This window comes from Nicotiana tabacum, chromosome 5 (assembly GCF_000715075.1).
Source record: "Nicotiana tabacum cultivar K326 chromosome 5, ASM71507v2, whole genome shotgun sequence".
NCBI lineage: Eukaryota > Viridiplantae > Streptophyta > Magnoliopsida > Solanales > Solanaceae > Nicotiana > Nicotiana tabacum.
Window position 1 is genome coordinate 98,051,890 of NC_134084.1, and position 288,358 is coordinate 98,340,247.

Consider the following 288,358-nt stretch of genomic DNA (forward strand, 5'->3'; position numbering starts at 1 on the left):
TTTGTCATTAACCTCGATTTTCTTTTAACTTGATTCTATTCGTTTAGTGAGCTCCTCGAGCATTTTCATGATGGCTGGATCAGTTCTCGATCCATTATCGTTCAATTTTTCCTACACGGATTCGACCCTATGAGCAACTTCCTATGATGTATCGAGTTTGATTCTGCTTGGGACTCGATTCTGATTTTGGAGTTGCGCTATCGCGACCTGCTGAGTTTATAGCATGTCAAATATCATTTGAAGGCTAATTTCACATTCTTCACCATTTTGTGTTTTTCGATCGGCTGCTCGAGCATCTCTGCAGACACTATTTTTAGGGTCGGCGCCTAAATCTTCACGAATGGCGACATGAGAATTGACATCAACCGGATCCACGGCCTGTGGTGCGTCGGGATTGATTGGAGGTACTCCATTTCTAGGGGCGACTACATGCTCGTTTTCTCCATGAAGACCAAGGCCGGTGTCAGTGTGAGTGGGTACCGCTTGAGAGTTTGACATGTTGATTCCTGAAATCAAAATACTCACAAGAACAAGCGTAAAAGTAGAGTGTGTGATGAAGGTTAATATTAAGCAATCACTATTATCCTTAGCCCCATGGTGGGTGCCAAACTATTTACCCTAAAAATCGAGTAACAATTAAACTTGTAATGTGGTTTTAAGGATACATGATTTCACTTTATACCAATTGATTAATTTTGAGATAAGTGATGGAATTGACAAGAATATAAAACAAACCGATGTTTGGACAGTGGCCTCGAGCTGATGAACCTTCGAGAGTAGTAAAGTAAGAATAGTTAAAGAACAATAAATTGATGAACAATAGAGAAATATTATATTGATTTGATCTGTATGAATGTAAGGTGTTTACAAATTATGGGTACCACCTTCTTTATATACTAGAGGAATCCTAATTGTGATACAATTCTATTTACGGAAGTAAATCCCACGATTGATACAAATAACCGCCCTTGATTTGATCCATACCAAGATTTCCGCCATGATCTCTGATCGGTTATGGATATTTCACCTTTCCATTATTGCGTTCCGCTTGAAGCTGATTGATCAAGGCCAACCCTGCACTACTATTGAGTAGCGAGAGAGGGTCGAAGCAGCTTTTACCCGATTAAGGTCGGGATCGATTTCCACAAGGAGCTAGAAGTTGGAGTCTGGTGTCTGTCTAAAGTGGAGTTATGTATGTGTTCCAAATTGCACTTCTTAACATTTTTGGTTTTTTGATTTTCGTCTAATTTTATCAAACTACAATGCTAAATTAAACTAGAATAAGCTAAGAGTAAACTATTGCGAGTTGTTCAAATGGTTAAAAGGCACTACAATAGTGACTTTCACCTAGGTGGTCAATTGACGGATACTTGAGTCTAAGGCATGATTGACATATTTGGAGAGTATGATATAACCGTTGCACGATTTTACCCACTCTACACCTCTCGGTGGTTCGAGTGATTTTGCCCGAATTGACTTTTTCAAGACCAATTGGGTATGCAAATTTGCACAAGCAATCAAGGTTCAAGTCGGGTATTACTATCTCTAGGTTTAACCCTTTAATTGGGGCTATCAATCTCTTGAGTACGCCCCAATTCCTTGTTGGACCAATTTCAGAGACTTAGGCTCTCTTTCTCAAGAAGAGCCAAAGTCAACTAAACACAAACTAGTGTTTGCAACCACCAATTCAGCAATTAAACATGAAATTAGCCCAAATATCAAACACCCATAGTCAATCTAGCCCGAAAACACAAGACCCATCAATTACTCATACTAGGGTTGAGCCACAACCCTAACTTATGGGTCTAGCTACTCATAATTAGAGAAGAAAACAAAGAAATAGATGAAGAAAAACTCATATTAATTAATTGCTAAGATAAACTAGAAGATTCAATGTTGAAATGAAGCTAAAATTACTCAAAATAGCTAAAATATTCGAGGTCACGAGCGCAGCCCAGTACCAAAACTATCTGATAACCTATAAATGGGAAAAGAAGCTATTTATACTAAGTTGAAAATTTTGGACAAAAATACCCCTGCAGGACTAGTGCAGACCGCACAAAATAACGTGCGGCCGCACTAAGGCTCTTGACTTAAAATTCAGCTCTCTGAACTCGGGCAATGCGGACCGCACAGAATCGAGTGCGGCCGCGGTGGCTTCTACTACGGTCCGCATGAAATGGAGCGCGGACCGCATTGGCTTCAATCTCCAAACTGACACTTCTCTGATCCTTGGTTTTTGCGGACCGTACAAAATCGAGTGCGGCCGCACTGACTCCAATGCACACCGCATTAAATCTCATGCGGCTGCATTGCCTGTTGGCCTGGAAGTCCACCTCTCTGAACCTCATTTGTGGGGACCGCACAGAATGGTGTGCGACCGCATTGAGCCTGCTTTGCCTGAGCTTGTCTTGTCTTAGTACTTGTGCAAGTTTCACTCCTTTTTGAGCCGATTTTGACATCTTGTCATTTTGTTGATCAAACCTACAATCAAGCACAACTTGTGAGCCTTTTTGGGACTATTTTGTACAAATTTCTAATCAAAACATAAGCAAGAAGGAGTATAAAATATATCAAAATCCCTAGTTATCAACTCCCCCAAACTTAAGCTTTTGCTTGTCCTCAAGCAAACAAGATAAGACCCACCCCTTAAGGAAAATTCCAAGAAGATTCAGCTGTCCTAAAGTGCCCTCATCTAGCATCAATTGGGACTAGCAATTGCTTTCAATACAAATGAATCATTAGCAATATTTTACTCTTTGAAACACCATGGATTAAGTGAGACACAAGAGGATCAAGAGTTGACTCAACATATCAAAGAATTCTTTCTATTACTTTGGTCATTGTGGAACCCAAACTCACACATCCTCAACTTTCCCTAAGCAATAGTAGCACTCAAAATGAGGTTAATGGAAAATCACTCATCTCTCTCAAGGAAAAGTCACAAGTCCAACTCTATGTACTATATGGTTGCCCCTTATGTGAGTCACCACTAATGTAAGTTTCATTCAACTAAAGATCATATAGGGCTTTTGTGGAGACATAGTGAAGGCTTTTGGTTTAGGGTAGGTAATGTTTGGTCTAAGTAGGTTCCATTTCTCTTAAGCACTTCTTTTGTTTCATTTTGGCTCAAATTCATTTGACTTTTTGAGTCTTTTCACTTCTTTCTAAGGGGTTAGAGAGACAAATTGTCACTCTTTCTTGTACATTTCAAATATTTTCTCCTTTCTCAACTTTCCACACCTTTCATTCTTTGCTTTTCTTGAATCCCCCCCCTTTTCAATTCTACTTTGAGCATTCTTTTTGTCATTTTGCTTTTCTTTCTTTTTCATTGCTTTTACTTTTCTTTATTTTGTACGTTTTTACCACTTTGTTTCCATCCTCATCTCTCCCCCCAAACTTATACTTTTTCCATGTGCTAAAGAAAAGATCGGGTGCCAAGAGAAGGTATCTTTTAGAATGGGTAAAGGCTTGTATCATGGTTTTTTGAAGGAAAAATGTTTAAGGCTCAAAAGGGCTGACTAGAGATCTTATCATTGGTAGGTTATGAAAGTGTTCAAGCTATCATTTGGACCAAGGAGAGCCTATAATCATGTCTCAAGTCAAAATTCACTTGGGATTTCGCCTCAACAAACATTCAGGGCAAGTTCTAGATCAATGGCTCGGGACTTGGACTTGCAATGCAATTTCTCACCACACAAGCTATGGGATTGCTAAAGACACAGAGTCGAGGGCCCACAACGATCTTAGATAGGATTTGAACACACAATGGTCCCGAAAAATCACTTGATGATTATCGGTCAACACAAGAGTCTCAAGGTCACGACTTTCACCATCCTAAACACAACAATTTGTTTTTGACCATGAGATCAAAGGCAAATGTGCTACGCCCAAGTGAAACTTTGCTTGAGGTACCCTTACCACTAACTACTAAAAAACAAAAAGAAAAATGAACTCAAACCCTTAAGAAGGTTGTCACGCCATCCATCATTGGGAAGAGCCACCTGGTTCACACAAACTCCACCTTTGGAAAGAACCGCGACATTAAGAAAACCAAAGGCTTATTGCAAACGTTCAGAACAAGAAGCTACGAACATAAATTAGAAGTTAAGAAAGAAAAATTGCGGAAAGTAAAATGAATATATACAATAGGGGATTTAGTCGAATATACAATGGATGGGATGAATATGTACAATGTAACATAACTTTTTATACAGACCCAAAGTAAAATAAAAGTACAGAAATGTAACGAACTGTTAAAATTATAGACAAACCAAAGATGAAAAATAAAGAAAGCATAAAAACTATCAAATATATACAATAATCCAAATCCGTAAAAGTAGGGCCTACCCCCTCAAATGAAAGCTGACATTGTCCCCAATGCCAACTAAACCAAATAAGCACCAAAAAGAAAAGGGGAAAAGGATATAGAAACTCCCTATGGCCCGTCTGTCTGCATGGGCTCCTGAGTGGTCCCTGACTCCTCAATATGCTCGGGAACCTCAAACTGGTTCCCTATAACATGCTGCTCTGCTGATGGGAACTGGGCCTAGACCTGGACAGGCTCCTAAGGTGCATCCTATGGCTGACTGGATGAAGTCTCCGGTGGGTCTGCCAACTGGATGACTGCATCGTCTGCTCGGGGAATCATCCTCTTCCTCTTGGGAGGCCTCTGAGACTGCTCAGGCTGGGGATGAGCTGCTGGTATCGGGTCCTATAGCAATAAGTCCAAAGGCAGATGATCTGCCTTCATCCTGTCAACCTCATCCCTCAGCACCTTTACGGACTCCTTGGAAGCCTGCGTCTTCCTCAACTTCTTGTGCTCCTTAGCAAGCTCCTTGAGAGCCTTGCTGTGTGAATCAATAGCATCCGTGAGCACTTTTTATGTGTCAAGAATTTTCTTCTGATTGGCCAGAATCTCCTTGAGGGAATCATTGATAGACTGCGAGACCTGCGGAGGCGGAGGTGCCGAATGAGCTTCCATTGTAGTAATGAGGATAGACAACTTGGATAAAGCTGTCTGCATCCAGTTGTTGATGCTGAGAAGAGCCTGACTCAGTCGGTGTGCAGTTACTGATTAGGCTCGGGAAGAGGGTATCTCGAGATCTGCTAAAGTGGATGGACCATAAGGAATGTCTGTGGAGGTGGAGGCAGGCTGAGTAGGAGCCACTACCACAATTGGCTCTTCAGACTGGCCAGTTGGAGCAATAGCTGCTCCCTTGAAGTTCTTGCTCTTTGGGTTGTCATCACCCTGCATACTGTACCATGAGAACGGGGCCTTCGCTTTTACCTTTATTCAAATGGCCTCTTTTCAACTTTGAGGTCCCTGAAGTACATGGCCAAGAAGCTAGGGAAGGGGTAGTTTCTGTCACCCTCACTGACTACCTGCATAATTACCCGAGACATTACCTTTCGGACATTAATCGGGTACCCCGCCATGATCGATGCCACCAAAACTGCCCGATAAAGAGGGAGGGAGTTGTCATGAGTAGTGGGGTCCAATCTGTTGCACACAAATGTTTCCCACCCCTTGGCTTCGAAATTCAGACTTCTTCTCAAAATTTTCACTCCCGCATTTAGCCAATCGGGGGTGGTACCTGGGATTGCCAGATACTGTGCCAACCAGGGACGGACCTCCTCACCCAATTCCATCTTTTCCATATACAGTTCCTCATCCTCCTCATCAAAGACGAGGTAATCATTTATTGTTTTCCCATAAAAAAACACCTTCAAATTTCGCACCTTGGTCACTTTTGTGCCTTTTTTGATGTGGACAACATTGGTATAGAATTCCTTGACCAAGTGCTCGTTTGCATCCTCACAATTGTTCAAGAAATACTCCAAGCCAAAACTCTCCCTAAACTGCCTCCTCACATTGGGATTGTGAGGTAATAAGTCTCTATCAACAAAGCTCCTCTCCGGGATCAACTTCCTCACCGGCCACCATTCCCTAAATTTGTGATAAGCTACCTCGCTCACAAATTGGTCTTGCCACACCTCTAGGTTCCTAGTTCGTTCTACCCTGCCAACCTGGGGCTCACCCCCTTCTCCTACTACCTCTTCTCCTACTATACCCTTTCCGGATAATGAAGTTGTGGGAGAGGTGGAGTATTCATCCCCACTGCCTTCAACCGAGCCCTCAGACAACCCAGAAGATACATTTACTAACGCTTGGGCAGCGGGGGAAGTGGGAGGAGTGTCTCTTAGTCTGTTTCTCTCCGTCCAGTCAGAGATGTACTCTGGGATTGAGTCTGAAGATATCTCCCGGGAGGGCTCGTACTCACTCCCAGACATGTCAACGGCCCTATCAGTAGCTTTAATCATCTTCCTCATGTCTTTAATGTTTTGCCAGGCTTGAGCAGTCAATCTTACCATTTTTTGTTTCCCCCCCCCCGGGAGGATTCACCTCGACCAGCTTGTTTAGAACCCTTGCCTCTTTGTTTTACCATTGTCTACAAACATCATCCATTAGGCTAGTTAGTATCAGTAAAAACAATTAAGATCAGAGTTGCAAAAAAGAAAAAGTTGCAGGCAGTTGCAGAGGTGACACAGAACGGACCACACAAAATGGAGTGCGGTCGCAGCCCCTGAAGATCAGATTACAGACACTCATCAATGTGGTCCGCACAAAATGCCATTGCGAACCGCACTAAAGTACCGCGGACCGCACAGAATCGACCACGGTCTGCACTGAGTGCCCAGAAGCAACACTTACTTAGGGTTCAATATATTTTGATTTTAAGTCCAATTTCACATCTAATAAAGGTCCCTAAGTGTTTGCCTAGTGATTTTAACTACCTAATTCTACTTTAATCAAGAAGTTAACTACCCTAACCTAACAATCAAAGAAAATATGGGAAGAACAAAATAATAGATAAGAAAAACAAAAAGTAAAGGTGAATAACAAAATTAAAGCAATTAAAAAAGAAGACGAGTTACCAGATGTGAGATTTAGTGATGATTAATGATTCCTAGCAGCTAGTTACAAGCAAAAGTGATGAAGAACAGTGTTTTTAGGGGTTTTGAGAGTAAAGAGATCGAAAAGTGCAATAGGAGGGCCTAAGGCCCTATTTATAGAAAAGGACCTGGGGCCCAGCTTACCAACCCCAGTGCGGACCTGGGGCCCAGCTTACCATCAAATCATTTGAGATGAAGAAGTGCCACCACGTGGCTGTCATCATTTTTTCCCAAGTAGTGCTTGACCCTATGCCCATTCACTCTAAAAACTTCCCCATTTTTGTTCTTTAAATCAAGAGCACCAAATGGGGTCATGCACACCACTTCAAAAGGTCCACTCCATTTTGATTTAAGCTTTCCCGGAAACAAACGTAACCGAAAGTTGAACAAGAGAATCAAATCACCAACTTTGAACTCCTTGCTACGAGCATATTTATCATGAAGGTACTTCATCTTGTCCTTGTACAAGGACGAACTGGAGTAGGCATGGAATTGGAATTCATCAAGTTCATTAAGCTGCTCCACGCGAAGATTTACTGCAACATCCCATTCAAGATTTAGCTTCCTCAAAGCCCACATGGCCTTGCGCTCTAACTCGACCAGTAGATGGCAAGCTTTCTCAAACACCAATCGATACAGAGACATACCAATCAGAGTCTTGTAAGTAGTCTTATAAGCCCATAGAGCGTCATCTAACTTCTTTGACCAATCGGTCCTATTTTCATTGACCGTCTTTGACAATATGCTTTTGATTTCCCTGTTGGAGACTTCAACTTGACCATTTGCTTGAGGATGATAGGGAGTAGAAACTTTGTGATTGACACCATACTTTGAAAGCAAAGTATCAAAAGCTCTATTGCAAAAATGAGACCCCCCATCACTTATGATTGCACGAGGAGTACCAAACCTTGTAAAGATGCTCTTCTTGAGAAATGCAACAACACTCCGGGCCTCATTGTTGGGCAAAGCCACGGCTTCAACCCACTTTGAAACATAGTCCACCGCCACAAGAATGTATGTGTTCCCACACGAGCTAACAAACGGGGCCATAAAATCAATGCCCCACACATAAAAAATATCAACCTCAAGAATGGTATTGAGAGGCATCTCATCTTTCTTCGAAATTCCACCCGCTCTTTGACATTCATCACACCTCTTCACAAGTTCACTTGCATCTTTGTACAAATTTGGCCAATAAAACCCACAACTAAGAACTTTGGAAGCCGTCCTCGCCCTGCCATGATGGCCACCATAGGGAGAGGAATGACAAGCCTCCAAGATACTCAATGCTCTTCCTCTGGGACACACCTTCGGATCACACCATCCGTGCAAATCTTGAACAAGTATGGATCATACCAATAGAAATCCAAACTATCCCACTTGAGCTTCTTCCTTTGGTTAGAAGAGAGCTCACACGGGATTATACCAGTCACAAGGAAATTAGCAACATCAGCAAACCATGGCATATCATTCATCGACACCGAAAGGAGTTGTTCGTCAGAAAATGAATCATTGATCTCTAGGCCATCACGAGGCCTCCCCTCCTCCTCCAAGTGGGACAAGTGGTCCGCTACTTGATTCTCACTACCCTTTCAGTCCACAATCTCCAAATCAAACTCTTGAAGTAACAAGACCCATCTCATCAGTCTAGCTTTGGAATCCTTCTTCATCATCAAGTACCGGAGTGTGGCGTGGTCGGTATGAATAATAACCTTAGCACCCATAAGATAGGACTGGAATTTTTCCATTGCGAACACAATAGCCAAAAGTTCTTTGAGCGTCATTCATTATCTTGCTCACATAGTATACCAGATGAAACATTTTTTCACTCTTTGACCCAAAACCGCCCCAACCGCAACATCACTTACATCACACATGAGCTCAAAGGGCAAGCTCCAATTAGGTGCGGTAATGATAGGAGTGGTGGTCAACTTATGCTTGAGAAGTTCAAAGGCTTGCATACATTTTTCATCAAACACGAACTTAGCATCTTTTTCCAACAACTTGCACAAGGGATTCACCACCTTCCAAAAGTCTTTGATAAATCTCCGGTAGAACCCCGCATGCCCAAGAAAACTCCGGACTCCCTTGACAGATGAAGGGGGAGGGAGCCTTGAAATTATATCAATTTTTGCTTTGTCTACCTCAATACCATGCTTTGAACTTTTATGCCCAAGAACTATTCCCTCTTCCACCATAAAGTCACATTTTTCCCAATTGAGAACAAGATTGGTTTCTTCATAACGGGCCAAGACCCTATCAAGATTTTTCAAGCACTCATCAAATGAATCCCCCACAACACTAAAGTCGTCCATGAACTCCTCTAAAATGTCTTCCACCATATCAGTGAAAATGTCCATCATACACCGCTGAAATGTACCCGGTGCATTACACAATCCAAAAGGCATCCTAGAGAAAGCAAAGGTGTCATATGGACAAGTGAATGCAGTCTTCTCCTGATCTTCTGGAGCAATCAAGATTTGATTGTACCCAGAATATCCATCCAAGAAACAGTAGAAGGCACGCCCAACACGTCGGTCTAGCATCTGATCAAGAAAAGGCAAAGGAAATTGATCCTTGCGGGTCACTTTATTCAACTTGCGGTAATCCATACATACCCTCCAACCGGTGACAGTTCTGGTAGGAATCAACTCATTTTTTGAATTTGCAACCACGTTCATGCCACCCTTGTTCGGTACACATTGCACCAATGAAGTCCACGATCTATCAGAGATGGGGTACACAACCCCGACATCTAACCATTTGATCACCTCCTTTTTCATAACTTCTTGCATTGCCTCGTTCAACCTCATTTGATGCTCCACAGAGGGCTTTGCATCATCTTCCAGAATAATCTTTTGCATACAGAATGCGGGGCTTATCCCCTGAATATCAGCTAAAGTCCATCCAACTGCCTTTTTTCGCTTTTGAAGCACCGCCAATGTGGCATCAACCTGCATGTTAGTAAGACAAGAGGAAAGAATAACTGGCAAAGTAGAATTTGAGCCTAAGAACTCATACCTGAGGTGTGGAGGCAGTGATTTCAACTCCAACACCGGAGGCTCCTCAATTGAAGGTTTAGTTGGTGGAGTCTTTCTATTCTCGAGGTCAAAAGACAATTTCCTAGGCTCATAAGAGTAAGAGCTCATTCCACGTAAAGCGTTCACGCACTCCACTCGGCCCTCAGCATCATTGACATCAAGATTCAAAAATACAACCTCCAAAGGGTCCTCCACATTAATCATTACACTGGTGTCATCAATTATCACTGCTGTGACGAGGTCCACAAAAGAGCACAACTCGGTACTGTTGGGCTGCTTCATTGATTTGCAAACATGAAAGACCATTTTTTCGTCACCCACCTGGAAGGTGAGTTCCCCTGCTTTGACATCAACTAAGGCCTTCCCCGTAGCAAGGAAAGGTCTCCCCAAAATGATAGGAACTTCATAATCTACCTCATAATCCAAGATCACAAAGTCAGCTGGCAAGATAAATTTGTCCACCCGGACAAGCACGTCATCAATAATACCCAATGGTCTCTTTATCGTTCTATCTACCATTTGTAATCTCATAGAAGTCGGCCTCGGCTGCCCAATACCCAAAGTCTTGAAAACGGAATAGGGAATCAAATTGATACTAGCCCCCAAATCACATAGAGCTTTAGCAAAATCCGCACTCCCTATGGTGCAAGGAATGGTGAAAGCACCGGGATCTTCAAGCTTTGGGGCCATTGAATGCACTATTGCACTAACTTGGTGATTCATCTTTATAGTTTCACAATCCATAGACCACTTCTTTGTTACTAAGTCCTTCATGAATTTAGCATAGCCCGACATTTGTTCAAGAGCCTCCACTAAAGGCACATTGATGGATAACCTCTTCATCATGTCAATGAACTTTTTGAATTGATTCTCATTTTTCTGCTTTGCAAGCCTTTGAGGATAAGGTGGAGGTGGCCTTGGCAAAAGAGCCTTGGCTTTAGGCACAACCAGCTCCGGCATGTCTATTATGTGTTCCCTAGACAGGTTCACATCATTTTGGGTTTCCACCTCGACATCTTGAATATCAATCCTCACTTCTTCATTCACATTTTCATCAATCGCATTTTCAACCACCAAAGGAACTTCATCTTCTTGCAACTCAACATCATCATCCACAATTTGCTTTTGTTTGGAGGCATGCACATCACCGCCTCTCCCACTTCTTGTTATTACCGCCATAACATGATTGTTACCACCCTTCGGGTTCACTACCGTATCACTTGGTAGCGCACCCTTAGGGAGAGTATTTATAGACTGTGAGATTTGGCCTAACTGCACCTCCAAGTTTCTGATAGAGGTATTGTGGGAAGCCAACTGAGCATCCGAGTCCGCATTTTTCTTCATCATCTATTCGGACATCATTTCAATTCTACCCATATCATTGCTAGAAGAACTAGGACCTTGAGACGGAAATGGGGGTGGATTATTCGGTTGTTGGTACATTGGGGACATTTGAAAGCCTTGCCCCCGGTTTTCTTGGTTTCCATTGTTCCATCCACCTTGATTGTTATTACTACCCCAATTGTTGTTATTACCATTCCAATTTCCTTGGTTGTTTTGATTGTTGTTCTGATTGCCCCAGTTGTTATTTTGGTTGTTGTTCCCCCAATTATCATTGCCTTGTTGTTGATTGCCCCAATTGCATTGGGGTCTTCATTGTTGTTGGTTGGAAGAATTGCCTCTTTGGCCTTGATAATTATTCACATATTGCACCTCTTCACTTTGTTCATCATAACCATCATTTTGAAATCCACCACAATCATTGTCAAATTGCTCCTAATTCCCTTGGTTCTGTTTCCCTCTTTGTCTTCTATTGTTGACAGGCATGTTAACACCCTCCATGACATTCACTTGGCGAGGATTTTGAACTTGTTGCAACTGTGCCTTCGCTAGTTGGTTCATCGTGGTTGTCAACTCAGCTATAGCCTGCCCATGATCATGTAATTCCTTGTTTAAATGAAAAACCGTGGGGTCACCCTAGGGCACATTGGCTCTACTTTGCCAAGCGGAAAAAGTGTCAGCCATCTCATCAAGAATGTCACAAGTCTCATCATACGACAGCTTCATGAAGTTGCCCCCAGTAAGTTGGTTCACTATGCATTGGTTTGTTGTATTAATGCCCCGGTAGAACGTTTGTTGGATCATCGCCTCAGTCATATCATTGTTGGGGCATTCCTTCACCATTGTTCTATAACGCTCCCAAATCTCATGCAAAGGTTCCGTGGGCTCTTGCTTGAATGCCAAGATCTCATCTCTCAATGCAGCCATATGCCCCGGTGAGAAAATTTTTGCAATGAACTTATCCGCCAACTCATCCCAAGTAGTGATGGAATGGTTGGGAAGTAAGGTTGTATTCTGGGCCGGGCCCGAGCCTAAATGGGCTAAACGGGCCAGGCCAAATGGTCCCGAGCTTTGGCGGTCCCGGGCCATCGGTCCAAATGGGTGGAACCGGCCCACTGTGGGCCTAAGCCCACATGGTCCCGGGCTAAATGGATTGGGCCCACGAGCCTAAACGGGCTTTTTCCTTCCGCGTTATTTTTTTTTAATTTTTTTTATCTAAGGCAATTTCTTGTAAACTATATATATATATATATATAGTATGGTTTGCTTATATATAGCATATATATATATATATATATATATATATATATATATATATATATATATATATATATATATAAATTAAAATAAACAAATACCTTTAAGGCCAGGATGCAAGGCCCTGAGGATGGTGAACTGAATTTCGAAACTTTATTTACTTCAACTGATTTACAAAATGAAGAAGCTAAGAAGCTAAAAGTCTTTACAAGAGAGAGTTTATATGTATTAGATATATAATATATATACTATATCAAATTTAAACACAAAATAAATTGCAAAGAAATATTCAAGGGAATGTCTTATAATTTTTATTATTACGACATTAACAAAAATGGCATTATCTTTCTTAGTTTTCCTCCCCCCAATGAAATGAGCACAACAAGGTACTAACACCACCATTAAAAGGAAAAAATACTAAGGAAGATGTGACAAAATACAAGTTACATAGTAGTCTATGTATTATCTCTAACAAATATCATAAATCCTTCAAGGTCCGGAGGAATTTCCGTTGGTGGTGGTGGAAAAAAAGCTTGTTCATCACCGCTTTCGGGCGAAGCAGCATCCTGCGCAAGTTCCGCTAGAATTTCTTCATAAGCTTCGTCTATCTCCGGTTGTGATTCTGCAACTCCAAAATTTCTTCTTTCCGAACGGATCCAATCTCTGAAGAGTACTGATTTTTCCAAGCTCTCCCTTATTGACGCTCTATGATCACCAATTTGAAGTCTCACTTGACTGAAAGCGCTCTCTGATGCCACTGTTGAAGCTTGAACACTTAAAATATTTCGAGCCATCCTTGAAAGAACTGGATAGTATTTTTGTTTGTCCTTCCACCATTCCAAAACATCGAAGGAGCCGTCGGGATTCTCTAATTCAAGTCCCTGCGACAAATAAACTTGAAGCTCATTTAGTTGTGAACTATCACCAATATTATCCCTTGAGAACCCGTGAACTCCGTCCAAGAACTAAGTGCTTTTAGGCCTGCAGTTCTTTTAGATGATTGCGAACTAGACGAAGTAAGAGTTGAAACATTTGGTCTAGCATGATCTAAGGCAAGTTGATAAGCATTATAAATTGTTTGAGCATTTATTTTAATTGAGGCTTTTGCATCTCCAAGTGTAGCAAATTCCTCAGCTGAAAGTGATAAAGCGTTATAAATTTTTGAGTACCAAAAGTGAGGACCTCCTAATTTTATTGTAGGATTTAACACTGCAGCAACACCAAAAATAGGGGGGATAGGCAAAAAATATTTTTTAAACTTAGCTTTCATAGAATTAATAGCTTGTTGATAAATTACCCCACCCTCTAAAAATTGAGTAAATAAATCTGCAAGTGCTGCAATATAAACTAAACAGTTAGAAATAGTAGGATAATATTGCCCAGATAATTCATTTGTAGCAACATGAAATTGTTCTAAAAAGTCTACAAGCATTTTAACATTAGTCCAATCTTGATTTGTAAGGTGCTCATCATCATCATCATCATCACCTACACGAGCATTATACGTTGCACTTATTGGGTTTCTATATTCATATGCAACAACTAAACTTTCATACATGTAATTCCATCTAGTCGGACAAGGTTTAGGAACCTTTCTTTATCTAGATTTTTTAAAATAATCTCTAAGTCTACTTCTACGGTTTGAATAAATTAGCCAATTAAGAGCCATTTAAACTTTTCAATTTCTACATTTAAAACTTTCATACCATCACCGATGATTAAATGGTAAATATGACAAATACATCTAACATGAAAAACATTACTAAATGCAGGATTTAGTGTAGTTGTAAGCAAACCTATAGCATTAGTGTTACTAAAAGCATTATCCATTGAAGCCGATATTATTTTATCTCTAATGCAAAAATATCTATAAATATCTGCAACTATGTTAGCAATAAACTTACCTGTATGGCGTGAATTAATTATTCTATAAGCAATAATGCACTTTTGCATTATCCAATCCTCATCTATCCAATGACTTGTAACAGTTAGATAATCACAGTCATTACCACTTCTACCAATATCAGTAGTAATAGCAAGGCGACAATCTATATAAGTAAATAAATAGCGCAAATATTGTTCATATTCATGTTTATATTTATAAATATCGCTCTTTACGGTTGCGCGAGGCCATCCTTTATAAGTAGGATTAAAACTCTTCTAATATAATGCACAAAATGAGGGTTAGAAGGGAAACTATAGGGTAAGCACATAACAGTAACCATTTTTACCAACTCTTCATGATCTTTATTTGGATCATAATATAAAATGCCACCGGTAATAGTGTTAATTCCCGGTTAAACTAGATTTGACCCTGTACTAGGGTTAACCGTAGTATCTACACTTGTCCCCTCTTGCGCAACTTTCATTTGTAAATATCTAGCTTTATCTCTAGGTTGTTTCTTTATGTGTCTAGTCAAAGTACCCATATCGCTACAGTCTTCAATATATTTATGAGCCATCAAAGACCCACAAGTTTTACACCTAGCCTTATTTTGTTCTCTTAGTTGAGCAAAAAAGTGCCAAACAAGAGATGTTTCGGGCCATTTAGAAGGTTGTTTATTAAAAGTAGGGGTTACTACAGGAGGGTCAGGCGGGGCATCAGTTGATTTATTAATAGGACTAGTAGGTGTATCATCTAAATCCGGTTGCGTTTCATCTAAATCATCTTTTTCCTCATCCTTTTCAAAGATATTTTGATTAGGATAAAGAGCTGTAACGACCCAATCGGTCATTTTGAGCTCTAGCGCGCTGTTCAGCAGTTTGAGGCCATGGGCAGTTTTCTTTCAGGTATTACGACTTGTGCGCGCGGCTGGAATTGAACTTCGGGAAGTTCAGAGTTGATTTGGAAAGAGAATTCTCATTTCAGAAGCTTAAAGTTGAAAGAATTAACCAGGATTGGATTTTGAGTAAACGACTTCGGAATCAGGATCTGAAGGTTCCAGCAGGTTCGTATGATGATTTCGGACTTGGGCATATGCCCAGATCGGGTTTTGGATGACCTGGAAACGTTTTGGCGCATATTGTGGAAGTTAGCATTTTGGAAGAAATTTCATAAGTTTGGCTTGAAGTGCATTTCAGTGTTATCGATGTCCGTTTGAGATTCCGAGTCTGGGAGTAGCTCCGTATGGTGATTCTAGAGCTGGGAGAGCGATCGGAAGTGAATTCGAAGGTCCGTATGTCATTTTGGAGCCATTGAGCTAAAGATAGAAATTTGAAGGTTTTTGAGAAGTTTGACTGGAAGTGGACTTTTTGATATCGGGGTCGGAATCCGATTCCGGAAGTTGGAGTAGGTCCGTGATGTCGAATATGACTTGTGTGAAAAATTTAAAGTCAATTGGACGTGATTTGATAGGTTTAAACATCAAAAGTAGAAGTTTGAAATTCTAAAGTTCATAAAGCTTGGATTGGAGGTCGATTCGTGGTTTTAGCATTGTCTGATATGATTTGAGACCTCGAGCAAGTCCATAATGTATTTTGGGACTGGTTGGTATGATTGGTTGGGGTCTCGAGGGCCTCGGGTGGATTCTGGATGGTTAACGGATCGAAATTGGAAATTTTGAGAAGTCTGAAGGATTGCTGCTTCTGTCATAACCGCATCTGCGGTTCTCCCATCACAAAAGCGGCCTAGGGCGGCCCAGGCTAGGAACCGCAGATGCGGCTCCCAAGCCGCAGAAGCGGCTTCGCAGATGCGGTCCCAGCCCCTTTTCCCCTCTTTCGCAGATGCGGCCCCTTCTTCGCAGATGCAGGACCGCAGATGCGGTCCCTTGATCGCAGATACAGAAATCGTTGGGCAGTGAGGTGCATTTAATATGGGCTCAAAGTCATTTTTGCTCAATTTCACTCACATCTTGGGAGATTTTGGAGCTCTTGGAGAGGTGGTTCCATCATTCATCATGAGATAAGTAAGTTATGCTAGCTTTGAGTTAAATACAAGGTTTATATATGGATTTAGACATGGAAATTTGTAGAAAACTTGGGGTTGAGGGAAAATCTAGAAAATTGATATCTTGGAATTTGACCATGATTTTGGGTATGGAATTTAGAGAAAATTATATACTTGAGTTCGCGAGGATATAGGTAAACTTATTCTTCGAAAATTTTGGAAAATCCGGGCACGTGGGCCCAAGGGCATTTTCGTTAACTTTTCGATCGGGGTTAGGAATTGTTATAAATTGGATTGTAATGAATAATTGAGTATATATTAATGGATTGGTATCATTATTGGCTAGCTTTGGAGCTTTGTTCATCGGTTCGAGTCTTCGGAAGAACGTGGAATGCCGGTTATGGATCTTCGGAGCGAGGTGAGTCTCCTTTCTAACCTTGTAAGAGGGAATTGTCCCCATAGGTGAAATAATTGGTTATGTGCTCCTATTTGTGGGTCTATGTACGCACGAGGTGACAAGAATCCGTGCATAGCTACTATCATGCTATTGTCCGGGTAGTCTAGGACCCAAAAGCATGATGTACCTGGAAATATTTGTAATCCTATTGTCGGTTTGAATTGCTTAAATCACATCGAATTAGTAAGTGAATTTCTAAAAGGAATAAACTTCCTTTTCTTAAATTGTTAAAAGAGAATTGGCTTTTATTTGGATAAATGTTCCCCTATAAATTCTTAATTGACTGTTTGAGCATGTATTTCTATGTGTACCTGCGTCGCATGTAGGATTCACGAGTAGGGTATTGTTTATTTATGTTGACCGTGTCGCAGGTATGATGCACGACCGGGGTAATAGATGCACCTATGGTTCGCGCCGTTCGACCCTCGGCAATGCACATTTTACATTTCTGTTGTATCGGGCCGTACAACCTCGACAGGATGTGTGCATGCTTGTAGTGTTTGCCTTGAGACTTATTGATATTGATATTTGCTCTCCCTGACTTGAGATATTTGAAAACTAATGGATTTTGAATCCGAAGACTTTTAATATGAAAAGGAACTTTCACCTGTTCGTGACTTACTTGAAATTTCTGTCATTCTTAATAAATCCATGATTATTTGCATTAATAATATATCATTATTTGGACTATTAGTAAGTGTCGAAGTCGACCATCTCGTCTCTACTTCTTCGAGATTAGACGGGATACTCATTGGGTACACGTTATTTTCGTACTCATACTACACTTCTGTGCATTTTTGTTGCACAGGCACATGCGTCTCTAGTGGCCTACTGGGCATGATAGCATGGTTGACACGGAGACTTAGGTGAGTTGGACTTCTCGAGGTGACCCGCAGCTAACAGAGTCTCTTTCAGTTTTCTGTATTTATTTTTTGTCCAATATTGTATTCCGGATGGTTGTGGTATTACATTATTTGCTAAAAATTGCTCATGCACTTGTGACACCGGGTTTTGGGAGGATTTTTGGGTTATTCAATATTAGGTTTGTTAAAGACTTCATGGGTATTTTTGTAATTTTTATTATTCGCTATTTAATGTATAAAGAAAAGATTTTAAATAAATACTAAAATTGGAATTTAATTAAGTATTTTGGTTGGCTTGCCTGACAACGGTGTCAAGCGCCATCACGACTCTTAGTGGATTTTGGGTCGTGACAACATGGTATCAGAGCACTATGTTCCCTTAGGTCTCACGAGTCATGAGCGAGTCTAGTAGAGTCTCGTGGATCGGTACGGTGACGTCTGTGCTTATCTTCGGGAGGCTACAGGGATGTTAGGAGTACTTCCCTTCTTGATTTCCTCATCGTGCAATTTGATTCCTTTGAGGCTTATGCCTTTATTTCTTTCCTACTCCATCTTATGCGACGTAAAACGCTTGTTATAAATCAGGAGTTGAAGAATTTTAAAGGTACTTCAGATGTGGTGCGAGATGTTTCTCCTGGTATAGTTGATTGGACTATTATCGTCGCCTTGTGGAAGGGTATTCTATTGTTTCATCCCAGTAGCGGTAGTTCTGAGAGCTCTGAGGCTAGGCTCAAGTTGCCATGATACTTATGAACGATTGTACCGCAGTATTGATGTGATGGTAGGATGTCTGCCTATGTGTCGGAGTAGTGAATGACTTGAAGGGAGGTTTACTCAGTGCATGATCTAGAGGTTCGGTATTTTATTCCCGGCAGGGAAAGGCAATCGGGCAGAGAGTGTTCTGGTTTGGGTTGATGGGTAACAGGACTTGGCATTTTCGAGCGTAGTGGAATGTTCATCTGTGATGTAGTGTTGTCGTCCTCAATGGTATTTGTTAAGTTCGCCGGTGTTATGGTCTTCTACAATTCGCCTTGGGGTAGGACATTGTGAAATAATATTGGAGAAACTACAGTTAGATATCGTGGGGTAAGGTGGTTTAGGATTGAATAAGTGTTTCTAATATTGGTGGCTAGAGAAAGATGATCTCCGGAAAGGGTTAAAGATAGTAGCGATTTGTGGGTTCGAGTGCTACGAAAGTAGATTTTATTAAGGCAACAACTGAGCAACAAAGGATGAAGACGAACATGTGGGAGTGTCAGGCGGTGGTTAAAATTTCTAGAAGGCCAGGTATAAGAAGCAAAGATCGAGTAGTCAATTAAAGGGATGAGTTCCGCCAAAGTCGGAGAGTGGCAGATGTTGCATATGGGCTTGGTGGAGGATGACTATGCACCTTAAGGAGAGTTGGAACGATTTGGGAATTTTAGTGATTTGGTGATTGGGGTCTGCGGATTTAATTTTGAGCAGGGGCTATCATGCAGCAGGAAATTTAATATAATGGAAAGGAGCTACTGGAAAGGAAGAAGGATACAACATGACTTTGAAATAGAAGGATGTTGCCGCACATTTAATTGATGTCCACGAGGGGTGAATGGACTTGTGTAGCTAGAGAGTGAGCTCGGACTCAGGATGGGTTATTGATGTCGAAGTAATTGTACCCCGTGCAGCAGCGTTGGAATATGTCGGGAAGTGATTTCCACAGGTGGGTTATTCCCTGTGAGCAGGTTAGCGGTCGCGTGGTTGGCGAAGCTTCTGTGAAGAATTCTATTGGTTGTACCGCAAAGAGATCGGTCGCGCAAATGTGGTTGATGATTCAGAGTATAAAAAGGGGGATTTTTACAGAAAGATTCCGAGAATATTTACGGTTGGTTGCGCATGGTTATGTCAATAGGAGATAAGGAATCTTGGTGAATTTCAAAGTTGTGTAACAGTGGCTTCAAGCTAAGTGGGAGAGTCCCACTGCCTATTATTGGGTTGCATGGTTAACTACTTGCGAGGTTTCTACTTATTAGCATATTGATGGGCTATTTTAGCTACGAGAAAGGGACACAAGTGGTAATTTGAGCAAAGAAATTGTTAAAGGTGTGTTATGGTTGGCCTTACTGGCTAATGTTCAGGCTTTGGGAAGATTCTGGATTCATGCTTCGTGCAGAGGCGATTTACAAGGGAAGTGATCCGGTCGAGTGCTTCATTGAGATGGGTGTCCCCGTGCCAGCCGAGCCTGGGAGTTGATTATATTCGGGACCAAGCCAGAGTGGGTGACTCTCAACAATGGTCCTAGTGAATTCAAAATTTAAAGTGTGGTGCCTAATGATTTCGAGCCTACAAGTACAGTTAAGAATCAAGCTTTTGTAGAAGCTTATGAGAATAGGCCCAGAATGTTCTATGATGTTTTGACTTGCAGTACAACATTTGGGAAGAAAATGAGAAAGGACTTCAGATTCTTAGAAGGATTATCAGAATGGGCATACCAGTTGAGGATGCGAATATGCGCACAAGGGAGGTATGAAATGGTTCGTGGGATCTGAGACAGCATGGTCTCGTGATTCAGGGTCACTCGGGATGAGTGCGGATGGAGTGTACTATGTGCTGAATGGTGTTATTATTATTTCAAAGGCCATCAAGGGTAAAACTGGACGAAGATAGATTGGTTAGCCATAGTTGAATTGGCATATTGGTGGTAGTGATCAGTTCCTTTAGCATGATCAAGTTATGCAAGTGATTTGAAACGGTACGCGTGAGGCTTGTCGGCCGCCGTAATTGATGTTATTCAGAAGTATTCTACTGTTATGGCCTATCATGTGTAGGCGGATCCCGGAAAGGCTATGGTGCCTTAGTCCACTACTTAGAGATTTGCATATTCTACGGTTGAGAACTCACCTATGTGTTGCTATGGTTCTCCTGAAGTGAGTTAAATGAAAAGTTTTATATGATGATATGTTAGTCTATTAGTGGTTCCGGAGTTATGATGAAAAGCGTGTTCTATCGTATATTGGCATGTTGGGTGCAGTGAGTGGTATGAAATTTGAAGTGAGGATCAAGGTTGCATTCTGGTGTTGACGAGGATGTCACGAGCTCGGATGAGCAGGAAAGAGGTTTTGATGTTTAAAGTAAGTTGGTATTGTCTGCAGCATCACCTAGGATCCGTGTTTTGTGAAAAACGCTTCGCATCCTGGTTAAGGATCTCTTGATCGCTTTTCAACGTTAGTGCAGTTGGTGGTTTAGATGTACAGACTTGTTACCTGTTACGGAAAGTTATGGGAGCGTGCCCCACGGGAAGGTTGTATAAGTGTGGCATGTAGTCGCTTTATTGATTGAAGAATTAAACCAAGTATGAAGATTGTGGTGATATCGTTAATTTGAGAATTGATGCCTGGAGGGAACTCTACTTATTGGGTTGTGGACTGTGGAGGATTACTCCGGTTATGATGGTTGTTCTTGTGTGTTATGAGAAAAAGGGGAGTTATTATGGGCTTTTGAAAGGTTATTAGCCTAGTTCAGTGCGATTAGAATCAACTTGAGGTTTGTGGATGGATTTAAATGTGAATATGGGTCGTATATCAGGCCGAATGTGTTCATTTCAGCATACCGCTCCTTATGGAGGTGTATTCAGACATGGGGTGTTATTCTGTCGTCAGCTATTTCATGTAATGATGTATGGCGCCATGTGAGTCATGAGACGGCTTGGTGAATTGCTTATGTGCTAAGGTTCTGCGTAAAGATGATGTTATATGAGCAGAATGGCTCTCCAGATTCAAATCGTATATCGCACCTCAGATGTGCTTGAGTTTGTAGCTTATAACACTATATGTCTCCTCAGGGATGGTATCATGCACTTGACGTGCTGGTGACTGACATTCGATATTTTGTTTTAATGAGCAATCTGGCTCGGTGTGTAACTCTTTATGAATTTTATGGGTGGATCGGGTGGCATGCTACATGGTTATGTTATATGGATCGGGTTGCGCGTTGCAATAGTGTGATGCTGAGTACAGTTCCCCGTATCTATTTTTTTATGTGTTTGGTTTCCTATTTTTGGTGAGGAAAGCTCGTATTAGTTGTGTGCCTACATCGCATGTATGATTCACAAGCGGGGTGTTTGTTTAATTATGTTGGTCGCGTCGCATGTATGATTCGCGAGCGAGGCAATTGGATTTCCTTTTCAGAGTTCGTTTCCTTTATGTATCATGTTCGAATTGGTAGCCTATTGGCACATTGGGATAGCATATGAGACTTTTTGATCATGTCCGGGGTGTCTTATTGCCCGAGCAATTCATACTGGGTGAGACAGGATCCTTGAATTTGGGATCAGTGCAATCTGACTATATGAAGTGCATTAAGAAGCTAAGACCATTATTCGGTTCAGAATGAGGTGAGGGTTCTTGTCAGGAGTATAGACCCAATGATTTGTTGATTCGGCAGTTGGTTATGAATTTCTACATATCATTTCCGTCGTGGCGGTATTGTAAGAGCTAGAGCAAGACCTATGCAAGTCATGAGGTGCAATGGGAGCATCAGATTCGTGGAATTTCGAATAATGTGATCAAAGAGCATTATTGTGGTCCTGTGAGTAAAGTGGTGCAAGGTGTGAATTCAGCTAAGGTATGCAGTCATGTTTTGCTGCTGCGTGTAGTTATTGATACGACGAGTGTATGCTGGAACAGGCCTGGCAGAGAATTCCGGATGTTGGAATTGGGCTCTAAGGCTTATTTACTTAAGTGAAAAAGGATATCTTCAGATTGATCAAGCTAGAGTGTGCAGCTGAGTTGTGGTAGCATGGGTAGGTGCTCGAGGTGTTAAACAATGACTTTAGACTACTCCAGCGCAGTTCTTAGCACGTTTGAGGACGAACGTATGTTTAAGTGGGAGAGAATGTAACGACCCGACCGGTCATTTTGAGCTCTAGCGCGTCTCTCAGCAGTCTGAGGCTATGAGCAGTTTCCTTTCAGGTATTACAACTCGTGCACGTGGCCGGAATTGAACTTCGGGAAGTTCAGAGTTGATTTGGAAAGAGAATTCTCATTTCGGAAGCTTAAAGTTGAAAGAACTAACCAGGATTGGATCTTTGAGTAAACGACCTCAGAATCGAGATCTGAAGGTTCCAGCAGGTTCGTATGATGATTTCGGACTTGGACGTAAGCCCGGATCGGGTTTTGGATGACCCGGGAATGTTTTGGCGCCTATTGTGGAAGTTAGCATTTTGGAAGAAATTTCATAAGTTTGGCTTGAAGTGCATTTCAGTATTATCGATGTCCGTTTGGGATTCCAAGTCTGGGAGTAGCTCCGTATGGTGATTCTGGAGCTGGGAGCGCGATCGGAAGTGAATTCAAAGGTCCGTAGGTCATTTTGGAGCCATTGAGCTAAAGATAGAAATTTGAAGGTTTTTGAGAAGTTTGACCGGAAGTGGACTTTTTGATATCGGGGTCGGAATCGGATTCCGGAAGTTGGAGTAGGTCCGTGATGTAGAATATGACTTGTGTGCAAAATTTGAAGTCAATTGGACGTGATTTGATAGGTTTAAACATCGAAAGTAGAAGTTTGAAATTCTAAAGTTCATAAAGCTTGAATTGGAGGTCGATTCGTGGTTTTAGCGTTGTTTGATATGATTTGAGACCTCAAGCAAGTCCATAATGTATTTTGGGACTGGTTGGTATGATTGGTTGGGTCCCGGGGGCCTCGGGTGGATTCTGGGTGGTTAATGGATCGAAATTGGAAATTTTGAGAAGGCTGAAGGATTGCTGCTTCTGTCATAACCGCATCTGCGGTTCTTGGACCGCAGATGCGGTTCTCCCATCGCAGAAGCGGCCCAGGGCGGCCCAGGCCAGGAACCACAGAAGCGGCTCCGCAGATGCGGCCTGGAGACCGCAGATGCGATCCCAGCCCCTTTGCCCTTCTTTCGCAGATGCGGCCCCTTCTTCGCAGATGCGAAAATCTCTGGGCAGTGAGGTGCATTTAATACGGGCTCAAAGTCATTTTTGCTCAATTTCACTCACATCTTGGGCGATTTTGGAGCTCTTGGAGAGGTGGTTCCATCATTCATCATGAGATAAGTAAGTTATACTAGCTTTGAGTTAAATACAAGGTTTATATATGGATTTAGACATGGAAATTTGTAGAAAACTTGGGGTTGAGGGAAAACCTAGAAAATTGATATTCTTGGAATTTGACTACGATTTTGGGTATGGAATTTAGAGAAAATTATATATTTGAGTTCGTGAGGCTATGGGTAAACTTATTCTTCAAAAATTTTGGAAAATCCGGGCACGTGGGCCCGATGGCGTTTTCGTCAACTTTTCAATCAAGGTTAGGAATTGTTATAAATTGGATTGTAATGAATAATTGAGTATATATTAATGGATTGGTATCATTATTGGCTAGCTTTGGAGCTTTGTTCATCGGTTCGAGTCTTCGGAAGAACGTGGAATGCCGGTTATGGATCTTCGGAGAGAGGTGAGTCTCCTTTCTAACCTTGTAAGAGGGAATTGTCCCCATAGGTGAAATAATTGGTTATGTTCTCCTATTTTTGGGGGCTACGTACGCACGAGGTGACGAGAGTCCATGCGTAGCTACTATTATGCTATTGTCCGGGTAGTCTAGGACCCAAAAGCATGATGTACCTGAAAATATTTGTAATCCTATTGATGGTTTGAATTACTTAAATCACATCGAATTAGTAAGTGAATTTCTAAAAGGAATAAACTTCCTTTTCTTAAATTGTTAAAAGAGAATTGGCTTTTATTTGGATAAATGTTCCCCGATAAATTCTTAGTTGGCTGTTTGAGCATTGTATTTCTATGTGTACCTGCGTCGCATGTAGGATTCACGAGCAGGGTATTTGTTTATGTATGTTGACCGCGTCGTAGGTATGATGCACAAGCGGGATAATAGATGCATCTATGGTTCGCGCCGTTCGACCCTCGGTAGTGCACATTTTACATTTCTGTTGGATCGGGCCGTACGACGTCGGCAGAATTTGCGCATGCTTGTAGTGTTTGCCTTGAGACTTATTGATATTGATATTTGCTCTCCCTGACTTGAGATATTTGAAAACTAATGGATTTTGAATCTGGAGAATTTTAATATGAAAAGGAACTTTCACCTGTTCGTGACTTACTTGAAATTTCTGTCATTCTTAATAAAATCCATGATTATTCGCATTAATAATATATCATTATTTGGACTATTAGTAAGTGTCAAAGTCGACCATCTCGTCTCTACTTCTTCGAGATTAGACGGGATACTCATTGGGTACACGTTGTTTTCGTACTCATACTACACTTTTGTGCATTTTTGTTGCACATGCACATGCGTCTCTAGTGGCCTACTGGGCGTGACAGCATGGTTGACACGGAGATTTAGGTGAGCTGCATTTCTCGAGGCGACCCGCAACCAACAGAGTCTCTTTCAGTTTTCTGTATTTATTTTCTGTCCAATATTGTATTTCGAACGGTTGTGGTATTACATTATTTCCTAGAAATTGCTCATGCACTTGTGACACCGGGTTCTGGGAGGATTTTTGGGTTATTCAATATTAAGTTTGTTAAAGACTTCATGGTTATTTCTGTAAATTTCATTATTCGTTATGTAATGTATAAAGAAAAGATTTTAAACAAATACTAAAATTGGAATTTAATTAAGTAGTTTGGTTGGCTTGCCTGACAGCGGTGTCTGGTGCCATTACGACTCTTAGTGGATTTTGGGTCATGGCAAGAGCATTCATAACTTCTTCATTTAATTGTTGACCTGGTGCAACATCATGGAAAAATTGACTATCGGAAAATTGAAAATAAGGGTTATCACTATCAAGAATAACAGGTGGAGGAGGACGGGTAACAGGCCTGGGTCGGGGAGCCGGGGGAAGAGTAGTAGCTTGGCGACTAGATTCACCAATTTTAAATTTTCCTTACCCTCACCACCAAATATTTTTTTCAAAGAAAAGTCCATATTAACTATAATTATACTAACTAAAACCAACAAAACTATAATATTAAAACTTAAGAGTTGGAACGAGTTTACCAAATTGACGAACAACTTCTTGAAAATTGAATATCGTTGAAGACTTGAATACTTCAATTCACCAACTTCACAATTTTTCACGAAATTGCAATAATAAAGTAAGCAATTATAGAAGAAAATTAGAGAGAGATTGATGAATTTGTGAGTAAAAATGAAAGAATGAGGGGGTATTTATAGTTGAGAATAGAGAAAAAGTGTAATTAAAAAAAGATTAGGGTTAAAACAAAGTTTGGGGGCCAAATGGCTATTTTTGAAAGTGCCAAACGGCTAAAAATCAGGCCAACGACTACATTTTAAAATTCTGACTATTGGCCCTTTTTGAATTTTTTTTAAAAAAAAATAGCCGTTGGGCCTGTTTGGCCCAGTTGAACTGCCCAGGCCCGCTTGCCGGTCCCGGGCTCGCGGGCTTTTTGGTGAGGACCGACCCACGTGGGCTTTTTGGACCGCTAGAGACCGGCCTGTTTGAACTGGCCTGTTTGGCCCGCTTGCACGCGGTCCCGGGCTAGGCCCGGCCCACAATACACCCTTATTGGGAAGTCGCTCGAGCTAATCCAATGCCTTCCCTCTAAGTGAAAATGGGAAGAGTCTCAACCTAAGAGCATCATCAGCCACATAAGTTTGCTTGCTCCCCCAACATGTATCCACGAACCCCTTAAGATGTTTGTAAGCATTTTGATTTGCAGCGCCCGTGAAGTACCCACATTGCTATAGTAAGGTCAACATCACATTGCTTATTTGAAAATTGCCCGCCCAGATTCGGGGTGGGACAATAACACTTGCATAGCTTTGGTTCGGAAGCACTCTAGGAGCCACTCTTGGAGGTGGCGGAGGAGGACCTGGGATATTGTCATTAACATTAGCATTAGCCCGGCGGCCTCTACGTTGTCCTTGAGGTACAAGAGGCACCTTATCATTTCCGACATCATCTACCTCCTCCCCCGCAATCACATTTCCAAGAGGGTCATTGGCGTTGTTCGCTGCCATTTGGTACCTGAGTTGTGACACAAACAAAATTAGTAACAAAAAAGGAAAGAAGAACAATACACAAAACTATTTAGATAGATAGCCAAAACCGTTAGCTCCCCGGCAATGACGCCAAAAAGTGATCGAGGCCAACCCTACACTACTATTCAGTAGCGAGAGAGGGTCGAAGCAGCTTTTACCCGATTAAGGTTGGGATCGATTTCCACAGGGAGCTAGAAGTTGGAGTCGGGTGTCTGTCTAAAGTGGAGTTGTGTATGTGTTCCAAATTGCACTTCTTAACATTTTTGGGTTTTTGATTTACTTCTAATTTTATCAAACTACAATGCTAAATTAAACTAGAATAAACTAAAAGTAAACTATTGCGAGTTGTTCAAATGGTTAAAAGGCACTAGGGTAGTGACTTTCGCCTAGGTGGTCAATTGACAGATACTTGAGCCTAAGGCATGATTCACATATTTGGGGAGTATGATATAACCATTGCACAATTTTACTCACTCTACACCTCTCGGTGGTTCGAGTGATTTTGCCAGAATTGACTTTCTCAAGACCAATTGGGTATGCAAATTTGCACAAGCAATCAAGGTTCAAGTCGGGTATTATTATCTCTAGGTTTAACCCTTTAATTGGGGCTATCAATCTCTTGAGTACGCCCCAATTCCTTGTTGGACCAATTTCAGAGACTTAGGCTCTCTTTCTTAAGAAGAGCCAAAGTCAACTAAACACAAACTAGTATTTGCAACCACCAATTCAGCAATTAAACATAAAATTAGTCCAAATATCAAACACCCATAGTCAATCTAGCCTGAAAACACAAGACCCATCAATTACCCACACTAAGGTTGAGCCACAACCCTAGCTTATGGGTCTAGCTACTCATAATTAGAGAAGAAAATAAAGAAATAGATGAAGAAAAACTCATATTAATTAATTGCTAAGATAAACTAGAAGATTCAATGTTGAAATGAAGCTAAAGTTACTCAAAATAGCTAAAATATTCGAAGTCACGAGCGCAGCCCAGTACCAAAACTATCTGATAATCTAAAAATGGGAAAAGAAGCTATTTATACTAAGCTGAAAAATCTGGACAAAATACCCCTGCGGGGCTAGTGCAGACCGCACAAAATCACGTGCGGCCGCACTAAGTCTCTTGAGTTAAAATTCAGCTCTCTGAACTTGGGCAATGTGGACCACACAGAATCGAGTGCGGCCGCGGTGGCTTCTAGTGCGGTCCGCATGAAATGGAACGCGGATCGCATTGGCTTCAATCTCCAAACTGACACTTCTCTGATCCTTGGTTTTTGCGGACCACACTAAATCGAGTGCGACCGCAGTGACTCCAATGCGGACCGCATTAAATCTTATGCGGTCGCATTGCCTGTTGGCCTGGAAGTCCACCTCTCTGAACCTCACTTGTGCTGACCGCACAGAATGGTGTGCGGCCGCATTGAGCCTACTTTGCCTAAGCTTGTCTTGTCTTGGTACTTGTGCAAGTTTCACTCCTTTTTGAGCCGATCTTTGACATCTTGTCACTTTGTTGATCAAACCTGCAATCAAGTACAACTTGTGAGCTTTTTGAGACTATTTTATACAAATTTCTAATCAAAACATAAGCAAGAAGAAGTATAAAATGTATCAAAATCCCTAGTTATCACTGATCAATTCTGGTTTCGATCGTCGGGGACGTCGATCTCAATGGGTACCTCAATATCCAAACTCGGTAACTTGTCTTCGTGCTTAGGCCTGATCCATTACGAGGCTGACTCTCGATGCAGATCTCTGATCTCAAAATAATGGCAAAATCGGGCGAGCCCAATTTTACCCGTATACAGATATCATTGTGGGTATAGCCTGCTTGTTCTAGGTAGTGTCTCACCTTGAAAATCTGTTGTACCACCCATGATGCATTCTTAGGGTCAATATTCCAACCTATTCTCCCTTTATATAGTATGTGTTGACTCAAATGAACCAAAACTTTTCCTTTCTCCTACATATATTTCACAGTAATTTCCATATAGTTGCTTGGTTCCGACAATTAACATACAGCAAATTAAGGCCATCAGCTGCTTTAGGAGTACATATTTTATTCCATGCAATCAAGGACTACCTTGTGAATTCAGTAGTGCCTATCCATAGGAATCTTCTGCAGATTGTCTCTATAAACTGGACAAGCGTTTTTTGGAAGAATGAACACTTGAGCCCAGAAAGTTTGAATGGCATATAACACACTCTTGATCAATTGTGTTTTGCAATCATATGAGAGAAATTTAGTTGTCCACGAGGTTATTTTTCCCAGCATCTTTTCAATAAGAGGCTTACATTGCAGAATCAACAGTCTCTTGGTACTTAGGGGCACAACCTAAGTACCTTAAGGGTAGCTCTCCTCTTCCAAAAATTTAAAGTTGCCATAATCAGCCCCTCAGTATTATGACTCCAAAATAGATTGAGCTCTTGTTGGAGTTGGCTATTAGTCCTGATGCTTTAGAGAATATTTGGAACTTATCATGTAAAGCCTCAACATTTCTATTTTTCGTTGAAAGCACCAAACTGAAAAAAATGAGAAAAACTCATGTGAACTTATAATTCTCCATAACTAGGTATCTAAAAAATATGCTTTAATTAAGTTCCGTTTTTTTGGGTAACTAATTATGTTCCATTTAAACTAGAATCTTGTTTTTATATTTTCATTCACAAAATGACTTAAGACATCTTCTAGATTTACGCATATTTTTTTGCCCAATAGTAATACTCATTTCTTTTCCGTTTACCACATTTCACCAACAATTTTGATTCCCGGCTGAAAGACTTGACAGTAGGCCCGTGGGGGTTTAAAATTGTATACTCGACCCCCCGTGAAAATGGCGGAGCTAAGGCAGAGAACGGCAGAGATGGAAGCAACGATAGATTCAATTGGCGACGACCTACTCCACAACATCCTCTCTAAGCTTCCAGCCTTAGTCTGTGCAAACGCCGCGTGTGTTAGCCGCTCATGGAACCTCATTATCACTACTCTCCTTTCTTCCCCTAATCTCTACTCTGCATTTTTCTCAGCTCTACTCTATTTATAATTCGACACCTTTGTATTTCTTTACAAATTTCTTTGATATTATTTTAGTATGTTTAAGTTATTCAACTTTTAAACTTTTCCTTAATTAAGCTAAACTTTCATTTATTACCTCAATATTTTGCTTTCACCATCACTAAGATAATATTCCATTCATTCCAGTTTCATGCGACACTATATTCTTATTATTCCGTTTAAAGCATAAATGATACTTTTTTATATTTGAAGACATATTTAAGACCACAACTTAGCCTCAATCCCAAACAATTGGGTTCCGCTATATCAATCTTTACCGACCATATTTGAAAAGAAAGAGGGGTTGCAGTAGGTTTAGGTTGATTGCCAGTGTAAAACTAGCCAATTTCATAAAAAAGTGGTAGTCAAAGTCTTTAACAAAGTAGTAATAGTGCCAAACAAATTGGGACACCAGGAGTTCTTCTCTATTACCTCAAAATTTTAGTTTCTTGCATTTCTGTGAATTTAATGGTTTATAAATTGAATTCTGATGTAGGGTACTGTAAATAGGCTGTTGACAAGGTTTTAGCAAGACCTATTCGACCCCAGTTCGTCATTGCTTCTATTAGTCCTTCTTTTAGTTTGCATCAAGCTCGCCCACTTCTATGTGCTCTTCAATCTTATTATTAATGAAAAATCACAATTTCTTAAGTACAATTATGAGGTCTCTTTGTTCTATTTGCATTTTCAGATGTTGTACGTTGCTGTCCTCTGAAAAAGTTTTGTTCTTGATTTCATCATTCCACTCATAGTTTTCTACATTAGAAATAAGCTGTGTATGTATGGTGTGTTCTTATTTTGCAGATAACTTGAAAATTTGGCTCCAAAATTCCAACAATTACTCTAGTATCTCAAGGAATTTTTGGGCGCAATGCAGTTAGTGATGAATTTGAAGAGGTTAGTATAGATGCTAAGACGAAAAATAAGTTTTGCTTTAAATTTGTGTGCTTGAAGCAGCCTCTTTATCTCCACAAGGGTAAGGGTAAGGTTTGTGTACATATTACCCTCCCCAAACCCCACTATGTAGGATTATGTTGTTGTTTTAAATTTGTGTGCTTTTGTTTTTGAAAACTGAAGTAGATAATCTTCCAGGTCCAATGGGAATTTATTGAGGATGATGATGATACTCATGCTATCCTTGGGAATGAGAACCGGGGAGTTTTACTAACTGTTGGTTTCTTTCCAGGATTGAAAGTCAGTTTGATGCCATTGTTATCGAGAACTCAGGTAAAATTTTATTCTAATATTTAACCCTGACATATTTAGAAATAAGTTCGTGATATTGAGAGGATGCTGAACTTTTATTATGGAGGTTGATTTGTGAGATAATGGTTAACTTGATTCGTAATGGTTTTAATTAATACGCTGAGCACAAATCTCAGGGAACTCAAGCACAGGGGCGGATGCAGAGGGTCAGTAACGGGTTCAATTGAACCCATAACTTTTGACGCAGAGTAAAGATTTATGTGTAAAAAATTCCTTAAAATTGTAAAAATAATAGATATGAACTCATAACTTTAAAAATATAATAGGTTCAATGCTAAAAACTTTATAGTTGATCCCATAGAGTTTAAATCCTGGATCCGTCTCTGCTCAAGCACTCATGGTTGATGAATTGTAGTCAATATCAGGGAACACCCATCCTCTCTTTCTGGTTTCGCATCACCGACGGTTATTTTGTTATTTTCTGTAAGTCGAATGTCTCATTATCTTTCCACCTGAAAGAAAGACGCTTATATCTTTACTCATCAAAGTGATACTCTGTATCTGTAATTCAGCTTTTTTCTTCGGTTCATTTTTCTCGTAAGTCATTTACATGTTGGTGGTAGGACCAGGAAACTGACGTGAAACCGTTCTTCAAAAGTTGGGTGAGTTTTTCATCAACAAGCTTCTTGCTTTCCACTCGTGAGAAACTTTATTTTCTTACATTTAGGACCCGTTTGGCCATGAGTTTTGCCAAAATAAATTTGGAATTTATTTTCAAAACTCATGTTTGGCCATAAATCTTGTCCACATTTTGGCAAAATTTCAAGCTAGCGTTTGGCCATAGATCCCAAATTTACTTTGAAAAATCTGATTTGGGTGAAGTTTGGTTTGAAGATGAAAATGTGTTTGGACATACGTTTTCAAAACATATTTCCCAACTTTATTTTAGAAAAACATATATATAATTCCTAAGTTTGAGATTTTGGCCCAAAATCAGCAATTGGGGTGATTTTGGGATTTGTGGTTTGAGATTTTGGCCCAAAATCCCAAATTTATTTTGGCAAAACTCATGGCCAAACGGGTTCCAAATCTCAAACCCCAAATCCCAAAATCACCCAAATTGCTGACTTTGGGCCAAAATCTCAAAACTTGGGAATTATATACATGTTTTTCTAAAATAAAGTTAGGAAATATGTTTTGAAAACGTATGTCCAAATACATTTTCATCTTCAAACCAAACTTCACCCAAATCAGATTTTTCAAAATAAATTTGGGATCTATGGCCAAACGCTAGCTTAGTGTTCTCATAAATCATCAAATTCAAGGTTCTAAGGTCATCTCCAACCTTACCTCCATTCCCCATAATGGAGGCAATTTTTGGGGCAATTTAGCTCTAACCCTCCCCCATTTTTGTCCCCAAAATGGGGGATGAATAGTGTTCCCTCGAATATGGGGTACATTATTCATCTCCCCCATTACTGTTCATCACTTTTTTATTATTATTTTATTATTTATTTTTTTAATTTATCTCTTTATATATACCTAATTATGTTTATGTAATGTCTTTATAATATTAATTTTACATCTTAACTTAGGTGTATAATTTTGATAAATTAATTTTCGTGCATTTATTATTTTTATGTGAAATTGTAAGTTAATTTTATTATACGTTATAATTGTACAAATATATAATTATCTCAAAAAATGAATGGTATAAAAGTTGGAATTTGTTTAATGGAAATTAAAAAATGAAATTGAAATGAAAGATAATAATCTATACTATATTAAAAGCACGAAGGCCTTTAGCGAAATGTCGTTCGCCTTTTTTATCCTTTAAAATTAGAAATATTACTGGACAAAATAGTCATTTAATAATTTTTTCCTAATATTTAGGATATTAAAAGCAATTAAAATTGTGATTACTAAATTTTTCCTTATTTGAACTAGGTAAAAATTCCTAAATTTAGCACTTTAAAATCAAATAAGATTTTACTTTATGAGAATTCCCTTTTTTATTTGAAGTATGTTATAACAAACTATATTTACGGCTAATCATCCTATTAGGGTTTTGGAGTCAATTATCATATTAGTCAACAGAAACTTTGTCGATAGTATGGTTTTATTTTACTAAGCATTCTTAGACAGGAACTATGACATATTTGTGTTTATTAACTTGGATTTTAGTTATGCTTAATGATTTTATTATATTTTTAAGAGTCAATTTTCTTATCTTTTACTTTGTGGTGCATTCATAATTCATGGTTGATTATTGCTTCAATTTGAATAAAAGTCTTGTTTTGGATTTTTTTTTTCTTTACTTTGCCATACCAATATCTTGATATGTTTGTTTGCTTATTAGTATTTTTTACTTCTGTTTTTCATCTCTTTTTATATTCTTAACTTGGTATAGTCTAATTCTTGTGCTTTCTTTCTTCCAATTTTAGGTTACAGTATCATGTCTTAGAAGCTTTTGGACCTAAAACAATAAAGTATATACACAACAATGAGTAAAATTTTGTTTCTGTAATTTATTTATTTGAATTGTGCGAAATAGCTATAACTCTTTATTCTAATTCCTGCGCAAAGACGAAAAATTTAAATATTTAATTCAATCTACTATTTATCATGATTTAGTTATTTAAATTATTGATGTTATTATGAAAAGATTTTAAAAACAAGTATTATTAAGTAAAAATATATTATTATTTTTAGCTGGTTAAAATTTATTTATTTTCATTAGTCGGATAAGAGAAGACAGTTGCACTGTCGAATCTTCATAAACTGGTCCACGAAATAAAAGGAGAAAGATAGGAGTAAAGCTTAAGCGAGCACTGAAAGTCTTGAATTATTTTTCACGTGCTAAATAGCACTTGAAGAAGACCCGGTTTGGTGCCCCTCGTATTCATTCTTTCTCCTCTTTTATTCAACATACTTTTTTTCTGTAAGCATACGTTTTATATATATTATTTCTTTATGGCTTTAACCATTATTGGATATGTTATATAATATTCCCAAGAATTTTTCTCTATACTCTTTTACTAATTGCTGCCACACTAATTCTACCTTAAACAAATAATTTAATGTCATCGAACTAAAATTAAGGTAAAGATCAATAATAATAATTTAACTGAAATACCAGCTAGTCCCGCCGAAAGATATAGAAATCGATGAAAATATGTTTTAATATTTAATGCCATAAAAATTATGAAAATATTTTATTTTAAAGACTTAAAGTTGTGCTTCTAAACTGTCGAGCTCAAAAAAATTGAATTTGAATAATTACCTATTCTAAACATATATTTGCAAGTAAAAATATTGTTTTTATTTGTAAAAATAAAAAACGAGCAATAACAATCATAATACGAAGAATTGCATGAATCTATTCTTAAATGTCTTCCTGATGCAAATTTTTTTTTAAAAATTTTGTCTCTGAATTCCAACATGAATTTAATTTTGGTTACATATGTATGATAAACATGACATTATGATATAGAGAAAAATTATATTGAACGCCACAAATATAAAATGAAGTTTATAGCTGAAAATCACCATTCATCATTTTTATAAATTGATATTTTTTATTTTCTTATTTTATAACTCAAGCACATTATTATTTATGTGTTTCTTTAAAATTTTATACTTATTAGTATAGGATACACGCGCAACACACGAAGTATAATAGTATTAAATATAATAATATTATTGATGTTATATCCATATTTTAAGTGTTTAAGAACTTTCTAATCTCAAGTTTAAATAGTTTTTTCTTTTTATTTTTAATATATTTTTTTAATTTTTAATTATTTTTCTTATTTCTGCTATAATGTTATCTAATATGTAATATTATCACATTTCATGTAATTTTTCTACTATATTAAAAGCACGAGGCCACTATTGAAATGTCATTCACCTTTTTTACCCTTTAAAAGTTAATTTTACATTAGACAAAATAGTCATTTAATTATTTTCTAATATTTAGGACTTCAAATTCAACTAAAATTTTACTTAAGAATATCCTAATATTTTGGACTACAAATTCAATCAAAATTTACCTTATTAAATTTTTTTTCCTTATTTGACCAGTTTTTATAAATATCCTTTTAGAGTTTAGTACGTGGCCCCTATTTCTTTTTTTTTTAATTCTTAGCCTATGATGTATGTAATAGTATTTTTTCTCCAAATTAACAATAATTGATTACTTAAAAATATGAAGCATCCATCAGCAATGCATGTTCGCTTTTTTCTTGTTAACTTCTTAAGAGTTTTGATTTAATTTTAACTTTAAATTTCTAGAAGTCTGAACTAATATGGTGTTAATTTAGAAATAAATTATGCTACGGCCATACTATGTGAAATTATAACTACAGTTAATTTTTTAATCTTACGGTAAACTAATGTATTTGGAACTTTTCGAATAACTATAAATTTGTCATTTTCCTCCCTATAATTTTGAAAAATTGACCTCAACATTGTGAACTCTTGAATTTCAAAGTATTTATTAGCAAAGTACATTCAGAATGAGTTTAGAATAGTATTAACTTTTATTTGGCATTGGATGAACGTGCAAAGAAGGGAATTTAGACCTAATCAATAAGAATCCAGACAACTTTTTTACACATGAAGAGGTTTATTTGGCTTGTCTATAATTTTGATTAACTTTGAATGAACAATTATTTTTTTGTATAATGACATTATGAACGTAAAGTTTACAAAGAGATGCAAGATGAGATACAACAAGCGGAGAATGATATTTATAATTATAAATTCTATAAAACTAATTACACTAAATTCATTCAGAAAATGTTGAATTCAACCATATATTGTACGAATTTACTAATATATATTTTCATCATTAAACATATATTGAGTTTAGTTTAACCTCCATTGCTAATTTTTCAATAATTTATGTATATGTTTTATATTGATTAATGTAATGCACACGTGCAACGCATGTACACTAAAACTAGTATAATATAGAAGAGAGAGAAGAATATAAAAAAGTTTGGGGAAAAAAATAGGGAATGGTTGGAGTAAGTTGTCCCTAAAATGGGATAAAGGTTGGAGATGCCCAAAGACAAAAAAGGAGGCAGCGTTGTCTATTTCCTTGATTCCGTTAGATACATCACAAAAGTTCAAGTTATATTTCTGTCCATTTTTTCCTTTCCATAGATTATGCCTTTTGCCCAGAGACTATCATTGTGGGTGAACAAGGTTCACAGTTCTTATACCAAGGGGAAACCACGGTAAACCTTTCTAATAACGAAGAATACAGTTCTGCTGTTGTTGCTCTTTTCTTTCTCAGGGATAGAGGCAAGCCTCCTGGTATGGAAAAACCACAATGACGATGGAAATACTTTTTTCTTTTAGGGGATGAAGTTAATTATTTTATTATGTGAAAAAGGGTAGCCCCCACATACAAGGTGTATATGAAGGTAGACGATACTACAGAAAAAGACATGAATAGGCTTCAGGTGAGGGAGAGAAATGTGTGTAAAAAAATTGACTAATGCTGTTGTGGGCTGTTGGGTTGTGATGCAGGCAAAGTTTGTCGAGCAGACATCGTATATCCATTGAGTTGGGAAAATTGTCCACATGTTGGCTTCTGAAAAGTGAAAATTTTGTAGGACTTGACCTCAAGCTTGGCTTGGTGCGAAGATCTATGAAGTTCCCAATTCCAATGAATTTTGTTGTGGTAAAATATCAAATTACTCATTCAATTACAAAGAAAGGGATAGATTTGGCTCTTTTCAGATCAATTTAATTTCTCAACTAATGATTAACAAAAGAATGGAAAGCTGGCAATAATTTCAGTTATCCTTGTACACGAGCCTAAAGAATAGGTGTGGTAAGTATTAAAAGAAAGCGAAAGAAATAAAGGACTATCAGCTACACACAATGGGTATGACCTAGGCATAGCTATGCTACACTGATGGGTTTACACGACTGAGATAGTAACAAGGAGAGCTGGAAAAGGAACAAGTATGTTTAGCCATTTGATCCTAGCTCATCAAACTTCAATACCAAACACTTAGCAAACACATTGAACTTCTGACTTTGAGAAATTATGTAGGCCTGGACTTAAAACACATTGAGAGAGGGGTGAATGGACTAAGATAAGGCTGAATTGCAGGGAAATAGTAGCATCTTAATGCTATTTTAGGTGCTTAACAGAATGTGAGGAAGTGCAGAAACAGTGAGAAAAGAAAGAGAACAAGATAATTAAGGGAGAGAAAGAGGGGGAAGGAGAGGAAACTTGGGGAAAGAGGTCTAGTAATATCTTTGTCAAAGAAGTCTGCCTTAAACCCAAAGGAAGCATGCAGATGGTCAGAGTTAAAGAAAAAACAAGAAGGAAGTCGGATCTGTTTGACAACTTAGTGGCTGTTACTATAAATTTCATATTTGCCCCAGGGCGTTGATTCAGTGGCAATGGTAGTGTATCGTCGTATGTGTGCAGATGCAAGTCACGAGTTCGAATTCTGGTTGTTGAACTAAGTCTGGTAGTTAAGCGGAAAAGAATAATTTGCTACAATTTTTTTTTGATGCTCCAGGAAAAAATCGTCCTTGATTCCATCCCCTGTTTGCAATCATCTTTGAGTGCTTTGTTTCCTGTAAAATTTCCATCAATAATGGGTGAAAACCAATATAATTGCTGCCGATCTGGTAGGATGGATCTCTGTGCATGGTTCTAGTGATAGGCAGCTGCTCTGGATTTCTGTTTACCTTGTCCACTAATTGTTGGGGCATTCCTTTTAATTTTTCTGATGCCTTTAGAAACAGTAGGTCTTTTGCCAGCCTTTAGGCCCTTTAATTTTTCGCTGATCTAAACACAGTTTTGACCTGATATTTGTAAACCAGCTACCTTATATATTGTTGATCTCCTTGCCCTGTTGGAAATTAAGACCTTTCATGGTCCCATTTGTTTTACTGTAAAATTCTGTTTTGTGAAGTTCTGAATCATGTGCCTTCTGTTGATAAGATGCCATTAATTCTTGTGCCAGGTATTCTGGTGAAGTCGGAATTCTGTTGATTTCTGATGGCTTCCACTCAATGGACTCTACCCAAGCAGTCCACTCCACCCATAACAGAAAAATATACAGTTGGCTGGAGTGTTTTTTAACCATTCGCCTCCTCTTGGAGATGGTTCTGTTTAACTAAAAAATGAAATTTTAGTCAAAGCTAGAATTTAGAAGAACACAGGTTACTGATAATTAAAAGAGTGTATAAAAAGAAGTAATTTAGGTAGCAAGAGAGTAATCAAGAGAAAAACAAGTAAACCAAAGTTTATATCAATAGCACTTCATGTCCCCACGATTGATCAGATGTCTCCCTTTTATAGATATCTTGGAGACATATGTTTTGCCCAAATCATAATGAGGCTGTTATGAGTAATTAAAGACATTTAATGCTACGTTACATAATCATTATATTCAATATAAATTCTCTAATGTATTCCACATTTAATGCCATATCTGCACTCTTTTCTATTGTCAGATTCATTCATTTTGATTCTCGGACATAAATGACTTACATAGGTACGGGTGTTGGGTTATTTGTATTCCTGCCCGTGGCTCTTCCTCTGCCATTTGCTCGTATCTGTTGCAACTCGTGCCTCTTGGCTAGTTGTAATTCTTTGACCATTTTGACCAGTCTACGTGTTTCGACACGTATTCGACACGTCACCTTTATATTTAAATACAATTTTTCCCAATACAGATAGTCCCCCCACTTTCCATTTATTCATCAATTGAATATTTGGATTTCATAAAAAGAGAATTTTTGTCACCATTAATCTATGACAAAATTGACGCTTCAATTGTCGCTTCCATTTAATGCTCCGTACACGTGTTTTTTCCCATTGGTTCTGCAGTTTTGCAACCCTTTTCAAGGCTTTTTACGGCTCCACTATTCACGAAGTGCTAGTTATCATTATTATGGTCCTTCCATCACTGCACTTTTACCTTTGGCGGTGGCGTATTAATATAAATATAACTTCTTTCCTTGTCTTTTACCACATAAAGCTTATTAAACACTTAATTCCTCACATTATTCTTCTTCGCCATGTCTTCACCAAATCCTAACCCTAGGAGAGTTCCCATTGTTGATACCTTCCCTAATGCCCCCATTAGACATAGAAGGGGAGGTAGACTTCGTAGCTTAGGGTCTACTCGCGGTGGTAGTTCGTCTATACCTTCTCCTAGTTCTGGTCCTTCTTCCAGAACCAGAGGTTCCCTTTCTCACAGATCTTCTTCTAGGAATAAAGAACCTTCTGAACCATTATGTGAACCTTTAGTAGAAGAGATAGTCCCTACAGAATTATCTTTTTACCATGATAGGGAATCTCTTAGAAACCAAGTTTCCGCCTTAGATCGTGCTGATGCTTACCCCACTCAAATTACAGAAGTTTTGACTCCTGTAATTCGTAAAGACTGCCATTGGAGTAATGATTTTTCCATTATTATCCCTAATCCAAATTAGAGAATTACTTCTTACTTGACTGGATTCTCTTTTGTTTATACATACCCTTTCACTTTAGGGTTCAAACCAGCTATTGACCCAGTTATTCTTGAATTTTGCCGTTTCTTTAATGTCTGTTTGGGTCAAATTGGCCCAATCATATGGAGGGTTGTTGCCTGTTTGAGGTATTTAACCAATTTGGCTGACGTTTCTTTTACTTTCCCTCACCTGATTCATCTTTACTCCCCTAGTCTTTTCCGTAATGGCGTTTTTACCCTAGTGGCCAGGAGTAAGAGGGTTTTAGTGAGCCCTAAAGATGACAAAGACCGTGGTTGGTACGCCCGATTTGTTGCTGCCCCCATTGTTGGTTTAGTGGGTGAGAATAACGTTCCCTTCCCTGAGAAGTGGAATTTTACACGTAAGTCTTTTATCCATCTCGTACCTTTTTCCTTCAAGTTTATCAACTTCTCTAATTTTTGCTTTTTTTTTTAGCAACCATGGGAGCGGTGGAAAATATTCCCAATTTTCGTGGTTGGGTAGATAAATTGCTGAAGGTCGCACCAATAGATGGTAGATCTTGGAAAACACTTTCTAACCGTTACGGTTGGAAAGTAAAGACTCATGGTAAGAGCTTTTATTTCATCTTTCATGCATGTATATATTTTTCTTTATGGTTCTAACTTTCGTCCTTCTTTTTGTCAGGATTTGCTATTCGAGGAGTTACTGCTGAAGCAGTTGCGGCCTCTCGTGTCTCTTCGGGAACCCGTACTCATTCGGGAACCTGCATTTCTTTAGAAAGAGCCCGAGAAATAGTCTTGGGTTCTTCTTCTGCAAAAAGGAAAACTGTTGAAGAAGAAGACTCTGAAGAAGAGGAAGATGGGGGTTCCCTGGTGACGAGGCCACGAGCTAGGAGGCGCATCGTCTCTGATGACGAAGCTGAAGTTTCCTCTCGTCTTTCTGTTTCTCTTACCGAACCTGTTGAAACCCCAGTAATAATTCCCGACGATGATGTCACTCCCCATGATACTCATGAGTCTATTGATCAACTTTTCTTTAGTGGTTTTGGTAATGGAAGTTTAGGGCCTATTTTAGATGAAATACCCTTATCTTCTTTTTTAACTCCCGTGTCCGTGATTCCTTCCTTACCAACCCCAGCTGTTTCTGTTCCTTCTTCTACTATTTTCACTTCCTCTACCGCTCCTCCTTCGACAATTCCCTCTCCTATCGTTCACCATACGGAAGTGGGCTCTTCAAGTAAAAGTGTCGCTATAAGGAGGGTAACCATTGAAGTTCCTGCTGATAGCAGCCTTTTGAGGAAGTCAGGTCAGGCAGATGTATGGCTGGAACCTTTAATTGGTCCAATTGAAAAAGCAAAGTTGTAGAGCCATAGTTCCCTGACTCTAATGAATGATATCGTGCATTCCACTTTGAAGGTATTTTCCTTCTCTCCCTTCTTTACTTTGTAAAAGTTTTTTATCTTTGGGATTATTATATTCTTATTTCCCTTCCTTTTTTTAGGTCAATCTTATATGCACAGAAATGATGAACAGAATCCTTCTCTTGAAGAAGGTAGCACGTGATTCTCAGTTGGAGGCGATCAATTGGAAGGAACAATTTGAGAGTGCACAAATTGATATGGAAGATTTACAAGAAAGCAAGAGTACCTTAGAACAGCAGGTGCGGGCTTTAACTTCAGAGTTAGCGGTTGCAAAAGCTTCCTCAAGCCAAGCAGAAAAAGACAAAGAACGTCTTGAATCTTCCTTGTCAGAGCAACTATCTAAGGCCAGCGAAGAGAACAGAGAGTTGAAGGCTCTTTTGCGTCAAAAAGAAGTTTACGCTAGGGAGCTCGTGCAAAGCTTAACTCAAGCACAAGAGGACCTTCGAGTCTCGGCTGATAAGGTTTGTGCTTTAGAGAGATCCCATGCCTCTCTTCAAGCTTCTTACAACTCCGCCTTGGCTGAAAATGAAGAGCTAAAGAATGAGATTGCTGATTGGGAAAAGGATTATGAGATCCTTGAAGAAATATCTGTTGTTGAGGTAAGTTGGGCATTTTTGAATTCACGTCGAGATACCCTAATTGAAGCTAGCCAAGAAAACTTCAACCTGGAGTCGGAGTTAGCTAAGATCAATGAAACCATTGAAAAAGTTCAGCAAACTCAGGACTTCCCTTCTCCCGTGGTTGAAGATCCCATGAATGTTGAAGCTGATACGGGTATCTTAACTCTTTCAAGCTCAATCGAGCATGTTGTTACAAGTCAAGTTGAAACCGCATCTGTTGATGCACCTGCCCAAATTGAGCCCGCTGCTATTGATGTTCCTGCTTTAGTTCCACAAACCTCTCAGTGACCAGTTTTAATCATTTGAATGATTTTGTTCTTGCTTTTATTTTGGAAAATTGCAATCAAACCCTTGGCTTCATTTGAGGGTTGATTTTGGAAATGCAAGTCCCCAAGTCTTTTATAGGGCAATCTGTATAAACAATTTCATAGTTTTATGACTAAGTTCGAACTTAGTCTTAGATTTTTTATATATTAAGAAGTTTTTCATGTTATTATCTTAAACTTCTGTTTGCTTTATTCTTACTTTTATTTTTAAGGACTTACAGAATAATTTGCATTTTTGTTTTTCGAAAATGCTTCTGTTAACCTCATGACTAATTAATTTAAACATGAGTTTTATAAAAGAGGGCCCTTTTATACTTCAACACTTAATGAAGAAGACGTCTCAACTTCATAATGGTGTTGCCATACGATAAAAGAAATAGGAACACACATGTTTCTTTGAAATAACTTTGACTAGTTTTGAATAATACTTTACATGTATTTGAATTACATCTATAACTTTCTCGTAACTGTTTTTCTTGTAATAGATTTTTTCAAAAGAAGAATAATAGACACGGTTTTTTTTATAACCCATTTCAGTACATAGCCTTTACCCTAACTATAGTGAGGTTTTTTCTTTGGCCTTAGTACGTGGCTTCATCTCGTGACCTTGTGACTTTTACTCTGCACTTGACTCTTTTAGACTTGATTTTTCTTAATCTTCTTTGCCTTCTTTATACACATATCTGTGTATATTATGTAGTCCCCCAAGTGTTTGAGTGTTGAAGTACGAAGCCTTAAGCACTTGATAGATTCTCTTATTTGGTCCTTTTCCTGAAAAGGAAAAACATACGGGACTCGGAGGTGCGATTTTAGATGAAGACTGCTTAACTCGTATGAATTTCTATCAGAATAATTGTAACCCTAGGCCAGGAATTTTAGGTTATTCTGTGATCGTGACTCATCATTTAATATGGGTTAGCTTTTTGCCTATTATCTAAAATCGTTAGTAAAATTTTAACAATTCAAAAATTAAATTTGAAATAGTGATACCTGACCGTGAGTATTCCTTAAAAATAGTATCTCTTCAAATGAACAACATTCCAATGTGAAGGTATTATCTTGTCATCCATTGTCTCCAGCTCATATGTTCCCTTGCCTGCAATATCACGAACTCTATAGGGTCCTTCCCATGTTGGACTTAATTTACCCGCGTTATCTGCCTTTGTGGATTGAAAACCCTTTTTAAGCACGAAGTCCCCCACTTTGAAGAATCTGAGGTGTGCTTTTCGGTTGTAATATCGTTCTATGACTTGCTTTTGTGCTTGCCATTCTTATCAATGCAGCTTCTCTCCTCCCCTCGAGTAAATCTAGATTGACTCGCATCTCCTCGTCATTAGATTCTTGTGTCGCCTGTGTGAACCGCATACTTGGTTCCCCTATCTCTACTGGAATTAAAGCCTCAGCTCCATAAACCAATAAAAATGGTGTTTCTCCTGTACTTGTTTTTGTAGTTGTGCGATATGCCCATAAAACTCCAGGTAACACTTCAGGCCAGTTACCTTTTGATTCCTCTAATCGTTTCTTCAAATTATTGATAATAACTCTGTTCATTGATTCTGCTTGCCCACTACCCTCCGGATGATAAGGTGTTGACGTAATCCTTTTAATTTGCCAACTTTGAAAAAATTCCGTGATTTGAGCTCCCATAAATTGAGGGCCATTGTAAGCACGTGATTTTTGACCCTCCCCGAGGATTTTCACATTTTTTTAGCATAAATATGTAATTGGGTCTAATATAGCCATTTTAACTATTTTTACTTTATTTCGTTGCAAAAAGAAAAAATCACAAAAAATATATATATAAATTTTAGTTTATGTATTTCTCATAAACTTGAAAAAATACAAAAATTGCACTTTATTTTTGTACTTTATATAATTTCGAAAATAACCAAAAAATATAGTTCTATTAATGTTTTGTAGTCATTTTAATTTCTTAAAAATACAAAAATATTACTTTATATTTTATCCTTATTTAAAAACGAAAATTACAAAAAAAATAGTTTTATTAATGCTTTGTAGCTATTTTAAATCTTGAAAAATATATTAAAAAATATATAGTTTTGTTTAAATATTAGTCTTATTTTTTGTAGTTATTTTGCTTACATAGGATTAGTCGAACAACGTTGTGTTCTTAATCGGGTCCGGGCAAAAGAATAATATTCGGGTTCAAATTACCCGCTTTTAGGCCTAATTTCGGACCTAGCCCATAATAAACCGAGTCCATGACACATGGGGAACCCCACCACACGTGGGGGACACAAATCTCGAACCCCACCACGCGTGGGCTCATTTTTTGGGCAAACCCATTACAAAACACGGAGGACTTTTTTTTGAAAGGGGAGGACGCACAGATTTTTGAAAAAACTAGGGACTACTGTTGATCTTCTTCAAGAGAAGAAGAACAGGAAAACCCTAGCTCACGTCAAAACCCACGATCCTCTCACCAGTAAACACCACCACCAAACCATCCCGTCTCCTCTCAAACTCCGTCGCAACCCACTCCCTCCATCCCGTCCAGTTTCTCCGTCGACCACTGTTCATCTTCTCCAAAGGGAGAAGAACAAAACCCTAACGCTCCCTCCATTGAAACCAGTCCGGATTCCTCCATCGCCACCATCGTTCCACCTCCATCAACAACCCCAAAACCACCGTCAACCTCCAGCTCCCCCCCCTCGTCGTCACTGTCCAACCAACGACCAAACGACCACTCCGTCACCTTCCCGACTGTCCAAAACCAAAACCACCGTGAAACCTACCACTACTGTCGCGTCTCCAGTAGTGAACGAAACCACCTCCCTCCGTCGACCTCTGCCCAACACCACCACCCAAACACCAGCACCAAACAGACCACCAAACAGGCCCGTCGACAACCGCCCAACCCAGCTCCTTCCATCGCGTCGTCACTGCCCCCTCGCCGGAACTCGAGCAGCTGTTGCTGCGTTGTCAAGCTCTCCATCACGTCCGGCGACCATAACCCAAAACCAACCACTCTCTCACGTCCGAGCTCCAGCCATTAACCACTGCCCAAACGACCCTCCAGAACCTGTTTCCTCCTCATATCCGAACGACCCCTTCTGCTTATCTTCACGTACCTGCTGCGTCGAGAAAATCCAGCAGCAGCCGATATCTCGTGCGTTGATAGTTTTGGCCGAGCTCTCTGCTTCCATCGAGGTCGTCGTTGTTCAGTGAGGTCCGGTTTGAGTTCCGTCGGAGTCGTGTTTGTCGTTCTGAGGTTGTCGAGGTTTGTTTTCTAATCTTTGTTTGAGTTGCTATCGGTCACTGTAGTGTCCGAGCTTGAATAAATGTTATGTTGAAGATCTTGTTTAAATCTGTTGAGTTTTAGTTTTGTGCTTACGTTACTGCTATCTCAAATTGGCATGCTAGACGAAAGTTGTACAAAAGTCTTCATGTTCGTGACTAGCTCGCCGAATTGGTAGTCGGATTGATTTAATAAGTTCTATCATAATTTTCTTAGTCATTGTTCTGTTATTTACCATATGGGTTAGTTCTAAAGGTATGTTCATGTTTAATTATAATTCGTCAAGCTCGAGATACTCTTCATTAGCCGTGTATCCTACTAGCTTCCATTGTTTGATTAATAAATTAGGATTTTCTTTAGAGACGAACTTAATAGAGAAATGTAGTCACTGTAGGTTTATCCTTAAAAATAAAAATGAGACGAGCCTCTCCAAATAAAAATGCATAAGCTGCGGGGCCCTCTAAATGTATATATTAAATACTTAGATTCCGGGACGGGCCGTTTTAGCAAATTTCACGGCCCTACCCAAAATAATAATGCGCTAGTTGCTTTAGGCGCGCCTTTAATAATTTAATTTTCCTAAACTCGGGTGCACATTTATGTGACCCAAATCTAAATCTCAACGGAATCGAAATGTGTCTCTAATCACGGGTATATTGATTATGGCGTGGCCCGAGATGCATTTCCATGACGTTGTAAATTCCTTTTAATAATAAATGAGACGAGCCTCGACAAACAAAATGTAGAAGCTGCGGGGCCCTCTAAATGTATATATATTAAAAATACTTAGAATTCGGGACATGCCGTTTAGCAAATTTCACGGCCTTCCCCAAAATAACAATACGTTAGTTGCTTTAGGCGCGTCTTAATAATTTATTTTTCTTAATTCGGGTGCACATTTATGTGACCCAAATCCAAATCTCAACCGAGTCGAGATATGTCAATAACCACGGGTGCATTGATGTAACGTGGTTCGAGATATATTTTCACGACGTTGCAATTCTCGTAAAATAATAATAATAAAAGCGGTCAAGAGTTTAAACTTGCACATAGGTTTTAACATGTATAAAATCAGATAATCAAGCCAAATATAACAGTTGAGCGACCGTGCTAGAACCACGGAACTCGGGAATGCCTAACACCTTCTCCCGGGTTAACAGAATTCCTTATCCGGATTTCTGGCACGCAGACTGTAATATGGAGTCATTCTTTTCCTCGATTCGGGATTAAAATTGGTGACTTGGGACACCCTAAAATCTCCCAAGTGGCGACTCTGAAATAAATAAATAAATCCCGTTTCGATTGTCCTTTAATTGGAAAAAAACTCCCTTGCGCCCTCGCGGGTGCGTAAAAAGGAGGTGTGACAGCTCTGGCGACTCCGCTGGGGAATTTTTGACCGAGAACCACTAGTTCAGGGTTAAGAATTCGAGCTTAAAATAATTGTTATTATTTGGCGTTATTCATTATCTGATTTTTACTTGTTTGAGCCCAATGTGCTAAATGCTACTTTTACTGCTTTGATATTATTTGAACTGTACATATAAACTGTGCCGAAACCCCTCTCTTCTCTTTCTTGAGGAGTGCACGCTGGTCGTGGCTCCTTTCTGTTAGTGTCATATACCAAAATAGAACGAGGATTCGGAGGAGTTGCAAAATCGGATGGCCTTTTGGTTACCGGTACACAACTCCCATCCTCGGCTCGAGTCGTCCGCTCGGGTAAGCCAGGTCTAGAACAAATACTCAGGTTATGAACTTAGTATAACAAAGCCACATGCCGGATCCCTAGTAGGAACGTTTATTTGCATCATGTGCATTTGACTTAGGGGACTCAACACAGGGGTTGGGTCCGTCTAGGACAAGCAACCTGAAAATAATAGACCATCTTTGGCATCCTATGTGCTACATGTTGTATTTATGCAAGGGTGAATGGGTCATTTGGCGGACCAATGATATTTGCGGACAAATGACACTCCTTATCATGCTGATCACGTTAAATAAGAAAGTTGCACTATTTTTAATAAGCATGCTATTATGTTAATTAAGCACATGGGGAACATTGTGGAATTCAAGAAGCCTTGTATTCCACATGTCCCCCACGCTTCATTTTTTGGGAAAAGCACATGAGGAACATTTGTGGAATCCAAGAAGTCTTGAAATCCACTATGTCCCCCATGCTTCATTTTTGGGAAAAGCACATGGGGACCATTTGTGGAATCCAAGAAGTCTTGGAATCCCCCATGTCCCCCATGCCACATTTTTGAAAATAATAACAAAATAATAATAAATTAAAAAGAGCATTGGAAAATTCAAAAAGATTTTGTATGTTGTCATCATTTTTCACAAATTAGAAAATCGTGAAAAGATGAGAAAATGGCAGTGTAGAGATATAACTACTTATTTTTAGAAGGAAAAACCAATGTCCAAGTAGTATCGAAACTCTGCCGAAATTTTGAGAAAATGAAAAATGCCTTATTAGTTTGTTATATTAAAAGAAAAGGAAAAATAGAGGAAAAAAATCATCATTGTTCCGTCTTGTTTTTTTTTTTTAAAAAAAAATATAGAAAAGAAAATAGTTTGTTTTGCAAAAAATATAAATAAAAAGAGTCGGGTGTTGAACGTAATTTTATTATTTGTTCCAAAATAAATATATATATAATCCAAAAAAAAAAGTTCAAAAGAAAATTCAAAGATATTTTGATTCTTCTTTAAAAATTCAAAATTCAAAAATTATTTTTTTTTAGCATTTCTTTTATTAAAGGTAAAAATTCCAAAAAAAAAACATTTTCTTTTTCTTTAGAATAAGGAAACAAATGAAAAAAAAAGGAATGTTTTATGTTAATTTGTTTGTTTGTTATGAATGAAAAATAATAGTCTATTTGATTGTCGTGAAAAAATAACAAAAAATAAATAAATAGAAAATGGAAAAGGGTCTTCTCAAAAATAGTTTATTGGCCCGAACTACGCGGGTTTGATTCTCACCGGATGTGAGATACGTAGGCAACCCTCATCGGGTCCAACCCCCTTTTGCTAAAAAGCCAAAAACAAATAATAATAAAAAAAAAAACATGTCAAGATTTTTTCATAAATAAGTCGGGTGATGTCCAACTTCCCCTTTTACAAAAAAAAATGTCAAAATTTTAATTTTTGTCATAAATAAGTCGGGTGATGCTGTTTTGTCAAAAATAGCCGAATGTTCCCGAAAGGGACGCCGGAAGGCTGACTTTGCACAAACGGCCACTTTTGGGTCATGTTTAAGATTTGGTCCAGTTGACCCACACAGCCTTAAAAATCTTCGTCCCCGAGACGTTGAAAGGCCGTGTTTGCAATATTGAGTTTTCTATTTTTGAAAAATGATAAAAAGAGTCATAAATAAATCAGGTGATGTTGTTTGTCATAAATAGCCGAATGTTCCCGAAAGGGACGCCGGAAGGCTGACTTTGCATAAACAGCCACCTTTTGGGGTCATGTTTAGGAGTTTGGTCCAGTTGACCCGCACAGCCTTAAAAATCTTCGTCCCCGAGGCGCTGAAGGGCCATGTTTGCAACACCAGGTTTTATTATAATTTGAAAAGAAAAAATACCGTTTGAATTTTGTCATAATAAGCCGAGCCAGCTTCGGCCGCGTCTTAAACCGTTCTTGCCGAAATAGCCTTAGAGTATCTTTCAGTTGTCGAAAGGTTATTTTCGTAAAAGAACGGACAAGTTTGTAAAGTGTTATAAAATAACCCTCCCCGGCCTCAAAATTCATGTAAATTTGGAAGGGGCCACATTTGCAAAAATAACCATTTGGTTGCATTTGTCGAACAGAGAAAGGGAGCTAGCCTTTTGTTTTTGAGTTGATAAATCTTTAATTAGAATATGTGGTTTGTTTGATTTTTTTCAGTTTATTTTAATATGTAAATTGAAAAAATGATTAGTATTGTTTATCTTTTATTGATCCGAACTATGCAAGGTCTGATTTATGCGGGGTCATGATATGTAGGCAATCTCCATAAGATTCGACCGCCAGTAATAAAGAAAAAGAAAATACAAATAGAATAAAATACAGGGGTTCCCAAAGTACTTCAAAGGGGCAAATAAGCAAGCCGGGATGACGCATGTTGTTTGAAGCAAAGCATGTTAGAAACGGTTAACTGCCTAGGGGCATTGCATCCTCAATGTGTTGTTATCAAATCTGTTACACTCTAAACGCTAACAAGTTTGTTGTTTTCCGAATCTCAAACAGTTAGTTGTTAAAGAATTCTGGCAACACACCCTTACCAAACTAGATCCAAAGGACCGATAACAACAAGCATGACTACTTCAGAGAATAGTACCGAGGAAGAAAGGCCGATGAGCCAGTTGTTAAAGGAAGCGATGGGAAAGATAGAAAGGATGGGACTAGATATGAATGCAATGCAGCTAGCTCTAGCCAAAGCACAAAAGAGCCCTGAGCCATTGGGGCACATGCCGGAATACCCTCACTCCGGCCCTTCAACAAGCCTCCCAAATCCCCGTTACCATCAAGAAAGAAGCCCTCATGATTCCCAGGCTCCACCACCCCATCAACCTCTCCCCACACCCGATATTCCCACTTTTGTGGGACCCACATTATCCCCCTTGCATAGAACGACCAGTGAGCCATTGTTTCAGGCTCACGATACGCAATACTATCCCCCTGAGCCTACATTCCATGCCCCCGAACCACATGCTTACAATCCACACTTGGAGGTACCGACAGAGATCGAAAAACCGGTTAAAGCCCCTGAACAGGATGAGGTGTTGAGAAAGTTCAAAAGCCTGGAGCAGTCCTTCAGGAACCTGCACGGTTTGGGCAACCAGGTCAGCGTGGCCTACAAGGATCTATGCCCTTTCCCGGACGTCCAACTCCCGGTCGGGTTCAAGATGTCTAAATTTGATTTATATGAAGGGCACGGTGATCCCATGGCGCATTTGCGGGGATTCTGTAGCAAAATGAGAGGGGCAGGTGGCAAAGATGAGCTGCTGATAGCTTATTTCGGCCAAAGTCTGAGTGGATCGGCACTAGAATGGTATACCAGGCAGGATTCCAGCAGATGGTATACTTGGGATGATCTGGCGCAGGCTTTCGCAGGTCATTTTCAATACAATCTCGAGATAGTCCCTGACCGTCTCACATTGCTGAGGACTGGAAAGAAGCCTGGGGAAAGTTTTCGTGAGTTTGGGTTCCGCTGGAGAGAGCAAGCGGCCAGAGTTGATCCTCCCATGAGAGAGGGAGAAATGGTGGACTACTTCTTGCAAACATTGGATCCAACCTACTTTGGTCACTTGGTGACAACGGTTGGGAAATCCTTCAATGAAGTGGTAAAGATAGGGGTCATGATAGAGGAGGGCCTAAGGTCTAACAAGATCCTAAATTACTCAGCGCTCTAGGCAACGACCCAGGCTATTCAGAGCGGCATGGGAGGTGCGCGCGAGGTCGCATCAGTCGAAGCAGGTACTGGGTCCAAATTCAGAGGTCCTTCATCTCACTACCAGCCCAAACCCAGTCATCCAAATTATCCACGCACTCCATACAACCTTCCACAACCCTACTACCCACCATTAGAGCCACTTTTTTCAGCCTATCATGCCCAAGCCTGCCCCCGAGCTCCATATAATCCGCCTCAATATTATCCTCCAAACAAGGTCCGGTCGCAGGGTCAACCATCAGGTCACCCCCGCTGGCGAGAGCCAACACCACGTAATGCATTCTTGCCTTCACATCGTTTCCAAGCACCCAACGACCCTAGAAAACAGGGGCATGGGGGAAAACAAAGGCAAGGAAACAATTTCACGCCAATTGGGGAGTCCTACGCAAGTTTGTTTGAAAAGCTAAGGCTTTCAGGACTGATTGAGCCGCTCCTTGGCTATACTCCAGATCCATATGCAAAAGGGTTCAATCCTGCTGTACGATGCATGTACCACTCTAATGTCCAAGGACATAGCATTGAAGACTGTCGTTCTTTGAAAAAGGAAATCGAAAGAATGATTCAGGAAGGGGCAATTGTGATCGACGACAGTGACAGGGAGCAGGCGAATCATCTTGAGAACTTGTTGATTGATGTTGATAATACTGAAGTTGGGGATGGTCTTGGCAATGTTGATATAGAGCTCAATGGCTAAAATGTCATGCTTTGCAGTTGGAAGATACTCCATTTTGGGTCAACTGGAGATGCCGTGCTTGGATAGTTGGAAAGACACTCCATTTTGGGTCAACCGGAGAGGATCTTTGATGGTCTATTTTGTTGTCATTTCCGTTGTTCGGATTATTAGGACTGTAATTCGGATTTGTTTTGTGTCAATATCTTTCCGCTTATCTTTCCGTTTTGTCATAGCGGTTTGTTTAAGTTTTGTCCAAGTTGTTTAGGATTTTATTCCGGTTTGCTTTGTTTTTAAAACCATTTGTTCAGTCCAATGCAAAAAAATTCAGTCTTGGATTATTCCCAGTCATCTTTCTGTTTAGTCATTTTATCATTTTTATTCAACGCCGATTCTAGTGACATGACATGCGTGCACAGTTTGGGCCTAGCATTTAAAGTTAATCATAAAACCCCGAAAAGGTGATCAGACCATTTAAAGGAAATAAGAACGGTTTGAGATTATTTAGAGCCCGAGTCATGTGGAACTAGGAGCAAGTGAAACACAAAGAAAAACCGTTAAAAGCAAGATTCACCAAATTGGCATGAGGGCCGTTCAAGATAATGAGGGTGAGAGTGTCACCCAACGGTGCTTTTAGAAATGACAAAGAAAAAAATAAAACGTTTAACATAATTGTCAAGTCCAGCACCATCAGAAGAGACTACAAATTTAATTGTGTTGTTTGCACTTGGCATGTTTTGAAGACTGGAATGACGAAGGCATTTTGTTCTGCTACCTAAACACTTTATCCTTCGTTAACCCTTTGAGCCTATTTTGTTTTCTTTCATACCCCTCGTTCGGAATCAGTAACAACGACTAGAAGATACGAACATGGAAAAAAAAAAGAAAGAAAAGAAAAAAAAACGACGAAAAGAAAGGAGAGATGAAAAAAAGAAAATGATAACGAAAACAAAAGAAAGTCAAATGAAACAGAGGAATTGGGAACTACGTTTGACCTGATTCCTCAAAGAGGATACGTAGGCGCTTCACGGCTCGGTCATAGTTTTGAAAAATGAAAAAAAAATCAATTAAAATATCCCCAAGCAAGAAACTGGGGCAAAAGTTGCGTTTGTGGTAAATAAATCTAATTCCGAAGGTTGTACTAATAACCCAAAATTAATGTATTTTTTGAGCTTTTCATACCCTTTCTTTCTAGCCTATCCAAAACCTACATTACGGTCCAAAGAAAGACCTTCTGATCAGTTTTCAACAAAATGCCAAGTCAGACAAACGAGAGTCTTACCGGCAAACATAACATTCTGTTCCACAGCAGAAATGACTCTAATCTCCAGCAGAGAGAGTCATACTGGCAACACTCCAAATCCCCAGCCGGAAAGTGATGCAAATGAGAGAGTCTTATCGGTGAAAACATTCACAGGCACCATAAGGCGATGAAAGCTGAGAGAAGAACCAAAAAATGAGAGAGACTTGATAGTGAAAACCCTTCGGGCACTACAAGTCGAATAGGATTGAGAATCAGATGGGTAATTGCCAATTGAAGATCTTGGAAGCTGATTGACGGCGGAGGATAGGCCACATATGCATGTCATGACCATTAAAGTCGGTATCTGCATTTGATAGGTTTTTATTTATAGTTTCTTTTGTTAAAGAGTCATCTTTTTCCTTTGTCCTTTTATTCTGGTCCCTTTTATCTTTTTCTTTCATAGGAAAATCCCCAATTGAGTCTGTCTGGTCAGAACAAGTATGAAATGACTTCAAAATATGCCATCAGCTTTCCAAGATGAGATCTGACTAGTACATCCAAATGGTATAGTCAGCGAGGAACAAGCGCGAGGCCAGTGTCAATAAAGATATCCCCAGCAAAGGGAATTGACAAAAGGATTGACGAGCGTCAAGAGGGATATCCTTGCCAAAACCAAGGTTATAAACCTCAAGGCCAAGGCCCATAAACAGAGCAAGGAGAGTAGTGAGCATGATTTGGCGAAATCCATACTAGACTAAAAGATCGGGGAAATGCCAGTTTTCGAGCTATGCCACAAAAGAAGAGGGATATCCCCAGCAGAAAGGGATTATCCTCAGCAAATAATATCATCCCCAACAAGTTGAGGAGCGCGGAGCAATGAAGGAGAAAGGGAAAGTCATCCCAGTAGGAGTATCACAACCAACCACCATGTTTTAAACTAACAAAATTTTGTTTGATTTGAAGCAGGTAACGGAAAGGGCATTGATGCCAGAAATGCATGCCACAAGGGATATTATCAAATTGGGGCAGAAAATTTTCCTTCCATTTAGAAAATTTTCTGGAAGTCAGGTACCCCCGGCTGATAACATTTTACCCCCCAACAGGTAAGTAAATAATCCCCACCAAGTTTTCCAGGTAAGATATTTTCAAGTCTTAAGGATATGTCGGGTTCATCCGCCCTTGAATAGGATATGTCGGGTTCATCCGCCCTTGAATAGGATATGTCGGGTTTATCCGCCCTCGAATAGGATATGTCGGGTTCATCCGCCCTCGAATAGGATATGTCGGGTTCATCCGCCCTCGAATAGGATATGTCGGGTTCATCCGCCCTCGAATAGGATATGTCGGGTTCATCCGCCCTCGAATAGGATATGTCGGGTCCATCCGCCCTCGAATAGGATATGTCGGGTTCATCCGCCCTCGAATAGGATATGTCGGGTTCATCCGCCCTCGAATAGGATATGTCGGGTTCATCCGCCCTCGAATAGGATATGTCGGGTTCATCCGCCCTCGAATAGGATATGTCGGGTTCATCCTCCCTCGAATAGGATATGTCGGGTTCATCCGCCCTCGAATAGGATATGTCGGGTTCATCCGCCCTCGAATAGGATATGTCGGGTTCATCCGCCCTCGAATAGGATATGTCGGGTTCATCCGCCCTTGAATAGGATATGTCGGGTTCATCCGCCCTCAAATAGGATATGTCGGGTTCATCCTGGGTTCATCCGCCCTCAAACAGGATATGTCGGGTTCATCCGCCCTCAAACAGGATATGTTGGGATCATCCGCCCTCAAATAGGATCTTATTGTCAAAGTTACTGTTGAAGACAGGCGCCCACCTGAATAACGAGAGGAATACATTTCTGTCTTTTCATTTTTGTTCTGGGTCACCCACCAGTATAATGCGGGAATACATTTCTGTCTTTTCATTTCTGTTCTAGGTCACCCACCAGTATAATGCGGGCATATCATTTTTCATATCTTTACCACCAGGCGCCCACCTGAATAACGAGAGGAATACTTTTATGTCTTAGTTTAGACAGGTGCCAACCTGAATAACGAGAGGAATACTTTTGTCTGTGCATTTCATATTTTAGGCGCCCACCTGTATAACAAGGGAATACATTCCACGTCTTTATCCATAGGAGATGCATTTCCTCCTAAGTTTGTTTTAGTTTCATCCAAAGGAGATGCATTTCCTCCTAAGTTTGTTTTAGTTTCATCCATAGGAGATGCATTTCCTCCTAAGTTTGTTTTAGTTGCACTCATAGGAGATGCATTTCCTCCTAAGTTTGTTTTAGTTTCATTCATAGGAGATGCATTTCCACCTAAGTTTGTTTTAGTTTCATTCATAGGAGATGCATTTCCTCCTAAGTTTGTTTTAGTTTCATTCATAGGAGATGCATTTCCTCCTAAGTTTGTTTTAGTTTCATCCATAGGAGATGCATTTCCTCCTAAGTTGGTTTTAGTTGCACCCATAGGAGATGCATTTCCTCCTAAGTTGGTTTTAGTTTCACCCATAGGAGATGCATTTCCTCCTAAGTTGGTTTTAGTTTCACCCATAGGAGATGCATTTCCTCCTAAGTTTGTTTCAGTTCTACCGATAGGAGACGCACTTCCTAAGTTCAGTTCTACCCATAGGAGACGCACTTCCTAAGTTCAGTTTTTACCAAAGGAGACGCACTTCCTAAAAAGTTTCACCAATAGGAGACGCACTTCCTAAGTTAAGTTTTACCAATAGGAGACGCACTTCCTAGATCCATTGTACCAATAGGAGACGCACTTCCTAAGTTGAGTTTCACCGATAGGAGACGCACTTCCTAAGTTAAGTTTTACCAATAGGAGACGCACTTCCTAGATCCATTGTACCAATAGGAGACGCACTTCCTAAGGAGACGCACATCCTAAGTAGTTTCACCAGCAGGAGACGCACTTCCTAAGTTCAGTTTCACCAATAGGAGACGCACATCCTAAGTAGTTTCACCAGCAGGAGACACACTTCCTAAGTTCAGTTTCACCAATAGGAGACGCACTTCCTAAGGAGACGCACATCCTAAGTAGTTTCACCATAGGAGACGCACTTCCTAAGTTCAGTTTTACCATAGGAGACACACTTCCTAAGTTCAGTTTTACCATAGGAGACGCACTTCCTAAGTTCAGTTTTACCATAGGAGACGCACTTCCTAAGTTCAGTTCTACCAATAGGAGACGCACTTCCTAAGTTTATTGTACCCAATAGGAGACGCACTTCCTTAAAGTTTACTTTTACCCCATAGGAGACACACTTCCTAAATTAAGATTTCACGCATAGGAGACGCACTTCCTAAATTATTTTCATTCATAGGAGACGCACTTCCTAGTTCAAAATCATTGAGGTTTCACCCATAGGAGACGCACTTCCTGAGACTATTTTACCCCTAGGAGACGCACTTCCTAAGTTTAATTCCATGCACAGGAAACGCACTTCCTGAATTAAGTTTTCATTATTAGGAGACACACTTCCTAGTCTGGTTCGCTCAGGTTATACTTTTGCTTTAGGAGACGCACTCCCTAGTTTGGCTTTTTAGATTATATTTTATTTCAGGAGACGCACTTCCGGAATTGAGATTTCACTCCTAGGAGATGCACTTCCTAGTTTGATTCATTTTAAGTTCGACCATAGGAGACACAATTCCTAGTCCAGTTTTTGAAGTTTACCCGTAGGAGACGCACTTCCTAATCGAGATTTTATTCATAGGAGACGCACTTCCTAGTTCTAGTCACTGAAGTTTTCACCCTTAGGAGACGCACTTCCTAGTTTAGCTCATTCCGATTCAACCATAGAAGACACACTTTCTAGTTTGAGTCATTGAGGTTTTTATTTTAGCAGACACATTTGCTAGCAAGAGTTTTGGTTTTACTCATAGGAGATGCACATCCTAGCCTAGTCTTTAGTTTACTCTCATCATTGCATCAGTAGTGTAAGTGAGTTACAATTTTGCTAACGACTCACAAATCTTCCCAGTACAAACTGAGTTAGGAAATTTTGTTTGTTTTGTTTATTTTGGTTGTCAGGGACCCGCCTGTAGAACGGAGTTTGTGGTATGTCAAAGATCGAAGAAGTCAGGAGTCCGCCTGTAGAACGGAGAAACATTTTTCAAGATCAAGCAGTGACCCACTGGAAAGCAGAAGGTTACAACAGAAATGCCCAGCATTCAATCCAAGTTAGAAGCTCGCCTCAAGAATGCGAATCGACAGTCTGGGATGATCAACAGAAGCTGGTCACAAAAACAAAAACAAGAAAAAAAAAAGAGAAAAAAGGAAAAGAAAAAGAACCCAAATTACGGAAGTGGAGAACAGATGTGGTCTGCTCAAGAACTAGCGCCTACAACTAGCAAGTATCAAGGTTCAAATCCAAAGTCTGTATGAGGCACCATTCAAGACTCAAGACCAAGTTTCAGAAAACTTAAAGATAGGAATCCTTGTAACTATTAGCTGATAGGTTTAGTTAATCTTTTTCAGTTATCATTTTTGATGTAATGACAGGACCACGGACCGGAACCTCAACGGAACGGCACCTCGATCGGCTCTTCACCTCGGTACACTTTACCATCTCTCGCATTTTCCGAACTACACGTGGCCTGATTCCTGTATAACCAAGGATATGTAGGCAGCTCAGATACCAGGGCTCGGTCACATTCCCTCCCTTTCCTCAGTGTAGTCCCTCAAAATAATGGTCGGGTCAAAAACACGTCTAGTCGTTCTTTGTCGGAAAACTCTTCGTGTTTCCAGTCAAAGAGGGGCAGCTGTAAGCACGTGATTTTTGACCCTCCCCAAGGATTTTCACATTTTTTTAGCATAAATATGTAATTGGGTCTAATATAGCCATTTTAACTATTTTTACTTTATTTCGTTGCAAAAAGAAAAAAAATCACAAAAAATATATATATAAATTTTAGTTTATGTATTTCTCATAAACTTGAAAAAATACAAAAATTGCACTTTATTTTTGTACTTTATATAATTTCGAAAATAACCAAAAAATATAGTTTTATTAATGTTTTGTAGTCATTTTAATTTCTTAAAAATACAAAAATATTACTTTATATTTTATCCTTATTTAAAAACGAAAATTACAAAAAAAATAGTTTTATTAATGCTTTGTAGCTATTTTAAATCTTGAAAAATATATTAAAAAATATATAGTTTTGTTTAAATATTAGTCTTATTTTTTGTAGTTATTTTGCTTACATAGGATTAGTCGAACAACGTTGTGTTCTTAATCGGGTCCGGGCAAAAGAATAATATTCGGGTTCAAATTACCCGCTTTTAGGCCTAATTTCGGACCTAGCCCATAATAAACCGAGTCCATGACACATGGGGAACCCCACCACACGTGGGGGACACAAATCTCGAACCCCACCACGCGTGGGCTCATTTTTTTGGGCAAACCCATTACAAAACACGGAGGACTTTTTTTTGAAAGGGGAGGACGCACAGATTTTTGAAAAAACTAGGGACTACTGTTGATCTTCTTCAAGAGAAGAAGAACAGGAAAACCCTAGCTCACGTCAAAACCCACGATCCTCTCACCAGTAAACACCACCACCAAACCATCCCGTCTCCTCTCAAACTCCGTCGCAAGCCACTCCCTCCATCTCGTCCAGTTTCTCCGTCGACCACTGTTCATCTTCTCCAAAGGGAGAAGAACAAAACCCTAACGCTCCCTCCATTGAAACCATTCCAGATTCCTCCATCGCCACCATCGTTCCACCTCCATCAACAACCCCAAAACCACCGTCAACCTCCAGCTCCCCCCCTCGTCATCACTGTCCAACCAACGACCCAAACACCATGTCCGAAAACTACCCTCAACCCTAACCCAAAACCACCGTGAAACCTACCACTACTGTCGCGTCCCCAGCAGTGAACGAAACCACCTCCCTCCGTCGACCTCTGCCCAACACCACCACCCAAACACCAGCACCAAACAGACCACCAAACAGGCCCGTCGACAACCGCCCAACCCAGCTCCTTCCATCGCGTCGTCACTGCCCCCTCGCCGAAACTCGAGCAGCTGTTGCTGCATTGTCAAGCTCTCCATCACGTCCGGCGACCATAACCCAAAACCAACCACTCTCTCACGTCCGAGCTCCAGCCATTAACCACTGCCCAAACGACCCTCTAGAACCTGTTTCCTCCTCATATCCGAACGACCCTTTCTGCTTATCTTCACATACCTGCTGCGTCGAGAAAATCCAGCAGCAGCCGATATCTCGTGCGTTGATAGTTTTGGCCGAGCTCTCTGCTTCCATCGAGGTCGTCGTTGTTCAGTGAGGTCCGATTTGAGTTCCGTCGGAGTCGTGTTTGTCGTTCTGAGGTTGTCGAGGTTCGTTTTCTAATCTTTGTTTGAGTTGCTATCGGTCACTGTAGTGTCCGAGCTTGAATAAATGTTATGTTGAAGATCTTGTTTAAATCTGTTGAGTTTTAGTTTTGTGCTTACGTTACTGCTATCTTAAATTGGCATGCTAGACGAAAGTTGTACAAAAGTCTTCATGTTCGTGACTAGCTCGCCGAATTGGTAGTCGGATTGATTTAATAAGTTCTATCATAATTTTCTTAGTCATTGTTCTGTTATTTACCATATGGGTTAGTTCTAAAGGTAAGTTCATGTTTAATTATAATTCGTCAAGCTCGAGATACTCTTCATTAGCCGTGTATCCTACTAGCTTCCATTGTTTGATTAATAAATTAGGATTTTCTTTAGAGACGAACTTAATAGAGAAATGTAGTCACTGTAGGTTTATCCTTAAAAATAAAAATGAGACGAGCCTCTCCAAATAAAAATGCATAAGCTGCGGGGCCCTCTAAATGTATATATTAAATACTTAGATTCCGGGACGGGCCGTTTTAGCAAATTTCACGGCCCTACCCAAAATAATAATGCGCTAGTTGCTTTAGGCGCACCTTTAATAATTTAATTTTCCTAAACTCGGGTGCACATTTATGTGACCCAAATCTAAATCTCAACGGAATCGAAATGTGTCTCTAATCACGGGTATATTAATTATGGTGTGGCCCGAGATGCATTTCCATGACGTTGTAAATTCCTTTTAATAATAAATGAGACGAGCCTCGACAAACAAAATGTAGAAGCTGCGGGGCCCTCTAAATGTATATATATTAAAAATACTTAGAATTCGGGACATGCCGTTTAGCAAATTTCACGGCCTTCCCCAAAATAACAATACGTTAGTTGCTTTAGGCGCGTCTTAATAATTTATTTTTCTTAATTCGGGTGCACATTTATGTGACCCAAATCCAAATCTCAACCGAGTCGAGATATGTCAATAACCACGGGTGCATTGATGTAACGTGGTTCGAGATATATTTTCACGACGTTGCAATTCTCGTAAAATAATAATAATAAAAGCGGTCAAGAGTTTATACTTGCACATAGGTTTTAACATGTATAAAATCAGATAATCAAGCCAAATATAACAGTTGAGCGACCGTGCTAGAACCACGGAACTCGGGAATGCCTAACACCTTCTCCCGGGTTAACAGAATTCCTTATCCGGATTTCTGGCACGCAGACTGTAATATGGAGTCATTCTTTTCCTCGATTCGGGATTAAAATTGGTGACTTGGGACACCCTAAAATCTCCCAAGTGGCGACTCTGAAATAAATAAATAAATCCCGTTTCGATTGTCCTTTAATTGGAAAAAACTCCCTTGCGCCCTCGCGGGTGCGTAAAAAGGAGGTGTGACAGCCATTATCATACATGATCTCCTTTGGTACACCGAATCGGCATATGATATTCCAGGTTTGAAATTGCTTTATCAATTCCCGTACCTTTTCTAAGTATTGTTTCATCCTTGCTTCCCTAGCTGTATAAGTCCCCAACATTTGATTAACCACGAGTTGCGAATCACTTTTAATTATAATCTGATTTATGCCAAGCTCTCGTGCCAATTCTAGACCTGCAATCATAGCCTCACACTCCGCTTCATTATTAGTTATGGAGTGACATTTAATAGCTTGTCGAATGGTCTCACCCATAGGTGGTACCAAGACAATCCCTAAACCTGCACCTTTTACATTAGATGAGCCATCAGTGAATAAAGTTCAAGTTCCCAGGTTAGCCCCATTGAATACCTGTAATTCTTTTTCTGCTTCTAATTGCATCTTTTGGCTAAAATTGGCCACGAAATCAGCTAACACTTGTGATTTTATAGCAGTTCTAGGTTGGTATGTGATTTCGTATTCACTTAACTCTATTGCCCACTTAGCTAACCTACCTGATAGCTCATGCTTATGTAATATATTACGTAAAGGGTAGGTAGTTACTACGACGATAGGATGACACTGAAAGTAAGGTCTTAACTTTCTAGATGTCATGATTAATACAAGTGCAAGTTTTTCTAACTGAGGATACTATGTCTCCGCATCTAACAAAGATTTACTAACATAGTAGATAGGGGATTGTTTACCTTGTTTTTCTCGGACCAAAACAACGCTTACCGCAACTTCCAAAACAGCAAGGTAAATGAGTAGTCTTTCCCCAGCCTTTGGTTTTTCCAGCAAAGGTGGATTTGATAAATACGTTTTCAAATTCCTGAGCGCCTGTTGACATTCCTCATTCCATTCGAAATGATCCTGCTTCTTAAGGGCTGAGAAGAATTTAAAACACTTCTCTGATGATTTAGAAATGAATCTTCCCAAGGCTGCAATTCTCCCTGTTAATCTTTGAACTTCTTTCTTGTTTGAAAGTATATCAGGGATTTCCTCAATGGCCTTGATCTGTGCAGGATTTACTTCAATACCACGGTTAGAAACGAGAAAACCCAAAAACTTGCCTGATGCAACGCCAAACGCACATTTTTCGGGATTTAACTTCATATTGAATTTGCGCAAAATTGAAAATGTGTCAGATAAGTGTGATATGTGATCTTTTGAATACTGAGTTTTAACAAGCATATTATCTATATATACCTCCATAGTCTTTCCTAAATTCTCTTGAAACATTTTGATAACTAACCTCTAATACGTTGCACCTGCATTCTTTAGACCAAAGGGCATTACTTTATAACAGTAAGTTCCCCTGTCTGTTATGAATGAAGTTTTTTCTTCATCTCCCAGATCCATTTTAATCTGATTATAATCTGAATATGCATCTAAAAAAACTTAATAGTTCGTGACCTGCAGTTGCATCAATCAATTGATCTATGTGTGATAGTGGAAAAGAATCTTTAGGGTAGGCTTTATTAAGATCTGTGTAATCTACACAACCCGCCACTTACCGTTCTTCTTTGGAACTACAACAGTGTTAGCTAACCAATTAGGATATTTTACCTCACGAATGGAACCAAGTTTTAGCAATTTTTGGACTTCTTCCTGAATCACCTGATGCTTGAAAGTTCCTTGCTTTCTTTTCTTTTTCTTGACAGGAGGGTATGATGGATCTTCATTTAGTTTATGGGTCATCACCTCCGGGAGTATTCCTGTCATGTCATAGTGGGACCAAGAAAAGCAATCCACGTTAGTTTTCAAAAATTCAATTATCTTACCTCTCATACCTTGGCTAAGATTAGCTCCAACATAGACTTTTTTATCAGGCCATTGAGCAAATAACACGACAGGCTCTAATTCCTCTATTGTTGTTTTGATATTTTCATTCTCTTTTGGTTCTTGAATGGTATCAGGCCTTGAATCTACATCTGTTTGCCCTTGTTCAGTTGAGGTTTGTGTTGTGGTGACCTTAACTGCCTTCTGTGATTGTAATTTACCTTCATTTCTTGTGCTTGTATCTACAACAGAGTTGATAGCCCTGGCTGTATGTTGATCTCCACGAATTTGACAGATTCCCCATGGCGATGGAAATTTAATAACTTGATGCAAGGTTGAAGGAACAACATCCATTTCGTGGATCCATGGTCTCCCAAGAATCATGTTGTAAGCCATCTCCATATCTACCACCTGGAACTTTGTATCTTTCACGACTCCTTCAGCGAATGTGGTGAGTGTTACCTCTGGTTTCGTGAGGACACTAGAATTATCAAATCCAGATAGAGTATGCGCCTTTGGTATCACTTTATCTTCAGCTTGCATCTCACGTAATACTCTCAGTAAAATAATGTTCACAGAACTATCTGGATCAATCAAAACTCGTTTCACATTAGTATCATGTATAATTAAATATATTACCAATGCGTCGTTATGAGGGGTTAATACCCCATCTGCATTTGCGTCATTGAATGTAATGTTGTCTTCCTCTAAAACATGCCGCACCCGTTTCCCTTGGGTAATTGTTACTTTGAAATTTTGTTAGTTGCAGTATATGATATACCTTTGACGTCTTCACCCCCACTTATAACGTTGACAGTTCTTTTGGGAGAAGGTGGTTTTGGAGGCTCCTGCCTGTTCTTCATGTAAGCTTGCTTGCCTTTTTCACTGAACAACTCAGTAAGATACCCTTGTTTTAATAAATGATCAACTTCACTTTGTAAAAATCTTCAATCTGCTGTTTTATGTTCGTGGTCATTATGAAACTCGCACCAATGGTCAGGTTTGCGCCTGTTTGGGTTCGATCTCATTTCCTTTGGCCATCGAACCTTATCTCTTATGCTTCTCAAAACGGATACGAGCTTGGAGGTGCTGACGTTGAAGTTGTAACCACCGAATTTTGCTTTTAAATTTTTATCATCATCTCGTGACTCATAGTTATTTCGCTCATTCCTGAATCTTGATGAAGAACCTGATTCTCTGTTTCTTGATCTGTGATCGTACCTTTGATTATCCTATTTTGACCGTGAATCCTTTCCCGCAGGTCCCATGTAAGGCTCGTACCTATTTTTACTGGATCTTTTTTTGGTCTCCACACGTCTCGAACTTACCTTTTCTTCTTTTTGAAATTGTGGAACAGTATCTTTCTCAATCCTTAGCTTCGTGCTATACCTGTTATAAACATTATTCCACATTGTAGCTGGGAATTCTCGAAGGTTTTCTTTGAGCCTCCTCATAGCTTTCGAGCCTTTTCCATTCAAATTACTTGTGAAAGCTATAGCTACCCAGTTGTCAGGTACACGCGGCAATGTCATTCTTTCTCGTTAAAATCTGTCCACAAATTCTCTAAGCAGTTCTGAGTCCCCTTGCTTGATTTTGAAAATATCCTCCATTCTTTTCTCTACTTTTTGAGCTCCCGAGTGTGCTTTGATGAAAGAATCTGCAAGCTCAGCAAAAGAATTTATAGAATTTTTGGGTAAAAGAGAATACCATGTTAGCGATCCTTTGGTGAGCGTTTCACCAAATTTTTTGACTAATACTGATTCATTCTCCTGCTTAGTCAAATCATTGCCTTTTACACCCGTCGTGAATGCAGTCACGTGATCTCGTGGGTCTGTTATTCCATCATATTTTGGAATATCAGGCATTTTGAATTTTTTTGGAATTGGGAGTGGAGCAGCACTGGGCTTCCAGGGTTGTTGTGAATATCTATCTAAATCTATCCCTTTGATTATGGGCGGCACCCCGGGTATCTGCTCTATGCGCTCACTTTGCTCCTTGAGCTGTTTTTGCAAGGTTAGTACTAAGTTTTGTAAATTTGAATTAACTAAATTACCTGGTTCTCCATCCTTCGATTCACTGGGGGTTCACCGCTGCCTGAATTAACAAGCCCAGAACGAGGGTTCTCTAGAGTGTTGTTATTTGGATTAGGTATGGGGGGTGCAGAAGGTAACTGGCTAACCAAGGCCTGAACGGCTTTATTGACCTGTGCGGTAATAAGTTTTTGCAAAGCCTTATCCATAGCTTCAACATTTTCGAATTGAGCCTATCCATCAGTATGAGATCCCTCAGGAGTGCCTTCACGAGATCGCCGATGAGAGCCTTGTGGAGAAATAATCAGTGCGTTATTATCCTGAGGGTCTCTCTGAAGTTGTTGGTTTATTTGGTTTTCTTGGTTTCCTTGGTTTCCTTGAATGTTGTCATTGTTGTTCGACATAGTTGATGCAACAAGGAAAGTTAAGCGAAAAGAAAATAGATTATCAGATTCCCGGTAACGGAACCAATTTGTTTAACCAAAAAATAAAATTTTAGTCAAAGTTAGAATTTAGAAGAACATGGGTTACTGATAATCAAAAGAGTGTATAAAAGTAAGTAATTTAGGTAGCAAGAGAGTAATCAAGAGAAAAACAAGTAAACCAAAGTTTATATCAATAACATTTCATGTCCCCACAATTGATCAGATGTCTCCCTTTAATAGATATCTTGGAGACATACGTTTTGCCCAAATCATAATGAGGCTATTATGAGTAATTAAATACATTTAATGCTACGTTACATATTCATTATATTCAATACAAATTCTCTAACGTATTCCACATTTAATGCCGTATCTGCACTCTTTTCTATTGTTAGATTCATTCCTTTTGATTTTCGAACATAAATGACTTAGATAGGTACGGGTGCTGGGTTATTTATATTCCTGCTCGTGGCTCTTCCTCTGCCATTTGCTCGTATCTGTTGCAACTCGTGCCTCTTGGCTAGTTGTAATTCTTTGACCATTTTGACCAGTCTACGTGTTTCGACACGTATTCGACACATCACCTTTATTTTTAAATACAATTTTTCCCAATACAGGTCCTGCCTCTTTCTAATTTCTATCTTTATCTATCTGTATAAAACCTCCACAAACTTCCCCCGCCTTCCTAAATGGATTCGGTATTTGGACATGGAGTCGTAATCTGACCAGTCTAATCCCTATAGCCTCGGCGTCAAAATTTTTCATTATTTTGCAGTAGGCAACCTTCAGTTCAGCAGTAACTCCATGCCACAATAGGCCCACTCTCAAATTTTTTAATCCTCTCGTCTATTTTATGTATGGAAATGCAAAAGGAAATACATTCAATTCCTTACAGTCGTCAACTTTTGTGTGTGCCCACCTCTGCACCTCCCTTCTACTCAGAACTTCTAAGCTTAGATCTCTGTGTTAAATCTAATTTTAATGATGCAAATAATATATCTGTGCAGGAAATCAATTACAGAAGATCAAGGAATCAATGAGCTACTATAAGATTGCTGAAGTCAATCTGGATGCTTAAGGAAAGAAATCAATCAACAAAGATTACGAATCAGTTAGCAAAGATCATGGACAACTAGAATGGAAAGAATCAAGCAAGCCTAAACTTAAGGCATTAATCAAGGCTAGCACATTCAATCCGGAAGATTGAAGCAATCAAAAAGCATCGAAGATTTTGTAAGAAGATTAGCTGAGTGGCCAATTTCGGAGGGACCAACAATCAAGGAGTAAACCCTCATCATTAACAACTGTATAAGGAAAGCTGTCAATTTCCTCTCATCAAGGAAGAACAACGGCAAGCAATCTTATTCTCGGAAAGAATCAATCTCTTTCCAAGGATCAAATCTCTTGGGTTGTGAAGTCTCGTCAGCAAACGGTTTTCACCAAAGTATTTATACTCAGCATCAAGCCTTAGACAAACATACTTTGATTGAACCAAAAATCCTCCCTTTATTCTACTGCAAACAAACATTGCAGTTCTCTAAGATCTGTTGTGTAACAAGTCAGAGAAAAAAGGAGAGTACAACACTGGTGAGGTATTGTATCAAAAAAGACGAGTGTTATAGGAACTGAGCTATCACGCCATTTCCATTGTACTCGAAAAAACGCATTTACTAAAGAGAACTCCTTTGCAACCCATGGGGTCTGGACGAGGATTCACATTGAATCCGAACCAGTATAAAATTCCGTTGTCTTTAATTCCTGCACTTACTTTTTGTGTTTTATATTCTGCTATTATAACTGTTAGGTTATTGCATCTAGCAGTCAACTAATAGAGATTTTTGAAAATATACACTCCCCCCCCCCCTTGTACTTTCAATTGGTATCAGAGCAAGACGCACATTCTACTTTTGCTTAACAGTTTGTGAGAAAAGATCATGGCAAATCAAGTTATCATAGGAGTTCTCTTCCAGGAAGGAACTTCACAAGTTAGACCATCATACTTCAATAAACAACATTTTTCTCACTGGAAAATGCGTATGGAGATCTTTGTCAAGGCTTATGACATTAAAGTTTGGGGAGTCATCAAAAAGGGGAACTATCCCTTACCAGCTGCCACTCCACCACTTGCTGATCCTCAAAATATAGATTCATATAAAAAAGAGAAAATGAAAGTGGTACAAGTTAACAATAAAGCGAGAAATCTGATTCACAATGCTATAAGTAGTGAAGAATATGAGAAAAGCTCTAGTTGTGACACAACCAAAGAAATGTGGGACAAACTTGATGTTACATACGAAGGAACCAGCAAAGTAAAGAAAATACATATCAACATGTTGGTTCATGATTACGAACTCTTCTCAATGAAAGAAGGAGAATCTATTGAAGAGATGTTTGTCAGGTTCAGCAAAATAATTAGCGATCTAACGGCATTTGGCAAGCCATATACTAGTGGTGATCAAGTTAGAAAAATTCTCAGAAGCCAGCCAACTACTTGGCAGACCAAATTAGTCACACTTGAATCTCAGGATCTAAACAAATTATCATATGATGAACTACAAGGAGAACTCATAGCCTTTGAAAAGACGCATCTCAAGAAGACTAGTCAAGAAGAAAAAAAGAAAATAGTTGCATTCAAGACCTCAACTGAAATAGCTAAAAATGAAATTGATGATGATCCTGAAGCTCTACAAGAAGAGATTGCTATGCTATCAAGAAACATTGATGGCTTAATGAGAAGATTTAGAAATACAAATAAAGGAAGAATTCAGCCAAGACGATCCAGGAAATACAACGAACCGGACAAGAATGATGGAAAATGCTATGAGTGTGGAAGATTTGGACACAATCAAGTTGAGTGCCCAGAACTAAAAAGAAAAACTTCTAGAGGCTTTAACAAGAACAAATCTTTTGGAAGTTGGAGTGATAAGGATAGTTCAGACCACGCAGAGATAGCAAATCTTTGCTTCATGATGATTCTGGAAAACGAAATGAACAAATCCTCAGGATGCTGGACAGATGAGGACACTTTAGATGATGAAGGCAAAGATGAAAATGAAAACTGTTTCATGGCACGAGGTGAAACAAGTGAGGTAAGATCTTATAACTGTGAAAGATGCAATGAATTATAGGATATTCTTAATTTAACTTTGAAAGAGTCTCAAAAAATGATGAATGAGTTTAAGAGACTAAATAAAGAGGTTAAAGACTGTAAACTCAAACATGAAACGTGTGAAATTGAAAAAAAAGTACTTCAAGAAGAGTTTGAGGAATTGCAAATGCAACTTAATGGCATGCGTAAATCCACCAGTCACAGTTCTGTCAGGTCAAATCAAGTGACTTACAAATCAACTAGAAAAGGACCACCCAGAACAAAGTCCACTAGTACTAACACTAATGAAAGACCTAAAGGTGGGTCAGAAGTTACGTGTCACTACTGTAACAAAAGTTGGCACAAATATTCGTTTTGTCGCTTTCATAAAGCAAACGTTTCAAGATGGGTTTGGAAGCCAAAAAACAATTCTGAATCTAACAATATTAACCCTCCAGGACCCAAGCAAGCTTGAGTACCTAAAAGAAAGTAATCACTTTGTTTTGCAGGAACACCACAGAATATGCCGCAAAGAAAAATGGTATCTAGACAGTGCGTGTTTCAGTCACATGACAGGTGAGAAAAACCTGTTCAAAGAAGTTACAAAAATTGATGGAGGAAGCCTTAAGTTTGGGGATGACTCAAAAGGTAAAATAATTGGTACTGGAACAATTCCCTTCAATAATAACTGTGACATCACTGAAGTTTATCTCATCGATGGACTCAACTACAATCTCTCGAGCATAAGTCAACTATGCAACTCAGGATATGAGGTAAATTTTAAGAAAACAGGCTGTGCTATTGAAGATGAATCAGGTAAAACAGTCCTCCCTGGAAAAAGATATGGAAATGTTTATATCCTTGACAGTTTTGAAAAGATAGATGGTCATATTTGCTTAACTTCCATGTCTGATGATCCGTGGTTATGGCATAGGAAACTTGGTCATGCTAGCATGCATTTAATAGAAAAATGGTCCAAACATGAGTTAGTTGTTGGCCTACCCAAATTGAATTTTTCTAGAACTCATATCTGTGATGCATGTCAAATTGGTAAGCAGACCAGAAACTCTTTCAAAAATAAAGATATTGTATCTACTTCTAAACCCTTGCAATTGCTTCATATGGACTTATTTGAGCCTACTAGAACTGCTAGTATAAGAAGAAAAAGATATGCTTTTGTTATTGTTGATGATTATTCACGTTTTACTTGGGTAATTTTCTTATCTCATAAGGATGAGACATTAAGAAATTTTGAAGTTTTCTGCAAAAAGGTTGAAAGAGAAAAGGGATATCTGATCTCAACAATTCAGAGTGATCATAGAGGAGAATTTGAAAGTAGAGCATTTGAAGATTTCTGTAATGATCAGGGATACACTCATAATTTCTCTGCACCACGATCACCACAGCAGAATAGGGTTGTAGAAAAAAAGAACAGAACCCTCCAAGATATGGCAAGAACCATGTTACTAGATCATTCACTTCCAAATCATTTTTGGGCAGAAGGTGTAAGTACAACATGTCACATTCCCAACCGATGTCTCATAAGGCCCATTCTGAAGAAGACTCCCTATGAATTATGTAAAGGTAAATGTCCCAATATCAATTACTTTCAACTCTTCGGAAGTAAGTGTTTTATTCACAATAACGGTAAGAACACCCTTGGAAAATTCAATCCAAGAAGTGATGAAGGTATTTTTCTGGGCTACTCATTAAATAGTAAATCTTTTAGAGTCTATAATAAATGCACATTATATGTGGAAGAATCTGTACATGTTATATTCGATGAAAATAATCCCTTGGTCGAGAAAGGAATTACTACAGGTAATGAAGATCAAGCTCATGAAACTCAGGAGACAAGCAAATCTCAAGAGTCGACTGATATATCTACTGCGACAGAGTCAACTGGTGAAGACAGCAACAGTGTACCAGATCATCCAATCGAGTCGACTACTAATATAGTACGTCCAAATGAATGGAGAAGCGAGCCTGAATATACTCAAAAATTTATCATAGGAGATCCAAATGAAGGAATGAAAATAAGAGGAGCTCTCAAAAAGAAAGCAAATGTTGCATTAATCTCTTAGGTTGAACCAAAGAAGATAGAGGAAGCTATAAAAGATTCAAGTTGGGTTCAAGCAATGCAGGAAGAGTTAGATCAGTTTGATAAAAATCAGGTGTGGAATCTGATACCCAAACCTGAAAATGTTTCTGTAATCGCAACAAAGTGGGTCTTCAAAAACAAATTGAATGGGGATGGAAAGGTCGTAAGGAATAAAGCCAGACTAGTTGCTCAGGAACACTCACAACAGGAAGGAGTCGACTGTGACGAAACCTTCGCTCCAGTAGCTCGCTTGGAGCGAATTCTTATGGCATATGCATCGTTTAAAGGATTTAGGTTGTTTCAGATAGATGTCAAAAGTGCCTTTTTGAATGGATTTATTGAGGAAGAAGTATACGTGAAACAACCACCTGGGTTTGTAGATTCAAAGTTTCCCTACCATGTATACAAGCTCACTAAGGCACTATATGGACTAAAGCAAGCTCCACGTGCTTGGTATGATAGACTCAGTTCTTTTCTTGTTGATCAAGGCTTCACAAGAGGTAAAGTAGACACTACCTTGTTTATTAAAAGATCATAAGAAGGTAATCTCATTATTCAGATTTATGCTGGTGATATTATATTTGGTAGTGCTAACCCTCTTATGTGCAAGGAATTTTCAAATATTATGCAAAGCGAATTCGAAATGAGCATGATGGGAGAGTTAACATTCTTCCTTGGACTCCAAATTCAACAATATGAAGAAGAATCTTTATATGTCAGACCAAATACACAAAGGAACTGATTCAAAAATTTGGCATGAGCAATGCAAAATCCATTGGCACACCAATGAGTCCTTCAACAAATATAGACAAAGATGAACAGGGAATCACTGTTGATGAAACTAAATATCGTGGAATGATTAGATCATTACTGTATCTGACGGCAAGTCGACCGAATATTATGTTTAGTGTATGTAAATGTGCTAGGTTTCAGTCAGCTCCTAAGGAATCTCATCTGACTGCGGTGAAGAGAATCATTCGATATCTCATTGGGACTGTATTTCATGGACTATGGTATCCTCGCTCTAACTCTTTTAAACTAGAAGGTTTTTCAGATGTTGACGTTGTAGGTGATAAGGAAGATAGAAAAAGCACAAGTGGTACATGTCAATTACTTGGAAAGGCATTGATATCCTGGAATAGTAAAAAACAAGCATCGGTTGCATTATCTACCACTGAAGTTGAATACATTGCCATTGGACAACGCTGCACACAATTACTGTGGTTGTCCCATCAACTGGGTGACTATAAACTTTCTTTTAAATCTATACAAATTTTTTGTGATAATTCAAGTGTCATTTGTCTTTCAAAAAATCATGTGCATCATTCTAGAGCAAAGCATACAGATATCAAGCATCACTTTATTAGAGATCATGTTCTTAAGGGAGACATAGAAATATCTCTTATTGGAACTACTGATCAGTTAGTAGATATTTTTACTAAGCCATTATTAGAGGATAGATTTTGTGCTTTAAGAAAATTACTTGGCATTACTTGTTTAACTAATAACCTATAGGACCTATGTGTACTGCAATTACTTTTATAGGTGTAATGATTGTCCTTTACTCATGCATTAATTACGCCTCCATTTTTTCCTCTTTTTTTTCTTCTTTCATATCAGTTTGTCGTTCAAAGTTGGAAAGCCAATCATCACGTCCCTTCAACTGACGCCTTTTCCTTTTCTGTACTCAACCGTCAGAAGGTTCTTTTCTTAAGGCGAAGAACCCCTTTCAGTCACTTTCATCTCTATCATCTAGAAACCCCTTCTTCAAAGCTTCTATCAAACCACTTTTCTTCAATGGCCAAACAACCCAGGAATCCCTCTACTTCCACCAGAAAAGTTACCCGCTCCAAAGCAAAATCCTCTTTTTATGCCCCTAGAACAAGTAGACCTAGGGTCCGACCACTCTGAGAGTTTCGCTTCTTCACAGGTAGATTTATCTGATCACTCTCAAATCTTAGGAGAAAAAGCCCTAGGAAAACGACCCATGGAAGACCCCCTATTTCCTCTACCCCAAAGAAATCCAAGATTGATCTTTCTGGCTCTCTAGAATCTGACCTAAATTTCTGGGATTCTCTAAATAGGGTTTTCTTCATTGCTCTGAAGGACAAACCCATTGCTCATGGAAGGGTACTCGACCTTGACGACATAGAATCCCTAAATTGTAAGGTCAAAAACCTTTTTGTTCATCAAGGGTGGGTTAAGTTCCTCTCTATTCCTCCGCCTAATGTCTATGAACCCCTAGTAAAGATGTTTTATGCTAATCTCTGCTCTAGTAAACCTGACAGGTTGGAATCCTTAGTGTTAGGTAAGCGCATTGTTCTTGATTGTGCCCTGTTTGATTCGCTCTTTCAGTGTCGATGTTTTGGTTTTCCTATGCTTTTCAAAAACACCTGGCCCGATGATTTTGAAATTTCCTTTTACCAAGCTAAACAGTTATTGCTGAGTGTCCCTATGAATCCCTTCCCAACCAGTTAGGTCCCAGTGATGTTAGTTTCGAAACTCGAGTCCTGGCCCACATTATAGCAACTACTCTGCTTCCCCGTACTGGTTCCTTTTCAACCTTTTCTCAAAGAGACACTTTCTTAGTATACTGCCTTGTGACCAAACTCAAAGTCAAAGTTATCCTCCTGGGTCATTAATTTCATGATTGAAAGTGCTGAAGATCCCACCAGTCTACCTTATGGCATGGCCATCACTCACAATCTGGAAGCTCATGAAATTTTCCTGTCCAACTATCCCTTCATCACTTTTTCAAAGTTTTACAATTCTAGAGCCTTTGCAAGTATGGGATATATGAGTGTGAATGGCTCCTGGGTTAAGAAGCACGAAGGTGAAGTAAAGCATGCTCCTATAGAGCCCAAACCTAAACCCTCTGCCTCTCATCCCAACCCTGGTAATCCTGACCTTAGTGAAAAGCTTCGTGCCATTGACACTCAACTCTCTGAAATTAAAAATCTCCTCACGGCCACTCAGTCTACTATTGGTGACATTCATGCCATCTCCAAGGAATCAGGGTCTGATGTGTCAAAGATTAGAGTTGTTGTTCTCAGAGTTAGGGAGAATGTTGTCAAAGCTTTCATGGAGATTCATGACAGGTTGGATGGAGTGAGCATCTCAGCCAATGCTAGCTTTGAACAATTGAAGGAGGCTATCTGCAACACTCTTACTTATTTTCTGCATCGTTAATGTGGTTGCTGAAGACAATTTTTTTGCTGTGCTGTTTTTGGGTTGCTATCTCAGCCATTGAACAATTTCTGTTTTTCTCTTGCTTTAGGTGTTTTTTTAGACTATAACTCTACTATTTAATGCTATATATTCTGTTTAGTTCTTGGTTTGTTCCCTCTTTGTTGATGCCAAAAAGGGGGAGAAGAGTATATGTTGTATCTGTATAGGTATAATTGACCGTGTGGCAAAAGTAGCATCCTCCATGGTAGGAGTCAACTCCAACCATGGACTAGTCAACTGCATGAACTGAGGGAGAATGCCATGAACCTGTCAACTGCATATATTGAGGGGGAGTAAAACACAGGGAAGTCAATTAACATATATATTATTTTGTCATCATCAAAAAAGGGAAGATTGTTAGATCTAATTTTAATGTTGCAAATAATATATCTGTGCAGGAAATCAATTACAGAAGATCAAGGAATCAAGGAGCTAACAAGATTGCTGAAGTCAATCTGGATGCTTAAGGAAAGAAATCAATCAGCAAAGATTACGAATCAGTCAGCAAAGATCATGGACAGCTGGAATGGAAAGAATCAAGCAAGCCTAAACTTAAGGCATTAATCAAGGCCATCACATTCAATCCGGAAGATTGAAGCAGTCAAAAAGCATCGAAGATTCTGTAAGAAGATTAGTTGAACGGCCAATTTCGGAAGGACCAACAATCAAGGAGCAAACCCTCATCATTAACAACTGTAGAAGGAAAGCTGTCAATTTTCTCTCATCAAGGAAGAGCAACGACAAGCAATCTTATTCTTGGAAAGAATTAATCTCTTTCCAAGGATCAAATCACTTGGGTTGTCAAGTATCATCAGCAAACGGTCTTCACCAAAGTATTTATACTCAGCATCAAGCCTTAGACAAACATACTTTGAAACCAAAAATCCTCTCTTTATTCTACTGCAAACAAACATTGCAGTTCTCTAAGATCTGTTGTGTAACAAGTCAGAAAAAAGGAGAGTACAACACTGGTGAGACATTATATCAAACGAGACGAGTGTTATAGGAACTGAGCTATCACGTCATTTTCATTGTACTCGAAGAAATGCATTTACTAAAGAGAACTCCCTTGCAACCCAAAGAGACTGGACGAGGATTCACATTGAATCCGAACCAGTATAAAATTCCGGTGTTTTTAATTCCTGCACTTACTTTTTGTGTTTTATATTTTGCTATTATAACTGTTAGGTTATTCCATCTAATCGACTAATCGAAAAATCATTCAACTAATAGAGATTAAGTTTAAAAATATACAAATTCACCCATCTCTTGTACTTTCACTCTGGATGAGCCAACTAAGCATCAATTCAGGAAAAATGTTGTACTGTCTACTGTCTACTACCTACTCAGTCAAGTTGTTTTGATCTTCCTTAATGATCGTGACTTCCAACTCTTCTTGCGGCTATGACATCATCTTCACCACTTGAGCATGGGTTCAGATGGCAAAGTTCTTCGTATTCCCTTTACTGCAAGTCTTTCCAACTTGTTGCAACATTGTCCAACCCTGTGTCATTAACTATTTTAAGAATGATGCAGTCAACCTCTGCTTCTCGATGGGCTTCAGATACGGAGAAATCGTCCATCTTGAAATTTTGCATCTGGCAGTAATCATTAATCTGGACCATCTTTCTCAAACCTCTGGGATCTAAGCATTTCCTTTTTGTGCTAATCAAAGTAGTTTACAACACTATCTTATGCTCTGATCTTCCAGTAATAATATGCTTGCAAAGCTTTCTTGTATCCAATAATTTCATGTCAACCTACTGATATGCCTCCATAATTAATCATTCCATAATTCTTCAAGCTACGTATGTAAAACTAGAATCCAAATTGCAATAATAATGGAAGAAGCATACTTATTGGAAAAAGTAAAATATTAACAAGAAAGGAAACAATGTATCATGCGCACCAATCTCCGTCATCATAAAAAGGTCAAAAAGTAAGATTTCTTTAATTTGTTGTGTTTGTTGGTACTATTTAGTCATCAAATGAGTGGTGGTCAAGTTTAACTCACCTAAGTAGTTGAGCAAAGATTTTAGTAAATAATACGATCTAGTTACAGCTCGAGCAACATGTAATGCATTTACTGTAAATGTCTAGATATTTTTGGTATATGCTACTCAATTTGCTTTTTCAAATGGTCTTCTACCCTCTCTTCAGTTTGTAGCTACACTGGTCAATTGGAAAAACATCCTTACTATTTTGAAATTGTCCATATTGGAAAAGGTAATGTTGATGCTTGTTTTTTTTACAGTTATACCAATAACTATAATTGAAAGTCTGTAGAATTTTTTCCTACTTAACATTTGCTTGTTTTCTGGTGATTTACTCTATCAAATTTCTGGGATGCTCATTATGCTCGTTATATGCAAACATTATTTCAAATATTTGAGATAATATCTGTGGCCAATGCATATTTTGAAATTCAAAGTTGTCCAATTGATGCAATATATCTTTTTTTTCTTTTCAAAATTGTTTCGTTCAATAGCTTCAATTCATTGCATACCAAGAACATAATGCTCACTTTTCTTTCTGATTTAACTTCCACCAGTTTGAAGGTGATCTTTGTTGTTCTTCTCTCTACATTGGAGTTGCTAAAAGAAGAAAGTGCTCTATTGGGATGGAAAGAGCAAGTTGGATATATATTTGCAGGAATTCCATGAGGTTTTAAGGTAATTAATAGTGCTCAGGTTGATCCTTCTTTTGATGTGCAACTCATGGTATTGGAATCTTCTAGATTACGTTCATGGAGAAGGTTGTCTTAACTTTTTTTTAATACTCATGCATTATGGTCCTTGTACATTTAAACACACTTCTGGTGGTCTTACTGGAAAGGGTATTTATTAATTATATGTAAAATTATCTCAGCCTTGTGTTTAGTTCCGCTCTTAATTTTCATGGCCTTATTTGTTTAAAGCATGCATGCTGGTGGATGTATTGTTATCTAGAAGTTCCCCTGGATTGTGGATAGAAGCAGGGAGCCATCCTAGTTCTTGAGTTTACTTGTTTATATCCGTGGATAAGCTTGTCAATATTTAGTTGAAACCAAACACTGTTAAAGGCCTATTTATGATTTCTCTTCCCTTTTCACTTCTGTAATAATAACATAAGATTTTGCAGAGGGGATGAGGAGTATATATATGTTAATGGTGTTGGTATCAGAAGTGGCTCCTTCAAATTCTTTCTTGCGAAAGAATTCTAATATCGTACATGCTTCTTGCAACAATGCATCAAACAACTTAAGATGTTTGAAGCGAGATCTTGATTCTTGACTACCAAAATGATGGTCATACTAGTAGCAATAATGTAAATAGTTAGAAGAAATGATCAGTTCTTGGTTGTATTGTGTTCTCCTGGTGTGGTCGTGGCAAGATTTTTTATTAAACCTGACATTGATTGCTTACCATTCATGCAGAACTTCCCTGGAATTACTTTTGCCGGAACTTTTTCTTCTGGAGAAATTGCACGTGGAGATCTACGCTCATATACATAGTGCTCTATGCTGCCGTTTGCACGCGTATAGCAATGTCTACGTGGTTTTGTCATACACCCCTGCATTGTGATAGCATCATAGGTGCTAGTGTTATAATTTACAACTGTAGTGACGCTTTCTGGTGGTGGCTAAAGATCATGTTGCTGTTTCGAATATGCTTCTGTGTCACATCCTAAACTACCCCCTTGACTGGCACCCAGCACACATTACCCGCCAGACGAATCATACTTTCATGCCTTAGCCATTAATTTGCAGCATTTGATTAACTAAATAAGTATCCAAATAATCTAACAACAATTACGAACAAACATAAGGAGTGAGTTATACGTAAATATAACCCAGTAAAATCTTCGACCAACCACTCTGAATACCTCTGAAACAAGTGTTAGAAAATACCAACACACAAAGAGTATAGAAATAATATACACAGAAATCTTTCACCATATAATTACTCTATAAGATCCAAACAATTATTATTCAACAATACTATATATATCTCAACACAATCTTCACTAAGGACTTGTCATTAACAATAGTGCAGGAAATTACCCAAACACCCCAACGAGTCCACGACAGCAATACAATGCCCCAAATCTACCACGGTGACATAGACAATGTACCAAATCTATCACGACAGCATATATTACGGCGGCATATACAATGCCCCAAATATATAGCGGCGACATACACAATGCCCCAAATCTATCACGATGGCATACAAAATGCCGTAAATATATAGCGGCAGCATACACTATGCCCCAAATCTATCACGACGGCATACACAATGCCCCAAATCTATCACTGCAGCATGCACAATGCCCCAAATCTATCATGGCGGCATATACAATGCCCCAAATATATAGCGGTGGCATACACAATGCCCCAAATATATAGCGGTGGCATACACAATGCCCCAAATCTATCACGGCAACATACACAATACCCCAAATATATTACGACAGCAAAGAAATAATTTCTAACGCCGTAACGCTATAGCACGAGGTTACGCCACATCTCACTTCACCATAAATCACTTATTAAATAATTTCAGATTTTTACAAAATAATATATATTTACAGCTGGTCAATGACCAACGATTCTGCCAAGTGCACGATTGTCCCAACACATGGACCGGATAGAAAAAACATACTTTCAAAACGAGTTTTGGAAAAGCAGGCATCAAAACTTAAAGTCTCACTTACCTCGCTAACCACAAATTTTTCAACCTGGCAATGTCTAGAGCACCAACCAAACGACCTTCAATGGCCTCGATCTGAACTTATCACCAAAGTGTAGCTAAAGTGATTGCTTTTTGTTGCTTCTTGGACAACGATGTTTTGCTCCAAAATAAGTGTTAAAATTTAGGAATTTTTACATTCCTATGTCATATAGTAAACTATATTACCCTCCATGCTTAACTTTTAATATAATTACCTTCTATATACCTAATTACCATTTATGTACCATTTTAGGATCTTAATGATATTAATTAGTCTCTTAATTTTACTCAACCGTATATTCCCACTCCCCCAAGTTTCTCTCTCCAAATCTCACCACCTCACTCACGTATCAAACCACACCCACGATTTCCTCTTCAACCACCTACGATTTCCTCTTCTAAAACCAGCGAAAATCTGTAACCCCTCCACCATTGACAATCATTAAAAAGCTTTGAAGCTTTGAATTCAAATTTGGATTTTCGAAAGACATTGTTTGTTTGGATTGGATGTTGTTGCAAAGTATTGAGAATTCTCTCTACGTCTCTCTATCTCTCAATTCCAAATTTCAGTAATATAAGAGGAAAGGAAAGAGAGCAGCAATTCCACCATTGACAGTCATTAAAAAGCTTTGAAGCTTTGAATTCGAATTTGGGTTTTCAAAAATCATTATTTATTTAGATTGAGTGTTGTTGCAAATAATTGGGAATATGGTTTATAGATTATATCTCAATTTTGAGGGGTTTTGATGAAGATTAGATTTGGTTTTGACTGAATTTCAGATTGAAACTCGAAGATGAAGACATGACATACATTATATTGCAGAAATTGTAGAAAAATGTATTTTGTTATTTATTTATTTTTCTTTTATTCATTTAACTATTGTATGAAAGTTGAACAACATTGTATAAAAATTATATTTAAGTGGTATTATATTGTAGTTGTATATAACTTAGTAGAAATTATGTACGCAAATTGTAGATAATTTGTAGATAAGTTGTATAATATATAATTAGTTGTATGAAATTTGTTTTTACTATGTATAAATCAGATACAAAATATACAAAAGATATATTATATAAATTTTGTAGAAAATTTGTATGTAAGTTTTATGTTATTGTAGTTGTATTTAACTGGGTGGAAATAATGTGTGAAAGTTGTAGAAAATTGTAGATAAGTTGTATTCCTCTATAACGGGAGATGTTGGCATATCAAGTAACTTTAATGTTCCAGACGAACATGCACGAAAATAAAGATAAATTCTGTTATGAACAGTTTGTAGAAATTTTGTAGATAATTTGTAGAAACATTGAAATTCTGTATTTTCATATTAATATTTCAAATGCTATGTAATTTTATTGTAGAATAAATGTAAATTTTTTGTAGATATTGTAAAAATCCATACTGATATATATATATTTACTCTGACATGTAGTTTATTTGTAGATAAAATGTAGATAAAGTGTAGTACATTTATATACAACCAGAATTTGATATAAAATGTAACAGCGCAAACATGCAACTGTATTCTCATTGGTGATACTCAATTACATATTGAAATCGCGAACAGTTATACATAGCGGATATGATCCTAAGTTTTTGTTTTATCAACTTTCATACAATAGTTAAATGAATAAAAGAAAAATAAATAAACAACAGAATATAATTTTTCTACAATTTATCTATAATTTTTCTACAATTTCTGCAATATAATGTATGTCATGTCTTCTTCTTCTTCTTCTTCTTCTTCTTCTTCTTCTTCTTCTTCTTCTTCTTCGACGAGTTTCAATATGAAATTCAGCCAAAATCATGTCTAATCTTCACCAAAATCCCTCAAAATTGAGATATAAACTCCAAACCATTTTCACAATTATTTGCAGGAATACTCAATCCAAACAAATAATGATTTTTGAAAACCCAAATTCGAAATTCTCTAAATCTCCCATAGCTATCCCAATTCCCATTCAGTTATAACATAATTGGAATTTTGGAAATAATTGCGTTTGTTACATAAGAATTGTAGAAGATTTAATTGTTTTTGATTTGTGAAATCAGAAAAAATGATGAAACATAGTGTATAGCAAAAACAGAGTAGCTAAATTTTGAAACGAAACAGCCAATACTTTTTAATGCGTGATTTGCATTGTAAATTACGCATATGTATGTATAGTAATGGAGTCAGTTGAATCTATAAAACCGCCTTTGTGTAGAACGGAGCATTTCATGCTCTAGTCAGAAAGTATTTCTGAAACAAATGCCATCAAAAGAAATCGAAGTCCACCCTTAGGAAATTGATTTGATTACAACTACTGTTCATCCATTTTTAGAAGTTATGTAGTTTTTGGAGAACAGGAAAGAGATTATGAAAACTTCTCCTTCATTTGCTTTTTAATGTTGAAATTTTTTAGAAAGAGAATCTGTATCATGAGAGTCGCCAGATTACTCAGGTTTATGAGTTTTATGATGAATGCCTACGGAAGTAAGTCCTCTTAATATTTAATTCCCCAATATTAGCGCGCCTAAACAAGGAAACCTACAACTATAATGATTTTTTATTTAATAAATTGACTATATTTTATAGAAATACTATTAGCATAACTGATAATATGCAAACTATAAATATATTTGGTAATATAGTTTCCTATATGGTATAGGAACAAAAATTTCCTAAAACTTAATGTTAATGGAATCAACCCAATTGGCTTCTATTTCCGTTATTCACGTTGCCGTCAAGTTTATATCCCAAAGCTCCTTTTTGTTTTTAAATAAAACCTAACACCTGAGATTGACAATGTGGGGATAGGCCCACCGGTTTCTTCTCCTAAAAAAGGGAGAAATTCAAAAATAGTCAGATTTACAATTGGTCGTTTAAAAATAGCTCAGTTTCAAAAGTAATCGAAATATTGTCTTTTTTTATGTAAAGATAAATCTGAGCGAAAACACTGTTCAAAACCCGAAAAATACGCCAATATATTATGCTGGAGTTCCAGCATAAGTATACTTGAACTCCAGCATATTATATTGAAGTTCCAGGATAAGTATGCTGGAACTCCAGCATAATATACTGGAGTTTGGAGTACCGGTGCTCCAGTCTCCAGTATATTATACTGGAGTCAGCAAAGTATACCGGTCCAGCATAATATGCTGGAGTTCATACACAGGTGCACCAAACTCCAGTATATTATGCTGGACCGGTCTCTGTTGCAGCAAAATAGTGACTATTTTTCATTGACTTGGTAAACGCTGGCTATTTTTGAATGACCAGTCCGAAAACTGGCTATACCGTGCTATTTTTACGGATTTAATTATCAATTAAGCTAACTTATTTACCACCAATATATATATTATAAAATTTGGCCCACTAACAAATTTACTAGTACACTATCTTATATGTTATAATAATTTTTTTTACTAGCTTAATATTTGACCCAATAGCTAAAAATAATGTTAATTCTCTAATTTTACAATTAATAAGTATATAAAGATTATTTTAGGTTATTACATTCTGTTCCTCTGATATTGGACTAGAGGCAGAATTGATATAATAGCATTGTGGTACGTTTACTTCAGCAAGCCATTGGGGCATGTCCTTGTCAAATTTGATTGTTTTGGTGGAATCCTTTTGTTGTCAATGATATTCCTCTATATTAAAGGTTTCGTGGATTGTTCCAAATTTTTCTTAGAGATATAAATACAATATAAATACTGCGTCATTCTGTCTTGTGCAGGCAAAGAATTGGGCTTAAAAGAAAATACACCCCCCTTGATTTTCATCTGTTCTCTTTTCTCTTTGTTAACCAAACAAGAATGAAATTCTGCAAAACTTTCCACTTCATTTCATAGTTACCAAAACAATAAGAAGCTAAAGCAATAGATTTTTGACCAAAAGGAAATTACTACTGAAAACAGAAACTTGTATACATTTGTGATGGCTTGCTAATCATAGTAAGAATGAAGTTTGTGGTAAAGGCATAAATGCGAGTTATTGTATTCGAAATAGAAATAAAACAGTTCAAATGGAACAGAATAATATTGAAAGTTTCATGTGAACAATCTCACTTGGAACTAGCAAATTTAATTTCTTTTCTCTTTTCGGAAAATGACCAAAATTGTCCTTGTACTATCCGCTTGGGAACACTTTTTCCCTTCGGTAATAATTAGGTAGACTTTTTTGCCCCTGCCGCTACAAACTGGACACATATTTGCTCATGTGGTTGCGAAAGGTTTACTTTTCTCTCTTTTCATTGACCGAGCCATAAGTAAAAAATAAATACGAAAAAGGTTCAAATTACCCCTCAAATTTGTGATACATTTACTTTTGCGTGCCCTCGGTATAATAATTAAATTAAGGCAAAATACATAAAGCGTCCTTTTAAGTTGTCTTTAAAACCAGCGCCAAAACCGCCTCCAACTTCATCTTCTTCCTTCCAGACCAAAACCAGCGCCACCCCACCCCCACCCCCATTCATCTTTTTCCTTTCAATCCAAATCAACCCCTTTCGATCTCACACAATCGACCCCAACTTCCATCGCCTTTATCTACACAATGATTCATAGGAACCAAGATTATAGCTTGTAAAATGGACTCCATCGAACTCGTACTACCACCGACATTTTCAATTTCTTCTTCTTCTTTTTGCCATTTTTTTCTTACTCTTCTTCTTCTGGCCCCGTTTTTACAGATTCTGACATTTCTTTTTTAATCCAAATGTGAAATTTTTGTTGTCACAAATGCTTCTCAAAAGAAAAATAATTTGCTACTGTGTGTCTCTGCGTGTTTTACAATGTGTTCGGCTCACTTGTTTGTTTGAAGAAGAAAAAAAGATCTTTTGGCAAAAAATCTGATATTGAGAGGAGGAGGTGTGAAAATTGGAGGAGAAAGGTGTGAAAATGAGGTGGGGTCCATATTATTTTAGGAAAAGAAAAAGAAAAACCTAATTTTAGGTAGGCAACTCGCGTCCCAGAGAGTGTATTTCACGCGATGGAGGCTGACATGGTCGGGTGTTTAGTTGATCTTCTTTTGTGAATAAATAAAGTGTCTAGCCGGAAATGGCCTCAGTTGAGGTGTTCAATTGATTGTTGAGGACAACTTATAGGGACGCTTTATATATTTCGCCTTTATTTAATATTTTTCCTTTTCACTGAGAGATCCATTTTGAACATTAATTTGTGCATACTGATACCACAAAATAATACTTGGCAATTAATTAAACCTCCTCTTATTTATCACTCCTTTCTCCCTTTTTTCTTAAATTAATAAAAGCATTAACTTTAAAAAATAAACATCAGATAGATGTTCCCACAAAATCACTAGACACAACGAGTATCAAGCAAAAAATCCTTAAAATTTCATGAAAATTCTCAATTCAAAAATAAGAAAATTAAGAAAATGGAAAAATTGGGCACACGTCAAAACTAATTAAAACAAACATAACAACAACAGAAAGCTACTAGAGTAAGCAAAACAAGGAATAGAATGTTATATTTCTACCGCTAATAAATAAACTATTAACTAAAGTAAAAGTTATGTAGGAAAAAGATTCAAATGTGTGTTTATTTGAGGTTGAGTTAAACTTAAATGGGAGAGGGGAGGGGCATGATCAATAAAGGAAGTTTAATTAATTGTGAAGTATCATTTTGTGATTTTAATACGCACAAATTAAGGTCCAAAATGGGCCCCTTAGTGAAAAAGGGGAAATATGAATCAAAACTATTATACTGAGGCCAAAAATAAATATTTCACAAACTTGAAGGGTAATTTTTGACCTTTTTTATATTTATTTTTTATTTTTACTCTTTTAATGGCTCCATTAGTAAGACAGGCAAAAGTGAATCTTTTACAAATTACAAAAATAAATATATGCCGATTTTATAACGGCGGGGCCAAAAAATACCCAACTATTAACAAAGGGCAAAAGTATTCCTAAGCGGATAGTATATGGGCAGTTTTGGCTCTTTTCGGTTTCTCTTTTGGTCTACATATTCATAGGAGTATGATAACATTTTAGAGAAGTTGAATTTTATAAACCACTATAGTTTAGAGTCTAATAACTATAATTTACCTACCATTTGTAGTATCAACCATAACCAAGGCAAATTACAAAGGTGTATACAAATGATACAATTTATATCAATTGTATACATGGGTACATACAAAGAATACAACATGTATCGACTGTATTTGTTCGCGCAACAAATACAACTAAGGCGAAATATAGAAAAATAAAATATTCTTGTTGAGGTTTGAACTCAAAACCTTTGCAGAAGAGTGGTGAGTCAATACAAGCTGTGGTTGTAGAGTATTGTACATTAAGTTGTATTGTTTGTACAGTTAGTAAGTTAGTTATTACTGTAGGTAGTCAGTTAGTTTTATAAGTAGCTGTTTGTCAATATATACTCGTTGTATAGATACAGTTTTAGCTTAGAAGAAAAAAGATAATGGAGATATTCCTTTTCTCTCTCAAATTCCCTCTCTGAAACACCTCTCGTCTTCTTCCTGAAACATCCTCAATGCTGAAGCTTCCAGCTATGAATGCTATCATGGTATCAGAGCCGCATCGTGAATCTCCAGCCATTGAATATCTTCAATTCTCTTCAATTTTTGGCATTGAATCATCTCTCTAGCACTGAGTCCAAAACTAGGATTCTGAAATTTGAACTAATTTATTGTAAATCAGATCAATTGTACAACAGTTCTGAGCTTATCTACAATCTCCATGGCAATTGGCGAGGAAACAAGTATCACACTAGTTGGACTAACCACTAGAATTTCTGACGAGACAGCTTCTCCCCTTCGAGGCAAGGTCTTCCCTACAATTGATCATAACCATCATCTATACCTACAACTAACTGACACTCCAAGTAGCGCCTTAATCTCTCTTCAGTTAACTGGATCTGAGAACTATGCTATTTGGAGCATATCTATGAGAATTGGACTGTTAGGTAAAAGCAAACTAAGTTTTGTTGATGGTAGATTTCCTAAGTCTAGGTTTGAACCTGAGTTATATGATCAATGGGAGAAGGTAAACGATGTAGTTTTGTCTTGGATCATGAATGCTATAAGACCAGGAGTATTAAGCAGTATAGTGTATGCCTCAAATTCTCACAAGGTATGGGAGGATTTGAAAGAAAGGTTTGATAAAGTGAATGGTGCTAGGGTATAATACTTGCATAAAGAAATTACTCACTTACTCAAGGCACAATAACTGTTTCAGACTATCTTTCTAAAATCAAGGACCTTTGGGATGAGTTTGATGCTATAATGCCCTGTCCTAGTTGCCAATGTCTTGAGTCAAGGAAATATCTCGAGCACTTTGAGTATCAAAGGTTAATGCAGTTTTTAACCGGTTTGACTGAGTCATACAACCAAGCAAGGAGTCAGATCACAATGATGTATCCTACTCCATTTGTAAACAAGGCATACTCCATGATCATAGATCAAAAGAGCCAAATAAACTTGGCTAATTTCATATAAACCTCACAGGTCATTGAGGCAATAGAAAGCACTGCCTTGTTCAGTAATAAGGGGGAAACTATGATGGTTCTAACTTCAAACTTGGACCAAAAAGAAACATACATGTGTATGAGTACTATCATCTGAAAGGTCATACTAAGGAAAATTATTATAAACTAGTTGGATATCCACTAGACTTCAAGCCTAAAAAAGAGTAGGAGCAACTAGAACTGGTAACTCCTATGCAAATCAAGCTGGCTGGATGACACTTATTACAGGAGATGTAACGCGTGGAGCAAATGATCCTGAAACTTGGGCAACACTCACCTGTTAGGGGAGGTTTCACCTCTATGACGTTACTAGCAGGTCAGCAACAAGCTCCCTCAACCTTCTTCACACCAGAGCAGTATCAGCAGATCATTCAAATTCTCAGCAATGGATCAGATGAAGGACCCTCAACCAGGTCAACAACTGCAGGTACAGAAACAGATCATGTGTCTATCTATAGTGATAGAGAATGGATTGTGGATACAGGTGCTTCTAATCACATGACCTTTAGCTTACAAATATTGAGGGCATACAAATTAGTACCAAAATCAGACAGGAATAATGTGCATTTACCTACAGGAGGGGTAACATCAATTATACACACAGGATTGGATTCTGTTTTTAAGAGCCAATTCATATCTAATGTGTTGTATATACCTGAGTTTAAGTCCAATCTTCTCTTAGTATCCAAACTCATTAAAGAACTGAAATGCTTGGTATTGTTCTTTCCTGACTTTTGCATCTTCCAGGATCTCTTCAATAGACAAGTGAAGGGGATTGGTAGGGAGAAATATGGACTATATGTGTTACAGGAAAAGCAAGTGAAAGCCTCATGTCAGGACTCCAAACAACAAGTGAATAACACAGGTTCTACAAATAAGACTAACTACTCCTACATGTATGTTGTATCAGATTCTAGTAGCTTGTGGCATAAGAGGTTAGGGCATGCTCCATTATAAGTAATAAAGAAATATGAGTTGCTTAGACACTTGAAATCTGATTCTCAACAACATTGTATTGTATGTCCTCTTGTAAAACAAACAAGATTGCCTTTTCAGTTGAGTAATACTGTGTCTACTTCTGCTTTTGATTTACTACATTGTGATATTTGGGGTCCCTACATAGTCCCAACATATGATGGCAAAAAAAATTTTGTCACAATTTTGGATGACCACACTAGATTTACCTGGATTTTTCTTTTGCATTCGAAGTCTGATACTATAGTAGCGCTTAAGGAATTCTTTGCTAAAGTCAAAAATATGTTCAGTACTTCTGTTAAGATACTCAGAATAGATAATGGCAATGAGTTCTTTAGCACTGACTTCAAGGAATTCCTATCTTCTCTTGGAGTTGAACATCAAAGTACATGTGTTTATACTCCACAACATAATGGAATAGCAGAAAGGAAACACAGAACTATCCTTGAAATAGCCAGAGCATTAAGGTTCCAAGCAGGTATTCCTCTCAGATTTTGGGGTGAATGTGTCAACAATGTTTTCTATCTTCTGAATAGGCTACCATCAAGAGTCATCAACTTCAAATCTCCATTTGAGATGCTTTATTTGCATGCTCCTTCTCTAAGTCACCTGAGAGTATTTGGATGCCTGTGCTATGCAGTTGTCCCTAAATACATGGATAAGTTTACCTCTAGAGCCATCCCAGCAGTACTTGTGGGTTACTCTTCCGCCTAAAAGGGATACAGACTATATGATCTTCAGAACAAAACTCTCTTAGTAAGCAGAAATGTGGTGTTCAAAGAGGATGTTTTTCCCTTCAAACGTCTGAAGTCTGCAGGTACTCCTATATTTCCAGTTCTGGACTTGTTATCATCTGATGATTCTAGTACAGAGGTGTCTCCAACTCTCACACATCATTCCACTCCTATGAATGATCCAACTGAGGGGAAGGTTTCATCATCTCCTCAGATTCCTGAGCAAGCTCATGCAAAGATTCTCTCCTCATCTTCTCAGATTCCTGCACAATCTAATGCAGAAGTTCTCTCACAATCAGCTGCAAACATCAATTCTTTAATTGAACCATCCACTTCTATGGAGCTCAAAAGATCTGGCAGACCAAGTAGACCTCCATTATGGATGCAGGATTATGTTACCAAATCAGTGGGCAACTCCTGCACATATCCTATTTCCTCCTATGTTACCTACTCACATCTGAAACCACTTTATCAACACATGCTGGCTCTTCACTCAACAGTAACTGAGCCCAAGACCTTCAAAGAGGCTATGTTTGACCCTAAATGGGTACATGCAATAAAGCAGGAAGTTGCAGCACTTGAAGACAATAACACTTGGACTATTGTAGACTTTCCTCCTGGCAAGACTCGCATGGATGCAAATGGATTTTTAAAATCAAATACAAAGCTTCAGGAGAGGTTGAAAGATACAAATCCATACTAGTGGCCAAAGGGTACAGCCAGAGAGAGAGCCTTGATTACACTGAGATCTTTTCTCCTGTGGCTAAGATGGTGACTGTGAGGTCCATCATTGTACTGGCTGCTGCTAAACACTGGTTAATCTACCAAATGAATGTTCACAATGCATTCCTCAATGGTGATCTTCTTGAAGAAGTGTACATGCATATTACTGAAGGATTTTGTAGACAGAGGGAGACAAAGAAGGTCTGCAAATTACACAAATCATTGTATGGCCTTAAGTAGGCCCCAAGGTAATGGAACTTAAAACTCACTGAAACCCTTGTGAAGATGGGATTCAAGCAGAGTCATTTTGACTATTATTTGATCACTAAACAAACAAATGATGACATTGTGATTGTCCTAGTCTATGTAGATGATTTACTCATCACTGGCACCAATTCTAAGCAGCTAAATAAGACAAGAAGAGATCTGCAAACTAGCTTCAAAATGAAAGATCTTGGTGAATTGAAGTTCTTTCTGGAAATTGAGTTTGCCAGGTCTAAGGAAGGCATAGTGATGAATTAGAGAAAGTATGTCATGGAATTGATCTCTGAATTTGGTCTTGGCGGAGTAGGAACTCCACTTTAAATGAATCAGAAACTAACTACAATAGAGTATGACAACTGGATGAATGTCAATCCTGAGGATAAGATATTAAAAGATCCTAGTAGCTTTCAAAGTTTAGTTGGAAGACTTCTATATCTCACCATGACCACCAGACCTGACCTATCCTTTGCAATGCAAGTTCTTAGTCAATTCATGCACTGTCCAAAGGTGTCACATATGGAAGCTACCCTTAGAGTGGTGAGATACATCAAAGCTGAACCTGGACTTGGCCTACTTATGCCTGCTGATAGCCCAAATAAGCTTACTGTCTATTGTGACTCTGACTGGGGTGCCTGTCTACAGACAAGAAGGTCAGTTACTTGCTACATTGTCAAGTTTAGGAATGCACTTGTATCATGGAAGTCTAAGAAACAAGACACTATTTCAAAGAGCTATGCAGAAGCTGAGTTTAGAAGTACGAGCACATGTGCAACTAAAGTGACCTGGTTAATAGGGCTGTTTGAAGAGCTTGGTGTGAAGCTAAAGTTACCTATTGATCTTATGTGTGACAGCAAGGCAGCCATTCAGATTGTTGCAAACCCAATTTTTTATGAGAGGGCTAAACATATAGGCATAGACTGCCATTTTGTAAGGGAAAAAATCATGCAAGGGGTGATGAGAACTGAACATGTTTCTACCAAAGAGCAACTAGCTAATTTGTTAACCAAAAGCTTGGGTAAGGTGCAACATAACTATCTACTGGAGAAACTTGGGCTGAAGAACCTGTTCAAGCCATCAGCTTGACGGGGAGTGTAGAAGAGTGGTGAGTTAATAAAAGCTGTGGATGTAGAGTATTGTACATTAAGTTGTATTATTTGCACAGTTAGTGAGTTAGTTAGACGGTTATTACTATAGGTAGTCGGTTAGTTTTATAAGTAGGTGTTTGTCTATATATACTCATTGTACAGATACAGTTTTAGCTTAGAAGAAGAGGATAATAGAGATATTCATTTTCTCTCTCGAATTCCCTCTCTGAAAATCCTCTCGTCTTCTTCCCCAAACATCCTCACTGCTGAAGCTTCCAGCTCTGGATGCTATCAACCTTCACTAGCTAGGTGCGCTCTAAAGAACTGAGCTATGAGAGCTTGTTGCTCTCTTATTTCAGTTCAAAATAATTAATCTTTGATTTCATAGATTTGCTATAAAATTTAAATATAGCTACGAATGATAAATTTATTAAAAGTATAGCTACGAATGATAAATATAGTATAAATATTTGATGTGTCGCGTAATTTTCCGTTTAGGGAACGCACGGAGGGTTATGAGATTATTTTTGTTTTCCTTCATTCAGTTTAGGAAAGAAAATGAAAAGGTGGCCGTAATTGAGGGATACCAAATCTATATGATAATCTAAACATTCTTTTATAGAAAAAAGAATCCAAAAGTGGGAAAACCCCAAAAATCAAAAGTATAAAACGGCAAAGCCATATTAAGTTACTTTGCTACACATGGAAAATCCATTATTTCCTCTCCATATATATTTCCCTTCCAAATAAGGAAGTATTAATTCCTCTCCCTCATTAGACATTCCCCACCCCAACAATACAACCTAATTAACCATATATATATAAGAGATGAATTAGTTCACACTGGCAATCAACATTCATTGTATTTGTATTATTGTATAAGAAAACTGAGAGGCTTTATTGCTTTTCTTCCTTAGAAAGGAAAAGAGAGAAGAAAGGAGAGGAAAATGGGGAGAGGGAAAATAGAGATGAAAAAGATTGAAAACGTAAGTAGTAGGCAAATCACTTTTTTTCAAACGGCGGGCAGGGCTGTTCAAGAAAGCTGAGGATTTGTCTATTCTTTGTGATGCTCAAGTGGGTGTTTTTGTTTTCTCCAGCACTGACAAGCTTTATCAGTTTGCTAGTTCCAAGTCCAGGTATACATATCTAACAAACCTTCGTGTTCTAGACTTATTCTTTCTTTCTTTTTTTCCTTTCACTTTCTTCCTCTTTTTGTTGTTGGTTGGATCTTTTGTTATTCATCTTTTCGTGCATGGAAATGATTTGTTTTCTCGTTTTGGGGAAGGGTGAAAGAGGCTGGGAAAGGGAAAGGGGAAAATGGTGTGATGATATAAATTTTGATAACCGTGGTGTCAGGCTAGTTTGCGTATACCTCGATTAGTTCCATTGGAAATCTGGTACCTCCCATTAATATAGCTATCGTATTACATTGTCCACCAATGATTAGACAGATAAAAAATAATGACTAACTCAATGTTTTTATCTCGACTGGAATTAGAACCTGATATATAGACATAAAAGTAAATACCAGTTCTATTAGTGAAAGGCAGCGGGCAATCGACTTAACTGGAAAAAAAATCCTAAATGGCATTAAGGATGGCTTACTAGTCATCAAACTACTTTAATTTATACCCTGATAGGAAGTCACTTTTGTTAGGGAACACTTTACTTCTTTATGTGGGACTTTTCAGTGCGAATTTAAATTTAGTCAGACCTCAATATAGATACTGAACATAAAATGTGAAACCAAAAAAAAGAACAAATTCTATTTACATGTATTTTCATTATTATTGAGATTATATTCTATATTTATACACATTAGTATATACACTGCTGAGTCAGCATAACATTAGTTAGGTTCCAGCTGTCAGCTTAGTTAGTTTAGTTGTATTCTTTGTTGCTTATGTGTATAAAGAAGACAATACTCAGTAATAGATAATTCGAGTTTCTTTTTCCCAATCAGAGACTCCCCACTACTCATTTCTCTCTCTCTTCGAAATACACATTCTAGAATGTTCTGAACCCTCCATTGAAGGAGGAGTAGAGCTCACTCAAAGCTCATAATCTTGACATGGTACCAGAGCGAAGGTCTTCTTCATCGATCACGCTGTTGAATCTAATTTCTCTTCTTCTGTTTTCAATCACAGAGTAATCTAGGGTTTTTCTTTCACAAACAAACAATTTGGGGAAAAGTTCTGAATAGACATATCCACCAACAATTGTCAGTGAGTAAAGGTTTATGAGCTTAATTCCGGCTAGGCGAGCAGTAATCCAACTGATTCAATATTCTCATGGCGGTTCCGTACCAAACCGACGAAGCGACGACAACAGAGACCATGCAAACGGTAATTGATACAACTAGTCCACTCTAATCTGACATTCCGGGTTCTACCTTAGTACCTGTTCCTTTTGATGGAGTTGGCTATCGCTCCTAGAGAAGAGGAGTGTTAAGGTCCCTCTTAGTGAAAAATAAGCTAGGTTTTATGAATGGAGAGTGTGTGAGGCCTGATGTGACCTCTCCACAGTTTTGTCAGTGGGAGAGGTGTGATGACATGGTTACTTCATGGATTCTAAACTCTTTAGCGAAGGACATTGCAGACAGCGTTGAGTATGTAAATAATTCTGCTGAATTGCAGAAGGAATTGGAGGATCGACATGATCAGATGAATGGAGCTAAGTTGTATCAAATCTAGAAGGAGATTAACGATTTGAGTCAAGGAGTGCTTGACATCACATGTTATTATACAAAAATGAAGAAACTCTAGGAAGAGTTAAACATATTCAGTGCTAAAACTCACCGTAGCTCACCATAGTAGTGTGTGTACTTGTGGAGCAAAGGATAACATGCACAATGTAGAGCAGGATAGAAGACGCATACAGTTTCTAATGGGACTCAACGAGGTTTGCACATTTGTTTGGGGAAGCATTCTTATGATGAACCCATTGCCTTCTATGGCACATGCATTTGCTTTACTGATACAGGAGGAGAAGCAGAGAGAATTCAAGCCTAGAAATCAATTGAATTTTGATTCCTCTGCGTTGAATGTCAATGTAGGGGGAAGAACCTTTAAGACAAATTACTCACCTGGTGGGAATCAGACTTCAAACAACATGCCTAGACCATTTTGTGACCACTACAAATGACTAGGACATACCAAATACAGATGCTACAAGCTGCATGGATACCCTCAAGGCTTTGGCACACAGCAGTATAATCAGAATTCACAAGGGTATAACAATAGTAACAACAACATGAGGTCCAACAACGGGAAGAGCACTGTGGCAAATGCAGTTGCAAATGTGCTGGGAATGTCATTAGACATGTTGTCAACTAAAGTAGTTGAACTAGAACATCAGGGAGACAATCAGAACATGAGCCTTTTAAAGGAACAATATGGATAAATTCTCAATTTACTGCAGCATTTTCAAGTTGGAAGTGGAGGAGAAGGCACTTTAAGTGTTTCTGGTGGAGCTTCTGTGAATTTTGCAGGTATGATTGCTTGCACTTTTTCCATTGATTTTGATAATCCATCATGCAAATATTTCAATGCAAAAGCTGACTCATGGATATTAGATTCAGGAGCTTCACATCATATGACTTTCAATTAAACTCACCTACAAAATATTATAAATCTACCATATCCCTTGCTTGTTAAATTGCGAAATGGTTACAAAGTTAAAGTAACCCAAATAGGAGATGTACATCTAGCCCCCAAAATCATCTTACATAAAGTCCTGTTTATACCATCCTTCAAGTTTAATCTAGTCTCCATTAGTTCATTAGCAGTGCATCTCAAATGTGTTGCTTTATTTTCTGATACTTCCTGTCTACTGCAGGCCCCTTCACTGAAGAAACCTCTGGAGATTGGTAAGATGTATGATGGACTTTACTTTCTATGTTCTCAATGTCCCAAGAAAGGTAGTCTCATTTCTGTTTCAAAGTGTGCACTTCCTTGCTTGTCCAGTCATGCTATTGATATGAATGCAGGACATTGTCTATCCCATTCCCACCGCCCTACTGTAAATAATTTCATTTACAATAATAAAGACAGTGCTTCTACTCTGCTTTCTTCTACCTCTCTCAAAAACAGTGTGGATCTTCTGTGGCATTATAGACTTGGTCATGTACCATTCAATAAAATGAAAGGCATTCCTACTATACATGCATCTTTCTCTCCTAGATAACCATTTATTTGTTCCATTTGTCCCATGGCCAGACACTCTAGACTCATTTTCCCTCAAAAATAACCAGTACTACAAAAATCTTTGAACTTCTTCATGTTGACATGTGAGGACCCTATCATGTAGCAACACACAATAATTTCAAGTATTCATCACCTTAGTGGATTACTACAATAGGTCAACTTGGACACATCTTCTAAGCTATAAAAGCAATGCTCTTCAAATCATAAAAACTTTTGTAACTATGGTAGAGAACCAATTCAAAACCAATGTTCAGTGTGTAAGGACAGATAATGGCCTAGAATTCACTAGCAATGAAGCTTCTTCTTTCTTTCGATCAAAAGGTATAAATCACCATAAAACATGTTCTTATACACCCAAACAAAATGGGGTGATGGAAAGAAAACACATATACCTTCTTGAAGTTGCCAGGGCACTTCTTTTTCAGTCCAAATTACTACTAATATATTGGGGAGAGTGTGTCCTTACAACAACCTTTCTAATCAATAGGCTACCAACAGTTCATCTAAAGAATAAATGTCCTTTTGAATTCTTGTATGACAAGAAACTAACCTACTCCCACTTGAGAAGCTTTGGTTGTTTGTGTTATCCTATTGTGCCCAAACCCTTCAGGGAAAATTTTGAACCAAGGGCCACTCCACATGTATTTGTAGGTTATCCATTTGGGACAAAAGGTTACAAAGTACAAAGTCTAGCCAGTAAGAAAATCTTTGTCTCCAGAGATGTCTTATTTCATAAAGCCATTTTCACTTTTACTTCAGATGTACAAAATCTACCCTCATACTTTCCTACATCTTCTTCTACAGATCACCTACCTGATTACATTATTATTTCTCCTACAACTTCTACCACTGATCAAGGGGACACAAATCAGTTCACCCTTTCTTCCTCCAGCACCACAACTAATCTACCTGATATGTCACATATTTATCCTTCTAGTACATCTCCTTCCTCTGAATCACAAACTCACACCGATCACTTCCATCTTCCTACATTACCTTCAACCACTCAGCCTTATCCTTCTTCCATAGAACCTTTAGCCCAAAGAAGATCTGGTAGAGAATCAAGACTCCCATCTCACTTATATGATTATGTATGTAATCTACCCAATTTGAAATGTAATTCCATTTTTTCCCTCCATGCTTTGTTTTCACAAAATAACCATATTACTCCTGATGGCTCGCACTCTAATAGTCAGCATGTTGAAGAAATATTTGTCATAATAGAGAGCCAACTTCATATGAAGAGGCAGCCATGTATCCTGCTTGGCAGAGTGCCATGACTCAAGAGTTTGAGGCCTTATATGCCAATAATACTTGGGACTTAGTCCCTTTGCCAAACGGTAAACATACCATTAGTTGTAGGTGGGTGTACAAGGTAAAACACAAAGCAGATGGTATAGAAAGGTACAAAGCCCGACTAGTTGTGAAGGGGTACACACAACAAGCTAGAATAGATTACACTGAAACGTTTTCTCCTCTGGTCAAGATGACCATTGTCAGATCCTTAATTGCCATTGCAGCTAAGAAGAGATGGCAAATTTACCAATTAGATGTAAATAATATTTTTCTTCATGGAGATCTGCCTGAGGAAGTCTACATGAAAGCTCCACCAGGGCTTGAGCTGAAGTCCCCAAACTTGGTCTGCAAGCTGAACAAGTCCCTCTATGGGCTAAAACAAGCCAATAGACAGTGGTATGATAAATTGACTGAGGCTTTGTACACAAGCGGCTACACACATTCCATGCATGATTATTCCCTGTTCTTTAAGAAGCAAGGTTCTTCAACTGTTTTTGTAGCAGTTTATGTTGATGATGTTCTCCTCATAGGGACTGATTTAGAAGAAATTAGTTAGCTCAAAGCTTTCCTATATGATAGATTCAAAATAAAAGATTTGGGACAACTGCATTATTTTCTAGGACTAGAGGTCCTTTACAAGGAAGATGGTATTATTATCTCACAGAGAAAATTTGTTCTGGACCTTCTGAAAGAATATGATTGCTTGCACTCAACCAACCTGACCTCTCCTCTTGATCCTACTATGAAACTGAAGGCTAAAGAGGGCTCTCCTTTATTTGATCCTATTTTCTACAGAAGATTGGTTGGGAAGTTGAATTTTCTTATAAACACTAGATTGGATATACCCTATGAGGTCCAACATTTGAGTCAGTTTATGCAAGACCCTAAGGAACCTCATCTACATGCAGCTTATCACATGTTGAGGTACCTCAAGAAGGATCCTACATTGGGCCTGTACTTCAGCAATGCATCTAGTCTTTCCATCACGGCTTACTGTGATTCTGACTGGGCAGCTTACCCTGATTCAGGAGGTTTATGTCTGGTTACATTATCCTTCTAGGAGGTAGTCCTGTGAGCTGGTAGTCCAAGAAACAGGAAACTATTTCCTTGTCCTCAACAGAAGCAGATTACAGAGCACTTAGGAAGATGGTAGGCGAGCTAGTATGGCTATAGGTTGTTTGAAAAGCTCACTGTTCCTGTCTCCTTGACCATACATGTACATTGTGATAGCCAGTCTGCTATACACATTGCGAGGAATCATGTGTTCCATGAACGAACAAAACACATTGAAGTGGATTGCCATTTTGTGCGCACCAAGCTTCAGGAGGGCCTCATTTCCTTGCATCATATTGGCACTACAGAGCAACTGCAGATGTTCTCACTAAAGCACTTACTGGGGTAAAGCATTCCTCTGTTCTTGGCAAGCTGGCTGTGATTACCTCACCTCCAACTTGAGGGGTAGTATTGAGATTATATTCTATATTTATACATACTTGTATATACACTGCTGACTTAGCATAGCATTAGTTAAGTTCTAGTTGTCAGCTTAGTTAGTTTAATTGTATTTTTTGTTGCTTATGTGTGTAACGAGGACAATACTCAGTAATAGATAATTCTAGTTTGTTTTTCCCAATCAGAGACTCCTCACTGCTCATTTCTCTCGCTCTCTCTTCGAAATACATATTCTAGAATGTTCTGAATCCTCCATTGAAGGAGGAGTAGAACTCACTCAGAGCTCATAATCTTGACAATTATAACTCGATTGACTTGTCGCGATTGATATTGCTCACATGTCAGACATGCTTAGAGAGATAACCTACATAGTTGGTCATATGGTATGGGGCTAAGTTACCGGTCAATGGTCAATAGATTAAAATTTGCTAGTACATATGTGCTAGTAGTATATATTTTTCCGTTTCCAATTATTGGTTGTGTAACTTGATTTATTTAGATTTGTTGGAATTGTAAGATTAAAAAGAAAAAAAGATGTTGCATATTTTGGTAAAATTTTGAATGCGAGATACTTTCCTATTTATTTAAATTATTAAACATGGTACCATGGATTATTTTTTTAATTTGCTCTGTGATTCTTTTAAAGAAGTCTTTAAGTTTTTTGGGTAGTGTGTTAGTGAAAATAAATTCTTCGTATAGATCAGTTACGAAGAAAATAAAGAATAACGTGTAAAGTACATCCATTAGCAAAGGGACGTATTAGTACCGTAACCAATAGCCCCGAAACTATTTCTAAAAGAATAGCATCGGGTATGATCTAAGGATCACTCATAGTTACGAATATGGAAAGAATCAACTAATTCCAGATTATACGGGATTTGCCATCAATACGCCATCAGTTACGATTCAATTATGTAAAATACAATAAATGATAGTAACGAGCAGGAGTTGAACAAGACAATCAATTACTAATAGGATTACTATTTAAATCTATATTCCGTACTTTATATCACCATTTGAAAACCATTCACTTATTCTCAGAATATAGTATGAAGATCGCTTTGTGTTCTATTATCTTATCTGGCAATTAAATATTTTGCTTAAGCAGAAGAAGATCTACTCACATCAATAAGATTTCTTTTTCCTTTTATCTCTCTATTATTTATATTATTCATTTTCATTTTCATATTATTTATATTTGAAAAAGCGAGTCAAATCGGTTGTCAGTGCCATAAATACAAAATTAATTAGTTTGACCTTAAAAATTATTTTTGGTTAAACAGTTTGGTTTTGCTGCCGAGATTGTAACAGTCGTTCACTTTTTTCCTTATATTCTTCTTATTTCGATACAAACAAATTATGTCTGAAACTAATCAAAGCAGCCAACAGGAAAGTAGTCGTGAGGTGACACTAGGAAATACACTTGTGCAGTCTCCACATCAATCTCAAGACAATTCACCGGTAAGATTTGCTAATCGGAGAGGAGCAATCAGGCTTACAAGATGAGTTGAAAAACTACATTGCTCAACCAAACACTTACCTCAATCCACAGGCCACTCACTGCTCAATTACCGCTTTTTTTCTAGTTTTCATCTTCGAATCACTCGTATCTAGTCATAATTAACTTAATAACATTAATTATCGCTAAAGAAATCAATTTCAATACATAATTATAAGTTTTTCAGCATTTTTCCCAAAAAATCAAAAATCGACCCCGGGCCCGCTTAGTCAAAACTCGAGATTCGGACCAAAATCCATTCACCCATTCACTCCCGAGCCAAAATATGTAATTAGTTTCGGAATCCGACCCCAAATCGAGGTCTAAATTCCCAAATTTTGCAAAACCCCCAATTCTCCCAAAACCCCTGATTTTCTATCCTTAAGAACAAGATTTAGGACTAGAAATTCAATGGGTGATGATGGAAATTGAAGAAAACGAGTTAAAGACACAAACCTATGATTTGGTGTTGAATTTCCTCTTCAAAAATCGCCCAAGGTTGAGTTCTAGTGAAGAAGATATGAAATTTGTGAAGAAATCTCATTTTTGAAGTCTGTTTTAAAACACTAGATAGGTCTTCATCGCGTTCGCGAGAGACCTGTCGCGATCGCGAAGCTATGACCTTATTGGCCTACGCGTTCGCGAGCCAAGTGTCACGTTTGCGTAGAAGGTTACTGACCCCTCCCCCAGGTCCCATGTTCTTCGCATTCGCGATAAACTGGTCGCGTTCGCGAAGGGTAAAGCCCCCGCTGCTCCGCGTTCGCGACCAGTCCTTTGCGTTCGTGAAGAGGAAATTCCCCCTGCCCCCATTTTACCTTTCGCATTCGCGACGCTACCTACGCGAACGCGAAGAAGGGCATATCAGAACAGTTGCTGCAACACAATACTAGATTTTTCTAAGTCTAAAACATCCCGTAGCCTATCCGAAACTCACTCGAGCCCTCAGGGCTCCAAACCAAACATGCACACAAGTCTTAAAATATCATACAGACTTGCTCGCGCGATCAAATTACCAAAATAACACCCAGAACTACGAATTTAGCACCAAATTGCATCAAATTTTCAAGAAAGTTTTAAAACTTCTATTTTCTCAATCAAAGGTCCGAATCACGTCAAATCAGTCCCGTTTCTCACCAAATTTCACAGATAAGGTATAAATATCATAACAGACATGTACCGGGCTCCGAAATTAAAATACAGACCCGATACCAACAAGATTAAATATTAACCAAATTCTTAAAACCATTATAATTTCAGTCTTACAATTTTCATCAAAAATTCATTTCTCGGGCTAGGTACCTCGGAATTCGATTCCGGGCATACGCCCAGATTCTATGTTTTACTACGGACCCACCGGGACCGTCAAAATACAGGGTTCCGGGCCCGTTTACTCAAAACGTTGACCAAAGTCAACAAAAATCAACTTTTTAGGCCAAAAATTATTATTTCATCAATTTTCCCCATAAAAAGCTTTTCGGAAACACGTCCGGACTGCGCACGCAAATCAAGAAAAGGTAGGATGAGGTTTTAAAGGCTTCGGAACACAAAATCGAGTTCTAAAACATAAGATGAGCTTTTGGTTCATCACAATAATTCTCTTGCATCTGATTTACCACTAGCTCAGAAATACTTTTGATCTCGATTTTCTCTATACCCAGATCTTTGACGAGTTCCGTCAACTTCAGCTTCGTTGTCGGCTTCATTGTTAATAATATGATAACATTTGATATACTTCTAATTACTTCAAAGGTGCACTTAATACTATTCCCAAATTAGATCCATCGCTATATAGGGTCTAAGTCCCAAGATTAGCCCCGGAATTGATATGCGCTTCCTTTTTAGCCTCGACAAGTATGCCCGAGCTAAAATTAGTTATGAAATCCGATAATACTTGAGACTTTATAGCAGTATGTGGTTGATAAATGATATCATATGCACTAAGTTCAACTGCTCATTTAGCTAATCTTCCCGACAATTTATGTTTGCGCTAAATATTACGACATAGAAAGGTCGTAACGACAACGATTTGATGACATTGAAAATAAGATCTTAATTTTCTTGATGACATTATTAATGCCAAAGCCAATTTCTCCAAATGAGGGTACCTGATTTCAGTCTCTAATAACGCTTTACTAATATAGTAGGTTGGAGATTGCATACATTTATCCTCTTTAACTAGAACTACACTTACATAAACTTCTGATACATCTGGATATAATTTTTCCAAATATTGCTATCCTTCCCGTTAGTCTTTGTAATTTTTTCTTGTGAGTACATCCAAAATTCCTTCGATAGCTTTAGTTTGAGCTTGATTGACTTCAATGCCCCTATTAGAAACAACTAAAATCCAAACTCTACATGAAGAAACATCAAATGCATATTTCCCGGGCTTTAGTTTTATGTTGTATCTTCGAAGAATTGCGAAGGTTTCCCTTAAATGCTCGAGATGATCTTCTGCTTGGACTATCTTGACTAACATGTCGTCAATGTATACTTTCATTATTTTTCCTAAATATTATTTGAACATTTTGGTCACTTGAAACTCCAGCATTTTTCAGCCTAAATGGCATGACCTTGTAACAGTAAGTCCCCTTATCTAGTAAAAAGAAAAAATTTCCTCATTTTTCGAGTCATTTTAATTTGATTATACCAGAAATACGCATCTAAAAATTCAAGAGCTCATGTCCAGTAGTAGAATCGATTAACCGATCAATATGCGGTAAAGGAAAAGAATCTTTGGCACAATATTTATTCAAATATGTTTAGAACCACAACCGTATTGGCTAACCAATCAGGGTATTTAATAGATCCGATTTTCAAGAGTTCACTTACCTGTTCTTCTCTTACTTAATTTTGAAAAGACCTTTGTTTCCTCTCCTTTTGCTTAACGGGAGTGTGCAAAGGATTAACATTAAAGAAATTTAAGGCATGCTTTATTAAAATCTGTATAATATACACATACTCTCCACTTACCATTCTTCTTTGGAACCAATATCGTGTTGGCTAACCAATCAGGGTATTTAACTTCTCGAATAGATTCGATTTCCAAGAGTTTACTTACCTCTTCTTCTATCACTTAATTTTGAAAAGACCATTGTTTCCTCTTATTTTTCTTAACAGGAATGTGCAAAGAGTCCTCATTGAGCTTGTGAGTCATCATTTCCGATGGAATACCAATCATATCTGAGTGTGACCAAGCAAAATAATCAGAGTTAACTCGTAAGAACTTAATTAACTTAATTTTTTTCTGGGCTAAGATTTGATCTGATATTGAACTTTTCTTTTAGGCCAATTGACGAACATGATAACAACTTCTAACTCCTCCGATTTTATTTTTATCATATCATTTTTCTCAGGTTCTGTGATTACATCCAGTTTCCTGTATGTACTTGCATTAGCCTCTGTAACTGATTCTATGACTGCTGATGAGTTACTCACCTCTATAACTTGATGCTTTAATTGCTATTTATCATCTTCAGTTTTAGCTAACTCATTAACAATAGCTACCGAGTTTATCTCCCGAGCTGCACGTTGATCGCCCTTGATTTGTCTTATTCCCCACATTGAAGGAAACTTGATAACCTGGTGTAATATGATAGTACCGCATCCATTTCGTGAATACATGACCTGCCTAAAATTATATTATATGCCATATCAGCTACCACCACTTGGAATGTAGTATATTTTACAACTCCTGCAAAAGTTGATAACGTGATTTCCGCATTCTTTATCATGCTTGAGTTATTGAACCAGGATTAAAAAACGGAGCCTTTAGAATAATTTGATCTGCTACTTGCATGTCCTTGATTAATAGTAGTTGTATGATATTTATTGAACGTCCTATATCAATTAAAACTCTTTCCATATTTGTATCAGAAACATATAAAGTAATTATCAATGCATCATTGTGTAGTATAAGTAAACCATCAGTGTATTTGTCATCGAAAGTTACGCTCTCACTGGTTAAAGTTTACCGTGTGCATTTCTCACGTGTTATAGACACTTTAGCAAGTTTCTTTGCCGCTGTATATGTTGCTCCATTAATATCCTCAACCCCCCCTCCAATCCCCGGTTATGATATTTACTGTCCTTTTTGGTGATGGAGGCCTTAGGTGGTTCCTCAATTTTCCTGTTTTTCATGTAAACTTGCTTATCTTTCTCACTGAACAATTCAATAAGATAATCCTTCTTCAAAAGATAATCAACCTCTCGCAGTAAAAGTGTGCAATCTACTGTTCTATGCTCATGATCGTTGTGGAATTCGCACTAGAATTTCTAACTCCATTTACTAGGATCCGACCTTATTTTCTTAAGCCATCGTACCTTATCTCCCATATCTCTTAATACCGGTATTAGCCCTGATGTACTCACGTTAAAGTTATAATCTCTTAATTTTGATCTGGAATTGTAGCCATTGCATTTTGTCATGTCTTGCTCTTTTCCAGCCCGTAAAGAAAAACTTGTATCTCTTTGCTCGAACCTTTGATTGGACCGTATAGGTTCTGATTTTTGTGTGTGATCCCGTCATGAAGGACCAATATAAGGTTCGTATTTATTTTTCGAATTCCTTCATTCAGACTCAATCTACTAGGAATCGACTCCGTTGAGTCTCCGTGCCTGTTTCTAATTTTCAATTGACTGCACCACATCCTCTTTTATTCGGAGCTTTGTACTGTACTGGTTGTAGACATCATTCCACGTAGTTGGTGGAATTCACGAAGACTTTCTTTTAACCTTCTTGCTGCATCTAAGCTCTCTTCATTTAAATTCCTTGCAAAAGCTATTGTTGCCCAGTTATCAGGTACGGGCGGTAATAGTATCCTCTCCCGTTGGAAGCGATCCACGAATTCTAAGTAATTAGTGTTTCCCCGATGTATCTTAAATATATCTTCAATACGTTTTCACTTTTTGTGCTCCCAAATATGCTTTGATAAAGGCATCTGCAAATTTAGCAAATGAATCAATTTAATTTTCGGGTAGCTATCGGTCGGTCAAAAACTGACCGAAGTCGGTCTTTTAAATATTTTATTTTTTAATTTTTTTTACAAAATCGACCAACTTCAGTCCGTTTTTTTGGCGCAAAATTGCGGAAAACTATTTTAGCGTCACGCGAAATGTATTTTTTAAGAAACCAACCGAAATCGGTCGGTTTCATATAAATAAAATAAAATTAAAATTCAGTCGATTTTGGTCGGCTATTTCATTCAGTCATTTTTTTTTAAAAAACTATCGACTTTGGTCTGTTATTTTCGCCAAAAATGCAATTAAAGAGTACAAATAAAATAAAAGAAAGTCTTAAACCAAAATGTACTAATGGTCTAGTGGTAGAATAGTATCCTGCTGTATAGATTCCAGTTCGATTTTCAGATGGTGCATTTTTTAATTGCATAACTAAAAATACCGACCGAAGTCGGTCAGAAAATACCGACCGAAGTCGGTCATTTTTTTGGTAAATTTTTTCTTTTTGGGTCGTTCGTAAAATTTAATTGACTGACCGAATTAAATCGGTCGAAAACCAGTCGGGTTTTCTAGTTTTCCGATCGATTTCGGTCGATATTTCTGGACGGTTTTAGGCAGTTTTCTAGTAGTGTAGAAGAGGGTACCATGTTAACGCCCATTTGGTGAAGACTTCTCCGAACTTCTTCATCTGCATTGGTTCAATCTCCTTCTTGGTCAAATTATGCCCCTTGACTTCTGTGGTTGAATGCAATCACATGATCTCATGGACAGAAGTTTTATCATATTTGGGTATATCTGGCATTTTGAATTTTTTTTATATTGGTAGTGGCGGTGCACTAGTTTTTCATTTTTGCTATGAATATTTATCCCTATTCACGCCTTTAATTACTAGCAGAACACCACGAATTTGCTTTATATGCTCTTTCTGTTCCTTGAGTTATTTCTGCAAGGTGTACCAGATCCTCCTGCTCTAGAACTATTAGAAACTTCCCTACTTCTGAAATTCTCAAAAGATTGAATTGGGAATTTCTGTTGCCATATTAATTTGCGGTTGTGGAGCTGGATTTCTAGCCGTTACATTACCTATCAAGGCTCTCAATGCTTCACCAATTTGTCGAGCAATGAAATCCTTCAATTCGTCATTTAGACCTAGCTACTCCTTATTCTGATTAGTAGATTTACTGTGAATTTTTCCGATTGACATGGAGAATTCGTAGGTAAGTTTCTTGGCGTCACATCTCGACTGCTTTCCTGTTGACTGATTTGGTTAATTCCAGACATAATTTGTTATAGAGTATTAAAAGGAATATAAATGAAAAAGATAAATGATTGTTAGACCCTACTAGAAAATGGTAGATTTCTGACGGCCAAAACGATCGGAATTCGGTCGGAAATCATGTATTTCCGATTAATTTCCGACCGAATTTGGTCGGTCGGAAAAAAGTTGGTCGGAAAATAATTTCCGATTGAATCTGTCGGTGATTTTCGACTAAAGTGGTCGCAAATTTCGAAAAGGTCAGACTACCAAATAATTCACCTTTCCAACTAAAGTGGTCGGAATTTACCGACTGAATCGGTCATAATAATACAAGGAAAATTAATAATTTAAAATTAAATTTTATTTATTTTCCGGTAGAATCCGTCGAAAACTGTTGAATATTAATTTTTTTTAAAAAATTTCCGACCGAATCTGTCGGAAATTAATAATTAAAAATTAAATTTTATTTAATTTCTGACGGAATCCGTCGAAAATTTCTGAATATTAATTTTTTTTAAAAAAAATTCTGACCGAATCAGTCGGAAATCTGACAATTTATTGTTAAATCTGGGGAGCTTTCCGACCGTTTCAGTCGGAATTTTGTACAAAACTGGGTAGAATTCTACCCAATTTCGAGCTACCCCACCTGTCAAACTATCACGAACAAAAAAATACCAACCAACAATCTAAACCAACGATACATTAATACAATAATACGAACCAACAATACACTAACACTATCTAAATTAACAATACATTAACAAATTCTAAACCAACAATGCCAACCATTAACACAACTTAAATCAACAATACCAACATTTAAACCTAACTATTTTGGGCATAAAAACAACAAATAGCAGCCCATATTTAAGTTTGAAAGCAATACATAAAGTTGTAAATAAACTAATATTAATAAACCATAAATAATTATGAAAAACATAACTATTATGTAGATAAACTAATATTAATAAACCATAAATAATTATGAAGATAGAATTTTAAATATGTGTCTGGCGCACGCGTTTCCACCCAGTGTTCTTTTGTACCATCCTTTTTCTTTTTCTTATGCCAACATCTACGGTGGCAGTCGAACCATGTATTTTTACCTTCATGTTTCAAAGTAAATGCTTTAGTGTCTTCCATACAACAAGGGCAAGCTAACTTTCCAGCAGTCTGTCACGACCCGAATTTTCCACCCTCGGAAGTCATGATAGCGCCTACTAATGGGAGCTAGGCAAGCCAAACCTTAATTACTTGCTACACTTTCATTTTTTTTTTGCTTCCTTTTAACAAACACAAGTCGATAATATAATAAAAGCGGAATTTTAAATAAATAAGTGGAAGTCAACAACTATATATCTTAAGGCTACGTCTATTACAACTTTTAAAATCTCAAATACCCCAAAACCTGGTGTCACATACTGTCTAAGAGTTACTACATACAAGGTCTGAAAAAAATATAATACACTGTTTCTGAACAAAAGGAAATGAAACAGGAAATAGAGACAGAGGGAGACGCCAGGGCCTGCGGACGCCTACAAGTCTATCTTGGGTCTCCAGGTGGACTGAAGGAAGCACTCCAACTACTGTCCGAAAACTGCTCCTGGATCTGCACACAATGCAGAGTGTAGTATCAACATAACCGACCCCATGTGCTGGTAAGTGTCTAGCCTAACCTCGGCGAAGTAGTGACGAGGCTAGGACCAGACTACCAAATAAACCTGTGCAGTTCATATATATATATATACAGCAAAAAAGAAATACAGAAATAACCAGTCAGCGTGGGAGGGGGGAAACATGCTGTGGGGGAGATATTAGCTTCGAATATAAAGGCATCAAGTAAGGAAAGAAACAACATAACTAGAATATCAACAAGGAAGCAGAAATCAATAATTTGCACGGCATCACCCTTCGTGCTTTTACACTCAGCCTCACCAAAGAAGTTATATAATAAAAATGTGCACGACATCACCCTTCGTGCTTTTACTCTCGTCCTCACCAAAATAATCATATAATCAAAATGTGCACGGCATCACCCTTCGTGCTTTTACTCTCTTTCCTCACTATATAATCAATAGATTCAGCACGGAATGGTACGTCGTGCGGCATGGCATTACCCTTCGTGCTTTACACTCTTTTCTTCCAATAACAAACAATGCACGGCATCACCCTTCGTGCTTTAACACTCTTCCTCACCCAAACAACAATCACAAGAAAAGGGGCAAGGGAATAAACAAAATAGTAATAGAGATCCCGGCAAGGGAACAACAATTAAACAATTAAATCTCGGCAAGGGAACAACTAAACAATTAATCCCGGCAAGGGAACAATAAATAAATCCACAATAGCCCGGCAAGGATGACAACATAATGATCTCATCTCTTTCTCAATTTTTACTTCACAATTCACTTCATAACTCGAGCCAATGCTCTAGAGGTTCGATTATCACTTATACTTTCACAATTTATTTCACAACTCGAGCCAATGCTCCTCAATGTTCATAGGTCACAATTCTTTCCACAAACTTTATACAACGATTAGAAATCTTCACCAAGGCATGAATAATACAGCGAAATGATGAAAATCACAATATAAGACTCACGATCATGTTTGACACCAACGTATAGAAACTTGTCACCATGCCTATACGTCGTACTCGACAAGAAGCAAATAGCAAATATGATACAACTCCTAATCTCTCAAGCTAAGGTTAGACAAAACACTTACCTCGATGCCTCGAACACAACTCAAGTTTCAATTATAGCTTTACCCCTTGATTTAACTACCAATTCGCTCGTATCTAGCCACAAGTTACTTAATTACATCAATAAATGCTAAATGAATCAATTCTAATGCATGAAAATAGGTTTTATAAAGATTTTCCCAAAAAGTCAAAAATTGACCCCGGACCCACTTTGTCCAAACCCGAAATTCGGACCTAAACCCGATTACGCATTCCCCCACGAGCTCAAATATGTAATTTGTTTTGAAATCAGACCCCAAATCAAGGTCCAAATCCCCATTTTTTTGAAAAACCTAGGTCCTACCCAAAACACTCAATTTCCTCCATCAAAATAATTGATTTAAAGTTGAAATCATATTAAAAGATGCTAATGATTGTAGAAAACTAGTTAAAAATGACTTACAATTGATTTGGAGAAGAAATGTTGTTTGAAAAATCGCCTCTTATGTTTTTGGGGTTTTGAAAAATGAAAATAACTGGAAATCCCGTCTATTTATACCCCTCTCAGACCCTCTCCACGGACCGCATAAAAGGACTGCGGCCGCGGAGCTCCACCGTGGACCGCATAAAACGGAATGTGACCGTGGAGCTCCACCGCGGACTGCAAGAAAACGAGCGCGGCCGCGGAGGCTTGACCTTGCTCATCGCGAACCGCACAAACCCCACCGCGATCACGGAGTCCCCACCGCGGCCGCGAAGTTTCCACCGCGGACCGCGAGACTTGACTTCAAAGACCTGTAACTTCTCTGAATCTGCAACTTTTTCCTAAGTTCAAAACTTGCCGAAACACATCTGAAACACACTCAAGCCCTCGGGGCTCCTAACCAAACACACGTACTAACTCAACAACGTCATAAGAACTTATCCGTGCGATCAAATCGCCAAAATAACCTCAATAACAATGAATCAAACCTCAAAATCAAGAACTTTTTTCTCAGCTTCATCAAGTATCAAATTTAGCAATTTAGGTCCGAATTACGTCAAACGACGCCCGTTTTCAACCAAACTTTACAGAAATAACTTAAACCATATATAAGACCTATACCGGGCGCCGGAACCAAAATACGGGCCCGATACCATCTATTTCTAATCAAATTTCATTTCAAATTTCTTTAAAAAATTTCAGAAAATAATTTTCTTTAAAAAATTCATTTCTCGGGCTCGGGACCTCGGAATTCGATTCCGAGCATACGCCCAAGTCCCATATTTTCCTATGGACCCTCTGGGACCGTTAAATCACGGATCCGAGTCCGTTTTCCTAAAATGTTGACTGAAGTCAAATTTATTCATTTTACAGTCAAAATTTATCATTTTTCACAAAATTTCATATTTAAGCTTTTCGGCTACGCTCCTGGACTATGCACGCAAATTGAGGTGACTCTAAATGAGGTTTTCAAGGCCTCAGAACATGGAAGTTTCATTTTAAAACAAGTGATAAAGGTCATCACATTCTCCACCTCTAGAACAACCATTCGTCCTCGAACGGACAGAAGAAGGAAGTACCTGAGTCGGTGAAAAGATAGGCATAACGGCTCCGCATATCGGACTCAGACTCCCAGGTCGATGCCTCAGGAGGCTCACCTCTCCACTAAACACGAACAGAAGGAAAACCCTTCGATCTCAACTGACGAATCTACCGGTCTAGAATAGCTACCGGCTCCTCCTCATAAGACAAGTCCTTGTCCAACTGGACAGTACTGAAATCTAACACGTGAGATGGATCGCCGTGATATTTCTGAAGCAGGGACACATGAAACACTGGATGCACGACTGATAAGCTCGGCGGCAATGCAAGTCTATAAGTCACCTCTCCCACTCGATCAAGAATCTCAAATGGACCAATGAACCTAGAGCTAAGCTTGCCCTTCTTCCCGAATCTCATCACGCCCTTCATAGGCGACACTCGGAATAATACCCGCTCTCCAACCATAAAAGCCACATCTCGAACCTTGCGGTCGGCATAACTCTTTTTCCTGGACTGAGCTGTACGTAGTCTATCCTGAATAATCCTGACCTTGTCCAAGGCCTCCCGAACCAGATCCGTACCTAACAACCGAGCCTCTCCCGACTCAAACCATCCAACCGGAGACCGACATCGCCTACCATATAAAGCCTCATAAGGAGCCCTCTAGATACTCGACTGATAACTGTTGTTGTAGGCAAACTCTACTAAAGGCAAAAACTGATCCCACGAGCCTCCAAAGTCAATGACACAAGCTCGGAGCATATCCTCCAAAATATGAATAGTCCGCTCAGACTGCCCATCTGTCTAAGGATGAAATGTTGTACTCAACTCAACCTGGGTGCCCAACTCTCGCTGAACTGCTCTCCGGAAACACGAGGTAAACTGCGTACCTCGGTCTGAAATGATAGATATAGGCACACCATGAAGACGAACCACCTCTCGGATATAGATCTCAGCTAGCCTCTCGGATGAATAAGAGACCGCTACAGGAATGAAATGCGCTAACTTGGTCAGTCTATCAACAATGAGCCATACTGCGTCGAACTTCCTCCGAGTCTGCAGGAGTCCAACAACGAAATCTATAGTGATCCGCTCCCATTTCCACTCGGGAAGCTTAATCCTCTAAAATAAACCACCAGGCCTCTGATGCTCGTAATTAACCTGTTGACAATTCAAACACCGAGCTACATACGCAACGATATCCTTCTTCATTCTTCGCCACCAATAATGCTGCCGCAAATCCTGATACATCTTCGCGGCGCCCGGATGAATAGAGTACCGGGAGCTATGGGCCTCCTCTAAAATCAACTCTCGGAGCCCATCCATATTAGGCATACAAACTCGACCCTGCAATCTCAAAACTCCATCGTCATCTAAGGTAACCTGCTTGGCACCTCCGCGATGCACCGTGTCTCTAAGGACACACAAATGGGGATCATCATACTGCCGATCGCGGATACGTTCCAATAAGAAATAAAGAGCGACCGTGCAGGCCAATACACGACTAGGCTCAGAAATATCCAACCTCATAAACTGATTGGCCAAAGCCTGAACGTCCAAAGCAAGCAGTCTCTCACCGACCGGAATATAAGCAAGACTGCCTATACTGGCTGACTTCCTACTCAAGGCATCGGCCACCACATTGGCCTTTCCCGGGTGATATAAGATAGTGATATCATAATCCTTCAACAACTCCAACCACCTCCTCTGCCTCAAATTCAGCTCCTTTTGCTTGAACAAATACTGAAGACTCTTGTGATCCGTGAACACCTCACATGCCACACCATACAGATAATGCCTCCAAATTTTCAATGCGTGAACTATGGATGCCAACTCTAAATCATTAACTGGATAGTTCTTCTCATGAATCTTCAACTGCCGCCAAGCATAGGCAATGACCTTGCCATCCTGCATCAACACTGCACCAAGTCAAATACGAGAGGCATCACAATAAACTGTATAAGGCCCTGAACCTGTGGGCAAAAAAAATGGTGTCGTAGTCAGAGCTATCTTGAGCTTCTGAAAGCTCGCCTCACACCCGTCTGACCATCTGAACTGGGCACCCTTCTGGGTCAACCTGGTCATTGGGGCTACGATAGATGAGAATCCCTCTATGAACCGACGGTAGTAGCCTGCCAGTCCTAAGAAACTCCGAATCTCTGTAACTGATGTTTGTCTAGGCCAGTTCTTGATTGCCTCAATCTTCTTCGGATCAACCTGAATGCCCTCTGCTGCCATAATATGACCCAGGAATGCAACTGAACTCAACCAAAACTCACACTTCGAGAATTTAGCATATAACTGACTATCCCTCAAGGTCTGAAGAACCCCTCTAAGATGCTGCTCGTGCGCCTCCTGGCAGTGGGAATATATCAAAATATTATCAATGAAGACTATCACGAACAAGTCCAAATAAGGCCTGAACACTCGGTTCATCAAATCCATAAAAGCTGCTGGGGCATTGGTCAACCCAAATGACATGACTAAGAATTCATAATGCCCTTACCGAGTGCGGAAAGCTGTCTTAGGGACATAGGATGCCCTAATCCTCAACTGATCGTAGCCAGATCTCAAATCAATCTTCGAAAACACCTTGGCACCCTGAAGCTGATCAAACAAATCATCGATCCTTGGTAGTGGATACTTATTCTTGATTGTAACCTTGTTCAACTGCCGGTAATCAATACACATTCTCATCAATCCATCCTTCTTCTTAACGAACAACACCGGCGCACCCCAAGGCGAAACACTCGGCCTAATGAAACCCTTCTCAAGCAAGTCTTGCAACTGCTCCTTCAACTCTTTCAATTCAGGCGGGGACATACGATATGGCGGGATAGAAATGGGCTGAGTGCCTGGAGCCAAATCAATGCAAAAATCAATATCCCTATCGGGTGGCATACCCGGCAAGTCTGAAGGGAATACCTTAGGAAACTCACAAACAACGGGCACAGAATCAATAGAGGGAACCTCAGCACTAGAATCGCGAATATATGCCAAATAGGTCAAACACCCCTTCTCGACCATACGCTGGGCCTTCACATACGAGATAACACTGCGGGTAGAATGACCAGGAGTGCCTCTCCACTCTAAACAAGGAAAATTCGATAAGGCTAAGGTCACCGTCTTGGCATGATAGTCCAAGATAGCGTGGTAAGGTGATAACCAGTCCATCCCTAATATAACATCGAAATCAACCATGTCTAGAAGTAACAAATCCACACAAGTCTCAAGACCCCAATCACCACAATACAAGGACGATGGACTCGATCTACCACAATAAAATCACCCACCGGTGTAGACACATAAGCAGGAATACTTACTGAATCACTAGGCATGACCAAATACGGTGCAAAATAAGATGACACATATGAGTAGGTAGATCCTAGATTAAATAACACTAAAGCATCTCTATTACAAACTAGAATAGTACCTGTAATGACTGCATCTGAAGCCTCAGCCTCCGGCCTGGTTGGAAGGGCGTAACATTGGGGCTGGGCCCCACCACCCTAAACTACATCTCCTGGATGTCTGCAGCTGGCTAGCCTCCACCTCTGGCAGCCTGAGCTTCACCTCTAGTACCTCTACCTCCACCTTTAGCACCTCTACCCCTACTTCTAGCTGGTTGGGCAGGCTGTGGAACACCTGGTGCCTGTACCATAGCACGAGAACCCTAATGCTGAGAGCTACTCAGTGCTCGAGGGCAAAACCTGGCAATGTGACTCGGATCACTACACGTGTAACAAACCCTCGGCTACTGAGACTGTTGGCCCTGATGTCCTGAATGACCACCCCAAAAACTCTGAAGCGGAGGTGAACTGATAGGAGCAGGTAGTGCACTGTAGGACTGCTGATCGGAATACTGCATCTGAGGACTACAACCACCTGAAGTACCGTGAGAAACCTGGAGCGCTGACTGAAAGGGCCTAGGAGTATGGCCTCTACCATATGATTCTCGACATCCGGATGAGGTACCACTGAATCGGCCTGAATGACGGGGCCTCTTGTCTGTTCCATGACCGCCTCCCTATGACAGAACCATCTCAACTCTACGGGCCACACTGGCCGCCTCCTGAAAAGTAATCTCACTCCCAGCCTCTCTAGCCATCTGAAGATGAATCGGTTGAATAAGACCGTCAATAAACCTCCTCACCCTCTCTCTTTTAGTGGGGAGTATGATGAGATCATGGCGAGCTAAGTCAATGAACCTGGTCTCATACTGGGTAACAGTCATGAAACCCTGCTGGAGGCGCTCGAATTGCCTCCGATAGGCCTCTCATTGAGTAACAGGGAGAAACTTCTCCAGAAACAACACTGTAAACTGCTTCCAAGTCAAGGCTGGAGATCCGGCTGGTCTCGCTAAGCAATAATCCCTCCACCAAGTCTTGGCGGATCCAGACAAGCGAAATGTAGCAAAATCAACCCCATTGGTCTCAACAATACCCATGTTCCTGAGAACCTCGTGGTACCTGTCTAGATAATCCTGGGTATCCTCAGTAGATGCACCGCTAAAAGTAGAAGTGAAGAGCTTGGTGAACCTATCCAGTCTCCACAAAGCATCGGCGGACATAGCCGCTCTATCACCGGTATGAACTACCACACCCGGCTGTACTGCTCCAACTGGCTGAACCGCTGGAGTCTGAATTTGAGGAGCTACCTGCTCCGGAGTGCGAGTAGTAGGAGTCTGGGCCCCTCCTCCAACCTGAGAGACGTTGGTGCTACAGGAAGCAAGCCTGCCCGGGTGACACTCTCCATGAGGCCCACTAATCGGACCAGAGCATCCTGAAGAACTGGGGTAGCAATAAACCCTTCTGGGACCTGAGCTGGGCCCACTGGGACTGCTGGAGCCGGAACCTCCTCATCAAAATCAACCTGAGGCTCCGTCACTGGGGTTGCTGCTCGGGGCTGAGATCTACCCCTACCTCGGCCTCTAGCACGACCTCGCCCTCTGCCCCTCATGGGAACTGCTGCTGGGGGCTCGTGCTGCTGAGCGGAGGATGAGGAAGCGCGTGTTCTCTCCATCTGCGAAAGAACAGAGTAGAAGTTCAATTAGCATTGAGAAACAAAACTGCACGACAGGAAAGAATGAATGTGAAGTGTTTCCTAACTCTGTAGTCCCTGAGGGGTAAATACAGACGTCTTCGTACCGATCCCTCAGACTCTACTAAGCTTGTCTGTGAACTGTGAGACTTATGTAACCTAGAGCTCTGATACCAACTTGTCACGACCCGGATTTCCTACCCTCGGGAGTCGTGATGGCGCCTACTAATGGGAGATAGGCAAGCCAACCTTAACTAATTGCTACACTTTCATTTTTTTTGCTTTCTTTTAACAAACACAAGTCGATAATATGATAAAAGTGGAATTTTAAATAAATAAGCGGAAGTCAACAACTACATATCTTAAGGCTACGTCTATTACAACTTTTAAAACCTCAAATACCCCAAAACCTGGTGTCACAGAGTCACAGACTGTCTAAGAGTTACTACATACAAGGTCTAAAAAAAATACAATACACTGTTTCTGAACAAAAGGAAATGAAATAGGAAATAGAGATAGAGGGAGGCGCCAGGGCCTGCAGACGCCTGCAGGTCTACCTTGGGTCTCCGGGTGGACTGAAGGAAGCACTCCAACTACTGTCCGAAAATTGCTCCTGAATCTACACACAGTGTAGAGTGTAGTATCAGCACAACTGACCCCATGTGCTAGTAAGTGCCTAGCCTAACCTCGGCGAAGTAGTGACGAGGCTAGGACCAGACTACCGAATAAACCTGTGCAGTTAAATCATATACAATGGAAAATAAAAGCAAAGCTTTACAATTAAAGATATGAAGGGGGAATCATGCTGCGAGGGAGGGGGGAAACATGTTGTGGGGGAGATATTAGCTTCGAATAGAAAGGCATCAGGTAAGGAAAGAAACAACATAACTAGAATATCAACAAGGAAGCAGAAATCAACAATTTGCACGGCATCACCCTTCGTGCTTTTACTCTCAGCCTCACCAAAGCAGTTATATAATAAAAATGTGCACGACATCACCCTTCGTGCTTTTGCTCTCGTCCTCACCAAAACAATCATATAATCAAAATGTGCACGACATCGCCCTTCGTGCTTTTACTCTCTTTCCTCACTATATAATCAATAGATTCGGCACGAAATGGTACGTCGTGCGGCACGGCATCACCCTTCGTGCTTTACACTCTTTTCTTCCAATAACAAACAATGCACGGCATCACCCTTCGTGCTTTAACACTCTTCCTCACCCAAACAACAATCACAAGCAAAGGGGCACGGAATAAACAAAATAGTAATAGAGATCCCGGCAAGGGAACAATAACTAATCAATTAAATCCCGGCAAGGGAACAACAAATAAATCAACAATAGCCCGACAAGGATGACAACATAATGATCTCATCTCTTTCTCAATTTTTACTTCACAATTCACTTCACAACTCGAGCCAATACTCTAGAGGTTCGATTATCACTTATACTTTCACAATTTATTTCACAACTCGAGCCAATGCTCCTCAATGTTCATAGGTCACAATTCTTTCCACAAACTTTATACAACGATTAGAAATATTCATCAAGGCATGAATAATATAACGAAATCATGAAAATCACAATATAAGACTCACAGTCATGCTTGACACCAACGTATAGATACTCGTTACCATGCCTATACGTCGTACTCGACAAGAAGCAAATAGCAAATAGGACACAACTCCTAATCCCTCAAGCTAAGGTTAGACTAAACACTTACCCCGATGCCTCGAACACAACTCAAGTTTCAATTATAGCTTTACCCCTTGATTTAACTACCAATTCGCTCGTATCTAGCCACAAGTTACTTAATTACATCAATAAATGCTAAATGAATCAATTCTAATGCATGAAAATAGGTTTTATAAAGATTTTCCCAAAAAGTCAAAAATCGACCCCGGACCCGCTTTGTCCAAACCCGAAATTCGGACCTAAACCCGATTACGCATTCCCCCACGAGCTCAAATATGTAATTTGTTTTGAAATCAGACCCCAAATCAAGGTCCAAATCCCCACTTTTTTGAAAAACCTAGGTCCTACCCAAAACACCCAATTCCCCCATGAAAATAATTGATTTGAAGTTGAAATCATGTTAAAAGATGCTAATGATTGAAGAAAACTAGTTAAAAATGACTTACAATTGATTTAGAGAAGAAATGTTGTTTGAAAAATCGCCTCTTATGTTTTTGGGGTTTTGAAAAATGAAAATAACTGGAAATCCCGTCTATTTATACCCCTCTCAGACCCTCTCCGCAGACCGCATAAAAAGGACTACGGCCGCGGAGATCCACCGCGAACCGCATAAAACGGACTGCGACGGTGGAGCTCCACTGCGGACCATAAGAAATCGAGCGCGGCCACGGAGGCTTGGCCTTGCTCACCGCGGATCGCACAAACCCCACCGCGGTCGCGGACCGCACAAACCCCACCGCGGTCGCGGAGTCCCCACCGCGGCCGCGAAGTTTCCACCGCGGACCGCGAGACTTGACTCTAGAGACCTGTAACTTCTCTGAATCTGCAACTTTTTCCTAAGTTCAAAACTTGCCGAAACACATCTGAAACACACTCGAGCCCTCGGGACTCCTAACCAAACACATGTACTAACTCAACAATGTCATACGAACTTATTCGTGTGATCAAATTGCCAAAATAACCTCAATAACAATGAATCAAACCTCAAAATCAAGAACTTTTTTCTCAACTTCATCAAGTATAAAATTTAGCAATTTAGGTCGGAATTACGTCAAACGACGCCCGTTTTCAACCAAACTTTACAGAAATGACTTAAACCATATATAAGACCTGTACTGGGCGCCGGAACCATCTCTTTCTAATCAAATTTCATTTCAAATTTTCATAAAAATTTTCAAAAAACAATTTCCTTTAAAAAATTCATTTCTCGGGCTCGGGACTTCGGAATTCAATTCCGGGCATACGCCCAAGTCCCATATTTTCCTACGGACCCTCCGGGACCGTCAAATCACAGATCCGGGTCCGTTTACCCAAAATATTAACCGAAGTCAAATTTATTCATTTTACAGTCAAAACTTATCATTTTTCACTAAATTTCATATTTAAACTTTCCGGCTATGCGCCCAGACTGCGCATGCAAATCAAGATGACTCTAAATGAGGTTTTCATGGCTTCAGAACACGGAAGTTTCATTTTAAAACAAGTGATGACCTTTTGGGTCATCACACAGTCGACCACCCGGACAACATTCCATAAGTAGGAAAATCATTTATAGTCCACATCAAAGCAGCATGCAATCTGAAGTTTTGTTTGGTTGATATATCATATGTTTCCATACCTTGATGCCATAATAATTGTAACTCATCAATCAAATGCTGCAAGTATACATCAATCAAACTTTTCGGATTGCGTGAACCTGGAACAATACAAGTTAGGAACAAATATGGACTTGTCATGCACAACTCTGGCGGAAGATTATATGGAGTAACAAACACCGGCCAACATGAATATGGGGCAGCAGAGACAGCAAATGGAGTAAATCCATCTGTGCATAATCCCAACCTAATGTTTCTTGGTTCACTAGAAAACTCGGGGAACACCCTATCAAAATGCTTCCATGCTTCTCCATCTGACGGATGGCAGAGTATGCCAGGTGGCCTTCTATGTTCGTAGTACCATCTCATATGAGGAGCAAAGCTCATTGATGCATACAACCTCTTTAACCTAGGTATAAGAGGTAAGTAATACATCGCTTTAACTGGAACTTTCTTTTTTGTATTAGCATTTGTGACTTCCTTAAAACGAGGTTGATTACAAAATTTACAGTTCTCTAGAGATGCGTCATCCTTATAGAATAATATGCAACCTTTCTCACAACAATCAATTCTCTCTGATGAAAGACCCAACTTAAAAACCAATTTTTTAGCAGTGTAGAAATCTTTTGGTAAGTCAATGTTACTCGGATTAAGTTCATTCATAAGCCCAATAATAGAATCCATGCTCGCTTGGGAAATAGAACTATCCGATTTAATACTTAGCAATCTAACCGCAACAGACAACTTGGAATGCACCGAGCCTTCTGTCACACCTCCTTTTTCCGCCCCCGCGAGGGGTGCAAGGGAGTTTTTCAAAATTGCACACCAAGGAAAATCATTTTATTTTGCATTTTTTGGGAGTATTTCTCATATAGGGCAAAAATCACGTGCTTACACCTTCATACAATGGACAACTAGCTTCTAGTAACTGTTCATAGAAACGCTTGGCCTCATCATTTGGTTCGGATTGAACCCCAGGAAACGTCCCAAAAGCATTCCTCATCATTTCATTGTCTCGAGAATTTTCAACATTACGCTCTGAAATGGGACTACCCTCACCACCAAAAGAATTATGAAAGTTAGCATCATCTAAACTAGCATGATTCTCCCCGTGAGCAGTTCATATATAATAATTTTCTACAAACCCTTTCTTGTAGAGATGGACTTTAATTTCGTCTGATTTCAATAACTTAACACATTTACATTTCACACAAGGACACCTAATCCTTCCTCCAATAAGAAAATCATCAAGTGTGTAAGCCTTCGTAATAAATTCATCAACCCCTTCAATAAATTCATCCCTCAACCCCGCACGATTAGGATGATTCCTATTATACATCCATCTACGATGCACAAATTCCATCTACACAAATAGAAATCTATAAATGAGATATTTAAAATAATTTAATTTATTTAAACTAGTTATTTAATACTCGAAATCTCACATTAATCCCTATTCTAAATAATATAAGTCTTTAAATATATTAATTAAATTTAGATAGCTTCTTAAATGTTCATGTAATCCAAATTAATTAATGATTTCTCAACAAAAGAGATAGTCGTAGCTAACAATCTTGAAATTCAATCTGGAATTGTAATATAGGGGTACTATATTATTTTCAGTAACGAAAAAGTCACTTAGTTTTGTTAAGTATTAAGGAAAGACACTATTTTTATAATAAAATAATCAACTAATTAATATTATTTTTATAACAAAAAAGTCAACTAATTAATACCATTTTTATAACAAAAAAGTCAACTAATTAATGTTACTTAAGTATCACAAAAATATTTCTTTTATTTCCTCCTAGTGATTGTGATTAAATTACCATTGAAAAGTTAAAATATGACAAAAGTTTAGCATAGTGAGTATATCTTGAATATATTGGGATCTAATTGAGAGGAGAGAATATCTAACAATGGTCAAGTTTCATATAGCAAACCAATAAATGTATGATATTCATAAAATGTTTATTATTTTACCTACTCACATGATGATATATACGTTTATATTCGTATATATTCCTTAATCATGAATTTACACGAATAAACAATAGTCCTTATTTTTCATTTACCTAAATATATTTGATTAAACATATAGTTTAAAGAAGATAAATTTTTTTTGAAACTTGAGATATTAAAGATTCCATAGTTGGTATTTGCTTTGTCTTTAAATAAAATTTTGACATCATGTCAATTTAATCAAAGCTTGAAACCAGGAAAAGAAAAAAAAGAACCTTTTGATCAACAGAATGCTATTCTCCTCTCTCATCACCTCTCAACATGAACTTTCTTATCAATAGGATAGTAACTTAAATAATCGCAAAAATGAGTAGACAAGATGCTAAACATTCCACTAAAACGGAGCAATAGAGAATCAACTAGAGCATTCAAAACAGAATAAATAAAACTCTTAACTTTCACAAACGGATCAACAAAATACCTCACTCCTTTTGAAATAGAATGAAAATTAAATAGTATCACATATATAAATTGAAATAGAGAGAGTTGAATTAAGGTTATTCCATAATTGGGAAGAGTGAACGAATAGATTTTGTCTGTGTTTAAAAATTAGCAAAGAGATATATAGCTGAAGTTCCACGTGGTATACAATACCAGGGCAGGCAAGCTCTGAACCATAAGGTTTATACTTGAAATTCAATCTGGAATTGTAAGTTATTTAACCAAAAAAAAGAAGACTAGAAAGAGAAATACAAGCAAAACGTGAAAAATGAACTCTTAATTTTCTTATTAGTACTAATTAGACGGGAAAATAAAATTAGAGACACAAATCTGATGTGATTTAATAAAAATTTTAAACAGTCAAAGAGAACTTACCGGGCAGTGGAGACGGAGCTTCAGCGGGTTGGTGGCAGTGGAGACGGAATCTCGACGGAGCTTCAGCGGTGCCGCTGGTTGGTGGCAACGGTGGGTTTGGGTGGGGGAAGTTTGAGTGAGAGAGAGAAGAGAGAAGGAAGAAAAGAGGGAAAGGAAAAGAAAGATGTCCGCTGGTAGGGTTTTTAAAAAATATTTCCGACTGATTCTTTCGGTAATTTGGTCAAAGCAGTCAACCTCGTTTTACTAAAAATTTCCGACCGGATAGGTCGCTATTCTTTTTAAAAAAAAAATTTATTTCCGACCGAATTGGTCGCTAACAGTGGCGCAGAATTTTCCGCCAAAATTTACGACGGATATAGACGGAATATTAGTCGTAACTATTAGTAAAAATTGAAAAAATAAATTTTTATTTATTTTCTGACCGATTCCGTCGGAAATTTCTGACTACTTTTTTTCGTCGGAAATTTCAGTCGGAAATTAGCTGTTTTTAAGTAGTGAGACTCCGACAGCAAAACCAAACTGCTTAACCTAAAAATAGATTTGAAGGTTAAAGTAATTAATTTTGTATATTAGGGCACTAGAAACGGATTTACCTCACTTTTTCAAATCAGAATAATAAGAATATAAGCAGTTAAGAGAAATAGTAAAGAAATAATGCCAAAGGAAAAAAGAATTTTTATTGAATAATATAGATCCTCTTTTGTCGTGCTTGAATCTTGAATTGCTAGAAATAATATGTAAAGATTACAAGAATAGAAAATTATTTTTCAGATGATATACAATGTAGGGAATATGGTTTTTTATAGTAATCATTTTCGTAACCTACTAGCCCACTCTATATATGTCCCTTACAATCATTTATTACATTTATTGTATGTTACACAATTGATTCGTAACTAATGGCATAATTGTAACGAATCCCGTATAATCCGGGATTAGTTGATTCTCCCCTCACTCATAATTATGAGTGATTCTTCATATCCCACCCAGTGTCATTCTCTTATGATCAATTCCGACACTAATGGTTACGATACTAATATGTTTAGCTCCGAGCATATTTTACACGTCATTTTTCACTTCCTTTGTAATTTTGCTGACACTTATTACTATTTAATTGATCCACGTACTAATACAACAAATTTGTTAAAAGAGTAGAGATTAAAGCTATAACAGGATGAGTTGTACTAATGTGTTAGAAGTGTATTAATTTTAATGTCAGTTTGTGAAGAAAAGAGTGTGACTTATGGCAAAGACGTGAATCGATCAATCACATACGTCTCAACTTCATATTAAGTGAGACACATGAACTTTTAATATAATTTTGTCCATTTAATAAGTATCAATAATATTAATAAAAATTCTTGCAAGTGAAAGCTTTTCGTACTTACTATTAGATATTGCATTTTCACTTTGGTTTCATGTTACATTTTCCCCTCAAGTGAAATTGCACACCACCATATACACTCGGTGTAATAAGTTCTCGTTACCTATGTGCGAGCTTAAGGAATGATCTGACCATATTAGCAGACTTGCTTCAACGGCTTGAACCCATGAGCTTCTGGTCACACAGTGATAATATTTACCGTTGCACCAAAGGCAGAGCTCCCCTTCACCATTTATACATCTATATATGACATATACCTCAAGTCTAGTTTTCTTTCACACTATAATCCCTCTCTAACGTACATGACATTAAGACTGTAAACTAGAATCTCTCTAAATTAAGGAAAATGATACAGTAAAATTTACCCAAATATGTAAAATTTCCTTTGATTTTAATGTTATTTCCTTATGTTAACATGTTTGTGCATGCAGCATGAAAAAAATTGTGGATAGATACAACGACAAGGTTCCAGATTCTTCTGAGTTTGCTACAGTCGAAAATGTTGAGGAGGTATTATGGATAAGTTACAATTAATATTATTATTCAAGTATAATTGTCAGGATTTTTTGATGAAATTATTCAAGTATAATTGTCAGGATATTTTGATGAAATTGTTCAAGTATAATTGTCAGGATTTTTTTCGTTACCCTGACATATATATTTCCTTACAGCCTGATGAAAATACTTTGAAAGCTGAAGTTGCAAAGTTACGACACGTTACTGGGTAAGCTCTTTGATGTTTCTTCAAGATTATTGAGTGTATTAGGTTTTTATAAAGAGTTTAGCTTCTAGTCAATTATAACCACGAAAAATAATTTTGTACGCTAGTAGATTACTAGAAAATAATTATAGGTAAACCTATATAATAATATAAAAAAAGGTGCCCTGCACTAATTAAGTTGACGCCACTTTGTGCGAATTTCGAGAAGAGGCGAAACCACATTTTATGTACGCAACCATAACTTAAATTGCACAAGAAGCAGTTTTCCCGACTTGAACCTCTTTACCTCATAGTCACACGTCAACAACTTATATGGTTGTTCAGGCTTTTTTATAAGTGATAAGATTAAATAGCAACCTCGAAATATTACTATGATAAGCTAAAATATACTGATAATCATGAAAATTTCATACATTGTTAGTATATATAACTTAATAAATCTTTCATCAAATTAAAATTATTATCTTATTTTTGAATGTTTAATTTTGAAGGAGGATGATGGGGAAGGAACTTGAAGGCATGAACTTCGAAGAGTTGCAGAAGTTAGAGCATAAGCTAACTGAAGGCCTTTTAACTGTTAAGAATAAGAAGGTTAATCGATATGCATCATTAGTCAGTTATTATGTTTAATTATCGTTAATTACATCATCGATCGTTTAAAATAGAGAGGGGGGAAAAGAAAAGGTGGAGTGTTTAATTAAGCTTTTCGTCATGCATGTACTATATTTCAGGAACAAGTACTACTGGAGCTACTTGAGAAATCAAGGCTACAGGTAAACTTTTATTTAGGAAACCTTTTCTTCTTTTTTTTTCGAAATGATTTCTTATTTCCACATTTTCGTGACCACGATTCTTACATGTAACATTTTCTTTTAATTATATTCGACTGATATATCAGTACAACATAATGCATTTATAGCTACAAAACACAGCGTAGTAAATGATGAAAATTTTCGTGGCTAAACATTTTAGCTACAGTATTTTTTTTCCGTAGCATTCGTAGCAAAATGTAGTGTAGCTAAAAATTAGCTACAAACTTTACATGGTCCATGGCTAAGGATTAATACTTATTGCTACGAAATTTTTGTATTGTAGCTATATATATAGCAAATAATTTTATACTTTTGTCACGACAAATATATTTATAGCAAACGATTTTATACTCTTGCCACGACAAATAAATTTGTAGCTATCTTTATATGATAGCCACAAAGTGTTATAGCGTGGCAAAAGACTTGAATTTATTTGCCAGGAAATTTGGATATGTAACTACTTTCATATGGTAGTCCGTGGCAAAAATATTTTTATTTAGCTACAGACTAAAAGTTCCATGGCTACAAATCATACAAAAGTCGTGGTTATATTATTTTATTATATTTTAACTTTTTGACAAAAAACTTAATTTATTATAATGACAATTTCTCTCACAAATCCCTTGCTTCTTAGCTATTTGATTTTTTTGTAAAAATTTTCAATTATTCTGTGGATGCGCATAATATATTAAAACAAATAACATATTAAGCTTGAATAATAACTTATTCGGCACAAATTGGCATTTAAAATTTTTCAAAAAATAAATTCCAAAATACACATTTATACTAATCAATTAATAGCATCTGCAATAGATAAGCCTTCTACAATAACTAAAATTTGTAGAAAAGAACTAGCCAATGTGAGGCTTAATTGTAACAGAGATCAAAAATAATGTACAAAATTTCATATTAAATGAATATAAGTATTTGCTTGATGATCCATGTGGCCACCCTCATAGCACCCTTGATCTTCATGCATCCAAGAATATATGAAGCACTTTTCATAATCATTATACTGAAATAATGAAATAACATGATCTCGTGAGAAACTTATTTTGAATTATCAAAATATATATCGATTTAGATACATGTACAGTTAGTAATTAAAAAAATTCAATAAATTATGGAATAATAAAATACTTAGCCATGAATCAAGTGAAAAAATTCTAAACTTTTTTCTAACATAGAAGACAAAAGAAAATGCATTTAAATAAACATCATAAACTTAAGGAGATGAAAGAAAGAGGTAAAGCTTACAGTTTGGCATTAGAAGAGATTGAAATTTCTCAAAGACACATTTCTCTTGAGCACCCTATAAATCAAAAACAAATAATTGAAGCAAAAACCCAAGTTAATTAGGTGTAAGGAACAAAACCTATCAGATCTTCAACATTGCACTCACCACTTATAAAAAAATAAGGCACACTATCTATCAATTTGCTGGAATAACTCGTAAAATTGAACTTAAAAATCCAAACCCAAGTAAGTGTAAGGAGATTCAAAAATCCTAGTATAAAGAGACCCGAGCTTACTTGGGAAGAGACAAACCAAGTAAATGAGAAGCAGTGGAGATACATTCTTACTCCTCTTTGTCTTTCTCACAGATTTAAATTAACGCCCACTATTGTGGATGAAACAAATAAGAAAACGAAGAGAGAGAGTGGCTGCTAAGGAAGATGAAAAATTTAGGTTTTGGTTTGGTTGTTTTATGTTTAATTCGTCCCTTTTTTATATATATATATTTTGCTTGCTTTGTTTTACTTCTTCTTTTTTTTGGTTCAAGCTTTGTTTTACTTCTTAATACAAATACCATATATAAGGAAAAAATTAAAATACCATATATTCAAATAAAAGTAAGAAAATTACATATAAACAAAAGAATAAATATATTACATTAAATATAAAAAAATCAGCTATTCGCATGAAATAAAGATATTCTAAAATATATTTTCTTTATAGCTTTTCATCTTATATGATATTGTTAGTTTTGTTATATGTTCATGTTTCAATAATATTAGCTTCTTAATTTTTAGTGTTAAGTTGGGTTTATGATAATTATTAAATTATTAAAATAGTATTAGATTATTAAATCAATAACTTTTATACTTATCTAAATTGAATATAACTAGTAATTAGCACATAATTGTTTAAATCTAATAGTATATAATATATTTAAGTTTAACTATACGTATTTAAATTAGTTTTGAAACTTTAAAGTAATACTCTGTTCAATATGAATTATGATATTTACTATTTACCAAAAAATAAATTATTACTTAATAGTAGTTTATTTTGTTATACACTCTATGTCATTCATATTAAGTTCTTAACGTTTTTTACAAAAATAATCTTAATAATAGTGAAATGTGTAACTCTTTTTAATACAAATAATACTCAAAAATAAGAATAATAATAGTGAAAATATGTAGCTATTCTTAAATACAAATAATACTTACAAGAGAGACAAGATCTCTTTCATGTTTAAGAATGATATTAAAATTTTAATTTTAGACTCAGCGTATAATTTGGTTTATGATAATTATTAAGATAGTAAAAAACCATATCATATCGTATTTTATCATCTATAATAAATATATATAATTTGTTATACAATGTAATTGGTATAATATTAGTGTTGTTTAATTCTCAATAGCTAGTTATTTACACATTAGTTAGATATAATTCAATATTTTTAATAAAATTAGAACTTACAACTAATACTGATTTAACCAGAATAACAATATAATTAATTTTTGTATGGACTTAGATATCTTAGTGTAACTAGATATAAAAAATTATATAAAGTTAATACAAATAATAATGTTATTGATAAAGATCATGTCTTTTTATTGTCATCATATATTAGGGCAAAAATTAGCAACAAATTTTATTTTTCATTGCAAAACTTATTATTTAAATATAAATTTTTTAATTAGTGATGAAACCATAAATTTATTGTAAATCCGTGATTATGTAGCTACAAAATGTCATTTTCATTAAGATTATTATTATTTTCTCGTAGTGTTAAGTATGTTTCTTGTATATAATTGGAGCCTTTGGTCATTTCCCTCCCCCCAACAAAATTCTTCAATATATGAGCACTTATTTAAAAATGACTTCTTATATATATATATATATATATATATATATATATATATATATATATATGATTAATTGATTTAAAAATTATTATGGACCATATACATAAATATTTCTACAACAATTAAAGTCTTCAATATGAATAGATCTAGTGTTAGGTATTAGTCATAATTTTTAAATTCGTAGCTGAAATTTTATAGCTATAAATACCTTATGTTGTCATATATTGAAAATTATCAATTACGAACAACGTCAGATTAGATCTAGTGTTTATCCGTATAATTTTTAGTCTGCTCATAAAACATTAGACTATGGTCTAACGTTTGCAATAACTTGTAGATTTTTAGACTGTAATTTAATAGCTTCTTATAAAAAATTAAATTTGCTCAAAGAGAATTTTTGGACCGTGGACTAAAAAGTCTATCAGTTGCAAGAAAAATATATGAAAAATGATTTACTGAACAGCTAATACAAAAAGAGACGTGTAATATTTCTCATATTCCCAAAGACGAAATCTAAAAAACGATAATAAGAAAGAGAACATACTAGCATAAACTTATTAGCAGCGTCGTGCAAGTTTAAATCACATTGACAGCGGCAAAATTATTTACACTATTTAAATTCATAAATGAAAACATAAATAACCTTAAACAAACATGTACTCCTACATCGTTTGTAGGTTTCGAAGGTGTGATGACCCAAAAGGTCATCACTTATTTTTAAATTGAATTTTACGTTCTGAGGCCTTAAAACCCTCTTTTAGCATCACCTCGATTTATGTGCGCAGTCCGAATGCGTAGCCGGAAAGCTTATATGTGAAAATATGTGAAAATGATAAATTTTGACTATAAAATGAATTAATTTGACTTCGGTCAACGTTTTGGGTAAACGGACCCGTACCTGTAATTTGACGATCCCGGAGGGTCCGTAGGAAAATATGGAACTTGGGTGTATGCCCGGAATCGAATTCCGAGGTCCCAAACCCGAGAAATGAATTTTTAAAGAAAATTATTTTTTGAAATTGTTTAAAGGATTTGGAAATGAATTTTGATTAGAACATGTTGGTATCGGGCCCGTATTTTAGTTCCGACGCACGATACAGGTCTTATATGTGATTTAAGATAATTCTTTGAAGTTTGGTAAGAAACGGAATCCGTTTGACGTGATTCGGACCTTAAATGCAAAATTTGATGTTTTAAGAAGTTTTGAAATATTTCATTGATTTTGAGGTTTAATTCATTGTTTAAGGGGTTAATTTGGCGATTTGATCGCACAGATAAGTTCATATGATGTTTTTGAGTTAGTACGTATGTTTGGTTTGGAGCCCCCGAGGGCTCGGGTGTGTTTCGGAAGGTTTTTTTGAACTCATAAAAGTTACAGGTTTTTTTGTTGTTCAGTGCCCAGGGATTTTTCTCTTCGCATTCGCGTGGGCACACTCGCGAACGCGTAAGGCAAATCTCCAAGATGCCAAATTTCTTCTTCGCGAACGCGAAGCTAGTGACGCGAACGTGAGGTTAAGGGGGGATACCCTTCGCGAACGCGACCCAGCATACGCGAACACGGTGGCTTATGAGCTTGGGCAAGGGGGAGGGGTACTATACCCTACGTGAACGCGACCACCTGGACGCGAACGCGAAGGCTCTGGGAGCTGAAGCTCCGCGAACGCGAGCCGTTTAGCGCAAACGCGAAGGTCACTTAAGCTGGCTTCATCGCGAACGCGATGAAGGCCTGTCCATTGATTTTAAAACAGAACCAAAAATGGGATTTAGCCAAAATTTCATAACTTCTTCTCTTCAACTCCAAATTGGGCGATTTTTGAAAGGGGATTTCGCCACCAATTCATAGGTATGCAATCTTAGACTCATTTTCTTCAATTTCCATTAACACTCATTAGATATCTAGGCCTAAATCATGTGATTAAGGGTAGAAAATTAGGGATTCAGGTAGAGATGTGTGTTGTCATTATCGTACTGGTCTTGGTTATTATATTAGATTAAGTCTTCCGCTTGATTTCATTTATCGTTAATATCTAAATGTTGGATACCTGTTAATTCAGATTGTTAAAAATGGTTAAAAATGAAAGAGTTAGAAATTTTCTATGTTTAGTGGCTTGCCTAGCTTCTACGAGTAGGCGCCATCACGACTCCCGAGGGTGGGAAATCCGGGTCGTGACAAGTTGGTATCAAAGCTCTAGGTTACGTAGGTCTCACAATTCACGGACAAGCTTACCTTAGTCTGCGGGATCGGTACGGAGATGTCTGTATTTATCCCTAGAGGCTACAGAGTTAGGAAACATTCCATATTTATTCTTTCCTGTCGTGAGGATTTGTTTCTCAATGCTAATTGAAATTCTACTCTGTTCTTTCGCAGATGGGGGGAACACGCGCTTCCTCATCCACTGACCAGCAGCCCGAGCCCCCAGCAGCAGCTCCCACGAGGGGCAGAGGGCGAGGCTGAGGCCGTGCTAGAGGCCGAGGTAGGGGCAGAGCTCAGCCCAGGGCAACAGCACCCGCAGCGGAGCCTCAGGTTGACTTTGATGATGAAGTTCCGGCCCCAGCTGTTCCGATGGGCCCAACTCAGGTCCCAAAGGGGTTTATTGCTACCCCAGTACTTCAGGATGCTCTGGTCCGTCTAGTGGGCCTTATGGAGAGTGTCACCCGAGCAGGCTTGCTTCCTATGTAACCAACCGTCTCTCAGGCTGGAGGAGGAGCCCATACTCCTACTACTCGTGCCCTGGGGCAGGTAGCTCCCCAGTTTCAGACTCCAGCAATTCAGCCAGTTGGAGCAGTTCAGTCGGGTGTGGTAGCTTAGACCGGTGATGGAGCAGCTATATCTGTCGATGCCTTGTGGAGGTTGGATAGGTTCACCAAGCTCTTTACTACTACTTTCAGCGGTGCATCTACTGAGGATCCCTAGAATTATTTAGACAGTTGTCATGAGGTTCTCAGGAACGTGGGGATAGTGGAGACCAATGGGGTCGATTTTGCCACTTTTCGCTTGTCTGGATCCGTCAAGATTTGGTGGAGGGATTTCTGTTTGGCTAGACCAGCCGGATCTCCAGCTTTGACTTGGGAGCAGTTTACTCAGCTATTTCTGGAGAAGTTTCTCCCCATCACTCAGAGAGAGGCCTATCGAAGGCAGTTTGAGCGTCTCCAGCAGGGTTCCATGAATGTTACCCAGTATGAGACCAGATTCATCGACATAGCTCAACATGCTCTTATCATACTTCCCATCGAGAGAGAGGGTGAGGAGGTTCATTGATGGACTTATTCAGCCGATTCGTCTTCAGATGGCTAGGGAGACTAGGAGTGAGATTACTTTCCAGGAGGCGGCCAATATGGCCAGGAGAGTGGAGATAGTTTTGTCGCAGGGAGGTGGTCATGGGTCAGACAAGAGGCCCCGTCATTCAGGCAAATTCAGTGGTGCCTCGTTTGAAGGCAGGGATTTGTATGGTAGAGGCCATCCTCCTAGGCCCTTTCAGTCAGCACTTCAGGTTTCTCACGGTGCTTCAGGTGGCTGTGGTTCTCACATGCAGCATTCTGATCAGCAGCCCTACAGTGCACCACCAGCTCCTATCAGTGCACTGCCGCTCCAGAGTTTTCGGGGTGGTCATTCAGGTTGCCAGGGTCAGTCTCAGTTTCCTCAGCCGCAGCACTCAGGTGGATGTTTTATGTGTGGTGAGTATGGTCATATCAGGAGGGCTTATCCGAGATTGGTGGGTACTCAGTCGCAGTAGCAGGGTTCCCATACTATGGTTCAGGCACCAGGTGTTCCACAGACTGCCCAGCCAGCTAGAGGTGGGGGTAGAGGTGCTAGAGGTGGAGGTAGAGGTGCTAGAGGTGGAGCTCCGACTGCTAGAGGTGGAGGCCAGCCAGCTGCAGGCCATCCCAGAGAGGTAGTCCCGGGTGGTGGGGCCCAACCCCGATGTTATGCTCTTCCAGCCAGGCCTGAGACTGAGGCTTCCGATGCAGTTATCATAGGTATTGTTCTGGTTTGTGGCAGAGATGCTTCCCTTTTATTTGATCCAGGGTCTACGTACTCCTATGTGTCATCTTATTTTGCACCGTATCTTATCATGCCTAGTGATTCCTTGAGTGCCCCTGTATATGTGTCTACACTGGTGGGTGACTCTATTGTGGTAGATCGAGTCCATCGTTCTTGTATAGTTGTAATTGGAGGTCTTGAGACTCGTGTAGATTTGCTTATTTTGGACATGGTCGATTTTGATGTCATATTAGGGATGGACTGGTTATCATCTTACTACGTTATCTTGGACTGTCATGCCAAGACTGTGACCTTAGCATTACCGGGTTTACCTCATTTAGAGTAGAGAGGGACTCCTAGTCATTCTACCCGTAGTGTAATTTCTTATGTGAAGGCTCGGCGTATGGTCGAGAAGGGGTGTTTGGCCTATTTGGCATATGTTCGTGATTCTAGTGCTGAGATTCCTTCTATTGATTCTGTGCTCGCTGTTCGTGAGTTTCCCGAGGTTTTCCCTTTAGACCTTCCGGGTATGCCACCCGATAGGGATATTGACTTTTGCATTGATTTGGCTTTGGGCACTAAGCCTATTTCTATCCCGCCATATCGTATGACCCCGCTTGAGTTGAAAGAGTTGAAGGAGCAGTTGCAAGACTTGCTTGAGAAGAGTTTCACTAGGCCGAGTGTTTCGCCTTGGGGTGCTCCAGTGTGGTTTGTTAAGAAGAAGGACAGATCGATGAGAATATGTATTGATTACCGGCAGTTGAACAAGGTTACGATCAAGAATAAGTATCCATTGCCGAGGATTAATGATTTGTTTGATCAGCTTCAGGGTGCTAAGGTATTTTCGAAGATTGACTTGAGATCTGGCTACCATCAGTTGAGGATTAGTGCATCCGATGTCCCTAAGATAGCTTTTCACACTCGGTACGTGCACTATGAGTTCTTGGTGATTTTATTTGGGTTGACAAATGCCCCAACAACTTTTATGGATTTCATGAACCGAGTGTTCAGGCCTTACTTGGATTCATTCGTGATAGTCTTCATTGATGATATTTTGATATATTCCTGCAGCCGGGAGGAGAACGAGCAGCATCTTAGAGTGGTTCTACAAAACCTTGAAGAATAGTCTATTATATGCTAAGTTCTCAAAGTGTGAGTTCTGGTTGAGTTCAGTTGCATTCCTGGGTCATATTGTATCAGCAGAGGGTATTCAGGTTGATCTGAAGAAGATTGAGGCAGTCAAGAACTGGCCTAGACCAGCATCAGCTACAGAGATTCGGAGTTTCTTGGGATTGGCAGGCTACTATCATCGATTCGTGGATGGGTTCTCATTTATCGCAGCCCCGATGACCAGGTCGATCCAGAAGGGTGCCCAATTCAGATGGTCGGACGAGTGTGAGGCGAGCTTTTAGAAGCTCAAGACAGCTCTGACTACGACACCGGTGTTGGTTTTGCCCACAGGTTCAGGGCCTTATACAGTTTATTGTGATGTATCTCGTATTGGACTTGGGGCAGTGTTGATGCAGGATGGCAAAGTCATTGTCTATGCTTCGCGGTAGTTGAAGATTCATGAGAAGAACTACCCAGTTTATGATTTGGAGTTGACAGTCATTGTTCATGCATTGAAGATTTGGAGGCATTATCTGTATGGCGTGGCATGTGAGGTGTTCACGGATCACAAGAGTCTTCAGTACTTATTCAAGCAAAAGGAGTTGAATTTGAGGCAGAGGAGGTGGTTAGAGTTGTTGAAAGACTATGATATCACCATCTTATATCATCTGGGAAAGGCCAATGTGGTGGCCGATGCTTTGAGTAGGAAGTCAGCCAGTATGGGCAGCCTTGCTTATATTCCGGTCAGTGAGAGACCGCTTGCTTTGGATATTCAGACTTTGGCCAATCAGTTCGTGAGGTTGGATGTTTCTGAGCCCAGCCGTGTGTTAGCTTGCATAGTCGCTCGTTCTTCATTATTGGAGCGTATCCATGATCGGCAGTATGATGATCCCCATTTGTGTGTCCTTAGAGACACGGTGCAGCACGGAGGTGCCAAGCAGGTTACCTTAGGTGATGATGGAGTTTTGAGATTGCAGGGTCGAGTTTGTGTGCCTAATGTGGATGGACTCTGAGAGTTGATTTTAGAGGAGGCCCATAGTTCCCGGTACTTTATTCATCCCGACACCGCAAAGATGTATCAGAATTTGCGGAAACATTATTAGTAGCGGAGAATGAAGAAGGATATCGTTGCATATGTGACTCGGTGTTAGAATTATCAGTAGGTTAAGTACGAGCATCAGAGGCCCAGTGGTTCATTTCAGAGGATTGAGCTTCCTGAGTGGAAGTGGGAGCGGATCACTATGGATTTCGTTGTTGGACTCCTGCAGACTCGAAGGAAGTTCGATGCAGTATGGGTCATTGTTGATAGGCTGACCAAATCAGCACATTTCATTCATGTGGCAATCTCCTATTCTTCTGAGAGGTTAGTTAAGATATATATCCTGGAGATTGTTCGCCTTCATGGTGTGCCCGTGTCTATCATTTCGGACCGAGGTACATAGTTTACCTCATGCTTCTGGAGAGCAGTTAAATGAGAGTTGGGCCCGTGGATTGAGTTGAGCACAATGTTTCATCCTCAGATGGACGGGCAGTCCGAGCGGACCATTCAGATTTTGGAGGATATGCTCCGAGCTTGTGTCATTGACTTTGGAGGCTTGTGGGATCAGTTTTTGTCTTTAGCAGAGTTTGCCTACAACAACAGCTACCAGTCGAGTATCCAGATGGCTCCTTATGAGGCTTTATATGGTAGGCGATGTCGGTCTCCGGTTGGATGGTTTGAGCCGGGAGAGGCTCGGTTGTTGGGTACGGATCTGGTTTAGGATGCCTTGGACAAGGTTAGGATTATTTAGGATAGGCTTCGTATAGATCAGTCCAGGCAAAAGAGTTATGCCGACCGCAAGGTTCGAGATTTGGCTTTCATGGTCGGTGAGCGGGTATTGCTTTGAGTGTCGCCTATGAAGGGCGTGATGAGATTTGGGAAGAATGACAAGTTTAGCCCTAGGTTCATTGGCCCGTTTGAGATCCTTGATCGAGTGGGAGAGGTGGCTTATAGACTTGCATTGCCGCCGAGCTTATCAGCCGTACATCCAATATTTCATGTGTCCATGCTTCGGAAATATCACGGCGATCCATCCCACGTATTAGATTTCAGCACTGTCCAGTTGGACAAGGACTTGTCTTATGAGGAGGAGCCGGTAGCTATTCTAGACCGACAGGTTCGTCAGTTGAGATCGAAGAGCTTCCCTTCTGTTCGTGTTCAGTGGAGGGTTCAGCCTGCTGAGGCATTGACCTGGGAGTTTGTGTCCGATATGCGGAGCTGTTATCCCTATCTTTTCCCCGACTTAGGTACTTCCTTCTTCTGTCCGTTCGAGGACGAACGATTGTTTTAGAGGTGGAGAATGTGATAACCTCACTTGTTTTTAAATTAAATTCTGTATTCCGAGGCCTTAAATATCTCTTTTAGAATCATCTCGATTTACGTGCGTAGTCTGGGCGTGTAGCCGGGAAGCTTATATGTGAAAATCTGTGAAAAATAATAAATTTTGACTATTAAATAAATTAATTTGACTTCGGTCAACCTTTTGGGTAAACAGACCCAGACCCGGACCCGTGATTTGACAGTCCCGAAGGATCCATAGTAAAATATGGGACTTGGGCGTATGCTCGGAATTGAATTCCGAGGTCCCAAGGCCGAGAAATGAATTTTTAAAGAAAATTATTTTCTGAAATTTTTTAAAGGATTTGGAAATGAATTTTGATTAGAACATGTTGGTATCAGGCCTGTATTTTGGTTCCGACACCCGGTACAGGTCTTATATGTGATTTAAGATAATCCTGTGAAGTTTGGTAAGAAACGGAATCCGTTTGACGTGATTCGCACCTTAAATGCAAAATTTGATGTTTTAAGAAGTTTTGAAATACTTCATTGATTTTGAGGTTTAATTCGTTGTTAAGGGGTTAATTTGGCAATTTGATCGCGCGGATAAGTTCATATGATATTTTTGAGTTAGTACGTATGTTTAGTTTGGAGCCCCGGGGGCTCGGTGTGTTTCGGAAGGTTTTTTGGAACTCGTAAAAGTTGCAGGTTTTTTTCCTGTTCAGTGCTCGGGGATTTTTCTCTTCGTGTTCGCGTGGGCACACTCGCGAACGCGTAAGGAAAATCTCCCAATTGCCAAATTTCTTCTTCGTGAATGCGAAACTGGTGACGCGAATGTCAGGCTAAGGGGGGGATACCCTTCGCGAACGCGACCCAGCATACGCGAACGCGATGGCTTATGAGCCTAGGCAGGGGGAAGGTACTATACCCTACGCGAACGCGACCACCTAGACGTGAACGCGAAGGCTCTGAGAGCTGAAGCTCCGCGAACGCGAGCCATTTAGCGCGAACGCAAAGGTCACTTAAGCTGGCTTCATCGCGAATGCGATGAAGGCCTGTCCAATGATTTTAAAACAGAACCAAAAACGGGATTTATCCAAAATTTCATAACTTCTTCTCTTCAACTCCAAATTGGGCGATTTTTGAAAGGGGATTTCACCACCAATTCATAGGTATGTAATCTTAGACTCATTTTCTTCAATTTCCATTAACACCCATTTGATTTCTAGGCCTAAATAATGTGATTAAGGGTAGAAAATTAGGGATTCGGGTAGAGATGTGTGTTGTCATTATCGTACTGGTCTTGGTTATTATATTAGATTAAGTCTTCCGCTTGATTTCATTTATCGTTAATATCTAAATGTTGGATACCTGTTAATTCAGATTGTTAAAAAGGGTTTAAAATGAAAGAGTTAGAAATTTTCTATGTTTAGTGGCTTGCCTAGCTTCTACGAGTAGGCGCCATCACGACTCCCGAAGGTGGGAAATCCGGGTCGTGACAGAAGGACATGGCCCTTGATCGAAAGTTGTGGAGAGCGAGCATTAATAAGGTTGTAGGTTAGGAAGTAGGAGGCTAGCATGGTGATAGAATTTAAGGGTCCATCAAACTATATAAAGAACCAGGTTCTCTATTAGTTTCCACAGAACGTACGCACACTGCAGTAAGTAAGTGAACACAAAGGAATTTTACGTGGAAAATTCCCAGCTCAACGGGATTAAAAACCACGACCTACCCTTGTAGGATTTCAACTTCATTACTGAGCAACTTAGATTACAACCTATGTAACCTAGGAATTAACCTCTTAATCCCTCACTAACTTGTAATACTCTATTACAAGCCACTTTGTAATAACTCTTTTACAAAGACTTTATAACTCGACTAACTCTAGTCAAGACAGAAACACAAGGGTTTATGATTTACAAAGGATTTCCTACACAATGCTTCTAAGTAAGCTAAGTAGGAATTACAAGTAAGAGCTTTTACAAAGTTACAACTCAACTAAGGACATACAATAACTTGATATGGGGAACTGGTCCATAGCAGTGTTGTTCTTTGTTCTTGATGCACTTGAGAATCGTTTGCAGGATGATCAATCACTGTGAGAGTGTTTGAATGGATTCTCTAAGTGTTCGAGTCATTTGTTTTTACCTTACTTGATGTTAATTATACATTTGTGACATCACTTAGAATGATGTAAGCAAGTTAGGTAAAAGACATTCCTAATAAAGTTGACTGTTGTACTGTTTCTGTATTGTAGCGTGTGCAAGCAATAACTTTACAGCTGGGACAGTTGACTTGCGCAGTATCCTCGGGAACTGGTAGCTATCGGTTCTCTTTGTTGTTCCTTTGACTCTGAAGAGTTGAACCGTATCTCCAACTGGAGACTTATTGATCTTTAAGTTCTTGAGGATGTATATTAGGTTCCTTAACTGGTTCTTAACAGTAAGTTACTTAGATCATCAAAACATAACAGGGGATACACATATAACCTATCAATTTCCCCCCTTTTGATGATGACAAACTTATAATTCAAGTTCCCTCTAAGAACCAAAGTGACATGTATTCCCACTGAATCTGTTTCCCATCCTGTTCCCCCAAAATTATTTTCCCCCCTTTTGGCATCATAAAAAGATCAGCAACAGGTTTTTAGCAAAAAGAAGTCTAGCTTGAGTTAACTCATGCCACTTATTTGCACATAACATAAAGACAAGGCATATACAACAAAAAGGAAAAAGCTTCCATTAAACAATTTGGATTTTTAAAACAGGGAGCAGATTCAATGTTACTAACAAACATCATCAGAAACTAATAATAAGAAACCAACACTTAAGACTGGACACTGAGGGGACACTGTCTAGGGAGCACTGGAAGGAGAGAGCTTAGAGGCAGATGCAAGGGTTTGGAGGACGAGATCCATTCGAGCATTTGCCGACATTTGCTTATTGAGCAATTTCTCTTTCAGGTCCTCCACCTATTTCTTGAGCTCAGCATTCTCCTTGGTCAGACGGGCAACCTCTTCACTTTGAGAGATACTGGAACCGGGTGCCTCCTCAAGCTGACTTAACTGACTCTCAAGAATAGCATTCCTTGCTTTCAACTGCCTTATCTCAGTAGTGGCACTGTTCTGAGCGTTGATCAACTGAAAAATGGTAGAAGTGCTTCCAACTCCTCCATTCCTATCAATGCACTCACATTCTTCGAGAGTGGACTTGGAGAAGGTTTGCTTCTTGGTGCCTACTTTATCTTGTCCCAGAGTAACCTTGAAGTACTAAAAAACCTTGGTGAGAAGGAACCCATAAGGCAGCCCATGATTACCATCTTTAAAATCTGCAAATTTTTGCATGTGCTCTATCATGATCCCAGGCAAATTGATAGTAGTTAGTCGTCCAGTGCTTCCATGAGGAACATGTATGCACGAGAAGTAATGGATCTTCTCTCAGCATGCAGGAGCAAGACCTTGTTCAGCATCTCAAAAAGCAATTGGAACACTGGAAGGAGAGCCTTCTCCTGTACTCGTTCCCCCTACTGTACTGCTCTATTTTTCAGGATAGCGTTTCTGCAGTTTCGTTTCTAAAGTTTTGAGAACAAGTTCCCCGAACAGTAGACAACCCTTCAGCAAGCACACCCAGAATAGACCCCAACAAGGTAGATTCCATTACCATATCAACTCCATTGACTAGTGCGCTAATGTGATCATCCTCAACTTTGAAGAAGTCGGCATAGAAACATTGTACTTCCTCCTCATACACTTTTGGAGCATCACTTGTGAACAAATGTGTCCACAGTTGAAACTCACAAATTTCAACCAATTGTCGCATTCCATCCTCCTCCAAAATGTCAGGGGCAAATGTGCAGCCGCATAGCAATTTTTGATTCCTCAATTTCTCTTTCCCAACACTTTGGGAATCACCAATTTTGGCCTTCTTGGAGGAACCTGGTTCAACTTTTCTTTTAGCAATCTTGCAAACATTCTTTCCCTTTTCATCAAACTTCACAGACTTTCCACCCAATGCTTCCATAACCTTGGCACCAAGCTCTTCCACCAACTTATCACCAGATTCTTTCACTACATTTTCACTAGAGACAACACCGTCAACTTTGTTCAAATTTTCGGCATTCACAGAAGATCCCCTTTTAGGCTTGGGGAGACCATGCTTCTGTGATCGCTTTTTAGTTAAGGAACCATGTTCCTCTTATTCTTCACAACCTGTGGCAATTCTTAGAAAGTCCAAATGAATAAAAATAACAAGCACTGTGTTTTCACTCACAAACTTCCCATCTTTCATCAATTTTCTTCTCATTGATTTAACTTGGCTATTATTAAGAGCATACTCAAGAGGCTCCTTTATCTGCAACATTGTATTAGGTCGTTTAGTAGTTGGATCTTTAGTAACAATTGATCTATGCCTAGTTAGGCAGGCAATCTGCAAATTATCAGAATCCTATTCACTATCCCCTTTTTGTTCTTAAGACACAGATCTCATCTTAGGCACAACCACACAGAGAGGCTCATTATAGAAATGATGGGAGGGAGTAGGGTCAGTACTGACCTGGGGTTCTTGAGAGAACCCCTGAGTTGGATCCTCCGAAGAGGGATTTGGTCCTCCAGCAGGTTCCCTAGTAGTACTGTCTTGTGCTGATGGTTTAATAGGTATAAGCTCTCTACCTTCTACTGCTGTCTTGGACTATTCCCTCTGAGTGTCAGACCCATCCTCACCTCCTTAGATAATAACCCCTTCATTTTCTATAGATAACATGTTTTCTATTGCTTCTTTATCTTGTAAATCCATGGATAACACAGGAGTAAAAGGAGTGTTACCTGTGGACTCAAGATTAGGAACTATCTTTGTTGAGTCAGCATCCTTAGAATCAGTAGTTTGGTCAATATTTGAGCCTTTGTCCACAGGGAGATTGGAGATTTCTTGATTTTCCTCTTCTTCAACTGTACCCTTTTCACCTATCATTTCCAGAGAGGCAGGAGGAGAGCTCGTAGCCACAAATCTTTTAGGAGTCAAGATTTTGTGACTTCTATGAGAACAAGAACTCGATTGGGTAGGTGAGGAGACTGAGTGTGGGGGTGACTCTGTCCTAGGGTTTTGGCAAGTAGTGGTGTTAAGCGAGGAGTCTGACATCGGTGTTTTAACTGGTGAAGACTCAATGGGGTGTTGCTTGGAACACTCGAGGTTGCATGATTTTCTGCCATGATGAGAAAAAGAGAAGGGATTTGGTAGTTTGAAGAGAGAAGAAGAAGGAAAAGTTTGATGTTTGATGTGAATAGTTATGACAGTGATAGATGTATTTAAGAAGGATGAGGGACCGGTTAGAAAGGGCGGCAGTTTTGGGAGTCGGGTCGATTACCAATGGGTGAGACGTTTGGGTTCACAAGGCTCAAGGAAAAGAAACGGACACACTGATGATGTGGCACTTATTTTAACCGTTCAAAATTGTGCATGAGAGAACAGAGAAACTACTAACATGTGTCAGGAGAACCAGGTTTCCTGACTAATCTTCCATATGTAAGCTTTGCCCTTTTTCCCAACGTGCACTGTATCAACTGCTTATTTATTTGTAATAGTCATGTGTGTCTACCTGTAATGGTATAAAGATGAGTTAGACTTTGCCAGAAAATACTTTTTAGCTAATTTTACCTGGACATTTTTTTCATAGCCAATCATCGAGGGACCAGGTTCTTAGTTAGGTTTTATCAATTGCAGTGCCAGGCGATTTTTTTTATAATGTTCTCTGCTTAAGGCCTTGGTGAATATATCAGCAATCTAATCTTCTGTGCTACAAAATTTCATACAAATGAGCCATTTTTCAACATTGTCTCTGAGGAAGTGATGACGCACATCAACGTGTTTGGTTCTCTTATGTTGGACTGGATTTTTGGCCATATTGAGTGTACTTGTATTGTCACACAGGAGGGACACACAGTTAGAGAACACTCCAAAGTCTTCCAATTGCTGCTTGATCCATAGTAATTGAGCACATCAAGAAGCAACTGCTACATATTCCGCTTTTGCAGTTGAGAGTGCCACCGAGTTTTGCTTCCTTGTACCCCCTGAGATTAGACAAGAACCCAGAAAATGTGCCATTCCAGACGTGTTTTTCCTGTCCACCAGATATCCTGCATAATCAGTATCAACATACCCAACAAGATCAAAGTTGTCTCCTGAGGGATAGTAGAGAACCAGGTCCTGTGTTCCTTTGAGATATCTCAATATTTTCTTGGAAACCTTAAGATGAGATTCCTTTGGATTGGATTGAAATGTTGCACAGAGACCCACGATGAACACAATGTTTGGTCTGTTTGTAGTGAGATACATGAGTGACCCTATGATCCCTTTATACATGGTCTGATTTACAGGGGAACCAGGTTCATCCATGTCTAGACAAGTAGCTTTGGAAATATGAGTGTCAATAACTTTTGATGCTTCCAGGTCAAACCTTTCCAACAACTCCTTGATGTATTTCTGCTCATGACTTATCAATGTTCTCTTTTGAGATTGCTTTACTTGAAGTCCTAGGAAGAAATGTAAATCTTTCATCATACTCATCTCGAACTCACTACCCATGAGTTTTGCAAATTCTTCACAAAGAGCGTCAATTATGGCTCCAAAAATGATATCATCAACATATACTTGTACAATGAGCAGGTTCCTCCCCCGTTTCTTTAGAAAAAGGGTGTTGTCAATTTTCCCTATTATGAATCCATTTTCTAGAAGGAATTTTGACAACCTTTCATACCAAGACCAGGGAGCCTGCTTTAACCCATACAGTGCCTTGTCCAGTTTGAACACATGCTCAGGATGCTCGTGATTCTCAAATCCAGGTGGTTGCTTGACATAAACTTCTTCTTTTAGGAAGCCATTCAGAAATGCACTTTTGACATTCATTTGGAACAATGTGAATTCCATATGTGATGCAAAGGAAATAAGAATTTTGATAGCCTCCATTCGAGCGACTGGGTAAAAGTTTTATCATAGTCAATCCATTCTTCCTGATTGTAGCCTTGAACTACAAGCCTTGTCTTGTTTCTTGTTGTGTTTCCAAACTCATCAAGCTTGTTCCTGAATACCCACATGTTTCCTATAACAGTTCGATCTGCAGGTTGAGGAACCAGGTGCTATACTTTGTTCCTTTAAAATTGATTCAACTCCTCTTGCATGGCATTGATCCAGTCTGCATATTTAATGATTCTTTGATATTTTTGGGCTCTATTTGAGAAAGGAAGGCTGAGAAGGCAAATGTATTTTTTTCTTTTGACCTGGTTTGAATTCCTGAGTCGAGAGGAGTGATTATGTTATCAAGGGGGTGTAAACTTCTATGCTTCCAATTTGGTACCTGAATCTCATTGGTAGAAGACCCAGGTATGATTGACTGAGGTTCTTGGCCGCTTCTTGTTTCAGCAAATAGAGTACCTTGGACCGTATCAATAACTCTGTTTTCAGCTTCAGTTGTTGTGATCGTAGGACCAGGTTCCTCTCCAATGGATGGAGATGTATTTGTATCATCTTCACTGGATTCCTTGACATGACTCATCATGTCTGCCTTTCCATTTTCCATGTCAATAACTTCACTTGGAAAAGATAAAGGTTCTCCATCTTGGTCAACACGTCTGTCCTTCTCACAGGAGAGGTGAGATTCATCAAAGATCACCTGTATGCTCTCTTCAACATATTGAGTCCTTTTGTTGTATACTTTGTAAGTTTGCTTTGAGATGAGTATCCCAGAAAGATTCCTTCATCACTTTTGGCATCGAGTTTTCCAAGAGATTCCTATCCATTGTTGAGGACAAAGCATTTACACCGAAAAGTCCTCAGATGTGTCAGCTTGGGCTTCGTTCCCTTCAGTAGTTCATATGGAGTCTTGTTCAGAAGGGACCTGATCATGCGCTGTGTTGACAGCTTCTGCCCAGAAATACTTTGTAATCCCACTGTCAATCAACATTGTCCTTGCCATGTCTTCAAAAGTTATATTCTTTCTCTCCATAATATCATTTTATTGGGGTGTTCTTGGAGCTGAAAAATTGTGAGTAATACCATTTTCAGTACAGAACTCATCAAATTTGGCATTTTCGAACTCTGTCCTATGATCAGACCTGATGCAAGCTACATTAATACCCATCTTCACTTGAATCTTTCTGATGAAGGCAACAAACACTTCAAAAGTTTCATCCTTGGTTTTGAGAAACAAGGTCCAGGTGAATCTGGAGTGATCGTCAACTATAACGAAGATGTATTTCTTTCCTCCTCTACTTGGCACCCTTATATGTCCGCATAGATCCATGTGAAGAAGATCAAGTGGCCTTGAGGTACTGACTTCCTTTTTGGTCTTGAATGAGGATCTGACGTGCTTTTTTTTTACACATGCATCACACACGTTTTGATCCTTGAAGCTTAACATGGGCAGACCACGAACCAGGTCCTTCCTGACCAATTTGTTCAACAACGTGAAGCTTGCATGACCCAGCCTCGTGTGCCATAATTCAGCATCATCATCAACATCACTTAGACAACTGAGATCACCATTCTGCAGAGACTTAAAATCAGCAACATAGATATTTTTGTATCTTTTTGCCATTAGCACCACCTCACCAGTCACTAGGTTTATGACTGTACATATTTTTGACACAAATTCCACCTTGTTTCCCTTGTCACAGATCTGGGAAACACTTAACAAGTTGTACTTCAATCCGTTCACGTAGTACACATTTTTGATTGAGTGAGAGAGGGACTTCTTAATCCTTCTGACTCCCAGAACGTATCCTTTATTGCCATTTCCAAAGGATACACTCCCTCCTTGCAGGGCCTTAAATGAAAGGAAATTATTTGTACTTCAAGTCATATGCTTTGAGCAGCCGCTATCCATGTATCATTGTAGGCTGCTCCCTTTAACTGTTCCCTGTATAAGAAAATCAGGAGTTAGACTTAGGAACACAAACAAGTTTGGGTTCCTTGTAATGAGGAAAGTGAATGAGGGACCTTTTGGTCTAAGCAGACATCATGCGTTTTTTATATGAAGGACTAGGTTCTCTACCAGTAGTTACTATTTCAGCAAAAACTTTATTTTTCTGTTGTGACTGAAATCTGGCCTTACAATTTTCTTTAAATTACCCAATATTGTCACAATGAGTACATGACCAATTGTCAGGTATAGTATGTATTTGCTATGAGGGTTGTAGGGAGTCTTTTCCCTTTGAAACCCGATTTCTTGTCTGTTTCCCCCATTGTTGGTTACATGGCAGTGATAGAATCAGAGGACTAGGTCCACTTAAGTGATTTTTTAAGATCACTCTTCACTCTTCCTAGTTCTTCCTGAAGTTGTTTGTTTTTCTCAAGGTTAGCACACAGACTAAACTTCATTGAATTTAACTCACTTTCAAGCTTAATGTGTGCCTCACTTGCAACTTCTTTTTCCTTTTGAGAATTTTCAGGCCTACTCTCCATTTTAAGTTCCCCAATTGTTTCCTTTAGGTCCACTGCCACCACTAAGGTCTCTCTTATGCTCAATGTTAGCAACTCTCTCAGTCAAAACTTCATTTTCCTTTCTTACACACTCAATGGTCTCTTTTAGGTCTACCACAACAACCATTAGATCATCTCTTTCATCTATATTTGCAATTTTTTTATCTAAGGCATCCTTCTCTTTCTTTAGGTTCTCAATTGTTTCCTTTAAATCAACCACAACGACTACTAAGTCATCTCTAGACTGTTCTGCTTCTCTTAATTCCATAGTTAAGGAATCTTTATCATTTATAAGACTGTGATAAGTCTGTGATAAGCATCAATTAACACATTTTCCAAAGACATGAGTTCTTTAGGAGAACAAGATCTCAAATTTCTCTGAATATCCAGAAAATTACCTCATTATCATCGTTATCTTCATCATCATCAGACTGAGCTATCAAGGCAAAGATTGAGCCATACTCATTGCTTCACTTTCTACTGCAATCATTGAACTATCACCATGATCATTTTCTTCTCCAGATTCACTAGATGAGTCTCCCCATGCAGCAAGAGCTTGCTTCACAATATTGTCAGCGCGATATTTTTCCTCTTGAAGCATTTATCAGGAACCAGGTTCCTCTTGGCTTCTTTGGCAGAGTTATTTTTGTACTGATCTTGCTTTAGGAGAGGGCAATCCTTGATGAAGTTTCCTGGCTTGCCACATTTATGACAGAGGTTATAGTTTTTTGGCTAGCTAGAACTACCACTTTTTGGAATGCCTCCATTCCTGCGAACTATTTTCTGGAATCTTCTTGTCAAGTAAGCCATATCACCATCCTCATCACTTGAATCATTGTTGTCTGTCTTGAGGAATAGGTTCTTCTCCCTTTTGGGCTGTCTTCTTTCATTGTCCTTCTTCTTCTTCTTCTTCTTCTTCTTCTTCTTCTTCTTCTTCTTCTTCTTCTTCTTCTTCTTCTTCTTCTTCTTCTTCTTCTTCTTCTTCTTCTTCTTCTTCATTTTATATGTTTTCAAATTTCCAACGAGTTCATCTATGGTCAGCGCCTGCAAGTCCTTTGCCTCTGTGATAACGTTCACCTTGCTTTCCCAGGAGCTGTGCAGGACACTGAGAATTTTTCTGACAAGCTTGTTTCTTGGAATGATTTCCCCAAGAGAGTGGAGCTCATTTATATAAAGGTGAATTGGTATGCATATCTTGAATGGATTCATCGTCCTTCATTCTAAAGAGCTCGTATTCAATTGTAAGCATGTCAATATTTGACTGTTTGACCTGTGTTGTTCCTTCATGAGCTGTCTAAAGAGCATCCTAGATTTCTTTTGTTGATTGGCATGCCGATATCTTATTATATACCAATTCCACAAACAAGAACTTTATTTGCACGAAAATACTTTTCTATGGCTTTTTGATTAGCGCCATTGAATTCCTTCCAAGTCTTGGGAATGACTACAGCTAGGTCGCTAAGAGTCTTGGTAAGAATAGAGGGTCCATCATAGATGACATCCCATAGCTCAAAATCTTCAGCCATGATGAAGTCATGCATCCTAGTCTTCCACTATCCATAATATTGGCCGTTGAACCTTGGTGGTCTGTAAGTAGACTACCTTCTTCGAAGTTTGATGGAGCAGCCATGAGGATCCTTTCTAGGTGTTAACTTGATAGAAAGAACCTGCTCTGATACCAATTATGAATTTAAGGGTCCACCAAACTATATAGAGAACCAGGTTCTCTGTTAGTTTTAATAGAACGCACGCACACTGCAGTAAATAAGTGAACACAGAGGAATTTTATGTGGAAACTTTCCAGCTCAACGGGATTAAAAACCATGGCCTACCCTTGTAGGATTTCAACTTCACTACTGAGCAACTTTAGATTACAACCTATGTAACCTAGGAATTAACCTCTTAATCCCTCACTAAATTGTAACACTCTATTACAAGCCACTTTGTAATAACTCTATTACAAAGACTTTACAACTCGACTAACTCTAGCCAAGACGCAAACACAAGGGTTTATGATTTACAAAGGGTTTCCTACACAATGATTCTAAGTAGGAATTACAAGTAAGAGCTTTTACAAAGTTACAGCTCAACTAAGGACATACAATAACTTGATATGGGGAACTAGTCTGTAGCAGTGTTGTTCTTTGTTCTTGATGCACTTGAGAATCGTTTATAGGATGATCAATCACCATGAGAGTGCTTGAATGGATTCTCTAAGTGTTCGAGTCATTTGTTTTTACCTTACTTATGTTAATTATACATTTGTGACATCACTTAGAATGATGTAAGCAAGTTAGGTAAAAGGCATTCCCAATAAAGTTGACTGCTGCACGGTTTCTGTACTGTAGCATGTGCAGGCAGCAACTTTACAGCTGAGACAGTTGACTTTTGCAGTATCCTCGGTAACTGGTAGCAATCTGTTCCCTCTGTTATTCCTTTGACTCTGAAGTTGAACCGTGTCTCCAACTGGATACTTCTTGATCTGTAAGTTCTTGAGGATGTGTATCAGGTTTCTTATCTGGTTCTTAACAGTAAGTTTGTTAGATCATCAAAACATAACAGGGGATACACATATAACCTATCAAATGGGTTCAGTCTTAGGTTGTTAGTGGCTTCAATTGTGTCCATATTATTTCTTTAGGGTTGTAGGTTAGGTCGTAGGAGGCTAGTCCATTAATATAATGTCTTAGGATGCTAGTGGCTCTTGTTGTATTCATATTACTCCATTGTGTCTGTAGTACTGTGTCATGTTACTACTTATTGTTATTGCTTTTCTCTCTATTGTATATCTGGTTATTACGTCGTTGATGTTATCTTTATATCTTTCTTGCTTCCTCTGATATTACTGAGCCACTCTTCCGGTTTTCTTGAGCCGAGAGTCTATCGGAAACAGCCTCTTTACTCCTCCGGAGTAGAGGTAGGTTTGCGTTGAGACTACCCTCCCCAGACTCCACTTGTGGGATTTCACTGGGTTGTTGTTGTTGTTGTTGTTATTGTAGTACTCCTACAATTTAATTGTTTTAATTTCCTGATAATAAGTGATGATGGCCTGATATTTGGTCTTTCCTTTATTATGTTTAAGATTGAGGAACTTGGACGCAGTTCCTGCGATCACTATTCTGTAAATAATCAAGCAGCGAAGAAGATTTCTGGTGGAAGCTCGACCTTAGTTTGTGATAGCAAATCAGATGGGGAAGAAGATTCAGACACTTCATTGCGCTTAGGGTAATGTAAGCTTTAACTTTTTCTTGCTCCATTTTTTTATAAGTATAATCAAATATTATATTTTTCTTCTTATGCAGACTATCAGTTGCTACAAGCCAGAAGAGGAAAATACCTAAGACTGAATGCACTTCTAATGATTCTCAAAGTCCAATAATGTTCTTAGAGTAGTAATGATTTTTTTTTTATGACACAACTCTCTATCACAACTAAAACCCTCTTTTCTACATTATTAATATTGTTTCTTAATTACTAGTTAATTATATGTAGCTAAGCAACATCAAGTTAAATTTGTATTTCTTTTTCATAATACTAGTAACTATTTTTGTTAATTGTCAAGCTATGACTAAAGCTCCAACTTGTTGAAAAGGGTTGAAATTAACAGACCAATCAACCTTGGGAAGGATTATATTAATCTCTCGTTTCTTTTTTTATATTCCGTCCAAACATTTTTGTGGTTGTGCAATGGACACCCTTGATATATTTAGTTTGTTGGTGTTCTATTTTAATTAAAATAATAAGCTATGTCTAATAATCAGTGAATTCCCAGTTTCATTTCAAATACAAATGATAAAAGGGCAACCATTTTGTCAAACCAATCCACGTACAGTTATGTCACCTTAGATGATTTATTATACTAATTAGAATTATGTTCTAAGTGTCATCATGATTCTCCTATTAAATGATGTTATCATATATTAAAGACCTGCAAAAGGATATTATATCTATGGTCGTCCCTTCTTTTAAAATGCACATAATTTCTCTTTAATAAATTCTTTTAATTAAGTATCATCATGTGTTGTCTAATCCTGAATTTTGATTAATCACATAAGTGACGAAGAGTTCATATTATTGTGGATTAAATTTAATCATTATTGTTGTATTACGGCTGCACGTCTAATATATTTTACTGAACCCTTTGTTTATAATATTTGTTACGGTGGAGATAGCCTTTCCATTTTACCCTTTTTAATTTCCCTTATTTGACCATATAAGACTCCTGTCTCTAAAACATGTCGAGAAGACAAAAATTACTTTCTTGAGGAAAATATTTCCATCATCCCTTACATATTCTCATGTCGAAAATGTTATATTAAAATTTGTAAAAGCAATAAAGTTCTTAATTAAAACTTAGTATGTTGTGACACTTCATAAGAATAATTTAACTTGTCTGGGTACATTATTAAAGAAAAAAGTGTGACAATCAAGTATTATTAATTTTAGTACGTAATTTTATTTTAAATATGATGATGATCATGATTCATTGTGATTTGCCAAATGAAGAAATACTTATAATAATTGAACTAGCCCTGAGAATAAGATTGATATTATTATAATAATAGAACTAGCCCTCATAAGATTTAAAGGGACAAGGACTTCATGAATCTTGGCCCTATAATTTGGGAACCCACACAAACCAATCTCTAATGCCTTTTACTTTTTCAAGCAAATTTGATAATAATTTTCTCTATTATAATAATAGAACTAACCCTAAAAAGATTTAAAGTCCATGACGTTTTAGCTTGATGAATTAAATAAGGGGTGAATGGAGATGTTGAGTCAAAAGAAGATGACAAATGCTTGTGGAAAAAGAGATTAATGTCTACTAGTAAAGATAAGGATAGTCAATTGAATCCCGCCCCTTAAATTGGATTAGGCCACCAATCTTATTGGCCATGCCATCCAGACAAAGCCTATTTTGGAACCGTCCCTATGTTAAATTATAAAGTGAAGTGAAGATTTTGTTTACATAATTGACCTGTTAGTAATTTAATTATTTTTATCAACTACGTTCATTATCGAAAGGACTTCTCCTTTTACAAAAGGCTAAGGCCTTTAGGCGTCATTTGTTTGCATTTAATAGAAGTCTGAATCTTAATTATTCAAATTTCAGAAAATAAATGTATTTACTTTTAAAGTCTGAATCTTAATTATTCAGATATTAATCATTAAACGTGTTTGTTATTTTACTTCACAATCACTTAATGGCTCTGATTAGACCTGTATGATTAAGATCTATAACAGAGACTTAATTTCATTAAGCTACTAAAATCCATATTCATTATTAACTATTGTCACCGCCTACCATTATGCCACGACCACCACCACAATCATCCTCGATCATAGCCGTCATCATTATCGACTATCACCATCCCCACCATTCCCAGCACTATCATTCTCAACCACAACCAACACTCATCCACCTCAACTACCACATCTAACCACCTTATCACCATCAACAACTATAGTTGGCACCGCCCATTATTATAAACAACCACCACCCAGCACCACCTTCCTCAATTACAACTACTACCACCACCCACTATTATTAACCATCACCACCCACCACTAGCATCCTCAATCACAATTTCCACCACTACTAATCACCACTAGCTACTACCAAGAACCACCACCATCAACCAAAACTACCACCAATCACTGCCTCTAGTCGGAATTCACAAGCACTAGGGGTGTACAAAGGAAACCGACAAACCACACCAACCTGATAATCCGAGTCAAATCGAGAAAAAAAATCCGACTATGATTTGGTTTGATTTGGTTTGGTGTTGGAAAAAAAACCCGACCATAAGTGGTTTGGTTTGGTTTTAACTAAAGAAAGTCAAACCGAAACCAAACCAACCCGACATTACATATATAAAAATTTTAGATATATTTAATATATAAATATACTTATTGTGATGTAATTTATAAATATTTCTTAAACTTTTTCATAATTTTATCTTTTAAGGTATTATTTCAAGGTTGGACTTAGAACTTTTGAATGTTCCAATAAATTTTATAGTCATTAATATTAGTAACTTAAATAATGCTAACGAAATCCCAAACCAAAATCAAATCAATACTAATGCTAACAAAAGACATTCAATTCAATACTACGAACGACAATGTATTAAATATCTAATTTTTGTTTTGCAATAATTTAGATAAAAATGCATAATCTATTTTTATTTTTTCTTTAGCGTTTAGTCATGTAATTAACACTCCCTTATTAGTCTACTTACTTTAGCATGACTTAGTACTTTTAGATTATGTTTATTTTTATTATGGCTTTTTAATTAGCAATATTTATATTACATAATTTTATTGTCTTTATTGTTGAATATTTTAGGATAATGCCATGATACATCTCATATGTTGAATTATTTTCCTGGAAAATACCTTATATAGTTGTATTTTACTAGGATCAACAAAATATTTTAAGCACAAGTTATATATTTTGTGCTACGAAGATTTTACCGGAAAAAACCCCGAAAATTCCGAGAAAACCCGAGATTGAAAAACCCGAGTTTTATTGGTTTGGTTTGGTCTTTAGATCTAATAACCCGACATAATTGGTTTGGTTTGGTAATTACAAAATTCGAACCAACCCGACTTATGTACACCCCTAACAAGCACCAATGTTATCAATCACCACCAGCAACTACTGTATTTTTAAAAAAAATATTTTATTGATAGATTATTAGATTAATTAATATTTCGTTTGAATTTTATGTTTATTAATTTTCAAATAAAGATAAATTTAATACATTCAGATGTTAAAAATCAAACAATCTTAATCATTTAGTATTCAGATCTTAATACACATCTTAATATTTAGATGTATAATATTCAGATTCAAATGTCTTAATCTTAATGCACATCTTAATATTCAGATGTGTATTCAGATTCAGACGTCTTAATCTTGAAAAAAACAAATAAAGCCTTAGAAGGTTTCGTATGTAGGGGAAAATTCAGACTTAGCTCGATTTACAATTGATAATTAAAAATTAGCATAATTTAAAAATTAGTTGAAATTTAGTTATTTTTTTATAAAAAAATAAAATTTGAATAAAAATATTCTTAGTTAAAATCAGAAAAAGTTCCAACACAATATGCCAGAGTTCGAAATTTTTACATTTAATATTCCAACATAATGTATTGGAATTCATAATGTGTTGGGATTCTTATATAATACGTTGGAGTTTTATCCTCAGGATTTCCATAATCGAGCAAAGTATGCTTCATTTTTTTTTGTGTGTTTCAGCTAAGGGTATTTTTATCCATATTTTATCTCCACATTAAATACTGATTATTTTTCAATTACTTTATAAATACTAGCTATTTTCTATTACCAGTTCAAAAATTAGCCACCCACGATTTTTTGACCCGAATGTAGCATATAAGTAATAGGTTTAACTGATTCATTATTTTAGTCTTGGAGTATGCATATATATGTAAAAAGAAATTATTTTACTTTTAGAAATAAATTAAATTTTGAATTTATAATTATAAAGTGTAATGGATTCATTATAAAATTAAATTCATTAAATTTAAATTCTGAATTTACGTGTACTTTTTGGCATATATTTCAGACCAAATGGACCTCGACACAGTGGCCTCTCTCATGCATTCAAATTCTGCATGCTCCTCATGCATGTCACTTTGTATCTTTGCATTGTTTTTTTTCCATCAAAATAGCCACAATTTTAGTTATAATTAAGTTGTCAACTAAAGAGATATGATCTAGTAGTACTATCCATTGTTTGGGGATGAGAGGGACTGATCAGTAATCATCTACTACGCACCCATAGCTAGGGAGGATGGTAAAATAAAACTAATCCCTGAATTTAATTCGTATATACACTAAACGTACACTATAGTTGTATTCAAATTCCCCGTATATTATAGTAGTAATCAAATTTTCTTATGCAAAATAAGTGGCCTTTAATAAATGTTCGTCACAGATATAATAGGGTGGCAATTTAAAAATACGATGAAATCTCCTCAATTGCACCCTCCCCACAGTAATACTTTAATTTGTTGAGGAAAAACTATTTTCATTTTATTTGGTATAATGACTTATGAACAACTTATGAAGGATAAGAGCCGTAATTACATAGCAAAAGAAGTTATCGAAGGCAATGCGACGAACAGTTAATTTTAGGGATACCCTTTTGTTCACCTACAAAAAAAGGAATTAGTCCGGTAGCATGATGATATGAAATTGACTTTAAGTAAAATATAAATTTATAAAGCTGATTTCAATTTATTTGTGTGGTTATTGTTATTATTAAGAAAAAGACACGTGCCTACTAATGCTTGACGATCAACGATCAACAGTCAATTAAACTGAGGCAGCAGCGAATAGTTGAGGTCCACCAAAAGAATACTCATGCTCTATCTCATTATGCAATCCCAGCCGTCCATTCTTGGCTAAGATCAGTCTATCACAGTCACGCCGGCAAAGGAACAACGCTTTTCTTAAATTATAATCATCAAAACGGCTGCACGTGTAATCCTGATTATGCGTTGCTGGACCACTTAATCATCACCGCTCCTTAAAATTTACTTGTGATTCAAAAATTTGGATTTAACTTATATATACGGAGAATATAACAATTTCGAGTATTTTAGCTGGATTTGACAGATAATTTACCTCTATATTTTCAGGTTATTGATATTACTTTATCCGGTCCACTTTAATTGATTTTTTGGCTATAATTCATAATATTTTAACATTAATTGACAATAAAATTAACTATACAACAACAACAACAAACCCAATATATATATTCTCACAAGTAGGGTCCGGATAATTTGTTCATTAAAGAAATTAAATATTGTAGACCACAAATAAAATCAAAAAATCAATTAAAATGGATAAGAGGGAGTAGTTCTTATTACTCCTTCTGTTCTTATTTATGTTGCACTTTTTGCATTGAGATTCTAACTATGTGAATTTTTTTTTGGTAAGAGGGGAAGTCCGCAGCCGCTATGCAACCTCTGTTGTAGCCTTTGCCCTTCGGGTGAGCATTCTGTGGTGAGCACTAAGTGCATTGGGTAAATCTCTCCCTGTGTAATAGCCTGCACACCGCACAAGGGATGTAAACGGCACTAGGCAAGCCCTATGGGACATGCTCAGTCCAGAAGGCATTGAGGGGAGAATCGATCACAGATTATCCATATGGATGACCACCCACCAAACCAACTGAACAACCTCGAAGGGTAACTATGTGAATTTTGACCCATATTTTAGAATTTTTATTTTTATTTTAACGTAAAATAATTGCACCTAGTTTTTAAATATTTAAATTTTTAAAAATATTAAAATTGATCTAATCAAATTAACTCTCGAAAAGTAAAAATACAACCTAAATTGAGACATGGAAAAGTAATAATTACTGTATTATTTTTTTAATAACTTGACATTAATAAAGATTCAGCAGAGGCATGAATGCATGAAATGATCAGCATTATTTAAACAGCCAAACAACACAAACATTGACAGTTTCCCTTTATATATATTGCCCACCTCCAAACATTATCATCATCTTGTCGCCCTCTCATCTCCTTTATTCTTTGTACATACAGATTTCTCTTTTGTCTCTTTTTCTCCTTTACAATGAGACAATATGAATCTACCCTTCCAAGAACAAGCAGCTGCAATAGCTCAAACAAGTTGATCATTCCATCCAATTACCAAAAATCAAATTCTATTTTTAACGATCCCTTTGAGGATAATAATTTCTCATATTCACCTATTATTCACAAAAGCCGTGCAGGGGGAGTCAACTTTAATTTTCTCAAGTCTTTTCTAAGAATTATCTCATTCCCCTCAATACTTCCTACGTGCATGTGGCTTAATCTCTCGCCCAATCTCTCTGTTATACCGATCTCCCTCGGCCGGAAATTCACCGGAACTTTATTCGGTCATCGGAGAGGCCACGTCAGCTTCGCCATTCAAAATAATCCCACGTCAGAACCGATTCTTTTGATTGAATTTGCCATCTCTACGTCTGCTTTAGTCAAAGACATGTCATCGGGCCTTGTTCGAATCGCGCTGGAGTGCGAGAAAGCTCCACGTGGCAGCCGGCACGTGAGGCTCTTCCAAGAACCTAGGTGGACTATGTATTGCAACGGCAGGAAGTGTGGCTACGCGCTTTCACGCGCGTGTACGGACTCCGACTGGCACGTGTTGCGTACCGTGCAGAACGTGTCGGTCGGAGCCGGAGTGATTCCGGTGGTGGACGATGGCCGGAAGTGCAGTGAGTCGGAAGGTGAGTTGTTGTATATGAGAGCTAAGTTTGAACGAGTCGTAGGGAATCGTGACTCGGAAGCTTTTTATATGATGAATCTTGATGGGAATGGAGGACCTGAGCTTAGTATATTTCTTCTTAGGACATGAAAAAAGAGTGAAAAGGAAGAAAAGTGTAAAATCAAATCTATGGTTTGGTTTTACTTGTTTTGTATTTTGTGTCCTTATGCGTGCTTTTTTTAATGTTGAATTACATTGCTGACATTGATGTTTGACGAAAAGAAAATTTCCATTTTTCTACTTGCATCTCTTATATATTCATCTATAATGTCTTATACGCTTATATATATTTTAGTCTTGAAAGAAAAAGAGTTTGTCGTCGTTGATGTACTTAAACTCTACGCCGTGTATAAGAATAGTGCGAAATAAGGTGTATTAGTAATACATGGATTATAGTAATGCATGGGTTAGTAATGCAAGCATAAGTTATGCAAATATTATTTCTTAGTGTATTAAAATTATAATGCATTGCATAATTTTTAAGAAAAATAGTTGCTTACAAAAATGCCCTCCATATTCTCTAGATTTAAGGGATTTTAAGGACAATTTTGTCTTTAACCAGGCTAATGTATGCATTAAAGCCTTGGTATTACTAATGCCATAGTTTTCTATGCATTACTTATGCATAGGATAAGCCATGTATGATGTTATATACAAGTTAAAAAAATATACCAAATAATGTATTAGTAATGCATAGAGCTAATGCTTGCATTATTTTTTCTAATACCTCCTACCAAACTATTAGATTGTTCTTATTGCATCACAAATATTTTAGTGGACGTTTGGACGTAACAATTGTGAAATTTTGAAAAAAGTGAAAAATATTGTCAAGTTAAAAATGGTATTTGAAAATTGGAGTTGTGTTTGAACATGAATATAAATTGGTATTGAATTTTTGTGAGTGATTTTGAAGTGAAAATTGTAAAAAAAATAGTTTTTTGCGGTTTTTCAAATTCCGAAAAATTCTGAAATTCACTTCAAGTTGGATTTGAAATTTTCGTGGCCCAAACACTAATTCCAGAAAAAATGTAAAAAAGTTTTTGAAAAAAATAAAAAAAAATTATGGCCAAATGGGCCCTAATAATCCTTAGTTTTTAACAAGATTAATCTTCTAGGATCAATGGTGCTTCACTCTAGTAAACTTAAGGATTAAAAGTACTTAGCGATATATTTAAAGAACAAAATAGACCTAACACATAAAAAAGTAGTAATAATTTTGATTAAAAACTCAACGTACTTCGGGATGACTATGACATAGTTACTACTTACTGGTAAAGGGACATCAATATTGCTTATAAAAATACTTTATTTTTCATTTTCCCCTTTTACCGAACACTTGAGAAAATAAATAATACTACAACTTAAAAGTTCTTTTTTCTTTTTGGGTAAGAAATTTACCATGACTAAAGGCAACTTATTCTTTCATTTAACGGGACTGCTTAAGTGGTGATGAAATTGGCACATCGTTGCAACAATTAAAGAAATATTATTTACTGAAAACAATTTAATTACCATAGCTTTTTATTATGATGATTAAAGTACTTGGGTAATCATAAAAGGGTGGATATGATCTTTCGTTTTTGTTGTTTGACAAGACCAAAATGACCCAAAGCCGTAAAAAAGTATGCTTTGATATGCAGCTGGAAAATTGGACTAAAATTCCCACCACCTACAAGAAAGAAAAACATATGGTTGTAAACACATACACATACACCCACACGCACAAAAAAAAAAAAATAGGCACCTATTGGTAACTCAATATGTACACACATAATTAGACGTTCAACTATAGGAAAAGGAAAATTTTACAATAATGAAAGAGCAGATAGAATTTCCACAAGATAAACAAATTAAATATACTGGTGAATTTTAAATAGGAAATTTGATGATAAACAACTGGAAACATATTGGTCCACAAAGTCAGTTCGAAGAGAATATGAACTACCAGAGATATGGGTCTGTGTACTGTGTACGTGGGTATGAATTGTGAGTTCCGAATTTGATATTCTTTACGTCAATATCACACAAGAAGGGGGAGTGATTTATGTGATGTCCAATTTTTCGCATGCATTGATTATAGAAGGACCTGGTTCTTTTATGTATTCCAACTACGACTGTTGCGGAATAATAAGTACAGAAATTAAAGAACACAAAGATTTTTACGTGGAAAATACTTGGCTCAAAAGGTGAAAAAACCACAACCTACTTTCCAGTAGGATTTTTCCAAACTCTCCACTAAAATCACTGAGCCAAAAACTGCATTTACAAAAACTCTTTTGTAAACCTAGGACTGACTCTAATCCCGTTGTAGCACATAGCCTCTAACTGTTGCGACAACTTCAAGTTAGCTCTAACTTGAATGCTCTGAGTACCTATTACAATTGTCTCTAGATAAAGCTGAAAGGTATAATATGAAAACACTTACGACAATTGATCTAGAATAAAAGATAGACACTTGGAGCTGGTTCTTCTATCTGATTCACGTAGCTTCAGGTTTGCACACTTGAATCACACACAAACTGCTTGCAAAAAGTGTTGCTATTTTGCTCTCAATTCACGTTTATCTTCTGCGCTTTTGTGCAACATCTGTAAAAGAGAACAACACTGATATTTATAGAGTTAGTAAATAGAGATTGACTATAATTCTGATGCTACTCTTCCTTGGTGGAAGAGTTCTAGTTGATTTCAATAATTCTAACTCCTTCCCTATTTCGATAGTGTTCTCTTTGATTAAGTAGTCTTTCTCCCTATCAATTATGCAACTTTTTTTATCAGGAGATATTAAATACACCAAGTTAAGCTTATCTCCTTCACGTGCATCCCACATGCTCGAATCTGCCCATTTTTGTGCACTTGGGGGATTGACCTAGTACATGCCTGAGTTCCTTTGTCAGTCTTCAAAACCAACCTTCACTTGGGCCAACAAATTTTTCCTTTTTGATGATGACAAAATGCTGTATTTTTCCTAAACTTAGGCCCTGTTTGAACTCACCTCAACATCAACACAATGTTAGAGAATTTTTCCTTTTTTTCACTTATCATTAAGGACCAAGTTCATTAGGTTATAAACATCACTTGTTCAAAGCTAAACATCAATTGTTTAAAGCAAAACCTATTTTTTTTTCCCGTTTGGCATCATCGAAAAGTTGCATAAAAATGTGAGATAACCAGATTTTAAAACTTACTCATGGCCACTGGGGCTATCCCAAATGCAATCATGGATTAATCATCATCGATCAAGCTAAGAATTTCAACCATCAAAAAAATATAAACAAACAGTTAGAGCAAAAACCCGCAGATTTCATTGATAGTTAATATGATTCTTCCACAAAACATAAAAGGAAATAAAAATACCGAAAACATGAGCAAAAGAAACAAAAACTTCCGAATTGGGTCACTGGTTGATCTACACTAGGCTAGGAGGCTTAAGGCTGGGAAGAACTAGGTGCTTGGTTTTTTTTTTGACTTGGAGGAGTTTCAACATATCTTGAAGAATTCCGTCATTCCTCTCTTTTTCTCTTGCCAGCTCAGTTCTGAGAGCATTTCTCTCAGTCTCTACCTCAACCAACCTCTTCTTCAGCCTTTCAATCTCAACATCCTTAGCCCCACTTTCTTGCACCAAGGCTCTGACCTTGCTATTCACTGGCACCTTTTTGGATGAACCGGGTTCTATAAAAGTGGCATTGACTTCATAATCGCAAGCAAGCAAAGTATTAACTCCAAAATGATCCTTGCTTGTACTAACCTCCCACTTCTTTATAGGTACATTGAAATGTGCAAGCATAGTTGTGAGAATGAAGCCATAGGGAATGACATGAGTTTTGGTGTCAATGATAACCCTATCAAGAAGCTGGATTATAGCTTTCAGTCACTTTCTTCAGCAGGTCTGCGAGAGTTTCCTCTACAGATGAACCAGGTTCATCTCCCCAAACAATCATTGCACCTGCTATTTGGTTAAACTCATAGGAGTGGGTAAAGAATAAACCACTTTTGTACCCTTTCCCCCCATAGTACTCCTAGCACCCTTGCTCTTTTTTTCTTTTCCCTTTTCATTTTTACCATCAACTTCTCCAGATTCTGTAGTCTCAACACCTGCTATAGATCCTACCAGTATAAATCTATTTACGAAATTTGCAGCAACTTCAGAAATTGTCTCAGGGGTAACTTTAGAATCAGAAGATACCTGTTCAGTTTCGAAAGAACCACTTATTTCCCCCTCAGTAGCAGACGTAAAAGAATCTAGGTAGTTTAATACGGTTAGGAGTCTTGAATGGAACTGGTTCACTTATAACGAATAAATTCAAAAGAACTTTGGAATTTGGTAGAACTCTGCTCATAATCCAAATATTATTATTTCAAATTATGCAGAGTGTAAAAAACATACCGTGTTATCTTGATGAACCAGGTTCTTCACTGATAATTCTCTTGTGTAAGTCTAAATTTGCCAAAATAGAGAAAATATCATTAGAGATTAATGAGTCATTTTAACACATGGCACAACAGTATACTATTGAAAGTATGAGACTGAGCAAGATTTAATCTAATTGTACACAATTTACAGACTTTCTAACCAATTTTTTTTTCAATTTTCATTTGTTTTTCATCATTTTCTTTTCATTTTTTTGTTTAGCGTTGAACTGGTCCATCTTAATCATCCCTAATCCCAACATGTTCCTCTCAAAGTGATCTCTACTTAAGGCTTTTGTGAAGATGTCAGCAATCTACTTATCAGTAGCACAAAACTCTAAAATGATCAAGCCTTTCTCATAGTTGTCCCTCAAAAGATGGTGCCTAACATGTATGTGTTTAGTCCCCTTATGATGAACCAGGTTCTTTGTCATACTAATAACACTAGTGTTATCACAAAAAATAGGAATGCAACCAATATCGATTCCAAAATTTATTTATTGTTGTTTGATCCACAGTAATTGAGCACAACATGAAGTAGCAGCAACATGCTCAGCTTCAGTAGTAGATAAGGCCATTGAATTTTTCTTTTTAGTAGCCCATGACACAAGACATGAACCAAGAAGTGTCCCATACCTGAGGTGCTCTTCCGGTCTACAAGAAAACCTGCATAGTCAGCGTCAGCAAATCCCACTAGGTTAAAATTACTATTTTTTGGATATCAAAGGCAATTATCAGTGGTGCCTTTCAAGTATCTCAATATTCTCTTGATAGTGATCAAGTGTGATTCTTTTGGATTTGCCCGAAATCTTGCACAAAGGCCTACATTGAAAACAATGTCAGGTCTACTAGCAGTGAGATACAATAATGAGCCAATCATTTCCCTATACAACTTTTGATCGACAAATGAACCAGGTTCATTTATATCCAACTTCGTGGATGTTGCAATAGGAGTGTCAATTTCTTTGGATGTTCCTTCCTGGTTTTGTTACTGAGGAATAGGTTCATGGATAGGTTGACTCGAGGTTTGAGGATCAGTTCCTCTCTAGCCAGTTCCCCCTGTCATGTTGCCTTGGGTAGAAGGACATGTTCCATCACCTGTTCCTTCTTGTGATGCATCTTCAGGCTGGACCGTGGTTTCACCATTTGAATTACTTATCAGCCCAATATCTTCATTATCTTAATCCTGTTTCTCAGAAAGAATGTTAGTTTAAAAAATAAAATATACACCTTTTTTCTACACACATAGTTCTTTTATTGTATATCATATAAGCTTTACTATGTGAAGAATATCCCAAGAATACTCCCTCATCACTTCTGGGATCAAACTTTCTTACGGAATCTTTTTCATCATTGTAAACAAAGTACTTGCATCTAAATGCCGTAAGATGGGATATATTTAGCTTTCTCCCTTTAAGTGACTCATATGGATCTTCTTAACAAGAGGTCCAGTCATGCAACTATTTATGATGTAGCATGCAATATTCACAACTTCTGACGAGAAGCTATGAGGTAATTTACTAGCAAGTAGCATAGTCCTAGCCATTTACTCTAATGTCCTATTTTTCTTTCAACTACTCCATTTTGATGTGGAGTCCTAGGGGCAGAAAAATTATGATCTATGCCATGCACATCACAAAATTCAGCAAACTTAGCATTTTCAAATTCAGTTGCATGATCAGACCTAATTGATGCAAGTTGATTACCTAGTTGTTTCTAAGTTTTTCGAACAAAAGAAGTAAACATGTCAAATGCTTTATCTTTAGATATTAAAAATATTGTCCAAGTAAACCTAAAGTAATCATCAACAAGCACCATCACATATCTCTTACCTCTGATTCCTCATCAGATTCTCCAATGGCCATAAGTGTTTGTTCATCTCCATCTTTATCTTCTGAATCCTCATCTAAGCTATCTCCCCAAGCAGCAACTATAGCCTTTATTGATCCTTTGTTCTTCTTAGGATGAACCTGTTCCTTCTTCCTATTTCTTCGTTCAGCCATTTCCTTCTTCCATTAAATTTCCCATTAAGGATAGTTTTTGATCATGTGGTCAGTCTTACCACATTTGTAACAGCCCTCGTTGGTCTGTTTTTTAGGGACCCTTGGTTTGTTGTAAGTTGCACCTCTTGAAGAACCCTTTCCTCTCATTAGATACTTCTTGAAATCCCTCGTGATCATAGCCATTTCATCCTCCTCTAGATCTGCACCTTTAGCAATTCTGAGAGTCAGGCTTCTTTCTTTCTTGGGTGCATCCATCTTCATATTTTGCCTTCTAAGTTCATAGGCAATGAGATTTCCAATTAACTCGTCCAACTTGAGAGTGGCAATGTTCTTTAATTCCTGAATAACAGTGATTTTGCTTTCCCAAGTAACTGGCAAAACCCTGTCAGAATTTTCTCAACCTTGTCTTCTTCAAGGATAATCCTTCCAAGAGACTTAAGTTCATTTGTTAGTGTTGTGAATCTTGTATACATCTCTTGGATGTTTTCTCCTTCTTTCATGGTGAAATTCTCATATTGAGAGTACAATAGTGTTCCTCTTGATCTCTTCACTTGAGGAGTTCCTTCGTGAGCCACTTGCAAAGTGTCTCAAATTTCCTTAGAAGTAGTACAGCTTTGAATTTTGTTGTACTCGTCTGGACCAAGTCCACACACAAGCCATTTCTTGGCCTTAACATTCTTTTCCCACTTCTTCAAGTCCTCAGCATTGCAGTCAGCTCTAGTCTTTGGCACATCCACTCCTTCAACATTCTTCTTTATGGTAGCCAAGGGACCATCAGTAACAATGTCACATAGTTCATAATCCTATTCGATGATGTGATCTCTCATCCTGTTTTTCCACCAAGAGTAGTACTGGCCATTGAAGAGTGGAGGCCTAGTAGTGGATTGTCCTTCCCAATTTCCAGGTGGTGCACTCATCTTGATCTGTTCCTAAGGTGTTAGCCTTTTCAAGTATAACCTGTTCTGATACCAATTGATGTTTTATACGTCAATATCACACAAGAGGGGGTGGGATGATTTGTGTGATGTCCAATTTTTCGCGTGCAGTGATTATAGAAGGACCTGGTACTTCTATATGTTCCAACTACGACTGTTGCAGAATAATAAGTACAAAAATGAAAGAACACATAGTTTTTTACATGAAAAACACCTGCTCAAAAGGTGAAAAAATCACGACCTACTTTCCAGTAGGATTTTCCCAAACTCTCCACTAAAATCGCTGAGCCAAAAACTGTATTTACAAAAACTCTTTTGTAAACCTAGGACTGACTCTAATCCCGTTGTAGCACACAGCCTCTAACTGTTGCGAAAACTTCAAGTTAACTCTAACTTGAAAGCTCTAAGTATCTATTACAATTGCCTCTAGATAAAACTAAAAGGTACAATATGAAAACACCTACTACAATTGAACTAGAATAAAAGATAGACACTTGGAGCTGATTCTTCTATCTGGTTCACGTAGCTTCAGGTTTTCACACTTGAATCACACACGAACTGCTTGCAAAAAGCCTTGATATTTTGCTCTCAATTCATGTTTAACTTCTGCGTTTTTGTGCAACATCTGTAAAAGAGAACAACACTGATATTTATAGAGTTAGTAAATAGAGATTGACTAGAATTCTGATGCTACTCTTCCTTGGTAGAAGAGTTCTAGTTGATTTCAACTTCTAACTCTTTCCCTATCTTAGATAGTGTTCTTTTTGATTAAGGAGTCCTTCTCCTTATCAATTATGCAACCTTTTCGATCAGGAGATATTAAATATACTAAATTAAGGTTATCTCCTTCACGTGCATCCCACAAGCTCGAATTTGCCCGTTTTTGTGCACCTGAGGGATGGACTGGGATAGACCTAGTTCATGCCTGAGTTCCTTTGTTAGTCTTCAAAACTAATATTCACTTGGGCCAACAAATTTTTATTTTATTTTTCCGGTAACTTTTATGTTCCGGTGGGAAGCTGGAGAGATAAGATCTGGGTTTGGGTAACGATGGTTCTGAAGTGAAGATCAAATGGGTGAAGAATAAAAAGGTGGGGGAAGGTGAAGGTGGTGGTTACGGAATCGAGGTGGTGTTGAGAGTGAGAGGAAGAAGATTAGAAGGAAAATAAAAGAAAGGAAAAATAGTTTCCCGGAGATGGTTGTCGGTGTTCATGGTCTTCTCCGAGAAAGAAGAAAAGAAAAACAAAGAGAGTTATTTTATTTTTATTGTAATTGAAAATTACAAAAATAATTTTATTTTTCCTCTTTTTTTACTTCTCACTCTCTTAAAGAGAGTGGGACACACTCTCTATGCCACTTCAGCCGTTAGGAGGTTAATAATTCTACTATTAAATAGTTTAGGTGGGTGATAGAACCCTCGCAAAGTTAAGGTGTGTAGTTTAAATTTCGTCTTTGGTCCAAGGCGTACTTATGCATTTTCCTTATAATTTGGCTATGTGAACAAATTGCCCCAACCGTTTTACCATTACAAAATGAAAAAGAAGAAAATTTGTTGCTAGTAAATTGAGATTCGTATCTTCAATTTGGAATATGAATAAGGAGTGGAAAATTCAAGAATGTATTTATTCTGATGTTAAATTATCAACAAAAAAATGGTGGGAAAAACATAGTGAGAAAGAAGTGGAAATAGTGGTGGGTAGCAAGTCATATTAGATAGTGTGAGATAAAACCAAATGAAAAAGAAGACGTTTGTCCTCCTAACAATCATGCACTGCAAATGAAAGAATATATTTAAATCCCATAATATTCAACGTATATATGAACAAGATATACAAAAAGAGAATAAAAACAATAAAAAAGAGGGAAGATATTTGTAGATATTAACATTAATTAAAGCAAAAGAAATTAAAAGAGTAGTTTATAAGGATGAGATGCGTGGTGCCAACCGCCAACCGGAGATATTTTCAGATACTTATACAAATCATGATATGCCTTTCAATAAAAGTACATATAATTAAACAAAAAAGAGAAAAACTGTAACTTGGTTGGAAAAATATCTCCTATATGCATGGATTTATATATTTCCCAGCCTGTTACTTTTCAGTTGGTTATAATACAGCTACAACCTCTTCAATATATTCCCATATCCCCTCCCCCCCCCCCCCCCAAATTATTATATCAAAAAACTTGGTCAAAAGCAAAGGGATCCAAAATGAAAAATTTTCACATGCTCAAGGTGCACTTTTAGGCTGGCAAAAATCCCAAATGATTGAATGGATTAACCAAAAAAAAAAAAGAATAAAAGCTGTACGTGTTCTTATCTCAGTACATGAGTACAATCACACAACAAACAAAAAGACTGGTGGCAGAATAATAGAGTAGTTTTTATTGTGAGGGCTAGCTAAGAGGCAACTAATAGATAAAAGGGTAAAATATTTTAAAAGATGTCATCCAAAATGTATTAAAACTTTTGAAGAATAGAAACTAAAACCTTAAAAGCTTGTCGCTTAAAATCAGTTACTTAAGTCTGAATTAGAATTATAGCTTATGATTTCAACTGTACACTATAGTATCAACATGTAAAAATATAGCTTAATTAATTACTAATAAGGAAAAGATAAAGTTTATGATTAATTACTAATAAGAGATTGAAAATGAAGTAGATGATAAGTCATAAAATAGTAACACTACAACGGTGAAAGAGAAAAAATCACATGGAAAGGACAATCTTGGACCTTACTACACAACTTATCTATACGTGATCCGAAGAAGATCCGCATGCATATCATAATAAGCAAGCTATTTAGAGAAAAATAAAATAATGGTGGCATTTCCTACGTGTCAAAAAGTGCAAGGGTAATGATAAACAAATGGCTTCATTTTATTATTTGGATATATTGTCACGGAAGATATGGGTATCGTGTATATTTGAAAGAAAATTTTGTGTTAGAGTAGGAGTGGTACCTAATTTAGTTCCATAAGAGGCTATGCATTATTGAGATCTTTTAGCCCTATGATATATGTGTCACACCCCTTTTTTTACCCCAAAAAATATGTATGTATATTATGGACTATGAGTTAAAGAGTTTTTCCAATTAAAGTGACATTTTAAAGTAGGAATTATTTATTATTCAGAGTCGTCACTTGGAATTTGATTTTTAGGTGTTCCAAGTCACCTTTTATTTGAATTCATATTCAAAGGAAGATTTGACTCTTTTATTAGTGGTCTGTCAAATCAAAGTCCGGGTAAGAAATTCCGTTGACTGGGGAGAAGGTATAAGGCATTCCCCGAGTCCCTTGATTCTAGCACGGTGTAACGACCTAGCCGGTCGTTTGAATAATTAACGCTTCGATCCCCTATTAACTGCATTCCCCGTGTTTGTTTCTGCTATTTTGAGTTGCCGGGAGGATTTATTTGGAGTTTCAGAGAGTTTTGGGACACTTAGTCCCCAAATGAGAGTTTAAGTTGTAGAATTTGGGTCGTAGTCGAAGCAGTGTGAAAACGACCTCGGAATGTAATTCTGATGGTTTCGTTAGCTCCGTTGGGTGATTTCAGGCTTAGGGGCGTGTTCAGACTGTGTTTTGGAGGTCCGTAGCTAATTTAGGCTTGAAATGCCGAAAGTTGAATTTTTGAAGTTTTCGGTTCGATAGTGAGATTTTGATCTAAGGGTCGGAATGGGATTCCAGAAGATGGAGTAGCTCCGTAGTGTTGAATGTGACGTGTGTGCAAAATTTCAGGTTATTCGGATGAGGGTTGATTGACTTTTTGATCGAAAGCGTAAATTGAGAGTTTTTGGAGTTCTTAGGCTTGAATCCGTGGTTGATTCGATGTTTCGACGTTGTTTTAGGTGTTTTAAGGATTGGTATAAGTTTGGATGGTGGTACATGACTTGTTCGTGCTTTTGGTTGATGTCCCGGGGGGCCTCGGATGATTTCGGATGGTTAACGGGAAGTTTGGAGCTAGGAATTTGCAGCTGAAGCTGCGGAGTCTGCTTTCATAACCGCACCTACGGCTTGGGGATCGCAGGTGCGAACCCGCAGAAGCGAAAGGGAAGCCGCAGATGTGGCCAAGAGGAAGAAGGGCTGAACCACAGATGCGAGAGTTTGGCCGCACCTACGAGACCGCAAGTGCGGGAAGGATGCCGCAGAAGCGAAAAATTTGATTTAATGAAAAGTCGCAGGTGTGACTTGGTCTTCGCAAAAGGGACCATAGGTGCGGTCCCAGAGCCGCAGTGAGGTTTCACTAGTCAGAAAAGGGGCAGAATCGAGGGTTTAATTTCAAAACTTGGAAAATAGATTTGGGAGCTCGGGATTGCCGCTTTTGAGAGAGATTTTCACCTGGGTATTTTGGGTAAGTAATTCTTACTTGGTTTTGAATAATTTCTACGAATCTATGCTTAAATTCATCCTTTAAATTCGAATTTGGGGTGGAAAATTGGAGAAAAGTTGTTAGACCTAATATTTGAGTTTGGATCACGATTTTGATGTCGGATTGGAGTAATTTCTATATATATGAACTCGTGAGAGTATGAGAATTTTGAATTTGTAAATTTTACCCGATTCCGAGACATGGGTCTGAGGGGCATTTTGGTCATTTTACCTAATTTCGCGCATTAGCTTAGAATTTATTAGTGGAATCAATTACTTGAAATTATATTTACATTATGCAATTGAATTGAATAGATTTGGGCTATTTGGAGTCGAGTACTCGTGGCAAGAACGTGGTCTCGGGTTGATTTTGAGCCGGTTCGAGGTAAGTGGTTTGCCTAATTTTGTGTATGGGAAACTCCTCTTAGGATTTTGGTATTATTGATATTTGAAATGCCTTGTATGTGAAATGACGAGCGCATGCTTGTGCTAATGATTTAAAATTCGGTTTTCCTTAAGTAAATCTAATTGTGTTTCCTTTCCTGTTTATACTACTTGTAATTTAAGCATGTTGTTAGCTTAGGAAAGCATGTCTAATTGACTTAATTGCTTTACTTGCTCAAACTGCCTTATTTGGATTATGTGCAGCATGCTAGGCTAGAAACACTTGTTTTACTTTGGTATGGAATTTGAATTGAATTGCGTATTCTTCGTGTTGTTGTTGTGTGTTTACTTTGGGACTACGAGACGGTATCCCAGGAGATCCCCCCTGCATGTTTACTTTGGGACTACGGATCGGTATTCCGGGAGATCCCCCTGCACTTTTACATTGGAATTACGGGACTACACCCGGTAGATTCTCCCTGTACTGGATATTTACAGTTGGGACTACGGATCAGATTTCCGGTAGATCCCCGCGCATTATGAGTTGGACTACGGGACTGCACCCGGGAGATCTACTGGATATTTATATTTGGTGACTTCAGGGCGGTATCTTGAGAGATCCCTGGTTGTTACCTTTGTGTTGAGTTGTACTCCTTTCCGTGATTATTTTGTCTCTGTTATAGTTGTTGTTGTTCTTTCTATTCTATGTTATTTCTTACTGTTGCACTTAATTATATTGTCTTATTATATACTGTTATACCTTACATTTCATTTAATCTCAGTAGGGCCCTGACTTTCCTCGTCACTACCCGACCGAGGTTAGGCTTGACATTTACTGAGTACCGCTGTGGTGTACTCATGCCCTTTTTGCGCATGTTTTTCATATGCAGATCCAGGTACTTCCACTCAGTCCTATCATCCTTGAGGTGAGGCACTTTTGTAGAGACTTCGAGGTATATCTGCCGCGTCCGCAGACCGAGGAGTCCCTTTCTCTTTCTGTACTAGTATAGCCCTTATGTATTTTCTTTTTGATAGACATTTCTGGAGTTGGAGCTTTTTATGTATCTCTTAGCTTGTGATTCATGGGGTTCCGGATTTTGGGAGTGTTAGGTTGAGATTCTATACTGTTATATGCTAGGAGGCATCGTAAACACTGCCTCATTTTGTATCTCGGCTTTTAATTATTTTCTTTCCGCAAATTGTTCTTTTTCCGCATTTGTTAGGTTTACCTAGTCGTAGAGACTAGGTGTCGTCACGATGGTTCACGGAGGGCAAACTGGGGTCGTGACAAGTTGGTATCAGAGCTCTAGGTTCATAGGAGTCATGAATCACAAGTCGGTTTATTAGAGTCTCACAGATCGGTATGGAGACGTTTGTACTTATCTACGAGAGGCTATGTAACTGTTAGGAAATTCCACTTCATTTGACTTCCTTATCGTGCGAGATTTTGATATCACAATTCTAAACTTCTATTTTCTATTCTCTCACCGATGGTGAAGACATGTGCTACCAGAGATGATCAGTCACCCGTGCCTCCTACTAGAGCCGTTAGAGGCCGGGGTAGAGGTCGAGGATGCACATGCGGTGCAGCCAGAGCATCCACGCTAGCTTCCACCGAGGTGCCACCAGCAGTTCCAGCCAGAGTCCAGGCACCTGATACGCCTACTGCTACTACTACTCTAGCTCTCCAGGAAACTCTTGCGCAGTTCATAAGCATGTATACCACTCTGGCTCAGGCGAGGTTGCTTCCCCTTGTTGCAGCTACGTCTCAGGCCGGGGGAGGAGCACAGACTCCCGCCGCCTGCACTTCTGAGCAGCGAGTGCATGTTGATCAGGTTCCAGAGATTATTTATGTACAGCATGCAGTCCCAGATCAGCCCGAAGACAGGGCAGCGGTTTCCGAGGTGAGCAGCTGAGGCTTGAGAGGTTCAAGAAGTACAAGCCTCCTATATTTAGTGGCCTAGAATTAGATGATGCTCTGGGATTTCTAGGTGAGTGCCACCGTATTCTCCGTACCATGGGTATATTAGGGTCGAGCGGGGTTTCCTTCACTACCTTCCAACTTCGAGGAGCCGCCTATGAGTAGTGGTACACCTATGAGTTAGATAGTCCGGATGAGGTTGTTTCCCTGACTGGGACTCAGTTCTCGAATATGTTCCTGAGAGAGTATGTTCCACAAAGCCTCAGGGACGTATGGCACGCAGAGTTTGAGCATTTACGCCAGGGTACTATGACTGTCTAGGAATATGTTGTCCGTTACACTAGCTTGGCTAGACATGTCCTAGCCTTGATTTCTACTTTTCGCAATAGGGTTTGCCGGTTTATTAAGGGGTTTATTCCCAGCATCAGGTCTAGCATGGCTTATGAGTTAGAGATGGATATTTCTTATCAGCAGGTGGTGAGCATTGCTAGGAGGATTGAGGGTATGCATGCTAGGGATAAAGAGGAGAAGGAGGCCACGAGGTCTCGAGAGTCAGGCCATTATTCTAGTGCCTATGCCCCAGCTGCAGGCCGTCATGGTAGGGGTTATATGAGTCGCCCTATTCATTTAGCTCTTCTAGCAGCCAGTGGTATTCCAGCTCCTCCTAGGCCTCAAGAGCCTTATTTTGCACCTCTGGTATCTAGTGCGCCTCCTACGCGGGGTAGTTTTAGTGGTCAGTCCAGCAGACCTGGCCTGATCCAGTCACAGTCGCCATGTCCTCCTAGAGCTTGTTTTGAGTGTAGTGATACACGCCATATGGTAAGGGATTGCCCCAGACTTAGGAGGGGTACACCTTCACAGACTTCTCAGCCACAGTGTGCCCCGCAGAGTTCTCAGGCTATGGTTACAGCTCCAGTTGCTACCCCACCGGCTCAGCCAGCTAGAGGTAGAGGTCGGGGAGGTAGAGGTCACTCTAGAGGGGGAGGCCAGTCCAGATATTATGCCCTTCCTGCCCTTACCGAGTCTGTTTCCTCCAATTGTGTCATCACATGTATTGTCATGGTTTGTCATAGAGATGCATCTGTTTTATTTGATCCATGCTCCACCTATTCTTATGTGTCTTCTAATTTTCCTCCACATATCTCGGGATACTTTGAGTTTCCCTGTTTATGTTTCTACTCCTGTGGGAGATTCTCTTGTGTGGATCGCATTTATTGGTCGTGTGTGATTACTCTTAGTGGTTTTGAGACTAGAGCCGATTTGTTATTGCTCAGCATGGTAGATTTTGATGTTATCTTGGGCATGGACTGGTTGTCGCTCCATTATACTATTCTTGATTGTCATGCCAAAACCATGATGCTGGTTATGCCAGGTATACCACGAGTAGAGTGGAGGGGTACCTTAGATCATACTTACAGTAGAGTTATTTTTTTCCTTAAGTCTCAGCATATGGTTAAGAAGGGGTGTGATGCGTATCTAGCTTATGTGAGAGATGTCAGTATTGCTACCCCTACAATTGATTCAGTCCCAGTAGTACGGGGTTTTCCTGATGTGTTTCCAGCTGATCTTCCGGGCATGCCGTCCGATAAAGATATTTATTTTGGCATTGATCTGTTACCGGGCACTCATCCCATTTCTATTCCTTCGTATCGTATGGCCCCTCCTGAGTTGAAGGAGTTGAAGGATCAGTTACAGGAATTGCTTGATAAGGGTTTTATTCGGCCCAGTGTATCACCTTGGGGTGCTCCTACCTTGTTTGTGAAGAAAAATGATGGTTCTATGTGTATGTGTATTGATTATCGCTAGTTGAACAAAGTTACAGTGAAGAACCGTTACCCTTTGCCTCGTATTGATGATCTGTTTGACCAGTTTCAGGGCGCACGAGTGTTCTCTAAGATTGACTTGCGTTCAGGTTACCACCAGTTGAAAATTCAGGAGCCAGATATCCCGAACACTACTTTCAGGACTCGGTATGGTCATTATAAGTTCCTTGTTATGTCATTTGGGCTGACCAATGCCCCAGCAACCTTCATGCATTTGATGCACAATGTGTTCCATCCATATCTTGACTCATTCATCATTGTTTTTATTGATGATATTCTGGTGTATTCCCGGAGTCGGGAAGATCATGAGCAGCACCTGAGGACTGTGCTTCAGACTTTGAGGGAAAAGAAGCTATATGCAAAGTTCTCGTAATGTGAGTTTTGGTTGGATTTCGTGGCATTCTTAGCCATGTGGTATCGAGTGAGGGTATTCAGGTGGATTCAAAGAAAGTGGAAGCAGTGTAGAGTTGGCCCAGACCATCCTCAGCTACAAAGATCCGCAGTTTTCTTGGCTTGGCGGGTTACTACCGTCGTTTTGTTGAGGGGTTTTCATCGATTGCATCCCCTATGACCAGGCTGATCCAGAAAGGTGCTCCGTTTCAGTGGACGGAAGAGTGTGAGGAGAGCTTTAAAAAGCTCAAGATAGCTTTGATTACAGCCCCAGTTTTGATATTACCTATAGGTTCGGGGTCTTATAATGTCTATTGTGATGCCTCGAGGATTGGCCTTGGAGCGGTTTTGATGTAGGATGGTAGGATGATTGCCTAAGCATCCAGATAGTTGAAGGTACATGAGAAGAATTATCATATCCATGATCTCGAGTTAGCTGTTATTGTTCACGCCTTGAAGATTTGGCGTCATTATTTGTACGGTGTGCTTTGTGAGATTTATACTGATTACCGGAGTTTGCAGTATCTGTTCAAGCAGAAGGACCTTTATTTGCTCAGAGGAGGTGGTTAGAGCTGCTGAAGGACTATGATATCACTATCTTGTATCACCCAGGCAAGGCCAATGTGGTGGCAGATGCTTTAAGTCACTGGGCAGAGAGTTTGGGGAGTTTAGTTTATTTACCAGCATCGTAGAGGCCCATAGCTATGGATGTTGAGGCCTTAGCCATCCAGTTTGTGAGATTGGATATTTCAGAGCCCAGTCGGGTTCTAGCTTGCGTGGTCTCTCGGTCTTCCTTGTTTGATCATATCCGGGAGCGTCTGTTTGATGAGCTTCATTTGCTTGTCCTCAAGGACAAGGTTCAACACGGTGATTTCAGAGATGTGACTATTGGTGATGATGGGGTATTAAGGATGCAGGGTCGGATATGTGTACCCAATATTGATGGGCTTTGGGAGTTGATTTTAGAGGAGACCCACAGTTCGCAGTATTCTATTCATCCGGGTGTCGCAAAGATGTACCAGGATTTGAGGCAGCACTATAGGTGGAGACGGACGAAGAAAGATATAGTTGGGTTTGTAGCTCGGTGTCTCAATTGTCAGTAGGTGAAGTATGAGCACCAGAGACCGGGTGGGTTGCTTTAGCAGATAGAGATTTCGGAGTGGAAGTGGGAGCGGATCACCATGGGCTTCGTAGTTGGACTCCCACGGACTTTGAGGAAGTTCGATGCCATTTGGGTGATTGTGGATCAGCTAACCAAGTTCGCACATTTCGTTCCTGTGTGTACTACCTATTCTTCGGAGCATTTGACGGAGATTTATATCCGGGAGATTATTCGTTTGCATGATATTCCAGTTTCCATTATTTCAGATAGAGGTACTTAGTTCACATCACGGTTTTGGAGGGCCGTACAATATGAGTTGGGTATTCGGATAGAGTTGAGTACAACATTTTACCCTTAGACGGAGGGACAGTCCGAGTGCACTATTCAGATTCTTGAGGATATGCTCCGTGAGTGTATGATTGATTTTGGAGGGTCTTGGGATCAATTCTTTCCATTGGCGGAGTTTGCCTACAACAACAGCTATCAGTCCAGCATTCAGATGGCACCATATGAGGCTTTATATGGTAGGCGGTGTAGATCCCCAGTGGGTTTGTTTGAGCCGGGTGAGCCTAGATTATTAGGCACAGACTTGATTCAGGATGTCTTGAAGAATGTTAAGGTGATCAGGATAGACTCCGTACATCCCAGTCCAGAAAGAAGAGTTACGCGGACCGGAAGGTTCGTGATGTTTCCTATATTTGGAGAGCGGGTTCTGCTTCGGGTTTCGCCTATGAAGGGCGTTATGAGATTTAGGAAGAAAAGGAAGTTGAGTCCGAGGTTTATTGGTCCTTTTGAGGTATTGCGGCGTGTTGTGGAGGTTGCTTATGAGCTTGCCTTACCTCCCAGCTTGGCAGGGGTTTATCCGGTATTTCATGTTTCGATGCTCTGGAGGTATCACGGTGATCCGTCGCACGTGTTGGATTTCAGTTCAGTTTAGTTGGACAAGGATCTATCTTATGTTGCGGAGCCAGTGACAATATTGGACAGGCAGGTTCAAAAGCTGAGGTCAAAGAACATTGCATCAGTGAAGGTTCAGTGGCGGGGTCAGCCAGTCGAGGAGGCGACCTAGGAGACCGAGCAGGATATGCACAACTGTTACCCTCATCTTTTCACTACTTCAGGTATGTCTCTATGCTCGTTCGACGACGAACGAATGTTTAAGTGTAGGAGAATGTAACAACCCGGCCGGTCGTTTTAAGAATTAACGCCCCAATCCTCTATTAACTGCATTCCCCGTGTTTGTTTATGCTATTATGAGTTGTCGGGAGGATTTATTTGGAGTTTCGGAGAGTTTTGGGACACTTAGTCCCTAAATGAGAGTTTAAGTTGTAGAATTTAGGCCGTAGTCGGAGCAGTGTGAAGATGAGCTCAAAATGGAATTCTGATGTTTCCGTTAGCTCCGTTAGGTGATTTCGGACTTAGGGGCGTGTTCGGATTGTGTTTTGGAGGTCCGTAGCTAATTTAGGCTTGAATATTGAAATTTGAATTTTTGAAGTTTTCAGTTCGATAGTGAGATTTTGATCTAAGGGTCGGAATGGGATTCCGGAAGATGGAGTAGCTCCGTAGTGTTGAATGTGACGTGTGTGCAAAATTTCAGGTCATTCGGACGAGGGTTGATAGACTTTTTGATCGAAAGCATAAATTGAGAGTTTTTGGAGTTCTTAAGCTTGAATCCGTGGTTGATTCGATGTTTCGATGTTGTTTTAGATATTTTAAGGATTGGTATAAGTTTGGATGGTGGTATATGACTTGTTCGTGCTTTTGGTTGAGGTCCCGGGGGGCCTCAGGATGATTTCGGATGGTTAATAGGAAGTTTGGAGTTGGGAATTTGCAGCTGAAGCTACTGAGTCTGCTTTCATAACCGCACTTGCGGCTTGGGGACAGCAGGTGCGAGCCCGCAGAAGAGAAAGGGAAGCCGTAGATGCGGCCAAGAGGAAAAAGGGCTGGAACCGCAGATGCGGGAGTTTGGCTGCACCTGCGAGACCGCAGGTGCGGGAAGGATATCGCAGAAGCATAAAATTTGATTTAATGAAGAGTCGCAGGTGCGACTTGGTCTTCGCAGAAGCAGGACCGCAGGTGCGGTCCTAGAGTCGTAGATGAGGTTTCACTGGTTAGAAAAGGGGCAGAATCGAGGGTTTAGTTTCAAAACTTGGAAAATTGATTTGGGAGTTCGGGATTGGCGATTTTGAGAGAGATTTTCACCTGGGTGTTTTGGGTAAGTAATTCTTACTCGGTTTTGAATAATTTCCACGAATCTATGCTTAAATTCATCCTTTAAATCTGAATTTGGGGTGAAAAGTTGGAGAAAAGTTGGAAAAGTTCCTAAACCTAATATTTGAGTTTGGATCATGATTTTTATGTCGGATTGGAGTAATTTCTATATATATGAACTCGTGAGAGTATGAGAATTCTGAATTTGGAAATTTTACCCAATTCCGAGACATAGGTCCGAGGGGCATTTTGGTCATTTTACATAATTTCGCATATTAGCTTAGAATTTATTTGTGGAATCAGTTACTTGAAATTATATTTACATTAGGCAATTGAATTGAATAGATTTGGGCTATTTGGAGTCGGGTACTCGTGGCAAGAACGTGGTCTCAAGTTGATTTTGAGCTGGTTTGAGATAAATGGCTTGCCTAACCTTGTGTGGGGGAAACTCCCCTTAGGATTTTGGTATTATTGATATTTGAAATGCCTTGTACGTGAGGTGACGAGTGCGTACTTATGCTAATTGTTGAAAATCCGATTTTCCTTAAGTAACTATAATTGTGTTTCTTTTCCTATTTATACTACTTGTAATTTAAACCTGTTGTTAGCTTAGGGAAGCATGTCTAATTGCCTTAATTGTTTTACTTGCTCAAACTGCCTTATTTGGATTATGTGCAGCATGCTAGGCTAGAAACACTTGTTTTACTTTGGTATGGAATTTGAATTGAATTGTGTATTCTTCGTGTTGTTATTGTGTGTTTACTTTGGGATGATCCCCCCTGCATGTTTACTTTGGTACTAAGGATCGGTATTCCGGGAGATCACTCTGCACTTTTACATTGGAACTACGGGACTGCACCCGGTAGATTCTCCCTGTACTGGATATTTACATTTGGGACTATGGATCGGATTTCTGGTAGATCCCGCGCATTATGAGTTGGACTACAGGGCTGCACCCGAGAGATCCACTGAATATTTATATTTGGGGACTACATGACGGTATCCTGAGATCCCCGGTTGTTACCTATGTGTTGAGTTATCTCCTTTCCGTAATTATTTTATCTCTGTTATAGTTGTTGTTGTTCTTTCTATTCTATGTTATTTCTTACTGTTGCACTTAATTATACTGTCTTATTCTATATTATTATACCTTATATTTCATTTAATCTCAGTAGGGCTCTGACCTTTCTCTTCACTACCCGACCGAGGTTAGGCTTGGCACTTACTGAGTACCGCTGTGGTGTACTCATGCCCTTTTTGCGCATGTTTTTCATATGCAGATCCAGGTACTTCCACTCAGTCTTATCATCCTTGAGGATGATAACTTTTGTAGAGACTTCGAGGTATATCTTCCGCGTCCACAAACCGAGGAGTCTCTTTCTATCTTTCTGTACTATTATAGCCCTTCTGTATTTTCCTTTTGATAGACATTTCTGGAGTTAGAGCTTTTTATGTATCTCTTAGCTTGTGATTCATGGGGTTCCGAATTTTGGGAGTGTTAGGTTGAAATTCTTGTACTGTTATATGCCAGGCGACATCTTAAACACTGCCTCATTTCATATCTCGGCTTTTAATTATTTTCTTTCCACAAATTGTTCTTTTTCCCCATTTTTTAGGCTTACCTAGTCGTAGAGATTAGGTGCCGTCACGATAGTTCATGGAGGGAAAACAGGGGTCGTGACACACGGTCCCTTTATTGACTACAACTTGGCTTGGATTAATTTTGGATAAACTGTTATTTATTTTGTTTTCCATTTATCTATCTGCTTCATTATTAAAATATGGAATTATCTTTGAAACGAATCACGTGTGTGAATCCGTTTTGTTTATTATGCCAAAATCATGTCACACGTACGTGTACACGTTTAATAGCATTTTATTATATTAAGATTGTTTTGCCAAAGTTGCGCGAACACATTCTTCGGTTTTAATTTTGAAAAATCACAATTATTCCATGTGAACGTATACATAACCGCTATAAACTAATTAAAAGGGTGATGATAGGCTATAATTACATATTTTAATCGCTTATTACACTCTAATTTACTGCACTTTTATTGAGTTTGAGCTTTAATCGCTAGTATTTTGCACTAATTATGTGTTTTATGCCTTGTAGGAGTGATTCCGATCTATGTTGATGTTATGAAATGAATTCAAACTATTCTGGAGCTTTGAAGTCTGAGTAAAAGCCCAAGGATTAAGTTGGGATCATGTTCGGGGATCAACGAATAATAGTGCACTTTAAGAACGAAACGAAGAATCGAGCAGGCATACTGCGCGTTGTCCAATAAAATGTACATAACTTTTCGCTCAGAAATCCATTTGGGCTCCACAATATATCATTGGAAAGCTATTTAAAAGGGTTACAACTTTCTATGTTTTATATTTTTCCAAATTCCCACAGTTGTGGCGCGTCACGGCTGCCCTTTTTGCTGCTGGTCGAAATTACAAGGTCTCTGACAAATCCCACTACCACACCGCGTGGTGCGTCGCCCCATGTGGCGTGCTTGTGCAAATTTTATAGATCTAGAGTCCTATTTCACTCGGGAGAAGGTGTTTTCATCCGGGATCGGCCCTACTTGGTATAAATACATGTAAGAATGATTATTTTGATGAAGGCAACAAACTTTTGACAGACTTTTGACTAGGGAGAGCACAGAGCCGCCTTGGAGGCCGGGTTTCATCTTTTCTTTCACCAAACTTAGTAATTTTTATGTTTCTTTGTATGATTTATTGTTTGGCTACCATATCTATGTGGAGCTAAACTTCACATTCTAGGGTTGTGTCACGACCCAAGTTTGACCTCCGTGAACTGTCGTGATGGCACCTAGTCTCTACGACTAGGTAAGCCTAACAATTTGCGGAAAAAGAAAATGAAATATGAAACTAGCAAAACTGCAGATAAAACATAATAAAAAAGGTTTAAGATGCCTCTCGGCATATACAAATACACACTCTTAAAATTGAAACAACTCCCAAAACCCGGAATCTCATGAAATCACAAGCTGTAGAAAACTATATAGTGTTCTAACTCCAGAATGTCTAAGCAATAGTAAATACAGGAGGTCTAAAGCTAAAAGGGAGAATAGAGAGGGACTTCTACGTCTGCGGACGCGGCAGATGTACCTCAAAGTCACTGATATCGCCTGTCTCAATGATAGAATGGCTGAGCTGGAAGACCTGGATCTGCACACGAAAAACATGTGCAGGAAAGGGCATGAGTACACCAAAACGGTACTCAGTAAGTGCCAAGCCTAACCTCGGTTGAGTATTGACGAGGAAGGTCAGGGCCCTACTAGTTACATGTTACAAGGTAAAACAGAATGAAACGCGACAGTAAAATAGAATACTAACTTTCAATAAGGAAGGAAATCACAGGAAAACACAACTCAATACACAGAGATAACAATAGGGGGTCTTCTAGTATATCATCCCGTAGTCCCAAACATAAATGAGCAGAGGATCTCCCAGGATATCGTCCCATAGTCCAAATCATAAATATGCAAGGGGATCTCCCAGAATACCAATCCGTAGTCCCAAAGTAAATATCCAATACAGGGGAATCTCTCGGATGTCGTCCTGTAGTCCCCAATCTAAATGTGCAGGGGGATCTCCCAGAATACCTACATGCAGGGGGATCTCCCGGGATATCGTCCCGTAGTCCCAAAGTAAACACACAACAGCCTTAAGAAAGAAAATTACAGTTCTGTCCAACTTCATACCAAAAAAGCAGAGATTTCTATTCTAAACATGCTGCACAGAGTTCAAGTAGACAATTTAAATAGATAGAACAGTTAAGTCACTTAAGCATGCTTTCCTAAGCTAAACAGTATGCTTTAAAATACAAGTAGTGTTCAACAAAAAGGAAACACAGATATTTACTGAATGAAAATGGGGTTTTCCAACAATTAGCATGTGTACGCACTCGTCACCTCACGTACACGGCATTCATATAACAACAATACTAAATCCTAAGGGGAAGTCCCCCACACAAGGTTAGGCAAGCCACTTACCTCGAACCGACTCAAAATCAATTTGAAATCACGCTCTTGCCATGAGTATCCAACTCCGGGTGTCCCAAATCTAATCAAATTAATATCATAACATAAATACACTACAAACAACTAATTTAGCTAAAGAAATCGAAGTTAACGCAAGAAAATAGAAAAATGCCCAAAAATCCTCCCTAGGACCACGTCTTAGAATCGGGTAAATGTTACGGATTATGAACCCCCATTCACTCACGAGTCTAACCATACCAAAATTAGTCCAATCCGACACCAAAATCTTGATCAAAATTCCAAAATTAGGCCTAAGAACATTTCTTAACTTTTCCCCAAATTTTCACCCCAAATCCGAAATTAGAGGAAGAATTCATATTTAGATTAATGAGTTATGATAAAAAATGAGTTAGGAATCATTACTCAATTGATATATCTGAAAATTCCTCAAAATCTCTTCCAAATCCGAGCTCCCAAACTCTAGTTTTGATAAAAATGGCTAACCCTCGGTTTTTTAAACTTTATAATCTGCCTAGGTAAATCCTTCTTCGCGAACACGGAAGGCCCCTTGCGTTCGCGAAGCACAACTTGACTTGGCCTAGAATTCCTTCATCGTGAACGTGATGACCCTTTTGCGAACGAGATAACCACTCCCTCACTCCTACGTGAACGCATAGGTATAAGACCTCTCAGCTTCGCGAACGCGGGACCAACATCGCGAATGCAAAGCGTTAAACTTCCACCTGCTCCAGCTCCTCTTCGCGAACGCGAGACCCTACTCACGAACGCGAAGAAGGAAACCAGAGCTGGAGGCCTCTGCAATTTCTGCAATTTTCTTCTTAAGTCTAAAGGTCCGTTAACCACCCGAAATCAACCCGAGGCCCCCAGGACCTCAACCAAACATACCAACAAGTCCTAAAACACCATATGAACTTTGTCGAGCCCTCAAATCACATCAAACAACACTTAATACACAAATCCCCCTCCAATCCAAACTTAAAGAACTTGAAACTTCCAAATTCGACAACTGATGCCGAAACCAACCAAACCGAGTCCGATTGACCCCAAATTTTGGACACAAGTCATATTCAACAATATGGAGCTATTCCAACTTTCAGAACCAGATTTCGACCCCGATATCAAAATCTCACTATCGATCTGGAAACTTTAAAAATCCAACTTTCGGCATTTCAAGCCTAAATAAGCTATGGACCTCCAAAACACAATCCGAACACACCCCTAAGCCCGAAATAACTCAACGGAGCTAACGAAATCGACGAAATTCCATTCTGAGGTCGTCTTCCCACTGCTCTGACTACGGTCAAAATTCTAAAGGTTAAACTCTCATTTGGGGATTAAGTGTCTCAAAACACTCTGAAACTCAAAAACGAATCCTCCCGACAACTCAAAATAGTTGAAACAAACACGGGGAAAGCAGTTAATAAGGGATCGGGGCATTAATTCTTAAAACGATCGGCCGGATCGTTACATCCTCCCCCTCTTAAAATATTCGTTCGTCCTCGAACGAGTATAGAGACATACTTGAAGTGGTGAAAAGATGAGGGTAACAGCTGCGTATATCCTAATCGGTCTCCCAAGTCGCTTCCTCGACTGGCTGAACCCGCCATTGAATCTTCACTGATGCAATGTTCTTTGACCTCAGCTTTCGAACCTGCCAATCCAATATCGCCACTGACTCCTTAACATAAGAAAGGTCCTTATCCAACTGGACTGAACTAAAATCCAACATGTGCGATAGATCACCCTGATACTTCCGGAGTATCGAAACGTGAAATACCGGATGAACTCCTGCCAAGCTGGGAGGTAAGGCAAGCTCATAAGCAACTTCCCCAACACGTCGCAGTACTTCAAAAGGACCAATAAACCTCGGAATCAATTTCTCTTTCTTCCCAAATTTCATAACGCCCTTCATAGGCGAAACCCGAAGCAAGACCTACTCCCCAACCATATAGGAAGCATCACGAACCTTCTGGTCCGCGTAACTCTTCTGTTTGGACTAGGATGTGCGAAGTCTATCCTGAATCACTTTAACTTTCTCCAAGGCATCCTGAACCAAGTCTGTGCCCAATAATCTAGCCTCACCCAGCTCAAACCAACCCACTGGGGATCTACACCGCCCACCATACAAAGCCTCATACGGGGCCATCTGAATGCTAGACTGATAACTGTTGTTGTAGGCAAACTCCGCCAGTGGCAAGAACTGATCCCACAAACCTCCAAACTCCATCACACATGCACGGAGAATATCCTCAAGAATATGAATAGTGCACTCGGACTGCCTGTTCGTCTGGGGTGAAATGTGTGCTCAACTCCACCCGAGTACCTAACTCATGCTGTACGGCCCTCCAAAACCGTGATGTGAACTGTGTACCTCTATCTGAAATGATAGAAACTGGAATACCATGCAGACGAGCAATCTACTAGATACAAATCTCCGCCAACCGCTCCGAAGAATAAGTGGTACACATAGGAATGAAATGCACGGACTTGGTCAGTCGATCCACTATTACCCAAATGTCATTGAACTTCCTCGAAGTCCGTAGGAGTCCAACTACGAAGTCCATGGTGATACGCTCCTACTTCCACTCCGAAATCTTTATCTGCTGAAGCAAGCCACCCGGTCTCTAATGCTCATACTTTACCTGCTGACAATTGAGGCACCGAGCTTTAAACCCAATTATATCTTTCTTCATCCGCCTCCACCAATAGTGCTGCCTCAAATCCTGGTACATCTTCGCGACACCCGGATGGATGGAATACCGCGAACTGTGGGCCTCATCTAGAATCAGCTCCCGAAGCCCATCAACATTGGGCACACATATCCGACCCTATATCCTCAATACCCTGTCATCACCATGCAAAACCTTGTCCTTGAGGACAAGCAATTGAGGATCATCATATTGACGCTCTCTGATACGATCAAACAAGGAAGACCGAGAAATCACACAAGCTAGAACCCGACTGCGCTCCAAAATATCCAATCTCACAAACTGGCTGGCAAGGGCCTAAACATCCATCGCCATAGGCCTCTCTACTGCTAGTAGGTAAGCCAAACTCCCCAAACTTTCTGCCCGGCGGATCAAAGCATCGGCCACCATATTGCCCTTTCCTAGATGGTACAATATAGTGATATCATAGTCCTTCAGCAACTCTAACCACCTCCTCTAGTGCAAATTAAGATCCTTTTGCTTGAATATATGTTGTAGACTCTGGTGATCAGTGATCTTACAAGGAACACCGTACAAATAATGATGCCAGATCTTCAAGGTGTTAACAATAGCAGCTAACTCGAGATCATGGACAAGATAATTCTTCTCATGCACCTTCAATTGTTTGGATGCGTAGGAAATCACCCTACCATCCTGCATCAATACCGCTCAGAGGCCAATCCTCGAGGCATCACAATAGACTGTATAAGACCCCGAACCTATAGGCAATATCAAAACTGGGGCTGTAGTCAAAGCTGCCTTGAGCTTCTGGAAGCTCTCCTCACACTCTTCCGTCCACTGGAATGGAGCACCCTTCTGGGTCAACCTGGTCATAGATGCTGCAATAGATGAAAATACCTCAACAAAGCGACGAAAATAGCCCGCCAAACCAAGAAAGCTACGGATCTCTGTGGTTGAGGATGGTCTGGGCCAACTCTGCACCGCTTCCACTTTCTTCGGATCCACCTTGATCCCTTTACAAGATACCACAAGACCCAAGCATGCTACAGAATCCAACCAAAACTCACGTTTCGAGAATTTCGCATATACTTTCTTTTCTCTCAGAGTCTGAAGCACTGTCCTCAAGTGCTACTCATGATCCTCCCGACTCCGGGAGTACACCAGAATGTCATCAATAAAGACAATGATGAACGAGTCAAGATATGGCCGGAACACACTGTGCATCAAATGCATGAAGGTTGTTGGGGCATTGGTCAGCCCAAAAGACATAACACGGAACTCGTAATGACCATACCGAGTCCTGAAAGCAGTCTTTGGGATATCTGGCTCCTAAATCTTCAACTGATGATAACCCGAACGCAAGTCAATCTTAGAAAACATTCGTGCACCCTACAACTGGTCAAACAGATCATCAATACGAGGCAAAGGATATCGGTTCTTCACTGTAACTTTGTTCAACTGACGATAATCAATACACATACGCATAGAACCATCTTTCTTTTTCTTTACAAATAAGACAGGAGCAGCCAAAGGTGACACAATGGGCCGAATAAAGCCCTTATCAAGCAATTCCTGCAACTGATCCTTCAACTCCTTCAACTTAGGAGGGGCCATATGATAAGGAAGAACATAAATGGGCTGAGTGACCGGCAACAGATCAATGCCAAAATCAATATCTCTGTCGGGTGGCATACCTAGAAGATCAGCTGGAAACACATCAGGGAAATCTCGTACTACTGGGACTGAATCAACTGAAGGGGTATCAATATTGATATCTATCACATAAGCTAAATACGTGTCGCACCCCTTCTCAACCATTTGTTGAGCCTTAAGGAATAAAATAACTCTACTGGGAGTGTGATCTAAAATACCCCTCCACTCTACTCGCGGTACACCTGGCATAGCCATCATCACGGTTTTGGTGTGACAATCAAGAATAGCATAATGGGGCGACAACCAATCCATGCCCAAGATAACATCAATATCTATCATGCTAGGTAATAATAAGTCGACTCTAGTCTCAAAACTACTAAGAGAAATCAAACATGACCGTTAAATATGGTCCACAACAAGAGAATCTCCCACAGGCATAGAAACATAAATAGGGGAACTCAAAGAATCCCGAGATATGCCCAAATATGGGGCAAAGTAAGAGGACACATAAGAATAAGTGGAGCTTGGATCGAATAGAACCGATGCATCTCTATGACAGATCGAGACAAGGTGATGACAGAATCTGAAGTGATAGCCTCGGCATAAGCAGAAAGGATAGAGTATCTGGCCTGACCTCCCCCTCTAGGACAACCCCTACCACCCTAGCCTTCACCTTGGGTTGGCTGAGCAAGTGGGGTGGCATCTGGTGTAGTAATCATAGCCTGAGGACTTGGTGGGGCACGCTGTGGCTGAGAAGGCTGTGGAGGTGCATCCCTCCTAAGTCTAGGGCAATCCCTCACCATATGGTGTGTGTCGCCGCACTCAAAACAAGCTTTGGGAGAAAGTGGCGGTTGTGACCGGCTCGGGCCAGGTTTGCTAGACTGGCCACTGAGAGCACCCCATGCAGGAAGCACACTAGATACTGGAGGTACATAATAAGACTCCTGGGGTCTAGGTGTAGCTGGAATACCACTGGCTGCTGGAAGAGCTGAATGAATGGGGTGACTCATATAAACCCTACCATGACGAACTGTAGCTGGGGCACGAGCACCAGAATAATGCCCCGACTCTCGAGACCTCTTGGCCTCCCTCTCCTCTCTATCCCGAGCATGCATATCCTCTACTCTCCTAGCAATGCTCACCAACTGCTAATAAGAAATGTCTATCTCCAACTCCCAAGCCATGCTAGACCTGATGTTGGGAATAAGCCCCTCAATGAACCGACGAACTCTCTCATGAACTGTAGAAACCAATGCCGGCGCATGCCTAGCCAAGTTAGTGAAACAGACATCATACTCTGAAACAGTCATAGTACCCTGGCGCAATTGCTCAAACTCTGCGCGCCATGTGTCCCTGGGACTCTGAGGAACATACTCCCTCAAGAACATATCTGAAAACTGGGTCCATGTAAAAGAAGTTGCCTCGGCTGGACTGTCCAACTTAAAAGTACGCCACCATTGATAGGCCGCTCCTCGAAGCTAGAAAGCAGTGAAAGAAACCCCACTCGATCCTAATATACCCATAGTGTGGAGGATACGGTAGCACTCCTCCAGAAATCCCAAGGCATCATCTGATGCTAGACCACTGAATGTAGGAGGCTTGTACTTCTTGAACCTCTCAAGCCTCCGTTGCTGGTCCTCTGAAGCTACTGCCCTATCCTCGGGCTAAACTGGTGCTACAGGCAGTGGCGGTATAACCTCTGGGACCTGATCAACCTAAACCCATTGCTATGGGGTGCGGGCGACGGGAATCTGTGCTCCTCTCTCAGCCTGGGATATGGCTGCAGCAAGGGTGGTATACATACTCACGAACTATGTAAGGGTCTCCTCAAGAGCTGGAATAGTTGTAGCAGTAGGCGTATCAGGTGCCTAGGCTTCGGCTGGAACTGTTGGTGGCTCCTCAGTGGCAGCACACGTAAGTGCTCTGGCTGCACCACGTGCGCGTCCTCGGTCCCTACCCCGGTCCCAACCTCTGACGGCTCTAGTAGGGGGCGCGGGTGCCTGATCATCTCCTGTAGTATGTGTCCTCACCATCTGTGAGAGAATAGAAGACAGAAGTTTAGAATTTTGATATCAAAAATCTCGCACGACAAGGAAATCAAATGAAGTGAAATTTTCCTAACAGTTACATAGCCTCTCGTAGATAAGTACAGACGTCTCCGTACCAATCCGCGAGACTCTAATAAACCGGCTTGTGATTCATGACTCCTATGAAGCTAGATCTCTGATACCAACTTGTCACGATCCAAGTTCGCCCTCTATGAATTGTCGTGAAGGCACCTAGTCTCTACGACTAGGTAAGCCTAACAATTTGCGGCAAAAGGAAAACAAAATATGAAACTAGCAAAACTGTGGATAAAACATAATAAAAACGTTTAAGATGTCGCTCGGCATATACAAATACACACTCTCAAAACTGAAACAACTCCTAAAACCCAGAATCTCATAAAATCACAAGTTGTAGAAAACTATACAGTGTTCTAACTCCAGAATGTCTAAGCAATAATAAATACAGGAGGTCTAAAGCTAAAGGGGAGAATAGAGAGGGACTTCTAGGTCTGCGGATGCGGCAGATGTACCTCGAAGTCTCTGATATCGCCCATCTCAATGATACAATGGCTGAGCTAGAAGATCTGGATCTGCACATGAAAATTATGTGCAGGAAAGGACATGAGTACACCACAACGGTACCCAGTAAGTGTCAAGCCTAACCTCGAACGAGTAGTGACGACGAAGGTCAGGGCCCTACTGGTTACATGTATATAAACAAGTTAAAATGGAATGAAACGCGACAGTAAAAAGAATACTAACAGTCAATAAGGATGGAAATCACAAGAAAACAAAACTCAGTACATAGAGATAACAAGAGGGGCAGCTGTAAGCACGTGATTTTTGCCCTATATGAGAATTACTCCCAAAAAATTCAAAAATAAAATAATTTTTCTTGGTGTACAATTTTTGTGATATTTTGTGTAACTATTTGTATGTTTGTCTATGCATGTTTATTTGTTAAATTAATAAAAAATACAAAAATAGGCATCTTTTGCATTTTTAGCATTTAATGTCCAAATGGACAATTTTATGCTTAATTATTACTTAATTGTGCGTTAATTGTTATTGGAAGTTAATTTGCGCTTTTATAACTTAATTTAGTTCTTAATAATAATTTAAGTACTTTTATAATTTAGTTTTAGAAAAATAAAAGAAGAAAAGAGAACAAAAATACAAAGAAAAATCGGATTGGGCCACTTCTTCAATTTCAAACCACAGGCCCAAATAATTGCCCAACTTTCCCCATGACCCGGTCCGTTTCAAACCGGGTCGATCCGGTCCGCTCCATTAACCCAACACCCCTTCTTCATTTTTGTCCAACACAAAACAAAACCAAAAAAATAAAAAATAAAAAGTGAATTATCACTATTAATAGTTTTATTTTTTGTTTTTTTATATATAAAAAAAATCCGAAAATATTTTATTTTATTTATTATTTTTATTTTAAAAAATATATATATATAGTAATTTCGGAAATGATTTTAAAAAAATAAAAAATAAAAAAATAAAAAAAGTAAAAGAATGTAGAAAATTTAAAAAAAGTAAAAAGTTTTAAAAAATTTAAAAGTAAAATAAGGTTGGAATTAAAAAATAAATATAAAGGTATCTGAAAATTTAAAAAATTTAAAGTAATTGAAAGTAGCATTTTTAAAAGAAAAAGAAAAGATAGTGGTTTGTTTTTCAAAGAAAAGTTAAATAAAGTGAGATTCTCTTTTAAAAAAATAAAAAGTGGGATTTTAAATAAGATAAAGTAATTAAAGTTGGAATTTTAAAAATAAAAGTAAATAAAGGTGGGATTTCTTTTTCTAAAAAAATAAAAACAATTTGTAATTGGGATTTCTTTTAATTAAAAAAAATAATAAAATAATAAAAAAACAAATCTGAAAATTTTGCTATAAATAGAAGAGAAAATTTAGATAGAAGGGGTGGAAAAAAAAGAGGAAAAACTAGATAGAGAGAAGAAAAAAAGAGGGGGCGGATTGAGAAGTATACACCCGATATACATTCTGGATACACTGAATATACAGGGGGCAGAATTCATTTTGGAGAGTTTTTTTTTAGGGGGAACATTATTGGAAGACTTAGAGATTATTATTGAGAGATTTTTACACTTGAGAGAGGATAGACTTGAAATATTTTGAGAGTAGAAGAGAAATGCAATTTGAACTTTCACTCGAATAATTTTCGTTTGCTTTTCTTCGAGTGTTATTCAAAAATCCGAAACTACTGCATCTTGTATCTTTTCTCTCTTCTGCTTTGACTGCGATTGCACTTTTGCATTGCTGATTTTTCAATCCGTTGCTGGGTTATTCTACTGGTTGTTACTGGTTTTGCGGTGTTGCTGAATCTGCTGTTTGCTGTGGTATTATTGCTACTGACTCCTACTTCGTTTGTTCTTGTACTGCTGTTTCCAGGTACACATTTGTACAATCTCGGCTTGAAGCAAAAATGAAATATTAATCAGGCTTTGTTCCTGTTGAATTCTTCCTGTTTAGATTTGTGGTTGAATATAATTTTTCTTTCTTCGTATAAAGATGTAGTTGAATGATTAATGAATAATGAGGTTGCATATGTATACTTTCTTCATCTAATAATGTTAGTTTAAATTAATCGGAGAATAATTAATCTGTTTTGATATTATGGTCAATCTCATGTTCTAGTATTATTGAATAACAGAATATAAAATGAAAGCAGTTTTTCTTTGTACAAATTTAATCGCAATTTTCCATTCGCATTAGCCGTAAACTAATAACTAATAAGTTACGTTTTTTTTAGCATGTAAATAATTAAGAGATTTTCTTTTTATTTTAGAGACAAACTTAATAGAAAATATAGTCATTGTAGGTTTATCCTTTAAAATAAAAATGAGACGAGCCTCGCCAAATAAAACGTATAGATTGCGGGGCCCTCACAAAATGTATGGTTTAATTAGAATTCGGAAGGACCGTTTAGCGAATTTCACGGTCTTCCCAAAATAATAATGCGATAGTCTCTTTAGGCGCGTGTTTAATGTTTTACTTTCTTAAGCCTGGGTGTGCATTTCATGCGACCCGTATCCAAATCCCAAAACATCAAATAAAACGTGTTCCGGATTGTGGGTGCATTTCATGTGACACAGTCCAAAGACGTGTTTTAAGCGATGTTCATATTTCTTTTAAAAACAATAATAATAAAGCGGCTAAAAGTTAAATTTTGCACATGAGTTCACACTTGTATAAAATCAGATAATCAAGCCGAATATAACAGTTGAGCGACCGTGCTAGAACCACGGAACTCGGGAATGCCTAACACCTTCTCCCGGATTAACAGAGTTCCTTATCCGGATTTCTGGTACGCAGACTGTAATATGGAGTCATTCTTTTCCTCGATTCGGGATTAAAATTGGTGACTTGGGACACCCTAAATCTCCCAAGTGGCGACTCTGAAATAATTAAACCAATCCCGTTTCGATTGTCCTTTAATTGGAAAAAACTCCCTTGCACCCCATCGGGTGCGGAAAAAGGAGGTGTGACAGCTCTGGCGACTCTGCTGGGGATAAAACCCAGAACCACTGGTTCAGGGTTAAGAATTCGAGCTTAGATAAATTGTTATATTTGGCTTTATCTGATTTTTACATGTTTTGAGCCTAATGTGTTAAATGCTGCTTTTACCGCTTTGATATTATCTGAACTGTATATAAATTGTGCCGAAACCTTTCTCTTCTTACCTCCGGGGATGTACTCACTGGTTGAGACTCCCTATTCTGTTAGTGTCATACCCTAAATGAAAGAGGCTCGGAAAGTTTCTAAGCCGGCTCGCCTTTTGGTTCCCGGAAAGGAGCTCCTTTCTCAACTCGAGTTGTCCGCTCGGGTATACTGTCTAGAACACCGACCCAGGTTTTGAACATAGAATAACGTGACTTCATGCCGGATCCCTAGTAGGAACGCTTATTTGCATCACGTTGCATTTGACTTAGGGGACTCAACACAAGGGTTGGGTCCGTCTAGGACTAGCAACCTGATATGAAAAGACCATCCTAATGCATCCTATTTGTTTTCCGTGCATTTATTTTGTCTCGCTGACCGGTGTTTGAATATTATGAATATTGTGAAATCGAAAAATAGCGGTTAGGGAATTGATTGTTTATTTTTGAAAAAAAAACCAATACCCCAATACTGTCAAAACTCTGCCGAAATTTTGAGAAAATAAGAATGTCTTATTAGTTTGTTTTATTAAAAGCAGAGGAAAAATAGAAAAAAAGAGTCGTTGTTCTGTCTTGTTTTTCAAAAAAATAGAAAAGAAAAATAATTTGTCTTGCCATGAAAATGAAAATGAAAAAGAGTCTTTCATTATTTGTCGCAAATATATATATATATATATATATATATATATATATATATAAATCCGAAAAGTTTTTTTTATTTCCGAAAGATATATATATCTTTATTTGCTGCAAAGGGTATTTGTCTTGCCAAGAAAATTCAAAGTAAAATTCCAAAAAGATATGTCTTGCAAAAATAATATAAATATCTTTATTTTCCATTGTTGATAAAACAAAAATAATAAAAATGCTTTCTTTTTTAAAAAAAAATTAAAAAAAAATTAAAAAAAATCCGAAAATATTTTGATTCTTCTTTCAAATTGAAAAGAAAATTCAAAATTCAAAAAATACTTTTTAGAAGCATTTCTTTTATTAAAAGTAAAATTCCAAAAATATTTTCTTTTTTCTTTAGAATAAAAACAAATGAAAATTCAGAAAAACAAATATCTTCCTTTTACTTTTGAAATTCTCAAAGTTCAAATCAAAAGAAAAGGAATTTTTACAAGTCTTTCTTTCAAAAGAAAATCAATCAAAAAAAAATACTTCCTTTCTTCTTTTGAAGCAGTTCTTTCACAAATTTCAATTAAAAAAAAATGTTAGTTCATTTACTTATTCATGATCAGCCCGAACTACGCGGGTTTGATTCTCACCGGATGTGAGATACGTAGGCAACCCTCATCGGGTCCAACCCCATCTTTTGCTAAAAAGCCAAAAACAATTAATTAATAATAATAATAATAAAAAACAAATAATATAATATGTCAAATATTGATTTTTGTCGTAAATAAGTTGGGTGATGTTGTTTTGCCATAAATAGCCGAATGTTCCCGAAAGGGACGCCAGAAGGCTGACTTTGCGTAAACAGCCACCTTCGGGTCATTTTTTAAGATTTGGTCCAGTTGACCCACACAGCCTTAAAAATCTTCGTCCCCGAGACGTTGAAAGGCCGTGCTTGCAATATTGAGTTTTCTAATTTGAAAAAATGATAAAAAGAGTCATAAATAAGTCAGGTGATGCTGTTTTGTCATAAATAGCCGAATGTTCCCGAAAGGGACGCCGGAAGGCTGACTTTGCATAAATAGCCACCTTTGGGTCATGTTTAGGATTTTTGGTCTAGTCGACCCACACAGCCTTATAAATCTTCGTCCCCGAGGCGCTGAAGGGCCGTGTTTGCAACACCACGTTTTTATTGTAGTTTGGAAAAAAAGTCAGCGGTCAGGTGAATACCTTTGGGTTTTGTCAAAAATAAGCCAAGCCAGCTTCAGCCGCGTCTTAAACCGTTCTTGCCGAAATAGCCTTAGAGTATCTTTCAGTTGTCGAAAGGCTATTTTCGTAAAAGAACGGACAAGTTTGTAAAGTGTCATAAAATAATCCTCCTCGGCCTCAAAATTCATGTGAAATTTGGAAGGGGCCACATTTGCAAAAATAGCCGTTTGGTTGCATTTGACAAACGGGGAAAGGAAGCTAGCGTTTGTTTTTGAGTTTGTAAATCTTTTAATTAGAATATGTGGGTTGTTTGATTTTTATCCAGTTTGTAGGTCATCTTCAAACCTTTGAAACCCAGTTTGTTTTAATATGAAAATTGAAAAAATGTTTAGTATTGTTTATCTTTTATTGGTCCGAACTACGCAAGGTCTGATTCATGCGGGGTCATGATACGTAGGCAATCTCCATAAGATTCGACCACAACAAAAAAAATGAAAAAAATCAAAAAGGAAAAATGAAAAAAAAATCGAAAAAATCGAAAAAAGAGACCGAAAAATGAAAAAAAAAAGAAGGAAAAAAAAAACATCGAAAAAAAAAGAAAAAGAAAAAAAGATGTTGTTAATAATGAGGACCGACTTAGTCCATTCTAACCTGTTTGTTTTGCAAAGAAAGTTAAGGTGAGCCGGACGATGACACTCAGATTCCTTTACTTGCACCCCATGATACACACTCTGCGGGGATCAGGCCTGATAACAGAAGCACTTGAATCCTATTGATAACTTGTTGACGAAGATGGATGATACTGATGCTGATAATGGTCTTGGCAGTATTGATGCGAAGCTCAGTGGCTAAGATGCCAGTTTTGATAAAGTGGGAGGACGCTCCGTTCTTTGGTTAACAAGAGAGAAGCTTGTGGTGGCTTATTTTGTTGTCATTTCTGTTTGTTCGGATTATTAGGATTGTAATTCGGATTTTGTTTTGTATCAATATCTTTCCGCTTATCTTTCCATTTTTTGTCATAACGGTTTGTTTAAGTTTTGCCCAGGTTGTTTAGGATTTTATTCCGGTTTGTTTTTGTCTTTTCAAACCATTTCACCGGTAATCTAAATGCAAAATCCGGTCTTCTATTATTTCCAGTTTTCTTTTGTTTAGTCCTTTTATCATTTTTATTCAATGCCGATTTTAGTGACATGACATGCGCACCCAATTTGGGCCTAATCTTAAAAGTTAATCATAAAACCCTGGGAAGGTGATCAAAGCGTTTAAAGGGAGTAAGAACGGTTCAAGATTATTTGGAGCCCGAGTCATGTGGAACTAGGGCAAGTAAAACACAAATAAAACCGTTAAAAGCAAGATTCGCCAAATTGGCATGAGGGTCATTCATGATAATAAGAGTGTCACCCAACGGTGTTTTAGAATTGACAAATGAAAAAGCAAATATGAATATGATTGTCAAGTCCAGCACCATAGGAAGAGACTATAAATCTATGATCAATTGTGTTGTTTGCACTTGGCATGTTTTGAAGACTGGAATGACGAAGGCATTTTGTTCTGCTACATAAACACTTTATCCCTCGTTACCCCTTTTGAGCCTTGTTTATTTTCTTTCATACCCCTCATTCGGAATCGGTAACAACAAGTTAGAGACGTAAAACATGGAAAATAAAGAAAAGAAAAACAACAAAACGAAAAAAGAGAAAAGAAAAAAAAGAGAAAAATGATAACAAAAAAACAAAAACAAAAGAAAGTCAAATGAAAAAGAGGAATTGGGAACTACGTTTGACCTGATTCCTCAAAGAGGATACGTAGGCGCTTCACGGCTCGGTCATAGTTTTGAAAAATGAAAAAAAAATCAGTTAGGATATCCCCAAGCAAGAAACTGGGGAAAAGGTTGCGTTTATTGTGAATAAATCTAATTCCGAAGGTTGTAACTAATAACCCAAAATTAATGTATTTTTTTTAGCCTTTTATACCCTTTCTTTCTAGCCTATCCAAAACCCATATTACGGTCCAAAGAAAGACCTTCTGACCAGTCTTCAAAAGATGCCAAGTCAGACAAATGAGAGTCTTACCGGCGAACATAACATTCTGTTCCACAGCAGAAAGGACTCTAATCTCCAACAGAAAGAGTCATACCAGCGACACTCCAAATCCCTAGCTGGAAAGTAATACAAATGAGAGAGTCTTATCGGTGAAAACCTTCACAGGCACCATAAGGCGATGAAAGCTGAGAGAAAACCAAAATGAGAGAGGCTTGATAGTGAAAAAACCCTTCGGGCACTACAAGTCGAATAAGATTGGGAATCAGATGGGGAATCGTCAAGGGAAGGTCTTGAGAGACGATTGACGGCAGAGGATAGTCCACATACACATGTCATGGCCATTAGAGTCGGTATCTGCGTTTGATAGATTTTTATTTATAGTTTCTTTTGTTAAAGAGTCATCTTTTCCTTTGTCTTTATTTTGTTTCTTTTTATTTTTTTCCTTTCATAGGAAAATTCCCTAGTAGAGTCTGTTTGGTCGGAACCAGTGGGAAATGACTTCAAAATAGGCCATCAACTAGTACATCCAAGTGGTACAAGGAACAGGCGCAAAACCCGTGTCAAGAAGGGTATCCCTATCAAGATGAGATTGATAAAAGGGATGGGCCAGTGTCAGCAATTAATATCATCCCCAGCAAGTTTGATAGCATAATGGAACACAAAGCTGGGAAAGGAGAAAGAGGAAACCATCCCCAACAAGAGTGGCATGACCGCTTACCATGTTTTTAAACTAACAAATTTTTCTTTGATTTAGAAACAGGGAAAATGAACGTTATTGATGGCGGAAAAATAGGCCATAAAGAAAATCATCAAACCGGGGCAGAAAACTCGAAGACAGGCGCCCACCTGAATAACGAGAGGAATACTTTTATGTCTTAGTATAGACAAGCGCCCACCTGAATAACGAGAGAAATACTTTTATGTCTTAGTATAGACAGGCGCCCACCTGAATAACGAGAGGAATACTTTTTGTCTGCGCATTTCATATTTCAGGCACCCACCTGTATAACAAGGGAATACATTTCATGTCTTTACCATTAGGCGCCCACCTGTATAACAAGGGAATACATTTTGTGTCTTTACCATTAGGCGCCCACCTGTATAACAAGGGAATACATTCCACGTCTTTACCCATAGGAGATGCATTTCCTCCTAAGTTTGTTTTAGTTTCACCCATAGGAGATGCATTTCCTCCTAAGTTTGTTTTAGTTTCACCCATAGGAGATGCATTTCCTCCTAAGTTTGTTTTTTACCCATAGGAGATGTATTTCCTCCTAAAGTTTATTTTTACCCATAGGAGATGCATTTCCTCCTAAGTTTGTTTAGTTTCACCCATAGGAGAGACATTTCCTCCTAAGTTTGTCTTTACCCATAGGAGATGTATTTCCTCCTAAAGTTTATTTTTACCAATAGGAGATGCACTTCCTAAGTTTAGTTTCACCCATAAGAGAGGCATTTCCTCCTAAGTTTAGTTTCAACCAATAGGAGATGCACTTCCTAAGTTAAGTTTCACCAATAGGAGACGCACATCCTAAGTTAGTTTCACCAACAGGAGACGCACTTCCTAAGTTAGCTTCACCAACAGGAGACGCACATCCTAAGTAAGTTTCACCAAGAGGAGACGCACATCCGAAGTTAGTTTCACCAACAGGAGACGCACATCCTAAATAAGTTTCACCAACAGGAGACGCACATCCTAAGTAAGTTTCACCAACAGGAGACGCACATCCTAAGTTAAGTTTCACCAACAGGAGACGCACATCCTAAGTTAGTTTTACCCAATAGGAGACGCACTTCCTAAGAAAAGTTTCACCAATAGGAGACGCACTTCCTAAGTTTATTTCACCAATAGGAGATGCACTTCCTAAGTTTATTTCACCAACAGGAGACGCACTTCCTAAGTATAGTTGTACCCATAGGAGATGCACTTCCTAAGTAAGTTTTACCAATAGGAGATGCACTTCCTAAGTTTAGTTTTTCCCAATAGGAGACGCACTTCCTAAGTTTATTGTACCCAATAGGAGACGCACTTCCTAAGTTCAGTTTTACCATAGGAGACGCACTTCCTAAAGTTCAGTTTTACCATAGGAGACGCACTTCCTAAGTTCAGTTTTACCATAGGAGACGCACTTCCTAAGTTCAGTTCTACCAATAGGAGACGCACTCCCTAAGTTCAGTTTTACCATAGGAGACGCACTTCCCAAGTTCAGTTCTACCAATAGGAGACGCACTTCCTAAGTTTATTGTACCCACAGGAGACGCACTTCCTAAGTTTATTGTACCCAATAGGAGACGCACTTCCTTAAAGTTTAGTTTTGCCCATAGGAGACGCACTTCCTAAGTTTACTTTTATCCCATAGGAGACGCACTTCCTAAATTAAGATTTCACGCATAGGAGACGCATTTCCTAAATTATTTTCATTCATAGGAGACGCACTTCCTAGTTCAAAATCATTAAGGTTTCACCCATAGGAGACGCACTTCCTAAGACTATTTAACCCCTAGGAGACGCACTTCCTAAGTTTAATTTCGTGCATAGGAAACGCACTTCCTGAATTAAGTTTACTTTAGGAGACGCACTTCCTAGTTTGGCTTTTTCAGGTTATACTTTTACTTTAGGAGATGCACTTCCTAGTTTGGCTTTTTCAGGTTATACTTTATTTCAGGAGACGCACTTCCGAAATTGAGATTTCACTCTTAGGAGATGTACTTTGTAGTTTGATTCATTTTGAGTTCGACCATAAGAAACACAATTCCTAGTCTAGTTCTTTGAAGTTTTCACCCTTAGGAGACGCACTTCCTAGTTTAGCTCATTCCGATTCAACTATAGAAGAAGCATTTTCTAGTTTGAGTCATTGAGGTTTTTTTAGCAGACACATTTGCTAGCAAGAGTTTTGGTTTTACTCGTAGGAGATGCACATCCTAGCCTAGTCTTTAGTTTACTCTCATCATTGCATCAGTAGTATAAATAGGTTACAATTTTGCTAACGACTCACAAATCTTCCCAGTGCAAACTGGGTTAGGAAATTCTCGTTTGTTTTGTTTGTTTTGGTTGTAGGATCCCACCTGGAGAATAGAGGTTGTTAAATTCAAGATGATGAAGCCAGGCGCCTGCCCATAATAACAGAAGAATACATTCCAGTCTTTACTTTTCAAGTGTTGAAGTTGGGAGCCCGCCCAGATAACAGAGGCATACATTTCAGTCTTTAATTTTCAAGTAGTGAAGTTGGGAGTCCGCCCAGATAACAGAGGCATACATTCCAGTCTTTACTTTTCAAGTGTTGAAGTTGGGAGCCCGCCCAGATAACAGAGGCATACATTCCAGTCTTTACTTTTCAAGTGTTGAAGTTGGGAGCCCGCCCATAATAACAGAGGCATACATTTCAAGATCAAGTTAGAAGACAATAAAACAGAGGGTTACAACAAGAATCTCCAACAGGAAACAATAAAATCTCAGCACCGGAAACAGAAGGTTGCAACAAGAGGTCCCAGCACAAATTTAGGCGCATGACTCAAAAGGAAGAAAAGACGCGTCTTGAAAGAAGCAGCTGGTGAACATTAAATCATGCCCAGCATAACAAGTCTGATGAAGAAAGTCGTACCCACCAGAGGAACCGCCAAAAGCTTAATGAAGAAAGCCATGTCCCCAGCGGACCGAGCAAAATGATGAAAACTGGTATTCAGAAAAGCAGATGGCCAGTATCATTCCAAAATTCACGGAAGAAAAGCACCGGAGGAAACACAAGTCGACAAGAAAGCAAGGCAACAAGAACAAATTTCAATCTAGCCTAGCTTCTTGTTTTCTTTTAAGCACGGTGTAACAAGGAGATCGGTAAGTAGTGATAACAACATGCAACAGCAGTAACATCGCAGTCCCACGGTAGTCCCAGCTACCAAAACTTCCCGAACTACATTGACCTGATTCCTGTTTAGCCCAGGATATGTAGGAAACCTTTGAAGCAAAGGTTCGGTCAAATCTTTTTCAAAATAAAAAAACAAAAAAAATGCTTCACACGGAGTACTCGGATGGGCAAAAATCGCTCGCTTTATCTTTGCACGAAAACCATTCGTGTCTTCGGGCAAAGAGGGGCAGCTGTAAGCACGTGATTTTTGCCCTATATGAGAATTACTCCCAAAAAATTCAAAAATAAAATAATTTTTCTTGGTGTGCAATTTTTGTGATATTTTGTGTAACTATTTGTATGTTTGTCTATGCATGTTTATTTGTTAAATTAATAAAAAATACAAAAATAGGCATCTTTTGCATTTTTAGCATTTAATGTCCAAATGGACAATTTTATGCTTAATTATTACTTAATTGTGCGTTAATTGTTATTGGAAGTTAATTTGCGCTTTTATAACTTAATTTAGTTCTTAATAATAATTTAAGTACTTTTATAATTTAGTTTTAGAAAAATAAAAGAAGAAAAGAGAACAAAAATACAAAGAAAAATCGGATTGGGCCACTTCTTCAATTTCAAACCACAGGCCCAAATAATTGCCCAACTTTCCCCATGACCCGGTCCATTTCAAACCGGGTCGATCCGGTCCGCTCCATTAACCCAACACCCCTTCTTCATTTTTGTCCAACACAAAACAAAACCAAAAAAAATAAAAAATAAAAAGTGAATTATCACTATTAATAGTTTTATTTTTTGTTTTTTTTATATATAAAAAAAAATCCGAAAATATTTTATTTTATTTATTTTAAAAAATATATATATATAGTAATTTCGGATATGATTTTAAAAAAATAAAAAATAAAAAATAAAAAAAAAGTAAAAGAATGTAGAAAATTTAAAAAAAGTAAAAAGTTTTAAAAAATTTAAAAGTAAAATAAGGTTGGAATTAAAAAATAAATATAAAGGTATCTGAAAATTTAAAAAATTTAAAGTAATTGAAAGTAGCATTTTTAAAAGAAAAAGAAAAGATAGTGGTTTGTTTTTTAAAGAAAAGTTAAATAAAGTGAGATTCTCTTTTAAAAAAATAAAAAGTGAGATTTTAAATAAGATAAAGTAATTAAAGTTGGAATTTTAAAAATAAAAGTAAATAAAGGTGGGATTTCTTTTTCTAAAAAAATAAAAATAATTTTTAAGTGGGATTTCTTTTAATTAAAAAAATAATAAAATAATAAAAAAACAAATCTGAAAATTTCGAAAATTTTGCTATAAATAGAAGAGAAAATTTAGGAAGAATGTGTGGAAAAAAAAGAGGAAAAACTAGATAGAGAGAAGAAAAAAAGAGGGGGCGGAGTGAGAAGTATACACCCGATATACATTCTGGATACACTAAATATACAGGGGGCAGAATTCATTTTGGAGAGTTTTTTTTAGGGGGAACATTGTTGGAAGACTTAGAGATTATTATTGAGAGATTTTTACACTTGAGAGAGGATAGACTTGAAATATTTTGAGAGTAGAAGAGAAATGCAATTTGAACTTTCACTCGAATAATTTTCGTTTGCTTTTCTTCGAGTGTTATTCAAAAATCCGAAACTACTGCATCTTGTATCTTTTCTCTCTTCTGCTTTGACTGCGATTGCACTTTTGCATTGCTGATTTTTCAATCCGTTGCTGGGTTATTCTACTGGTTGTTACTGGTTTTGCGGTGTTGCTGAATCTGCTGTTTGCTGTGGTATTATTGCTACTGACTCCTACTTCGTTTGTTCTTGTACTGCTGTTTCCAGGTACACATTTGTACAATCTCGGCTTGAAGCAAAAATGAAATATTAATCAGGCTTTGTTCCTGTTGAATTCTTCCTGTTTAGATTTGTGGTTGAATATAATTTTTCTTTCTTCGTATAAAGATGTAGTTGAATGATTAATGAATAATGAGGTTGCATATGTATACTTTCTTCATCTAATAATGTTAGTTTAAATTAATCGGAGAATAATTAATCTGTTTTGATATTATGGTCAATCTCATGTTCTAGTATTATTGAATAACAGAATATAAAATGAAAGCAGTTTTTCTTTGTACAAATTCGATCGCAATTTTCCATTCGCATTAGCCGTAAACTAATAACTAATAAGTTACGTTTTTTTTAGCATGTAAATAATTAAGAGATTTTCTTTTTATTTTAGAGACAAACTTAATAGAAAATATAGTCATTGTAGGTTTATCCTTTAAAATAAAAATGAGACGAGCCTCGCCAAATAAAACGTATAGATTGCGGGGCCCTCACAAAATGTATGGTTTAATTAGAATTCGGAAGGACCGTTTAGCGAATTTCACGGTCTTCCCAAAATAATAACGCGATAGTCTCTTTAGGCGCGTGTTTAATGTTTTACTTTCTTAAGCCTGGGTGTGCATTTCATGCGACCCGTATCCAAATCCCAAAACATCAAATAAAACGTGTTCCGGATTGTGGGTGCATTTCATGTGACACAGTCCAAAGACGTGTTTTAAGCGATGTTCATATTTCTTTTAAAAACAATAATAATAAAGCGGCTAAAAGTTAAATTTTGCACATAAGTTCACACTTCTATAAAATCAGATAATCAAGCCGAATATAACAGTTGAGCGACCGTGCTAGAACCACGGAACTCGGGAATGCCTAACACCTTCTCCCGGGTTAACAGAGTTCCTTATCCGGATTTCTGGTACGCAGACTGTAATATGGAGTCATTCTTTTCCTCGATTCGGGATTAAAATTGGTGACTTGGGACACCCTAAATCTCCCAAGTGGCGACTCTGAAATAATTAAACCAATCCCGTTTCGATTGTCCTTTAATTGGAAAAAACTCCCTTGCACCCCATCGGGTGCGGAAAAAGGAGGTGTGACAGGGATCTCCCAGGATATCGTCCCGTAGTTCAAATCATAAATATACAGGAGGATCTCCCGGAACACAAATTCGTAGTCTCAAAGTAAATATCTAGTACAGGGGAATCTTCCGGGTGTCGTCCCGTAGTCCCAAATCTAAATGTGTAGGGGGATCTCCCGGAATACCGATTTATAGTCCCAAAGTAAACATGCAGGGGGATCTCCCAGGATATCGTCTCGTAGTCCCAAAGTAAACATACAATAGCCTCAATAAAGAAAATTACAGTTCTGTCCAAGTTCATACCAAGAAAAAAAGAGATTTCTATTCTAAACATGCTGCACAGAGTTCAAGTAGACAATTTAAACAGATAGAACAGTTATGTCACTTAAGCATGCTTTCCTAAGCTAAACAGTAGGCTTTAAAATACAAGTAGTGTTCAACAAAAAGGAAATATAGATATTTACTGAATGAAAACGGGGTTTTCCAACAATTAGCACGTGTACGCACTCGTCACCTCACGTACACGGCATTCGTATAACAACAATACCAAATCCTAAGGGGAAGTCCCCCACACAAGGTTAGGCAAGTCACTTACCTCGAACCGGCTCAAAATCAATCCGAAATTATGCTCTTTCCATGAGTATCCAACTCCGAGTGGCCCAATTCTAATCAAATTAATTTCATAACGTAATTACAACTACAAACAACTAATTTAGCTAAAGAAATCGAAGCTAAGACAAGAAAATAGAAAAACGCCCAAAACTGCCGACGTCTCGGAATCAGGTAAAAGTTACGAATTATGAACCCCCATTCACTCACGAGTCTAACCATACCAAAATTATTCCAATCCGACACCAAAATCTTGATCAAAATCCCAAAATTAGGCCTAAGAACTTTTCTCAAATTTTCACCCCAAATCCGAATGTAGATAAAGAATTCATGTTTAGATTAATGGGTTATAATTAAAAAAGAGTTAGGAATCATTATCCAATTGAAATATCTGAAAATCCCTCAAAATCTTATCCAAATCCGAGCTCCCAAACTCTAGTTTTGATAAAAATAGCTAACCCTCGGTTTTTGAAACTTTATAATATACCCAGGTAAATCCTTCTTCGCGAATGAGGAAGGCCCCTCGCGTTCGCGAAGGACAACTTGACTTGGCCCAGAATTCCTTCATCACGAATGCGATAACCACTCCCTCACTCATATGTGAACATGAGACCCTCTTCGCGAACGCGTAAGTATAAGACTTCTCAGGTTCACGAACGCGAGACCAACATCGCGAACGCGAAGCATTAAACTTCCACCTGCCCCATCTCCTCTTCGTGAATGTGAGACCCCACTCGCGAACGCGAAGAAGGAAACCAGAGCTGGAGACTTCTGCAATCTTCTTCTTAAGTCTAAAGGTCCGTTAACCACCTGAAATCAACCCGAGGCCCCTGGGACCTCAACCAAACATACCAACAAGTCCTAAAACACCATATGAACTTAGTCAAGCCCTCAAATCGCATCAAACAACGCTAAAAACACAAATCACCCTCCAATCCAAACTTAAAGAACTTGAAACTTCCAAATTCGACAACCGATGCTGAAACCAACCAACTGAGTCCGATTAACCCCAAATTTTACACACAAGTCACATTCAACACTACGAAGCTATTCCAACTTTTGAAACCGGATTCCGACCCCGATATCAAAATCTCACTATCGATCCGGAAACTTAAAAAATCCAACTTTCGACATTTCAAGCCTAAATAAGCTACGGACCTCCGAAACACAATCCGAACACACCCCTAAGCCCGAAATCACTCAACGAAGCTAACAGAATCGACGAAATTTCATTTTGAGACCGTCTTCACACTGCTCCGACTACGGTCCAAATTCTAAGGCTTAAACTCGCATTTGGGGACTAAGTGTCCCAAAATACTCCGAAACTCAAAATGAATTCTCCCGGCAACTCGCATTAGTAGAAACAAACACGGGGAAAGCAGTTAATAGGGAATCGGGGCGTTAATTCTTAAAACGACCGGCCGGGTCATTACAGATTGTGGTTCTTTCATGACTATTGTTATTCGAATATTGATTATGATTTCTTAGTTTATCGTATTAGTTTATTTATTCAATCTTGTACATAATTATTTAATTGCTTGTTCACCAATTGAATACAATCTACAAATTTAGAATTGAACTCGAAAGTAAAAATTCTATATTGCATATAAGATTGAGTAGAGCAAGTTCTTGAACCTGGGCATCGGAGAATATGTGGATTCGCGGTTAGGATAGACATATACCTAATTGCCTTGATTGGTTGATTTACATAAATTATAAATGCGTTCTTGTTTGTTCTAATTTCATAGACATATAGGCGTTAGGTTAGCTTGAATAGATGAGTAAAAACTCGACAGATTCTTATGAGCGATGTTAATCCCTGTCAACCAATAAGCTAGATGAATAAGTTAGTCAATTCAATTGAAGAATACAATAGGATTGTTAGATAGCCCATAACCCTAGATTGTTTTCATCACATTGAAAACATAAAGATCTACTCTTCCTAGTTCAGAATTCATTATAGTATTAACATGCCAAAATATAGCGTGCTTAATTAATAATTAGTTACTAATATGGAAAAAATAAAGTCTATGATTAATTACTAATAAGAGATTGAAAATGAAGTAGGTGATAAGTCATAAAATAGTAACACTACAACGGTGAAAGAGAAAAAATCACATGGAAAGGACAATCTTGGACCTTACTACCCACTTATCTATACATGATCCGAAGAAGACACGCATGCATATCATAATAAGCAAGCTATTTAGAGAAAAATAAAATACTGGTGAATCAAATAATGCTTGCATTTCCTACGTGTCAAAAAGTGCAAGGGCAATGATAAACAAATGGCTTCATTTTATTATTTGGATATATTGTCATGGAAGATATGGATATCGTGTATATTTGAAAGAACATTTTGGGTTAGAGTAGCACACGTAACCTAATTTAGTTCCACAAGAGGCTATGCATTATTGAGATCTTTTAGCCATATGATATTTGATTTTGTGCTTTTATAGTTAATATAAGTAATACTTAGGAAAAATAAAGAGTTCTACTCAAATTGAAACCACAGTTGTATAAAATATAAATTTCCAGCAATGCAGAAAAATTTGATGAGTCCTTGCTAAATCGTCTCAAACATTATCGCATAGAGCAGCTATATCACTTATATGGTCTTTCTTTTTGGAAAAAACTTTATTCACACTTAACATTTATATCAAATCATATGAAATTACCATGGTTAAGTGATACAATATATGATTTATTTTATTAATTAAATATAATTAAGTGATACTTAAAAGTTTGTTAAAAAGACATATCTCATGTATCTATTAACTTGTTGTGACCAACCATATGTTTGACGAGTCCAATACTCAATTGTTCACTCAACTATTCGAAATTATCTGCTAAAGTTATTTTTCTTTCATTTGTAACAACAAATAAAGTCACTAAACTATCCCTATAACATTCACAAGGTCACTCAACTAGATATTTCTCGAATATTTGATTGCCCAATACCTATTTTACCCTCTAAATTATAAACTTTTATCTTCTTTTTATTTTTTTAACTCTTTAATGTTTGATGTTTGGCCAAAATGCTATATTTTTAGTACATTACTCGCCTTACATGTTGTTAGTTTAGTGGTGTCACGACCCAATCCCAACCTCGAGTTTATGATGGCGTCTAACATCTACTTGCTAGGTAAGCCGACGTGAAACAAAAAGTTAAATGATTTTAACAATTTATAGCAAGATATTAACAATGAAAATGATATAAGTCTGTAGTAGAGTAAAATAATACCGAACAACAAAGTCTAAACATAACCCAGAACCTGGAGTCACGAGTACATGAACATCTAGAGTACTACAAACATGGTTCAGACAAAATACACTCTTTTGAAACTCAATAAAACAGTAAGGATAGGAGGGAAGGGGACATCAGGGCTGCGGACGCCGTGAAACTGTACCTCAAGTCTCCATCAGCGACTGAATCCGAGCAAAATCTACTGAATGCCGCTAAGACCAACTCTGGTATCTTCTCAAGAAGTGCAAAGTATAGTATGAGTATAACTGACCCCATTACTCTGTAAGTGTTGAGCTTAACCTCGACGAAGTAGTGACGAGGCTAAGGCGGGCCACTTACAATAATAATAATAATAATAATAATAATAATAATAATAATAATAATAATAATAATAATAATAATAATAATAATAACAATAACAACAATAACAACAACAATAACAATAACAATAACAATAACAATAACAATAACAATAACAATAATAATAATAATAATAATAATAATAATAATAATAATAATAATAATAATAACAATAATAATAATAATAATAATAATAATAATAATAATAATAATAATAATAATAATAATAATAATAATAATAATAATAATAATAATAATAGCTACAACAACAACAACAACAATAACAAGAACAATAACAATAATAATAACAGTAACAATAATAATCCAAAATTAATTCTAGGCATACACCCAAGTCCTAAATCACGACATGGACCCACTAGAACCATCAAAATACTGATCCGGGTCCATTTACACAAAATATTGACCGTAAACTCAAATTATTTTTAAGGCAAAATTCACACTTTCTTTAATTTTTCACATAAGGACTTTTCAGAACAAGACACGGACAGTGTATGCAAATTGAGAAATATTAAATGGAGCTAATTGAGGTCTCAGAACATAAAAATAAAGGCTAAAACTCAAAATGATCTATCGAATCATCACATTCTCCACCTCTAAAACAAACTTTCTTCCTCGAATGGGCATAGAAAGGTACCTAGACTGGTGAAAAGGTATGGGTATCTACTCTGCATGTTGGACTGGGACTCCCACGTGGCTGCCTCGATCGGCTGACCTCTCCACTACACTCTAACAGAAGGATAACTCTTAGACCTCAACTTCTGGACTTGTTGTGCTAGAATGGCCACCGGCTCCTCCTCGTTAGTCAAATCCTTGTCCAATTGGACTGAATTGGAATCTAATACATGGGATGCATCACTGTGATACTTTCAGAGCATGGAGACATGGAACACTGGGTGAACTACCAATAAGCTAGGTGGAAATGCAAGCTTGTAGGCCACCTCACCAACTCTCTCAAGAATCTCAAAGGGTCCAATACACCTAGGGCTCAATTTGCCCTTCTTTCTGAACCTCATCACACCATTCATGGGTGAAATCTGGAGGAAAACTCTCTCTCCAACAATGAATGCAACATCACGAACTTTACGATCGACATAACTCTTCTGCCTAGACCGAGCTATGCGAAGTCAATCCTGAATCATCTTAACTTTTTCTAAGGCATCCTGAACCAAGTCGGTACCCAACAACCGATCCTCTCCCGTCTCAACCCAACCAACTGGTGAACGGCAATGCCTCCCATATAATGCCTCATAGGGAGCCATCTAAATACTCGATTGGTAGCTATTATTGTAGGAAAACTCCGCAAGCGGCAAAAACTGATCCTAAGAAACCCCGAAATCCATAACATATGCATGTAGCATATCCTCCAATATTTGAATGGTGCGCTCAAACTGTCCGTCCTTATGGGGGTGTAATTTTGTACTCAACTAAACATGTGTGCCTAACTTAAGTTGTATGGCCCTTCAGAAGTGCGATGTGAACTATGTACCTTGATAAAAAATGATGGACACCGGCATACCGTGAAGACGAACAATCTCGTGGATATAGATCTCAACCAATCGCTCTAAAGAATAAGTAACTACTACTGGAATGAAATGTGCCGACTTGGTTAACCTGTCCACAATGACCCACACTGCATTGAATTTCTTCGAAGTCTGTGGGATCCCAACAACAAAATCCATGGTAATACGTTCTCACTTCCACTCGGGAATCTCAAGCCTTTGAAGTATACCAACGGGCCTCTTATGCTCATATGTTACCTACTGACAATTCTAGGCTCCGAAACATCTAATCTGATGAGTTGATTGGCCAAATCTTGAACATCTGACGCTATCAGACTCTCACCAACTGGAATATATGCAAGGCTACCTATACTCACTGTCTTTCTACTCAAGGTGTCTGCCACTCCATTGGCCTTTCTGGGATGATATAAAATGGTAATATCATAGTCTTTCAACAGCTCTAACCACCTCCACCACCTCAAGTTGAGATCCTTTTGCTTGAACAAATACTGTAGACTCCGATGATCCGTGAATACCTCGCAAGACACACCGTAGAGGTAATGCCTCCAAATCTTTTGTGCATGAATAATGAATGCCAACTCTAAGTCATGAACAGGGTAATTCTTCTCATGAACCTTCAATTTCCATGATGCGTATGCAATCACCCTGCTATCCTGTATCAATATTGCACCGAGCCCAATACGTGATGCATCACAATACACAGTGTAGGATCCTGAACCTATGGGCAACACTAACACTGGAGTTGTAGTCAAAGTAGTGTTCAGTTTCTGAAAGCTTAGCTCACACTCATCGGACCACCTGAATGGAGCACCCTTCTGGGTCAATCTAGTCAATGGGGCCGTTATGGATGACAACCCATCCATGAACTAGCGATAATAACACGCCACACCCAGGAAACTCTGAATCTCTGTAGCTGAAGTAGGTCTCCAGTTCTGAACTACCTCAATCTTCTTAGGATCCACTTCAATGCCCTCGGCCGATACAACATGTCCCAAAAAGGCAACCGAATCCAACCAAAACTCACACTTTGAAAACTTGGCATATACCTGACTATCTCCCAGAGTCTGAAGTACCATCTGAAGGTGTTGCTCGTGATCCTCTCGACTGTGGGAATAGATCAAGATATCAATAAGTAGAAGTTCTACGCTAGTCTCAAGACTTCCAATATTAATCATACCCGAACAATAGACACGATATACAACAATATAATCTCCCACTGGCATGGACACATACATAGGAGCACTCAAAGAATCATGAGGCACAACCAGATATGAAGCAAAATAGGATGACACATAGGAATAAGTATAGCCCGGATAAAATAGAACTGAAGCATCTCGATGGAAAACTGGAACAATACCTATGATACTGGCTGATGGTAGGCTAGAAAATGATATTTTCTGAGTGAGTTAAATCTTTCTATCTTGAGTTCCTATTTGTTCGTCAATTTTATTGTGTGTGGAACTATTATCTATCTTTGGTGTGAGGGCACATAATTTGCGAAGGAAAGACAATGTCTTTTTCCTCTTTGTTAGAGTAAGTGAGTAGATTTTTGAAAAGTACGTGGTGCTTTTGAATCGAGTCTTGAAGCTAGGATGTTATGATAGGGTGCTTAGTATGCTTTAAATATTCTTGGCATGATATGTTAGGGAAGTTGTTTGATTAAAAGGATGTCCCTATGTGAAGTGTGTTGATACTCAATTTTTCCCTATAGTACTTTTTAAGTGCATATATACCTTCAAAACTATGCATTAACATCAATTGATATTTTTCTATAATTTCTACATTTTAAAATTAATTTATTCCAATACTTTATTTATATAAATAATTACAAAATTGCATCACAAATGATCTTACAACATTTCATGATTAAATTCAAACTATTTCACAAATGGCCAGATTTACACTTTTAAGTTACAATTGCAATAACTTTGCAATTATAGCCCATGTGTACATTATTGCATTATTTTACCAGAAAACAGTTTATTGTATTTCTAAAATATTGAGTAATTATTTTAAAACATTTCTACGCATGAAAATTATTTTTTTAATCAGTTAATTATTTTATAAAATATTTTTAATAAATTATTTGGGCATTTAACAAATAGCCCTTTTATTTCAAACCTAACCTCTTTAAAACCAGCCCAAAACCCTTTTTTAAAATTAGCCCAAACCCCTTTTGGCCCAATCTGCCTACCTCGACCCACTAGACCGTTCAATCGTGTCTGTTGATCATTTTGATCAACGGTCCACGATTATCCTTACCTTAATTAACCTCCCTAAACTACCCAAACACTTCTCATTCTTTCCCTCACCCATTGTCATCATCTCCCTCATCTCAAACTCCCTCTCAACCTAACCCTAACCCTAAAACGCCATCACCGGCGTGAACCCCTCCTATGGTGTTTCTATGTCTTCTCCGACCAGACATGGTCTTCTACACGCCATGGCTCTTCGATTTCTTAGGTCCTTGAGAAGATCTCAAGGGAACCCCAACTGGTTTCGGTTTGAAACTTTGTTTATCAGCTTGTCTCAGGCCATTTTCCATCTGTGAGTAAGAATTTCTTCTTGTTTTATTACGGATCTATGGGTTCTTGACCTATTCTCTCATCTCTACTACTTTTCTGAAAACTCTAGCTCTATACTGTTTATTCTTCTCAGATCTTTACAGATTTGAGATGATTCAAATGTTATTAAATGATTTCCCTCAAAAATCTTTGCTTTAATTGATTATTCCAATTTTTAATCACTCATCTTAAACTAGGGTTCATCCCAAGTTATTTTTCAAAGGTTTTTCTGACTTCCAAGTGTTTGACTAATTATTCTTTCATTTTCGTGATTGATTTGTGCAAGAATATGTAAACCCTAGTTGATTCTATGTGGTTCTTTCAATCTTTGCTTCAATTTTGGGTATTTTGTGATACCAGTCGTGTTACTTTACTCTATCTTTTGAACTTAAACATTTTTCCTTGTTAAATCCAGTATTTTTGTGGTTTTGTCCTAATTCATCTTTGTTAGGGTTTGAACCTGCTTTTCCGGTTAAGTTCTATATTTTATGTGAGGTCTTACTTAGTTTAATCTCTATTTATTGAATTTGAGTAATTCTTTCCGGAAATCAGTATTCTTTTGAAGGTTTTGCTGATTACTTTACTCTATTACGATTCGTGTACATAGATTTTATTTATTTCCTTATTTATGACTTTAATTGGTCATCTCTGCCTTAATTGATTGCCCGTATAATTTTAGGATTCTTACTGATTCCTTATTTGGTATGATTTGGACTCCTTGACTTAATTAAGCCCCTGTTGTTACCGTTAATCAATTACCCCTAATTAGGGAGGTCTATTCCGAACCCCTTTATGTAATTTGATTCTGTAATTCTGTGAATGTCCCTAATTGACTGGCTTCTGATTCTTTTACCTTATTTGTTCTACTCCTAAAGTGCTATATATACACTCTTGTTTTACCTCTCAACACATGAACAATTAGTTAAAAAAAAACACACACACAAAAAAAAACTTCTCTCTTCTCTCTCTGCTACTTGTGTTAATTGCTTGTCTAGTCGGCTAAAAGCCAAGGCTAGACTGTGTAACTCTACTTGCTTTACGTTCTGCACTTTTCTTCCTTAACTAGTATGTTTCTAGTTCAGTTCTGAAACTCAACTCTATGTGCTCCATGTCTGTTTATTCATGTCTCCTTCTGCACTAGTTTAATGGCTTATGTATTTAGTTGCCATTCTTGTTTATTGCTTTATTCAGCATGCTTAAGTTTTGCCCTCTCTTGTTCAAGTATGTAATCAGCATGTTTACTTGAGTTCCTGTTTATTTCCCTCAACTAGTATGCTCATGTTAGCATCATAAACTCCTAACGTACTTGATTAACACTAAGCGGCATGACTAATTCTATGTAATAGACCCCTGTCCTCAGCAAGACTACTCACATAACTTGTCTCTATGTCTTACTGCCTATTACTATTCTAATTTCGAGCATGATTCCCTTGTTAACACTTTGAAGTAGTAGTTTTGTGTTATTAATGTCAATCAGTTCCTACTTGTTCTTTGTACTTGCTAGTCTATATGTTTCTCCTCTTATCCATGTTTATGTGTTTCTAATTTGAGCTCTCTATGTCCCCAACACCCCTGATCCTTGTCTGTAAAGTTGTTTGTCTTCACTTAGAATCAAGTAATAAATGGCTCTGAATCTGGGCACTCTAAGTCGTTTTTTTGTGATTGTGTGTTTTTTCAGAATTGCTTCCAAAACTGTTTTCACTCTTAGCATTTTTTCTAAAACTGTGTCCTGAAAACCTTTTTCACTCCTGAAAGTTTTACTTCAACACTGCTTTACTAAGTTCTTCCAAACTATGTCAAGCACTCTCACTTCTACTCTTAGATTATTTAAGTTTTTCCCCTTTGGTGTGTGTACTGATAACTAGGGATTTTGACGTGTTTCATGCTCCTTCTTGCTTATGCTTTGATTATAAATTCTTACAAAATAGTCCCAAAAGGCTCATAAGTTGTGCTTGATTGCAGGTTTGATCAACAAAGTGACGAGATATCAAAGATCGGCTCAAAAGGAGTGAAACCTGCACAAGTACCAAAGACAAGACAAACTCAGGACAAACAGGCCTAGTACTGCCACAGTACACTTTGTGCGGTCCGCACTAGGGAGATTTAGAGACCTAGATTTGAAGGAATCAAAGCATTACGGCCACAGTAGATATTGTGCAGCCCGCACTGAAGGCACCGCGGCCGCACCACCATTTCATGCGGTCCGCAGAAGCAATGTTCAGAGAGATGTCAGGTGCCAGGGTTCAAGCCTGTGGGGTCCGCAGTCCATTCTATACGGACCGCATTGGAAGCCTCCGTGGCCGCGGTCCATTCTGCGCGGTCCGTGGAGCCTGGGTTCAGAGAGTTGGAATTGTGCGGTCCGCACTGACCCTACAAGGGCATTTTTGTCTAGTTTTTCCAACTTAGTATAAATAGAACCTTTATTCATTTTTAGGGCATCAGATATTAGATGCGCTCGTGAGAAGACCATCTGTAGCCACTTTGGGCATTTTAACTTAGTTTTAACGATAGAATCTTTGTATTTACTTTAGTGTTTAATTAATATGCCTTTATCTTCATCTATTTCTCTGTTCTTCTCTTCAAGTATGAGTAGCTAAACCCATTAGCTAGGGTTGTGGCTCAGCCCTAGTGTGGATAATTGATGGGTATTGTGATTTAGGGCTAGATTGACTATGTGTGTTTGTTATTTGGGTCAATTTTATGGTTTAATTTATGAATTGGTGGTTTCAAACACTAGTTTGTGCTAAGTTGACTTGGCTCTTCTTTAGAAAGAGAGCCTAAGTCTCCAAAATTGACGCAACAAGGAATTGGGATGGACTTAAGATAATTGATAGTCCCAATTAAAGGGTTAAACCTCGAGAGAGTAATTACCCGACTTGAACCCTAGTTTCTTGAGCAAATTTGCCTACATATTTGGTCTTGAGAAAGTTAATTGGGCAAAATCACTCTCTCTACCGAGAGGTGTGAGAGTGGGTAAAATCGTGCAGCAGTTATAGCATATTTCTCCAATCATGTCAATCGTGCCTTAGAAGCAATTACCCATCAATTATCCACCTAGGTGAAAGTCACAACCCTAGTGCCTTTTTATCCATTAGATACAACTTTTAGCAATTCTCGTTTAGCATAATCTAGTTGCATTTATAATTAGTAGTTGATAATAGTAGTTTGTTAAAGAAAATTCAAAAATGATTGGAAGTGATATTTGGAATAAATACGCAATTCCACTCTAAATAGATACTCGACTCCATTCCTAGCTCCCTATGGAAATCGATCCCGACCCACAAATCGGGTAAAAGCTATTGCGACCCTCTCTTCCTACTTTTTAGTAGTGCAGAGTAGGCTGCGATCATGTACTGCTTAGGAATCCTTGAGATTCCTCTGAACTCTGGCACACCAGGGCTGGCCCTTCCATACTGAACATAACCAGTTCTTTATTTTAAGAAAGAGTCTTGGTGTGAGCACTGCCCGAGATCCCTGAGGTCCTTAAGAAACTTTGACACACCAGGACATACCATTGGCTATGAGACTCTTGACATTTGAGACTGTTCTTAAGGCTTGATATCCCCAGATTTATTATTAGGCCTAATTCAGGCTCCCTATAGATAGTTTATATTCATTTATGTAATTCATTCACTATTGGTCTGTAATAATAATTTCTTGTGAATAGATATTGGGGAAATTAGTAAAAGGGAGGGACTTTTATATATCTTTTGTGAGAATCGGGTAGAAACCATGCTCATAGGACTGTTATGATTGTCTACATGCAGTAGAAACCATGCTTATAGGACTGTTATGATGCATTAGAAACCATGCTCATAAGACTGTTATGATTATTTGTATGATTTAGAAGCCATGCCTACCGGATTGTTATATGCATTAGAAAACTTGTTTATAGGATCACTACACTATCTGTTCTACACTGCCATTCTGCATTCATTTACTTGCAATAAAAATCTGGTTCTCAGGTCATTTATCAATTATGTCCTAATAATCACGTTCAACAACTGCTCTATGTGCATTAGAGACCATGTTTCTAGGATTTTTCACTGCATTTTCTTAAAACCATGCCTATAGTTTGAATGCGTAAAAAATCAGTTATCACCTAGCCTATAAGGAATACGCTTAAAAACAATCTCAACACTTAGACATCATACTCTTAGAAATGAAAGTGTGAAATCAATTCTGTAATGCTTGTGATCATTTTTCAGCACCTAGACAACATATAGGTTCAATAAAAAAACAAAATTTGTCTATCAATTACTGACTCAGAATTATGGTCTTTCATTAATGTCTAAATGACATGTTACTGCTAATCCACGCCTAGGCAAGCCTATAGGTAATCGAGGTTTAATAAACTATGAAACTGCTTTACTTATTATGACTGCCCAGATTTAATAGGTTCTAAATTTAGTAAGCAAACTGAATAGGTCTTCAACACTTTTGCCTTAACTCAGCATTGCATATGTTCTGACTTGTGTTCACCTAGATATCCTGTCATTAGGACTCTTTTCAAATGTCTAAAATACTGTCGTCTGAGACGTGCACTTACTTGCTCTATTTGTGAAGGTAAAATATGAGCCTTTTAATTGTTCTATCTTTGGTCCAGTCTTATATGTTTTGTATGTCGCCTAGAGTTTCTCCTTTTAATTACTGTAGGAGAGTCTAGATCTACCCTAACTAGAAGTGCCCAAATACCTCTGTACTATACAAGCAAAGGGACATGTAGTGCACGCATAGGATACATCTTGAGATTGCTAGAACGCTTTAGGCTATGACCAAGGGGAGGGTAATCGAGTAGTAGATGATATGATGACTTGTTCGTTAATGCCACATGTAACCCCTCAATTTGATGACGGTTTACCGGGTATTGTAAAGATGTGATCCTATAGGCTAACAAACCTAGGACTTCCCTTCCTTTATTTATATATGTGTGCTCAGACCTAAACTTCCTTTATTTGCAAATGTGTGCTTAGACTACTTATCTGTTAAATGACTAATTCACATAACTGAGTTCGGCTAGGACCCACCATTGTGGACCGCGAGGGGTGCCTAACACCTTCCCCTCAAGGTTATTTCGAGCCCTTACCCTAATATCTGGTAATGCAAACAAGTTATATGAGTTAATTGCTCTAGGTGCTCTAATGCACCTTAATCCGTTAAGTGGCGACTCTTCAAATTCAAATACCCAATTTCCAAAAGAAAATGAGTTGTTCTCAATGGTCAAAACCTGTACTCTGCAATGGAAAAAGGAGGCGCGATAAAGTGTAGTTTGATTACTCGAGGACAAGCAATAGTCTAAGTATGAGGTATTGATGGAAGACTAGGAACCCATATTTTAGCCGTAGCATTGCACTCTAATTATTGCATTTTATGTGTATTTGAGTTTAAAAGATAGTGAATTACACTTATTACGTGTTTTATGCCTTACAGGAAATGATTCCGAGCTATTAAGGTAATTTGGAGCTAAATCGAACAAGTTGGAGATTTGAAGTGAGTACAAACCCAAGAAATTAAGTCAGGATCACGTTCGGTGGTTGAGAACCAAGTCCGAATTTCAAAAAGTGGACAAACGATTTACTGTGAGAAAACATCATTGTCGCGCCGCAGGGGGCGCGACGCGGGTGCACAATTTTGTGAGAGTTATTTCCTATTTTGGCTAGGAAATGATAGTTTCGTCTGGGCCCGTTCCTACAGGGTATAAATACACAAAAATATATTTTTGAAGGGACTTTGAACCTACGAAGTATTTGCGAAGCAACTAAGGCAAGAAGACACAAGAATCCATCAAGATTTCAACCCACGATCGGTGCAATGCGGGAATTTGTATCGAATCATTAGTATTGATGTTTTCTTTGTTTTTAAACCTTATTGAGATGACTTTTTCCATAGCTATGGAGTAATTTATATTTGGGTGTTGACAGATACGGTGTTTTGATAACTTGGTTTGTGATTCGATTCTTGATAACTGTTGGAATTAATTGATGGAGTTTTAATTCATATTGTGGAGTTATTTCTTATTTTTCTTAATCAAAAGAGGAGCTTGATATTGAATTTCTTTACATCTTATGCTCTAGTTAAATTCGTGATTCAAATAGGTAATCGAAAGAGCCTCTTGAATTGTTAATTGAACTAAAAAAATAGGGAAATATCTGTGAGAAGTTACCCTTTAGACCATAACCATCATTTTCTTTGTTGCAATTGTTTTACATGTTTCAATTGGATTAATTACTGAAATTAACGTCTAATCGAAAGAGGAAAATTAACTTCAAGTGTAATATAATTATCTGTTAAATTCGTGAGAATCAATAGTATTATAGCGTGAACTAACTCAAGAATTGGATCCCGAGTCAATTATGTTGCACATATCTAGTCAATTACCCATATTTCTCTCATTGATATTTCTTCATTGCTCATATGTTGTCCTTTGTGATCAATTGTTAATTGCTTAATTTTTAGTAGTTAATCATAGTAATAATCATCAAATCAAGTGTTTATTTTCCTGGATAGCAATCAACTGAAGACTATTCAAACACTATTTAAATAGAATCCCTGTGGAGACGGTAATTAAACTTTACTATATTTGACTAGTGAACAATAATTTTGTGTTGTGTTTTGCACTTGTCAAATTTCGGCATTGTTACCAGGGATTGGCAATCAATAGTGTTTAAAATAGTTTTTAGTACTAATTCAGGAACCAATTTTACTTTATTGTATTCACGATTTCTCACTTATGTATACAAGTTTGATTTCTCTGGTGTATGACTCGATCTTCTTCAAAGGAAGTGATACCTACAAGCTAAAGTTGGAGAAACACCTGCGACAACTAAGAAAAGAAAGAGAATTAATAGAAAATTTCTTGGGCCATACTTCGACTCAAGATAACATGGCAAACAAGGAGATTGATGGAATTGACTTAGCTGCAAGAGAGGCAGCACAACAAGAAGCTGCGTGGATAGCAGTTGAGGCAGCCCTTAGAGCTATGTAGGACACTATCAAAGACGGTGGAGGTCGAAGATTCAATCTGAACCGACCCATAGTTGAAGATCAGTTCGAGAATGCAGCACCCAGGCCTGGAAGATCATTGGGTAACTATGCCATACTAGTCTACAATCAAGGACTATCAAGTGTCATACCTCCACCCATAGCAGCAAACAACTTCTAGTTGAAGCAAGGCTTGCTTCAAACCATCCAAAACAATTGTATCCTTAGAGGAAAGGTGAATGACGTTCCTAACACTCACTTGATGGACTTTGAAGAAATCATGAACAACTTCTAGTACAATGGATTATCAAAAAATGCAGTCTACTTAAGGGCATTCCTCTTTTCATTGAAAGATGACGTGAAGCACTGGCTTCGTAGCTTACCCACAGGGTCGATCATGACATGGGAAGATATGAACAAAAAGTTTCTTGACCAGTAATTCTCAGTTGCAAAAACAGGGAAATTCAGAAGGGAAATCCATAATTTCTTCCAGAAGGAGACAGAAACGATTTTTGAAGGTAGGGAAAGATTCAAGGAGATAGTTAGAAAGTGTCATCAAAACGGAATTGATTTGCGGATCCAACTCTAAGATTTTTTGGATGGACTGACACCTTCCTCTCGATGAACTCTGAATATTACATATGGAGGTCCACTAATGAAGAAAACTCCGGAGGAGGTTTGTCTTAATCCTTGATAAATTATCCGAGGATGCTAAGTAGTGGCCTGCTGAGAGTAGTGACAAAAAAAAAGTCAGTTGGGGTTCACCAGGTGGATTCTAACACATCTATGCAAGCCCAGCTAGACACCATGGCAAAGGAGATAAGAAAGCTGACATTGGCCACGATACAGAGTGAGCCACAAGTAGTATGTGACTTTTGTGGAATGGGTCACCCTACACATGAGTGTCAAGCTTCAGCTGAGGAAGTCAAGCTGTGGGGAACTATGATAGAGGAAACTACCAAGATGGGAACAACTATAATGCTATGGGGCAAAGACATCCAGGTTTTCTATAGAGTTCACCTAGTGGAGTTTGAACTCATGGTAGCAAAATAATCATATACCCCAGGGTCAAGGACCACCAGGTTTTCAAAACCAGCAGAGGCAGCAGTACTAGCCACAATAATCAAATCAGTATAGTATGGAAGATCTCATGAAGGCATTCATCAGCAAATCAGATGAAAAATTTGAAACTCAGGGCACAACCATCCAAAATTTAGAAAGACAAATGGGACATATTGCAAATTTGTTATCTGAGTGGGCTCTTGAGACTCTACCCTCTGACACTGAAAAGAATCCAAAGGGAACAATTAAAGTTGTATCTCTAAGAAGTAGCAAAACATTGACTGACCCAGTAGTGAAAGCTAGGTCCGAGGTGGTGAACAAGAAGACTGAGACACTGCAAGAGAAAAAGAGTGAAAATTAGAAAGGCTAGAGTAGTGGGGTACAAAAGGAGATTGAAGAAAGTAGACATATGCCAGCTCTACCATTCCCTCAAAAGATGAAGTGGGAAAAACTTGACAAGTGTTTTGGGCGATTCTTGGAGATGCTGAAACACCTTTGCGTGAACATTCCATTCACAGAGGTACTCACTCAGATGCCTACTTATGCTAAGTTCTTGAAAGAAATCTTGTCCAGCAAGAAGAAATTAGATGAGACAACAATGGTCCAGCGGAATGCCCACTGCAGTGCCATATTGCAAAATAAAATTTCTCAAAATTGTGGGGACCCAGGAAGGTTCACCATACCATGCTCATTGGGGAGTGAGAAATTCGATAAGGCCCTCTATGATTCTGGTGCTTCTATAAATCTAATGCATTTGTCTGTATTCAGGAAACTGGAAAGTAAGCTTGGAGTGATCAAATCAATACTAGTGTCCGTACAACTAGCTGACCAGACGACCATTTTTCCTGAGGGAATCATTGAGGATATTCTAGTACAGGTGGACAATTTTGTGATCCCCATAGACTTTATTATAGTAGATATAGAGGTAAACAAGGAGGTGCCTCTAATTTCAGGAAGGCTATTTTTATGTGCATGTAGAGCTATCCTTGATATCTATGAGGGGCAGCTTATGCTCAGACTGGGCAAAGAGAAAGTGGTGTTCCAGATGAAGAGGATGATGAAATACCCCAATGATGAGGCATCTGCCTACTCGTGCTTCAAGCTAGATGTTGTTAGGGAATTGGTTAAAATATACAAGTTTGTAGGGATACTTTAGAGATGTGTATTACCTAGTCTAGAACTGTGGAGGATGAAGATCCTGAAATGAAGAAAGAGGTTAAAGCTCTTGAAACCGTGGATCAAGTGGTTGATGAGGAGGAACTAAAAGAAGAGGCTTCTAAGCCTAGTGTGGAATTGAAAGTCCTCCATACCCACTTTAAATATGCTTTTCTTGAAACTAACAATTTTCCTATGATTATTTTTGCTTACTTGATAGGTACACATGAGCAAAAGCTAATGGAACTGCTAAAAAGTACAGAAAGGCAATTGGATGGAGTATAGTTGATATTTTAGGAATCAGTCCAGTCATTTGCATGCATAAAATTCTGCTGGAAGAAAATAGCAAGCCAGTAGTGTAGCCCCAACAGAAGCTAAATAAAAATCTGAAGGAGGTAGTGCACAAGAAGATCATCAAATTGCTAGATACGGGAGTGATTTTTCCCATCTCTAATAGCCAGTGGATTAATCCAGTGCAAGTCGTACCTAAGAAGGGGGCATGACAGTGGTGAATAATGAAGACAATGAATTGATCCCCACAAGAACAGTCACTAGGTGGAGAATATGCATTGATTATAAAAGGCTGAATGATGCAACAAGGAAAGACCGCTTCCCACTTCCTTTTATTGATCAAATGCTAGAGAAAGTGGATGCACATGGATGTTACTGTTTCTTGGATGGATACTCAGGCTACAATCAGATACCCATTGCCCTAGAAGATGTTGAGAAGACTACATTCACTTGCCCATCAGGAATTTTGCTTATAGGAGGATGCCATTTAGGTTATGTAATGCACCAGCCACTTTTTAAAGGTGTAGATGTCTATATTCTCCGATCTCAACGGGAAGTGTCTAGAGGTACTCATGGATGATTTCACTCTTTTGGTGATGATTTTGATGACTACTTGAAAATTTTGGAACTTGTGCTTGAACGTTGCGAAGCTACTCACCTGGTTCTTAACTAGGAGAAGTGCCACTTCATGGTGACAGAGGGAATTGTCCTGGGCCACAAAGTGACTGCACGTGGCATTGAAGTTGATAGATCTAAGGTTGATGTAATTGCTAGGCTCAGTCTACCGACTTCCGTGAAGAGCATAAGGAGTTTCTTGGGACATGCTGGGTTCTATAGAATATTCATTAAAAACTTTTCCAGCATTACCAAGTCATTTTAACTATCATTGATAGCAAAGGATGTCAAGTTTGTTTTCACTGTAGAGTGCTTATAACATTCGAATTGATAAAAGAAAAACTTGTGAGTGCTCTTATTATGGTGACACCTGATTGGGGCCAACCATTTGAAATAATGTATGATGCTAGTGATGTTTTTGTGGGGGAAGTTATGGGGCAAAGAAAAGATAAGATGTTTAGGCCCATCTACTATGCAAGAAGGAAGTTGAATGATGTTCAAGTCACCTATGCCATTACTGAGAAAGGGTTCTTTGTTGTGGTCTTTGCTTTTGACAAGTTTAGATCATATCTGGTGGGGAGTAAAGTAATTATACACACCGATTGCTCAACCTTGAAATACCTGTTGAGTAAGAAGGAGTCCAAGTCGCGTCTCTTGCGGTGGGTGATGTTGCTCCAAGCGTTTGACTTAGAGATCAAAGATAGGAAGGGCACAGAAAATCAAGTCGCAAATTATCTATCTCGACTTGAGAAACCTCCGGTTAAAACAACTGAAATAAGGGGAAAATTCCATAATTAGCAGATTTTCTCTATTGTCGAGGTCTCCAAAAGACGCCTTGGTATGCTGATGTAGCCAACTTTTTGGCTAGTGGATGGTTGCCTCGTGACCACTCTCGTGATCAAAGAAGGAATCTTCAAGGTGAGGTAAAAAGTTATTTTTGGAATGATCCTTTCTTATTTAGACTATGTGCAGATGGTGTGATTCGAAGATGCGTGCCTGAGGGACAGGTGGCAAGAATTCTTTCTAATTGGCATGATGGAGTAGTCGGAGGACACTATGGTGGAAATCTCACTACAGCAAAGGTCATGGAAGTTGGTTTCTATTAGCTTACTTTGTACAAAAATGCATAGGCATATGTAGCTGCAGGTAACAAGTGTCAAAGGGTAGGTAATATTAGCAAGAGGGATGAAATGCCTTTCAACTCCATTCTGGTATGTGAAATTTTTTACGTTTGGGGCATTGACTTCATGGGCCCGTTCCTATCATCTCATTCTTATGAGTATATCCTAGTAGCCGTTGACTACGTCTCTAAATGGGTTTAATCAATCCTTACTAGGACCAACGATGCTCGGGTGGTGTGTGAGTTCCTTTGGAAGAACATCTTTACCCCCTTTGGGACACCTCGAGTGATTATAAATGACAATGGGTCACACTTTGTAAACAAGTAGTTTGCTGCATTACTGTCTAAGTATGGGGTCACACACAAAACAGGAACCTCGTACCATGTTCAAACTAGTGGGCAAGTTGAAGTGGCTAACCATGAGCTTAAAACGAATTCTTGAAAAGAAGGTTAGTGCTTCTTGTAAGGATTGGTCTATAAAGTTGGATGAAGCTCTATAGTCATATAGAACTGTGTTCAAAACAACCATAGGGACTTCACCATTTAAATTAGTATATGGAAAGTCATGTCACCTACCTGTTGAGATAGAACATGAAGCTTATTGGTCAATTAAGATGCTTAATCTTGATCTTAGTCTTGCAGGTGAACACATATTGTTACAGATGAATAAATTGGAGGAGTTTAGAATGGACACATATGAAAATGCGCAAATCTTTAAGGAGAAGACAAAGAGGTGGTATGATCGTCTGATTAAGCCAAAGGAGTTTCATGAAGGGTACAAACTTTTACTATACAATATTAGACTTAGGTTGTTCCCGGAAAGTTCAAGTTAAGATGGATAGGTTCGTATGTGGTGAAACATATCTCATAGTATGGCAACATTGAGATCCAAGATGAGGAAGGGAATAAGAGCTTTAAAGTGAATGGAAAAAGATTGAAACCGTACCTTTTTGGAGGATTTGACAAGCAATCCTCTAGCATCGTGATCAACTGAGCCTAAGTGACAGAGTCAAGCTGGCGATTATAACTCAGAACTTCTTTTAATCATTTTTCTTGCTTTTATAGAACAGTTTCGATAATTATAGATTAAGATTATTAAAGTTTAGGAGTTTGATACTTGTTTGGATAGGTATTAGCATGTGTTGGACAAAAAATAAGTATATAATAGAGTGGGGGTGCAACCCGTGAGCTAAAAATCAAAAATAGGGCAAATTATGAAAAATGGCCTAGCCCGTCATTGGGGAATCGTGACCTGCATCACGCCAGGCCTAGTGACACTCTGACAAAAAATGCATGGACTCTGTAAAAGGCCACTACTGCACCGCGTGGGGCACCTCACCTTGCAATGTGGCAGTGTAATAGTTTTCGGCCATTAGTTTGAAAAAACTGGAAAAACAACAGACACCTCTTTTCTTTCTAGCACCCGTTCCCCCTCCCCCTCCTTTCCCATTATTCTTTCTTCTCACATTCTCCTCTCTAACTCACCCCCAAATCCCTTGTTCTTCTTCTTCTTGGAAGTTCTTTTACTCAAATCCTCCCACCTTCATCACTGATCAAGGTAAGTTCTTCTTTTATTCTCTTTTTTTCCTTACTATTTAATTGTAGAATTAGATAGTTTTAGTTTTATTTCCTTAACCCTAGGTAGATGATTTTTCTAATCTTTTATTTTATTTCTTTTAATTTTGGCCAAAAAATGTGCTTAAAACTGGTGGGTTTTTCATTGTTGTAATGATTGTAGATGATTTTGTGGTATGTGGTGGTGGCATTGGAGTATTTTGTGATAAAGTTTTGTGGGGGTGCCTATATGGCCAAAAATTGGTGAATATTGTGTGAATTTTAGAGCACTTTGTGCTATTGTTACAATGGGTGGTGTTATAGTTGTATTGAATTACGTGTTTGGAGTAAAATTATGGGTGTTGGATGCTCAAATTAAAGTTGAAGAAAGTATTGACACTAGTGCTTATTACTTGTTTGGAAAAATGCCATAATGACTCCAATGGTAAAGTATGAACACAAAGTTGACTCTTGTGACGTAGTAATGAACTTGTTGTTAGAAGATAAGTGTGGAGTGGGTGGTCATGTTCTTATATGTGAAATTATAACATATTATCCCCGAGTGCTAATCAATAGGCCACCCCTTGCTAGTGTGTTATTAGTTTCTAATGTAGTATTATTAGTTGCTAATGTAGTAATTGGGATGTCCGACTCATGTAGAGTGCTTGTAGTATTGTACTATAACTTCTTAATTTTCTTTTCATAGATACTTGTTTAGCTTCTTAATTTTGTACTTTACAATAGTGTAGTGTAATCATTATTTATATTGGTGTAATATTATATTGGTGGTTAAGTGGGTTGTTGATCACTGGTGGCGTATTTTTAATGTGGTAGTCTGAGTCCCTGATATACATTGTACTTGTGAGCATTCCTATCACATGAGTGTGGGGTGGTTCCCTGTTTGGCTTGTTTGTTATTCTATATGTTGTGGCTAATGTTGTTCATGTCTCGCCGACCCAGCAAATGTGCTAATATCGGTTATTCTAGGGTTGCTTCTAGCAGTCGTAGAGGAGGTAGGCGGGCACCACCCCCTGCCTCAGTGGAGGAAAAGATGGAGTGCATAGACTCGGATGCTGATGAGGTCCCAGAATGCAAATTTGATAGTCGGGTTGTCCAAGCATGTGCTAGACATTGGTTCTAGATGTTCGTCCATGTGGTGAACCCGGAGCCTAAGGTTGCTATCGATGATAGAAAGTTGGCCCGAAAATATAATGAGATATACAACAACATTCGGGCTTTGGGTTCTAACATCTGTTCTGTCCCAGTGATGTGGTGAACGTGAACCTAGTAAAGGAGTTTTATGCCACCCAGCAACCTGAGGCCAGCTTGGATGTTGTGTACGAGGTAAGTTAATTCCCTTCTCCTCCTAGTGATCAATCGGATTTTGGTTTTCATAGAGCACTCCCACAAGCTCTTCTGAGATTTTTTCATTGTCCAAATTGTCCTGATATCCACCGACAGCTATGTGGAGTTGACTCTTCTATTGTATGGACATAAGATGTTAATGCGTTCCACAAGGAAATGAAGAAGGGCACATTACAGTGTCCGGCCAGGATTATTTTGCGGCTAATCAGTGCTAAAATCATGCTTACCCAAAGTGACACTAATATCTCACGGCTGAAAGTGTGTTTGATCTATGCATTTTTGATAAGGATGAGATTTTATCTCGATAAAATCATGCTATAGCACAGGAGATGAGTGGCCCCCATCACTTATACTACCTGAGTATGATTACTCAGCTGTTGTGGGCACTCCATGTAGAGGAGGAGTTTCATTATAACTGAACCATCCTAGTGCCATATCCTATCAAGGCCTTTAATATCACGGTGCAGATAGATCCTCCACTACTGTTGTTACTTCGGACCAGAGGTTGCTTCATGTCGTGGAGACACTGTAGCTGATGTTTGCTGACTTGTGCCTTCGCTCTGATCGGGGGAGACTGACTCAGTGGAGCTACATCAGGACCACCCCTTTCTGTTGTCACTCAGCAGTGGTTGGGCTTGGCAGAGGGAGGACAACTGTCATCGTATGAGGATGTGAACTCCGTTATCTTTGATGATGAGGAGTTTCATTATGACCGAACCATCCCAGAGTCATATCCTATTAAGGCCTTTAATATCACAGTGGTGATAGATCCTCCTACTGTTGTTGTTATTTCAGACCAGAGGTTGCTCCGTGTCGAGGAGACACTATAGCTAATATTTGATGATTTGCGCCTTCGCTCTGATAGGGACGAGACTGACTTGGCGGAGCTGTAGCAGGACCACCCCCTTTCTGTTGTCACTCAGCAGTGGTTGGGCTTGGCAGAGGGAGGACACTAGACAGCTGCCATCGTACGAGGATGCAAACTTCGTTTCCTCCGATGATGAGGAATACTTGAACACCTTCGAGGGTGCTGATGATTAGGCCAAGGGCCTCAGGGAGTTACCTTTTCACTCTTGTTTCTATTGTTTTGCATTGGAGACAATGAAATTTCTTAAGTGTGAGGTGGGGTGCTCCTATTTGTTTGTATTTGTATTTGTTTTCTATTTGCCAGTTGGTTTTGTTTAATTTGTTTCTTGCTTTCTTAGACAATATGGTCTGTAATTATAACTCTAAATTCTATTGGCATGTAATAGTTATTAATCATAATTGTTTAGTTTCAACCCTTCCCGGCGAAAGATTTCGTCGACTGATTTCATGAGAGATTTGAAGTCGAATGAGAAAAATACAAAAAATAAAAAAATTTGAAAATCCAAAAAAATATGTCTTTTATTTTACTTTCTTAGGTAGTGTTATAATTTTTCCTTGGTTTTTCTTTGTGTCATGGTTCTTTTTCAAGGGTTTTAATTGAACTAAGTGTAGTTAGTTTTTTCTGTGTTTTATGAATATAGAATCTCGAGTCATAGTGCTAATTTGAAGAAATTTTCCTTGACGACATATGCCTTGAGAGTGGTGAGTGCCTTAGTTATGATACCTAGGCTCAGTTCTTGACTCATAGATCATGCCTTAAATTGGTTTATTGGGACTTTGCTTAACTGCTTTGACTAGAGAGTCGGGACAGATCCGATCCTAAGTGAGTTATGTGTCAATGTGTGAGTGAGGTTTTTGTGATAATCTATGCATGTTAGTTGATGTCTAGAACTTCCCCCTGTATTTGCAAAGGAAATAGTAGTCTTGTTGAGTCGAGAAAGTGATCATTTCGTAGTTGAGCGAATTATATGTATGTGACCCGTCTAATTATTGTGTATCCTAGTTAGCCCTATGGAGCCTGTAATCCTATTTTCTTTGGAAACCACACTACAATTATGATCCATTTATTGAATTGACCATCTATTTGAACCTTTTTGCCTCTCTTGAGCACTTGAAATTGGTATGAGCTTGTAAAAGCCATATGGAGATATGGTTGGGTTTTTGAGTAGAACTATAGAAAAGGAAAGAGGTGCACTGTTTGAAAAAATTGTGAGATCCACTTGTAGGAAATTGAAAAAAAAAACAAGAGAAAAGAAATTCAGAGCTTTGAAAAAAAAACGAAAAAAATGAAGTGCTTGAAAGAAGGAAAAAAAATATTAGAACTTTGAAAAGAAACAATTTTGATTCCTTACTAATGGTAGTTCTCGTCTTGTTTGTGCTTAAAGATATTTAGAGGTTGATGCTATTATGTGTGAAGGTTGGGGTTTTGTTCAACATAAGTGCGGGGTTTGGTTCAACACAAGTGTGAGGTTTAAATTGTTAATATATATATATATATATATATATATATATATATATATATATATATATACATATATTAATTGATACTTAGGGAGGTGTAGTCACTATTATCTATATGTATCCTACCCGTCCCGCAGCCTACATTACAACCAAAATAAAGTCCTACTTGATCCTTGACTGAATGAGCTCAAATTAGTAGAGTACTACACTACGGGCAAGCCTAAGGTACTTTTTCTGTGGCGCATGAATTTTATTTTTGATAGTGAGTTAATTTTTTCCATCTTTTCCTATTTGTTCGTCAATTTTATTTTGTGTGGAACTACTCTCTATCTTTGGTGTGAGGGCACATAATTTGTGAAGGAAAGGTAATGTCTTTGGCCTCTTTGTTAGAGTAAGTGAGCGGATTTTTGAAAAGTACGTGGTGATTTTGAGTCGAGTATTGAGGCTAGGATGTTATGATAGGGTGCTTAGTATGCTTTAAATATTCTTGGCATGATGTGTTAGGGAAGTTGTTTGATGAAAAGGTCGTCCCTATGTGAAGTGTAGTTTGATTGCTCGAGGACGAGCAATAGTCTAAGTGTGGGATATTGATGGAAGACTAGAAACCCGTGTTTTAGCCGTAGTATTGCACTCTAATTACTACATTTTACGTGTGTTTGAGATTAAAAGATAGTGAACTACACTTATTACGTGTTTTATGCCTTGCAGGAAATGATTCCGAGCTATTAAGGTAATTTGGAGCTAAATCGAACAAGTTGGAGCTTTAAAATCTGAGTAGAAACCCAAGAAATTAAGTCGGGATCACATTCGGGGGTCAAGGACCAAGTCCAGATGTCAAAAAGTGGACAAAATGATTTACTGTGAGAAAACATCATTGTCGCGCCCCGGATGCACAATTTTGTGAGAGTTATTTCTTGCTTCGGCTAGGAAAGGGTAGTTTCATCCGGGCCCGTTCCTATAGAGTATAAATACACAAAAAATATGTTTTTGAAAGAACTTTTGACCTATGAAATATTTGAGAAGCAACTAAGGTATGAAGACACAAGAATCCATCAAGATTTCAACCAACGATCGGTGCAATACGGAAGTTTGTATCGAATCATTAGCATTAATATTTTCTTTGTTTTTAAACCTTATTAAGATGACTTTTTCTAGCTATGGAGTAATTTCCATTAGGGTGTTGACAGATATGGTGTTTTCATAACTTGATTAGGGATTCGATTCTTGATAATTATTGTAATTAATGGATGGATTTTTAATTTGTATTGTGGAATTATTTATTATTTTGCTTAATCGAAAGTGGAGCTTGATATTGAATTTTTTTTTACATATTATGCTCTAGTTAAATTCATGATTCAAATAGGTAATTGAAAGAGCCTCTTGAATTGTTAATCGAACTAGAAAATAGGAAAATATTTGTGAGAAGTTACCCTTTAGACCATAACTATCATTTTATTCGTTGCAATTATTTACCGTATTTCAATTGGATTAATTACTGAAATTAACGTTTAATTGAAATAGGAACATTAATTTCAAGTGTAATATAATTATCTGTTGAATTCGTGAGAATCAACAGTATTATAGAGTGAACTAACTCAGAATTGGATTCTGAGTCAATTATGTTGCACCTGTCTAGTCAATTACCCTTATTTCTCTCACTAATATTTCTTCGTTGCTCATCTGTTGTCCTTTATGATCAATTGTTAATTGCTTAATTTTTAGTAGTTAATTGTAGTAATAATCACCAAATCAAGTGTTAATTTTCTTGGATTGTAATCAATTGAAGACTATTCGAACACTGTTTAAAACCAATCCATATGGAGACGATAATTAAACTATACTATATTTGACTAGCGAGCAATTATTTTGTGTTGTATTTTGCGCTCGTCAAATTTTGGCACTGTTGGCGTCATATGACTCGGTCTCAAGTCTAGATGGAAATGCATAAAAATGGGGATGGCCCAACCACCCTGACCTCCGCCCCTCGTACGACCTCTAGCTGGCTGGCCTTTACCTCTAATAGTCTGACATCCACCTCTAGTGAACTGACCTCCACCTTTGACAACTGAACCCCCACCTCTAGCTGGCTAAGCAGGCGATGAAGTAATCAATGCCAGAACCATGGAACGAGAACTCTACTATGGCATGCTTCTCAATAATCTAGAGCAGTACCTCCTAATGTGACCTGTACCCCCACACTCAAAACACCCTCCCGGCAGCTGAAGCTAAGACTGACCCAAACGGGCCAGATAACCACTATGGTAGCTCTATATCGGAGGCGCACTAATAGGAGCTGATGATGCACTATAGTCTAGTTGCCCATGACGAGACACATAAGGACCATAACTACCCAAAGAACCGTGGGATGCCTGAAGCGCTGACTGAAATGGCCTGGGAGGATGGCCTCTACCAAAAGTACCCCTGCCTCCAGATGAGGCGCCACGGAAACATCTAAAATGATGAGGCCTCTTATATGATAACAACCCCCTATCCTGACTACGAACTATCTCGATCTGTCTAGCAATCTCTATGGCTCTAAAAAGAAATATCATCTCCGATCTCCTTGGCCATCTGTAGCCTGATACTAAAAGTGAGCCCATCAATAAATCTCCTCACTCTCTCCCTCTCAGTAGGGATCAAGATAATGGCATAGGGAACTAGGTCTACAAATCGAGTCTCATACTAGGTGATGGTCATGCCACCCTACTGAAGGCGCTCGAACTGCCTACGATACTCCTTTCTTAGAGTGAAAGAAAAGAATTTATCTAGAAATAGTTGTGAAATATGATCCCAGGTAAGTTAAAACGAACCAACTGGTTTGGTCAACACATGATCTCTCCACCATCTCTTGGCAGAGCAGGTCATTTGGAACAGTACAAAGTTGACCCCATTGGTCTCAACAATACTCATATTATGAAACACCTTGTGGCAACGGTCCAAGTAATCATGTGGGTCCTCAGAAGGTGCATCACTAAAATAAACAGGAAAGAGTTTGGTAAACTTATCTAGCCTCATCAAGGCCTTAGAAGACATAGTGAGCTTACCCTCGCCCTGTGCCGCAACAACCGGCTAAACTACCTCAACTGGTTGGGCTACTGGAGTCTGATATATGGGAGCCATCTACTCCGGAGTGTGAGTAGCGAGAGTCTATGCTCCTCCCATAGACTGAGAGATGGGTTGTGCCACCGGAAATGCACTGGTCCAGGACACACGCTCCATAAGACCCACCAAGCGGACTAGAGCATCCTAAAGCACTGGAGTGGCTATGAATCCCTCTGGAACCTGAGCTTGTTCGACTGGTACGGTCTGAGCTGGGATCACCTCCTTATGATTGATCTGAGGCTCTACTATGGGTGCTATTGCTCGAACTCTAGGCTGAGCTCTGCCTCTGCCTCGGCCTCTGGCTCGACCTAGGCCTCGACCTCTGGCTCTGGTAGTAGCTGCAGGTTCTGGCTCTTGCCCGGCTGTAGATATTATTGTGTGTCCTCACCATCTGCGAGAAAGCAAGAATGGAATGATTCAAACATTAATGACGGAAAACGATCGCACGATAGGGAAAGAAAGAAGTGAAATTTCTCCTAAAACTCCAAAGCCTCTGGAAGATAAGTACATACGTCTCCGTATCGATCCTCCTGATTCTACTAAGCTTGCTCATGACTCGTGACACCTAAGCAACCTAGGACTCTGATACCAACTTGTGACGACCCGGAATCCTAACCATTGGGGTCATGATGTCGCCTAATATCTACTTGCTAGGCAAGCCGATGTGAAATAGAAAGGTAACTGATTTTTCCAATTTATAACAAGATATTAACAACGAAAACGATATAAGTCTAAAGTAGAGTAAAATAATACCGAACAACGAAATTTTAACATAACCTAGAACTTGGAGTCATGATTATGTGAACATCTAAAGTGCTACAAATATGGTCTGAAAAAATACATTGTTTTGAAACTCAATAAAACAATAAAGATAAGAGGGAAGGGGACTTCAGAGTTGCGGATATCGTGCAGCTATACCTCAACTCTTTGTCATCAATTGATCAGAGCAAAAGCTATTGAATGTTGTTAGGATCAACTCCAGTATCTACACAAGAAGTGCAGAGTGTATTATGAGTACAACCAACCTCATGTGCTCTGTATGTGCCGAACTTAACCTCGACAAAGTAGCGATAAGGCTACAACAGGCCACTTACAATAACTTGTATGCAATAATAATAACAGGAAAGGAAAGACAGGAAATGGAAGTAGAGCAATTGACTTGTGAAAACGAACTCAAACCTCACTATCAGAGAGCCCGAAATAATAAGTCTCATAATCTCATATAAAAATGTCGAAGCCAACACAAAAATAACAACAAGTACAATACACACAATCCGTTGTGGTGTGCAACCTGATCCCACAATATCATCATTTTTCAACATCAAGTATATGCCCTTATTCTACCATTTCAATTCATTATCTTTCAATCTCCGTTGGCATGAAACTCGGTCCCCAAACAATTTCAATTAACATAAACAATCCAATAACTCAATTTACAAGAATTTCTACATCAAAGAGTAAAAGTGCAAGGCAATAAAGGACCACGTAATAATCAAGAATTCTTAAAATTCGAAGTTTCTACTTTGCAAGTTTATCGGTGTCTAACACACTCAACGGCTCACTTAAATGAAACTACATCTTAGAATGCAACAAATTTTACAACAATAATAGGACAAGTAAAGCATGTGACAATCAAGGTATGCAAGTAAAACAATTAAGGCAAATAGTAAATAAGCACAGAGTCATGGAAGAGACGAACAATTTAATACAAGAATAATAAAATCATAAATGACAATTATGTCATAGAATTCAAATAAAGCATGTAACAATTAAACCATGGAATAGGATAATTCATGAAATAATAAGAAACATGGAGACAAATATATTGATGGCATATATACACTCATCACCTCACATATAAGGCCTTTTCTCACATAATACACACAACACACAGTTCAAAAGTTCCTAATTCCCTCAAGTCAAGGTTAAATTCAACACTTACCTTACTCTGCAATCAAAACAAAGCTCAACCGGGACCTTTCCTCTAAAATTCGCCTCCAAACCAACCTAGGGCTCATTAAGTCAAAACCCGAGATTTGGACCAAAACCCAATTACCCATTCATCCCCGAGCCTAGTTATGTGATTAGTTTTGAAATCTGACCTCAATTTGAGGTCTAAATCTCAAATTCCAGAAATCCCCAATTTCTACCTAAATCTTAATTTCTATCATGAAAAAGCATAGACTAAAGGTTAAAATCAATGGGTGTTTGTGGAAATGGAAGAAAGCAAGTTAAAATCTACTAATATATGAAGGTGAGATGAAAAACCTCTTCAAAATCACCTCTAGGCCGAGTTGAAACTTAAAAATTGTGAGGAATGGGATAAATCCTGATTTTTGGAAGCTTTAAATAACTAGCGTCAGGTTTTCTTCGCGTTCGTGAAGGACCTGGCGCGAACACGAAGCACAACAACCCAGTGGCCTTCATGTTCGTGATATGCCATACGTGTTCGCAATGGCCCTTTCCCCCTGGCCTTCATGTTCACAATCCAAGGTTCTTGTTTGCGTAGAACGTCAAACAGACCCCCCCCCAGCCCCATTAACACATCGCATTCGCGTGGTTTGAGTCGCGCTCGCAACCCCATCCTCGTGTTTGCATAGAAGAAATTCGCCCCCATCCCAAATTCCCCTTCGCGATCGCAACGTACATCACACCAGAAACCACTGAAAACTAGCAATCTCTTAAGTCTAAAATAGTTTGTAGCCTATCCAAAACTCACCCGAGCCTCTTAGTCTCCAAGACAAACATGCACACAAGTGTAATAACATCATACGAACTCACTTGCATGATCAAAATAACAAAATAACACCTAGAACTAAGAATCGGACATCAACATGCATGGAAATTTCAAAGAAACTTAAGAACTTTAAAATTTACAACCCAGCGTCCAAAGAATGTCAAATCAACTCTATTTTTAATCAAATTTTGCAAACAGGTCAATAATAGTAAAATGAACCTATGCCAAGTCCCAAAACCAAAATCCTAGAACTTTAAAATTTACAACCGAGCGTCCAAAGAATGTCAAATCAACTCCGTTTTTAATCAAATTTTGCAAACAGGTCAATAATAGTAAAATGAACCTATGCCAAGTCCCAAAACCAAAATTCAAACCCGGTAGCTATAAAGTTAACCTGCGGTCAAACTTCGAAATTCTTTAAACCTTCAAATTACTAGTTTTTAACAAATTACTTTAAATCAAGTTAGGGACTTCCAAATTTAATTTCGGGCATACGTTGTAATGACCTGGCCGGTCATTTGAGAAATTAAGCTCTTTTTGGTGGTGTAAGGTCTGGAACAACTTCATAATATCAGTATTAGTTTGTGTGCATAGTTGAATTCAGTTAACGGATGATTTAGAGTCAAATTGGAAGAAGGAATCTAGTTTTGGAAATTTAAGTAGTGCATGGTTGACTGGAATTTAACTTTTGAGTAAACAACCTCGGAATATTTTTTGGGTGATCTTTATAGTGTCGTATGGTAATTTTGAACTTAGGCGTGTGTCCGGATTCAGATTTGGAAGTCCGTAGGTAATTTGAGGCATTTCGGTGAAAGTTGGAAAAGTTGAAGTTTGGAAAATGGAAAAGTTTGACCCATAGTTTACTTTTGTGATATCGGGGTCGGAATGTAATTCTGAGAATTGGAGCATATCCGTTGTGTCATTTTGGACTTGTCTGCAAAATTTGGCGTCATTCCGGGTTGATTTGATAGGTTTCGGTGCGAGTTTTTGGAAGCTGGAAGATTTGAAAGTTCCTAAGTTCGATTCATGGTGCAATTCATCATTTAGGCATTGTTTGATGTGATTTGAGATCTTGAGCAAGTCTGTGTTAGGTTATATGACTTGTTTGTGTGTTTAGACGGGGTCCTGGGGGCCTCGGGTGTGTTCCCGGTTGGCTACGGGTCATTTTCCCCTATTTTTGGACTGTTGATCTCTATCAACTGGTTTTCTCCTTTGCGTTCATGTCTGCTCCTCTGCGTTCGCGAAGAGCAATCTTGGAGGAGGAATTTATTTTTCTTCGCGTTCGCATTTAACCTCTTGCGTTCGTGAAGATTTGCCTTTCTCCTTCTTCGCATTCGCAACCACTCCATCACATTCGCATAGTAGAATTAGGAGCTGGGGGTTGGTGGCTATCTCTTTTTTCACGTTCACAAAAGCTTCTGTTCCTTACTCTCCGCATTCGCGTCCCTTAGCTTGCGTTCGCGGTGGGCTTTTCTTGGCAGCTTCATATTTCTTCTTTGCGAACGCGATTATTCTTCCGCGTTTGAGAAGCACAAATACCTGGGTAGACAGAATATATTCCAAAATCGAGGGTTACACCAATTTCATCATATCTTGACTTGTGGAGCTCGGTTTTGAGCGATTATTTAAGATTTTTTAACACAAATCGATTGGGTAAGTGTTCTTCACAAATCTGTCGTTATTCCTTGTGAGTTGGTTCTACCGTTTCCTTGTGATTTAGAGTCCTTTAGTTGATTTACTTGTCTTACCTTGTATTATTGACATTGTTGTTGTTATACGTATTGTGGTGATGTACGCGTTTTTTGTTATGTTGTAACTATTGTTTTTGTTAGTTGTACTGCATGTTTACTTTGGGACTATGGAACGATATTCCGAGAGATTCCCCTGCATGTTTACTTTGGGACTACAGATCGGTATTTCGGGAGATCCCCCTGCACATTTATAATTGGGACTACGGGACAATATCCCGGGAGATCCCTTTGTACTGGATATTTACTTTGGGATATTCCCCTACATATTTACGATTGGACTACGGGAAGATATCCTTGGAGATCCTCTGCACATTTACGTTTTGGACTACGGGACGATATCCCGGGAGATCCTCTGCACATTTACGTTTGGGACTACGGGATGATATCCTGGGAGATCCTCTGTTAAAATCACTGTGTTCTAAGTTGTTGTTTTCGTTGATCCTATCCCTGTGTAAACATTATATGTGTTATCCGTTCTATTCCTTATACTTACAAGAAGGTATGAACTATGTTAGGACACTTGCACAAGCATACACGTGGCTAAGCACTCTGATCGGATAAGAGGCTTCTTGGTATTGTCGAGTATAGACGCACACCCTTGTTTATTTGTCTTCCATTTGAGAATGGCTCTATTCGTACGTGAGTTGTAAGTATGATTATGCGGTGTGATGAGGCCACAGGATAACAAGTGTTAGGGTTCAGGTATTCAGACCCGTATTGAATGATTATGAGACGAGGTGTCATAGGGTGACTTATATTCGAAGGTTATTTATTTGAAAAGATTATACTCGAAAGGTATTTACTTTGAAAGAACTATTTTTGGAAAATATTTATTTGAACGAAGTATATTTCGAAATGTTTTATCACTTGAACGATTTGACTAATCGATTGAAGTTTGCTAGCTAAGACCAAATGTGAAAAATTGTCGTAGTTGCTGAGTTATGATTTGTCTTTGTTGTATTTGTGATTTCGGATTTAGGTTGTATAGTCTTCCACTTTTCTGTGTTCTTATCATGGTGTTCTGTTGTTACTAGCTGTTTTCTTTCCTTATTGCAAATTGTGTTGTTAGCCATATCATGTAGTTTTTATATAAATATTATGGTCTGTTGTTTCTATACTTATACTTGTTCTGCTTATTAGACCAGTGGGTGTCTTGACTGTTCCTCGTCACTACTCCACCGAGGTTAGTTTTGATACTTACTGGGCACCGCTGTAGTGTGCTCATACTACACTTCTTCACTTTTTTGTGCAGATTCAGGTATTGTTCGATATTAGCTGTGCGGATTCCTTGCCAAAGAGACTCAAGGTAGTCCTGGTGCTATGTTTGCTGGCTTCAGAGTCACCTTCCTATTTTGTATTCACACTGTTGTACTTATTTCCATACAGTTGTGTTTAGAAGTTGTAGCAAATCTTTATAGAGCTTAAGACTTGTACTGCTGATTTTGGGAAAATATATATTCTATAAAGATTTCTATGTCGAAGTTGTTAGACTTTCTTTATTATGGTTAATATTCAGTAACTATTAGGCTTACCTAGTCCCTAAGACTAGGTGCCATCACGAAACCCAACGGAGGGGAAATTGGATCGTGACATGTTGGTATCAAAGCTCTAGGCTCATAGGTGTTGCGAGTCATAAGCGAGTTTAGTAGAGTCTTGCGGATCGGTACGGAGACGTCTGTACTTTTCTTCAAGAGGCTACGAAACTATTAGGACAAACTCACTTCGTCCATTCCTATCATGCGAGCTTATTGATCTCGGAGTTTAAACTTTTATCATTCCATTCTCTCACCGACGGTGAGGACATGAGCTGCAGTTATCGATGGCGCTGCTCCCAGAGCAGGTGTCACCAGAGGCAGAGGCTGACGAGGAGTACGTGCCACAGCTAGGGCACCTGCTAGAGCAGTAGTTGAGGAGCCGCCAGTAACTCTAGTTGGGGGACAGGTACCGAAGGCGCCTGCTGTTACCCCCGAACTTCAGAGGACTTTAGCACAGTTCCTGAGCATGTTTGGTACATTGGCTCAGGTGGGGTTGATTCCAGTCGCACCAGCTACTTCACAGACCGGGGGAGGGACTTAGACTCCTATCGCCCACACTCCAAAGTAGTGAGTTCACATTGGTCAAGTTCCAGGTGTCATGGAAACACAGCTTGTGGTTCCAGTTCAGCCCATGGTCAGGGCAGCAGCATCCGAGGAAAGGCAACTTAGATTTGCAAGGTTCAAGAAAATGTGACCCTCCTACATTCAGTGGTTGGGCTTTAGAGAGCGCACAGAGTTGAGGAGTGCCATCGCATTCTCCGTACGATGGGTATTGTTGAGACGAGTGGGGTTGCTATTACTATGTTCCAGCTTGAGGGAGCGGCTTATCAGTGGTGGCGGGCGTATGTTTTGGGTAGCTGGATAATGCAGCTTCACTTACATGGGTTCAATTTTCAGAGATATTTTGAGAGAGAGTTTGTACCTCAGTCACTTCGGGATACATGGCATGCGGAGTTGGAGCAGTTGCATCGAGGTACTATGTCAGTATTTGAGTATGCCGTCAGATTTGGTAATTTGTCTAGACATGTACCTGCCTTAGTTGCTACAGTCAAAGAGTGAGCCCATAGATTTATTGAGGGGATCAAGCATGATATTTGGTTCAGCATGGCTCGAGAGTTGTAGTCAGATGTTTCGTTCCAATAGGAGGTAGGGATCGCTCTCCGGTTAGAGGGCATGTGAGACCGGGAGCAAGAGGACAGACGAGATCAGGAGAGAGAGAGAGAGAGTACAGGGAGGCGAGAAGGCCTCGTAGACTGGAGATATCTACTGGTCCTTATTTTGGAGGCAAGGTGCAACATGGTAGAGGTTTCGTGGGTCAGCCAGTTCAGTTTGTGCTTTAGGCTTCACATAGTGATTCAGGTGTTCATGGATCTCAGAGTACCCGTACCGCACAGTTCCCACAGCCATGTCAGTAGAGGAGTTGCTTGAGTGTGGAGATACTAGTCACATGGTGAGGGATTTCCCTAGATTTTGGGTAGATGTGTCACAGCGAGGTATTCAGGTGAGTAGAAGGCGCCCAAGAGGGGGAGGCCCAGCTCATTAATGTGTTTCATATAGTAGGCTTAAGGCTGCTATGCCAGATGATGTCATTCAGGTATGCTTTTGGTTTGTTATAGAGGAGCACCATCCGTAGTTCATTACAGTTCTGCTTATCGGGGTGAGTACCCCTATTTGTTGCTCCACTTATGGGTGCATTTCATGATTTGCACTCTATTTATGTGATTACCCTGTTGGGTGGTTCTACAAGTGATAGCCATGTCTATCATCTATTTCTAGTCATTGTCAAGAGTTATGATACTAGTAGTAAATTCCTATTGTCCATTTCGGTAGGTTGATGTGATTTCTGAGTATTTTTGGCTACGAGCTGTGATTTTTATGCTCCACCGGTGTGGGAGCCAGTACGTGTTGTAATTTTGTTGATGGAACTGACATAGTGAAAGGTTTCAGTTGGTTTGATGTACACCCTACTTGTGATTTAGAGTGGAGGGAAGGACCCTCATGATTTCATGTGATTTAATGTGTTGAGACCGGGCTGTGTACCCGCGGTGGAAGTTATATCAGTATAAGATCCTTGTGATTTGTTTATATGCTTTGATTATTTTCTTGTTATATTGTTTTGTAGGTTAGTGCTGATAGAAAGATTGTGCCTGTTGGGCTTGTTTGATAGTTGCCTTATGTGTTTCTCTTTCAATATTCAGTCATTTTTGTTCAGTACTTCTTGAATTTTAGATTTGTGGGGTGTGTTTCCAGTGGTGTTGGTTGTGGATTGTTGATTTGGGTGTTTGGTTATGAGGTTTTCGTGTTCTTACATCATTGTCAGTGTTATGGAGGCTTGAAATAGAGTTCTATCGGATATGAGGCGAGTGGCCGGTGCAGGATTTGATTTCGGGCAAGTATTGTGATCAAGAATGTTGTTATAGGCCTATTTGTGGTGTGTATGTTGTGTGGTTGTAATCTGTGGGTGTAGGCATAAGTGGTTGCAGCTAGTTGAAACTGGTACCGGATATGGATTTAGAATCAGGCCTCTTGGAAATGAATAGAAAGTGAGAATTTTGGCTCTAAGGCTTATTGGTATTGGTAGAAAGGCTAAATTTCAGTTGAGATGGTACCGTCAGGTTTGTGTGGATTGGGGTAACGTGGGATCACCCACGGGTGTATGCTGGAAGTGGGCACTCAGCAATGAGGGCTTCGAGGCGAATCTTGGCACGTTCGAGGACGAACGTTGGTTTTAAGAGGGGGAGGATGTGACGACCCGACCAGTCGTTTTGAGAAAGTAAGCTCTGTTCGACGGCCTAAGGTAGGGAACAACTTCATAATATGAGTATCGACCTGCGTGCATGGTTGAATTCAGTTAACGGATGATTCAGAGTCAAACTGGAAGAAGGAATCTAGTTTTGGAAGTTTAAGCGGTGAGAATTTGACTAGAATTTGACTTTTGAGTAAATAGCCCCGGAATGGGTTTTGGATGATCTCAACAGCTGTGTATGGTGATTTTGGACTTAGGCGCGCATCCGGATTCAGATTTAGAGGTCCATAGGGTAATTTGAGGCGTTTTGGCAAAAGTTGGAAAATGGAAAAGTTTGACCCATAGTTAACTTTTGTGATATTGGGTCCGGAATATGATTACGAGAATTGGATAAGCTCCTTTATGTCATTTTGGACTTGTCTGCAAAATTTGGCATCATTCCAGGTTGATTTGATAGGTTTCGGCGCGAGTTTTTGAAGTTGGAAGTTTTGAAAGTTCCTAAGTTCGATTCATGGTATGATTCGTTGTTTCGACGTTGTTTGATGTGATTTGAGATCTCGAGCGAGTCCGTGTTATGTTATATGACTTTTTTGTGTGTTTAGACGGGGTCTCGGGAGCCTCGGGTGTGTTCCGGGTAGGCTACGGGTCATTTTCCCTTATTTTGGACTGCTGATATCTATCAACTGGTTTTCTCCTTCGCATTCGCGCCTGCTCCTCCGCGTTTGCGAAGAGTAATCTTGGAGGAGGAATTTATTATTCTTCGTGTTCACGTTCGCGAAGGTTTGCTTTTCTCCTTCTTCGCATTCGCAGCCACTCCATCGCGTTCGCGTAGTAGAATTAGGAGCTGGGGGCTGGTGGCTATCTCTTTTTTCGCTCGCGAAAGCTTCTGTTCTTTACTCTCCGCGTTCACATTTGTGTTCGCGTCCCTTAGCTCACATTCGCGATGGGCATTTCTTGGCAACTTAATTTTTCTTCTTTGCGAACGCGATTGTTCTTCCGCGTTCGCGATGCACAAATACTTGGGCGGACAGAATATATTCCAAAATCGAGGGTGACACCAATTTTCATCATATCTTGACTTGTGGAGCTCAATTTTGAGTGATTCTTTAAGGGGTTTTCACTGAAATCGATTGGGTAACTGTTCTTCACTTAGAATCTAACATATTTATGATTTTATCTTCATTTTCATCATTTAATTTGTGTTTTGAGTTAAGGAAAATATTGGTTTTGAAAGAAAATTTCTAAAATAAAAAATCATGATTTGAGGGACCAAATGGTATTGGAATTTTATAAATTTTGTATTGTTGAACTCGTATCGGAATGAGTATTCGATTTTTGTAAAATTTATCGGGTTCCGAGGTGCGTGCCCGGGGTCGACTTTTGCACTGATTTTTGGATTTTGTTAAAAATTTGAGACTTTATGATCCGGAACAATTTCTTATGTATTTTATTTTTGCTTTGGAGTTAATTTGGTTAGATTTGAGCCGTTCGGAGGTCTTTTCACCCGAGAAGTGCATTTTAGAGTATTGGTTTGTCGTCTTTGAGGTAAGTATCTAGTCTAACCTTGTGTGGGAGACTTCCCCTTAGGATTTGAGTCTTCTATGTTAATTGTAGTTCGTGTACGCGAGGTGACGAGTGCGTGCTCGGACTTATTTGTGGAAAATTGGCCTTTTAGGATTCTTAGGTCTTTATATTCACTGTGTATGAATGTGTTCTTGACATGATTGAGTTCCTATTTACTAGTTTCACCTCTACATGTTTAATTGGAATTAATTGCTTCATGATTCACTCTTATTGCCTAGGTGACTCCTTTTTTATTTAATTAAAGAATTTTGCCTCTCCTATTGTCATGCTATCTTTTCATAGCTACTTGTCTTATTTGAGAATTATTACTTTCCCTCCTGAAATTTGTTTAGTCTTAAGTGAAGCTAAGATCCTCTTTTCTAAAATTGAATCATCGAATATCCTCGAAATTGCCCAACCTTAAAAGGAGTTTAGATAACCTATATCTTCGTTGACTTGCCCTTATTTGGCACTACTTGACTCGTGTTGATATCCTTGTTATTGACTTGTATATTGTGGGATCGTTGCTACATGTTAGTTTTTCCGTTGTTGAATTGTTCCCTTTATGCCAGTATTCTTTTCTGTGGTTATTCCTTGTGAGCTGGTTGTACCGTTTTCTTGTGATTTACAGTCTTTGAGTTGATTTACTTATCTTACCTTGTATTATTGACATTATTGTTGTTATACGTATTGTGGTGATGTACGAGTTTTTTGTTGTATTGTAATTGTTATTTCTATTGGTTGCGCTGCATGTTAACTTTGGGACTACAGAACTATATTCCGGAAGATCCCCCTGCACATTTATAATTGGGACTACGGGACGAAATCCCGGGAGATCCCCTTGTACTGGATATTAACTTTGGGAGATTCCACTACATATTTACGATTTGGACTACGGGACGATATTCCGGGACATCCTCTACACATTTATGATTTGGACTAGGGGACGATATCCCGGGAGATCCTCTGCTTATTTATGTTTGGGACTACGGGACGATATCCTGGGAGATCCTCTGTTAAAATCATTGTGTTCTAAGTTGTTGTTTTCGTTGATCCTATCCCTGTGTAAACATTATATGTGTTGTCTGTTCTATTCCTTATACTTACTAGCTGGTATGAACTATGTTAGGACAATTGCACAAGCATACACGTGGCTAAGCACCCTGATCGGATAAGAGGCTTCTTGGTATTATCGAGTATAGACGCACACCCTTGTTTATTTGTCTTCCATTTGAGAATGGATCTATTCGTACGTAAGTTGTCAGTATGGTTATGTCGTGTGATGAGGGCACAGGATAACAAGTGTTAGGGTTCAGGTATTCAGACCCGTATTGAATGATTATGAGATGAGGTGTCATAGGGTGAATTATATTCAAAGGTTATTTATTTGAAAAGATTATACTCGAAAGGTATTTACTTTGAAAGAACTATTTTTAGAAAATATTTATTTGAACGAAGTATATTTCGAAACGTTTTATCACTTGAATGATTTGACTAATCGATTGAAGTTTGCTAGCTAAGACCAAATGTGAAAAATTGTCGTAGTTGCTGAGTTATGACTTGTCTTTGTTGTATTTGTGATTTCGGATTTGGGTTGTATTTTCATTCACTTTTCTGTGTTCTTATCATGGTGTGCCGCTGTTACTTGTTGCTTTCTTTCCTTATTGCAATTAGTGTGTTGTTAACCATATCGCGTAGTCTTTATATAGATATTATGTTCTGTTGTTTCTATACTTATACTTGTTCTACTTATTAGACCAGTGTGTTGTTAACCATATCGCATAGTCTTTATATAGATATTATGTTTTGTTGTTTCTATACTTATACTTGTTCTGCTTATTAGACCAGTGGGTGTCTTGACTGTTCCTCGTTACTACTCCACCGAGGTTAGTCTTGATACTTATTGGGCACCGTTGTGGTGTGCTCATACTACACTTCTACACATTTTTTTGTGCAGATTCAGGTATTGTTCGATAGTAGCTGTGCAGATTCTTGCCAAGGAGACTCAAGGTAATCCTGCTGTTGCGTTCGCAGACTTCGGAGTCACCTTCCTATTTTGTATTCACATTGTCGTACTTATTTCCATACATTTGTATTTAGAAGTTGTAGCAAATCTCTGTAGAGCTTATGACTTGTACCATCGGTTTTGGGAAAATGTATATTCTATAAAGATTTATATATCGAAGCAGTTAGACTTTCTTTATTATGGTTAATATTCAGTAAATAGTAGGCTTACCTAGTCCCTAAGAATAGGTACCATCACAAAACCCAACAGAGGGGAAATTGGGTCGTGACATACCCCCAAGTCTCAAATCACGATACGATCCCATCGGGACCGTTAAAATACTAATCCAGGTCTGTTTATACAACATGTTGACCGAACCCAACTCAAATTATTTTTAAGGCAAAAATTCACATTTTCTTCAATTTTCACATAAAGACTTTTCAGAACAAGACACGGACTGCACACGCAAATCGAAAAATACTAAAAGGCGCAAATCGAGGTCCAGAAATACGAAAATAAAGGCTAAAACTCCAAATGACCTATCGACTCATCACAAGTGGTTAATTGTGCGACGTTTGAGCTAAATTATATTATTTTATGTGTAGGAGCATCGAAAAACAAAGATGAGTAAAGGTTGCACAAAAAGAGGAATAAAATAGCACAAAAGCACGAAGTACTCAAGCATGGCTACAAGCCAGCGTAGCCAGCTTGGTTGAGCTACTAGCTAGGCGTAGCCAGCTCTGTAGCCAGCTTGGCCGCACTATAAGCCTAACCTTGCGAGGTCAAGCGCTCGGTGGTCAAAAGTTTGCGAATTAAAATAGTCCGACCTAGATTTGGACTTGAAGACTTCAACCCTAACCTATAAATACTCCCTAAACATGTCTAAGAGGGGTTTGGACATTTTTGAGAGGGGATTAAACCTAAGGATTCAAGAGCACGTTAGGAGCAAGGCGGAGAATTCTTCTGTGAGTTTTTCACTTTCTTCTTCCTATTTCCATTATTTATTATGATTCTAGTATTGTAGTTTTGCATACTATTATGATTAGCTAATTTATTATCTAGGGTTTTGATGGAACCTTTTGTAGGATAAATTCTCGATTTGTTTTTATATAATTGAACCGTTGGATTTTTCTGCTTGTTCAACCATGTATTTACTATTGTTGATTGAATGGTCATCAATTATCTGTGCCTATTTATTATGTATTGCTTAAGAGAGGGTAGACATTTAGGTAGTTGTTGAATAACATCACTCCTAACATATGTGAGAAATCAATATGAATGGTTTAAAGGCGGGATTAGAAATAACGAGACCTTGGTGCATAGTGAGCGGTAAATTATTTTCAGCTAGCGTAGTTCGAGAGAATATGTCTAGTGAATTTTGGTGGTTACTCAAAAGAAAATTACTACATCTGAATTACTCAAGATCGGTAGAGAATAACTAAGCAAAATTATAGAAGATGTAGCGGGAATGATTCCGACAATTAGGGAAATTATAACTCTAAACCTCCTTAATCTTGTCTCCAATCCTTAGTATCCCTAGGTTATAATTTAATACTTTAATTTTTCAGTTAATTAGATATAAGGATCTTAATATTTATAACTTAGGAATTGTTCGAGCTTGTCTTTTTAGTGATAGTGAACAGTTGTAGCTGAAACTTAGTTCTACGTGGGATTCGACTCCTGACTTTTAGACTGAATTTTCGCTTATCCTTTTTAGGACTAGAGTTGGGCATGATCAAATTTTGGTACTGTTGCCGGGGAACTAACGGTGTAGTTGTAGTTGTATATATTGCTAGGTTTCAAGTTTGAACTTTTATTTTGTTTTATTTTGTTTTTTATTTATTTTATTCTATTTGTTGATTTGAGAAAATATGGCATCTTGAAATTACTGGAGTTTAGGTGTTGGTGATTCTATTTTTGATCCCCATACATATTGTGAAGGAAATTACCGATGTCAAAATTATCGAAATGTTGCCGAGAACGAGTTATGTAAACTAACTCAATCTTATTTGTGGAATATGTGTGATGTGTGTGGTGGTTAAGATGGTCACATTCATGATTTTATTTATATTTCTTATCCTCCCCAACCCCTTTCTATGATGGTTTTACTTTTTCTTGTGAAGTTAATGAGAACAAAGAACCCGGGGATGATGGCTTGAAAGAGATCAAGGATATGCTAAGGTGACTTCTCGAAAAAAATGATGAGAAACAACTACAGATAGAAAGGCAAGACGCAACTATTTACAACTTGGAGGCTCAAGTGAGACAACTGATTAAAGCTTCCAACTAGAATTTGAGGATGCCGATGTTGAAGATGTAATACTAGAGTCAGCCAAGGACATTGATGATACTAATTTAGTTGACTTTTGTGTGATTGGTGTTGAGGATGTCGAAAATCTTGAAGTTCAGGTATTTGAGCTTGTTAAACCTCATTTCAATCACTTTTCTACCTTGTGCTCGGATGGTGAAATGAGAATTGATCCTTATGAGCATAAAAAAGAGTCAAGGGAAGAGGTAGATGAGACTTAGCTCGCAAGAATTTGTACCGCCCCAAGAGCATAATCATAAGCTTGAATCAAAACTTGGGAGTTCAATTCATAAGACCAAGGTGGAGGCAAACAGTGATTCACGTTATGTCGCAACATTAAATCATGCACTTCTTGGGAGACAACCAAACTTTACTGCTTTCTTTTATTTTAAATTTTTTTAATTACTTTTTTATTGTATTATTTTTTTAGTGTCAATTTGTTTTATTTTGTAGGAGCATAGAAAGCAAAACTATTGGAAGGATGCAACAACAAGCTAGATGGTTAGAACTAAGTATGGGGTGCCCGCACAAAAGAAAATGCTCGAAAAAAGTCTGAGTACCCCATGAGCTACTAGTGCTTTGGCCTTTAGCCTACTAGGGAGTTTCTTTTACCCTCTTATTAGTTATGATGTGCAATGGGGATAATGCACGATTTTAAGTGTGGGGTGAGGAGATTGCTTGGGTGACTTTCAATACTATTTTAGTTGTAATTGAATAATTTCTTTTTATAAAATAGAAAAGATTGAAATTTTCCCGACGATGGATCTCCTAGACAATTTTCTTGAGCGTTTAAAGTCTAACAAAAAAACACAAAAAAATTAACATAAAAATCCCAAAAAATACATATTTTAATTTTTTTTGTTAGGTAGTAATAGTCCCTCATGATTTTTTTTGTGCCTCGATTCTTTTTCATGGGATGTAATCTGAATCGGGTCGTAGTTTTTTTTAGAGTAGATTAGGATTTAGGGAATAAAAGAAGGAAGATGAGATTTCTAGGTGACTTTTTGACTTGTTTGATAGTAGCATATTTAGGCTTTAGCATGTGTAGTACCTTCCCTAGATTTTGAAGTTACTTATGATGCCTATTGAGTTAGATAGCATGCATATTGACGCTTATGTCTCGTTTTCTTGGCTTGTGTTAACTTCGTGCTTAATGCTTAATCTGGCTCCGTGAATACTTGCACTTGTTTGAGAGTCGGAATGGAACCGTCCTTAGTGAGTCATGTGCCATGTGTGGTGAGAATTTGTGTAGTCCGTGTCATTGCATTAGAGTCTAGAACTTGCCCAGCATGTGAGTTGAAGCAAAATTCTAGGCTTTGCTCGGTTTGAAAAATAATTTTAGGCTTTCATTCTTCTTTTTGAGCTTAATGCTTATCACAAATAAAATTATCCCTAGTCAACCCTTTTGAACCTATAGACTTTTATTTGGCAAGCATATTACAAGCCTATATTCTTTTGTTCTTAATTTCATTGTTTTGATCCTTGTACCTCTTAAAGCATTCTAATTGTAAAATGAACGCTAGAAAAAGTAAGAAGAAACTTGGGTAGCTTTTGAGTGGAACAAATAAAAAGAAAAGGTGCAAGCATTTTGTAAAAGAAAATACTACTAATGGAAATTGTAAAGAAGAGAAGAATTACAAAAGAAAAAAAAAGTACATAGCTGGGAAAAAAAGAAAAAAAATATAGGTTGACGAATAAATTGATATATTGTCCTTGCTAGTAGGTGTGAAGTAAAGTAGTGCTTAAAAAAAAGGGTAAGCTCTTGGGATGATATTGTTTGTGAAATCGAAGTTGGGATTGAAGAATTTGCTCTTAAAAAATATGTAATGTGTTAAATTGCTTAAAAGAGTTAGTCACTATTCCAAAATATATCCTGCCTGTCCCTTAGCCCACGTTATGATCATAAAAAGTCCTATTTAATTTTAGATCGAGCAAGCCTACATTAGTAGAGTTTTATATAATGGGAAAACCTACTTTGTGCGTGCATGTAACTTCTTGTGAGAGCTGAGGAATTTCGTTGATATATATGAGCTATTAAAATAAAATTGAGTAGTTGATTCGAATGTGTGGATTCAATTTACTATTTTGTTCTTATTGTGAGGGAACATAATTTTGCAAGGGATAGATGATGTTTTTAGATTTTTATATGATGTTAAGTGTTCAAACGATGAATGCATTGTGATATCGAGTCAGTTTGTGAGACTAGGATTGTTACGAGCATGTTGTCTTGGTGTTGAATAATTTTTTGAAGTATGGCATAAAGTAAAGGGAAGTGCATATTTAAAGCATATCCTATTGTTTAATTGTTGTTATCAACCATAGTTATAGGTATATGTGCTTCAGATGTGTTAAAAGAAAATAAAGTGCTCAAGGTTAGTATGAATTTATGGTTGACTCGAGGACAAGCAACATTTAAGTATGGGTTAGTAATGTTTGGCAAAATGCTATATTTTAGTAAAAAACTCTCCTTACATATCGTTAGTTTAGTGGTTAAATGTGCAAAAACGAGTGAAGGTTGAACAAAAAGAGGACAAAAATACAAGAAAAAAACACAAAAACATGAAGTACTCAAGCCTGACTACAGACTAGGCGTAGCCATCTCTATAGCCAGCTTGGCCGTGCTACAGTCCAGGCGTAGCCAGCTCTGTATCCATGTTGGCCGTGCTACAGGCTAGGCGTAGCCAGCTTAGCCGTGCTATAAGCCTGCCCTCACGAGGTCAGGTGCCCGGTGGATAAAAGTTTGTGAATTAAAATACTCTGACCGAATTTGAACTGGAGATTTCAGCCCTAGCCTATAAATACTTCCTAAATATGTCTAAGAGGGGGTTGGACGTTTTTGAGAGGGGATTAAACCTAAGGAGGCAAGAACACACTAGGAGCAAGGCGGAGAATTCTTCTACTAGTGTTTCACTTTCTTCTTCCTATTCTATTATTGGTTGTAAATTCTAGTATTGTAGTTTTGCATACTATTATGTTTAGCTAATTTTTTATCTAGGATTTTGATAAGACCTTATGTAGGATAAACTCTCGTTACGTTTATATATAATTGAACCGTTGGATTTTTCTGCTTGTTCAACTACATGTTTACTAATGTTGATTGAATGACCATCAATTGATTGTGCCTATTTAATATGTATTGTTGTGAGAGGGTGCACTTTTAGATAGTTGTTGAACATATGTGAGAAATCAATACGAGGGGTTTAAAGGCGGGATTAGAAATAACGAAACCTTGGTGCGTAACGAGCGGTGAATTAGTGCCAGCTAGCATAGTTCGAGAGAATATGTCTAGTAAATTGTGGTGGTTGCTCGAAAGAGAATTACGACACCCGTAGTACTCACGTAGAGAATAACTAAGCAAAATTATAGAAGATGTATCGAGAAGGATTCCGACAATTGGAGAAATCATAACCCTAGACTTCCTTAGTCTTGTCTCCAACCCTTAGTATCCATAGTTGTTAATTTACTACTTTAATTTGTCAGTTAATTAGATATAAGAATCTTAATATTTATAACTTAGGAATTGTTCGAGTTTGTCTTCTTATAAGTGATAGTGAACAATTGTAGCTAAACCTTAGTTCTCTGTGAGATTCAACTTCGGACTTTTAGACCATATTTTATTTGCAGCAACTGCTTATCCTTTTTAGGACTAGAGTTGGGTTTGATCAATATTACAATTTTTCTCTTTTAATTTGTATTATAGACTTACCTGTAGAATAAATAAATTTTATTTATATATTAAGATAAAAATAGTATTTAAGCATATATAATATTGAAATAATAAAATATTGAGTATAGTAACAAAATTAATTATAACAATTTGTTTGTAATAATAATTTTGATATTAATAATAAAAACTCAAAAATTTATTTACACAATTGATAATGAAAGAAAATAAAAGTTTAATAATATATATTTCATGCATGTAATATAAAAATAATTATTTAAACTAAAGGTATTATAATATACATTATATGTTTTTTAATATTATACTATTTTTCTGACGTTAGATATGCTAGAAAATTAATTTAGTAAATTGCATTGTTCTCACTCAAGTACCATGCCAAGTTTTGCAAATTCTAATGCAATTTCTCGAGAAGAATTAATCTAAATAATTGTCCACTTAATTTCCTAACCTAAAGATAGCTGGAAATATATAAAGTAAACAGTGAATCCGGCTGGCGATAAGAACCCATTTCTTAAAGGGTCTAATCTGTTGGAAGCCCAGTGGGCTTCATCATAACTGGGCTTTAAGAAAGAGAACACACGGAAGAGGGGTTCTGACTTATGGCATTTCCACAGTGTGAGCTTCAGGGTTTTAGCACAGTAAAGCAGAGAAGAAGAGAGAGATGGGGGCAGTGAGAAAAGGATGGTTGGGGCAAATGGGTTTCAACAAAGGTGGAGGAAACATCAATTGGTTCCCGGGGCACATGGCTGCAGCTACCCGTGCCATTCGCCAACGCCTCAAACTCTCTGACCTTGTCATTGAAGTCCGTGATGCCCGTGTATGTTAATACAAGAACTATATATATTAGTAATTTTTTTGTTGATAATGTATAGTACATGTTTTTCTGAGTAATTTGCTGTTCTTGGTCCAATTATTTTTGTCCATTCGCGTGTGTGTGTGTGCAGATACCATTGTCTTCGGCGAACGAAGACTTGCAGCCAATGCTTTCTGGAAAAAGGCGAGTCATTGCCCTCAATAAGCAAGATTTGGCCAACCGCAACCTCATGCATGTATCTATTTTCTATTTCTCATCCTACTACTTATTCCTTTTCAAAGTTAGTCTTTTTGTCTTTTTTGGAGCTTTTAGGGAGCTGAGTAGACTATATTGATGATTCATTTTCTGTAAAATCATGTTCCTTGTACCTTTATGAAATGCATATGGTGGTTAAGGTAAATTGTCTGTATGAAATCCAAAGATAGTGCAGCATTTGCTACTTATTTACTGAGGGTCTAGCAAGAATAAGTAGAACCTTAACAAACCATCCTAAAGTTGCATCTGTTGATCATGTATGTATTTACATATGCTTTTTGTTAGCGAATGCAATAGAAATTTTATTTTATCGTATGATATACTCTTGCTAGCACATGGCAAAGACAATGCAGTTACTTATCTGCTCTAGTTGTATTAAGAATCTCAAAGCTGTGTAGTCTAAAGTATGCTAGCATCTGTGGTGTTACTAGTTAGTTCTTTCAATGGTATTGTCATTAACATTAAATATTTCGACAGTCGCTATTAAAATGAGGCTTATTTTGACATTATTTTTTTATATCGACTTCGAAACTTTGGCTTCTTTGAGGGAATACTTTTTGGGAATTATATGAACCTAAAACTATTTGCTGTTGGCTTTTCAAATTTTAGTTGTTGAAACTTCTGTTTTCATTCCATGCAGGGGTGGATTAGTTATTTTAATTCACGTAAACAAGAGTGTCTCCCAATAAATGCACACAGTAGAAGTTCTGTACAAAAGGTTAGTCATCCTTTTCTCCATGCTCTGATTTTGCATAGCTTGGTATTTGTACACATGTCAATGATGCAATCACAGTTTCTTTTTAACTCTTTCTCTTCACAATAATAGTTTGTAAATTGCAGTGCATAGTTGAATTGTTCTCTTATTAGTATATCTAGAGAAATTTCTTAAGCATGCTTTACATGTTAAATAGAAAATGAATCAGGATTGTCAAGTACGATGTTCATAACCAAAAAGATTTATGACTCACCCACATGCGAGCGGTCTTCATTATAGTACTAACATATATTCATGCAACCGAAAAACCAAAATCTCAACTCTTTATACCCAAAAAGGTGCCAAGTACCTTTGAACTTAATTAGTGTTGACATTGTTCATGAAGGATTATCGGGCAAAATTGCACCTCTTGTTAAATTATGAACCAGATACAGAAGAAATTGAAAAGCTTTCTTCACCTACATTTTATCTGATATGTTTTATTCTTGATTGTGTTGCTTGATGGTGCTACTTCTTTTGTAATAAGAATCTTAAAGTTCCCACTTGTAAAAAGTAGTCATGGGAAAGTTCAAACTGAAACAACAAAAGTAAGAAAGAAAACTACAGAAGATAGGCAAAACCCTGATTAAAGAGTGCTAGTAGACGCTCTAGCAAATATATTTGCCTTATTAACAAATGGAGGTCAGTTCTTGTGTTTGAAACTGTGCTGTTAAACAACATATGCTCCCCTCAAACATCTAGTTAATTGGATCTTGAATCAAGGGATTTGATAATTTTTTATAGGTTGGCAGTTTGCATCTCTTCTGAGAGTTTTTAATCCAAATCTCTATAATTCATATTCCAAAGCTTCTTGATCTGGTCGAGTTCAAACTGAAGGAGGTTATGACAAGGGAACCTACTCTTCTTGTCATGGTGTTGGGTGTTCCAAATGTTGGCAAATCAGCTTTAATCAACTCCATACATCAAATTGCATTATCTCGATTTCCAGGTGAGGCTTGTTTTTGTTGGCGATTCCTGAGTGCTGTTGTAGGAAGCTGATAGTGGCGATGTTTTCGAGTGTATGTTTATAGATGATTATGATCTTAGTGCAGGAGAAGATGAAGAAGGCTAGAGTGGGACCTTTGCCTGGTGTTACTCAAGATATTGCTGGATTCAAGGTTAGAAATATTCAACAACATAGAGGGTCAGATTATCTCCATAGTCCATATTTCCATGAGGTCCTGTGACACTACAAAATTTCATGATTATCTTAACTTATTTGTGCCACCTTTTATTGGATGCTCTTTTGTTGGTTATTCTTACTGATGCTAAACTGCTATTGCATACAGATTGCACATCGACCGAGTGTATATTTGCTGGACACTCCAGGAGTGTTGGTTCCAAGTATCCCAGATATAGAAACCGGGCTAAAGCTAGCTCTTGCAGGTGTGTACCTATTTCAACTGTAGATTATAAGATTGTCATTGAAGTTCTTTTATCTTACTGAGAAGCTGGGATTTGTGATTAGATTTGGTATTTGGGGCATGCAAATAGTCAATTCTGAAAAGACAAGTCGCTTATGAAAAAGAGCTGGCCACTACTTAGAGAGATCTATATGCCTGTCAGGAGCTATCTTCTCGATTCTTGTGCCCTACGAGGAAGGCCACTTCCTAACAAATCATATTTTCTTAACTTGGAACTAATTTTTTTGCAGTACTTGATAGGCATGATTATTGTCTTTTCTGGCCTGCATAATCACCTCACTTCCCACGATCTATAGCTCCTAAAGGACAAAGTAAAGAAAACAAATGATTACATGAAGTTAGTCCGTGGCACGTTTCTGCAGCTAGTTACATTAGATAAGCTCCACTTAGGTTTAGTTGGTCCATTTGCTTTTCTATGTTGATTAATCTGAAATTTTTCTTGTATCAATTCTGAAGTTGTCACAAGCCAAAAAAATTCTGAAGTTCTATCACTTGCCAAATTGTATGAATAAATCAATTAATAGATAAATAAGAACTAATATCCATTTCAAGGTGGGAGAAACGGGTTTGCCATACAAAATTCAACGGGTCAGCAAATTGAAGCAGTATCCATGACAACATTGTAGTAATTTATTCAGGTTCAATATTTGTTCCATTTCATATTTAATGTATAATGCTTATGCAGGGTCCGTGAAAGATTCTGTAGTTGGTGAAGAGCGAATTGCTCAATACTTATTAGCAGTGTTAAACACTCGAGGAACTCCTCTTCATTGGAAGCACTTGGTTAGCAGGGAAAGTGAGGACCTTCACCTTGAGTTGGACAAGAAACCTGAATCTAATATCAAAGATCTTCAAAATAAGAGCAAGAAGCCCATAAACAAATCTGATGTCTACCGTGTTCAGGTGAAAAATGATTTCATAATTTGTTTTTCTTAAAAACTCTACTGTATTTCCATACCTCTTAATGTGAAAAACAAACTCAACTAACTGTGCTGATTAGCCTAGTAAAAGCTGTTGATTTTGTTTTTATATTTTGATTTTGTTGTTGCCATTATTTTTATGGGGGTCCTTTCTGTGCACAGGATATGGTTAGTGAAGTCCAACGCACACTTTACATCACACACTCGGAGTTCAATGGTAGTTTGGAAGATGAAAATGACCTAGAAACTCTAATAGACCACCAGTTTGAAGCATTGCAGAAGGCTCTAAAGATACCTCATAAAGCTTCAGAGGCTCGGATAATGGTATCAAAGAAATTCCTTACTTTATTTAGAACAGGGAAACTAGGTTCTTTTATCCTGGACGACGTTCCTGACGCATCTGACTCTGTATCTTGAATCATCCTTTCAAATTTGTCATCCGTAACTAAGAGCAGAAGTCTGTACCATAGTGTATTATCAATTTCTTTTCTTTTCTTTCAACGTATTATCAATTTTCTTGATTATATTGTTCCTATACCGTGGTCTAGTTATCCATTTCCTTGAATAATTCTCCTATATTGCTAATTCAAGTTAATGAATTTTGTTTAGTGACTCTTTACTTTTTAGAAAATGGCATCGAGCATGCATTGCAGCAACAGTTTCAGGTTCAATCTGTTGAATGTAAATTTTGATGATAGTTATTTAGTTGATGTAATGTGAACCCAATAATTGTCTAATTTGGTGATTGATTAACAGTGATATCCAAAAATCAATAGAAATACACGTCTCATAATTAATTGATCACGAAGAACTCGCATTGTATAGCATAAAGCCAAAAATACATCAGGTCAGGAGAGATTGAAATTATGCATTTTTAAACTTTCAACTTTTCTTTAGCTCATTCTGTACATGGTATGCGAATAATAAATTTTTATTTTGGTCTGTTTTACTTGAGTCGCATACTTTTCTTTTAGCTATTAGTGTAACTTAAACAAAAAATGCCATAGAGAAACTTTTTTTTCGTTATCAACTTGCTCATAATGTTCTATTCAACTCGGCTTCCTTAATCAAATCAACTATTGTAAAAGTAAATAAATAAATAAATAAAGTGAGAGAAACACGAAGCTAGGTAGTTAGCATGTCATAACGGCAAATAGGGCAATAATGGCTCTTGTCTAACCACTTCGTAATGCAATTTCCATGAAACATATGTGAGCTAAGGCATGCACAAGACTTTTTTCCCACAGTCATCATTCCAACTCTCATCTTCATCAATCTCCATTCTTTCCGGCAGCTACATTTTACTAGCTGGTACCATCCCATTGAAGCGCGATAATAATTCTTCTTCTTCTTCAACCCTCCCATCCCAAACATATACAATTTTCAAAGTTAAACCAACGAACAGCTCCAAGTTTTGGCGAGTATTACGTACCTGACGTATCAAATAATGTATGAGCTCCTAATGATAAAACACAAACGTGTTCTTGAGATTTCCTTGCATGACACGGTAGAACGTGTATAATCTGGGATGAAGTGATTTGGTCTCAGTTCACCTATATATTGGAGCGCGCTGTGCAGGCAAGTGATGTGGTTTTATATACCAAAACTCTTGTCGAGTATAAAGGTGAAATTGAAGGGCTAAACTAGGAGGAGAAATAATTCTTTCGTCATTGATTCTTGCTTGTTGAAAATTGAATGGCTAAAGAAGCAGCAGAAATAATATTATCGTTGTTATTGATAATTAGTTGTTGTGGTAGTGTTCGAATGTCGCAGTGTAGTTTCATGAGGATGCTCTTCGAAAGTAAAGCGTGGTTGCGACCCCTAGTTTTATAGCTGATAAGCAAATCCTAGACGAACTCAGCTTAGGAACTGATAAGCAAAAGGAAAAATCAAGTTACAAACCAGAATTATTTTTAATTATTTCAATCAAAATGCAGAAACCAAAAAAATTCGAATTGCAGAAACTTCGATCATGTGTCTGGTGGAAAAAAAGCAATTGAGCTATGCTTCATGGGACGAGGTTTTTGCACAATCCTCTCCAGAAAAACTCTACCCGACAGGGCATATTGACCAAGCCAAAAACTGCAAGACGTGTTACACGCTTATCACTTAACCATGGTTATGTGACAAATTTCTATCACTCTAATTTTTTATTGATAAGGTCAAATTGCTTGGTCTCCCGCTGCCATCCGAAAGCAAGAAACAAATTTAAGAAAAATAAAAACCAAAAAAAGGAAGAAATAACGCGGAAGGGAAAGTAATCTCAGTTTCTTGCGCTTTAGAAAATTTGTGACACACAGAACATTCGATGTAAGAATGCTACTTGTTATTGAGCTAATACAAGGTATTGGGCGGTTGTTCATTTAACCCTTTTGAAAAATTGATTTGCGTACCATGCATTAGAAAAATCAACTGAAAAAATGGAGATTTGACAAAGATTTAACCAAAAAAGCCTTCATTTATTTGCTTCAATCAACTCCCTATACTCTCTCTTCATTTTGACACCTGATACAGTCCTGCATATCCAAAAAAAAAAAAAAGAATTAGCACGAAACAAGTCAAGCTGCTTAAAAAATTAGATGCTACCAAACTTGCTTTTTCCAACGATTCTCTGTAGTAACTAAGGCAGACATCGGATGGTGCAGAAATTAGGGCAGGACATGGATGACACTAGCTAGAGGCAAGATGATAAATGTCAAACGAGTTTCAACTAATAACAATGCTAAATGCTAGCATAACACATGCAGAATTTGAGGCTCCATTTGGTTGGTACAAAATATGTTTGTTAAATTTCATGGAAAATACATGACAAATAAAACTTATTTCCTAATTAGGTGTTTGGTTGGACTATACTATGTGATAATAATGGAGAGGGGAAGTGCGTTAAGGGAGCCGTGCTTGACGATAGCCATGAGTAGCAGAGAACAACAAAGCAAGGAGAATGAGCACATGTATACAGAGCTGTACGCGGAAGTATAGTTCTCTTTTCCTCATTTGCTATGTAATAAAGAAGAGCAAAAAGAGAATGAGGGTTTAATCAAAGATGATATCTTCCTAAGAAACATCAAGACCAGAACAAAAAGAATTAAGTAAATCGATTCAGGACAATGGAAAATAAGAGTGAAGCTGCAAGAAAATGCATTTCCGACGAAATCAAGTTCATCGGGCTTGAGCCCAACTAGCGAGGCTTATTTTACTTGGTGTATGGTGAAGCTATGAAAGAGTGAATGAGATGGAACTCGTGCAACAAAGAACTAAGAGAAGAAGACAGCTGTTTAGGTCATTTAGAATATAGAAATTAAGCAGTTTATACTTTTGGAGGGAAAGAAAAGCCAAATGTAACCAACCTGAGCATTTCCTTATTCTTGAAAAACTGTACACATGGAGTACCCATAATTCCAGCTGCCTCAGCAATCTCTGGATCTTCAGTAATATCAATTTCAACAAAGTGTACATGCTGGTCAAATTCATCGATGACCTGTTGCACAAGCACAATGGAACAGGTTAGTTATAAGCACTACAAAAGCCAGTACTCAACAGCAAAGCAGCTAAAGGAATCAACTATTACCGAGTAGAAGTAAGGATGATGCAAAGTTAATTGAAACACAAAGCTCTTTTCTTTAAAACAACCTTTATAGGGGGTCCTTTGAGGTTTATCTCAAGATTCGGTTATTCCTCCATTGAAATCATAAGATTTCAAGTAATCACCTTTCACAAAAATGATATATGATACTGAAACAGAAACTTTTAAGACAAATTAACCACATCGTGGATCAATAAAGTTTGACAGGACGTAACACTTCACACTCTTCACAAATTGGTCTTTTGACTTGCAAGAGAAATGTGATGTCTGGCTAACTTTTTCTTTTACAATTCACTAATGTAAAAAAGAGTTGATGGCTAATTGAAAGGACACATAGAAGTTACACATCCTCTGGTAAGATTTCTATCAAAATGAGTTGCATACCTTGCTAAGAATCGGTTTCAAGGTCCTACATGGACCACATGTTGGTGATGTATATAGTACACAAATAATCCTTGAGCTCTCGTGGTACAATTTCCGTAAAGCATACTGAGAAGGAAAACAATAAAAATGATCATCAGATAGGAATGCAGACTATGGTCAGAAAGATCTGAGCTTCCTAGATCTCATACCTGGCCCTTATGCTTTGTAAGTGTTATATCAAAACCTTCTTGGACATCTTTCTCGGTGAGTTCCTTCTTAACTTCTTCAGTAGGGGGCTGATGAATCAAAAAATCCAGGAAGATTCATGAGATAATGAACTATTGGTCTAGGATATTGGACAATAGTGCAAATTCAAAAGGATATAGTTACTTATATACTTAAAAAAAAAAGTGGGAGTTTTGTTAGGGAAGTAAGAAGCCCCATGGTTGGTATAACCCAGTTCACTTCATATAACCCATAAAGTAGTACAAATATTATTATTTTTTATAAGGTAAGGATAACAACAACAACAACGACCCAGTAAAATCCCACGAATCTCACAAGTGGGGTCTGGGGAGGGTAGTGTGTGCTTATAAGGTAAGGATAAAGTAGTACAAATAAATCACTCATCCTTATACTGCATAATATCACCAAAAAGCTCAGCAAAAACAGAAGATAGCTATGTTCTTCTGACTCGGGTGCAGGTATCCGATCCGAGTGTGGATCTAGAGGTCGGATCCTTCATAATCTGAATTTTAAGATTCGGGGTTACAGATCCAAGTAGGGATATGGGTGTGGGGATTCTGCAACAAATAATTCAAAATTCTAAAAATAGATCTATAAAGATTTACTAAATTATGAGAAATATTCTGTGGAAAATTTATAGGTTGTGGAGTGCAACCAATGATTCAATCTTTCGTTTTGAGAATTTCTCAAGTTGTAGGCACTAGCAAGCACCAAGTAAAATTCAATCCTTCATTTTTCCTCAAATTTGTCCATGGATTGTGGTCAAAGTACCCGATCTCGATTGACCACACCCAGTACGAATCCCAACCCTTACAGTCAATGTTATTAAAAGCGAGCGCTTCTCGCTTAAAGCGCAGAAGCGAGGCAAGGCGAGGGGTCTACGCTTTTTTGCCCTGAAGCGCGCACACTTCAGGCAAAAAAGTGAGAAGCGAGCCGATGGAAAAAAGCGAGGAAAGCTCGCTTAAGCGAGGTCTAGCAGCTGCCTAGGGTTTTTTTTAAAAAAAATCAAATACACTTATGCACATTCTTCCAAACACATCTGCTTCTCTGCTGCGACGACTCTCTTCTTCTCTCAACTACTGCAAGCCTTCGAGTTCTTGTCTTCTCTCAGGTAAGTTTCTCTTCTTCTCTTCTCTTCTTCTGCTTCTTCTCTTTCTTCTCTTCTCTTCCTCTTCTGATTTTCTCTGCTACTGTTCGACTCCTCTCATCTTTTCTCTTCTTCCTTTCTATTTTTTCATATCTTCTTTTCTATCCTGCCTAGTTTTCTATTTTAGGGTTCTGCTCTGTTTGTTTTTTTTTTAAATTTCTGCTGTTCACTGTTCGACTCCTCTCCTCTTTTTTCTTCTTCTCTTTCTCCTCCTTTTCTAATTTTGTCAGTTCTTTGTTCTGCCCTGTTTTCTATTAAAAGCGAGTGCTCTGTTTTTTTTTTAATTTCTGCTGTTCACTATGCTTCTGCTCTGTTTTTTTGCTGTTCACTGTTCTGCCCTGTTTTAACAGTTTTTTTTTTTGTTGTTAAGAATAGGATGTTGCTCCTTTTGTGATTTGGTTTTGCATTTGCTTAATATGTTGTGACTTTTGAGGATTATTGACTATCTAGTTTAGTATCTATTATTTACTTCTTAATTTAAGAATTAAAACATTTGCTTAATATGTTATTTTTATTAAGTTCTTGGTCATTTATCTTTGCCTATTTAATATTTATTTATTTATGTATTAAATTGCGCTTCACATGAAAAAGTGTGCGCTTCGCTTCACGCTTTTTGCTTCGGTGAAGCGAGGCCTCTCTTTTTTTTGCTTCTCGCTCTCCAAAACACTGCGTACAGTACTAGTGTCGTGTCGACACGGGTGCGGCGATTAAAATGAAGAGTCCGCGCAACATAGGAAGATAGTGCAACATTGCCAAGCATCCATAAATTAATCAACTATAAAGTGTAATTCTCTAGTTTTCTGTTTCCCCATGAAAAAACTAAAATTGAAAGGGTAACTCAAACGAAAACTTTAAATGCATCTCTTTGATGTTTCAGCATAACAGTTTCTTTTTCAGACCACCTTGATGGAATTGTCGCAATCAAGATAAATTGAAGGCCTTTGTTTGCAAAGATGACTTTCCCGCTTTCCTTTGTGAGGGAGGTTTGTGCATTCACTAAGCTAAAAGAGTTCATACAAACTATTATTGTCATAGATGATACGACAGTCCATAAGTAATAATGTTCTAAATCCTCTCTTATCAATCACATTCAAATACCATCCAGTAAGTGTAGACAAGCATGCAGATTCACACGAATACTCTAACACCCTACATTATTCCATACATTTTAGAAAGCATTAAATTAGGTCACTAGGATACCAGCACTTGTAACTAATAAGTTGCAATTTTTTTTAAAGACCAATAACTTACAATTCATGGGAATACCAAGGCTATGAAATTGACAAATACATACCTATCGAAGAAAATGCAAAAACTAAATATAAGTCAACAATGTTTGGGCGCTGGATTAAAAAATCACTTGAGAGCATGATTATATACGCGTATCAAATGACTTGTAAAGGAAATATACAGGACCGAAAATCAATTTCTTTTAGAAGTCAGATACCTGGTGAAATTCAATAAGAAGATTTTTGCTTGTGAGATATCTCTCCACTGATAGAGCAGCTACACATCCTGAGCCAGCTGCAGTGATGGCTTGCCTCCATTCATGATCCTACGTATGGAGAACATGTCATGATGATATGAGGAAGTATCACACTATAAGAAGTTGCAACGAGAAATCACAAGATGAGTTTCATTCTACAGGAAAACGGTGAGAAAAATAACTTCAAAGGAAAAAAACAAATGTTTTATACTATCATGAGTTAATCACAGGTTTTCCTCTACCCAGGTAACCTAAGAATTCAAAAACAGAAGGTCTGAGAAATGGCATCACACTACATTTTATTGGATGGCTCCCCTCTCTCATTGCAACACCTTGAAAATTAAATTTATAAAAGAGAGAGGAACTTATTTGACACAAACTTCTCTTGAGGACTTAATTCAGATGTTTCAATGAACAGGCTAGAGTCATGATGTTCATACAGCACACAGGATACATCTAAAAAGGTCATGCATAATTAACCTGAACTTTCTTAGGAGTGCAATCACCACCTTTTTTTTTTACCACCTGAAGTACAAGAATAGCAAAAAGAAAAAGGAAAAAAAAACAGCAGGAATAAAATAATAAATTGCTGTAAGTACCTGTACATCTCCAGCTGCAAATACACCTTCCACAGAAGTGTTCGCCGTTCCCTCCTTGACCAATATGTAGCCTGAGCTATCAAGTTCAACTTGGCCTTCCAACAGTTGACTATTTGGTGAATGACCTATACCATAAAACAAGCCTTTTGCCTCAATCACGGATTCTTCCTGAGTATCAGCTTTTCTGATCAAAATTCCTGACATCTGGCCCTTAGGGTTGCTGACGACATCCACGGTCTCAGTGTTGAAATGCACAGTGATGTTTGGATTGTTGAAAACTCTGAAACATTCCGCATAATCAACCTGTTAAACAAACATTTCAGGGAGTTGAAACTTGAAATATATAGCTCATTAGTAATTCAATCCGCTTCATAGGTCAAATAGATATGTGACAACATTTACAGAAATAGGTGTGACGCAAGAAGAATAAAAGCGACAATAGCTTGAAGCGGGGGAAGAGGCAAAAATGAAAAATAATCAGCAGCAAACCAAAGTGAGCTGTCATTACAGAGACAAACAAGAAACACTGGATTATTTAACATATCACTCATCAGAGGATACACCTACATTGGTCAATCATGTCACGCGACTTGCAGGTGCATGCTGAACTCAAATCATGATGATATTGTAATGCAGAGAGCACATTCACTAGTGTGTACAACACAATATTGAACCCTTTTAAATTGGTATTAATTGCAATGCCTATGAGGGAGAGCCCATAGTACGTACTAGAATAGAGTAATAAAAGATACAAATCTTTGTTGACTCCCTTTCAATGACATTGTGAAGTCAATATTCCAAGAACTGTCTATTGTACTTAATAAGATAATGAAATAAAACGCTGAGTATTAAAGAGCACAAACAAGACAGGCATTGATGTATCTCAGATTGTGGCCTTCGACAAGGCCAAGCTCACAACAATCATTGGGATCTTCTACAGTGAGTGCTTTATATGGCAAGGCCTAGGAGAAGCTAAAGGAGATGGCTAATTTTGGAGTGTGTTATTCTGCTCTCACAAATGTAGTGATAAGTACGTTATAAAATGTGAAGGAGCTGGGTGTGATGAAAGCAATATGGATAATGAAGTTTGGGTAACCAAAGAAAAGTAAATTGTCAGGTTGTTTCTAAAGGAGAACTGAGGGGTCAGCAAGATACGAAAACTCCGAACACAATGACTTTCGTCATTTAAGTAGGCTTTTACAGCTTGGCACCTTACAAGTTGACATCGTATATAGCATACCCCTCCCAAAGAGAGAGAGAGAGAGAGATTCATTAAGAACCAGAATTCAATTAGAGAAATACTGCTGATATGGCAGGCTACTGTATCTTGAATTAGATTCAGCACTAGAAAAGAAGGGGGGGGGGGGTTGTTGATAAGCATTAGGAGGACTTCTGAAAAAAGGAAGATAACAACGATAAACAGCTAATGGAAATTTTAAGATATTGATTCGTCTTCTAGAACTAATGGATAATCAGGAAACACATTTCTCAACCTCAAAGATCCTGTTCTTTCAAATATGATTATCCTATTGAACATCCTTCTGCAACATGCTTATGTGCATATCTGCATGCAAAGTAACTGCATTTCAATTATCATCAAACTAACATATTATGCATTCTCAAGTTCGCATCTTTAACGGGTCATAAGGAAAAGTCATGTGGTTTTTTACATGAATATGAAGTAAAGAACCAGCACCTTCAATGTAGATAGTGATTTTTTTTAAATATAGGTAAAACAGCTATGTGTATAGACATCTTAGAGTAAGAGAACTACTCTAGATGTTTTTACAGATGACAGTAAAGTGTCCTATGTGTAAGTAGCCATGAAATGACATTTGAATAACACTCCTATCATTCATCTCTCAGTCTGAAATGCCTAGAAGTAACATTGACAAGTTCACAATATTTAAATTCCACATCATTTCAAGCCTTTTAAACTAGGAAAACATTTGCAGAGAAGGAGAGTATTATATGACCCTAACATTTGAATAACACTCCTATCATTCATCTCTCAGTCTGAAATGCCTAGAAGTAACATTGACAAGTTCACAATATTTAAATTCCACATCATTTCAAGCCTTTTAAACTAGGAAAACATTTGCAGAGAAGGAGAGTATTATATGACCCTAACAGCCCTCTCCCAAAGAAAACAAAATGGCCCATCAGATTACAACTTCAATTTTGAGATGAATTCTAATGCCTTGTGCTACAACAATTTGAGGGGAAAAAAGAAAAATGGAAATAGGAAATGTACATAAACATCAATTACCTATCTTGCATTGCCCTTGATGCTCTTAGTTGGTCCTTGCGGACAAGTAAATGGACATGGCCGTGCATACTTTGTTAAGTATATTGCTTCCTCTGTAGCTGTATCACCACCTCCAACAACAGCAAGGACCTGACCCTTGAAAATTGGTGATGCTCCATCACAAATTGCACAAGCACTAATTCCTCTGCTCCAAAATTCATCTTCACGGGGCAATCCCAACCTTTTTGCATTGGCTCCTGTAGCCACAATAAGGCTATGACACTTTACCTGGAAAATACAGAAGTGAGCATTGATTCAATATAATGACGCTAATGTGGGAACCACATGTCTAGTGTCTACTGGTGTGAGCCAACTAGAAGTCTAAAGAATCAAATTTGCATCTGCAAGAACTAATGCATTTCAAACTCAACATCTCTTACAACATATGAAACGAATGAAACAAGCATCCCTGTTGTTATCACGGAGGAAATAAAAGAGAGCTGGTACCGCATATGAAGATATACTTTCCTGAACAATGACTATCAGAAGAACCTCAGAGACTTGAAGGATTCTAGTCGGAAAACAAAAGGTAACAATGTTCTTTATTTCACATTTAAAAGGTAAAAAACCAAGGATGCTCTTTCTTTCACACGTCAAAGGTACAAAGAACAAGTCAGACTCTTATATCATGGCTAAGGTATCTTGAAGATCAAGATTAATAGCATGGTTCTCTATAACAATAGAGGAAATTGACCTTATCCAAAAAATGCAACTAATTGAGAGGTATCTTGTTCTGCCTTGTTAACATCTTTTAGAACTCTTAAAAGAAAGAGAAAACCAAATGAGAAACGGTTAAGTTAGCATCTAAGTTCCTGTAATTCTCCCGGGCACTTGTTTAAGAACATAGTACAAACTTGACAAAAACATATAAACTGTTAATTAGTCCAAAGATGTAACCAACCTTAGTGACACTCAAGAAGAGAAGAAAAGATCGCTGGGGTCTTGACAAATGGCAGCCATCCATATATATATATATATATATATATATATATATATATATATATATATATATTACCCCATCAAATTAGTTAAATCATCAGTATAAATTAATAAAGATCAAAGCTCCAATTCAGAAAAGGCAAACTATTTGATGGGGATTAAAGATTGAAACAGTTATAACAAAACCTAGACAGAATAACCTGCAACTAAAGGATGCATCACCTTACGTTCACTACTTTGGACAGTAAAAGGAGTATTCTTCAGATCAATAAATTCCACATCTTCCTGATACAATTCAGCTCCCCATCTCTCAGCTTGTCGCCTCATCCTAGCAAAATTACATAATTTCTCAGCGTTCAAACCTTGTCTATAACCAAGGGAACTTCTAATAGATGAACGAGAATAAAGGCCCAAAAGCTTTTCTTGTACCTATCCATTAAGTCAGGGCCAGTTATCCCCTCAGGAAATCCAGGAAAGTTTTCTACTTCAGTTGTTGTCATCAACTGCCCTCCTGGTACACCACCTGCTTGAAACCCCTCAAACACTACAGGCTTCAAGTTGGCCCGAGCAGCATAAATTGCTGCTGTATATCCAGCTGGACCTGATCCTATTATAACCAAATTCTCAATACCCTGAGCTGCAACAAACAAAACACACCAGAATGCTCAAAATTATACTATACAATTGCTGAGCTGCTGACGAGTAAACACCTCAAATTAAAAATATAAAATATAACAACATAGCAGCTGTATGATGGAGCAAGAAAATAATGAAGAAGCATGAGATAGATAAACTTTTCTCAAGTACCTGTACCGAAATAACTACTATGAGTTTTAAGTTATATACACTAAGAAATTTTTTCATACTATCAGGTCATTTTTTACCTGTTGCAGGCTTGCAGCAGATACATGTCTTTTTTTTAGATTACAAATACCACATTTTAAGGAGGCTTGCCTGTAGATATTTTTTGGCTGACCTGATGGTACAAAAAATTCTTTTTATACGACTTTTAACTCAATAACTATTTCATACTGCATTATGTACCAGCATCTTATTATAATACAAATGCAATTTCGATTATACTTATGCTTCTTCAATTTTGACTTCAATTCAATAATATCCTCTATATCCATTTCACTCTATCATCATAATTTGACTTTTTTAGTCTGCTGACACAAAAACTTCTGGCTTGACCCGAAATTGGACCGCTAGGCGGAGTTTCAAAATGCTCTAAAAATATACTAATTCAGAAATATACACAGAAGTTTACCTGAAGAACTAGTTTCTACCGGCTCCACGGTTGCAGCGGCAGCTGAGGAGGCTCGAGTTGATAAAGAGGTCGCACCGGCGCGGCCGCGAGTCAAATGACCGTTAAATGAGTCAACTCGAGCGGCTCCACGTCGACTCGAACCGGAGTTGATGACAAATAGACCGGTTGGTATTCGGACAGCAGTTGACAGAGCTGAAGATGCGGCCATGGAGGCGGGTCGGGGCGTTAAATTGCTGCGGATTCGGATTCGGATTCCGATACCAACGGAGTTTGTAATATTGGGGGGAGTAGTATTAGCCATTGGTTTCGGAGCATACGATATCCAGCTGAGCTAAGTTTGGTCTATCAACTAACTACGCGCGCGCACACACACACACGATGGGTGTCTTTTGTTTTGGACTTCGTGCCGTGTATCTATTCGTATCTTCTGGGCTGAGGATAACCACTCAACTAACCAATTTATTATTTTCATTTTCAAGCTAAAAACATAATTCACGTTGTTTTTGTCCTTTGAATAAAATGTCATCCAAACAGTTTGTATGATGCGGAGCTTTTTTTATTAGACAAAGTTTATACTTGGTTGGTGGACGGATACAATATTAAAAATCATTAATAACTCTAGGAAACAAAATAAGATAATTTATTTAGGGAGTAAAAGAATAATTTCTGAGATAATATGCAATGCAAGGAAAAGATGGATTTAAATAGTAAAACTATCCAGAGAGTTTTTCCCTAATATCTTGCTTGCTCGTTACACCCATTAATAGTGTTTTTTGCACATTATGCTATGAATCGGTAACTGATTGGGGAATTATACCAAATTTCGCTTTACTCGGGATTGACTGATTCCCCTATTTTCCGTATCCACGATAGATTCTTCGTGTTTGACTCATGAATGGTTTCGTTATAAAATGATTCAGGTACTAATGGTTATGATACTAATAATGTCGGTACTGGATAATTTTAAACTTCGATTGATATGGGATTCAGCTTTTTTTGGAGTCTTATAATATTCTTAACATGTGTTAAGACTCGATTAGAGCACATGATAACACTATATTTTACAAATACAGATAATGTTGAGTTTTGGATTGTTGAGTTTTTGTTTAAGATGAAATAGTCTTAAAATGAGAGTGAATGGGAAATGGGATTTGGATTTGGATTTGGATTTGGATTTGGATTTGATCAAATGATCGATCGATTGATTAATTATTTGGACCAAATTTATTTGTTAATAGTGAATATTAACGTGATATAATCCGTGTTTGTAACGGATGTTTTCCAATCCGTGTATTGTGTTGCATCAAGAAAGCAACAAGATGCCTAGTGCACCTCCCACCATGGCCAAGTGCTCCTCCCACCAAGCAAGTGTTCATTCCACCATGTAAGTGCTTCCTCCATGATATCCTAATGCTTGTTCCACCATGAAGGAGGCGGATTTCTCTCACATGACTGCTATAAATAGAGCAGAAGTTGTAGAGAAAGAAGAACACACCAGAAAAAAACACTCGAAACACTCAGTATACAACTGATATACACTCTGTATATAATTGATATACACTATGTATATAATTGATATACACTATGTATATAATTGATATACACTCTGTATACGCTCAAACTACACTGTGTATACACTGGAAAAACGAATTGCAATCTGATATCCTCTTCAGTAAGAATTCAACATCGGCTATACATTGCATTCCTTCCTATCAGAATTTCCATTCGACTTCTGAGTTCTCCTCCCTCGTTCTGCATTGTTTTAAAACTACAAACAAAGCAACTGTAAGTGTGATTTGCTGCCGAACTTTGCGTTCGCTGAAATACTGGGGTTTGAAGTACCGCTACACCAGTGTGTAATTCGTTCTATCTTGGAAGGAAATAATCCATAACCTTGGGTACTAGGAGGGGATTAAATTCCTTAAGGAAACACTGTGAATTCAGTGGGCTCGAATTAATTTTTGTTTCAGTTATATCATTTATATTTACGTATGTTACTGTTGTAGGTAGCTGATAAAGAGGATAATATATATCTAAGAGTGAAAAAGTTAAAACTTGATCTTCCATCATTCCATATTTATACCAGATAAGAAGTACTATACAGGAAACAACAACAACAAGCTTAAGGAATTTAATAATTTTAATTTCTGTATTTGAGTTACTTTTATTATTCTGGAAACTTAAAACCTTTGTGGTTTTGTGTACTCCCATTTGGAGAGTAAAGCCTTCGTAGCGTTTTGTTGGAGATTAAAATCTACGTGATTTTTCACTCCAGTTTTAAACGTTTATTAAACGTTTGTTTGTGTCATTTTTACAGTAAAAATGGCGAATGACGGAAATCAAGTTGTTCCGATGATGACTGCCAACGCATCGACAAGTCGAACTCCGGTGTTGGCACCGGCATAGAAACCCGAAAAATTTTCCGGGATGGATTTCAAGCGCTGGCAGCAAAAGATGTTCTTCTGCTTGACTACGTTATGTCTACAGAAGTTCATCAAGGAAGATGTTCCTGATCTTCCAGATGAAACTCCAGAGAATGATAACTTTCTCGTGATTGAGGCGTGGAAGCATTCTGACTTCTTGTGCAGGAATTATATTCTTAGCGGACTGGAGGATAATCTGTATAATGTATACAGTGGCGTGGAGACGTCAAAAGAATTGTGGAATGCGCTTGAAAAGAAATACAAAACTGAAGATGTAGGGATGAAGAAATTCGTCGTTGCAAAATTTTTGGACTACAAAATGGTAGATAGCAAATCTATTATTACCCAAGTCCAGGAGTTACAAGTGATTATTCATGATCTACTTGCTGAAGATATATTTCAAATGAATGCTAATGTTGAAAGTAAATTTTTTAGTAATTTTACTAACGGAATTTTCATTGAAGATCTTGTCATCAATGAGGCATTCCAAGTAGCAGCAATAATTGAGAAGTTGCTTCCATTGTGGAAGGACTTTAAAAATTATTTGAAACACAAACGAAAGGGGAATGTCCCTTGAAGATCTCATTGTCCGATTGAGAATCGAAGAGGATAATAAAGCTGTTGAAAGGAGAGGCCGTGGAAATTCAACAGTAATGGGAGCAAATATTGTTGAAGATAACAAAAAGAGAAAGAAGGCTTCTGGTCCGAAATACAACCCAAGCAAGAAGCGGTTCAGTGGAAACTGCTACAACTGTGGGAAAACCGGACACAAATCGATAGAGTGTCGTGCTCGGAAGAAAGACAAGCAAAGGGGTCAAGCAAACATGGTAGAAAAGCATGATGATGTTGATGACTTGTGCGCCATGCTTTCTGAATGCAACCTGGTAGGAAACCCAAAGGAGTGGTGGATTGATTCTGGAGCCACTCGCCATGTTTGTGATGTGAGGGAAGCATTTTCTACATATGCTTCTGCTGGACCCGAAGAGACGCTCTCTATGGGAAATGCTGCTACAGCAAACATTGAAGGATACGGTAAGATATTTCTCAAGATGACTTCTGGCAAGGTCATGACTTTGAACAACGTCCTTCATGTTCCCGAGATTAGGAAGAACTTAGTCTTTACTGGACTTCTTGTAAAGCACGGTTTCAAGTGTGTTTTTGTATCTGACAAGGTAGTGATTAGTAAGAATGAAATGTTTGTAGGAAAAGGTTACCTTACTGAGGGCCTTTTCAAACTGAATGTAATAGTTGTTGAAACTAATAATAAAACTTCAGCTTCTTCTTACTTACTTGAGTCAAATGATTTATGACATGTACGTTTGGGTCATGTCAATTATAAAACCTTGCGAAAAATGATTAACCTGGAAGTATTGCCTAAGTTTGAATGCGAAAAATCAAAATGTCAAATATGTGTGGAATCTAAGTATGTTAAACATCCTTATAAGTCGGTTGAAAGGAATTCAAATCATTTAGACTTAATTCACACAGATATTTGTGACATGAAGTCAATACCATCTCGCGGTGGAAAGAAGTATTTCATAACTTTTATTGACGATAGTACTCGATATTGCTATGTTTACTTACTTAATAGTAAAGATGAAGCAATAGACGCATTCAAGCAATACAAAAATGAAGTTGAAACGCAACTTAACAAGAAAATCAAAATGATAAGAAGTGATAGGGGTGGTGAATATGAATCTCCTTTTGAACAAATATGTTTAGAATATGGAATTATTCATCAAACAACAGCCCCTTACACGCCCCAATCTAATGGGATTGCGGAAAGAAAGAATCGTTCATTAAAGGAGATGATGAACGCATTGTTGATAAGTTTTGGTTTGCCACAGAACTTGTGGGGGGAAGCCGTTCTTACGGCCAACCGAATACTAAATCGAGTACCCCATAACAAAACACAATCCATTCCATATGAAAAATGGAAAGGAAGGAAGCCCAACTTGAATTATTTTAAAGTGTGGGGGTGTTTGGCAAAAGTGCAAGTTCTTAAACCCAAAAGGGTAAAAATATGACCGAAAACAGTTGATCGTGTTTTCATAGGATATGCGACTAATAGTAAAGCATATCGATTTCTGGTTCATAAATCAGAAAATCCCGACATTCATAATAATACGGTTATAGAATCAGATAATGCTGAGTTCTTTAAAAATATATATCCATATAAAAAAAGAATGCGAGTCGATTGGTGAAGGATCTAAACGACCTCGGGAAGAAATAAAAGAAAGTACATTTAATCAGGGGGATCCAAGACGTAGTAAACGTCAAAGAACGTCTACTTCGTTTGGACCAGATTTTGTGACTTTCTTATTGGAAAATGAGCCTCGAACATTTAAAGAAGCTATGTCTTCTTCGGAATCATTGTTCTGGAAAGAGGCAGTCAATAGTGAAATAGAATCCATATTGAACAACCATACATGGGAATTGGTTGATCTTCCTCCTGGAAATAAACCTTTGGGTTCTAAATGGATTTTTAAGAGAAAAATGAAAGATGATGGCACTATTGATAAATTTAAGGCAAGACTTGTTGTCAAAGGGTATAGACAACGAGAAGGTCTTGACTACTTTGATACATACTCCCCAGTTACAAGGATTACGTCCATACGGATGTTAGTAGCATTAGCTGCAGTGTATGGTCTTGAAATTCATCAAATGGATGTTAAAACGGCCTTCTTAAATGGAGAGTTGGAGGAAGAAATTTACATGGAACAACCTGAAGGGTTTGTGGTTCCATGTAAAGAAAATAAGGTATGTAGACTTGTTAAGTCCCTCTACGGACTAAAACAAGCACCCAAACAATGGCATGCGAAATTTGACCAAACAATGTTGTCAAATGGTTTTAAGATAAATGAATGTGATAAATGTGTGTACATTAAAAATGTTCCAAATCACATAGTCATTGTTTGCCTATATGTGGATGATATGCTGATAATGAGTAATGACATTGCCAACATAAACGCTACTAAGCGTATGCTCAATAGCAAGTTTGATATGAAGGACTTGGGAGTTGCAGATTTAATTCTGGGGATTAAGATCCAAAAAACTCCTCAAGGTCTGGCATTGTCACAATCTCATTATATTAAGACAATAATTGAAAAATTCAAGCACTTAGGCTTTAAAGTTGCAAAGACTCCAATTGACGTGAATCTTGCATTAGCAAAGAACAAAGGCCAAAATATATCACAATTGGATTATGCTCGTGTGTTGGGATGCTTAATGTACATCATGAATTGTACATGACCAGATATAGCTTGTGCTATAAGTAAACTAAGTCGATACACGAGCAATCCAGGTCAATCTCATTGGATGGCAATGAAACGAGTTTTGGGATACTTAGAACATACCCAAAACTTTGATTTGCACTACAGTAAATATTTTGTGGTGATTGAAGGATATTATGATGCAAATTAGATCACCGGTTCAACTGACTCGAAGTCCACAAGTGGATATGTATTCACTATTGGTGGAGGAGCGGTATCTTGGAAGTCGTCCAAACAAACATGTATTTCTCGCTTTACAATGGAGGCTGAGTTCATAACCTTAGATAAAGCCGGTGAAGAAGCTGAATGGCTCCTGAATTTCATGGAAGACATTCCATTTTGGCCCAAACCGTTGGCACCAATATGCATACACTGTGATAGCCAAGCGGCAATTGGAAGGGTTGGGAGCGTTATGTATAATGGTAAATCTCATCATATACGACGAAGACATAAAACCGTTAGGCAACTTCTCTCTAGAGGAATTATCACGATTGACTATGTAAGTCAAGTGATAATGTGTCGGATCCACTTACAAAAGGCCTAACTAGAGAGGTAGTTGAGAAATCATCGAGGGAAATGGGACTATGGCCGAGAACAAGTCATTGTGGCGGTAACTCTACCTAGAAGACTAGAGATCCCAAGATCTAGGTTCAAGGAGATCAAACAAAGTTCATTAATGACGGTTCAACATTGTCAACAAAATTTTTTAGTCCATTCTCGTGATGAGACAATGTTCAGTACCAAGGATAAAACATTAAGGCTTTTTAATGATTTCTAAATTTGATACAGGGTATATCAAATAGTGTATCTACGGGATGACACGTTTAGGAATCACCTATGTAAGTGTGAAGTGTTAGCCGCTTCAAGGAGAATTTGCAATTCTCTACGCACTTATGAAACCAGGCAGTGTTCATTGCTGAAACGAACACAACAATGAGAACCAAAGACGGTTAAGGGATTGATTGTGTGACTTATGGTTATCTAGGAATACACTAAAGTTCGACGGTTCAAAGATATCAAATCTACCGATTGACCGAGTATATCCGACATAAGTTCACTACGGAAAGTTCAAAGGGAAACCTACTTATCCAGATGCAATTAATTCTTGCTTGCAAATCACACAAGTTTTTCATGCATACTTTCGTGATATAGTCATTCCTCATTCATGTGGGGGATTGTTGAGTTTTGGATTGTTGAGTTTTGGATTGTTGAGTTTTTGTTTAAGATGAAATAGTCTTAAAATGAGAGTGAATGGGAAATGGGATTTGGATTTGGATTTGGATTCGAATTTGATCAAATGATCGATCGATTGATTAATTATTTGGACCAAATTTATTTGTTAATAGTGAATATTAAGGTGATATAATCCGTGTTTGTAACGGATGTTTTCCAATCCGTGTATTGTGTTATACCAAGAAAGCAACAAGATGCCTAGTGCACCTCCCACCATGGACAAGTGCCCCTCCCACCAAGCAAGTGTTAATTCCACCATGTAAGTGCTTCCTCCATGATATCCTAATGCTTGTTACACCATGGATGGGGCGGATTTCTCTCACATGACTGCTATAAATAGAGCAGAAGTTGTAGAGAAAGAAGAACACACCAGAAAAAAACACTCGAAACACTCAGTATACAACTGATATACACTCTGTATATAATTGATATACACTCTGTATACACTCTGTATACACTGTGTATACACTGAAAAAACGAATTGTAATCTGATATCCTCTTCAGTAAGAATTCAACATCCGCTATACATTGCATTCCTTCCTCAGAATTTCCATTTGACTTCTGAGTTCTCCTCCCTTGTTCTGCATTGTTTTAAAACTACAAACAAAGCAACTGTAAGTGTGATTTGCTGCCGAACTTTGCGTTCGCTGAAATACTGGGGTTTGAAGTACCGCTACACCAGTGTGTAATTCGTTCTATCCTGGGAGGAAATAATCCATAACCTTGGGTACTAGGAGGGGATTAAATTCCTTAAGGAAACACTGTGAATTCAGTGGGCTCGAATTAATTTTTGTTTCAGTTATATCATTTATATTTACGTATGTTACTGCTGTAGGTAGCTGATAAAGAGGATAATATATATCTAAGAGTGGAAAAGTTAAAACTTGATCTTCCATCATTCCATATTTATACCAGATAAGAAGTACTATACAGGAAACAACAACAACAAGCTTAAGGAATTTAATAATTTTAATTTCTGTATTTGTGTTACTTTTATTAACGAAAATTATATGAGTGTTCGTCGCTACCTCCCGAAATTCTAGTGATATCCTGCAGATATTGAAGCGACATGTGCCACTTCCATTTAATGCTCGAGGTACATAGCACAATTCGATTAGCTCTGCAGTTTACAATGGTTTCCTTAGGCCCTGACGGCTATATGACTTCGAAGTGACAGTTCTATGTGAGGCTCATGATGACATATTTCTCCTATGAATGCGGAGTCCTCAAACCATTCTTACTATTTTATTTTTATCAATTCATCTTTTTTCTGGCCCGCTTTTTTTTTACTTTATTTTCTTCGTCACAGTCATGACTTCTCAAAACATTGTTCCTTTTGCGTCTTCTAACCCTGAAGTTTCTCCTCATCAGGCTATTATAATCAACGAGTTACCAAACATTGAAGCCCCTGTTAGGGCTAGGAGAAGAGAAGGAAGACTTCACCGTCTTGGTTCCATGGCGAGTAGGGAGTTTCTCTACTACTAGGCCTTCTTTCAAGAATAAGAAGTAGGATAAATCGGGGGTGTTGCAGCACCTATAGGCGAACCCTTATTTTCTGAGATTATACCCAAACAATTCAACTTTGCTGTTGATTGCGCCCAATGGAACAAGATGGGTGGTCAGAAGGATGGTCGTAACGATCATGTTGACAATTACCCTTCTATTATCAAACCACTATATATATTTCATTGTTCTAAAAGATTACCATTGGAAATCAAATTTCCTTATTGAAACTTCTTAAGATAATGCGCGAAAAACCAGCTACCATGAAGGCTACTCATTCATGTGCACATACTCGTTTACTCTCGGGCTCCAACCCGCAATTGACCCAGTGATTGAGGAGTTTTGTTGTTATTTTAATATCCGCTTAGCTCAAATATGCCCGATAGTTTGAAGAGTTGTGACTTGCCTCCTTTTCTTATTGAATTTGGTTTCGGTAAACTTCACTCTTTGCCATCATCTTTATCTTAATTCTCCTAAGCTTTTCCGTGCTGGGGTGTTTACCCTTAATGCTCGAAGTAAACGATCGAGTTATTGTTGATTCCTGAGATGATCATGACCAGCGGTGGTATAGCAGATTCGTAGTTATATTCTCATTCGAGAACTGATTGAGCCTGGTGATCATCGTTCCCCGATAAGTGAAATTACGCTCGTAAGTTCTCCTTTATATATATAAATAATAGCCACCATGAAAATAATTGGAGAAGTCTCAAATTTTTATGGCTGGGTTGCATAAATGTTATCTTCTGCACCTATGGAGATGAGAACCTGGAAGTACATTTATGAGATTTCTGAGTGGACATGCGTCTTTCATTGTATTTTTGCAGGGTTTGGATTTCGAGGATCTCATCCTCGAGTTTCGGTTGATAGGCTCGTGGTTCCATGAGTGCATTTTGAAGTTGGCTGTTCTGAAGAGGAAAATCAAAGAAATTCCTGACTCCGAGCAAGAAGTTAGGTTCGTCAATCCCACTAATACTTAATTTTGCCTTGCTAATGAGACTGAGGAAGCCCCTTTTTGTTGTGGTAGAAGATGATATTGATACGCCGACTATTGAGTCGGTTGAAGACTTGTCTGAAGCTGGTTTTGGTATGAGGACCAAATTTCTTAAGTTCAACGTTCTATGCTTCCCCTCTTCTTCTTTAACTTTGGAACCACTTTCCGATGTTTCTACTCTCCCGTGCTTATTTTTGTCGCTATAAGTGATGAAAGCCATATTTCTCTGTTTATTTCACAATTTTTTTCTTAAAAATAATTTACGTCGTACCAAACACACCTATAGTATGCTAAACTTTATCGAAAATTATTGTAATAATCTTTTGCAAGTAGTCATCCAAAAATGTTTATATGTAAATATACAATGTCTGGTAGTATAACATAGATATGTTTCTAAGTAAACTGTATTTTATTTTATATATTATTTTCTAGTGTCTTGGGAGTCGGTAGATCCATGTAATGTATTTACGAGTCATGTGAGTTGTTACAATACTTGACATACTGCACAACTGTGTATAACGTACAAAGTATGCACAACTGTATATAACGTACAAAGTAGAGGATCTTACGAACACTGTTTTTTAGAGAATATAAGTAGAAACATATTCAAAGACAATGGCTTCTCCATTTCAATACTCACATAATTCTTTTTTCTTTTTTCAGATGAAAAATATTTTTGATGTGTTTTTTAATAATTCACATAATCAAACACTAGCAAATAATCTTCAACAATTGAAAAAAAAAATCCACTATAGTCAATACATGCTTTACGTTGTGGAACTAAGATTGCTCCCAGTATTCAATATTTCAAGTCCAAGAAGTAACTCTACCTACTGAACTTTCCAAGCAATAGTATTGGAAAAAATAACTATTCCTCTAAACAAGAAAGAAAAAGAAACTTGAACAAAAGCAGAAGCAGATAGCTACTGCATCAGTTATAAATAATATAAAGTCTGTACACACCCTTTAATTAACAAATAAATGATTGACAAAAGTGACCTCAATACACAATGAGTTAGGAAATCAAAGAATTGACCTGACTGCTGATTTTCAACTACAGTAAAAGAGAGAACTCAAAAAATATCACTCTTCAAGCAGGCATCACAAAGTGAACAAAGAAACCAAGAACACCAAAAACTTGGTTCTGAGAAAAGCAGACAGCAAAATGAAAGTACCAATCAAAGCAATATGTACCCATATATTGTGGATATCTTGGTTCTAGAAGAGATCAACTTTCTTTTTGTGGATATCTTGCTTCCATTTAGGCAACTTATAGAAAGCTTCTTTTGTCATTTCTAGTACTGACTTGAATTCCTCGTCAGAAAGATAAGCCTGAGAATCCATCAATAAAAATAAGAAAAAGGAACTGACTTTCATCAGAATGTAGGAATGTGAACAATACTTGAGCACAAACCTCTCTCCGTTTAAAATCAATCCCACTGACAGGATTTTCAGATTTAGCCTTCAGTCTTTCATAGCTAAATGTAGTCTGACTACTATCATTGCCAGTCTCAACCTGTTCTGGTTCAAGCTTCAGTTCCACGTCCTCTCTATCAGTCTCTGCAGGCTCAACTGTTTCGATCTCCTTGTGTTCTGGAACTTCTTTAGAATCTTCAATCTCAGCAGTAGAAACTTCATTCCCTGTTCGGCAGAAATAAGAAAAAAGCGTTCATATATATCATACTTAGCAAAGAATTTTGCTTTAAAGACAATTAAGTAATGCTGGTCAGCCTAAAAGTTGAAATTTCCAACGACTCTATGCTAGCAAGTAGCACCGGTTTCTCATCAATAATCTTTCATTGAAAACTAAGAGTCATCAATTTCTATTGGTAACACTTTTAGATCATCAAATAAAGAACACGATGAAAACATACATCAATGCACATATATAGACATGTATGTATATAAATACGGCGTACCTAGTGACATACCAATGACTAAAGCTTAGTAATGTCTTGTCTGAAATAATAAAATATAAAATAGGAAGCACTTTTAAAGTACACAGAACACACACTAATAGAGGATTCACAGCATACAATCTGATTGGAAAGGGAAGGATCTGGAAATAGCTGTATAATAGAAGTGCAAGAAAGATTTTTATACCAGAGGCAATAGCATCTACTGATGAAGTTCTACTTAATCGGAGAGGAGAGCCGCCCTCAGGTGGCTGCTTCTTTTCGGCACTAAGAGCAGAAGATAAAGCAGCTATTGCAGCTGCTCTTTGTGAACCCGGACTTTTCCCAGCAGACCTTGGCGCAGAACTGGATTTTGCTGGAGATGATGAACTAAATGCAGAGTTCAAAGCAGCCAAAGCTGAAGCTCTTTGGGTTGCTCCACCTTGATTTGTCCCATTGGACCTTTGCTGATTCAGAAAAATAGACCAAAAGGTCTTATATAAAATGCATGGAAGCTTGGACAAATAATATGTTTCACAAATTTGGTTGGTTGGAAGTCAAAGCAGAATCAACATTTCCACAACTAATAACCATGATAGTACAGTTCTAACAATATCGTAAAGAGAACCAGTGACAGAAATATGAAGCTTTCGGAACTAGGAATACCAACTGAAAATGTAACTAACTTCGTTGAATATGGTTCTAGTATGGACAGCTTAAGTTGGAGGAAAGCATGATAAAATGATGATATGTTGATCTCTGAAAGAAATAGTATTAATTAGAGTTTGTGATTCCTGAAACTCAGATGATTTGAAATGTCTATAATGGAAAATATTTGCACAGAAGCATAAAAAATTTATGGGGAAATACATCTTGCTTTTATGAAATATAGTTACCGCTGAAGCATGACCGACCCCAAAGAGTAGCATAACCTTCTTTTGGAACGAGTTTCCATGTGCCTGGTTAAATAGGTATGTTGAATAACGTATGTCAGAATCCTTTACCAGAACTAGAAAACATTGCAGGATATTTGATGAGACAAAATATAGATGTCCGCTAGCAATCGAGAAGTTGCTCAGTAATGAGGACCAAATAAAAGTCGGTTGACCTAACTACACGGCGCAAATTGGATTTTCCCTTTAATACCATACTACAATAACTATGTCTCAGTCCCAAACATGTTGGGGCATTTAACACTATAGTGCTACTGCAAATTTCTTCCTACCTTTCTATAACAAAATCCTTTTGCATATGACAGGTTTACATCTTTTTTTATTCCCAGTATATCAATAGCAATTTATTGTGTACACCAAGTATCTTTTACTGGCTTGCGTCTATGGTTATTAGTTTAAGGACTTTCTTCTTTGCAATTACAATATTTGCTTATTACAAGTTTGGCTCGGTCTCTGGCAGTTTATGCTATGTACTAGCTCTTGTACCATCTATAACACACTAGGCAAATTCCATATCGGAAAAAAAACACGGGCGAAATGCTAGTATATAAAGAAATAAGCCTTAGATCGTAGTGACGTGTTCCAATTTGGGCGAGCTTAGGCCCAAAGCGGACAATATTACTTGTAGACTGGTTTGTGCATATGATATCAGAGGCATTTCGCGTGCAATACTGGGTGATGGTGGGATAAACCTCAGCGTTCAATTGAGTTTGGAAATCTCACAAAATACGGGAGAGACACTGGGTATATAAAGAAACAAGCCTTAGACCTAGTGATGCTTGTTGAAACCACACAAGCTTAGGCCCAAAGTGGAGAATATCACTAGTGGACTGGCTGTTACACCATCTTCCAAGTTCCATCCACCTTCCAAAGTTTATAAAAAGCTTAAAAGATGATCGATGCAACGGTTTCATATTGATAAATGGACCTTGGGCCTAACTCAATCTTAAAAGCTACCTTGTGAGGTAAGGATTGCTCAAGACTATATAAAGATACCTTCCCATCCCTTAGTGGCTGATGTTATTTAGATGGTGTCATGAATGTCATATCAAACTTTATATAATAAAGTTCCGGAACAAGATGACCGAAAGAGGGATTTAGTCACTTACAATAGCTTTAGCAGGATCCCAGGAGAAAAATGTTGTAAAGAAGCAAGGTTCATTTCCTTCCGTGACTTTATACAGTGGAACATTAGGAGACAACCCTTCTAAAGATGCAGCTATCTCGATGTATTTCTGCAGGACTTCAATGGTTAGTGAAGCATAATTAAGAACAGAAGAAAACACACTTCTCAAATGTCTATGATACCGTGTATTACCTGTCCAACTTCAAAAGAACTTTGCTTTTCTTTGGGATCTGATGACTGACCAACCCAAACAAACACTTCGGCATGTGTATCAAGTAATAAAACATCCTCAGTCGATAAATCATCTTGAGAGAAGTTGTAGATTTCTTCAATCTATCAAATGAGTAAAGCAAAAATTAAACCAGATATACAAGCTCTTCATGCATTAAAAAGCTTAATTTTGTATTCTAGGACCTTACCTCAAATTTTCCTGAACATCCACATATTTGCATGAAAATCAATGGAAAAGATAGTTAGCGTATAACACTTTTTGTTTACCAAAAAAAAAAAAAGAGATATCTAACAAAGTTAAAACACACTTTCTTATTTGCAATCAAGAATCTTATGACATTAAGAGATCACGGATGCACCTTCATTAATTGAATAAGCAATCAAATGGGGATCTCTGGCGACCTCTGAAGCTACTTTCTTGCTGGTGTAACTTTGTTTTCCTCCAAGAGCAAACCAGAAAGTTGAGCTCTCTGTTCCTTCTTTAGCGTGTTTCACAGTTACTCCTGGCTGAGTTGAAGAAAACCAATAACAATCAGACAAACGCAGCATAAACTAGGACAAATAGGATACACTTAGATAACGGACAATCAGGACATATGTCAGGTGGAGAGGTGTTTGTGCAATCATTTCAAACTTTACCACTGTTTATTTGGAAAAAGTTCAGTATAGTGGGTACTATGTTTCATTGCCACACTGGCTATATAACTGGAGGTTGTATTTAAAGGATTTGGGTCACTGAAGGACTTGTATCACAACCTAGTGACCATAATTTGATCGAACTAGGTTCTTAAATTTTTTAATGTGTTTTCTTCAGTGTGTTTTAAGGAAATCACATTTCACATACGCGGCAACATCTTATCACGTGGAAAACAAGGTTTTCGTCAAAAAAGCTGATTGCATCCTCATCAGGCACCAACAGAGATAAAAACGCAAATCCCATGTAAAACTGCATAGCCAGATTTTTAAAACACATAACATGGAAAGCCAGATCTTGACAGTGGAAATATCAATATTAGGCCATTAAAGCACTTTCACCTAAAACAATTACTATCTATATTACATATCCTAACAATTTTCGTCAAGGAATGATAAATGGGACACCCTTACCATTCAGGGTAGGTAACCATCTTGCATAGTGTACTTAAATTGTTAGGCCCTTTTAATTTGAGAAAAACAATGAAGAAAGAAGAAATACATTTTAATTACTATCCATGTCGCAAATTCTTAACAGTCGTCAAGGAAGAATAACATGATCCAATCTTTCCATTTAAAGTCGGTTATCACCTTGTATAGCAGAACTTAAAAGATCAGGCCTTTCTAAGTTGAAAGAACAATGAAAAAGAAAGCATGCTCTCAAATTCAAGAAAAGTTCCCACCTTTAAGAATTCTGTAACTTTTGCTGCTAATTGCTGCTGCTCATAGGTACTCTGGTTTCCATGCCAATTAAATACTGATGAGCCAGATTGCAGAAGAAAACACTCATTAGAGTTCAGTGAAGTTGCCACCTGACAGAGTTTAGAAACAAGAAAATAAAATAAGTAATCCAATTTTTAAATTTTCTAGCATAAGTTCACAATAGAGTTCATCATTATTGTTGGGTGCGAGAACAAAGGCTCACATTGGTAGCTGAAAAGATTGTGAAGCTACATATAAAGTGTAGAATTACTCTTAATAGTGTGAGGTCTTTTTGGAAAATAGTTCGGGTTTGGTCCAAAGCGGACACATCAAACCAGTAAAAATAGCACGGTATAGCTAGTTTTCTCGGACTGATCATTCAAAAATAGCCAGCATTTACGAAGTCAATGAAAAATAGCCACTATTTTGCGGCAACAGAGACCGGTCCAGCATAATATACTGGAGTTCGGTGCACCTGTGATGAACTCCAGCATATTATGCTGGAACGGTATACTTTGCTGACTCCAGTATAATATACTGGAGCACCGGTGCTCCAAACTCCAGTATATTATACTGGACAATTATACTTGCTGGAACTCCAGTATAATATGTTGGAGTTCAAGCATACTCATGCTGGAACTCCAATATAATATACTGACGTATTTTCCGGGTTTTAAACAGTGTTTTCGCTTAGATTTATCTTTACATGAAAAGTGGCTAAATTTCGATTACTTTTGAAACTGGGCTATTTTTGAACGACCAATTGTAAATCTGGCTATTTTTGAATTTCTCCCATCAAACCATGTTAAGAGTATCTTTGGCCAATTGAGCCCAACAACCGTTATCAGAGCCCAAATTAAGATTGGGAAGCTACATATTAGGTGTAGTGTTACTCTTAATGATGGGAAGCCTTTTGGATAAAATCGTGCAGGCTTGGCCAAAGTGAACAATATCTATTTTTGGCTAGTTTAGCCCAACAATAATAAAACAATATGAACATGGCAAAGAAATTCAAAAATAACCATATTTACAAGTGGTCATTCAAAAATAGTCACAGTTTCAAAAGTAATCGAAATTTAGCCACTTTTCATGTAAAGATAAATCTGAACGAAAACACTATTCAAAATCCAAAAAAATACTTTAGTATAATATACTGGAATTATACTGGAACTCCAGTATAAATTCCAGTATATTTATACCGGTCCAGCATAATAAAATGGAGTTCGGTGCTCCAATCTCCATTATATTATACTGGAACTTTCCGCGTGTTGAAGTTCCAACATAATATGCTGGAAGTTCATACATAGGTGCACCGATCTCCAGTATATTAGGCTGGAACTTTCCGTGTTGCAGCAAAATAGTGGCTATTTTTCAGTGACTTCGCAAACGCTGGCTATTTTTGAATGACCAGTCCGAAAACTGGCTAGCCCGTGCTATTTTTACAGTGATGGACGGAAACACATACCCTAGATATAAAGAATGAACATATCAGCCTCAAACTACTAAAAAGATTCATAAAATCAATTACATAGTAGCCCAAAAAGAGAAGAAATCTAGAAGGGTTGATAAGCATACAACATCAACTTGAACTGCTTTGTTGTTATGCACAGAAGTTCCAGATAATCGAATCAGTGCCACAGAATCAGCAGTGTAGGTTTCATCATTCAGGCCTTTGTCGGAAATATAATTTTTATATCCAGAGCTTAATCCACCCTGAGAAAACGATAGAAATTCATTACAGTTATTAAATATGACAATTTACATTCTACAACAATAGCCCGAATTACACTGCATAACCGGTACCTTAAGGACCAACATGGGCTGGAAGATTGCAACAAATTGTGGCGGTTCTTTCCCTTGATATACGCGACCCTGGATAATGTTACAGGTCATACTAAAACTTCATACAGTTTTCTAGAGAAAAGAAGTGTCAAGAAGTAATACCAGCACTGGTCTCCCTTTAAGTGAATTGCACATTGTACTGGCCAATTTTGCAGCCGTATTTTGATCCTCCTGAATCCACAACGTACAATGGACTGGATAAAGCCTTCAAATTTTGTCATATACATGAATATAAAGTAGAAAGGACGACAATGTAGAGATAAATAGTCCATCAATCCTAACTTCACTTTCTATTTTAATCCCTTCTGCTTCACTATTTCTGCTTTCGCTAAAAGGAAAAGTTTATCAAACTCCAAATATTCAAACTAAGATAAACTACTATTATAGCACTATATTACTTATCTGTCGTACCTGACATTCTTCAAACGTAATACCTTAATATTATGCCTTTCAATTTTCAACTATTGTACTAGGCATTTCAACAAAATTTATTTTCTAGATCTCTGTGCTAGTCAGATGAGTCATAAATATAGCAAGTATATATATATAAAACTAATTTACGAAGGACGAAATTCTTATATGATGGCATTACATTTCACTTCAGTTTCCTTTCTCCACCTTTTCGAGTCTACAGCAAGGAGAAGAGAAGAGAGATTTTACAAGGTCATCCAAATAGATCCTATTTGAATACATGAAAATAACAAGAGTATGTGGACCTTCATTTCTTATCACTATTTATGAGCATACAATTTTTTATAAGTAATTAAAATTAAAATAGAAGAGGGGATTTTTATCCCAATGTCTACATGGCATGCCAATTGAATTACTAATAACAAGAAAAGATGTGTAGGCCCTTATATTGCAGTGACAATCTACATTACCTCAATGCTATCCTTTCCAATCCACCAGGATAGATAATAATCTTCTTTCCTTTCATTAGAGTGGTATGTGTAAAGAACTATATAGCAATCTCCACTGTAGAATTTACCAATATCATCTCCGGGCACAGTGCTCTTTGCACTGCCGTTGATACGCCAGACCTAGTAAAATCGTACGTTTTTAGCGAAGACCAAGCAAGCAATATCAACAGACGAATTATAATCAAAAGGATATCATAATGATGATCAGACCTCTATTTTTCCACCCCCTTCAAGCAACGGCGGGACTTCCTCATTTGCAGGAGTATTTTTGCTACCACCTTTAACACCAACCCCTTGTTGCTTCAGCAAAGCTGTATAAATGCGACAATGTCAAATAAAACTGCTTCCAACAAACATGTATCAATTCTACAAGTTTCAAACTAATCTACCTGCTACTTTTCCTCTTCCCTCCTCAGCGGCTGGTACAGACCCTGAAGGCCAAGAGTCAAAGCTGGACTTGAATGAGTGTGTTTCATAGCCTTGAATAAGTCGGGTTACATGTGTTGACTTTGGTCTATTTTGACTGGTAAGATACTCCTGTGGATAAATTTAGTCAATTAGTCATGAGAATTTCACCATAAAAGAAAATTCTGGAGTTAAAAGCTATTATTATTCTACCTCTGCAGCTTGAATGGCAGCTTTCCTCTCTTCCAATTGAGTTACACGGCCAACCCAAATAAATACCTCAGCACCACAATCCAAAAGATAGCATTTATTGTTCTCTAAGCTAGATTTTGAAAGTTCACCGTCCACGGGACTGACTTGACCATCAGTAATGCTACAAAAAGAGGAAAAAGTTCAACTTTAGCACCAACACCAGCAAAAGGTTGATTTAAAAGTTCAATGATGAGAAAGTAGCAAGCACTAGGGATATAATAAACACAGATATGCAAATATATTATAAAAATTAACTAGACCAATTCAAGTATAAAGATCCTCTTTAGTGGAAAGAAGTACTATCCAACAGTAAAAGGTTAGCCAAGGATGTTTTGAATACTTTGTATTAAGTGTCATAAGCTAGAGACCATAACATTACCACTATAATTACAGGCAATAAACAAGAACTTTACCTAATTCGTTCATGTCCATCTGATGGAATAATATAAATTGGCTTAACTTGATGGAATAATAGTTATGTAGCTCACAGTAAAGACAGGTATAGAACAGTAGAATTCAACGATACCTATAAAGTTTTGCAGGTGTCTTCTCGGGCACAATATCATCTTCACTAGCAACCTTTTTGCCAATTGGAGCAAAGCCACCAAAGAGCACCCAGAACGAACCGGAATCCGACTCAGCTTGTAAATTTCCATCATCTGGGGTATGCAATAGATATAAGGAGCAGTTCCACATGAATACAATAGAATATTAACGAAGTACAGAAAAAGGTCTGAAGCTCTTCATTAGGACCGAAACATGACATATATATCAAAAACAGATATATATGAACTCTGTCGGATTTATTTTGTCCCTTATTCTAGATGATTGAATCATTTGAGGCACATACTATACAAATCCATAGCATGTAGACACACTAAATTTTATGCATAATTTAGGAACACTGTTTCTAAAAGTCTTGCTTTAACTTTGACAATTAAATTTACCAAACTTCAGAATGAATCTGACCCATAATTTTCTAAAGCAAAAAAAATCATGGTACGAAGTATAAAATACTATAGAAATCTGCCAAATAGATATGCTTTAGCTGCAGAAAATCCAAATAGACTAAGAATATTTGACGGCTAGAAAAAGAATTTCAACAACAAACTTAAACTACAGCAATTTAACTGGGATAGAAGGAGTATAATAAATATGTATTACTTGCTTACTTCTTATGTTTGAATTTCCGAGGCTTGTACTTACCAACAATTGCAACATCACACGTCCCCTCGTGATACTTGTCCTTCAAGAACGGAATAACTTCTAGTGCTTTGGCCCTCTCCTGGATGTTAGAATTTGCACCATTGAACTGATATATCTTGTCTTTAGAGTCCAGAATGAACACATCATCATGATTTAGAGAGGACCGGGAAAATGGGACCTGATACAAATCTCAGCTTAAATAAGTAATCTTCAACCACAACTGAACTAGATGACATATTCTAAACAAGCTCATGCAGTAAGTTTTTTATGCTTCTGTACCTGCTTCATCCTGACAACGCGTTTACCCTTGCAGATATACAACCTTGTTTCAAATTCTTCCTCTTCTGGTTTCTTGAATCCAGACGCAATACCACCTTCCAATGGTATAATGCATGGCTTAAAGTATGATAAAAATTTGTCAGATTCATGACCTTGGATTTCCCTATGCTGTACTGCTCGCCCTCCAAGAATCGCATCAAGCTCAACAGTTTTGATAGCTGCAGTTCCAGCTTCATCCTGACATAGCATCCACATTTTAGAAACTGGAAAAGAAAATTATAAATCTGCTTGAATAGCTGCTAAGAATGAAGATTGATTTCACACCTGACTAGTATCCTTTCCAAGCCAGAAGTGTATATCATAAATATAAGAACCTCCCTTGCCTGAAGTTGTCTGCAATTATAGATGAACATGTGATAGGAGTAGGAATATTAGACATGAATGAAGCTTTTCTCCCTAGATAAAGGAGGTACATGTAAAGCCAAAGATTTTTGCATCTATGCACCTGCAAGACGATGTAAGAATCACCCGAGTAGAATTTACCATATTCAGACTTCTGCAATGGAACTGGTTGGAAATCCTCAATTCTCCAAATTTCGGTCCCTCTAGATAGAGTTAAGCTCAACTCTAATGTCTGGAAAGTTTCTATAGGCCACGTTCGGCAGTAAAACAATTAACATAACTCTCAAGTTAAAAAATTTCCCGCAGCTATATTTGGCAGTGGAAATAATGAACATAAAAGGTGCAGAACATTTACAGGAAAAGCTCGGTGTACCCCTTATTTATTTTGTTTTTTATAGGTCTTCAGCCTACCCTCCATAAAGGCAGGGTGCTGAGAAAATCCCAACAGTGTTTCAAAACTGATCAATACTCATTTCAAACTTACTTCCATGTAACTAATCAAGAACCACATTTTTGCAGCAAAGGATACATTCTCTGATCCGCACCCTGAAATGCAGGTTCTAAGGCTTTAACAGAGTTAGGCATGATGCAAAATCTTTCCTGTTACAGCTTCTTTTGAGGAAGAAAGAGAAACTAGATTGTTGAGCTCCTAAGTTCTGAACACCAACTGCACAGAAAAAAATGGACATGAGCAAGATTAGCGTTAAGTATAGAAAAAAACTTCATTACCATATCAGCAACAAATTCAGGACTTCATTAAATAGCCAGCACACCAAATATCATCTTCATGTGTGTGTGTATACAGAAGTGAATCTTCACTGTAGGAAACATCTGAAGCCATGATATAGTTCCAGTTCCCAACTTGTCCTCATAAAACTTATTCTTGAAGGTACCAATTGTCGGCCCCACTAATTCAGTCAAAATCTTCATATATTAGCCTCAATCACAGTCAACAGAAACAGTAACAAGTAACAACAACAGAGTCTCAATCCTAACTAGTTCCAGTGGCAAAATGAATACTCAATATCCCCTTTGCTCCACTTGGTCCTGTTTCATATCAATACTCGATATGTTATCTTTAGAAACAAATTAGGGGCACTTTAACACTAGAAGTTCCCTACATTTTCTACTAATATACAACTCTCTAAGCACGCTAAAATAATTTCTGAAAAGTACTAGACCTAATACAACTTACCAATCTGACTAAACTTTAATCAAAGTACTTTTTGTAGCATAACTGGATTTTTAGAGATAGTGTGCTTTTTCAGACAAGTTTCTTCACATGATTATAGGTATACTTTATCCCTTTTTAATACTTCCAATCATCATAATGTCACACTTATTGAGTGGTACATTTGGAATTCTACGTAGAACATGGTCAAACCATCTCATGCGACCTTATCTCTTTTTATCCTCATGTATATTACTTGTACCTTCCATCAATTATTACATTTTTGATCTTGTCTAATCTTCTACCTTACTTTCAAGAGCGTTTCTAGAAGTTCGAGCTTTTAATTGACCCATCACATTCAACAGTAGCCTATAAAAGTTGATACTTTCAATTAATCCACCAGTAAATGCAGGTAGGGGGAGAATGAGTCACGGGCCAACTCATTGCGTCCACTATTGAATAACCCTGGCCTGGTAGGAGAAAGAGATCCCCTTCAATAAATATGCATGACCCTGAAACCTATCTAGGAATTTGGTTGTGTCTTTATTGTTCTGCAATCTGATATATTCTTTGTCATCATTCCATCCAAATTCCAATAAATTTAGTCCAATGTAGGTCATTTAAGCATTTAAGTTCTTTCATTCTTCAGAATGTCATTTATACTGCAGATATGGATTAATCTGCTCCTCAGCCGGTTTAGAAAAGCCAGACAAGTTTCCAAGAATAGGGCTCTCAGATTCCTAATGTGTAGTTGCTATGCTATGTTTTGGGTGCGTATGGCAACGGTAAAGCTTTATTTACACCCACCCCACCCACCCCCCTAAAAAAAAAGAAAAAGGCTAAACTAATTTGCATTAGAACTCAAAGCAAGGGAAACCATATTTTTATCACCCTAAAATGCACCCCCAACAACTAATGATCTATTGTGAGATTACCTAATAACTAATGTTGCTCAAACTCTCCAAAATGCTGCCGCATCCGTGTCGGATCCTCCAAAGTGTACTACTTTTAAGGATCCGACACGCACCTGGTTGCATTATTGGAGAGTTCAAGCATAGCTAATAACCACAGCTGCATGGAACATTTAGCTAGTAAAACACCCTACTTCGAGAATTAGACTCTAAAACCACAAGAAACCCTCAAAACTAGCATTAAATATCAAGAACCAATTTCAAAAGATTGACAGACCAAACATATTCTTCATATCAAATGATAATTGCTTAATCAATCAATACATAAACTTAGGTAATGAAGAAACCACATCATTACTCATTAGATTAACATAAACAAGACTAACATTAACCAAAAAACAACAAAAAAAACAAAAGGGCAGAAATCATAACAACAAACTCTAAACAAAAAATTATATTAAAATGTAGATATCAAATAGAATCCAATAAAACAAGAAATCAACGAGAATTAATCAAAATACGGGAAGAGTCAAACGCACCTCAGGAGATCTTTGTGAACGTGTTGATAGAGAGAGAATAAAGAAAAGGGTACAACAGAGGAGAAGACGAGCTGGCAAATATAAAAGAGAGAGAGAGAGAGGAAAAGGGAGGGAATAATAATTGCAGTTAATGGGCTGCAATGTTTTTCTTTTTCCTTCCCTTTCTCTCTCTGTCTAACTTTTTGAGCCTTTTGAGATTTGATTGCAGAAAATATGATACTCCCTCCGTTTCAATTTATGCGAAACTATTTTTCTTTAGTCCGTACAAAAAAGAATGACTTCTTTCTTTATTTGGAAACAATTTACCTTTACACAATAATTTATAGCCACAAAAAATATATGTGCCTCATTTTACATCACAAAATTAAAAGTCTTCTCTCTTTTCTTAAACTCCGTGCCGAATCAAATTGGTTCACATAAATTGAAACGGAGGTAGTAATTCTTTTGCAGACAGAATATGCGGAAACGAAGAAAGGCGTAATATACTTTCACAGAGAGGGAAAGAAAAGGAGTTGAATGATAATGATGGCGTTGACGAGAGAGATGAAAAAGATTTTACTCACTACACTTACTAAATTTAGACAAAGATCAGGTTTTAATAACAACATAGACACAAAAAGTTGATTTATTTATTGAATCAAAGCAATCTTTAAATACAAGTGACAAACCAATTCCCTAAACTAACTCCTATTCCAGAGGAGGATTAAATTACTTGCTAAACAAACTCCTTGAATAAGGAGATTTATTTGAGAAGATAAAGGAATAACAAAATCCTAACTACTAGCTAAAGACTTGGTCAAAACGGTAAGGAAAGCAATAAAGTAGCTTATGGTTAACTTATGCTCTAATACGCCCCCCTCAAGTTAGGCAGTGTGTAACTACGCCTAGCTTGAATAAGTGCCTGTCAAAGGCTGGCTTTGGTAACGCTTTGGTGAGGGTATCCGCGAGCTGATCTGCAGTATGAATATGAACAATGCGAACTTGATTCTGTTGGACTTGCTTGCGAACAAAGTGAAAGTCCACCGCAATGTGTTTCATGCGGCTATGGAAGACTAGATTTTCGCATAAATAAGTTGCACCAACATTGTCACAGTAAATGGTTGGTGCTTGTGGAATTGAAACATGTAGTTCATTTAGCAGATTCGTCACCCAATTTGTTTTAGCAAGTGCATTTGCAACCGCTCGATACTCTGCTTCGGTTGATGAGCAAGCAACTGTTCTTTGTTTCCTGGATGACCAGCTCACAGGATTTTGGCCAAAAAATAGTATATAACCAGTAGTGGAGGCTCGATCACTCGCATCTCCAGCCCAATCCGCATCAGAATACATGTGTAGCTTGAAATCGTTGTCTCTTTGAATGTGAAGACCAAACTGAATTGTTCCTTGAAGATACCTGGGTACTCGTTTGAGTGCTTTCCAGTGTAGTTAAGATGGGGAGTGCATAAATTGAGACAATTTGTTCACTGAGAAACTTATGTCTGGACGAGTGAAAGACAAGTACTGTAGTTTTCCAAGAACTCTCCTGTAGCGAGTGGCATCAGTTGGTTCCACTCCATCATTTTGTTGAAGCACTTCACTGGAACTCATTGGAGTTTTTGCGGAATTGCAGTCTTTCATATTTTCTTCAGAGAGGATTTCACTGATGTAGTTGGATTGCGATAGAGTAATTCCATCTGCAACACGAAGCACCTCAACTCCGAGAAAAAAGTTAAGGTTTCTGAGATCCTTAATGGAAAAACGGCCAGCAATACAATATATAGCCTGATTTACATATGAGCTATGGCTCCCTGTGATGATGATATCTTCGACATAGACAAGCACATACAACACGCTGTTCGACACTTTGCGAATGAAAAGTGATGCATCAGATTCGGACTTGACAAATCCCAAATAAAGAAAGAACGTCTTAAGTTCATTGTACTAGGCCCGAGGAGCTTGCTTGAGTCCGTATATAGCTTTCTTTAGGCGACATATATGTGAGGAAAGCTGCTCGTCTTCAAAACCCGGAGGTTGGACCATGTAGACTTCTTCTTCTAGGTGACCCTACAATAACGCATTGTTGACATCAAGCTAACGTATGGGCCAATTTTGCTGGACAGTAATTGAAAGCACCAAACGCACAGTAGTCGGTTTGAAAACCGGACTAAATGTAGCGTGAAAGTCAATTCCAGGACGTTGCGTAAACCCCTTTGCAATAAGACAAGCCTTGTAGTGATCGATTGTCCCATCAGCTTTTCTCTTTAACCTATATAACCACTTGCAAGAAACAATATTTTTTGTGGGGTCATGTGGTACCAATTCCCATGTCTGATTATTCAATAATGCATCAAATTCACTTTTCATTGCTCTCTGCCACTCTGGGTGTTTGTTAGCTTATTTAAAACTGGTAGGGGGTGATGGTGGGGGATAAGTGAGCCATGAAGTCATGGATTATTTTCAGTTTATGAATTATGTTTTGTGAATGAGTCACAACACGATTTGGAGGAGGGAGAGAAGGTTGTTGTGGTTCTGTGACTGGAAGTGGTTCGAGGGAAGGTTGTGAGGGTTGCGGAGTTGAGGCAGTGGTACGAGCAACAGTGGTTTGGCCAGTAGATGTCATTTTGGTCGTTCTACGACTGTATACAATTGGTAAAGATGGTGATTGAGGATGCAGGACTGAGGTGAATGGTTGTTGAGAATATATAGGTATTGAGGAAGGGGGTAGTGATAATGTACGTAGTGATTGTGGAGGAGAGGAGGCATTTGAATGTCTTGGGATAACTGTTGGGGATGGCAATGGGGGATAAGATTGGGTATCATTAAGATCAGGAGGAGCAACAGAATTTGTAGGAGGAGAAGTAGAAGACGTACCTGTAGTTGCAGATTCTGTTGGAGCACAGGCAGAGGATACAGTGTCCTTTTGAGCGTTGGTTTCTGTATTTGGGATAAGTATAGGATTGGGTAATTCACTTATTATGGGAGGAGAAAAAATAGGAGATTTTGTTGGATTAGTTTCAGTTAGGTTTTCCCATGCAAGAGTTTTAAAATTTGAAAAGATATTCTGAAAAGGAAAATTATGTTCAAAAAATTTTACATCTCTAGATAAATATATTTTGGAAGATTTCGGATCAAAACATTGATGACCATAATAATTTAAAGAATAACCTAAATAAACACAAGGTGTTGATCGTGGCTCTAATTTATTTTTTGAATAGGGTTTGAGCCAGGGATAACAGAGATACCCAAATTTTTTTAAAGAATTATAATCTGGATCGTTACCAAACAATATTTGAAAAGGTGATTTATTTTGTAAAAGTGAGGTTGGCAAGCGATTTATGAGATAAACCGCATGTTGACAAGCAAATGACCAAAGAGTCGGTGGAAGCGAAGCTTCATGAAGTAAAGTTCTTGCCGTTTCAATAATATGTCTGTGACGTCGTTCGGCAAGAGCGACTCTTTGGGGGGTGTATGGGGGAGATAAAAGATGTTCAATACCCTGAGAACTTATGTATGGATTAAGACTTTTATATTCGCCACCACCATCAGTATAGATAGAAAGAATTTTTGTATTGAAACGACGTTCCATTAATGCTTGATAATTTTTGAAAAGGTCTTTAACCTCACTTTTATTTTTTAATGTATATAGCCAAGTATATTTGGTGTATTGATCAACAAAAATGCAGTAATATGATTTTTTGTCAATCGATAAAATCGGAGAAGGACCCCATAAATCACTAAATATTGTTTGAAATGGTTTGGTACTTGATACAGTAGGATTCTGAAAAAGATGGCGATGAGCCTTATTCAATGAACAAGAATTACAAACTAAAATTTTGTCTTGCGAGCGAGGTAGCGAGAATTTATTCAAAACAAAATTTAAAACTCTTGTATGCGGATGACCCAATCGACGATGCCAGGTGAAGATGGATGTGTTGGTGGAGGCCAAATGCGCTTTACTGGAAGATATGGAATGTGAGGTTGTCCACTCATAAAGACCGTCTCTACTCCGACCGTGCACCAATGGATTTCGCGTTTCCAGGTCCTTCAGTGAAAAATGAAACGGAAAGAATTCAATAGAGGTTAGGTTATTTTGACAAAATTTAGAAACGAAGAGTAAGTTGCGTTTAATGCTAGGAGCACAGAGAGTGTTAGAGAGTTTAAAAGCATTATTTGATGCATGTAATTGAGTTAAACCAGTGTGAGTTATTGGTATTTTGTTACCATCACCCATGGAGACCTGCTCTATGCCATTATATTCCTGCAAGTTGTGAGGATTATCAGTTATGTGGTGAGATGCTCTAGAGTCGAGAATCTAGGGATTTGCTGATGCGTGCATTCCCGAAACATAGTTGGCCTTGGCCTTAAAATGATTGTGAGATCTGGATCTGCATACACTTGCAACATGACCTAGTTTGTTGCACAACTGGCAGCGAACACCATCATAAGAGTTGTTGGTGTTCGAAGATCGCCCCTGATTTTGTGAATTAAAACGATTGTTGTATCGCCATTGTTGGTTGTTGCCATTGTTATTGTTGGAGCGACGATTGTTGCGATTGTTGAAGTTTCCAGATTTGTTGAATGTAGCAGCAGCAGCAGTGATTTGGCTAGGAGCTTTCTTTGACTTTTCATGTCTAAGGAAAAGCTCATGATCAAGAAGCTTCTCATAGAGTTCTTCATACTTAATAGTGGAGTCACGAGTACGATTGCAACAGAAATATCACAAAACTCTGGTCCTAGACCACTCAGGATCTTAACAATGAGTTTAGAGTTTGTGACGGGGGCACCAACAGTAGAGAGTTCATCAGCCATGGATCGAATATTTTGCAAATATTCAGTAATTGGTTCGGAGTCTTTTGTGAGTCGCGCAAGTCGATCGCGAAGGCTGAAAATTCTGGTTTGGGACTTGTTAGCATATGCAGTGTGCAATGCATCCCAGGCTTTTTTTGCTGAGTCAGCAACTGCAACAGTAGTGGCAATTATTGGATCAACAGATGCCATAAGTGCATTTTGAACGAGTTGGTCTTAAGGAAACCAAAGATCAAATGCAGGATTGGCACTAAAGATTGTGCCATTTGTGATAGTGTGAGATGGGGCAGGAGTAGACCCATCTAGATGACTATAAAGATCATGACCATGCATAAGCATGGAAAATTGCGCCTTCTAAGTTGCAAAGTTGTGGCTGCCTTGTAATTTTATTGGCAATTGTGACGCATAATTAAATTGGACGACTATCACACCACTATTGTTATCAGCATTAACATCTCTAGTAGTGTTGGCCATTTGTGGAGGGTGAGTGGGAGAGAAAAAAGGTAGGATCTTACTCCTTAGAGTTTGTTGAGGCTCTTGATACCATATAAGAACAAGAGAGACACAAAAAGCTGATTTATTTATTGAATCAAAGCAACCTTTAAATACAAGAGTGACAAACCAATTCCCTAAACTAACTCCTCTGGAAGAGGAGGACTAAACTACTTGCTAAACAAACTCTTTGAATAAGGAGATTTATTTGAGAAGATAAAGGAATAATAAAATCCTACTACTAGCTAAAGACCTGTTCAAAGCAGTAAAGTAGCTGATGGTTAACTTATGCTCTAATAAGACAATGGCAACGACCCTATTGGTTTTCTGATTTACCGTTTGACTTAATGGATTTTCTTGTGTTTTCCCGAATGGATATTCCTTTGTTCTCCAATCATATGGGTCATTTTACGAAGGCTTAAAGCTCTACTTGAGTATAGTGTCATTACTCAATTCCATTAGTTATTACCCCTATAGTCTTCCATTATGCCCTATCTTTAGCTAAGTATGCATTGATTCCAAGGATTTGTAGGTCTTTTAAGATAACTTCTTTCATGTAATTTTAGGTCTACTCCATTCGCTTTCAATATTTTCTCCGTCCCCCACCATAGTTTCACACCTACAAACTGATGTATTTGTAGGTCGACACAGGACATGATAAAAAAGCGACCTTTTCTTATTTTATTCTCAAAGTGTCTTGCACCTTCTGGTGAATGCAATTATTTTTTTATCTTATCTAATCTTGTGTGACCGCATATGTATCTTAGCATTCGCATTTCTGCCATACTCATCTCACGATTATGTTGAACTTTAGCAGCGCAACATTCACTACCATATAACATATTCTGTCTTATAGCTATTGTATAAAATTTACATTTTACCTTGGTAAGCATCATTCTATCACATAGTACTCCGGTAACACTTCTCCATTTCAACCATCTCGCTCCAATCCTACAAGTAATATCTTCGTCTATCATTCCATTGTCTTGAAACAACGAGCTTAGATATCTAAGTTGTTTGCATTTGGCACTGCAATTTCATATTGTCTCACCTCAACTTCGCTCTTCTCATGCTGACTAAACTTGTAGTATATGTACTTAGTCTTACTTTGAGTTATCTTAAAATCCTTAATTTGTAAGGTGCTTCTCATTGCAAGCATTCCCAGTTTGTTTGCTAAATTGGGCTTCATATTCATCTACAAAAGACATCTTGGATTACTTGTCTAATTATCATCCAAATACTTTCTTGTTTGACTTGAATATTCTTTAATTTCTTTCGTACCAAATGTAATATGTATATCATGCCATAGCCATTCTGGTTATTTCAGCAGTATCATTCTTCTCTCTCATTTGTGTTTC

The 288,358-nt window shown here is 38.1% G+C and overlaps 7 protein-coding genes and 3 pseudogenes across 8 annotated transcripts; 8 read left to right on the plus strand and 2 right to left on the minus strand.

Moving 5' to 3' along the window:
* The first annotated feature begins 29,504 nt into the window (after positions 1-29,504).
* Positions 29,505-76,501, plus strand: LOC142180874 (F-box/LRR-repeat protein At5g63520-like; annotated as a pseudogene).
* Positions 76,502-84,364: 7,863 nt separating this feature from the next.
* LOC142180875 (uncharacterized) lies at positions 84,365-85,122 on the plus strand. The gene is made up of 2 exons (XM_075252977.1): positions 84,365-84,757; positions 84,883-85,122. The coding sequence occupies exons 1-2, from the start codon at positions 84,365-84,367 to the stop codon at positions 85,120-85,122; spliced, it is 633 nt and encodes a 210-aa protein (XP_075109078.1).
* A 329-nt stretch (positions 85,123-85,451) lies between these two features.
* On the plus strand, positions 85,452-87,563 carry LOC142180876 (uncharacterized). Its single transcript, XM_075252978.1, has 3 exons — positions 85,452-86,086; positions 86,417-86,604; positions 86,944-87,563. The coding sequence occupies exons 1-3, from the start codon at positions 85,452-85,454 to the stop codon at positions 87,561-87,563; spliced, it is 1,443 nt and encodes a 480-aa protein (XP_075109079.1).
* Positions 87,564-88,168: 605 nt separating this feature from the next.
* Positions 88,169-88,930, plus strand: LOC142180877 (secreted RxLR effector protein 161-like). Its single transcript, XM_075252979.1, has one exon. It carries the CDS (start codon positions 88,169-88,171, stop codon positions 88,928-88,930), a length of 762 nt encoding a protein of 253 aa, XP_075109080.1.
* Positions 88,931-89,879: 949 nt separating this feature from the next.
* Positions 89,880-145,266, plus strand: LOC107800293 (MADS-box transcription factor 23-like; annotated as a pseudogene).
* A 6,106-nt stretch (positions 145,267-151,372) lies between these two features.
* LOC107800294 (protein MIZU-KUSSEI 1-like) lies at positions 151,373-152,393 on the plus strand. Its single transcript, XM_016623443.2, has one exon. The coding sequence runs from the start codon at positions 151,499-151,501 to the stop codon at positions 152,279-152,281; it is 783 nt and encodes a 260-aa protein (XP_016478929.1). The 5' UTR covers positions 151,373-151,498; the 3' UTR covers positions 152,282-152,393.
* A 60,822-nt stretch (positions 152,394-213,215) lies between these two features.
* On the plus strand, positions 213,216-213,962 carry LOC107800292 (uncharacterized). Its single transcript, XM_016623441.2, has one exon. The coding sequence runs from the start codon at positions 213,216-213,218 to the stop codon at positions 213,960-213,962; it is 747 nt and encodes a 248-aa protein (XP_016478927.2).
* A 29,291-nt stretch (positions 213,963-243,253) lies between these two features.
* Positions 243,254-247,334, plus strand: LOC107800290 (short integuments 2, mitochondrial-like). 2 transcript variants are annotated; one of them, XM_016623438.2, is made up of 8 exons: positions 243,254-243,483; positions 243,611-243,715; positions 244,376-244,453; positions 245,297-245,438; positions 245,537-245,667; positions 245,779-245,875; positions 246,599-246,816; positions 246,996-247,334. In XM_016623438.2, the coding sequence occupies exons 1-8, from the start codon at positions 243,328-243,330 to the stop codon at positions 247,248-247,250; spliced, it is 1,182 nt and encodes a 393-aa protein (XP_016478924.2). In that variant the 5' UTR covers positions 243,254-243,327; the 3' UTR covers positions 247,251-247,334. The 2 variants fall into 2 exon arrangements, with proteins under 2 accessions (XP_016478924.2, XP_016478925.2); XM_016623439.2 differs by having other exon boundaries at positions 243,255-243,483; positions 245,537-245,607.
* A 1,751-nt stretch (positions 247,335-249,085) lies between these two features.
* Positions 249,086-259,343, minus strand: LOC107800295 (thioredoxin reductase NTRC-like; annotated as a pseudogene).
* Positions 259,344-269,095: 9,752 nt separating this feature from the next.
* Positions 269,096-281,891, minus strand: LOC107800296 (villin-2). Its single transcript, XM_075253853.1, has 22 exons — positions 281,724-281,891; positions 279,632-279,769; positions 279,206-279,305; positions 279,025-279,093; positions 278,701-278,937; positions 278,422-278,599; positions 277,742-277,874; positions 277,177-277,336; positions 276,948-277,095; positions 276,769-276,869; positions 276,520-276,678; positions 275,741-275,809; positions 275,600-275,668; positions 275,372-275,509; positions 273,778-273,906; positions 272,753-272,908; positions 272,363-272,503; positions 272,154-272,279; positions 270,988-271,050; positions 270,300-270,558; positions 269,611-269,837; positions 269,096-269,528 (listed from the first exon to the last, which is right to left on the minus strand). The coding sequence occupies exons 2-22, from the start codon at positions 279,685-279,687 to the stop codon at positions 269,415-269,417; spliced, it is 2,832 nt and encodes a 943-aa protein (XP_075109954.1). The 5' UTR covers positions 279,688-279,769; positions 281,724-281,891; the 3' UTR covers positions 269,096-269,414.
* Positions 281,892-288,358: the final 6,467 nt, after the last annotated feature.

Excerpts from the sequence above, each read along its gene's own strand:
- LOC107800290 (XM_016623438.2), top strand. The coding sequence starts at position 243,328 with ATGGGGGCAGTGAGAAAAGGATGGTTGGGGCAAATGGGTTTCAACAAA. Across the intron at positions 243,716-244,375 it reads CCAACCGCAACCTCATGCAT|GGGTGGATTAGTTATTTTAA; the intron begins GTATCTATTTTC and ends CATTCCATGCAG. Across the intron at positions 246,817-246,995 it reads CTGATGTCTACCGTGTTCAG|GATATGGTTAGTGAAGTCCA; the intron begins GTGAAAAATGAT and ends TTCTGTGCACAG.
- LOC142180876 (XM_075252978.1), top strand. The coding sequence starts at position 85,452 with ATGACGTTACTAGCAGGTCAGCAACAAGCTCCCTCAACCTTCTTCACA. Across the intron at positions 86,087-86,416 it reads AGTAGCTTGTGGCATAAGAG|TACTTCTGTTAAGATACTCA; the intron begins GTTAGGGCATGC and ends AAATATGTTCAG. Across the intron at positions 86,605-86,943 it reads AGCATTAAGGTTCCAAGCAG|GTACTCCTATATTTCCAGTT; the intron begins GTATTCCTCTCA and ends TGAAGTCTGCAG.
- LOC107800292 (XM_016623441.2), top strand. The coding sequence starts at position 213,216 with ATGCCAGCTCTACCATTCCCTCAAAAGATGAAGTGGGAAAAACTTGAC.
- LOC142180877 (XM_075252979.1), top strand. The coding sequence starts at position 88,169 with ATGAATCAGAAACTAACTACAATAGAGTATGACAACTGGATGAATGTC.
- LOC107800296 (XM_075253853.1), bottom strand. The coding sequence starts at position 279,687 with ATGCCTAACTCTGTTAAAGCCTTAGAACCTGCATTTCAGGGTGCGGAT. Across the intron at positions 279,094-279,205 it reads ATTCTTACATCGTCTTGCAG|ACAACTTCAGGCAAGGGAGG; the intron begins GTGCATAGATGC and ends CTATAATTGCAG. Across the intron at positions 275,669-275,740 it reads TTAAAGGGAGACCAGTGCTG|GGTCGCGTATATCAAGGGAA; the intron begins GTATTACTTCTT and ends AACATTATCCAG.
- LOC107800294 (XM_016623443.2), top strand. The coding sequence starts at position 151,499 with ATGAGACAATATGAATCTACCCTTCCAAGAACAAGCAGCTGCAATAGC.
- LOC142180875 (XM_075252977.1), top strand. The coding sequence starts at position 84,365 with ATGGCAATTGGCGAGGAAACAAGTATCACACTAGTTGGACTAACCACT. Across the intron at positions 84,758-84,882 it reads ATGCCTCAAATTCTCACAAG|GACCTTTGGGATGAGTTTGA; the intron begins GTATGGGAGGAT and ends TCTAAAATCAAG.